The sequence below is a fragment of the Rhinoderma darwinii genome, chromosome 5, assembly GCF_050947455.1.
Source record: "Rhinoderma darwinii isolate aRhiDar2 chromosome 5, aRhiDar2.hap1, whole genome shotgun sequence".
Classification (NCBI taxonomy): Eukaryota; Metazoa; Chordata; class Amphibia; order Anura; family Rhinodermatidae; genus Rhinoderma; species Rhinoderma darwinii.
Genome location: NC_134691.1, coordinates 84,619,169 through 84,852,784, shown reverse-complemented (window position 1 = coordinate 84,852,784; position 233,616 = coordinate 84,619,169). Strand labels below are relative to the sequence as shown.

The 233,616-nt window shown below is 43.2% G+C and overlaps 2 protein-coding genes across 7 annotated transcripts; one reads left to right on the top strand and one right to left on the bottom strand.

The window, feature by feature from the left end:
- Nucleotides 1-1,738: 1,738 nt before the first annotated feature.
- Nucleotides 1,739-88,456, bottom strand: TMEM68 (transmembrane protein 68). 5 transcript variants are annotated; one of them, XM_075826236.1, is made up of 9 exons: nucleotides 67,146-67,441; nucleotides 50,518-50,662; nucleotides 49,986-50,017; nucleotides 47,201-47,581; nucleotides 42,850-43,017; nucleotides 37,227-37,420; nucleotides 26,082-26,142; nucleotides 24,692-24,831; nucleotides 1,739-3,927 (listed from the first exon to the last, which is right to left on the bottom strand). In XM_075826236.1, exons 4-9 carry the CDS (start codon nucleotides 47,523-47,525, stop codon nucleotides 3,823-3,825), a joined length of 993 nt encoding a protein of 330 aa, XP_075682351.1. In that variant the 5' UTR covers nucleotides 47,526-47,581; nucleotides 49,986-50,017; nucleotides 50,518-50,662; nucleotides 67,146-67,441; the 3' UTR covers nucleotides 1,739-3,822. The 5 variants fall into 5 exon arrangements, with proteins under 5 accessions (XP_075682351.1, XP_075682350.1, XP_075682349.1 ...); XM_075826235.1 differs by lacking the exons at nucleotides 49,986-50,017; nucleotides 67,146-67,441 and adding an exon at nucleotides 88,265-88,456; XM_075826234.1 differs by lacking the exon at nucleotides 49,986-50,017.
- TGS1 (trimethylguanosine synthase 1) lies at nucleotides 67,433-129,241 on the top strand. Of its 2 annotated transcripts, XM_075826233.1 has the most exons (15): nucleotides 67,434-67,638; nucleotides 69,861-69,927; nucleotides 74,110-74,217; nucleotides 78,284-78,345; nucleotides 81,716-81,876; nucleotides 83,509-84,286; nucleotides 85,894-86,005; nucleotides 86,289-86,375; nucleotides 88,061-88,226; nucleotides 89,611-90,043; nucleotides 92,962-93,114; nucleotides 96,723-96,866; nucleotides 102,368-102,586; nucleotides 106,097-106,173; nucleotides 127,177-129,241. In XM_075826233.1, exons 3-15 carry the CDS (start codon nucleotides 74,114-74,116, stop codon nucleotides 127,285-127,287), a joined length of 2,607 nt encoding a protein of 868 aa, XP_075682348.1. In that variant the 5' UTR covers nucleotides 67,434-67,638; nucleotides 69,861-69,927; nucleotides 74,110-74,113; the 3' UTR covers nucleotides 127,288-129,241. The 2 variants fall into 2 exon arrangements, with proteins under 2 accessions (XP_075682347.1, XP_075682348.1); XM_075826232.1 differs by lacking the exon at nucleotides 69,861-69,927 and having other exon boundaries at nucleotides 67,433-67,638.
- The last annotated feature ends 104,375 nt before the right edge of the window (nucleotides 129,242-233,616 follow it).

Below are 233,616 nucleotides of genomic sequence, written 5' to 3'. Positions count from 1 at the left end.
ACAAGATCATACATTTGTGATCGGGCAGGTAGGTGTTCCATGAAAGTCCAGTTGTGCACCCGTCGAGCACGCACATTCATATTAACACCCAGACGGGCAAGGATCTCACCCTTCAGCTTGGAGTAATCCTTGGCATCCTGCTCATTGAGATCAAAGTACACCTTTTGCGGCTCTCCGGTTAGGAAAGGTGCCACCACTGCTGCCCACTGATCTGAAGGTAACTTCTCTCGTTCTGCCACTCGCTCAAACACCATGAGATAGGCCTCAACGTCGTCGGTGGATGTCATCTTCTGCAGAGATGTCTGTACCGCTGCACGAGTGGTTTGGCGCAAACCATGAGGCCCCGCTGACCTCTCCACTGAGGCCTGAATTTGGTCTTGCAAATAGCGATTAATTTTGCTGCTGTTCTTTTAAGGCCAGTCTTTGGGATTCACCCAGCAGAATATTGGTTTCAGCCTGTGCACGCATGGCTTCCTCATGCACCATTCGCTGAGTCGCGCTGGCTTCTTGCAGAGCTGTGCTTATCTTCCCCTGGTTGATATTCGCCTGAATCAGCTGTTTAAGTATTTCATCCATTTTAACAGTCTCTTTTAGCCCTGTTGCCGCCTTCACCCAAGACATACACTTCCAAGCACTCTCGGGGAGAAAAAATTGTGTAGCCCCTAGCAACGATTTTCCACTTGGAGAAGCAAAAAGTCCTTTTAAATAGGTGTATGTCTGTTTAAGACCGTGCCCGCATCGGCCACCATATGTGAGGGTTTAGCATCAGGAGAGGTTGGTATAGCGGTTTCTTTGTAGCCAGAGACAGGGACACCGTGCATTAAAAGTCATAACAGGGCTTTGCCTGCGTTTTTATTCTGGTCAAAGAAACAGCCTCTTGTACAACAAGGCAAAATACAAAATAAATCCTGCTCGTCTGAGCACTAACTAAACAATATATTATCTAACTATACCGAGTGCCTTCCTACCAGGCACTGGACACAAAGTAACACAGGTCTTTACTCACATAGAATACAGGCTACTCCAGCCGTAGTAGTCTCCAGTCTGAGTCAGGGGTGAGACTCACACACACTGTGTCTGCACCTTTTTATACACAGGCTACAAGTGCAGCTAATTGAGCAGCAGCCTTGTCCTACAAACAGAGATGGACTAGGGATTGGGGAACCCGCCCTGCTCTTCTCCAATCCAACTCCAGGCCCTTTTTCCGGCTTTTCCTTAAGCCGAGATTGGAAAGCTAGAGCTTTCTATTGCAAGATCTACTCATTCCCAGGAGCCTAGGATACATATGACAGGATTCTATGGGAAATGTACCTTCCCTCAATGACTTTACCTGTCACTGTCTCACAATATATATATATACATATATATATAATTGAAATCAATGGTGATGGAAACGGAAACTTTGGTTTCAGTTTGTGTCAGTCAGGGTCCCGTTCCGACAGAAAGCTTCGACAGGGCATAGCCTAAAACCGGACACTGGAAGAGGAGTTATCCTGGAATCTCAGGTAGCTCGGTGAGTAGCGCTGCTTCCTTGAACAAGAGAGTTTCTGGGATTAAATCTGGACACTATTTTTCTATGATTAATTCAACAAATAAATAGAAATATGGAATTACATTTTATAGAAATATTCAATTTTGTTCCCTGGTAAGGTTATGGTAGCTTCTTTTCATAAATATACTCCTGAATATAGCTTGTGGGTGGAATAGTAAAAGATACATCAAACTCTTACTGTAAATGTACAAAAGTAGTAATATTTATTGATTTATTTTGAGAAATCTCAGATAAAAAAAGAATGCAGAATAACAGGAATTTCAGTAAATAAAATAGTTGTAACATTAGCATTAAAATAACAAGTAAAACATAAATTAGATCCCTCAAAGGGTAACTAAAGGTTCGACAAACTTCTGACATGTCAGAAGTCTGGATAGGTGGGGATTCGAGCACTGAGACCACCACCAATTGCTAAAACAAGGCGGCAGAAGTGCTCATGTGAGCGCTTGGCCGCTTCGTTTCTGTTCGGTTTTTCCAGAAATCAATGTATCAGAGTACAATAGAAAGTCTATGAGCCTATACTCTGATACATCGAATACCACCAATACAAACTTCTGACATGTCAGTAGTTTGTCGAACATTTAGTTACCCTTTAAAGTACAAGACACCCTAATAGTACAACTGCTATAAAATGCTAATAATGCACAGCACATTCCAGAGATGATTCATTTGAGGAGACACCTTTTTCTAAATGATTTTTAATGTCTACATTATGGTATCTGAAGTAGGAGAAGACAAGTGCTGTGCTTAATCTGGAGCAGACACAAAATTCAGAAACTAGAAGGAGTTTTAAAGAAACTTTGGAAGATATACAACTAATGGTATGAATATAAAAAAACACATGGACTTTTGGTATAGGCAGTATTTTAGAATCATTGGTTCTTGAATGAGGATAATAGTGGGTATTGCACAAAGAGAGGGCGCTCTGTATCCTAATCTGGAATCCCTTTCAGCTATATAGCCAAGAGAAATTTTTTGACTTACTCAACTTCTTTACTGTATGATGCATTATCCCTCTTGGCCAATCAGTTGAGAGGGCCACACTAATAATAATACTGCGGGCGCTCTTTTACCACTCCCTGATTGGTGCAATCGCACCACAAACTTAATCCTATTAGTCCGTGACAGAATCTTCAAAAATGTCCTCCATCTAAATGTATTTTTATAAAAATATGGGTAATATGGCAGTATGAGATAGAAAAATGCTTGGCTGAAGTCTTGCCAAGGAACCTTGCCCCTTATCTGCCCTTAGTAACAATTCTACCTTGATCTTAAGACCTGTGTATTCAGAGACAAAAAGGTTGTTTGCAGGGACTTGCTACCCGTAGTTGTAAAGAACTATAGCTGTTAGCAACCAGTCTATCTCACAAGATCCAGCGGTGTAGTTCAACGATTAATCAATGCGCTGACAGAAGAAGAGGAAAAGCAGCTTGTTGCAGCCACGTTCTGCCATTCCCCATCTTAGGACGCACTATTAATCAGATTTTTAATCTTCAGGTGGGGAAACCCTTTAAGGGGGCTTTGACAACAGGCTTTGACAGATCAGTCTAACAGATGATCGTTAGATCAGTGGGGGTCCAGCAGCAAGCACCCCCAACAAATCTCGGGAATAGACCTCCTTATTCTAAAGATTTAATAGAGAGATGGACAAGCACATTCATGGGAAAAAAATGGGAGTCCTGGTGCTTACAGCAGTCACTTTCAACATCACTACTGTGACATGAATTTATCGGCTTCTAGAGCTGGGCGACACATAATCGTGGTTTACGTTTGTCTACAAAAGAGGTAGTTAATGTCCCCATTATCTTCAAATACCGGTCTAAAGAATGGCACCATATTGTAACTTTTGTCCATTGCATACAAGACTATGATATCGTAATGTTTTACCAGTCTTTGTACATTGGGATGAAAAGACACCACGACAACCATGGGGACCTGTAGGCTGCTGCAACTTTATGCACCCCTGTTGGGGGGGGGGGGGGACCAGGAGCAGAGGTGGTTTACCCTGGTGCGGACATAGCACAATAAGTAACCAATGCCACTTAAGAGATAATCCTGGGTACAATGTAGTCCCTGCCTAACTGCAGACTTTTACTAGACGCTGAGTTGGAACAGGTAACTTTTTAGAAGTATATATTGTACAGTAGAGAATTTGTTTTAGTGTTCATGTAACACATCAATAAAATAATTTATCAAACTAAATCCTATACTATTTACACAATTGTACGACAAATAAGAAGCCAGAATACAGTCCTGTGTAGAACGGCACTTTAATCATCTTTAGTGCTCCGGTGAAATCTCTCCAGAAGGGCTCGGAAAATATTTCCAGGAATTTTCTGGTGCTTATCTATCAACGACTGAAGGGCACATTTTGTCTATGGGAGAAAAAAAAATGTCTTATTGGCAACAATAGGATGATAAATATTCATTTTACATGACATTACATTTAATGAGGCATATGATAATATGGCTTCAGACATGAGCCTGATGAATAATATTCCTTAGCTGAGCTCCATTGAGGCACAGATATAGTCAGTGACTGTAGCTTATCTGCATTGTGTAATGCAGACTGGTGGATTTCAGACTACCTTCCACTCATCTCATTATTGATCAAGCATGATGTGCTTTCCCTCCCCCTTGCTTTATACTGCATGTCTGCTTTCCAAGACTGGCTGCTCACCGCCAGCTTATCTGCTTAAGCGGTGCCAGAATCAGTGCATGACACGTCATCATAGCAATAATACAATGATTATAAACATCCAGAAATATATTATCAGGTACCTCTGCACATTCACAATGAAACTCAATAATGGATGAGCTTAACAATAATTATAATAGCTGTTGATTTAAACCTTTATTCGAGTTCGGGCCTGTTCATATCAGCGTTGTCGACTGTGCTATCTATTCCATCAAAAACAACGGAACCCTGTCACAACGGTGACAAACAAAAACCATTAACAAAGTTTCCGTCACCATCGAGATCAATGGCGATGCAAACAGAAGCGAAGGTTTAACCCCTTAGTGACCAGCCCATTTTAGGCCCTAATGACCAAGCTATTTTATTTGTTTTTCTATAGTCGCATTCAAAGAGCTATAACTTTTTTATTTTTTCGTCTACATAGCTGTATGAGGACTTGTTTTTTGCGGGATTAGTTGTACTTTTTAATAGCACCATTTTTGGGTACATATAATTTTTTTATTAACCTTTAACTTTTTTTTGGGGGGGGGGGGGGGATTATAAAAAAAACCTGAAATTCCACCATTGTTCTATGCGTTTTTAAATTGACGCCGTTCACTGTGCGGCGTAAAGAACGTTACCTTTATTCTATGGGTCGGTACGATTACGGCGATACCACATATGTAGAGGTTTTTTATGTTTTACGACTTTTGCACAATAAAAACACTTTTGAACTAAAATTATTTGTTTTTGCATCGTCGCTTTCCAAGAGCCGTAATTTTTTGATTTTTCCATCAATGTAGTGATTTTTTCGACTTGTTTTTTGCGGGACGAAACGTAGTTTTGATTGGTACTGTTTTGGGGTGCATGGGACTTATGGATTCATTTTTATTATGACTTTTCTGGGGGCAATGGAAAAAAATTGCACTTTCGCCATCGTTTTTTGCGTTTTTTTTTACGGTGTTCACCTTGCGGTTTAAATTACATATTAACTTTATTAATGGAGTCATTACGGTCGCGGCGATACCACATATGTGTACTTTTTTTTTTTTTTTTTACACTTTTACTAAATAAAACCACTTTTTATGGAAAAAAATGGATTTTTTTACTGTACTTTTTATTAATAATCTTTATTTCACATTGGTGACTTATTTCATTAGTCCCACTAGGGGACTTTACTGTGCGATCTTCCGATCGCTGCTATAATGCTCTGGTATACTTCGTATACCAGAGCATTATTGCCTGTCAGAGCATTATTGCCTCCGGCGCGTCCTAACAGGCATATGTCCAGGGCAGACCTGGGGGCTTTTATCAAGCCCCCGGCCGCCATGACACCCGCGATTGCTTTCGCGGGCCGCCGATGGGTGACAGAGGGAGCTCACTCCCTCTGTAAACAAAGTTAAATGCCGCGGTCGCTATTGACGGCGGCATTTAACGGGTTAAACGGCCGCGATCTAAGTAAACTTCAATCGCAGGCGTTGGAGCAGGAGCTCAGCTGTCATCAGACAGCTGAACCCCGGCTCCAGCCTGCACGGGGGACCCGTGCAGGACTTAGGCTAGGCGAACGTGAAAAGGCGTCAGCCTAGCCTAAAGCCCCTTAGTGACCGACGTAAAAAGGCGTATTGGTGGTCACTAAGGGGTTAAAAGGGTAACTAAACGTTTGCTTTTCTGTCGAGGGGTTCCCCTGACGGAAAGCTCAGACGGAACTCAACGGAAAAACAACGCTGATGTGAAAACAGCCTTAAAGAACTTGGAATTGCAGATAAGAGATTAATATTGGTTCATTCAAAAATATTATCTTTTCCTGTCTAAATACGCAATAATATTATTTGATTAATAGGCAATTACACAAAGCATCCAATAATTGATTTCTATGTTTTCCCTTTCAACATGCTTTAATTATTCATTAACAGTATTAAATATTAATAGTATTGTTTTCATCTATCTGGCTTTGTAAGTACTGGATTTTCACCACATGGTCTAACAAAGAGTTTATTACTGAGAGTACGCTATGTGCTTACATTCTGCAATACACTAGGTCAGGACTACAGCTGAGAGCGCTCCTTCTTGTTTACAAACAGCACTTTCAACCAGCTCCACTCCCTCAACGATTTTGATTCTTAACCACTTAGTGACCAGCCTATTTTAGGCCTTAATGACCAAGCCATTTTTTTTCCCCATCGTCGCATTCAAAAAGCTATAAATAAACTATTTCCGTCAATATAGCTGTAGAAGGACAGCTTTTTTTGTATTTTTTAAATAGCACCATTTTGGGGTACATACTAGTCCTTCTCAATGAATTAGAATATCAAAAAGTTTATTTATTTCAGTAATTCAATTCAAAAAGTGAAACGCCTATTATATACATTCATTACACACAGAGTGATCTATTTGCAGCATTTTTCTTTTAATGTTGATGATTATGGCGAACTGTTAATGAAAACCCCAAAATTTAGTCTCTCAGAAAATTAGAATATTGGGTAAAAGTTGAAGATTGTAGACTCCTGGTGTCACTCTAAGGCTATGTTCACGCGGAGTATTTTGCAGGAGGAATATCTGCCTCAAAATTCAGTTTGGAAGTTTGAGGCAGATTTTCCTCTCCCTGCGCGCCATTTTTCGCCCGCGGCCATTGAGCGCCGCGGGCATAAAAAAACGCGAAATACGCTTTCTCTGCCTCCCATTGAAGTCAATGGGAGGTCAGAGGCGTAAACGCCCGAAGATAGGGCATGTCGCTTCTTTTTCCCGCGAGGCAGTTTTACTGCTTGCGGGAAAAAGACGCCGACGCCTCCCATTGAAATCAATGGGAGGCATTTTAGGGCCGTTTTTGCCGAGTTTTGCGACGCGGTTTCCGCGTAAAAAAACTCGGCAAAATACTCCGTGTGAACATAGCCTATCAGCTAATCAACACAAAACACCTGCAAAGGTTTCCTAAGCCTTTAAATGGTCCAACAGTCTGGTTCAGTAGGCTACACAATCATGGGGAAGACTGCTGACTTGACGGTTGTCCAGAAGACAGTCATTGACATCCTCCACAAGGAAGGTAAGCCACAAAAAGACATTGCTAAAGAAGCCGGCTGTTCACAGAGTGCTGTGTCCAAGCATATTTATGGAAAGTTGAGAGGAAGAAAAAAAAAGTGTGGTAGAAAGAGGTGCACAAGCAACAGGGATAACCGCAGCCTTGAAAGGGTTGTCAAGAAAAGGTCATTCAAGAATCTGGGGGAGATTCACAAGGAGTGCACTACGGGTGGAGTTAGTGCTTCAAGAGCCACAACACACAGACGTATCCAGGACATGGGCTACAACTGTCGCATTCCTTGAGACAACGTCAGAAACATCTTACCTGGGCTAAGGAGAAAAAGGACTGGTCTGTTGCTCAGTGGTCTAAAGTTCTGTTTACAGATGAAAGTAAATTTTGAATGTCATTTGGAAATCAAGGTTCCAGAGTCTGGAGGAAGAGTGGAGAGGCATCAATCCAAGTTGCTTGTGGTCCAGTGTGAAGTTTCCACAGTCAGTGATGGTTTAGGGAGCAATGTCATCTGTTGGTGTTGGTCCACTGTGTTATATCAAGTCCAGAGTCAGCGCAGCCGTCTACCAGGAAATTTTAGAGCACTTTAGGCTTCCCTCTGCTGACAAGCTTTATGGAGATGCTATTTTCATTTTCCAGCAGGACTTGGCACCTGCCCACACTGCCAAAAGTACCAATACCTGGTTTAATAACCACAGTATCACTGCGCTTGATTGGCCAGCAAACTCGCCTGACCTAAACCCCATAGAGAATCTATGGTGTATTGTCAAGAGGAAGATGAGACACCAGACCCAAGAATGCAGACGAGCTGAAGGCCTCCATCAAAGCAACCTGGGCTTCCATAACACCTCATAGTGCCACAGGCTGATCGCCTCCATGCCACGCCGCATTGATGCAGTAATTCACGAACAAGGAGCCCCGACCAAGTATTGAGTGCATATACTGTACGTACTGCTCAGTAGGCCAACATTTCGGTATTAAAAACCATTTTTGAAATTGGGCTTATAGAATATTTCTAATTTTCTGAGATACTAAATTTTGGGTTTTCATTAACTGTTACCATAATCATCAATATTAAAAGAATAAAATGCTGGAAATAGATCACTCTGTGTGTAATGAATCTATATAATATAGGAGTTTAACTTTTTGAATTTAATTACTGAAATAAAATTAACTTTTTGATGATATTCTAATTAATTGAGAACGACTTGTATAAATTTATTGATTAACTTTTATCAACTTTTTTGGAAAAAATCCAGAAATCCCATTCTTTTTTGCGTCCTCAATTTACGCCGTTTACAGTGTGGCATAATAAAAAGACTCCAGGGAGCGCCATAACAAGTACGTAACAGCAATATCTAGACACTCGAGCCTTTTTTTCTATTACGTGATTCCAATAATAAATTATTTTGCCTCATCTAACAGATAAATGTATTATTTAATAGTGGGACTACTTCTTTAAATCACCTAATGGATGACAAAGGCCTGTTGTCACCACTATCAATGATATTTTTTTCAATATGACACCGTGTTGTGTTTTTATTTGCGTTCTGGAAAATAAGAGTTAAGGGGGTTTTACGTAGGACGATTATTGGGCAGACGAGCATTAATATAACGCTCGTTGCCGATAATTGCCCTGTGTAAAACAGGGGAACGATCAGCAGATGACCGAGCAAACGCTCGATCATCTGCTGGTCGTATAGTTCTAAAAAAGTAAAATATTATCGTTGTCGGAAGCACATCTCCCTGTGTAAACAGGGAGACGCGCTGCGCACATGATAATAATGGATTGGGACAAGAGATCGGAGTAACGAGCGATCGGAGTAACGACCGCTCGTTCCCATCCATAGCTCCATGTGACAGGATCAAGCGAGTGCCAATCATCGATGTCTCGTTGATCGGTGCTCGCTGCACTGGTCGGTGTAAATGGGCCTTTAGACCTACCGTAATTGTATTTCCAGGAGTACATCATGACAGCACCACAGTAGGTTGTCCTCTTGATCTCTAAAGGGACAGGTAGACAGAGGTAAAAAGGCCCCTCCCACCACCCACTTGCCAGTGTTTTTCAATTACTACACCAGGATGGATGCAACCCTATTTTATTTTTAGGGATAATAACTGACATGTTAACTGCACAAATCAGAAATTTTAATAAAGGGAGGGAATGGAAGGCCCTGTTCACAGTTTTTTTGCAGGCAGAAAAATCTGCCCCAAAATTCCTTCAGGAATTTTGAGGCAGATTTTGACCCGCCTGCAAATTCTTGTCGCAATTTTTCCAGCGCTTTTCGGCCGCTGCCATCGAGCGCCACAGGCAAAAAAACGGCATGAAAAACGCTTTCTCTGCCTCCCATTGATTTCAATGGGAGGTCAGAGGCGGAAGCGCAGCAAGAAAGAGCATGAAGCTTTTTTTTTTTACCAAGAGTGGCTAAAAATCGCTATGGAAAAAAAAAACGCCTCAGCCTCCCATTGAAATCAATGGGAGGCTGTTTCTGCATCAAAATCAGCGTAAAAAAACTCTGCGTGAACTGGGCCTAAGGGTGCTGTCATGATGGATTCCTGGAAAAACAATTACCGGTAGGTCTAATTCCTACTATCAAGTACGTCTGTCATGACAGCACCACAGGAGCAATACCAAATTATAATGCTCAGGGAGGGAGTACGGATTGGAGGACTTTGCGTCCAAAGCATAGATATTCATATACATAGACAGAACATCTAGCCTATAAGGTCTGCAAAAATTATAGTAGTTTGACCAAGTGGCAGCTCTGCAGATCTAGTCTATAGAGGCTTTTCTTCTTTCTGCCCACGATGAAGAAACTGCTCTTTTTGAGTGAGCTTTTATGCCCAGGGGAGCACAGAGTCCTTGGGAGCTGTAGGCTTCCTGTATGGTAAGTTTTACCCATCTTGCTAGATAGCTTTTTTTAAGCTTTCTTCCCTTTATTCTTTCCCCCATATAAGACAAATAAGACAAATATGTTTTGATCCAGTCTCCAAGGGGATGTTTTTTCCAAGTAATGGAGCACAGTACGCCTAACATCCCAGGAATGGTATCTTTGTTCTTGCTGATCTTTTGGATCTGGATAAAAAGGAAAATCAAGAAATAATTCTGCCTCTATATGAAAGGCAGTAGCCACTTTTGGAATAAAAGCAGGGTCCAGCTTTAGGATGATTTTGTCTTCTTGAATTTTTAGGTAAGGTTCTATGATTGAAAGAGATTGGAACTCTCCACAATCTTTTTTGCTGATGTGATAGCAACTAAAAACCGCTGTTTTTTGAGTTAAAGGTCTTATATAAAAATAGAGTTCATGCCTCAAAGGGAGGGCCACAAAGAGCCTTCAGAACTACATTCAAGTCCCAGGAAGATACAGATTTCTTTAGGGATGGTTTTAATTTAGAAATTGCCTGTGTAAATCTCTCGATCCACCCATGTTCAGCTAGGGAAGTGTTGAAGAAATTACTTAGAGCTGAAACTTGAACCTTTAGGGAACTATTTTTTTTTTTTTTTTTTAAATCCTGCTTTGTTAAAAAAAATCCAACATCTTTGCAATGTTTGGTGAAAAAGGAACTGGTCCTGGATCCCCATATCAGGAACACATTTTTTACCAAGTTTTACGATATATCTTTGAGGTTGTTTCTTTATGACTGAATATAATGGTTTAAATGACCTTCTCTAAAAGACCGTGGTTTCTCAGGATTTGCCTTTCAGGATCCATGTTGACAATTTTAGAGAGTGTTCACTCCCTGATAAAATAAGGGACCTTGGGAGAGGTAGTCCTTTTTTACTGGGGGCATGATAGGGTTTTCCAATGCCAGATGCTTTAGGATTGGAAACCGAATTCTCTTTGGCCAATATGGTAGAATAATGATCACCTTGGTCAACTCTTCCTGAACTTTCCTTAGCAGCACTGGAATTAATGGAAACTGCAGGAATGCATAGGCTAGATTCATGTCCCAGTGTTGGGACAATACATCTACTATTGGAAGGTCTCTGATATTTAGGGAAAATAATGCATCCACTTGGGAGTTTTGTCTTGTGGCAAATAGATCTTCTTGAGGATAATCCCATCTTTGGCTTCGGGACTGAAAAATGTCTTTGTTCAGGGTCCACTCCCCTGGATTTAGCTTCCTCTGGCTCAGAAAGTTAGTGGATATATTCTCTGTGCCTTTTAAGAGGACTGCTGATACTGACAGAACATTTTCTTCTGCCCAACCGAAAATTTGGGCAGAAAGGATTTGAAGAAGAGTATGTCTTGTTCCCCCTCCTGTGGTGTTGTCTGATAGGACTCTTACATGCCCTCACATCTCCCTTTTAGGAGAGTAAGAGCTTCTGTGAAAGTTTCCCAAACAGCTCTCAGTTCTCTGTAGTTTGAAGACAGTCTTCATCTGAGGAGACCAAGTGCCTTGGAAATATTTGTCTTTAACCACAGACCCCCAACCTTGTTTGCTCACATCTGTGGTAATTACCACGTATCGAGAAGGTTTACATGGGACTCCTTTGTTTAGGTTGTTTGGGCAAAGCCACCAGAGGAGAGATGTTTTTAGAATCAAAATGTTTGAATTTAAGGAATCTTGTTTGCGATTCCACTGGGACAGAATTAAGTTCTGTAAGGGGCGAGAGTGGAATTGACTGGATGCAGGACGTCATTAACTAAGGCCTCATGCACATAACCCATGATTTGCAGCTTGAACGGGAGCAGAGTGTCATCCGCGGGCCGCACGCAAATCACGGGACGTGCACATTCATTTCAATCAGCCCGGACCACAAAATGTGGCCTATATAGGATATGTCCTATGTTTTTGCAGTCCAGGCTCCCGGGAAATGCACAGCCCGTGGAAACCACAGTCGTATGCTTGGGCCCAAAGAAATTAATGGGATCGCAATTCACCAGCGGATTTGCGGTTGAATTCTGGCCGCAAAAACTCGTTCGTGCGCACGAGGCCTTAAATCAGCATCCCATTTCTTAACAAACAGCTCTCTTTCTCCCAAAATTTCCACAGTTCGGTGTGTAGATGAAATTGTTTTTCCCTTGATAGGAAATGTTGAAGGGAGGAGTCTAATAGTAGTCCTAAGGAAGATTTTTGATTTTGGGGAGGAAGATATGATTTTTTTAAAGTTAATTATCCAACCCAAATGCTGTAACAGGGTAAGGACCTGGGTTTGATGTTTCTTTAACATGGACGGGGTATCCGCCACCAGAAGAAAGTTGTCTAGGTATGGGATGAAACGCCATTATTTCTGCCATAATTTTTGTAAACACCCTGGGGGCAGAGGAAATGCCGAAGGGGAGGCAAACAAATTGGTAGTGAAGGATAGAGGGACCATCCTAAATCGCAAATCTGAGGTATCCCTAATAGGTCGGGTGAACCGGGACGATAGTAAGCATCTTTTAAATCTATCGTACACATTGATGTCCTTTGATTTATCAGCGGAGTAGTAGATCAGATAGACGCCATTTTGAACTTGCGATTTTTTCACCCATTTGTTTAACAGGTTCCTGACCGCTGGCTGTGTATTTACGGCCAGCGGTCAGGGTCCTTAAAACCCGCGCGATAGACTATTTACGGCGCGGGTTTTAGCTTGCTGCCCGACTGATCGGGCAGCTGAATGTTGGGTCTCCGTCAGTGACTGCCGTGGACCCTGAGGAGAAGATAGAAGCAGCTTCCGCTGCTTCGGTCTTCTCCGATCTCTTTTACACAGTGCTCAATGAGTGCTGTGTATAGGAATAGAGGCAGCGGCCGTGCCGATGTCTCTATTGGTCCCGGTGATCATGTGACTGGTCACATGATCGCCGGGATGCCGTTAGTGGCAGACTGCTGCTGGGTCTAACTAGACCCAGCACAGCCCTATTAGTGACAACAGTCACTATAAGAGGGCTGATTTCCCCTGTAACTGGGGCTGCTGTGCAGCCCCAGTTACAGTGGAAAAACATGGTGTAAAAGAAAGAAAAAAAATATATAAAGTTCCCCAAAGGTCTTATAAAAGTAAAGTGCAAAAAAAATTTAATACACATAAAATACCCATCCCAAAAAAAACACCCCCCCCCCCCCGCCAATCATTGTCGTAACACTAGCCAGGACCAAATTACCCTAATATAGACATGTAATATATTAAAATTTATGGTAGACAATTACGATCACAAATAAAAGGTCTATTTTAGGGTAAAACTATGTTATTACCAAAAAAAATTGCTGAAACATAAAAAAGCTTATTTTTTTACAATTATTTTCAAACTTTAAGCCTAAAAATTCTAAAATCGCAAAAAGGAGGGGTGTGTATATATATATATATAAAAAAAAAAAACAGAGAAGAGAAACCTGCATGGTCTACGGAAAAGACAACGCAAAAATTACGTCGCTAGCCCAACAAATAAAAAAGTTAGCCATTTAACTAAGGCCTTATTTACACGAATGTGTTTCACGTCCGTGACACGCGCGTGAAAATTACGCGCGTCGCACGGAGCTATGTACCTCAATGGGGCCGTTCAGACAGTCCGTGATTTTCACGCAGCGTGTGTCCGCTGCGTAAAACTCACATGTCCTATACTTGAGCGTGTTTTGCGCATCACGCACCCATTGAAGTCAATGGGTGCGTAAAAATCACGCGCAGGACACGGACGCACTTCCGTGTGCTGTGCATGATTCGCGCAACAGTAGATCAAGAAATTAAGGGAAAAATAAAACCATCTCCTTCATTTATTTTTCTAAACCTCAAAACCGCGTGTCATAAGGATGGCATATGCATGAAAATCACGCAGCCACGCACCAAACACTTATGACACACGGAACTGCAACGCGCAAAAAACGCAGCTTTTTTGCACGGGCAAAACGCACACGTTCGTGTGAATTTCGCCTAACGCGTGCTAAACGGTGTCTGGTTCTGAACCGGTTAATATCTTTTATAGTTTTTGAACATCCAACAAGTGTTGGAGATTTCTTGATTGGTATGAGGTTACTTAAAAATTCTCTGGAGGTAGAGAGGAGAAACCTATTTTGTACCTTTCTTTGAAAGTTTACAAAACCCAAGGGTTCTGGGTTATCTTGGTCCACTCGGTTTAAAGTACAGGAGTCTCTCTCTCTCCCCCCCCCCCCACTTCTGGCATCATTGTATAGTGGGCTGGAATGAATTGTTGGAGTTGAGAACTAATCCACGACCTCTTCTACATTTGGGGTAGCTCCAGTGACCAGACTTCCCTTTATCTCTGTAGCTCGACTGATGTTGAAATCTACGAAACGGAGTAGTCGTCTTGGGTCTTTCTTCTGGAAACCCTTTTTTCTCATCTGCTGCGTTGAACATATTATCCAGGAGAGGTCCAAGCATCAAGGTTCCGGAGAAGGGAATGGAATAAAGCTTGTTTTTTGTGTCCCCTGACCACATTTTATGCCACAACGCTCTTCTATCAGCATTAGAAAGGGCCCCATTCCTGGTGGCAAATCAAACTGATTCGGCTGATGAGTCTGCCAAAAACATTGATCTTGTGACAGACATAGCAGCGCTGTTAGTAGAAATTAAGGCGGATGAGAATTCCCAGGTTATTTTTAGTCTGTGTGCTTTGCGGTCCAGGGGATCCTTGAACAGAGGAATCTTCAAAGGGGACGGCTGTTTTCTTAGCAACTCTTGCCACCGGGACGTCTGTCCTTAGGACTTCATTCCAGGGTTTTGTGTCGAAAAATCAGTTCTCGAACTATTTTTGGAATGAATAGCCTCTTTTCTGAATTCTCTCATTCCACCATTATCATTTATATGAGATTTTCATTCACCGGGTAAACTTTTATTTTTCTTTCTGTAAGGCACCCCGAACATTTCATCCAGGATGGTATGGGGTTGGCCTTCCTCTGGAATATACATCGACTCCCTAATTGCATGAATTAAGGTATCTGACATAAAAATAAAGTATATTTTCCGGTGTGGATGAAGTTGAAGGTAACGGTTCCTCACCTTCTTCCAAAGAATGACATTTTTGTTCCGAGTTGGAACCCTGAGAAGGGGGGCACCATTTTTGCTCTACTTCCATGCAGGGTTTGTTTGCCCGGGAGTCCGACGGAGCCTCTTGAGGGACGAGGGAGGCTACAGACTGATTCACTTCCTCATGACGAACAGCCCTCAGCTCGGACATGAACCTAGGCAGTTCTTCTTTCCATGGTTTTGTGATGCAATCTTGACAATTGTTTAAGCGAATCCTGCAATTTTTTCCCACAGGTTGCACATATTTTAACTTTCTTTTTTAAGTCTATTTGTCTCTGGGAAGGTTGTTTATCCTAGAAAGAGATGGTAGATAAAACATACCTTACTTATATACGAGAGTCATACCCTTAATCCCCAAGGGAGACACACACATGTCCTTGGGACATATTTGGAATTCCATCAGAACTAGGTAGTTCCATCACCGCAACAAGGATAAAATCCAACAAACGGATGGATATACAACAATCACAGTACATATGATACTAGCCGTATATATCACTATCAAAGCTCATTCACATACCTGTACGGGTCCCTTATATGTATATTTTTTTTTTACTTTCCCCGCCTTCCAAGATGGCCACGGACTAGACGTAGCCAGACGTCACTTCTGGTGACGTGCGGTCTACTATACTTTGGGATGCGGCCGCATCAGAGGGCTCTTCCGGTGTCACGTGGCCGCTTCAAAGGCCAGCCTACTGCCTTTTGGAAGTCCCAAAACCCCACGCTACAGAATCCAGCCTAGGATACAGCAAAAAGGTTATCGCTTTGATTTGGGGAGCTAAGGCACCTCTCACAGAGGCGTTAGCCTAGGCAAAAAGAGGGAGGAAGGAGAAGTTTTTTTTTAGACTCTTCGATCTCGCGCGTTTGAATTTTTTTTCTAGGAGCGAAATCCTCTCTGCACCTGACCCAGCAGGGACAGGACAAACACTGGCAAGTGGGTGGTGGGAGGGGCCTTTTAAACTCTGTCTTCCTGTCCCTATAGAGGTCAACCTTCTGTGGTGCGGTCATGAGGGACATATTGGGAAAAACCATGTGACACTAAGAAGAGGTGCCAGCAATTGTTGGGACCATTTTCAATAGGGACAAAGGGAACAACCAGTGGTGATCTCCAGTAACAAATTTTGTGTTCATTATAATACCCTAATGGCGGTTTTTCCCCCCTCACCTTTTTGGCCATTTTAACAACTGAATTTGCAAAGGTTGTTTGCAGGAACTTGCTACCCGTAGCTGTAAGGAATATAGCTGTTAGCAACCAGTCTATCTCATCTGATCCAGCTATTCAGTTCAAAGATGAAATCGGCAATGTGCTGACAGCAGAGAAGAGGAAAATCAGCTTGTTGCAGCCATGTTCTGCCATTCCGCATATTAGAATGCAAGAATAATCAGATTTTGAATCTTCAGGTGGGGAAAACCTTTAAATTAGACTTTGAAATGTCAATGAAACAGATAATCAAATTAGATCAGTGGAGCTCCAACAGCAGACACCCCCGACCAATCTCTAGAATAAGGGGGTCTATTCCCAAGTTTTATTAGAGAGATGGTCAAGCATATGCAGTCATCCCCCACTGAAATGAGTGGGTGTCCTGGTGCTTACTGCAGTCATTTTCAACATCACTACTGTGCCATGAATTCATCTGCTCCTTTCTTAGGTAAAAATTTAGCATTTAACAAAAAAATGAACAATAAAAAAAAAAGTTCAGTTTAAAGGTGTACATAGCCTTTAAAGGACAACATTTTGAGCCCTCCTTATGTAGTCATGGACGCATCTGGAAAGAAGAGTTACTTAGCGGTGATCTAGAGTTTAAGGGAAATAATCACTTATCTGAATTTCAATATTTGGAAAAAAGACGCTCATAGATTTACTTGAAGACGTATGTGATGGTTGACAGATCAGAACACTTACGGAGTTCTCCACCACATATACTGTAAATTTCCAAGCTCTGCTTTTTTGCATCGACGGATCAGGGATTTTTTCTTCGTACCCACAGATTGATTGATTGGATATCGGTCCTAGTACCCAGATTTCTTAAATTTAGAAATTATATTCATGTTGAAAATAAAACTAGGGGAAGTTTTTCAATTGCATATACTAAAATCATGCTCTCTAAGGCTAGGGGCAAACTGAGTTATATAACCAACTGGGAAAATAATTAAAAAATGTGTACATCACCCTTCAGGTGACTTTTCAGAATAAGATGTCATATGTGTGTACATGAGGAATAACACCATTGCTGGCCATTACATTGCTCTAGTAAATATTCATACTGTATCAACCATTTAGAGGCTATCTGTAAGATACAGCTGAGGTGGCTAGTCTAGTCAAATTCTACCCTGGTTAACTTGAACCGTGTTGGCGCCAGTACCCTGCGAAAAGCAATTTGATGCATATCTAGTGGAATTGCCCCAATATAGTGAAATTTTTGCAAGAGGTATTTTATTTAATTTCTAGGATATATCCCCCCCCCCCCTTCCAGAGTTAGCCCTTCTGAACCTTACATTTCAAATGATTCCATATAAATATTGATGGCTCATCAATAGGGTTTTACTGGCATCGAAAGCCAAGATCTCTCCTAAAATAGGTAGGGTTATTGCAATAGTGAATCAATATCACGTTTACGAAATGTATATGGCATTAAATAAGGTTCATAGAATTCGAGATTTACGTAATAAATCTGCTTGCTGAATGGGCGCCATTGCTTCATATAATGGATTCTAAACCTAAACAACCCTGTTCTTTTCAACATTTATTCGTCTTTATATTCTCTTTCTTTGGCAGGTCAGGGACATACTCAACATTTTCATGTCGTAATAATACAGTAAATACATATATGTTTTTTCCATTAATTTTTTGTATGCATAAAATCGAACTTTTGGATCTTAAGGGAGTTTTCCCATCCTCGTTTTCAGTGGGTTACTCATTTCTCTATGCACCAATCCTGTGCAGAGCAGAAAACAAAGACTACTGTGTGGCTGTCAAATGACAGTGTCACAGACTACAGTTTTTATGATCCAGCAAAATGCTAAAACAAGTGGTTTGGGGGGACAAATGCCTAAGGCCCTCCTTGACCCATCTATGTACATCTGCTCTGACCCTCCCCATATGGGTGTTCCTGCACATGCTCCATTTCTGTTGAAATGCTAAGTGAAGGTTGATCTGACCTACAAGATGGTATTTTCTAAGCTACTATATGTGAAAGCAAATGTTTAGCAAGCAGTCACACATTTTAATCCAGCATGGAATCTGAGTTAGAGACTTAGGCCCTGTTCACATAGTGTGTATTTGACGCGTTTTTTGGCTCATTAAAAATGCGTAAAAAAAACCCATGATTTAAGCTGATGATTGGCATCGCGCTTGTTTAAAAACACGTCGCGTAATAAAGCATCAGGTCGGGGGGCGTGGCTTGGATGCAGACCGGGACGGACGCTTCAGAGTGAGCTCCGTCTTAAAACCTCAAGCGACGGTATATTTAAGCGTGCCCGAAGCCGGGGTTTGACTGCTCTTCGTCACTCAACCCGGGGACAACGATGATGACAAGGAGAAAGGGGAATAAGTCTGGCCCGAAGCGGCTAACGGACTTGTTTTCGACCCGCAGCGCGATGAAGGAGGATTTCCAAGATGGCGCCGGCAGCAGCTTCTCTGGAGAGATGTGTGACAGAGGATCGAGACTGGCGTCGCCCTCGGAATCTCCCGGTGAGTCTATACACTCCCCTGAATGCCCAATAGCGGCCAGCCCGGGAAGCAAGCTGATCTTTGGCCCTAGCGCCCCACTGACACCGGAGAGAGGCCACGTGCAAATGGCGGCTGAGAGACGGCAGCAAGAGGAGGAAGATCTCCCCCCTGAACGTCAGGTCTCCCAAAGGGACCTAATCCCAACTACTGATTCCTTGCAAGAGGATACATCACTTGAGGAGGGGGACCCGATCTCTAGCCTCCCCACTACAGACCAGGCGGCGTCGGAAACTTTTATTAAAGGCCTGGTGATGGCCCTTAGGGGGTCCCTGCAAAAGGACTTAGCAAAAATCTCTGCTACGCTACACACTAATATAGAAGAGTTAGGCTCCAGAGTGGATCATGTGGAGAGGAAAATGGGGGAATTCACTCAGGCGCACAATGATTTAGTGGATGCACACTATACTTTAGAAGAAGAGGTGGAAAGCATGAAATCTAAGATGGCGGATATGGAGGATAGAAATAGGAGGAACAATGTTAAATTTCGGGGCATTCCTGAATCCGTGTCTCCGTCTGATCTCCCACTGTTCTTGCAAAAGCTGATTAAATCCCTCTTGCCACACTCCACGCCTCAGGATCTGATCATAGACCGGGCACACCGTTTGCCGAAACCTAAGGCTTTACCATCAGAAATACCAAGAGATGTACTTTCTCGCATACATTTTTTTCATGTCAAGGAAGCCCTAATGTTCGCAGCGCGAAAAGCTCAGAAACTCCCAGACCCATATGAAGGGGTACATCTTTATGCGGACCTCTCACAAGCCACTCTTCAAGCTAGAAGGAACTTCCTGCCTGTTACACTCTCGCTACGGAGCAACAAGATACCGTATAAGTGGGGGTTCCCTACGAAGCTTCTGGTCCGAAAAGAGGATCGTACACATGTTCTTCACAAGCCTGCGGATGGTATTCAATTGCTGAAGGAGTGGGGGGTCCGGATGTCCGACATACCTGTGAAACCCTCAATCAGCGCTCCGTCCAGAATTTCTCCAGAGTGGCGGAGTCAGGCTGACTCTCGCTGAAGGTACTTTATGCGTGAGATTATGATGTTGTGTCTCTTCAGGCCGAACTTTCGTCCCCAGTATCTTTACAGGGTCGTTGAGATCTTCTAGATCCTGTGGTTTTCATAGTGCTTCAGGGACTGTTATATCTCTGATACATGCGGTTAAAGTTGTGGTTCAAATATTCCCTGTTTTTCTCCCAAACATGTTACACCAAGTGTATATTCTCTGGTATGTCTACAAATGTTGATGAGTCGAGGATGAAGCAGACTGCATATGGTATAATGCTCATTAGGAATTTTGATAATGGCGGTTAAAATAGTTTCACTGAATGTAAAGGGATTGAATAGTCCATTTAAAAGATCCTCCGCCTGGAAAGAGGCCCGAAGTTCTAGAGCAGATATCTTGTGTCTACAGGAGACACATTTCCAGAGGGAGCAGTGCCCTTCTTTTATAAATCCGAATTTCCCTCATGTTTTTATGGCCAATTCTGACAGGAAAAAAGCAGGGGTCTTGATTGCAGTCAGTGATTCTTTGGATTTTAAGTTGGTGGATTCTCTGATCGATGTGGGGGGGAGATTTCTTGCTCTGGTGTGTTCTATCAATGACTCTTTGATAACGTTAGTCAATATCTATGCTCCTAACGCCTCACAGATTCGCTTTCTGAACAAAACCATGCGGAAAATTCGCAAGATCCAAAAGGGTCAACTCATACTTTGTGGAGATTTTAATGTAGTTCCAGACAGGGTTATGGACACCACCAGCAAGAGCAGGAGGTCTCTCCTTACACTCTCACCGTGGGCTCAAAGGGAAGACCTTTATGATGTGTTTAGATGCCATAATGCTTCGTCCAGGGAATTCACTTTCTATTCTTCCTGCCATCATACTTTCTCTCGGATTGATGTATTCCTAGTAGATAAATGGTTGCTGCAAGCAGTACAGAAAGCAGAGGTAGGGGTGATCACGTGGTCAGACCATGCTCCTATATCCATGCAGATAGCATTGGCACCCTGGTCCCGTCCCTTTAGGAATTGGCGCAATAATACCTTTCTGATGGCCCTTCCTAAATATAAAGAGCATATTTCCTCTCAATTGCAAGAATACTTTGATCTTAATGACACCCCAGAGGTTGACCCCTTTGTCCTATGGAATGCCCATAAAGCAGTTATGCGTGGTCTCCTGATCCAGCAGAGCTCGCACTATTATAAACAGAAACGGGTAAATACGGACAAGGTATTGGAACAGATCAAAGCTCTAGAGACCCAACAAAAATCCTCCCCTTCGGTCACACTAAATGATGCGCTGACCAAACTTAGACAGGAACTTAGGAGGCTGCTTATAGCGGACTTTGATAAACATTTAACCTCGCTTCGCATGACCTATTACACCTCACATAATAAAGCGGGCAAATATATGGCGACAAGGGTTAAACTGAAACAACAAAAAAGTAGGATTCCATTTTTAGAGGCGGAGGGGGAGGATTCTAAGGTTTCGAACCCGCAAGACATCGCGGACAGATTTAGTTCATTCTACGCTAAACTTTATAATTTGAAAGAAGACCCTGCTACGTCTCACCCAACTTTGGAGACTATAGATGGGTTTTTGGACAAGCTACAGCTGGCCAAGATAACCCCTTTACAGCTAGACCAACTTAATGCCCCTATTCTGACAGAGGAAGTGACCAGAGTAATTCGGATGGGTAAACAACATAAGGCCCCGGGACCGGATGGGTTCTCCTCCGAATATTATAAACTAAATGAGAAGGTATTGGCCCCATACTTGGCGCGAATTTTCACCACTGCAATGGTCAAGGGTAACCTTCCTGAGGAAATACTCCAAGCAACCATAGTTACCATCCCTAAACAGGGGAAATCTCCTACGCTACCAGCTAATTTCAGGCCCATATCCTTGTTGAACTGCGACACCAAACTTTATGCAAAGATACTGGCCCAACGTCTATTGACCATACTCCCTACCATTATTCATAATGACCAGGTGGGGTTTACGAAGGGCCGCCAAGCCCCAGATGGCACCAGACGCATCATCAATCTGATATCTAAGGCAGAGATTAGCCGGACGCCTTCTCTTCTCCTCACGCTGGATGCGGAGAAGGCGTTCGATAGGATTCATTGGGACTTTGCCTTTGCTACCATGCGAATGTTCGGTTTCTCTGGTTCCATTCTCACTGCGATAGGTGCTCTATATTCCTCACCTTCAGCTAGGGTCTTGACTAACGGGATGATGTCCAGACCATTTCATATCACCAATGGTACCCAACAGGGATGCCCTCTCTCGCCCTTACTGTTGACTATGGTTATGGAACCATTGGCGGAAATGATTCGAATGGATTTGGGAGTGCGAGGGATTTCAGTAGGGCATAGACAGCATAAGATAGGCTTATTCGCTGATGACGTAATTTTGACCCTTACGGATGCATTGACATCTCTTAGAAGGGTATCGGAAATTCTGGAATGGTTCAGTAGGGTCTCGTATTATAAAGTTAATGTATCCAAATCTCAGATACTGGGATTATCAATTTCCACAAGACTGCGACAGGACATTCAGAAAGAATTCTCGTATGGTTGGGAGGAAGGGTCGATCCCTTATCTAGGTATTAACTTATGTGCCAATACCTCTAAACTGGCACATATTAATCTGCTTCCTTTATTCGATAAACTACAGGGAGACCTTCAGCGATTATCATGCACTGAACCGTCCTGGATGGGACGCATGGTCCTATATAAAATGTTAATTCTGCCCAAAATACTATATATTTTTAGAACAGTTGTAGTTCCTATTCCTAGACCCCTTCTTAGTAAGCTACAAGACCAGTTGATGGGATTTATTTGGAACAAGGGGAAACCACGGGTGGCACGGCAGCGTCTCTATGTCCATAGACGGAGGGGGGAATGGGAGTTCCGAATCTTGAAGCGTATCACGCAGCTATAGTGATGCGCCAGTTGAGACACTGGTGTTTTCCATTCACAGGCTCTAGTTGGCCTATGATAGAACGACATCTGATTGGAGATATCCCTCTCTCCTCGCTACTGCTAGCTCAAGCGAAGTTCCCTACAAGTTTGATTCCAAGATTTCCTACGGTGATAGCTTCTATCCAGGCATGGAAAGCAGCTCTAAAGGCAACACCCCCTGACGCTCCTACCCGCAAGATCCCTCTACCGGTGGACACCCTGGAACTTTTGGTTCCTAACCTAAAATTGAAAAACTGGGAAGCCCGGGGGATTGTGACACTATCCGATTTGTTTAATAGTGACAATATAAAAACTTTCTCAGAGCTACGTACGGAATTTGGAATTTCACAGGCAGATCTTTTTAAATACAGGCAGGTTAGACATCTTCTTCCATCTAAATCGCATGCACAGGTACAGATTCCATCTGGGCTACATGACTTGATTATGAAGAACGATACGGGGGAGTCTAAGCTAACCCGAGCTTTATATGATATAATCCTGGGGGACGGGGCAATTTCAAAAACCCCACAAATGGCAAAATGGGAAGTAGACTTGGGGTACACATATGACATTGAGACATGGGAAAAAGCGATTAAATGGACATTGAGGTCCACTATGAATTCGAATCTCCTGGAAGTTTTCCACAAACTACTTTTGAGATGGTACTATACTCCATGCAAATTGGCCAGAATTTACCCGTCCTCTAGCCCCTTGAGTTGGAGGATGTGGGATGGTTGGGTCATTATTTCACATCTTTTGGGAATGCCCAGTTATTGCTTCATTGTGGAAAGAGGTGTTTGACTTATTGTCCATTTTAGTGGGTACCCAGATGGAACTCAGTGCAGCTCTAGCCCTTCTCTCCTTGGATATAGATGTAGTAGAGCCATCCCAAAGAGTTATTGTGTCCCACATTTGTCTCTCAGTTAAACTTTTAATGGCTAAACGGTGGAAAACTAATGTAGCTCCCTCTATACGGGAAGTGATTGACAATGTTTCATCTCATTGTGGGTACGAGAGGCTCTTTGCACTTCGTCTTAATAAAATGGAACGCTTCAAATCCCAATGGCGTTCGTGGATAGATAGGTTCTCTTGCTGAAAAAATAAAAGCCCAGAGAAAAAAAAAAAAGGGGATTATTGGGAAATGTATTGTCAAAAATACTACAAAGGTGTATAGATTAATGTATACTTGTTGTGTATCCTGGTTTCCCTACCCTCCCCGGTTGCTTTTCCCTTCTGTATTCCCTTCCCCCCCTCCACAGGTCACTTCTCAAATGTTGATTTGCATCGTATAGGTACTTCCTTGCAAGGATACTATGTACCATTGTATAATCTGTAACCTGTGGTTTCTTTGATATACTAATAAAAAACTAATGTTAAAAAAAAATAAAAATAAAGCATCAGGTCAATTCTTTGGCACCAAAGACGTGCCGAAAATTCGCCTAATTCCCATAGTCAATGGGCGTCCTAATTATGCACCAAAAAAAGTGCAGAAAGGGCGCACAAAATGCATAAAAAACCATGACGACAACGCATCAAAAACATCTGTACTTTAAAAAGTTCTTTACAAAATCGCTAGCGTATTTGACACGTTAACACATCGTTTTTTTTGCACCGTGTGAACAAGGTCATACAATGCTAATTATTAATCAATATTTGTCTTAAGTAGCCCAAAACGGCTATTACCCATATTCTACATGTACAGTGTGGTGGAATAATAATCTACAAGACGTCTTCTAAGATCAGTTTTCCTAACAAAGTCATTAAAACGATATATTACCTTCTCTGCCAGTTCATTAGCTGTGATATTTGGGTCATACTGGATAGGGTCACCAAGATATGTTCGAAATTTCACTGGGAATCCACCATACACAGGAACAAATGGTATCTTATACTTCTCATACAACCACCTAAATATCCCTGTGAAAGGAAAGAGAAATGAACACATACATTTTACAACAGCTACAGATCTATGAGAAATACGTAAAGGGGTATTACAGCTCTGATAACTATACTGTAACAAGTCTTGCATTTGTGTGTCCATCACATGACCAGGACAGATTTCTATTTACTAGATGTAAACAATGAAAGTTCCTATTGAATATCTGCAAGAAGATTTATTAAAAAAATGTGAGAAATCGAGACAAAGTTTTTCCATTATATGGATCTTTCCATCTCTCAGTTTACCTTGGTGTCATGGCCGCCTTGGTCTTCTACTTCCTTGATCGCTCCTCTAATTGGTGGGCGGGATTCATCATCTTGATAGACAGTTCAGACCAGCGGCGATGTGATGTCATTGCGCCACTGGCCTGAACGTGTGCACCCTCGATTCTACTATGTACAATCTTCATAGCAGCGCCAGCGGTGTATAAGGCTCCTGGGTTCCATCATGATGCCCCTGTTCCATGACTTATGCTTTATTCCTTTATTTCCCCCTCCACCGCAGTTTATCCCTTCCCACGTCCTGTTTATTGGCCTAGTTTCTGTCCCGTTCCATCTCTCCGTTGTAGAGGTCGGCACATATGATCAATGGCTCCAGGGCTTCTACTGCGCATGCCCTGGAGCCGATCATACACCTCTATGGAGCGGCAAAGAAGTTACCGGGCCAAGAGCTAATGCAAAGGAGCCAGTAGGTGCTCTCCCGGGGCCCAGGCCATTCTGTACATTAGAGGCATCAGCGAAAACGGTGCAAGCGTGGCCACCCCTATAGGCCTACATTTAGTAAAGTTCAGATATTTCGTTTAGAGATCATTTGAGACTGGATGAAGGAGGTGGAAATACTCCTTTAATTTGCTAAAACCAGAATGCCCCTTTAAAGCTACAGATTTACTTCGTAACTGAAACAAGAATGTAATTATTTTAAATTTAAAGAAACGTTTTATGTATAGCTACATTACTGTTGCAACATTGTAGGACTCAACAGTGAACTGCTACATGTGATAGAATCACTGTATCTTAAAATTTTTCCAATTTTATTTAAAAACAGCGGATTTATTGTATAAAGAAAAGTTCTGCAGCTTTCTAATACACTGCTTTTAATCTCACAGTAAACCGAACTAAGGAGTTTAGCTTTATTACCGGTAGCGTTCCTCACAGGTTACATGAATATGCAGATCAATATAAAAGTGAACTACGACTACACAAAATGCAAAAAAATAAATAAGTCTTACGTAAGCATCCAAGAGATCGGAATCCTTCCCGAACATTTTGTGTAAACATTGGAATGATAGACTAAAAGGAAAATCAAGAAGAAAAATATTACCATTTCACAAAAAAATAGGGGGAGATTTATTATGCGATTTGCGCCACTTTTCTTGCGGAAAAAAGTAGCACATTTTGGCACGTCTGTTTTGTGCTAAAATTTGCGACTTTAAATTGTACGCCATCTTGCTAGTTTTCTATAAAGTGATCAAAACTTATCAGGAATGTGTCGCCATCCACCGGCCAACAAAGTTACTAGACTTTATGCCAACAAAGTTACTAGACTTTATTACTAGACTTTATGCCAGATATTACAGTAAAAATCTATGCAGCTTAAAGAGGCTCTGTCACCAGATTTTGCAACCCCTATCTGCTATTGCAGCAGATAGGCGCTGCAATGTAGATTACAGTAACGTTTTTATTTTTAAAAAACGAGCATTTTTGGCCAAGTTATGACCATTTTTGTAGTTATGCAAATGAGGCTTGCAAAAGTCCAAGTGGGTGTGTATTATGTGAGTACATCGGGGCGTTTTTAATACTTTCACTAGCTGGGCGCTCTGATGAGAAGTAACATCCTCTTCTCTTCAGAACGCCCAGCTTGTGACAGTGCAGATCTGTGACGTCACTCACAGGTCCTGCATCGTGACGGCCACATCGGCACCAGAGGCTACAGTTGATTCTGCAGCAGCATCAGCGTTTGCAGGTAAGTCGATCTTACCTGCAAACGCTGATGCTGCTGCAGAATCAACTGTAGCCTCTGCTGCCGATGTGGCCGTCACGATGCAGGACCTGTGAGTGACGTCACAGATCTGCACTGTCACAAGCTGGGCGTTCTGAAGAGAAGAGGATGTTACTTCTCTTCACAGCGCCCAGCTAGTAAAAGTATTAAAAACGCCCCGATGTACGCACCTAATACACGCCCACTTGGACTTTTACTTTTAAACACACCCACTTGGACTTTTGCAAGCCTCATTTGCATAATTACAAAAATGGTCATAACTTGGCCAAAAATGCTCGTTTTTTAAAAATAAAAACGTTACTGTAATCTACATTGCAGCGCCTATCTGCTGCAATAGCAGATAGGGGTTGCAAAATCTGGTGACAGAGCCTCTTTAAAGAAGCAGTAGATTTCAGTTTGTCTCGCACACAAACAGCCGAAGATGTGGCAAATATATTAAGATTATCAAATTGAGCGTATCGTAGTCCAGTGACCATCTGTTTAAGACTGGCGTATAAAAACGTCATTGTTAGTAAATTCCCCTTAGGGCAAGTTCACACGCAAACTCAAAAACGTCTGAAAATACGGAGCTGTTTTCAAGGGAAAACAGCTCCTGATTTTCAGAAGTTTTTTAAGCCACTCGCGATTTTCGCGGGGCGTGTTTTACGGCCGTTTTTGGAGCGGTTTTCTATAGTCCATGAAAAAGGGCTCCAAAAACTTCCCAAGAAGGGACCTGTACTTCTTTTTCGCGGCCATTTTTTCAAAGCAGCCACGTAAAAAAACGGCCCATCGGAACAGAACGCCATTTTTTCCCATTGAAATCAATGGGCAGATGTTTGGAGGCGTTCTGCTTCCGATTTTTCAGGCGTTTACGGCCTGAAAAACGGCCGAAAATACCCTGTGAACATGCCCTTATAGTCTTCATCACTCCAATCAAGTTAAATTAACACAAGGTCTTACAATCTGAGCAATTCTCTTAAAGAGACTCTGTCACCACATTATAAGTGCCCTATCTCCTATATAAGGAGATCGGCGCTGTAATGTAGGTGACAGTAATGCTTTTTATTTTGAAAAACGATCTATTTTCACAACGTTAGGAGCGATTTTGGTTTATGCTACTGAGTTGCTTAATGCCCAAGTGGGCGTATTTTTACTGTCGACCAAGTGGGCGTTGTACAGAGGAGGGTATGACGCTGACCAATCAGCATCATGCACTCCTCTCCATTCATTTAGACAGCAGAATCGCGTTCTTACTAGAACATGATCTGCAGCCACATACACAGCGATTCTGCTTGATTAACGTTACTGCAGTGTCCTGATAATGAATATACATTACCATCCAGCCTGGACGTGATCTGTACTCAGAATCCTGACACTTCTGAATCTTTTCTCTGAGATTTCAGCAACGGAAACGAAATCTCGTCTACCTCCGTGATCTCGCGAGATTTCGTATCCGTTGCTGGAATCTCACAGAAAAGATTCAGAAGTGTCAGGATTCTGAATACACATGACGTCCAGGCTGGATGAATCGCTGTGTATGTGGCTGCAGATCATGTTCTAGTAAGAACGCGATTCTGCTGTCTAAATGAATGGAGAGGAGTGCATGATGCTGATTGGTCAGCGTCATACACTCCTCTGTACAACGCCCACTTGTGCATTAAGCAACTCATTAGCATAAACCAAAATCGCTCCTAACGTTGTGAAAATAGATCGTTTTTTTAAATAAAAAGCATTACTGTCACCTACATTATAGCGCCGATCTCCTTATGTAGGAGATAGGGCACTTATAATGTGGTGACAGAGTCTCTTTAAATAGCTTTATTATGGGAACGCTTAAGCTTTGTTTACACGGATGTCATGGCTTCGCTTACAAGGGAAACCATAACGCTGTGACAGATTTGTCATATGATGGATCCAAATGGCGCCTAACGGTCCCCAATGACTTACAATGTGATCAGCCAGGGTTCCAATGAGGTTTCTGACATTTTGAGGTCATGAATAGCGCTGCTGAACTATTCTTAGTGTCAAAAGTGACAGAATCCCCAAGAGAAAGCCACATTGTGGTCTGAGTGATCTGGTAAGACTCTGAAGAGGTTATTGAGCATCACAACAGCTTCTTTGAGCAACCTGCTGACAAAATACAAAGCATCAAAAACTGCACCAAACTGCACTGTGTGAACCTGGAATAGGGGTAACACCATATAGACTATGAGTTGTACCTCTAAGAAAGGACAGGTCCTCAGATTGCATGGTTGTGGGGTGATGCAGAGATGTAAACAAACAAATAACGGATCTGAATGCATCTACAGCATATATTATATTGTAGAGTTGTTGTTTTCTCCATTATGTTTATCTCTAGTTTAGTTGCATTTAACCCCTTTAGGACAAAGCCTGTTTTGGCCTTGTGGACGCAGGCGATTTTTTCAAATCTGACATGTGTCACTTTATGTGGTAATAACTCTGGAATGCTTTTACCTAGCCAAGCGATTCTGAGATTGTTTTCTCGTGACATATTGTATTTTATGTTAGTGACAAATTTGTCGATATATTCAATATTTATTTGTGAAAAACGTCAAATTTTAGCAAAAATGTGCAAAAATTAGCATTTTTCTAAATTTAAATGTATTTGCTTGTAAAACAGATAGTAATACCACACAAAATAGTTACTAGTTAACATCCCCCATATGTCTACTTTATGTTTGCATCATTTTTTTCACGTACTTTTATTTTTCTAGGACGTTACGAGGCTTAGAACTTTAGCAGCGATCTCTCATATTTTCAATAAAATTTCAAAAGGCCATTTTTTCAGGGACCAGTTCAGTTCTGAAGTGGCTTTGAGGGCCTTATATATTAGAAAGTCCCCATAAAATCAACCCATTTTGAAAACTGCACCCCTCAAGGTATTCAAAACCACATTCAGAAAGTATTTTAACCCTTTAGGCGTTTCACGGGAATTAAGGCAAAGTAGAGGTGAAATTTACAAATTACATTTTTTTTGCCGAAATTCATTTGTAATAAAAAAAAATCTGTAACATAGAAGGTTTTACCAGAGAAACACAACTCAATATTTATTGCCCAGATTCTGCAGATTTTAGAAATATCCAACATGTGGCCCTAGTGTCCTAATGGACTGAAACACCGGCCTCAGAAGCAAAGGAGCACCTAGTGGATTTTGGGGCCTCCTTTTTTTAGGAATATATTTTAGGCACCATGTCAGGTTTGAGGAGGTCTTGTGGTACCTAAACAGTCGACACCCCCAAAAAGTGACCCCATTTTGGAAACTACACCCCTCAAGGCATTTTTCTAGGGGTATAGTTAGCATTTTGACCCCACAGTTTTTTTGCAGAATTTAGTGGAATTAGTCTGTGAAGATGAAAATCACCTATTTTTCTGTGGAAACATAGAATTTTTTCATTTTTACAAGGAATAAAGGAGAAAAAGCCGCCCAACATTTGTAAAGCAATTTCTCCCGATTACGGCAATACCCCATATGTGGTCGTAAACTGATGTTTGGACCCACAGCAGGGCTCAGGAGGCAAGGAGCGCCTTTTGGATTTTGGAGCGCAGATCTTGCTGGATTGGTTTTCAGTGCTATGTCGGGTTTGCAACGCCCCGGAGGGACCAAAACAGTGGAAACCCCCTAAAAGTGACCCTATTTTGGAATCTACACCCCTTAAGGAATTTTTCTAGGAGTATAGTGAGCATTTTGGCCCCCCAAAAAACAGCGATTTTGGCGCTTTAAATTCTTTATTTATTACAGCGTTCACCGTGCGCAATAAATTACTGTTTAATTTATTCTGCCGGTTGGTACGATTACGCCGATACCATATGTGTATAGTTTTTTTTAAGTTTTGCAGCGTTTGCACAATAAAATTAAGTTTCTATAAAATAATTTATTTTCTGAGACACGCTATTCTGAGCCGTAACTTTTTTATTTTTTCGTCAAAAAAGCTGTAGGAGGTCTTGTTTTTTGCGCGACGGGTTGTAGTTTTTATTGGTACCATTTTGGGGTAAATGCGACTTTTTGATCACTTTTTATTCTATATCTTGGGAGGGCTGGTGACCAAAAAATATCGATGCTGACAGTTTTCCGTTTATTTTGTTTGCGGCGTTCACCTTGCGGAAAAATGAACATTATAGTTTCATAGTTTGGGTCGTTCTGAACACGGTGATACCAAATATGTGTACTTTTTTTTTTTTAACGGTTTCATTTTTTTCCCTATAATAAATGACTTCTTATAGGAAAACAAAACCTTTTATTTTTACACTTTTATAAAACATTTTTATTAACTTTTTTTTACTTTTTACACTTTATATTTTTGTTTATTAACTTTTTTTTTTACACTTTATTTTTTTGACCTGCAGCTCTGATCGCTGCTAGAATACCTTACACTACCTAGGTAGTGTAACGTATTCCAACTGTCAGTGTGAGGTCACAGTCACTCTGACAGTTGGTCTACGAGGATCAGCAGAGGCTGATCCTCATAGGCTGACATACATGGCAGACTTGGGGGCCGTTGTCTGGCCCCCGGGTGCCATCACAAGCATCAGAAGCCCCCACGACTGCATGGGGGCTGCTGATGTGCTACAAACCCGCTACATGCGGAGATCGCAATCGAGCCCCGCATGTAACGGGTTAATTGCCGAAATCAGCGGCGATGAGCCGTCAGCGGCCGGGGACAGCTGATCTCCAAGTTCCCAATGCACACTGTCGCCGACAGTGTGCCATCGGGAACGACAGTGACCTCCTATCAGGACCAGCCGAAGGTTGGTCCTGATGGCCTTCCGTCCATGGTAGACCCGGAAGCCATTGTTTGGCTTCCGTTTGCCATAGTAACTATCGGCAAACCCCGCGATTTCGGATCGGGGTCTGCCGATATGTTAGAAACCCCCAAAATTCGCCGATTGCAGCTGATGGCCGAATTTAAGGGGTTAATTCGCCGAAACCAGCGGCAAAGGACCGCTGGTCGGCAAGAGTGGAGTGTCAGCTGTCGGCGACAGCTGACCTCCCGTTTCCCGGTGCACACTGTCGCCGACAGTGTACACCGGGAAAAACTCAGTAACTGTACGTCCTCGTGCGGGAAGTAACCTCCCGCGACGACGGACAGTTACGTCCTGGTGCGGGTAGGGGTTGAAGGCTATAGAAAACAATGATTTTTCTTTTTTTACATAAGTTAGTGGTTACCTGGAGTTAATGTTGCACTAAGTTTCAGGCAGCAATCTCCATTCCTTCATTCACTTTCAGCCCTCGACATTCAGCTCGCAACCTGCTCCTAGTTTCAGACCTTTCTCATGTGTACATGTCTCTCCCAGTAGTATATGTTGGATGTGAGTTCTGTGAATCCAGGATGCTGCTGCCTTCACTAACATTCATGTAACAGCCCAGCTTCATTCCTGTACGGCTTTCTTCTACAGCCCATGAGGGATCTCTTTTAGCTTGTGATGACAGACACTGATGCAGAGGAGTATGCGATTTTATCCTCCCATTGAAGAGTCCATAGGGTCCCTCCTCTCTCTGTACATTGACACACAGCCTTTGCAATTCCTCCTCTATCCCCCTGTGCTTTACTTTCTATCTACACTCAGTACAGCTTGTGTGATCTGCCCTTTCTGAAAACGTGGGTGTTTTCCCCCCTCTCCACTCGATGCTCTGCCTTGTACAACCCCCCCCCCCCCAGATGGTATCTCGAACAATGAGAGAATTGAGGGGGAGAGCAGAGAGGGTCAACACAGGCAGGAGCAGCATGCTCTACATCTGTGAGAATCAGCAGCACAGCTAGCTATGTATAGGAGTTGCACAGCCTGCACAACAATAAAATGGTAGTACATTTTTAATCATATGTTAAGAAAGTTGCTTAATTTTGCACTTGGTCCTACCACATGCACTATCATGGTCTGCAATGAGGGATTCCAGGACTGAGCTAGCCTGGGGAGCTTCCCTGTGAATTGATGGGGTTATCTTCTTTCTTGTACTACATACAGTAACCAGAGTTGTGAGCACCTCAACCCACATGATACATTGGTTTTATTTGCCGTTGTACATCGCTGATAATCTTGAACGAGCTCTGTTGCATTATGTCTTACAAGAATTAATCTTGTTTTTTGACTATTAGTTTATTCCCAAATATACCTGCCAATTTTCAGGGGAAACGCGTTGGAACGCAGTTCATTATGTTACATAGTAGTTACATAGTTTGTACGGTTGAAAAAAGACACATGTCCATCAAGTTCAACCAAGGGATGGGAAAGGGGAAGTGGGATGGGAAAGGGGAAGTAAAAAATTTCTACACATAGCAGTTAATATTTTTTTGTTCTAGGAAATTATCTAAGCCTTTTTTAAAGCCATCTACTGTCCCTGCTGCGACCAGCTCCTGCGGTAGGCTATTCCATAGATTCACAGTTCTCACAGTAAAGAAGGCTTGTCGCCTCTGCAGGTTGAACCTTTTTTTCTCCAGACGGAGGGAGTGCCCCCTTGTTTTTTGAAGGGGTTTTACATGGAACAGGATTTCACCATATTTTTTGTATGTGCCATTCATATATTTATATAAGTTAATCATGTCCCCCCTTAGTCGTCTTTTCTCAAGGCTAAATAGGTTTAATTCTTTTAATCTTTCCTCATAACTTAGATTCTCCATGCCCCTTATTAGCTTCGTTGCTCTTCTTTGTATTTTTTCCAACTCCAGGGCATCCTTTCTATGAACTGGAGCCCAGAACTGAACTGCATATTCTAGATGAGGCCTCACTAATGCTTTGTAAAGTGGTAATATTACATCCCTGTCCCGCGAGTCCATGCCTCTTTTGATACACGACAATATTTTGCTGGCCTTTGAAGCAGCTGATTGACACTGCATGCTGAAATTTAGTTTATGATTTACAAGTACACCCAGATCCTTCTCAACAATTGACTCCCCCAGTGTAGCTCCCCCTAGGACATATGATGCTTGCAGGTTTTTCGTACCCAGGTGCATAACTTTACATTTATCTACATTAAACTTCATTTGCCAAGTGGACGCCCAAACACTTAGTTTGTTTAAATCTGCCTGCAATTCACAAACATCTTCCATAGTCTGAACTATATTGCATAGCTTGGTGTCATCTGCAAAAATAGAAATAGTGCTATTAATCCCATCCTCTATATCATTAATAAATAAGTTGAATAATAGAGGTCCCAGAACTGAACCCTGGGGTACACCACTTATAACTGGGGACCATTCAGAGTAGGAATCATTGACCACAACTCTCTGGATACGGTCCTTGAGCCAATTCTCAATCCAATTACAAACTATACTTTCTAAACCTATAGTCCTTAATTTACCCATTAGATGTCTATGAGGGACAGTGTCAAATGCCTTTGCAAAGTCCAAAAACACTATATCCACAGCGGCCCCTCTGTCTAGGCTTCTGCTTACCTCTTCATAAAAACAACTCAGGTTGGTTTGACAGCTTCTGTCCTTTGTAAAACCATGCTGGCTGTCACTTATAATACTATTTATTGTCACATAATTCTGTATATAGTCCCTCAATAGCCCCTCAAACATTTTCCCCACAATTGATGTTAAGCTTACTGGTCTATAATTACCCGGCGAAGACCTAGAGCCCTTTTTGAAAATAGGCACCACATTTGCCCTGCGCCAGTCCCTTGGCACTATACCACTCATGAGAGACTCTCTAAATATTATGAAGAGGGGGACAGAAATAACTGAACTAAGCTCTTTAAGAACTCTAGGGTGTAACCCATCTGGTCCCGGGGCCTTGTGTACATTTATTTTATTTAATTTAGCTTGGACCATATCTACATTCATCCAATTCAGTATATCAACTGATATATTAACAGCACCGGCTACATCAGCTGCTCCTTCTTCTGTTGTATATACAGAGCGGAAGAACCCATTTAGTAACTCTGCCTTCTCTTGATCCCCTGTGACCAACTCCCCATTACCACTATCTAAGGGTCCTACATGTTCAGACCTGGGCTTTTTTGCATTTATATGCTTGAAGAATTTTTTAGGATTTGTTTTACTATCCTTGGCCACCTGCCTTTCATTTTGTATTTTTGCTGATTTTATTACATTTTTACAGATTTTATTAAGCTCTTTATATTTTACAAAGGCTGCAGATGTACCCTCAGATTTGTATTTTTCAAATTCCTTTTTTTTGTTGTCATGTATTGCCCTTTTTACAGAAGGTGTAAGCCATGTGGGGTTTAATTTTAGTCGTTTATACTTGTTACCTGTAGGAATACATTTTGCACTATAATTACCCAAAGTAGATTTGAAAATCTCCCATTTATCATTTGTCAATTCACTGAAGTGACATTTGAGTAAAATATACCTTTTATTATAGTAACTCGCTAAAAACAGGGGTAACACACCACTGTGAAAAAAGCCCTATCCAATATGTGTTTACAATAAAAGAGTTGTTTTGAGGTAGTCCACTTGCGGTGGGTAACTGTCCCGCAAGATATACCCCATATTCTATATCGTTCTGCTCTTACCTTGCTCTTTCTTGGCAGCATGGGCGATGTGTCCGTGGCTTCCACTGCGCCTGCGTGTTCGTTCAGATGCGGTCGATGATGATTCTTGGTTGTCAGCTGACGGCCGGGAGTCACATGGACAGGTGTCACGAATTCAGGGGGCGCTGTGATTGGTTAGTTCGTACAGCGCCGCCAAGTACGAGGGGTGGAGTTTGGTGCTTATAGCAACTCAGTGCCCGAAATGAAGTATGCCGCTGACATCGAAGCGAGCATCCTTCCGTGATGCGCAGCAGAATATCTGCTGTTGAATATTCTATCGCTGGTAATTAGGCCAGAGTGACCAAGATACGGACCCCTGAGGATGAGTATTTGAAACGCGTAGGGTCGTTTTTGTATATGGGATTGTTGCATAGGGGACAGTAGCATTGTGGTGGACCCAGCGCTAGGAGATTCCGGTGTTGATCACGGACCCTGGTGTGTTCTTGGGGCTCGTACTATTGTTGTGCCCAGGTTAAATGCTGATTCCGGTGAATATCGGTATAAACACTGAGATATACTTATCTAAATGATTCAGTGTTTACTGTTTAATACATTTTTTAATATACACGGTGGGGTTTTTTTCACAGTGGTGTGTTACCCCTGTTTTTAGCGAGTTACTATAATAAAAGGTATATTTTACTCAAATGTCACTTCAGTGAATTTCCAAATTTTTCTATATTGTGGGAGCACAATTATATATACTATTTAATACAGTACATTTATCATTTGTCCCATTATTTGACATTAGTTCTTCCCAGTCTATATCCTGAATTGCCGCCCTCATCCTGGGGAAATTGGCTTTCTTAAAATTAAGTGTTTCTGCCCTCCCAGCCTGCGTTTGTTTTTTACAGTATAGGTAAAATGTAACTGTATTATGATCACTGTTACCGAGGTTTTCACGAACATTGACATTCCCAACAAGCTCTGCATTATTAGAAATGACCAGATCCAACAGAGCTTCACCTCTAGTCGGGTCTTCCACAAACTGGCACATAAAATTTTCCTGCAACAGGTTGAGGAAATGTCTCCCCTTTGCAGTTGAAGCCGAACCATGACACCAATTAAGACCAATTAAGACCATTAAGTATGTCTATTGTTTTAAGCCAATCAGGACCACCTTTCTTAGGTCCCACCTCTGTACCAGATATTCACTATAAAAAAAATTGCCTGGGCCATTAATAGGGTATCTAGGGTACAGGTTGGAGTAGTCCCTTGAGTAGGGGCTTTACTCCGACTAGGAAGGGAGACCCTGTAGGATATACCAGAGTCAGTTGTTTTTCTTGTTCTCTCAACTCAATGAACAAAAGACCCTTAGGGCTCATTCAGACGAGCATAATACTCGTCCGTGTGCTGTGCGTTGAAATCACTCACAGTAAACGGATCCATGCAATTCAGTGGGGCCATTCACACATACGCTGTTTTTCATGCAGCGTGTGTCCGCTTTGTTAAACTCACTGCATGTTCTATATTGGTTTTCACTTCGTGCTGTCCGTGTTTGACGCATCAAATATATAGAAAAGCAGAAAAAAAAAGAAGAAAAAAAAAAAGTGCTTGCACGGACGTAATAAACACATGCCACATCCAAAGCACACCGATGCCAATACGCAACGGACACAGACAAGAAATGTAGGAAAAATAGGACAGGCTCGTCTGAATGTAGCCTTATTATTTTTTTTATCTTTATTTGGAGGAATAATCATTTTCCCTTTTTTATCCCAATATATTAAAGGTTACGTTTTACGGTGTAATTTTTCTGATCAGCTGATTTTTTTAATGTTTTTTTTTACATTTTGCACTTGAAGCAAATGAACAATAAAAATAATTTCAGTGCAAAGATGTCTATAACCTTTAAGTATCGAATACAAAGTTATAGGCTTAACTTACCACTTGAGCATCAATTGCCACTTGAGCAAAACCTGTTCGATTTCCCCACATAATAATATAGGTTTCATCACTAAACAGTGCTTCTCGCACCCCTCCAGGGGAGATCGCCAAGAGATGGCCATTCTTCAAAGCTTTCACACACTCTTCCTTTGGTCCATGGATTACACTAAACACGTCAAGCAATGGTTTAAAGCCTGTAAACATAGATGTCCATACATTATATGACTGATAAAACCTCTGGCTGGGAGACAATGGGGCAGATTTATTTCCACCAGCTTTGTATTCATTAATCTCGCACACACTGCCCTGGGGAGACTAGCACACTGTTAGGTACAACGCACAAGTAATAATTAACCTCCCCTGCAATTACACCCCCCCCCCCACCAACTTTCCCTCTTGGGGCAGTACATTTTTTTCTGAATAAAACAACCTACGGCCCTGTTCACAGTTTTTGACACTTTTTATTTTACGCGGAAACCGTGTCGGAATACGCGCCAAAAAACGGCCAAAAATTCCTAACATTGATTTCAATGGGAGGCAGAGGCGTTTTTTCCCACGAGCGGTAAAACCGGTTCGCGGGAAAAAGGAGCGGCATGCCCTATCTTCGGGCGTTTACGTCTCTGTCCTCCCATTGACATCAATGGGAGATAGAGAAAGCGTATGTTGCTGCGTTTTTTTTGCCCGCGCCGCTCAATGGAAAAACACAGAGCAAAAACTGCCTCAAAATTCCAGACGGAATTTTGAGGCAGATTTTCTGCCTGCAAAAAACTGTGTGTGAACCCAGCCGTAGGGGGAGTTCACACAGAGTTGTTTGACGCAGAAACCGCGTCGTAAAACGTGACAAAAAACATCCGAAAATGCCTCCCATTGATTTCCGTGACGCATTTCAGTTTTTCGGCGGAATCAATAGCGTAGTTGACTGCGCTATCGATCCCGTAAGAAAAACAACCGTTATGGAACGGAGACAAACGGAAACCCTTAGCAACGGAAGTGTTCCCATTGAAATCAATGGTAATGCAAAAACGGAAGCTATGGTTTCTGGACAGAAACATTCTGTCAATGATACCAGTCAATAATGAAAACTTGCCTGTGCGGAATCCTGAGGGTATGTTCACACGCAGTGTTTTCAGGCATAATTCGGGCGTTTTACGCCTGAAAAAACAGCTCCATTACGCCTACAAACATCTGCCCATTGCTTGCAATGGGAATTACGATGTTCTGTTCCCACGAGCCTTTATTTTACGCGTCGCTGTCAAAATGACGGCTCGTCAAAAGAAGTGCAGGACACTTCTTGGGACGTTTTTGGAGGCGTTTTTCATTGACTCCATTGAAAAACAGCTCCAAAGACCGCCAGGAAAATCGCGAGTGGCTTAAAAAAACGTCTGAAAATCAGGAGCAGTTTTCCCTTGAAAACAGCTCCGTATTTTGAGACGTTATTGTCTCAGCGTATGAACATACCCTTACATGCAGTTAATGTGTTTAGCTTTTTTCTTGTAAGGTTCAGTAGTTTGTAGGACAGTCCTTTACTCTCACTTTCTTAGCTCTACCCCGCGCAGTCATACCATGATATCCTAGTGTCACGGTTTATGCACCACATGTGGCCCAAGAATCACAAGACACGATCTGCTATCAGCAACTAAATGTTTATTTCTCTATCAGTGTCAGATAGAACGGAGCCTTTACTCGAAGGCTTCGTTCACATCTGCGTCGGGACTTCGTTCATGGTTTCCATCTGAGCTTTTTCGTCAGGGGAACCCATCAACGGAATCCAAGCTGAAACAAACGGAAACCATAGGTTTCCGTTTGACGGATGCGGTCAAAACAGATCCGGTACAAATGGTTTCCGTTTACCACCTTTGTGTAAGGGTTCTGTCATTTTGATGGAATACCGTACTCGACCTCGCTATTCATTCCGTCAAAACGATGGAACCCTTACACAAAGGTGACAAACTGAAACCATTTGCACCGGATCCGTCACCATGGAAATAATGGTGATGCAAATGGAAACTTATGGTTTCTGTTTGGATTCCGTTCATGGGTTCCCCAGACGGAAAGCTCAGACGGAACCTATGAACGGAGTCCCGACGCTGATGTGAACATAGCCTAATTTATAAGTATACTGTTTTTCGTTTCCTTTTAAATTCGCTTTATTTAACTCATAACAGAACAATACAAATAAACATTACAATAGTTGCACGTGTGGTTTTTACCGCTCACAGAAAGAAGATAATGAATGTATTAAATTGCGAGGAGTATTGTCCACGTCAGCGCAATCCATCAATATAAATGTATAGCGTTTTTATTATACTTTTGTTATTATATTATCATGTGATATTATCAATGGTAACATTAGTGACATTCTTTTCCTACATGGGTTCCAATAGCAATCAATCAATACAGCTTGAAGCCTTGGACATAAGTGATAAAAGGAAGGTAAGAAGGGATTTTTAGCAGATGTAGAGGTTTTATTAACCACCCTGAGACACATATATTGAACATTGTGTGCTCAAACATCTAGGCAAAGTAACAGAAATGTACTCACCAAGACATCCTAGATCAGTATTTCCTGATGTAAAAAAACACCATCATGACCAGTCATGATTTTAAGCAAAAACTGCTCTACAAACGTTACTTTGATTCATATTTTAAGTCTGTGGTAGTGTGAAGCAGAAAGGTGGGGGGGGGGGGGTATAGAGACGTGTAGTACAAACAGTATCTTCAATGTTTAGAGATGAAAAAATTGCACAACTTCCCACATGTTTCTGTCCCTCTTTCCCAAGTACCATAGTGCCCCCCATGGACAGCCTGAATCAGTGCCCTCATAACGGAGCCAGACTTCCGCCACGCCTACTTAATGGAACAACTTTAAACCAGCAGAAGCCTGTCTCAAGATCATGGGCCGGGGGCACCACACAGACCCTCTAGACCTCACTCTCTAGGGCACAGGTACCACAGGAACAGAGACTACATCCTAAACAATTGACTACAGAATGGACAGATATTATAAAAAGGCATATTCATTTCGGGAGAATACAGGAACACAATTAAGTGGTTACAGGAGTGAAGACTAAGCATTACAAAGAGGTATTTTTAGGTCATCGCTGACCTTCAGGACAGCAAAAATTATTCACCATGCAAAACTTACATTCCTTGCTTTTAACCCCTTCAGGACTGAGCCTGTTTTGGCCTTGTGGATGCAGACGATTTTTTTCAAAATCGGACATGTCACTTTATGTGGTAATAACTTGGAAACTCTTTTACCTATCCAAGCGATTCGGAGATTGTTTTCTCAGGACATATTGTACTTTATGTTAGTGGAAAAATTTGATCAATAAATTCAGTATTTATTTGTGAAAAACACCAAACTTTTAGAGAAAATTTGCAAAAATTAGCATTTTTCTAAATTTAAATGAATCAGCTTGTAAGACAGATAGTACTACCACACAAAGTAGTTACTATTTCACATATCCCATATGTCTAATTTAGGTTGGCATTGTTGTTTGAAAATCCTTTTATTTTTCTAGGACAATACAAGGCTTAGAACTTTAGCAGCAATTTCTTACATTTTCAGGAAAATTTCCAAAACCTATTTTTATAGGAACCAGTTCAGTTCTGAAGTGGCTTGGAGGGCCTTATATATTAGAAACCCCCCATAAGACACCCAATTTTAAAACCGGCACCCCTCTAAGTTTTCAAAACAGCATTTAGAAAGGTTCTTAACCCTTTAGGTGTTTCACAGGAATTAAAGCAAAGTAGAGGTGACTTTTTTTTTGTCAGAAAATCCATTTTAATCAATTTTTTTCTGTAACAAAGAAGGTTTTACCCAAGAAATGCAACTCAATATCTATTTCCCAGATTCTGCAGTTTTTAGAAATATCCCACATGTGGCCCTAGTGTGGTAATGGACTGAAACACCGGCCTCAGAAGCAAAGGCGCTCCTAGAGGATTTTGGGGCCTCCTTTTTATTAGAATATATTTTAGGCACCATGTCAGGTTTGAAGAGGTCTTGTGGATCCAAAACAGTGGAAACACCCCCAAAAAGACACCATTTGGGAAACTACACCCCTCAAGGCATTTATAGAGTGGTATAAGTGGTATATTTTAACCAAACAGGTTTTATGCTGAATTTAGTGGAATTATTCCGTAAAAATTAAAATCTATATTTTTTTCCAATAAAACGTAGAAATTATACATTTTTACAAGGCATAAAGAAGAAAAAGCACCCCAAGATTTGTAAAGAAATTTCTCGTGAGTATAGCAATACCCCACATGTGGTACTAAACGGTTGTTTGGATACACGGCAGAAGGGAAGGAGCGCTATTTGGCTTTTGGAGCTCAAGTTTGCTGAATTGGTTTGCAAAGCCCCGAGAGACCAAAACAGTAGAAACCGCCCCAGAAGTGACCCCATTTTGGAAACTACAGCCCTAAAAAGAACTTATCTTCGGGTATAGTGAGCATTTTGATCCCACAGGTTTTTTGCTGAATTGAGTGTAATTAGGCCGTGAAAACTTCTATTGTTTTTTATCCTTTTTTTTTTTACGGCGTTCACCGTGCGCTATAAATGACACATTTAATTTATTCTGCGGGTCAATGTGATTATGGCGATACCATATGTATATAGGTTTTTTTTATGTTTTACTGTGTTTGCACGATAAAATCACGGTTTTTAAAAAAATTATTTTGTTTTTTGTGTCACCATATTCTAAGAACCACAACTTTTTTATTTTTCCATCAAGAAAGCTGTGCTAGGGCTTGTTTTTTGCGGAACTGTAGTTTTTATTGGTACTTGCAACTTTATGATCCCTATTTATTAAATTTTTTGGGCGCTGAAATAACTAAAAATAGTGGATTCTGGTATCGATTTTTAAAATTATTTTTTTTATGGCAGTCACCGTGCGGGATAAATGACATTATATTTTTATAGTTCAGGCCGTTACAGATACGGTGATACCAATTGTGCACAGTTTATTTTTTTTCATTTATTTCTAATAATATAAGGACTTTATAAGGGAAAAGGGGCAATTTTTGAATTTAATTACTTTGAACTTATACTTTATTTTTGTACATTTTTTCTTTACTTTCTTTTTTTTAGTCCCAATAGGGACTTGAAGATCCAACTGTTGGATCGTTGTTATAATACCCTGCAATACTTACGTATTGCACGGTACTATACCCGTCCGTTTCACACTGACAGGCGGCATATTAAGACCTAATCTCCTTCCGTAGATGGCAGACCGGAGGCGTTTGTTAGGCCTCCGGTTGCCATAGCAACCATCGGAACCCCCCAACCCGGTGCCAATGTTGTTGTAACAACTTAAATGCGGCGGTCGCTATTGACCGCCGCATTTAAGGGGTTAATCAGCAGGGATCGCGGGGAATGCCTGTGTGCTCTGTTAGGAGAACACGTAAATTAACGGGCTGCAGGCACAAGGCGCAGTGCTGCAGCCCGTTAATCTTTGTGGGGTGGTCGGGAAGGGGTAAAATAAATTTTTAGTAAAACAGAGAGCATGAGCAGTTCAGATGGTTCTTATCTGTAATAAATTATAGGTTTCCAAGACTAACTCTAGAATAATAGTCAGTTACCCAGCAGATCGCTTTCAAATACCACAGCACGGTTACTTACCTGGTACTTTGAAAAGAAAGTGATCCCCCACCGAGTGAATAGTCCTTCCTTTTAGGAGAATGACCTTTGCAACAAAATAATAGTAGTCTACAGGAAGCGCTCCGTGATAGTACACAATTAGTGCAGGACCATTCTCGGGAACTTTCTCCAAGCCATAAATTTCATAACCTGTATATAAAAGAGAATAAAATACAGGCCGCACGTAAGTTCTATCATTTATAAGAAAAGGAAAACACCAGAGAAAAGTTACTTAAAGTCATTCAGTCATAAATCAGGTATTTATAAAAAAAAAATTCTCGTAAAGCACTATGGCCTACAAAGGATGCTCGATAACCATGGTAATAAAACAGTCACTTACTCAGGTTGGTACCTCTACAAAGTCTTAGCAAATTATATTTTAACATGCAGCAAAAGGTACCGTATATATCGGCGTACAAGACGACTTTTTACACCCTTAAAAAAATGTCAAAAGTGTGGGGTCGTCTTATATGCCGGATATTGTCTACATTAGGGATGCACGTTGCAGCCGCACAGCTCAGTATAGTGACACATGAATGTATGGGAGCGCGGCTGCGGCTGTGTAATTCAGCCACAGCCCCGCTCCTGAGTCATGATAAGTTCGCGGGGTCAGGATGATGCAATGCGGCCAGCGCTGCACTAATGAGCGGCGGCACTGGAGACAGAACATGGCGGGCGCGCTACAAAACACCCCCATGTTCTGTCTTCAGTGCCTGAACTGCCGCTCATTAGTGCAGCGCCGGCCGCATCACCTCATGCTGACCGCGCGCGCACTTCCTGTCAGGAGCGGGGCAATGGCTGTATTACACAGCCGCAGCCCCGCGCTATAACGGCGGAGATCAGAGAAACCTCTCATCTCCGCCGTTATTCCCCTGAATGCTGCGATCACAGCTGACTGCAGCATTCAGGGGAAAGTGAGAAGGGGGGATGCCCCTGGATCGCGTCACAGGGAATTCCTGTGACGCGATCGAGGGCCATACCATATATGGGCAGACAGCCCAGGGTCTATTGACGGACCCCAGGGCTGTCTTACCATATTTCATGTTGTTAGGACATACCCAAGTATGTCCTAACAACTGCCTGTGTATTATCCGTCCACAGGTTAATGTACTGGCACATATCTGATATATGTCAGTACATAAAAGTTTAAAAATAAAGTAAAAACAAAGTATTGTTAAATTTTAAAAAAAATACACCTTCACCTTTTTTACAATAAACATTAAAATAAAAAAATGAAATAATCACGGCTTTCATTCACTTATTAATGTGAGGCATGAGGTGCGATGAATTTACCCTCCATGTTCCTCACATTAATAGTAATTAACCCCATCATGTACCTCGCACATTAACCCAATATGACTGAGAAACATGATGGGATTAATTACTATTAATGTGAGGCGCGTTCAAAATTCATCACACGTCGCGCCTCACATCAGAAAACGGAAGAATTTTTTTTTATTACTGTTGGCAAAAGTATCGAAACTGGTATCGAAATCGCAATACTAAACGAAGTATCGGTATCGAAGTCCAAATTCTGGTATCGTGACATCCCTAGTCTACATATTGTCTACACACAGGTTGTGTGTTACCTTGTGAGCCTGCAGTCCGGTACACAGGCTCCCGGGATGCACGGAATCCGCCACGGATCTGAGGGAAGCCGGTATTAGCCGCCAGGGAACATCTCTGTAAGATCCTCTGGCCCGCCCTTTCCTCTCATTCCCTGCCTCTCAGATCTCGCGCGATGAAGCAGCCTATCTGCGCATGCGCGAGTTCAAAGAGACAGAGAGTCCTGGGTCCTGCCGCCGATGGCCATAGTGAAGCGCTCCTGCACGAAATGGTGAGTATATCTTAAATTCTATATTTTAAGGGTAAAAGTTGGGGGTCGTCTTATACGCCCAGTCGTCTTATACGCCGACATATACGGTATTTCTGATGTTGTTTTTATAAAATGTTACAGCTGGTTAAATAAAATTGGCGTAGCTCTCATTCACACAGCTGTACCAAAGAACAATTGAGATAAAGAAGTAAATGTGGACTCAGAATACGGACTGTTTAGTCCATATTTACCTCGATATTTATGGATTGATTTTTATAAGCTTTGTGTTGTGTCAGTTTTTTTAGTGATTTTCTTCTACCATTGCCCTATCACAAGTTGCATGTTTTTTCAAGACAGGTACCAGAAAATAGTAGAACATTCTGCATATCTGAAATAAGCACATAAAAAGCATGACCAAGTAAATAATTGTATGGACTAATATTATTTACGTATTTAGGACCTTCCAAACTCAGAGATAATAGGTAAATACCATCTCGTGAATGAGGCCTTACTAATACTGAGCTTCCAAGCAAGTATTCTCACCAAAAACATTTAAAAAGAGACGGTCACCTCCGGAAAAACCCCTAAACTGAATCTGTAATTTTTATCTTTTTAATTACTTAAGTTATTAATGGAAAATCGGTGGGGGTCTGACCCCCATAGATTGCTAGAATGAGGAACCCATATGGCTGCTTACCAGGAGGCCGCAGTGAGGAAGAGTTGCATGGAGTGGTGGCCAAGCGTTCACGCTGCCGCCTGATACAACTCTATGCAAGGTAGAGAAACAGTCAAGGGAGCGTCATGAGGAGGGGTAATATCTGAGCAATAAACAGAGTATAACCCACTATGTAACATACAGGAAATGATATTATCATTGGACAATATATACTACTAATCAGTAGCTAATTCCACGATATAGCATTATTCATGTTAAATTGTATTGAACCCACAAATAAAAATCTATTTTTTTTTTCCATAAAAGTTCCAGTAATATTTTTAGAACTTTAAAGGGGTTGCTTGACAAAAGAAAACAGCGCCACTCTTGCTCATGGGCTGTATTCGGTATTGCAGCTCAGGTTCAAACGTATGGGGCTGACCTGAAATTCCATACACCGCTCGTGGCACTTTTTATGAAAATTTTTTTTTATTTTTTTTTACTGATCTCAGACAGCCCTACTTAATCCTTGAGGAGTTGTAGTGCTGTGGCTTTCTGCTGCATAATTTCTGTTACATGTGAACATACCCTTAAGATATCAGGGGAGAGTGGCAACACTTTGCTCATTTCATAACCCTCATCAATAGACAGTGTGGTGGCTGGTAATTGGACTCCCGTTCCCCAGATAGATAAGGGTCCCAGAAAAGGGACCCGTCCTTATCAAGTTTTTATGGTATATCCTGTAGAAGACCCCTTTAAAGGATTTCTACATGAACATATAAATAAGGTTAAAATAATAGAACATTAGAATTGTTCAAACTTCCTAAAACAGGTTCAGTTTAGATCCAGTTCCCAAGTGTTGATCTCAGGGTCTTTATGGTAAGACAGAGTTTACTTGTGTTACTGAACTAAACTACAGGTTTACATCATCACCAATCAAATCCCTCCTGACAGCACTGAGACCCCTCCTCATCCACTCTTGTTCCTCCGTATGTCTGTCCATGCATATTGTGCTGTTGAAGAATTTATCTATGCCCTAGCTAAGGAAGCAGGAGTGCCGTGTATAATAGGTGAGCCCATACAATGATTTGCTGCAGTTATAAAGCTCCCCTGAATCACACTGACTGTTCATGCTATCTGTGTGTGCAGAGAGTCCAGGGTATTTCTATGAGATGCTGCTCCTCACTGTCTCCTGCTTTTAAGGACTGACATGGAGAAATCTATCACAAGCAGAATGCAGAGAAGACAGGCTGGAGCTACATAGGATACTGAGACTGCAGCAGGAGGACAGAAGTCATATGTCACTGATCTATCACTTGCTGCACTTAGATAGGACTCAGAGCAAGTGCAGTGTGATAAGACTCCGCCCCCTCTGCAAAGTCAGAAGCATCATGGGAAATGTAGTCTGAATTAATGGAACCATATCCGAGGGGAAGAAGGAACCAAGATGGCAGAAAAGTAGAACAAATGGAACATTAACTAAAACAGGTATATACAAGGTATACACAGGAGCCTCTACATTATTCTTTAAAGGGGTTTTCCCATGAGAGACATTTATGACACATCCACAGTGGCCGGGGAAGCAGAGGGAGCAGAAAAAAAAGGTAGAACAGGGTTTAGGGGGCCCCGTTCTAGAGATAGGCGCGGGTCCCAGGGGTGGGATCCGCATCTATCTGACATATCCTGTGGATATGTCATAAATGTCTCTCATGGGAAAACCCCTTTAATAATAGCCCATGATGCTAGTCTAGAATTCCCCAATACCTCTTGGTTAAAAGCATTTGTCCCACAATATGTTACAATAAACCCAGTTTCAAAATCTACTACTGTTGTCATTATTGCTAACAAGTGTTCATTTTTACCATGCCATATTGTAGCATGCCCATCCCAAAGTGTCGCCAATGTTTTCCGAGCGCCATCCCATATACTGTTGGAATATGCTTCTTTCAGTTCGTTTTTGCGCTTGTACACGTGGAGAAAAAGGATGGACAAGTACAGAAGAAGGACAATAATGAAGGGCAGAACGAATACTATTATTAGTGGTGTGAAGACCCACATGAGGTAGTCTAGGTAATTTAGATAATCCTCCAAATTATCTAACTCTAGCCATTCCAGAAGGTTCTCTAGGAGGCAGGTTAGATAGGTGAGCGATGGGCCGATGTCACATGACCTGTTCTGAGCTTGCATCTTCAAGTTGAACCCAAGGCACAGACAGGCAATCTCAGAGGCTTCTGTTCTCCATCCTAAAACAAACGTCAACAGATAAGTTGAAATTTCAGAATTTCTCTCCAAACTTGACTATTAAGCAGTGGCTAAAGCGGCCTATGCACAAATTAATTCCCCACACTAATATTTTGTCCAATCAGCAAGCTGGTTGTTATAGTTGTAGAAATTGCAAGATATCTGCAACAATTCGGATAGTTTTACCTGTGAAAAATCCTTCTGATCAATGCAAAGATCAGTAAAAAAAATATATGAATCACTAGTTTTTATTTATGTCCTCCATATGTGTATGGATTCATCTATTTGCAACAGATATTAAAGGGATTTTCCCCATAATCCTTATTTATAATTTATCCACAGGATGGGTGATAAATATCTGATCGCTGGGGGTCCGAACGCTGGGCCCTCCACCGATCACGAGAACAGGCTTACCTTACCGTTCCTGGGAGCCCCATAGAAATAGAGAGGTAGTGCGCATGCTCGACCTCTGCTCCATTCATTTCTATGGGGCTGCTGAATGTAGAGCTCAGCAGCCGCATAGGAATGAATGGAGAACTGGTCGAGCATGCGCACTACCGTTCCCATGCCTATGGGACTCCCAGGAACGGCAACGTAAGCCTGTTCTTATGATCGGTGGGTGTCCCAGCGGTTGGACCCCCAGGGATCAGATACTTGTCACATATCCTGTGGATAGGTGATAAATAATGATTATGGGAAAACCCCTTTAAGTATTGGTGTCTGTGGAAGCAAACACACGCATCAGAGGAATTGTTTCCTACATTATTATATGGTGTATTCAGTCATTTTTCTTGCCTCAACATTTTCGCATCACTTTACTTGGTTTACTATGAAATTCTAATACGATTGAGGCATGAGGCACAGAGTGCTACATGATTCTGAGAAGTTCATGATGACCGTACTTCTTCGTAAACATGGAACAACATGTCACATTGCCAGTCACTTAAAGCGTAGCTAAACATTTGCAAAAAAAAAAATATTTAAACTGCTATTACGTCCCTCTATGTGAATACATTACTCCTAGCAATTTTTTTCACTTCAAAGTACCTTTTTTGCAGCTTTTTTTCTTGTGAAACCGTCCACATCTATTTTTTCACACTTCCTCATTCTGGCCGGTTGCTAGGGGCGTGTGTAGGAGCGTGTCTAGGGGCGTGTCTAGGGGCGTGTCTAGGGGCGTGTTACTGTGTGTGATGTTACGATTTGTATGTATCTTTCATGGGCAGTGAACTCTGAGGTGATCATTACAATACTGTGAGCCTGCACTGAGCTATGCACAGCACGGCACAACACAACACATTATATACAGAGATGTGAATATCTCTGCACACTCCAGAGGAAAACAATCAGAGTTTTTCACTTTCCCTGGCAAGTGCAGGGAAGATAAGACAGGACGGCAGGGTGCTTGGAGGCGAGGGGGGACGGACGGAGCAGTCCTAGTCTTATCTGATGCTAATTAGCAGCTCAGATTACAGTGTCCTGAGACAGGGAGAGAATCATAGAGACCAGTGCACACAGTCTCTTCCATGAACTGTGTAGTGTATAGAGGCAGAGAGACCTTCCTGACGTCACGATGGGGGTGTGCACATCTTATGTCAGGATGGGGCCACCACCCACCTGTACTCACAGGCAGCAGAATCCGTACACTGATACATTCAAACGGTGTACGGATTTCTGCTAGTAACAGGAGAAATACAAGAAATAAAATGTGGTAGAAAAGTGTCAGAGTGGCCATTTAAAACAGATCTAACACAAAAAGGAGCCCAAATTCATTAATAAAGTATATTAATTACACATGCTGCTAGAAAATAAAAAGTTGATTGAACGTTTAGTTACGCTTTAAACCTACTGCACCAGGGCCCATAACAGAGCGAAGTGCCACTATTTCTCACGGTTGATTACACTTTAACCAGCCCACACAGTACAATAAAAACCTATAAAGTGACAGAAAGTGATGGTTCACTTTAAAAATTGACAATTGGGAAGTAAAATTTGGTGACAACTTTATTTGAGGCCACATTACTTTTTTTTTCTTTTTTAGTCGATGTAAATGCCATTTATATAGCAGCTGTCTGACATTTTTGTATGTGGCTAAGACCTCATACATATGGGGACTCCATGTGCCGCTGTTCGGTGCTCTGTCCAGCGCCATATGTCAGAGATACTTTTCTCTACAAGGAGACAAGCTGTACCGTATCATAGTGAAGATAGGAAGTAGAGCACATACAGATCAGAATCTGCAGATGGAGGGGGGGGGGGGGGGGGAAATCGCATACAGGCAAACTGTGCCCGCACAGGAGATTACACATGGGCTGTATAAGTGTCTCTAGAAGTGGAAGCAGTACAAGAATGAAGCTGTGCCGATACATGAGAGATAGTGAAGGCGGCAGCATCCTTCACAGAACTCACATCCAGGGAGAACACGTCCACAGGAGAAGAGTCTGAAAATAGAGCAGGTTGTAAACAGAATATCAGGAGGTCTGAAGATTGCAGGCTGATACTTAGGGGTTACCTAGAGTTAAACCAATTGCACTAACAGATGTAAAACTAATTTCTTTCCATGTCAAAGGTGTCCATAGCCTTCAATATAATGCAAGCATTTGTCACATTTATAAAGTGCATGCAACATTTTCCACTCCGAAAGCCTTATAACAGCCGACGTCAGGTCAGACCAACTGTCCACTATAGAGAAGTTTCTCTAAAGGGTAAAATGTAGCGAAAGTGAGATTTCATTTATTTTGAAACGTTATTTTATTATGCACCAAATGAGTATACTAGGCCTGAATGAAATGTTCAAATGTACCTGTCATATTTGCTGGGACATTTATTTGTAAGCTACTGCTGCCCTGGATTGGCAATGTTCGATGCCCAATACCTCTATTAATGTTTTTACAGGTGTACACCAAATTCACTAGTGTAGGGTATTCACCAACATACTCACCAAATGATCAATGCGCCATTCATCTGTGCATCTTACAGCATGACGTAGATACTTAAGTATTATTCATTAACCTGCCCATACATTGCAGCTGCCAGTATTTTCAGGATGGAAGGAACATCACAAACTAGGAAACGGCAAATCCAACCTAAAATAAGGCACATATAGAAGAGTTAAAACAAATTATGGTCGGCAGTAGGGATGCACGATGCATCGAAACTTCGATCCTGTTTCGATACCGTGCACCCTCAAACGGTTCGATACCGTTATTTCATGTATTTCGATACTAAGCTGTGCGGCCGCACAGCTCAGTATAGTAACACATGAATGTATAAGAGCGGGGCTGCGGCTGTGTAACACAGCCATTGCCCCGCTCCTGAGAAGTGTGCGCGGTCAGCATGAGGTGATGTGACCAGCACTGCAGAAATGAGCACCGGCACTAAAGACAGAACATGGCGGGCGCACTGCAAAACACCCCCATGTTCTGTCTTCAGTGCCAGCGCCAACACTCGTTAGTGCAGCGCCGGCCGCATCACCTCATGCTGACCGCGCACGCACTTATTGTCAGGAGCGGGGCAATGGCTGTATTACACAGCCACAATCCCGCTGTAACGGCGGAGATCAGAGAAACCTCTCATCTCCACAGTTATTCCCCTGAATGGTGCGATCAAAGCGGACTACCATCGCAGCATTCGGGGGAAAATGAGAAGGGGCGATGCCCTTTGGATCACGTTACAGGGAATTCCTATGACACGCTCGAGGGCCATACCATATATGGGCAGACAGCCCAGGGTCCATTGAAGGACCGCAGTGCTGTCTGACCATATTTCCTGTTGTTAGGGCATACTGAGGTATGTCCTAACAACTGCCTGTATACGATCAGTACACAGGCTAATGTACTGGCATATAGATATATGTCAGTACATTAAAGTTTAAAAATAAAAAAAGGAATGTTAAATTAAAAAAAACACACATTACAATAAAAATTAAAATAAGTCTCTACATAAGAAATACACATTCGGTATCGTCACGACCGTAAGAACACATTTATAGCGTCATTCATGTTTACGCTGTTATAAAATTATATAAAAACGGCTCTCACTTATTAATGTGAGGCACGAGGGATTATGAATTTTGAACCTCCATGTGCCTCACATTAATAGTAATTAACCCGATCATGTACCTCACACTTTAACCCAATATTGTCCATTATGACTGAGGAACATGATGGGGTTAATTACTATTAGGGTGATTTTTACACAGAGTGTTTTTGGCCATTTTTCGGGCTGCAAACGGCCGAAATATCGGAAGCAGGACGCCTCCAAACATCTGCCCGTTCCGATGGGCCGTTTATTTACACGTACGTTTTGAAAAACTGGCGCGTAAAAAGACGGCTGCGAAAAAGAAGTGCAGGATACTTCTTGGGACGTTTTTGGAGCGGTTTTTCATAGACTATTGAAAAAAGCTCCAAAAACGGCCGTAAAAAACATAGCAAAAATCGAGAGTGGCTTCAAAAACGTCTGAAAATCAGGAGCGATTTTCCCTTAAAAACAGCTCTGTATTTTCAGACGTTTTTGAGTTTGCGTGTGAACATACCCTTAATGTGAGGCACGTGGAGGTTCAAACTTCATCACACCACGTGCCTCACATCAGAAAATGGAAGAACTTTTTTTTTTTATTACTGTTGGCATCGAAATCGCAATACTACACAAAGTATCGGTATCGAAGTCCAAATTCTGGTATGGTGACAACCCTAGTTGGCAGAGGACAGCCTGGATCTTGAAAATGATGAGGAACTGAAGCACAAAGTTGTAGACGTTTTCATTTATAGAGTGATTACGGGGTTATTCCTAGAATCACCAATTATCACCTATTCATAGGATAGGTAAGAATTGTCTGATCGCTGGTGGCCTTACAGATCGTGAAAATAAGTGTCCCGAATCCCCCGTTCCTCCTCACTGCTCGACTGCCATGAAAAGAACTTTGAATGCCACTCCATTCAAAGTCTATACGAAGAACAGAAACAAAATAAAGTACATCGCTCAGCTGTTTCTGTCAGTCCAATAGACATAGAATAGAGCGGCAGGCGCATGCTTGACTGCCTGTCCATTTAAGCTCCTCCTCACTGCGATGGGACAGTGAGAAAAAAACTGGGGGTCTGGTTCTCCCATTCTCGTGATTGATGGGGGTCCTAGTAATAGGGCCCACAGTGATCAAACAATTAGAACCTGATAATTATCGATTCTTGTACAATCCCTTTTAAGCTTTATATACATAAAACCAGATGAATATAGAAAATTTTCACTTTTTCTTGATCACAATAATAATTTAAAAAAAAAATTTATATATATAATTCAATGTTGTACCACGATAAATAAAAAGTAAATTTCGGTAAATACTTTTATATGAACTGTAATTATGTGCCTACCATATGATTTCAGCTTGATTTTAATCTGAGCAAACTATGTGCTAAATAGCTAGGATTCAGTGTCTTAAAGGGAAGTATTGACCTAAATACCAAAGACTGCAAATCGCCTTCCATTTCTGCTGGCTCTCAGGTACTTATCACGAGCCATGGGGCAAAATACAAAGATAGATTAGATCGATAGAAGAAATGGAGCTCAATAAAATAGTGTTTGAAATGACAAAGTCTGTTTTAGTAGATAAAAGGATTTACTGAATACAAGGATATACTAGAGAATTGCATATAAACCATTTATTAATATAATCTTATGATATCAGAATCACCCATGTGGAAATTAAAGGGGTTTACCAGTTCTGAGAAATTGATGGCTTATCCTCAGAAAATGTGATCGGCCATCGTCCAACTCCCGGCACCCCAGCCGATCAGTTGTTTTGAAGGGGTCGCAGCGATCGTACAAGCGCTGCTTCCCCTTCATTTCCTTTACTGCTCACACTGTGAATTGCTGACACTTGTAGCGGCGGTTCACAGTATCACATCCAATTCCCATTGAAGTGAATGGGAGAAGGCTGCAATACCGTGAACCGCCGCTACAACTATCAGCGGTTCACAGCGTGAGCAGTTAAGGAAACGAAGGGGAAGCAGCGCTTGTACGAGCGCTGCAGCCCCGTAACACAGCTGAACGGCTGGGGTGCCAGGAGTTGGACGCTGGCCGATCACATATTAATGACATATCCCGGGGATAGGCCATCAATTTCTCCGGAATGGAAAACCCCTTTAAAATGTATAATGAATATCAATATAAAGCTGGCCATGGAGGTAAAAACAATTCTATACAATGAGGGTATGTTCACACGGCCAAATTTCAGACGTATACGAGGCGTATTATGCCTCGTTTTACGTCTGAAAATAGGGCTCCAATACTTCGGCAAACATCTGCCCATTCATTAGAATGGGTTTGCCGACGTACTGTGCAGACGACCTGTTATTTACGCGTCGTCGTTTGACAGCTGTCAAACGACGACGCGTAAAAATACAGCCTCGTCAAAAGAAGTGCAGGACACTTCTTTGAACGTTTTTGAAGCTGTTTTCTCATAGACTCCAATGAAAATAGCTCCAAAAACGGACGTAAAAAACGCAGCGAAAAATGCGAGTTGGTAAAAAAACGCCTGAAAAGCAGGGTCTGTTTTCCCTTGAAAACATCTCTGGATTTTCAGACGTTTTTGTTGACTACGTGTGAACATACCCTAAGACCACGTTCAGACACACGGACTTCGGCACGGAAATATTTTTAAATCTACAGCATGCTGAAATCTCGCAGATTTTCATTGTGGATTTTACATTTTCAATGCATAGGGTGGAATCCACAGCAAAATCTGCATGTAATACAAGTGGGTTTTGCTGCAGAATCAAGGCAATATCCCAGGTGGAAAAAGTCCAACAAGTCGGGACTTGACCTAACAGACCCATAAATGAAATCATTAATTAATTGAACTGGCAAATAAATGCAAGAATTCTACAACAATAACTGACAATGGAAAACATTTAACCCCTTAATGACCAGCCTATTTTAGACGTTAATGACCAAGCCATTTTTTTAGTTTTTCCATCGTCGCATTCCAAGAGCTATAACCTTTTTATTTTTGCGTCGACATAGCTGTATAAGGTTTTGTTTTTTGCGGGACAAGTTGTATTTTTTAATAGCACCATTTTGAGGTACATATTATTTATTGATTAACTTTTATTAACTTTTTTTTTGGGGCGGGGGAATAGAAAAAAATCTGAAATTTCGCCACTCTTTTTTGCGTCCTAAATCTACGCCGTTTACCGTGTGGTATAAATAACACAACTTTATTCAGCGGGTTGTTACGATTGCAACGATACCAAATTTGTATAGTTTTTGTATGTTTTACTACTTTTACACAGTGAAAAAAATCTTCTTTTTCAAAATTATTTGTTTTTGTGTCTCCATATTTGAAGAGCCGTAACGTTTTTATTTTTTGCTGATGCAGTTGTATGAGGGCATTTTTTTTGCGGGACGACTTGTAGTTTTTATTGGTACCATTTTTGAGTTGATGCGACTTTTTGATCACTTTTTAATCACATTTTTTTTAAAGTCCGGACTCACAGAAAACAGCAATTTTTCCATCTTTTTTTATTTAATTTTTTACGCCGTTCACCGTGCGGGTTAAGTAATGTAATAGATTTATAGTCGGGGTCGTTACGGACGCGGCGATACCAAATATGTGTAACTTTTTTACTTTATTTTGTTTTTTTAATACTAAAGCAGTTTGTAAGGGGAAAAAGTGGGTTAATTTTTTTTTCAGATTTTTTTTATTAAACTTCTTTTTTTTTTTTACTAGTCCCACTAGGGGACTTTAATATGCGATTCTGCGATCGCTATTATAATACACTGCAATACTTCTGTATTGCAGTGTATTATGCCTGTCCGTTTAAAACGGACAGTCATCTGCTAGGTCATGCCAGAGGCATGCTCTAGCAGGCATTCGCTCCAGGCAGACCTGGGGGCCTTTATTAGGCCCTCGGCTGCCATCGGAGACACTGACACTTGGCGATCGTATCGCCGGGTGTCGGTGGGAGAGAGAGGGAGCTCCCTCCCTCTCTCCAAAACCACTCAGATGCGGTGCTCGCTATTGAGCACCGCATCTTTGGGGTTAAACAGGTGAAATCGATACTAATATCGATCTCACCCGGCAGAACAGGGACGCCCCCAGCCCTCAGCTGCCTCTGGCAGCTGAGAGCAGGGAGATTTGACGGCACCCTGCTCTGTTTACTTATTCCGATGCCGCGACGTAAAAAGTCTATGGCATCGGAATAAGGCCCGTTAGTGACTGACGTAAAAACACGATGGGCCGGTCACTAACGGGTTAAGCTGATTGTATCCAATTGTAAAGGTAACATCGATGTAACAACTATTATTACAAGGGCTAATGCCAGGGGCGTAACTAGGACAGACTGGGCCACATAGCAAACTTTTTACTGCCCCCCCCCCCCTTCCCTCGGTGCCACACACAGCCCCCCCCCCCCTGTAGATAGTGCACCCCTGTAGATTGTGCCATACAGCCCCCCTGCAGACAGTGTTACACCCAACTTGTAATTAGTGCCCCATCGCCCTTAGTAGATAGTGCCACACAACCCCCTCGTGCATATAGTGCCACACAGCCCCCCTCCCTTGTGTATAGTGCCACACGGCCCGCCTCCCTTGCATATAGTGCCACACGGGCCCCCGTAGATAGCGCCACACACAGCCCCCCCCCTAGATAGCGCCACACAGTCCTCCTCCCCTTGTAAATAGTGCCAAATAGCCCCCTTAGTATAGTGCCACACAGCCCGCTAGTATAGTGCCACAAAGCCCCCCTTGTTAATAGTGCCACACAGCACCCCCTTGTATATAGTGCCACACAGCACCCACTACCTTGTATACAGCGCTACCCAGCACTTCTACCTTGTATATTGTGCCACACAGCTCCCCCCTTGAATATAGTGGTCCACAGCCGAACCGCCAAAAGAAAATTGTACTTACCTTGCCCCATTCCCATGAAAGACGGAGTGCTGCACATCCTCCGGGGGGAGGGGGGGGGGACGACGATTGTGCCGACCAGCGTGATGCAGTTACTTCATCACGCCGGCCTACGCAGGAAGTCTTCCCAGCACCTTATACTCTGAAGGCAACATTAGTATTCATTTGTATCTGCATCGCAAGGAGGCGGATATAAGTGAATGTGGCTGTCACTAGCACCGGGGCCCCCTCCGGTGCTAGCGGCGCCACCGGGCATGAGGGGGCCTGTGCCGCACATCCCAAAAAATGTTATGGGCCGGGTGGCGCAGACTGCCTCAGGCCCCAGACAAGCCGCAGGATGAGGGCCCTGGGAAATTGCCCCCCTAATGCCAGCCCTGCCTGTAGGGCTACCTCCCTGCTTTGCCATAGCATTCAATAGTATGGACGCAGATACTGTTGAATGTGGCGTAGCTACTGCTGTAGCAGCCATACCAGCTGCTAGCGGCGCCACGGGGCATGGGGGGGACCGTGACGGCAGGTGGCACGGGCACCCTCATGCCACGGGCCCCACAGCAATCGTTATGGCTGCTACAGCTGTAGTTACCCCACTGGCCCATCCAGAAAGTAAAGTAAGAACGTGCCTGTTTAGGATGCCTCCTGGAAGATGCACATAGAGTAGATGTCAAGGTGTCTGGAAACCACATCCTGATCCAGGTCAGTGAGGATTGTATTTTTTTTTTTTTTTTTTTTTTAAATATGGACACTTTTGACGTAAAAAAAATATTTTTTGCCTATGCTAGTAAGTACCTGGAGTTAAAAAGAAACACTAAGTTTCAGGCTGCAATCTTCATTCATATTCAGACCCCCTGATATTCAGTTTACAACCTGCTCCTAATTTCAGACTTTTCTGCTGTGGACTTGTCCCTCCCAGTAATATAGGCTGAATCCGAGTTCTGTGAATCCAGGATTCTGCTGCATCCACTAGCTCTCATGTATTAGCACAGCTTCATTTCTGTACGGCTTTCTTCTTCTTCTACAGTCCATGATGGATCTCTTCTTGCTTGTGCTGATGCGTGTGTGCTTCCCTCCCCCCCTGCAAAGTGTCCCTGGGATCTCTCTTCTGTGCCTATATACAGATACACAGCGGGTGATCCCTCCTGCCCCTGTGCTTTCCTCCCTATCTACACTTTGATACAGACAGCCTGTGTGGTTTCCCGCTAACCTGAAAACTTGGATGCTCTACCACTTTTCACTCTCTAATCTGCATGTACAACCTCCTCCCCCTCCCTGCTGTTATCTCTAAGGCCTCATACACAGGATCGCAGTGGTATGCACTGCCGTGATTTTCAGCTCGGATGGCAGCGGAGTGTCGCCCGCAAATCGTGGGAAAACACCTTTAACCCCTTAAGGACGCAGCCTACTTTGGGCCTGAAGGCTCAGTGCCCATTTTTCAAATCTGACATATTTCACTTTATGTGGTAATAACGCCGGAATGCTTAAACCTATCCAAGTAATTCTGAGATTGTTTTCTCGTGAGACATTGGGCTTTATGTTAGTGGTAAAATTTGGTTGATATATTCAGTGTTTATTTGTGAAAAATTGCTAAATTTAGAGAAAATTTCGAAAAATAGCATTTTTCTGAATTTAAATGCATCTGCTTGTAAAACAGACGGTTATACCCCCCAAAATAGTTACTAGTTCACATTTCCCATATGTCTACTAATTTGCATCGTTTTTTGAACATTCTTTTATTTTTCTTGGATGTTACAAGGCTTAGAACATAAACAGCAATTTCTCATATTTTTAAGAAAATTTAAAAAGCCTTTTTTTTAAGGTACCTGTTCAGTTTAGCTTTGAGGGGCCTATGTATTAGAAACCCCCTTAAAACACCCCATTTTAAAAACTAGACCCTCATAGTATTCAAAACAGCATTTAGAAAGTTTTTTAACCCTTTAGGCATTTCACAGGAATTAAAGCAAAGTGGAGGTGAAATTTGCAAATTTCATTTTTCTTGCTGAATTTCAATTTTATTCCATTTTTTTCTGTAACACAGAAGGTTTTACCAGAGAAACAATAGTAAATACGTATTGTCCAGATTCTGCAGTTTTTAGAAATGTCCCACATGTGGCTCTAGTGTTCTTGTGGACTAAAACACAAGCCCTAGAAGCAAAGAAGCACCTAGTGATTTTGGGGCCTCTTTTTATTAGAATATATTTTAGGCAGCATGCCAGGTTTAAAGAGGTGTTGAGGTGGCAAAAAAGTAGGAATCCCCCAAAAGTGACCCCATTTTGGAAACTACACCCCTCAAGGAATTAATTTATGGGTGTTGTTACCATTTTGACCCAACAGTTTTTTCACTGCAAATATTTGAATTGGGCTGTGAAATAAAATAAAAAAATGAAATTTTTTCCAATAAGATGTAATTTTTGATCAAAATTTCTTATTTTCACAAGGAATAAAATACCTAATTTAGTGGCCTACTTTGTCCGGAGTGCGGCAATACCCCATTTGTGGTGATAAACTGCCGTTTGGGCCCTTGGGAGGTCTCAGAAGGAAAGGAGCGCTATGTGTTCTTTGGAGTCCAGATTTTGCTGGATTGGTTTTCGGGTGCCATGTCGCATTTGCAGAGCCCAGGGGGAGCAAAGCAATGGAAACCCACTAGAAGTTACCCCATTTTGGAAACTACACCCCTCAAGGAATTCATTTATGGGTGTTCTGACCATTAAGACCCCACAGTTTATTCACATAATTAATTTGAATTGGGCTGTGAATTAAAAAAAATTAAATTTTTTCCAATAAGATGTAGCTTTGGCTCAAAATTTCTTATTTTCACAAGGAATAAAATACCCTATTTTGTTGCCCAATTTGTCCTGAGTGCGGCAATAGCCCATTTGTGGTGATAAACTGCCGTTTGGTCCCATGGGAGGGCTCAGAAGGACAGGACCACCATTTGACCTACTGGGGATTTTCTGGTGCGAAGTCATGTATGCAGAAGCCCCTGAGGTACCAGTACAGTTGAAACCCCCAAGAAGTGACCCCGTTTTCAAAACTGCACCCCTTAAGGCATTCATCTAGAGGTGTAGTGAGCATTTTGACCCCAGGTATTGTGTAAATGATAGCGCAGAGTGAGATTTGCAAATATATATATATATATATATATATATATATATATATATATATATATATGCCATTTCAGTGTGCGATATATCGTGCCCAGCATGCGCCACCGGAGACATACACCCCATAAACTGTAATGTGGGTTCTCCCGGGTATTGCAATACCCTACATGTGGCTGTTATCAGCTGCCTGGGCACACAGCAGGGCCCAGAGGGGAAATATGAGGGGGATAAGCTGTGCGGAGTGCATCAGGGTAAATAAGACTGGGGTATATTGAAAATCAAGGGATCTATGATAAATTTTAAAACACTTTCATACAGAGCTCTGGTTTTTTCGGGACACGTGTCACATTGATATATTGTGTCCTCCTTTATCCCCCTCTTATAGCAGACTTTGCACCTCTTTTGACTTTTTTTCCTTCTTGGTAGTTTGGGGAACTTCTCCTGGAAAGTGTTGCCCTGGTACGATGCGTGTGGCCTCACTTCCAGAAGTACTGGATGCCCCCCCTTCTTGGTCCCTAAAGATTAGGTTTGTGATAACCACCTCTTGAAATTCCAGGAAAGTTCCCGTCTGGCCTGTACATCGACATAGCACGTACGCATTGTATAATGCCATCTGTATCATGTGCATGGCCAGCTTCTTATACCACACCGCATGGCGCTGTAGGGCTTCAGGACTTGATCTGACAAGTCCACCCCTCCCATGTACATATTGTAGTCCAGGATGCAGTCTGGTTTGGGGGTCTCTGTACTGGTACATGGGTACTGGTGTGACATCTCTCTTGTCCTTGTACTTGACACACCATATGTTGCTGCTAGATTGTGCCCTGCTCTCACCCCTTCTTGTTTGCCCAAGCAGAGTCTTAGGGAGGCCTCTCAGATTTCTTCTAGCAGTGCCACATGCCACAGTACTTCTGGAAGCGAGGCACCTCGAGTGGCACGCTGGTATAAAAATTATCCAGGTTGAGGTGGTAACCCTGGTCCAGCAGTGGGTGCACCAAATCCCACACAATTTTTGCATTAACTCGCAGTAAGGGGTGGGGGGGCATTCTGGGGGCTGAATACTGGTGTCCTTCCCGTCATATATTGTAAATTTGTAGGTATACCCTGATGCACTCTCACAGCTTATACATTTTCACGCCATACTTTGCCCTCTTGTTCGGCAGGTACTAGCGGAATTGAAGCCTCCCTTTAAAATGTACCAAGGACTCATCAATAGAAATACACATCTCGGTGGTGAATGCTGGGAAAACCGGGCACTGAAACGCTCTAATAGGGGTATCCATTTATACAAACGGTCAAAACTGGGGTCATCTCGGGGTGGGCACGGCTCATTATCAGTATAATGTAAGAAGCGAAGTATTGCCTCTTTTTTTTTTTAGGTTCCACTTCAGTTCTGAAGCTGCTTTGAGGGGCCCATATATTAGAAACCCCATTTTAGAAACTAGACCCCTCAAAGTATGCACAACAGCATATAGAAAGTTCATTAACCCTTTAGGTGTTTCACAGGAATTTAAAGCAAAGTAGAGGTGAAATTTACATATTTATTTATTTTTGTCAGAAAATCCTTTTTATTCCATTTTTTTTTTCTGTAAAACATACGTTTTTACCAGAGAAACGCAACTTAATACGTATTGCCTAGATTCTGCAGTTTTGAGAAATATCCCACATGTGACCCTAGTGCGGTAATGGACAGAAGCACCGGCCTCCGAAGCAAAGGAGCACCTAGTGGATTTTGAGCCCTCCTTTTTATTAGGCACCATGTCCGGTTTGAAGAGGTCTTGTGGTGCCAAAACAGTGTAAACCCCCAAAAAGTGACCCTATTTTGGAAACTACACCCCTTGAGGAATTCATTGTAGTTTTCATGGGGTGCATGTGACTTTTTGATCAGTTTTTATTCTATATTCATGTGGCGTGGTGACTAAAAAACAGCAATTCTAATATTGTTTTTTTATTCTATTTTTTTTACAGCGTTCACCGTGCTCTATAAATGACATATTCACTTTATTCTGCGTGGTGATACGATTACGGCGATACCAGATGTTTATATATTTTTTTTATGTCTTATGGCGTTTGCACAATAAAATACGTTGTGTAAAAAATCATTTACTTTTTGTGTTGCCTTATTCTAAGAGCCATAACGTTTTTATTTTTCCATCAAGAAAGCCGTGCGATGACTTGTTTTTTTACGTAACGAACTGTAGTTTCGATCAGGACGATTTTTCGGTACATGCGACTTTTTGATCTCTTTTTATTCCATTTTTTGGGAGGTGAAGTGACCAAACAATTGTGATTATTTTCTTTTACGGCGTTCACCGCGCGGGATAAATAACGAAATAATGTTGTAGTTCAGGCCGTTACGGACGCGGCGATACCAATTATTTATAGTTTGTTTATTTATATATTTTTATTAATAATAAAGGACTGATAAGGGAAAAAGGGGGATTTTTACTTTTAAAACTTTTATTTTTACACAGCTTTTTTTTTTACTTCATTACTTTGTCCCACTAGGGGACTTGAGGGCAGGAGGCCCTGATCGCAATTCTAATACACTGCACTACATGCGTAGTGCAGTGTATCTGAGCTGACAGCTACTCACTGACAGAAAGCATAGTGGGTCATGACTTTGTCAGGACCAACTAGGCTTCCGTAGATGGCATAGCCGGACGCCATTGTTAGGCGTCCGGTTGCCATAGCCACCATCGCTGGCCGCTATCATGTAGCGGGCCGTCGATGGTGGTTTAAAAGCTAAAAAGCCTGCGATCGCTATTGAACACAGCTTTTAAGTGGTTAATCAGTGGGGACACAGCGATCCGTCCCCGCTATAGGAGCTGCGGCAACCGCTGTACGATTCAGCAGATGTCACAGCTCCTGTATGTGTCGGGAGGATGGCTGAAATGGCTGTTACTCCCGTGACGTACTATTAGGTCATGGAGCGCAAACGGGATAGTTTCCATGACGGAATAGTACGTCACTGAGCGTTAAGGGGTTAAGTCTCTATTTATCTGGACTTTGTGACACTTTTAGCCACTGTATGACACTATTTATGAAGTACTTATCATTTATCTGGGAACAGTACACACAAATCACAGGGATTACATACAATGCATTCGGAAAGTCTTCAGATTTAGGGTATGTGCACACACACTAATTACGTCCGTAATTGACGGACGTATTTCGGCCGCAAGTCCCGGACCGAACACAGTGCAGGGAGCCGGGCTCCTAGCATCATAGTTATGTACGATGCTAGGAGTCCCTGCCTCTCTGCAGGACAACTGTCCCGTACTGTAATCATGTTTTCAGTACGGGACAGCAGTTCCACGGAGTAGCAGGGACTCCTAGCGTCATATATAAGTATGATGCTAGGAGCCCGGCTCCCTGCACTGTGGTCGGTCCGGTACTTGCGGCCGAAATACGTCCGTCAATTACGGACGTAATTAGTGTGTGTGCACATACCCTTACTCACATTTTGTTATGTTGAGGCCTTGTGCTAAAAAAAAAAAATCACGTTTTCCCCCATCATTCTGCACTCACTATCTCATAATGACAAAGTGAAAACAGAATGTTAGTAATTTTTATTAATTTATTGAAAAGGATAAACTAAAATATTGCATTGACATAAGTATTCAGACCCTTTAGACCCCATGCACAAGACCGTAGATTTTATCAGTAATTACGGACCCATTCATTTCTATTGGCCACGGACACCTTTCAGTATTTTTACTGATGGGTGTCAGTGCTAAAAAAAAAATTATAGAATCTGTCCTATTCTCATCCGTAATTACGGCATGGACTCTCCCATAGAAGCCTATGGGCGCTTTTGTAAATATGGACGGCTACAGATGTGTATCTGTAAACCGTCAGTATTTACGGAAGTGTTGCTATGCAACAGATTGGTGACATTATTTGCAGCCTCACTCTCTTTTTACGGATCAAATACGAATGCAATATGGACCGTACCCTTCTGTATATACGGATGACTACGGATCCGTATTTACAGACAGTATTTAAGGCCCCATGCAAACAACCGTATTTTCATCTATCCCGAAATACTGTCTGGAAATACAGATCCGTAACTTATAGTATAAGGAGCAGTGTGAGGTCTTATCGACATTTAAAATTTTTACGGCGTTCACCGTGCGAGTTAAATAATGGTATATTGTAATAGTTCGGACTTTTACGGATGCAGAAATACCAATTTTGTTTATGGTTTACATTACTTTAGAGAAAAAAAACAATGGAAAATGTATTTATTTTTCTCGCCACAAATAATTTTATTTGATCCTCTTTTTAACAAATTCTATTAGTCCCCCCAGGAGACTTCAAAGAGTCATTAGATTGCTGGTACAATACACTAGAATGTGTTAAAAAGAAGTTAAATAAAGTTACTAGTAGTAAAAAAAAAAAAAAACTACGCCTTTTCCCATTTTTTCTCTAAAGTAATGTAAAAAATAAACAAAATTGGTATTGCTGCATCCGTAAAAGTCCGAACTATTACAATATACCATTATTTAACTCGCACAGTGAAAGCCGTAAAAAATGTAAAATTACAAAAACTCAGGTTTTTTTTGTTTAACTTAGCGGTCCAAAAAAAGTTAATAGTGATCTAAAAGTGTTACATACCAACAAAATGGTACCAATAAAAATGACAGTATAGAGGCTTCTGTTAAGCTCTGACACATTGTTCTCATTTTTTTCACGAGTCAGGAAATATTATAAATTGGATTCAATTTATAATATTTCCCAGCACTGGTCACTAGATGGAGCACTTCCCAAAATTGTAGCATTGCATGTGGTAAAGCAACCACATTGCTTTATGCTGCAAAATTGGGAAAAAATCCCTCGCTCTAGTGAGCTCTCAGAATCCCCCCTCCTTTATCCTGGCTAGTGCCGGGAGAAACGAGGGGTTTGAACGGTCTAACCTCCTACACTGTGTGTCGCCATTTTTTGAGCTAACACACAGTGTAGAAGGTTAACATACAGTAGTAAACACACACATACATACATAGAAATCACTTACCTGCTCCAGTCGCCGCCGCTCCCTCCGGTCCGTCCGCTCCGTCTGCTGCCGCTACTCCATGTGCACAAGTCCGGAAGCCGCGACCGGAAGTAGTAATCTTACTGCCCGGCCGCGACTTCCGGTCCACAGGAAAATGGCGCCGGACGGCGTGCATTTCAAATCGGACTGTGTGGGAACGGCGCATGCGCCGTTCCCACACACACGGCGTACACCAAAGTGGATGGAACGGGCCCCGTTCGCAGTCCCTATGGGACTGGAGCTGCCGTATTCCATGTCTGTATGTGTCGTTAATCGACACATACAGAAATGGAAAAAAAAATGGCAGCCCCCATAGGGAAGAAAAAGTGTAAAAATAGAAAAAAGTAACACACAAACACACAAATTAATATAAACGTTTTTAATAAAACCCTAACATAAAACTGATATATAAAAAAAAATGTTGGGGACACTGTTCCTTTAAAGTGTAGCTAATCGTTTAACAAACTTCTGACCTGTCATAGTGACATGTTAGAAGTTTGGATTGGTGGGGGTCCGAGCACTGAGACCCCCACAAAACGCTAAAACGAAGAAGCTGAAGAAGTCGTGTAAGCGCTCAGCCGCTTCGTTTCGGTTTGGCTTTTTCTGGAAATCTGATGTAGGGGTGAATGGGCTCATAGACTTTCCATTGAGTCCATCCTCCGATACATTGATTTCCGGAAAAAGCCAAACAAAAACAGTCTGAGAGCTCACACGAGTGCTTCAGCTGCCTCATTTTAGCGATTGGTGGGGGTCTCAATGCCCGCACCCCCACCAAAGCTCCTGACATGTCACTCACTATGACATGTCAGATGTTTGTTAAACAATTAGCTACACTTTAACAGAGGCAGAGTGAAGGCAGACTTGGAGGCCTTCATTAGGCTCCAGGTACTATTATGACAACCATTAGCATCACAACGATCTGTCACCCCCCCCCCCCTCATTTTAACGCCTCAGGTGCTACGGTCACGATGGACCACGGTTTTTGAGGGGTTAAACAGCCAGGAACAGCGTGATCGCTGTTCCTGGCCATTAGTCCTGGGTGTCAGCTGTAAAACACAGCTGACACCTGCAGCGTATGGAGCACGCTCAGCACGTGGGTCCGCTTCATACACACCCCCAGCACCATAACATACTATTACGTTGTGGTGCGCAAAGGGATAAAAGGTGAACCTTTGGCCCAGTCTGAGGTCCAGAGCACTCTGGATCAGGTTTCCATTAAGAATATCTCTGTATGCTCCATTCCTCTTTCCCTCAACCCTGAAAAACACCCACACAGCATGACGCTGCTGCCACCACCATGCCTCATTGTAGGGATGGTATTGGGCAGGTGATGAGCAGTGCCTGCTTTCCTCCGGACATGATGCTTAGAATTGAGACCAATAAGTTAAATCTTGGGTTTCATCAGACCACAGAATTCAGTCTGAGTGACCTTTGGGTGCTTTTTTGGAAACTCCAGGCTTTCAGGTTTTTTAATGGAGAGGTTCTTTCTAGGCCACTCTGGCATAAAGCCCAGATTGGTGGAGTGCTGTGTTGACTTTCTGGAAGTTTCTCCCATCTGCACGCAGAATCTTTGGAGCTCAGCCAGCATGACCATTGGGTCACCTCTCATACCAAGGCCTCCCCTCCCCCTGATTACTTCGTTTCGTGGGCCAGCTAGCTCTAGGAAGAGTTCTGGTTGTTCCAAACTTCTGCCTTTCAAGAATTATGGAGGCCACTGTGCTCTTGGGAACTTATAGTGCAGCAATTCTTTAGTACCCTTCTCAGATCTGTGCCTCAACACAATCCTGTATCTTTGCTCTACAGGCAGCTCTTTCCTCCTCATAGCTTAGTTTTTGCTCTGATATGCATTGTCAGCTGTGAGACCTTATATAGACATGGGTGTGTCTTTCCAAATCATGTCCAATCACATGAATTTACCACTGGTGAATGCCAATCAAGATGTAGAAACATTTCAAAGATGATATAAAGAAATGTTAGGGTCATCATTTCAAGTGTCATAGCAGAGAGTCCCAATACTTATGTCCATGCGAAGTCTACGTTTTTCATTTTTAATAAATTTGCAAAAATTTCTAAAATTCTGTTTTCACTTTGTCATTATAGGGTATGAAATGCAGAACGAGGGAGGGGGGGACTTGAATTTTTTCAAGCACAAGGCCTCATCATAACAAAATGTGAAAAAACGTCTGAAGACTTTCTATATTAATTGTATAAACAAATACATGTATTGTGCTAAGAAATTATATCAGAGCTTGACAAATCCTAGAAGCCAACATAGATACTTGAGAAGCATCAAACTTTTGGAAACCGACATTCAAAAGTCCTGTACAGTAGCCACAATACTGAAGAGCCCCTTAACAAAGTAAAAATCTATTTATAAATATGCAATCCAGACAGCAACTGTGCAGCCATTAGAGACTGGACACAGATGAACAGCTTCATGAATTACATATATACACGCATGCAATGCTAAATAACCAAGATATATTACACTGGTCGCCTCTCCATAACGAGTTACCATTCAGATACAATACCCACCCTGATGCCAGCACCAATGCCAGGGTCCAAGCTTCTACACGGAGTTGCACAACTACAGCCATACAGTAAAACTACAATACCCAGCATGCTATGCCCAGACTTCGTCTTCCTGCCTCCTGTCACTTAGATGGACGTTGGAGTCAGGGCTTCCTGGTGTCCACATAGAATTGCATGACGGGATATGTAGTTTGTTAATGTTTGACAAATCCACATCTATCAGGAAGCTCTGAGGGAAATGTTCACCTCAGCCATATGAGTCCTCCACCGCACACAGGGCTCACCGAGATTGCCGAGCTAGTCACGTGCTCTCTGAATGGAGGAAGCGGAAAATATTGCAGTGCATGCCGGGATTAGTAGTTTATTATGCATTTCTATGGACTCACCTACTGGAGCCCGTGCTGAAATCCGTGGCGTAAGGATGATGTTACATGTCCATGTATTTACCTCCTCCACACGTGAAGAGAGCGGGATGTGAGCCGCAGTCTGACTAGATGTATGTTATATTCAATGAATAGCGCATGCGGATATAGCTGAGCTGTGCTTGTATTTAGTTTTCTGCTGAGTCTATATCATATAGTTATTGCACCCATGTATTTTGTTATTTCATGTTTTAGTTTAAGGTGTGGGCTTATCGTGTTGCTGTGTAATAAATTAAATGCATTTCTATATAAAAATCTCACATAACTCAAACATGGTCATGTGAATGGTCTGCAAAGTCTAGTTTCACCATTGATCCTACGACGATATAGTAAGGCCGGATTCACACGAGAGTGTGCGTTTTGCGCGCGCAAAAGTCACTTAACAGCTGCGTGTGTCATCACCATATGATGCGCGGCTGCGTGATTTTCGCGCAGCCGCCATCATTATGACACTCCGTTTGGATGTTTGTAAACCGAAAAGCATGTGGTGCTTTTCTGTTTTCATTCATACTTTTTACTGCTGTTGCGCGAATCACGCGCGTCCCACGGAAGAGCTTCCGTGTGGTGCGCGTGATTTTCACACACCCTTTGACTTCAATGGGTGCGTGATGCGCGAATAACGCACAAATATAGGACATGTCGTGAGTTTTACGCAGCGGTCACACGCTGCGTGAAAATCACGGGCTGTCTGAAAGGCCCATTGACTGACATAGGTCCGTGCGAGGCGCGTGAAAATCACGCGCGTTGCACGGACGTATTATACGTTCGTCTGAATAAGCCCTAAAAGTGAGAATACATGCCGTGGTGACTGGCCACACAATTAACGATGAAATTGTTCGACCGTTCGCCACCATATGTGGGTGTGGATTTTGCCGCTGCGTGTGTTTTCACCCCAATACTCTGTTTAGCAGGGTGTTACAATGGCCTGTGGAAAAAAAACTCTACACATTACACTGCTATGCAATATGGACAAAAGTATTGGGCCACCACTTCCAGCACTAGCCATGTAGTCAGTCGCCTCTTCAAACATTTGTGATAGAATGGGTCGTTCTAAAGAGCCCACTTTACTCCAGCGTGTCACCATTGCAACCAGTCAGATCATGACATTTCTGCCTTCCTAGATATTCCACGTTCTGAGTGATATTATTGTAAAGTGGAAGCGTTTAGTAACAGCAATTCAGCCACAAAGTGAGAGACCACGTAAAGTTTCAGAGTGGGGTCGGCGAGTGCTGAGGCGCATAGTGCATAAAAGTCGCCAATGCTCTGCTTGCTCAGTAACTCCAGAGTTCCAAACCTCGTCTGGCCTTAACATCCGCAAAAAAAAAAACGTGCGCCGGGAGCTTCATGACATGGGTTTCCATGGCCGAGCAGCTGCAAGACTTACATCACTGGCAACAATGTCCATATAGTGTATCTCTTAGGCTACGTTCACTTGAGCGTGTCTGTTTTGCGTGCGCAAAAAATGGAGCGTTATTTCCTGAGCTCCATGTCCGTGTGCTTTGCGTGTGCCATCCGTTTTTCATGTCCGTGCAAGCACTTTTCTTTTTTTTTCTTAGCAACTGATACGTGAAACACGGACAGTACACGGATGTAGTCTCTGTTTTTCACGCACCCCTACACTTCAAAGGGTGACCACGTCCCCAAAAACTCAGCAATATAGGACATGCAGTGAGTTTCACGTAACGGACACTCGCTGTGTGAAAACTCACGCATGTGTGAATAGCCCAATTGAAATTCATAGGTCCGTGTGCTGTCCGTTATTTCAACAGACCGCACACAGATGAGGTATGAGCTCTGAGTCTCATGTGCGTTCTCAGGGACATGTTCATTACATTGGAGAAAGGGGACTGGGCCACTGTTACCTCTCTTTCTTACCTCAGCCCGGGACTGTCTGCTGATCGCGTCAAAATTGGTGGATTGAGTTGAATTTAGAGGTGGATTCACATTCGGCGAATTTTTGTCGAGAAATTTCTGCGACTAAAAAATCTGCAGCAGGTTGAACATCCTGCAACTATTGGTTGCGGCAACCAGCGAGACACAACGCGGCCACTTTAACGTTTATTACGTGCCATGCATGCAGGGGTACACACACCGATCTTTGCCCGCGTGACCCATGTTGCAGCCAAACTCAGTGTAGCCCTATTCTCTATTAATGTTCTGGGCCTACTATGCCTGATGATAACTCTGGGCCTCTGTGCAGTAGTTTATTTAAATGAGTTACAGAACTGTCTGACTAGCTATAATCTACTGCTGGACGTTGACCGCTGCTGACTTTTTATATTTTTTTTTACTCTAGAAACCTCGTTTTAAGAAGAAGTCCGCTACCTTTTATATCTCCTGTATGATTGTACAAATAATAACAGGTACATATGTATGTGTGTGTGTGTGTGTGTAATATCTGATTGTTGGCCTGTTCCCCTGGGACAATCTCCTGACCAGCTTTACTTTGTTTCACTATATACAATCATTCCACATTATATATGCCGTATAACCGCTAGAATACTATATAGTAAGATGGCTCCATATAGCGTGTCTACATCATTGTCATTTCCACGATCCCTTATTGCACCTTCACTTTTGTATTTCTATCATGCAGCAGGAAGCCAATTGGCCCCTAAGAGCATTGGCCTGGCTTCAACTCTTGCATATCCTATCTTTCATTTTACAAGTTCCATAAAAGTGCTCGGGGGGGGGGAGGGGGGGCTTATACGCTTGTTTACACCATGTGTGCATCTCAACTACCTCCGTTTTCACATCCCCATCCTATTTGCACTAGAACAGCAAAATGTATTCTCATACTGACATTAAGGTTACCCACATATGCAGCGTATTTGTTTTGTATTTAACCCCTTCTGCATTGAAACGGGTGAAATCCACTGTGTACACCCAGAGCGGAATGAGCATGCTGCGGGTTTGAAAATCTGCAGCGTCCTCTGATTTATGTCCACATGACTGATGCCGTCATCCGCTGTGGATTTTCCGCACTGGAACCGGCCTAAAGAAGACACACCAGAAGAAAATTGAAAAGGTTCTCTGGGACTATAAGGCCAGGTTCCCACCGGACGTATACGCTGCTTAAAAACCACACAGTGTTTCTGACCTGGAAACCGCAGTACATTCCGTCCGAAAAATCGAAGCGGAAATTCCGCTGCAGAAGAAAGCCGTTCATACTTTGCCCCTCCCTCCTCTGACGTCTGCTCCGGCCTCCTACGATGATGTTGCAGGCCATGTGACGCTGCAGCGGTCACATGGGATGCAACGTAATCCCAGGAGGCCGGACTACAGGAAGAAGGAGGGCATTCTGGTTAAGTATGATTTTTACATTTTTTTTTTTTTTTATCGTACTTGCGATTTTTTTTCGCCATATCCACTGCGAATACAAAAGTCGCAGCACCTGGCTTTCTGTTGCGGCTTTTGCACCCCCATTGAATGCAATGGGGAAACCCCGCAACGAAAAATCAACAAACAGCAGGTCATTTTATTAATGTTTTACGCTGTGTTTTTTTCTCGCAGCGCGGGCATGAGTTTTTCTAAATCTAATCCACTTTGCTGCTACTGTAAATGCTGCGGAATTTCCGCACAGAATTCCGTTGCAGGGATTCCGCAGCGTTTACGCTACGTGGGAACCCGGCCTTAGGCTGGGTTCACACAGTACAGATGTGCTGCAGATTTTGTGTGTATTTCCAAAGCAAAGACCAGGAACGGAACATAAACCGAAGAAATATATAAAGGAAGGCCTTATAGTTCTTCTCTCCTGGATCCATTTCTGGTTTTTGCTTAAAAAAATACATGCAAAATCTGCACTGTTGTAACACGCCCTAAGGCCCCATGCACACGACCGTAAAAAAAAACTCCGTAAATACAGACCGCAATTACGGACCCGCCCGGTTCTATTGGCCGCGGACACTTTACCGTAGCGGCACGGAAAGCTGTCCGTGCCATAGAACCATGCCGGGAAATATGGAGCATGTCCTACTTTTCGGATTTTGCGGGCCGTGCTCCCATACTTTGTATGGGAGCACGGCACGAAAATGCTGCCCGCGGGTTATCGGCGGGCCGTGATTATGGGCACTGCAATGTGCATGAGGCCTAAGGCCCCATGCACATGACCATTTTTTTTTAAATCCGTAATTACGGATGAAATTGCGGACCCATTCATTTCTATATACCACGGACACCTTTTCGTATATTTATGGATGTATGTCCGGGCCGTACAAATGATCTGTAAAATATAGAACATGTCCTAGTCTTGTCCGCAATTGCGGCATAGACTCTCACATAGAAGTCTATGGGCGCTCCGCAATTGTGGACGGCTACGGAGGTGGTCGTGTGCATGAGGCCTAACTTTGTCAATGTTAGACCTGATCTGCCCCTCCTACAGTTGCGCTCTGGTTTAAAGCTATGTTAATGGGGTTTATAAGGGAATTGCATTACAAGAAATTCCCCATTTGTAATATTATTAAAATCGCTACTTACATTCACAAGCAATTCATTAACTTGTAGTGTAGGTTGTTATAAAGTTTGCTGGTGCTATTAGCTTGTATTCTGTCAATGCAATCCCAGAAAGTCTGTGCCAGCAGTCCACTATCAGAATATAGACTGTCACATGTTAACCCCTTAATGACCAGCCTATTTTGGACCTTAATGACCAAGCTATTTTTTACGTTTTTCCATCATCGCATTTCAAGAGCTATAACGTTTTTATTTTAGCGTTGACATAGCTGTATAAGGTGTTGTTTTTTGCGGGACAAGTTGTATTTTTTAATAGCACCATTTTGAGGTACATATTATTTATTGATTAACTTTTATTAACTTTTTTTTTGGGGGGAATAGAAAAAAATCTTAGATTTCGCCACTCTTTTTTTGCGTCCTAAATCTACGCCGTTTACCGTGTGGTATAAATAACACAATAACTTTATTCAGTGGGTTGTTGCGATTGCAACGATACCAAATTTGTATAGTTTTTGTATGTTTTACTACTTTTACACAGTAAAAACGCTTTTTTTTCTAAATTATTTGTTTTTGTCTCTCCATATTTGAAGAGCCGTAACGTTTTTATTTTTTCGCCGATGCGGTTGTATGAGGGCTTTTTTTTTTTGCGGGACGACTTGTAGTTTTTATTGGTACCATTTTGGAGTAGATGCGACTTTTTGATCACTTTTTAATCACGTTTTTTTAAAGTCAGGATTCACAGAAAACAGCAATTTTTCTGTCGTTTTTAATTACATTTTTTACAGCTTTCACCGTGCGGGTTAAGTAATGTAATAGCTTTATAGTCGGGGTCGTTACGGACGTGGCGATACCAAATATGTGTAACTTTTTTACTTTATTTTTGTTTTTTAATAGTAAAGCAGTTTGTAAGGGGAAAAAGTGGGTTTTTCATTTTTTTTTCAAATTTTTTTTTTATTTTTATTAACTTTATTAAACTTTTTTTTTACTAGTCCCACTAGGGGACTATAAAATGCGATTCTGCGATCGCTATTATAATACACTGCAATACTTCTGTATTGCAGTGTATTATGCCTGTCCGTTTAAAACAGACAGGCATCTGCTAGGTCATGCCTCCGGCATGATCTAGCAGGCATTCGCTCCAGGCAGACCTGGGGGCCTTTATTAGGTGGGATGAGAGGGAGCTCCCTCCCTCTCTCCAAAACCACTCAGATGCGGTACTCACTATTGTGCACCGCATCTGAGGGGTTAAACTGGTGAGATCGATACTAATATTGATCTCACCCGGCAGAGCAGGGACGTCCCCAGCCCTCAGCTGCCTCTGGCAGCTGAGAGCAGGGAGATTTGACAGCTCCCTGCTCTGTTTACTTATTCCGATGCAGCGACGTAAAGTCTATGGCATCGGAATAAGGCCCGTTAGTGGCCGACGTAGAAACACGATGGGCCGGTCACTAAATCTGTGTCCTGCTGACCTCCCAGGGGAATCGCTGAGAATATGAAATTCTTAGCAGCTTTACAGGTTATTGTTGAGTCACTTCCTCTTCAACATTTAAATCATGTCATTCCAATAATTGCTTGTATGTGACTTTTCCCCCAAAATGATGACACAATGTATTGTTTTTGCCTTAATCATCTGTCTGATGTAGATGAAAACTGTGCTGACCAGTATATGGTGGCATGCAGTCTTTCTGACTTTGGTAACCTTAAAGCAAGTTTGTCATGAGTATATGAGGGCACATATTATGACAGGTCCGCTGAGCTATTCGACCAAACGACACAAAAAAAAAGGATCTGTTTTCATAAGCCTTGCGTTCCCACTCACCAATGATTGATGGCCAATGTACAGGCAGATGGGCAGCAGCTGTCAGTCATTGGCGGGTGGAGTGCTCTCCTCCATGAATACAGCATCTGATTGCTTTGAGCATGCTGGATTCTTTCTTAGCAGCTATTAACCAAATGTTACATTTGTTTGTGTCAGTCCTGTCGTTATAATAAGGCAGCAAATTGTGATGGCAGATCCGATACAATACAGCTTTATTACGTGCATTTAAATGTTTTGTTTTATTCAATTCTTTATTTTGTATCCGTTTTCCCAGGACCATGCTGTGTGTGGAATGGTATCAGGTGGCAGAAATGTGTCTTTATCTGGATGATCTAGATGAGGACAGTAGGATAATGTGTTTCTGCTCCAGAGCTTTTTTCAAGTAAGTGCTAAACGTTTTGTCATATGAATATATTTTAAACATGTTATTGAATGTCTGTAACTTGACTTCTCCTCTGATTATGATTACAATTGATAACCTGGGACATTAGCCCTTGACGTAGTTGGGGCTGGTTTTACGTCAGGTGTAACCAAGTAACAGAGAGGCCTATCTAAGAGCTCATATCCCGTGGTTATTTGATCCTTCATCTGCCCCCAAAATGATCATGCCTGTTTTGATTCATTATTCACCTACTACCTTCCAGTGCATTTACTAAAAGTTGGCTCAGTTACAGGCCCCTATCCTTTATCCATTGTTAACAAATTGAAGAAATTCATCCTAACCTGTATTTACGTGGTCACCAATATATTTAAATGGGTGCTGTGTGGCTGCCTGCAGGTGGTGTTAACTTGTGTTTAACCCGTTAGTGACCACCAATACGCCTTTTAACGGCGGCCACTAACGGGCTTTATTCTGATGCACATGCCTCTTTACGGCGCTGCATCAGGATAAAGTAAACAGAGCAGGGAGCGTCAAATCTCCCTGCTCTCAGCTGCCAGAGGCAGCTGAGGGCTGGGGGTGTCCCTGCTCTGCCGGGTGAGATCGATATTAGTATCGATCTCACCCGTTTAACCCCTCAGATGTGGCGCTCAATAGCGAGCACCGCATCTGAGTGGTTTTGGAGAGAGGGAGGGAGCTCCCTCTCCCACCGACACCCGGCGATACGATCGCCTAGTGTCTGTGTCTCCAATGGCAGTCGGGGGCCTAATAAAGGCCCCCAGGTCTGCCTGTAGTGAATGCCTGCTAGATCATGCCGGAGGCATGACCTAGCAGATGCCTGTCCGTTTTAAACGGACAGGCAGTAATACACTGCAATACAAAAGTATTGCAGTGTATTACAATAGCGATCAGAGAATCACATATTATAGTCCCCTAGTGGGACTAGTAAAAAAGTAAAAAAAAAGTTTAATAAAGTTAAGAAAAAAAAAATGTGAAAAAAAAATGAAAAACCCAGCTTTTCCCCTTACAAACTGCTTTACTATTAAAAAAACAAAATAAAGTAAAAAAGTTACACATATTTGGTATCGCCGCGTCCGTAACGACCCCGACTATAAATCTATTACATTATTTAATCCGCACGGTGAACGCCGTAAAAAATGTAATAAAAAACTATGGATAAATTGTTTTCTGTGAATCCTGACTTCAAAAAAATGTGATAAAAAGTGATCAAAAAGTCGCATCTACTCCAAATGATACCAATAAAAACTACAAGTCTTCCTGCAAAAAAAAAGCCCTCATACAGCTGCATCGGCTAAAAAATAAAAACGTTACGGCTCTTCAAATATGGAGACACAAAAACAAATAATTTTGAAAAAAAAGCGTTTTTACTGTGTAAAAGTAGTAAAACATACAAAAACTATACAAATTTGGTGTCGTTCCAATCGTAACAACCCGCTGAATAAAGTTATTGTGTTATTTATATCACACGGTAAACGGCGTAGATTTAAGATGCGAAAAAGTGTGGCGAAATTTCAGGTTTTTTTCTATTTCCCCCCCCAAAAAAAAAAGTTAATAAGTTAATCAATAAATAATATGTCCCCCAAAAATGGTGCTATTAAAAAATACAACTTGTCCTGCAAAAAACAAGACCTTATACAGCTATGTCGACGCAAAAATAAAAAGGTTATAGCTCTTGGAATGCGACGATGGAAAAACGTAAAAAATAACTTGGTCATTCAGGTTTAAAATAGGCTGGTCATTAAGGGGTTAAATTTAGCAAAAAACTGTGGGGTCAAAATACTTATTATACCCCTAAATAAATACCTTAAGGGGTCTAGTTTTCTAAATGGGGTCGTTTATGGGGAGTTTCTATCGTTTTGGCAGCTCAAAGCCTCTCCAAATGTACAGTGGGGCCTAAAACATTTTCAAGCAAAATATGAGTCCTGAAAGCCTCCGGGTGTTCCCTTCCTTTTGGGTCCTGCCGTGTGTCCAGGCAACGCATTAGGGCCACATTGTGGGTATTTTTGAAAACAAGAAACAGGGTCATTGATTTTGTGGTGTGTTTCTTCATTCTCATGGTCGCTTTACAAAGAAATCAGTCTTAAAACTTATACTTTTATGAAAAAAAGTGAATTTTTTTTTTCCACCTGCTATGTATTAAATTTAGCAAAAAACTGTGGAGTCAAATTACTTACTGTACCCCTAGATAAATACCTTAAGTGGTCTAGTTTTCTAAATTGGGTCATTTGTGGGGGTTTCCACCATTCTGACACCTATGAGCCTCTGAAAACCTGGCTTGGTGCAGGAAAACAAAATGTACTTCAAAATTTATAAAATTATTATTCAATTTGTAAGTCCTCTAAATTGCTGAAATTTTTTTTTATTTTTTTAAAAGTGCTGCCAAAATAGAGTAAAGAGATGGAAATATATATTGAATTAAAAAAAATTGTGCAGTATGTATGTACATATGTGACATATTGCAGTTAAAAATAGGGAAAAATTGTAATTTTTACAAAATTTCTTCCATTTTTCTATTTTTTTATTAATTTCCGCAAATTGTATCAGTCTACTTTTACCAGTAAAATAAAGTACAACATGCGACGAAAAAACAATGTCAGAATTACTTGGATATTCAAAACTTTCACAGAGTTATTCTCTGATAAAGTCAGACATACCAGATTTGACAAATCTGGCTTGGTCATTAAGGTACAAACATGCCCGGTCATTAAGGGGTTAAAAGGGTTATCTGGGATGTGAATTTTTGTTTTTAGTAGGAGCTGGAAATGAAATAACCTCAAAAAGCAGTACTTGCCTATCCTTGCATCCAGCGCAGATGCTTCGGCGGCACATCCGGTGGTTTTCATGCACGTAGTATATGACCGCTCCAGCCAGTCAGAGGGCTCAGTTGTGCCGAATTGTATTTATGATATAATGCCAGAAATACTACACATGACCAGTAAGCTCTCTGATTGGCTGTAGCGTCCACATGCTAAGTGCATGTAAACAACCACCGGGAGTGCCGTCGAAGCATCAGCGCTGGTTCGCCCAGGGGCAAGGATAGGTAAGTACTGCTTTTCATTTTTTTTTATTTTTTTTTATTTATTTCATCTCCAGTCCCTACTAAAAAAAAAAAAAAAAACTACATCCCAGATAACCCCTTTAAAGACTATGCAAACTTTTGGGGCCTTTTTTTTTATTGATTTTTGTGATACTAAGCACCTTTCTAATACACTTTTAATAAAAAATATTGCTTTGTTTCTGTTCTGCAGCTACTATGTATTCACTGTACGTAGAAGCTGCAGAACGGCGTTGTTAGACGAATTTGTCAGTGATCTGGTCTGCTCAAATCTATAATGTTCTGTGGCTTCTATGTACAGTGGATACATAGAAGTTGCAGAATTTTTAATAAAAGTATATTAGAAAAGTCCTTAGCATCACAAAATACATACATTACAAAAAAAGTCAGCAACGGTCTCCATAGCCTTTTAAACAGATGGCACTACCCCTTAAAATTTCAAGATGGGACTACCCCTTAAAATTTCCTAACTCCTTAGCTAGGGCTACAGGCAGACTTTTTGTAGCGGGATGTTCCAGTTTTAACTATTGATTTTCAGCTCTAGTCCAGAGGAATACTATGAGTTGACTGAATGCCCTCCTATTGACTTCAGCAGTCAATATAAAAAAATAAAGTCTCTAAAAACGCTTGTAATAAAAACCGTGTTTGAACGCGGCCTAACTGACATGTAGATGGAGAACAATTAAATGGAGAATCCATCAAAACTCTCTTCTAATGTGTCACAGTGACATGTCAGATGACGGTGTTTAGGTGAATTTCCACCTTTTAATTCGTTTTTCCATTTATTGTTGGCTCCTAGCACAACACATTGTTTTAGTGCTCATTGTTTTCTTGGGTTGAATGTTGATTGTTTTAGCGCAGTGATGCAGAGGCTGCCTTGTGCTAGCACTGTGTGTAAAGCAAATTATACAGGTAATGTAACTCTAGGATATTTCACGGGGTATCACATGGCTCTGATCTTCCCTCATATACTATTGCCTTTTTTCCTTCTAGCGATCGTAACCTGTACCATTTAGGATTTAAAGGCATTGACAGCAGTAAGAAGAATCTCAGAGGTATGGTTTACACATTGTTCGTTTCAGGAAGAATGGTGTTTTTATATCTTTAGGGAGACCAAATCCTGGTCTGCATTACTGACCGATTAAGTTGTGATAATTAAAACCGTGATTCCCAACCAGCATTCTGCTGAACCTGATCAAGGGTTCCCCAGAAGATGGCAATATCTGTCACTTTAACAGCCGAGGTGGCAAAGGCAGCATGCTCATAGATGCTTGCAAAGCAGTCAACAATTTTTGGCCTATATTATAGAATTATTAACTCCTAAACCAAGTTTCTTTGAGGTAGGAATTGGAGTAGGGGTCACTAAGAGTAAAAAAATAATCAGGGGTTCTTCACCGTAGTAAAGTTGGGAATGATTGAATAAGGCGAATGACATGGATGTTTAGCTGCATAGGAAAATTCAGATTACTTGTCGCTAGTAGAGCTGCTTATTATACAGCTGTTGAAGTGACATATCCGTTTTAACAATATTAGATTATATTTCATCTTTGTTAAAACACATAAAGGTCAGAGCAGCACCATCCATGAGGCAAGGTGAGAACTTCACCCAAGACCGCGCACTTCCAGCGAAATGGGGCAGCATTTAAGAAGACATGAGGACCATAGGTTACATGTACTGTTCCCTATAAGGTGCGCTGCCACGCACCTTCTACAGTCCCCCCTGCTCACTGAATTTTAAAGCCCGAGCACTGTTTTTTTCTGCCACCCGTAGCGTCCGGCAGGAAAAAGCACTGTTTGGGATTTCTTCTGTTCCCGCATGTGATTTGCACTACGCATGCACCAAAATTTACATGCGCAGACTCAGACAAGAAGGGTAGCGGGCGGAGAGGAGGATTTGGAGTGGCTGCGGACAGTGAGGAGGAGCGTATTTTATTATTTATTGGGGCTCACAATCTAAATTCCCTATTGGGGTGTGGGAGGAAACCGGAGTACCCGGAGGAAACCCACGCAAACACAGGGAGAACATACAAACTCCATGCAGATGCTGTCCTTGGTTGGATTTGAACCCAGGACCCCAGCGCTGCAAGGCAATAGTGCTAACTACTGAGCCACCGTGCTGCTGGTCTGTGACTGTCACTGACTGAGGTGACCTCAGTCAGAGACAGACCGTCATTGGGTCAGTCCTGGGACCAATGAGTTACCTGGTCCTGACGTCACATCCTCCGCTCACACCGAGACCAGGCAGGGGAGGTTGATTGAGGGTCGGACTCACTAATCACAGCCCTGCTTGTAGCTTTTTCCGTGCTTAATTAGCGTGGGAAAGCTACAAGGGGGGCTAGGATTGGTGAGTCTCAGTCACTCCCAGTACATACTGCATGCAGCGGCAGCCAGTGACTTGAGTCTCACTCTGACCAGTCACCACCCCCACGCAGCAGACAGACAGACCTCAGGGGAGACAGACCGTGCCGGCCGTAATAGAATTGAACCCAAATAATTACTTCTTGGCAAGTTTACTTTATGTAATGGTGCTGAGTGTTGACTGACTTGTACTAGTTGAAAAGTTTATATAAGACTGTGAAGGAGCTTTGAGTATCAGTTTCCGTAGTGTAGTGGTTAGCATGTTAGCCTTCGTAGTAATATCTCAATTGTATTACTTTAATTGTTTTTTAATTCAACTTGAGTTGTGACGTTCTCATCTTCACTATCCCACTCGTGTGATCCCTTATAAAAAAGTGTTACTTGCACTTTATTATATCTTATCACACGACTGCAATTTTTATCCACTATTACGGATCTGTAATTGCAGATAAACATGATCCATTCATTTCTATGGACTGTAGACCCGTTCCTGTATATTTACAGATGTGTGTCCGGGCTGTAGAAATGACCCGCAAAAAATAGGACATGTCCTATTTTTTGCATTCATGGACCGTGCTCCCGTATTTCATAATTTGAGCACAGTCCGCAAATGCGGGTGACAGTCCACTGTCCGTCCGTGGAGTATTTATTGGCATTGATGCCTATAATTGGTGTTGATAACTGTCTGTTTTACTGCTGTACTCGTAATATTATAGTATTTAAAAAAGGAATTAAAACTAATTTTAAAATAAGTTTTTTTTTATTTAGTACCCTATATTAGCGTTTACTGGGGGTATTACTTTTGGTCATCAGATCGCCCACCATTGATGGAGACTTGCCCTGCTCCCTAACTGCTCCGCTCAGGAGCTGCCAAGACTTAGGCCCCATGCACACGAAAGTAAAAACGCCCGTAATTACGGCACGTTTTTACAGGCCCATGGACTTCTATTGGCTACGGGTACCTCCCCGTATGCTCACGGGAAGGTGCCCGTGCCGTTGAAAAATATAGAACATGTCCTATTTCAGGCCGTAATTACGGCACGGGCAGGCCCATAGAAGTCTATGGGGCTCCCGTAATTACTGGTGACTACGTGTGTGCACCCGTAATTACGGGAGCGTTGCTAGGCGACGTCAGTAAATTGTCACTGTCCAGGGTGCTGAAAGAGTTAAACGATCGGCAGTAACGGTTTCAGCACCCTGGACAGTGACTTCCGATCACAATATAGATCAACCTGTAAAAAAAAAAAAAGACCCAGAATTCCCTGCTTCTTCCTCCAGTCCGGCCTCCTGGGATGACGTTTCAGCCAATCACAGGCCAATCACAGGCTACAGCGGTCACATGGACTGCCGCGTCATCCAGGGAGGTCGGACTGGATGTCAAGAGAGGGACGCGTCACCAAGACAACGGCCGGGTAAGTATGAATTTCTTTTACTTTTTCTGCGGAAAGGGCTGTCCCTTCCCTCTATCCTGCACGGATAGAGAGAAGGGCTGCCGATTACTGCAGTGTAACTTTGCAGCGAAAACGTGCCCGTAAATACGGGTGGAATACGGGTGACACCGGACCCGTATTTACGGGCACGGGTCCGTAAATACTGGTGCAATACGGGTCGAATACGTGCGTGTGCATGAGGTCTAAGGGAACATTGGTTACATGTGACCGCTGCTCACGTGAAATTCCCTGACTTGTCTGAAAAAACTTCCCTCGGTGAGCTGCCTTATACCTGTGCGTGTAACCACAGGTGAATACATAATAATTTTTATTAAGTTTAAATATTCTTCATGGCCACGTTTAGTGGTGGATTTCTAGTGCAGATTACTGCGTTCTTATGTTCACATCTGCGTGGATTTTATAGCATGCTGCAGATTCTCAAATGTATGTTGTTTGTTGCAGAATATTGACGCAGATATTTCTTTATGCAATTCAGTGTAAAATCTACTGCAAAGTCAGCATGTAACCCCTTCCTTACTCTTATACTATGGTAAATTCATGGTAGTAAAGATCACAACAAGAAATAAATTGTGTCTTCAGTCATGTAAGTTTTTTTGTTTTTTTCTTCATGTTGCAGATTTTGGAGATCATGTGGAGGAGGATGAGCAGGAAGACTTGGAGGTGTCCAATGTTTCTGACCTGCTTGTTAAGGAAGAACTGGACTCTGAGTCTGAGCTGATGTTGCAGATGGGTCTCCCAGTGCAGTTTGGTGGATCAGCGTTTGAGAAGAACTTTGTGGTAAGGCGGCTCTGCTTGGTACTCCTGTTGTGGGGACATTTAATAGGGGCAAAATCTTTTTATCTAAATTTTTTTTTCACCAAGATATTATTTATAGTCATGTCATAAGTCCAATGTGATGGTAGAAGTGGTTTAATCCCCAAAATTAAAACGAGAACCTCTTTTCACAGCAAGCACCCGTAGTGGGTGTGAAGAGGTGGGCTTTGATAAAATGCAAGACCAAGTTCACACAGGATTGTTCGGTGCAGTTCTGATGTTCTTTTGTTGCTTTTTTGTTTTGTGTGCTAAAGCCAGGGCTGGGAGGAAGGACAAGTATAAGCAGAAGTTCAGATGTGGAGTGAAAAAAAACCTGCCTTGGCTTTTGCTATGAATCCAGTGCAAATACACAGCATGCCCTGAATTCTATGTGGATTTTTTTTAGAGTGCATCCATAGTAATGTAAATTGTCACGGATTCTCAGTAAGTATTTGCACCAAAAATCTTGACTAATCTACATGCACATACCCTAAGGCTACATGCACACATTGCGTAATTTGGTGCAGAAAATCAACATCAAAACCACAGGTAATTCCGCAGGTAAAATTCACACCTAATAGTGAGGGTTTTTTTATGTGTTTTTAGGTGCTGCACTTAGATTTTGATGCGGAAATAGGTGCAGTTTTTATTCTTCTGATTTTGGTGCGTTTTTTTTATAACCTAGTCAGATACAATTTACAGGCGGAAATGCAAGATGAATTGACATGCTGCAGATTTTAAAATACGCAGGACAATTAACGTGCAGAAAAAATCAGCAACGTGTAGATCAGATTACTTAATCTCATTTGCTTGGCTGGTACTGTATTACGCTGCGAATTTGTAACCGTAAAATACCGTGGCAAATCCGCACGTAATACGCATCGTGTGCATTTGGCCTAAAGGAAATACCTGTATTATTTTAAAAAAAATAGAATCCTATTCCAGTTTTGGCTAAGAGGCATCAATAACTCTGCTTTGTGCCTAAATTAAGTATTCAGAGGGGTTAGAGGCTTTTTATAGTCAGATTAACGGACATTACTGTGATCACATCGCGCACCCTGCCGCCGTATGGTGCCTCGTATCATAGTTTGTAAGGCCGAAAAAAATCCAGTTCAGCCTATTATTCTGCAATGTTGATCCAGACGACGGCAAAAGCCAATTTTCTCATTTTAGGGAAAGCTGCTTTCCCAACTCCAAAATGGAAATCAGAATAAATCCCTGTATCAAAGATCCCTCTACAGTAATCTAGTGACCATAATTTGTAATATTATTTTACTAAAGAATGGCACCCAGACCTCTATTGAACTCGTCGTTGACTCTACCATGACAGCGTCCTCTGGCTGAGAGTTGAAGGGCATGTTCACACAGTTTTTTGCAGGCAGAAAAATCTGCCTAAAAATTCCTTGTGACAAAGGCCTAGGATAGGCCGAAACATCTTTAAAAAAATATTGCCTGCCAAAAAAACACGCATTTTGAAAATCTATTTCTATATTCGTCCTTTCCACCGAGTGCTAGGGTTGTTTCTATTTATTGAATCTGACATATAAGTGGAGCCTTTGTTTTGGATGTAAACAGAGCCTTAATGATTTTTTTTGGATGATTATTGATTGTTTTCAGCTATCGGAAATGTCCGTGAAGGAACATAAAATTCGTAAGAAGAAGAAGAAAAAGACTAAGTGTTGTAAAAACAAAAAGGAAAGCATGAAAGAAGCTACAGGCGACATTGATGACACTTGTGAAGATGAGGATGGCTCTAATAGCATTGAGCAGCCTGACAGTGAAGAAAGTTCTGCAATTACCTTTGAGATTGCTGAGGATTTAAAGCCAACCCCTGCAGAACCGAGCTCACAGGAGAGCTGGGAACATTACTGGAATCACTATGGACAAGGCTTGCTATGGCAGGGCTGGATTTCAAAGCACAAAGAGATGGTCTTATCAAGTGACGATTGTAACTCTGAGCCATGGAATTGCTGTACAACCACGGAGGAATGGGCTGAGCATTATAATGAATCTTATTGGCACTATTATGAGCAGTTTCAGTACTGGGCACAACAGGGGTGGTCTTTTGATGAACTTGGTGATCGTGAAGGTAAAGACACACAAGCGGCTGCTAAAGTTCAGCTCACAAACCCTACTGTGCACATACCTCCCTCTTCTATGGAAAATATTGATTGTCTCAGAGACTGCGTAAATGGACTGAAGAACATAAATCTTGATATAAAGGAAATGGAGAGAGACAGTAAACCGTTAAGTGTTATTTACGAGGGTCATCAGATGCAGAACCCAGGGAGCCTTGAAGCTCAATGCCCTTGTGATCCAGATCAGAGTGAACCCAGAGACGTTGGCTCTGAGAAAGGGGATGCATCATGTGGACACACGGATACGAGCCAGCCAGGTCTGTAAAATTAGCACCTATTGATTTTACTAATAGCTAATTTATTGCCGATATAAAGCAGGAAATGGCCTTTGCTGAGTTTTCATTAATGCAATTTATAAATGGGAGGAAAGCTTCTTGTGATTAACTACTGGCATTTAATTTTTTCCTTATTTCACACAGTCTTGCCGTTTTTGTTTGAGCGCACACTTTCATGGATTGTGATTTCTATAAATTTAGAAAATCATGCCTGGAATTATGCTTGGAGTTAGAAAAGATATAGTGTAAAACTGTAGACCGGCACATGTTGCATGTGGGGCACTGCTGTACATTTATTGACATTTTTTCAGAGGTCCCAGTGCCCCCCAACAGTGATAGCAACCACAGTCACTTACCTATTGCACGTGCTCTATAGTCATAACTTCAGTGTAATGTTCCCTCTGACTTAGGGCTGAACAATTAATCTAATTAATTTGATTTTTTTTAACAGAATCGTAGAATCGATTCTTTAGTGGCGCCGTGCTGTAGGAGGAAGCTCCGCCCCGCCTCCTCGTCACTGCCTGCTCCGCCCCGTTCTGTCTCTGCTTCCCTATGGTACTGCTGTTCCGTGCTGTATCATTTTGTTCAGTACAGAACAGCAGGGGAAGCAGGGACTCCTAGTACATAGCCACACCGCCATGTAGATAGCACCCCCCGGCAGATAGCACAACCCCCACTTGTAACTTGTAGATCGCACCACAACACCCCCCCCCCTATAGATCGCAGCTCTGTAGATAGCACTCCCCTTGTAGATCACAACACAACCCCCCCCCTTATGGATCGCACCGCTGTAGATAGCACCCCCCTTGTAGATCACACCACAGCCCCCCCCTTATAGAACACGCCATTGTAGCTCCCACTAGGTGCTGAATCCCTGGCTAAAGTGTCGGCATCCTCTGGCCGGGGATTCAGCTCCTAGTGGCCGCTACGGCGGCGCAATCTACAAGGAAGGGGGGTGTGATCTATAAGGGAGGGGGGTGGTTCTGCGATTTATAAGGGATGGGGGTGCGATCTACAAGGGAGGCGAGTGGTGCTGCTTTCTGCAAGGGGGGTGGGGGTGCGATCTACAGGTGAGGGGGGTGGTCCTGCGATCTACATGTGGGGGTGAGATCTACATGTGGGAGTGCTATCTACAACGGAGGCGGTGGTGCTGCGATCTACAAGGTGGGGTACGATCTACATGGGGGTGGGGGTGCTATGGGGTTGTATGTGCCGTATTCCATCTCTGTATGTGTCGTTAATCGACACATGCAGAGATGGGAAAAAAAAATGGCAGCCCCCATAGAGAGTAAAAGTAAGAACACAGTAAAAAGTAAAACATGAGAACACAAATAAATAAAATTTATGTTAATATCATATTAAAAGCAATATAATAATAAAAAAACAAAAATCATGACACCTTCCCTTTAAGGTCAAGACTGGTATTGATCTGGTAATCTTGACCTGAATAGGACTCTCCTACAGAATTCATGTTAATCTTGTGTTTTTCACGCTAGATGTTCGTCTCCGCCAATAAGCTATGCTGTGTGCATTATTTATGAAGAATCTATTAGAATGTATTAGCGTTATAATGACTATTATTTTTTAAGCTTCACAATTGTTGAGGAATACCTTGCCAGGTGGGCAAACCACAATTAACAATGGAGAGGGTGATGATGAGGATGAACCCCCAGATTGCAAACCGGCTAAAATCAAGCGGAGGTAAGATGTCTGAACTTTTTAGTTTTTGCAACTATGTTCAAACCAGAACTACTGTAGTTTTAGAACTTAACTTTTGAAACGAATCTAGCACTGTAAGAAAAATTAAATATATTCATTACAGCAGTTACCTATGGTGGTCGTCTTCTCCCACATGTAACAGCAGCAATTGCAAGATCTTACGAAAAGAATACCGTATGAAATGCAATAAACAAAGTTTATTAGAAAGTTGAACAACGCGTTGTTGTGAGTTCTATTTTTATATTTTTTATTTTTTTATATATAGCCATGAACTGGATGCAGAAGAAAACCCATGTGAGGTAGCTGCTGAAGTCTCTGCTGTCTTGGGACTAAAACATGGCACAGGACAGAAGTAAGAAATAAATAAATCATTGTTTATGTAATAAAGAAAAAAAAGATGTGAATGTGCATTCAAAAATAATTGGGAGGGATAGCTAATATATATATATTTTTCTCTTAATCGGTACAGTTAAGTCAAAGTAGTGACCGGCACACTGACTTCAGCGGTCTGTCACTTATGTGTGATCGTTATGTGATTGCTGATTGACCCTCCCTAGACTCAGTAATAGGGAGAAAGCTCTCAATCAGTGGTGGCTGGCTAGGGGGAGCGACCGCTCAGTAAGGCCTCATGCACACGACCGTATTTTTGTCCACCCGTAAATACTGGCGTAAATACGGGTCCTTGGTCACACGTATTCGACCTGTATTGCACCAATATTTACGGACCCGTGCCCGTAAATACGGGTCCGATGTCACCCGTATTCCACCCGTATTTACGGGGACACATTTTTGGCTGCAAAATTGCACTGTATTAATCGGCAGCCCCTTCTCTCTATCAGTGCAGGATAGAGAGAAGGGACAGCCCTTTCCGTAATAAAAGTAAAAGAAATTCATACTTACCGGCCGTTGTCTTGGTGACGCGTCCCTCTTGATATCCAGTCCGACCTCCCTGGATGACGCGTAGTCCATGTGACCGCTGCAGCCAGTGATTGGCCTGTGATTGGCTGCAGCGGTCACATGGGCTGTGACGTCATCCCAGGAGGCCGGACTGGAGGAAGAAGAAGGGAGTTCTGGGTAAGTATGAACGTCTTTTTTTTTTTTTTACAGCTTTATGTATTAACATATCGTTTAACTCTTTCAGCACCCTGGACAGTGACTATCCCCTGACGTCGCCTAGCAACGCTCTCGTAGTTACGGGTGCACACACGTAGTCACCCGTAATTACACGTAGTCACCCGTAATTACGGGAGCCCCATAGACTTCTATGGGCTGCCCGTGCCGTAATTACGGCCTGAAATAGGACATGTTCTATTTTTTTCAACGGCACAGGCACCTTCCCGTGAGCATACAGGGAGGTACCTGTGGCCAATAGAAGTCTATGGGTCATCAGATCGGCCACCAGTGATGGAGACTTGCCCTGCTCCCTAACTGCCCCACCCAGGAGCTGACAAGACTTAGAGGGAACATTGGTCATCACCACATCCTTTTTACTCCCACTTTTCAGAGAATACGGACGTACCGTAAATGGCACCTATATTTTACAGACCGGTCCTTTATAACTATAGAGATTCAGTCAATGTAAGATTATTATTCGGGAATTGCCGATTAATGCAAGGTTTACAATTGCTGTAATCTTGTTTGACTATAATAGAGCTAACGAATGCTGACCTTTTTAAATAAAATTTGAAACTGAAAATTTCTTTCAAGAATGACAGACCAAAAAACAATGTCCACTATCTGAATCTGAAAGGGGAAAGATGTTAGGATTGGGAGAATGGGGGCCTATCAATATATTCGGTGTATGTGCAGAAAGCTTTTCCAGGGTATACGCTGAATGTGTCCATGCAATGAGATGTGAACAGAGCCTTACATGTATCAATTATCGTTCTGATTTCAGATATTTGCAATTGTAATAAGGTTTCTCCATTTTTATAATTTTATTGCTTATTAAAATAGGTTGTTTAGACATACAAATCATCATTACAGACTGATGGGTTACCAGCGTGTATGTCTATATTATTTTTGTTACTTCTACAGATATGGAAATATTTCACATTTCAAGCATCGGACTCTGCGCTACCGGGAGAAAGGCGTCAAGTACCATTCTCACTTTCTGGACATGCATAGGCCAGTGAAGAACAGGCACATATTTTTTCAAGAAGAATCAGAAGTGAAGCCTATAAAAAGTAAAGCTGTAAACAAGGTAAACTTCATGTAATTGAAATGTAAATGACTACTTACAGTATAATGCTAGAAAACATGTACTCGGGTTACGTTACAACGTGTATTCTAGTTCATTTGTAGCCCACCCTGCATTTAGGATTTGCTGATGCCCATTAGCATTGAATGATTGCTTGTGTTTTCAGCCCATTTTTGCGAAGTGGTTCCCATGAAGTAATTTCTTGAACTGTGCTCTGCTGCATTGCATTGTGATTACGTACATGCGGTGGTCGTGCATCCCAGAATGCAGGACATATTATACAGACACTGAATTAGCAGGGTCTGTGAGGTCAGAGCTGACTGGCAGTTTAGAGAATTCTGCTTCATGTTCTGGATAGGAATAGTGTACCATGAAGCATACTTCTAACATTGTCCACTTCATAGCATCTCCATTGAAGTTCAGGACCAGCCTTCATGCCTTAAAGAGGCTCTGTCACCAGATTTTGGAACCCCTATCTGCTATTGCAGCAGATAGGCGCTGCAATGTAGATTACAGTAACGTTTTTATTTTTAAAAAACGAGCATTTTTGGCCAAGTTATAACCATTTTCGTATTTATGCAAATGAGGCTTGCAAAAGTACAACTGGGCGTGTTGAAAAGTTAAAGTACAACTGGGCGTGTATTATGTGCGTACATCAGGGCGTGTTTACTACTTTTACTAGCTGGGCGTTGTGTATAGAAGTGTCATCCACTTCTCTTCACAACGCCCAGCTTCTGGCAGTGCAGACACAGCCGTGTTCTCCAGAGATCACGCTGTGACGTCACTCACAGGTCCTGCATCGTGTCGGCACCAGAGGCTACAGATGATTCTGCAGCAGCATCGGCGTTTGCAGGTAAATCGATGTAGCTACTTACCTGCAAATGCTGATGCTGCTGCAGAATCATCTGTAGCCTCTGGTGCCGACACGATGCAGGACCTGTGAGTGACGTCACAGATCTGCACTGCCAGAAGCTGGGCGTTCTGAAGAGAAGTGGATGATACTTCTCATCAGAAAGCCCAGCTAGTAAAAGTAGTAAACACGCCCCGATGTACGCACATAATACACGCCCAGTTGTACTTTTACTTTTCAACACGCCCAGTTGTACTTTTGCAAGCCTCATTTGCATAAATACGAAAATGGTCATAACTTGGCCAAAAATGCTCGTTTTTTAAAAATAAAAACGTTACTGTAATCTACATTGCAGCGCCGATCTGCTGCAATAGCAGATAGGGGCTGCAAATCTGGTGACAGAGCCTCTTTAATTCTATCATGTGAAACTTCCAAACTTGGCATTGTCACACTATAGTCCAATGATACGGTGCCCTGATATATAATTATTCATTTTTATTTTTTTTATTTTTTTTTGTTTCGCCTTAATATTATTAGGTACAAACATTTCTAAAAGGGGTTGGAGAACCTGCTGGAGATTTAATAAATGGAACGGTTCTACTGCCAGATGTAGAAGATTCCCCCAGCACCTCTGATTCTGAAGATCTCGATCATTCAAATATTAGTGAACCCACAGGTCAATGCAAGCAGTCTGATGATAGTGAACTTTCTGAAGGGAAAGACCATCCCGATCTTGACAAACCACCTGAACAGTTACAAGACCATATTATTACATCTCCAGCGAATAGGCTGGATAGCACTAGTCAAAGCAAAGTGTTGAAGTCTACATTACGTTCTAACACCATCTGGTGTTCAGACCATGCAATCGCCACAGAACAACAATCCAATGCCAACACAAATCGCTCTACACGACCCCTGGTCTCTCTAGAAATTCCAGACTATCTGCAGGTTGAAACAAAAGAAAATAACGGTTTGTATTGTGTATATAATTTTCAAACTTAATATTTTATGATGACATATTTATCAATAACTCACATTTATGCCTTGGTCTGTTGTGGCAAACTAACTATTTCTCCTCTTTGTAATTGAGGGACACAGCACCATGAGTGTGGGCCTTTGCCAGTAGAAGGCAGGCACTAGGCAGGAAAAGTTACGGCTCCGACCAGGCAGGCCACGCCAGACAGTGGGCTAATAAGGGTTAGTATAGTGTCCGCAGGAGACAGGTGAGACCGGATTGTCAGGGCTGCTGCGCTTTTTAATTTTACCATTTTTTTCTTTAGCTTCAGGTTGGTAATAAGTCTTGATTGCCAGCCACCTAACCCCTTCCGCTTCTGCAGGTAAGGTGCTGGTAAACCCGCTATATGTGTGCAGTTGAAGGTGCTCTCAGTAGGAGTCCCCCTTGGGTGCTCTGAGAATATTTATTTTTTCTCCTTCAGTAAGTCTTTTATGCTCTGGAAAAGTCCCCTTTGCTCCACTGCTGGCTCCTGGGCTGTTTTCCCTTTCACTGGGCTGCAGTGCCAATGGCTATTTGTACTCTGACGGGGTCTCCGTAATTTAGTCACCTGCAGACTTGGCCGCAGTTCACTCCCGTTGTAATGTATGTCCTATCAGACGCATGGACGCTGTGCTGGCTGCTGGATTAGCGGTTCCTGGTGTTAACCAGTGACTTATCAGCACAGGCTTTTTTTTTTTTTTGTGGTTTCTTCTCAGCGTGGGCTTCCTGTAACTCAGTTCTTCCTAGTCCCCAGGGCCATTGCTTTGTCTGCGCCATAGGGCCTTTTGGACCTGCTCTCCAGGATTACTCATCCTCTTCTCCAGTCTTCTGCTTGGCGGAAATCAGCAGAAAGGGTTTAGGAGGAAAGACCTGCGGGCTATTTTACGGAATCTGCTGAAATCCATCAATGTTCATAGTGCAATTTGGAAACCTCCATTCAATTGTAATAGGTGTCTGAATTGACCGTGCCAGCCCTTTTTCTTCCAACTTGAATAACTATTTTAGGGAGTCATTGTGGAGTGGCTGTAGTGACAGGCTATTCTTGCGTCACTGCAATAACGAGAATTCTCCTGCAGCCCGTTTACCTCGCAGTGCATGCAAACCAGGACCTCCCAAGACAACACACCCTCACTGGAATTGGCCCTCCTGACTGTGCATTTTCCTTCTCCCAGGCCATAAAGGACATTTCCAGGCACTTCCAAATCATGGCTGAGTCTTGGAAACTTCTGTCATCCCAAATTGTGGCCCAGATCAATGCTCCCTCAATCTAATTTAGGGGTAATGCACCCTCTTCCCCATGGTAGACCACGTACAAGGCCCAGACACGACAAGAACAGATCCCGCTCTTCTTTGGGCCTTCACCAGCATTCCCTGTTATGACCAGCACTAGAGAAGCTTCCCCTCTGCAGGAGCAGTCCGTCTTCTCTGAGGAATCCTCTGATTCAGTCAGAACAAGAAACTCAATTGCCAGCTGCTATGCAAGACTTGATATGTGCAGTCAGAGACACCTTACATATTAACAATGACTCCCCTCTGGGAGAAGTGTATTTCAGAGAAGTTGAATTGCTTTGTATGAGCTTAAAGGTTCCGGGTTGAATCCCTGCGGTGATTGCCTCATTGGAACAAGGCGAGTACCTTTTCTCCAACATCTGTGATGCCTACCTCCACATACCTATCACAAGGGCTCACCAGTGTTTCGTTTGCTTCGCTGTCGGTTCCCAATACCACGAGTAAGTTACACTTCCTTTCTGGTTCACAACTGCTTTCAGGGTCTTTACCAAGGTCCTAGCGACTCTCATGGCGCTTCTCTGTGCCAGGGGAGTTACTGTTTTTCTTTTATCTGGACGACCTTTTGGTGAAAGCTCCCTCCAGACAGAACATTCTTTCCAGTCTCCGGGTCACCTTGGACACCTTGAAGGGATTCTGATGGATCGTCAACAGAGAGAAGTAATATCTGGTGTCAGCCCAGCGCTTGGAGTTTTAGACACTAAGACAGCCAGGGTTTTCCTTCCAGTGGACACGATAAGTGCCATGCAAACCGGGGTGTCTCTCCTTCGCTGGAACGCTCCCTCTTCCACCGACTTCTCCATGTGGGTATTGGGCAAGATGGTGTCTGTCTATGAGGCCTTTCCTTATGCCCAATTCCACACAGAGTGTCCAGAGGGCGATCCTGGCATGCTGGGACAAGTCTCAGGATTCCCTAGGCAAGTAGATCAGGGCTTTGGGACATACTTTCACGAAGTTCTACCAAATTCATACTCTGGCTTCCTCCGATTCCAGCCTGGGTTACAAGGTACGCCAAGCAGCTGTGCGATAGTCGGGTTACAAGCCAGTTTCCCTCTTTTGCCCACCCCTTGGGACTGCTCTAGGATGTCCCATGGTGCTATATGTCCGAATGACATGATCGAGAAAATAGGAATTATTATTATCGAGTAAAATCCTTTTCTCGTTTGTATTCATTAGGGGAAACAGATCACGGCCTTCCTTCTTTTCCTGGAACACAGGGACTTTTGTTCTATTTGATTCATAGTTTTCCCCGGACCGTGGATGTGTTATCTCTTCTGTACACACTGATTAACCCAGTCTCTGTGGGAAGCGTATGGCCTTCCTGGGTGGAGCCAACACTCTTTTACTACCTAGTGGCGAGGGTCTATTCTCATGGTGCTGTGTCCCCGATTTACATTCAACGAGAAAACGATGTAACAGTGAGTGCAAAAATACAATTTTATACGTTTTTGCTACTAGTCCGTTTTCTGGGCTACACACCAGAAACATAGCAACCTGTTCCTTTCCTATGTCTAAATATGATTTTAAAACCTTTTCTATATTGGTATATATCTGGATATGTGTTTGTATGTTAATGGCAAATATATGTATGAACTCCTATAATATAGCTGGAGACCAGTGCAAGAAAAAAAAGAAAAAGCCAAAAAAGAAAATTCAGTCTCTGCCCCCAGAAATTGCTGCAGATCCTCACCTTGCCAAGTATTGGGCTCAGCGCTACAGGCTCTTCTCTCGCTTTGATGAAGGGATTAAACTTGATCAAGGTAAGCTGTAACCGATGCATTGTCCTCTCCATAAACCGCATATATGGCGTATATTTTGGTGAAAATGGGGGAGCAAATAAAATAATCACTATACAACTTTTGAGGTTCATTGCTATAAACAACTTTGCAGCTTCCACAGAAGCGTTCATCTAGCCTTCTAAATGATCCGTATATTATCACGCAGGAAGGACTACACTTTCTTGGGACTAAATGTATAGCTCATGCAGCTGTAATACAGCCATGTGTACAGAGCCTAGCTAGATTTTCCATTCTTACATAAAATATGTTGTAGCTTTTTTATCTGCTAAAATGCTGTGAAAGTATGACAGAGGAAGTAAGAACAAATTCCTGAAAAGAATGGAAACCAGCTTGGTGTTATACATATGAGTCAGTGCTTCTAAATTTTTCTTTTACTGGGGTCTTACCAGACAAAATATGGTCATTCCCGGGCTTCACCATTGGTCATTGTGTATGCCAAAACTTTCAAAAACTGCTTCAATATATCTTATAATTTGTCTTCTGGACTCGGTAGAACGTTAAATAAACGCCAAGGAAATCCGTTATGTTACTGAATCAGAGATTGGTGCAACCATAGAAAGGCCTGTACAGCTTATAATAACTTCTGTCAAATCTTCCTCCCTAGCTGCACCTCACCAACAACTAGGGGAAGCCTTGCCAGTAAGCCCTGCCTCATGGTTTGAGAAGCACTAATTTAAATCCTCCTCAATTGAAGTGAGATCTTTAAATCTCCAAAGAGCATGTGTTCTGCATTCGCCCAAACCTTTTCAGGTATTTCAGGCACGCTCTCGTTCTCTCTTCAGCTCTCGGCAGACAAGGACAACAAGGCACATAACACAAACCGCTCTGATACTGTCCGTAGCTGATTGGACAGTGTCAGAGCGCGAAGCATCACGCCCCTGCCATTTACATTTCGGGCGCCAAATATAACAACATTGATATCTAAATAACGGAGGAGGCTAGAAACATAGTTTAAATGACACAAGGTTTGTGTAGCAGTGCCTATTCACTCAGCTGCACATGTATGGGCTGGTGAAAGGTTCTCTTTAACCCCTTCCAACATTTGACGTACGATGCGGGTGTCGGCTGTTTGTTACAGCCGACCCTTCAGAGTAATGAGCAGCATCGCGATCCCGCTCGTTTAACTCGTTAAATGCTGCGGTCAATAGCGACCGCAGCATTTAAATCGTCAGAAAGAGGGGGTGACCCCTCGAACAGCTCATCGACAGCCCCCCCCCCGCAACGCAATCGGGATGGAGGTGAGGATTTCGTTTCCCTTGCTGTAATCTCACAGAAAAGAGTCAGAAGTGTCAGGATTCTGAGTACACATGACGTCCAGGCTGGATTTCATGTGTGTTCATTATCAGGACACTTGATTAACGTTAATCTCTGTTTATGTGGCTGCAGATCGCTGCTGTGTAAATCAATGTAGAGGAGTGTATGATGCTGACTGTTCATTGATTGGTCAGCGTCATACACGTAAACACGCCCAGTTAAAAACACAATACACGCCCACTTGGACATAACGAAAAACAAACGCCCCGTTGTCCATTTCAAACCTCATTTGCATATATATATATAAAATAGCTTATAACTTGGCCAAAAATGAACGTTTTTAAAAAAAAAACAAACGTTACTGTTATCTACATTGCAGCGCCGATCACATGCAATAGCAGATAGGGATTTGAGAATCTGGTGACAGAGCCTCTTTAAGCCCCGCCTCCGGCAGGGCTTAAAGAGGCTCTGTCACCAGATTTTGCAACCCCTATCTGCTATTGCAGCAGATAGGCGCTGCAATGTAGATTACAGTAACGTTTTTATTTTTAAAAAACGAGCATTTTTGGCCAAGTTATGACCATTTTTGTAATTATGCAAATGAGGCTTGCAAAAGTCCAAGTGGGTGTGTTTAAAAGTAAAAGTCCAAGTGGGTGTGTATTAGGTGCGTACATCGGGGCGTTTTTAATACTTTTACTAGCTGGGCGCTGTGAAGAGAAGTAACATCCTCTTCTCTTCAGAACGCCCAGCTTCTGACAGTGCAGATCTGTGACGTCACTCACAGGTCCTGCATCGTGACGGCCACATCGGCACCAGAGGCTACAGTTGATTCTGCAGCAGCATCAGCGTTTGCAGGTAAAATAAAAACGTTACTGTAATCTACATTGCAGCGCCGATCTGCTGCAATAGCAGATAGGGGTTGCAAAATCTGGTGACAGAGCCTCTTTAATAGTCTCCTGTCAGAATCACGTTTTACTGCAATACATTAGTATTGCAGTATATCGTGCAAGCGATCTAACGATCGCTGGTTGAAGTCCCCTAAGGGGACTAATAAAAAAAGTAAAAATGAGTTAAATAAGTTACATTCTTTTACACAAAAAAAAAAACCCTTTTTCCATTTTCCCCCTAAAGCAAAGTAAAAAAATAAATAAACATAATTAGTATCGCCGCGTCCGTAAAAGTCGGAACTATTACAATATATCATTATTTAACCCACACGGTGAACGGCATAAAAAAAATTGTAAACGCCAGAATCTCTCTCTTTTTTGGTCACATCATCTCCCACAAAAAATGAAATAAAAAGTGATCAAACCGTCGCATGTACACCAAAATGGTAATATTAAAAACGACAGCTTATCCCGCAAAAAATAAGCCCTCATACCACTTAATGGACAGAAAAATAAAAAAGTTATGGCTCTCTGAATTTGGCGACACAAAAAATTATTTTTATTTTTTACACTGTTTTTATTTGTAAAAGTAGTAAACTATAGAAAAAACAATATATATTTGGCATCGCCGTAGTCGCATTGACCCAGAGAATAAAGTTAACGTGTTGTTTTAATTGCACAGTGAATTCCGTAAAAACGAAGCGCAAAAAACAATGGAGGAATCGCAGTTTTTTTTATTTTCTACCCCGCAAATAATTTTATTCCCGTTTCCTAGTACATTATATGGCACAATAAATGGTGCTACGAAAAACTACAACTCGTCCTGCAAATATCAATCCCTCATAGTACTATATCGACAGAAAAATAAAGACGTTATGGCTTTTGGAAGGTGGTGAGGAAAAAAGGAAAATTAAAATCTATAAAAGGGCTGCGGCGGGAAGGGGTTAATGCATAATAATGTTGATGCTTCAGGAGCATAGTGGATTTTATGAACACCTGGTTAGAATGTCTGTACAGTTGAGTCACGTATACATTGCAAGTTCCTAAGGGAAATGTGGACTTTAAAGGTAAGTCTGTTATAGAAACGTGCTGGTTTTAGATCAATATAACATTATTATTTTTTTATTTCTATTTTATTTTAAATGGATCTGACACTAAATTACTTACCATCCTAATTCTGTGTTGCATGTATGGGAATCCTCCGTGTCACATCAGTCTTTAGCCCCATGTGCAGTTTGTTACAGCTTAAAGAAGGACCATCTGGTCAAATCGTTGCTGCTTTGTATGTTGTCACTTGCTGCCGTAATAAAGAATGTTTCATTAGATGCTTCATATGCTGTAGAATACGAAGTAACATCCCTTTGTCCTTATGAAACTTCTACAAGTTACGTTGTGATGTTGCCGACTTTCACGTTTCATCTTTTGCAGAAGGGTGGTTTTCTGTTACCCCAGAGAAGATTGCAGAGCACATCGCAGACCGCGTGAGGCAGTGCATCAATGGTGCTGTCGTAGTAGATGCCTTCTGTGGTGTCGGTGGGAATGCCATTCAGTTTGCCTTAGCGGGAATGCATGGTGAGCTATAGTCTGAGTTGACCACAAAGTAAGCCACAATAAAATGTACAGAGGCATTATGCTCCGTTTACGCTTGCGTTGTATGATCTCTTACTCTGATTCGTTGTTAGATCCAAATACGGATAAAAACTGATCCGTGAAAAATCCCATTGAAATCGAGATCACGAATGCAAACGGATTACAATCAGTTTGTATCCGTTTTACATTGACATGAATGATAATAACCCATCCGTTTTTTTTTTTTTGAATGGAGAAAGTCCTGTACGATGCACTTTTATCTCAGTAAAAAAAACAGATGACTAACATAACAGACGCTGATGGATGCAATTCCGTATTTTTCCTTATTCTGATCTAAAAACAAAGAGTAACGGATTATAAAACGCATGTGTGAACCTAGCCTTCTAATATGGTACAACTTTTACATTGCATGTTTTATAATACTATGTTATTGTATTTTTTTTCTTAGGCTCTGTCTACATTTGTAAGCTTAATCATTGTATAATAACACCGATGCAAAGCAATGGTCCTAACGAGGAAATAATTGGATAGACCTGGGTCTAAAACAACACACCTAAATCTAGTAGATTTATGACATGAGTGCTAGACCCAAATACGATAAGACATATGAACTTTATTGATATGCATTAAAAACATGCATAATGGTTAAACCACAATGTACAGAACACCTAAAAAAAGAACTGTGTATTATGGACATGTATATGGTCACATAGGAAAGGAGATTAAGTTATCCCACAGACCTGTAAATTAAGCTATAATAGTAGGGGCAGGATGACCGGATTGACAACAAAGAAAATAAATTCATTATTATAAGTCAATGCATGGAAAGAACCTATAAACCCTCCCAACAGCACAGTGGTTTGTAAGGCAAATGCCTAGGACCAGTAGCCATGCATACCCAACACACCGGACACGCGTTTCGCTCACCCCATACAGCTTTTCTAAACTAAACACGTCTGTGGCAGCCTAAGTGAAGCCAAAGACCCCAAAATGTCAACTCAAACTAAGAAAATATAAGTATTAAAGAAAACTAGGCAGATAAGTAATACAGAAATACAGACCAAGAAACTCCTTACATATAAAACTCCTAGAGAGCTGCTGGAATCTGGTGAATGGCTTTTTATGCTTGTATAGGAGTTTCTTCAGGGTCCTGTACATAAGTGTACAGTAATAATAAAATGAAGACCAGATCAGCTCCCTTTGGGACAGGTAGAGAGCGGTGCGTGTGGATTCAGGTGAAGAGCAGTACCAGATCCGATCCACAACAGATACCAGTGGCACCAGGCAGACTCCATTGACTTACAATGGGGTCCGGCGGGTTTCACCAAGGTGGAACAGTTCATGCAGTACTGCTAGAGAGAAGTACATGCTGTACAGGTAGAGAATTGAAAGGAGTGTATGTCAGAGAGAGTAGTTCAGTACATGCAGTACTTTATGGGTTAGGTTCTGTTCACATCTGAATCATGGCTTCTGTTTATAATGAAAGCTAGAACGTAGTGCCAGATCCATTGCACAACAGATACTATCTGCGCCAGACAGACCACATTAACGAACAATGGGGTTCGTCAGGTTCTGCCCAGGTGTCCGTTGCTTCGTCGGGGGTAATTAGCGCTGCATGCAGTGCTATATTTCCCGTCTAATTTGACGGAATCCGTGATTGAAGCCCTTAACAGAGTGTCTGACACAAATGTGAAGATAGCCTTATACAGTATAAATAGGGATCAGTTATAGTATGTGTAGCACAGGTACAGCGCAATACTGATTGGATCTACTTAACCCCGGTATGATGCTTTTGTTTTTACCAAGGAAATGTTCATGCTCATTGGCTTTATCTTCCACATGTGTCGTAGATCGTCAGTGTCTATGGCAATTTTAAGTTGATTGTGGTTTCATGTGACTATGGCCCAGGAAAGAAGATTGACAATTGCAACCTGGGGCCATTGTAATCTGAGAGACCACTGTATTCCCCATTTGATCTTAAAAATAAAAAAAACGTACAGGAGAGCAGAACTCCCAAATGTTATAAACAGGGGGCCTAATGGCTGAAAACCTTTCTTGAAAATTGACTGTTGATGCAGATACTGGGTTCATTACAGGAGACAAATCTCATATACTACAGCTAGGTACCCATTTGTGTTAGTTTGTTTTTTTAACATTAATGAGGCTCTGTCACTAGTTTAGTAATGCCCAATCTCCTAGCTAATCTGATAGGCGCTGACACACTGATAATTCCAGTAAAAATTGTGTCCCAAAATGTTTATTATTTTAAGTCATGAGCTTTTTTTTCTAAATATGCGAATGAGGCTATACTAGCCAAAGGGGCGGTAACGCTGCTATTTCTCTGTAGGTGGTATTGTTTTCTTGTCTGATTCTTCCCTTCCGTGCACAGAGTGATCTCCGCTTCAATCGCGAGATCACGCTGTGTTTACGCTTCCTGCGGCAGGTTCTTCAACACACCACCTCAGCGCTCATCCAGGAAGACTGTCCCTGCATGGACCGTCTCATCCAAGGACCGACTTCCCGAAAGAGCGATGAGGCGATGTGTTGAAGCACCTGAGACCGGAAGTGTAAACACTTTGTGATCTAGAGATTGAAGCTGAGATCCCGCTGGGGAGCGGAGAAATTTGTGTGACGCTAATTGGACATCATCATACAGACATAAAATAACACCGCCTACAGAGAGACAGCAGTGTTACCGCCCCTTTGGCTGGTACAACCTCATTTGCATATTTAGAAAAAAGTTCATAACTTTTAAAATATAAATGTTTTGGGACACCATTTTCATTGGAATTATCAGCCTGACCGCACCTATTAGATTAGTTAGGCGATTGCACATTACTAAACTAGTGACAGATCCTCTTTAAGGTCAATGGGTTGTCTGTTTTGCCATGAATTTTTCAATTTCAATTCATCAAACAGATGCAACATACTGTAAAAAAAAAAAAAAAAAAAAGTTGCCTGTCTTCTAGCAACTGTAAGACACGTTTAATTTATTTATTTAGTTTTTTAATCTTTTTATTTAATTTTTCACAAACTTAAGGAAAAGTCATAACATTCACATGTGATATTTTCATTTGGCAAAGGATAGTTAGTTTGGCGCGCAGGCCACATATGAAACAAGCGCATATAACAGAATTATAGAAGAGACGTCTATTTAATACTTAATTTACCTACAAGGTTTTCCCATAATAGGTTTTAAAAATATTTAAATACTAAAAAAACATATACTTCTGTGGTCTCTCCCACCGTTTCTCCTGTTCAGCACCCGGTCCAGCATGGAGGTCCTGACGTATGCCATCATCAATACTATGTGTGGATAATGTCTGTTTTTATACCTTTTTTGTTTTGACTCAATGTCTGCGCGTGGGTCTTGTTCTGCATAACACTTAAGGGGGGAATTCTTAACAGGTTTGCACCACCTTTCTGCTGTAAAATTTTTTTTTTACAAATGTTGGCTCACACCATATTTTTTCACTAAAATGTGCTAATCTTGCCACACCCCAGTTTTCAAAGTGGTGAGAAAAGTAGGTGGTGTTAACTGGAGGAGGCGTGGCTAACTGCTTTCTGTTGAATTTATTACTGAAAACAGAAAAAAGCGAAAATGTTAGTGCAAATTTACGCCGGCTCATAGCTGGCATAGATTTCATTTTTTGTCTTTACGGCAGTCCAAAATACACCAAACCTATTAAGAGGTGTGCGCATTTTACTCTAATGAACTTCAGTTTAAGACTGTTTACAGGTAGTGGAATTGCTTCAGGTTTTTTCATCCGGATTTGCGGGCAGTTAACAAATCCCATCCACACGCTGCGGAAAAGATTACTGACCTGCGGTGTGGCTTTTTTAATCCGCAGCATTCCAATTTATGCTGCGGAACAGTTACACATTTGTTAACCCCTTCCCCCTGCTTGCATTCTGGGCCCTAATGTCCAAGCCATTTTTTACATTTTTCCATTGTCACATTCGAAGAGCTGTAACTTTTTTATTTTTGCGTCGGCATAGCTGTATAAGGTCTTGTTTTTTGCGGGACGACTTGCAGTTTTTATTGGTACCATTTGAGAGTAGATGCGACTTTTTGATCACTTTTTATCACATTTTTTTTAAGTCAGGATTAACAGAAAACAGCAATTTTTCCATTGTTTTTTATTTTATTTTTTATGGTGTTCACAGTGCGGGTTAAATAATGTAACCGCTTTATAGTCTGGGTCGTTACGGACGCGGCGATACCAAATATGTGTAACTTTTTTGCTTTATTGTAGTTTTTTTTAATAGTAAAGCATTTTGTAAGGGGAAAAAGTGGGTTTTTCATTTATTTTTTTTTCACTTTTTTTTTAAATTAACTTTATTAAACTTTTTTTACTTTTTTACTAGTCCCACTAGGGGACTTCACTATCCTCCGATCGCTATTATAATACACTGCAATACTTTTGTATTGCAGTGTATTACTGCCTGGCCGTTTAAAACGGACAGGCATCTGCTAGCTCATGCCTCCGGCATGATCTAGCAGGCATTCGCTCCAGGCAGACCTGGGGGCCTTTATTAGACCCCCGGCTGCCATAGAAGACACAGACACTCAGCGATTTTATCGCCGGGTGTCGGTGGGTGAGAGAGGGAGCTCCGTCAATCTCTCCAAAACCATTCAGATGCGGCGCACTCTATTGTGCACCGCATCTGAAGGGTTAAACGGGTGAGATCGATACTAATATCGATCTCACCCGGCAGAGCAGGGACGCCCCCAGCCCTCAGCTGCCGGAGGCAGCTGAGAGCACGGAGATTTGACAGCTCCCTGCTCTGTTTACTTTATTCTACAGCAGCGCCGTAGAATGGCGGCGCTGTAGAATAAAGCCCATTAATGATCGCCATGAAAAGGCTTATCGGCGGTCATTAAGGGGTTAAAGATTTTCCCCAATGAATTCAACGGGGAAGAGATAATTGGCAACAAATCCAAAACGTTGCAGGTTTTTTTGCAGCAAAAACGGCAAGTAGAATAAAAAAAACTATTTTCCGTTTTAAAACTAGACCATATCCTGTAGCGATGCCTCGGCAGCCTCCTCATTAAGCGTGATTAATCACACGTTTGTCAGATTCATTTAGTGTTGCTTTTTTTTAATTAAAATCTATAAAAACTGAATAAAACTGAAAATGTACAAACTGAATAAATATGCTAAATGCAGGTGGTGTATGAAGTTGGACACTATACAGGACTGCAATATAACAATTGTCAGGACATGGTACCGTACAAAATAGCATACCAGAGTATAACCTGGATATAGCCTGTAATGACAGTAATAGAATACACCAACCTGTTGCATAGTCCAGTAATAGCGAGGACTACATACTATGCAGTTCAGCCTTTTGAGTTTCTCTTATGAACTTTTAATCATCCTTGTTTATTCTTTTCTTTAGTTTGTCTTGAGCTGTTTACTAATGTATGTGTGATATTTGTACATTTTCTCTATAACAAGCATTTGCCCCTCTTTCTACAGTCATTGCTGTGGACATTGACCCTGTGAAGCTGGATCTTGCTTACAACAATGCAATGGTGTACGGAGTAGCAGACCGCATTGAGTTGATCCGCGCGGATTTCATGTGTGTCGCTCGGGATTTGAAGGCAGATGCAGTTTTTCTCAGCCCACCATGGGGAGGCCCTGACTACGTCAGCGCAGAAACTTTTGATATCAAGACAATGATGTCACCTGATGGATATCCTTTTACAAGCTCTAAACTCAGAATCAGGCTAAGGAGTATTAGTTGGTCAAATCCATGTTGATTCCTGGACGTGCTGCAGTTTTTCCTATCTGTGGCATGTGGTATCCGCTTCAGATTTTGTGTGGATAATTCGGGGGTTTTACCTATTTCAGTTAAATGGCAAAATCTAGATCTGAATCCTCAGATGATAAATGAATGCAGATTTACGTTGCAGAACTCAGACATCCGCATCATCTATCTATAGCCTAATGAGGAAACTTACTGGCTCTGTTATCCTGTTATCTCTTCTGTTTCCATATATCCCATACACTTTTATGGGCCAGGCCTTTGCTCCATAAAACTCTTCCCTACAACAGTCATCTATATGTTCAACCAATCAGTGGGAGTCCCAGTATTTGTACCCCACTGACATAACCACGTATTCTGTGCATAAGTCACGAGTTTCCCAGTATTACATGAAGTTCAGATTCCAGTACATTCCTACCCGCATAGGGTATATAGTAATGAAAAGCCTTCTGTTCCTTTTTAAAAAAACATAGACATACCTGCATCTGGGTATTACTAAAGAAGACCTGGTTGTTTATCTTTGACTTTGCATGCGGCAGTGACTGCATGTGAATGTCTTGTTTGAACATTGGGATTAGTGCTCCTTCAGAGTTCACTTAGTGAAAACTTCACGTGTAAATGTTTCTGGGTCGGACTGCTGTGGTACATGTATACCATCCACCTATCAATACAAGAAAAGGAAAATAGTTACTGCCATTACACGTAAAGGATGTTTTATGTAAAGTGTATAACTTTTCATTATACAACTTTCTAATATACTTTGTTTTTCAAGATCTGTTCACTGTCGGGGAATGAAGAAATTTCTTGCGTGCATCTACAGTCCTGGCCAACAGTTTTGAGACGGTCACAAATCTGGGTTTTCACAAAGTTTGCTGCTTCCGTTTTTATAGTGACAATTTGCATTGAATCTAAATGATGAAGTGATCAGATGAATTGCAATTACAAAGTCATTCCTTGCCATGAAAATTATCTTTGATCCCAAAAATCCCATTTCCACTGCATTTCAGCCCTGCCACAAAATTACCTGCTAACATCATTTCATTGATCTTCTCGATCGCTCAGGAGAAAGTGTTAGAGGACAAGGCGGCTGATGTCTCTGTCATGCCGATTGAATTATAAGAGAGGACTGGTTGCTTTAAAAGGGGGTGGTGCTTAAAATAATTCTTGTCTTCTGTTACCCATGGTTACCGCCAAGGAAACGTGCAGTCATTATTGTGTTGCATCAAAAGACAGGCAAGGATATTGCTGCTTGTAAGATTGTCCCTAAATCAACCATTTATGGGATTTTCAAGAACTCTAAAGAGAGGTTCAATTGCTGTGAAGAAGGCTTCAGGGCACCCAAGAAAGTCCAGCAAGTGCCAGGACCGTCTCCTAAAGAGGATTCAGCTACGGGATCGGTTCAACAACAGTACAGAAATGGCAGCAGGCAGGTGTCAGCGCATCTGCACGCAAAAGTGAGACGAAGGCTTTTGGAGGCAGGTCTGGTGTCCAGAAGGGCAGCAATGAAGCCACTTCTCGCCAAGAAAATCATCAAGGACAGACTGACATTCTGCAGGAAGTACAGGGATTGGTCTGCAGAGGGCTGGGGTAAAGTTATTTTATCTGATGAAGCCACCTTCAGACTGTTTGGGACTTCTGGAAGAATGATTATCCAGAGAAGACAAGGTGAGCGCTACCATCAGTCCTGTGTCATGCCAACAGTAAAGCATCCTGAGATCATTCATGTGTGGGGTCGCTTTTCATTTAGGGAGTGGGCTCACTCTCAATTTTGCCTGAGAACACTTCCATGAATAAAGAATGGTATCTAAACATCCTGCAAGAGCAACTTCTACCAATGATCCAGGAGAAATTTGGTAATGAACAATGCTTTTTTCAGCATGATGGAGCACTACTTCACAAGGCAAAAGTGATAACTAAGTGGCTCAGTGAACAAAACCTTGACATTTTGGATCCATGGCCAGGAAACTCCCCAGATCTCAATCCCAGTGAGAACCTGTGGTCAATCCTCAAAAAGCGGATGGACAAACAAAAACACAGAAATTGTGATAAACTCCAATCCCTGATTAGACAATAATGGTTTGCCATCAGTCAGGATTTGGCCCAGAAGCGGATATCCAGCATGACAGGGCGAATTGCAGAAGACTTGGAAAAAGAAGGGTCAACAATGTAACTATTCAGTCTTGGCATAATCTTGAGGTAATTGTCAAAAGTTTAAAAACGTATGAAATGCTTATAATTGCACTTCAGTATACCATAAAAATATCTGACTAAGGCTATATTCAGACGAGCGTGGGCAACCTCGGACGTAAAAAACTGACGTTTTTCATGTCTGAGGTGCACCAGTGGGGGACGTGTTGTCACGGATCCCCCATAGACTAGAGTCCATGGAGGAATACGTGACACGCAGTAAAATAGGACATGTTCTATTTTTTTGCGGTCCTTCACGCGCTCCGTTGAGACAACGGTCGTGCGAATGGCCCCATTGAAATAGTCAGTGTGATGGCCGTTTTAACGGACGTGATACACATTCGTCTGAATGAGCCCTAAAACCTCTAAAAACACTGAAGCAGCAAACTTTTTGAAAACCAAAATTTGTGTCCGTCTCAAAACTTATGGCCAGGACTGTAAAAGCAAAAAACAAAACAGACCTATTATTTCTCACAGCAGCACAAATGACTCTCCTATCCTGCTAGTTTTCTACAATCCGTGTAGGAAGAATGTTCTCTCGGAGTCCAGGCGGTTTAGCTCACTTGCTTGCCCACACTAGATTCAATTGTACCAAACCATCATGTCTGAGTAGTATTAGGTCTATACCGGTTTTTAGCTTTTGATGTAAACCAGAATGATCCTGCTGCTATAATTTAAAGGTGGATTATATCAATAGTCGGTATTTGAGGCCTTGTTCACATCTGTGTTGGAGGCTCCGTTAGAGCTTCTATCGTAGATTCCGGAAAATTTAACGCAGCATGCAGGTCTATTTTTTTTTTTGTAAAATGACGGCCACATGACCGGACAGAACCCATTAAAGTCGACGTGGTCTGTTGGGCGCCGATGGTGTCCGTCACAATATTGAATTGTGTTTTTCTGCTCCTATGACAGAACAGAAAGACAGAATTCTTAGCGCAGATGTGAACAGAGCCTTACACAAGCATCATGTGTTGTATAGGTACAAGTGCCCCATTTGTGTTCTTAGATTTCAGATTCCTTTTCTACTTAGTTTTTTCAATCAGTTTTTTTTTTCTGGCTTCTAGGTATGGGGTTATAAAAACTGGAGATAAAAACTATTTTTTTTTTCTTTGTTAAATTCTTGTCCGCAATGTCATCAAGAAATCTGCCTCTCTGTCCCAAGCCTGATATGGCTAGAACAGAATTTTAGTATAAAAAGCAGGTTACCAATGCTACCAGTTTATATTATTGATTTCCTTAACATTCTGTCACATTTGAAATTTTTCAGCTTTCCCAACAGATTACAAAAAATATCATTTATTTTGTACCACGCAATACAGATGTGGAACAGGTAAGAGATTCCCTTTCAATGAATATGTTTCACCACTCCAGCATCCTTTTATCACTTTTAATTACTATAAATATTGGCCAGGGTATTCATTTCCATAATCGGTACCAAATCTACAGTGATCTACCGAGATTATTTCTTCGCTTTGGCTCTAAAATCTCTTTATAAATACATAGAATGTGGATTCTGCTCATACATTAGTGATATCGCTGCTCATCGTAAGATCATGTACAGCGCATACAGAGTGTAGGGTCCATATTAGCCCTATTAAAGGGAACCTGTCACCAGCATTTCACCTATTAAACCAGCAATACCTGGTGGTAGTGGGTGAAAAATCATTTCTATATAACCTATAATTGTCTTCTTAGTCGGCTCTGTAGCTTTAGTATTCAGTTTTTAGAGTTCCCGCACCGTATGCTAATGAGCACAAGAGTCAGATCTTCGTTCCTCAAGTCTTTCCGAGTTTACCCCGCCTCCTTACTTTTGATTGACAGCTCCTCGCCACACAAAATCCTGAGCTTGCGTATTGATGTTCTATTCTGGTATGTGCGTACAACGGGACAGCGGATTATTACGATAAAAGGTGCGAAGTGTTTGCAGACCGTTATTTACAGGAGGAGGAGTTTAGCAGAGGGGATAACGGCAATGCACTTTTGATAGCAGCGACCAGTGAGGGATAAGTAAAGTTCAATAGGTGAAATGCTGGTGACCGGTTCCCTTTAAGTCAGTCTATGTGCCGCTGTGTGGTGCCTTTGTGAGACATCGTATTCTACCTCAGAAAAAGGGTAACTAGCCTAATACGGCAATTTAACACATTACGGTTTTTGTTTCTAACCTTTTCTGTATAAATCAGACAGAAAATCAGGGGAATGTGAAGGGCACAGTATAGGCCCATAGTAGTCTGTGCACTGTAATAAGGCAGGGTGCATGAGTACCGTGACTTTTTTTTGTTTGACAATGATAAAATCTTGTACCATATTTTATAATAAAATATAATAAGTTTAAGCTATAGAATATTGCATAAAACGGGATGGTTTTCAGTATTGTTTCTTCACTCCTTATTGATAACTCTGTATGTGGATCATTTTGCATATGCTTTAAATATATCAACTTTGGAATCCTGACCGTAAATTTATTTTGATTATCAATTTTCATTATTCGCCTTTGCAACCAGACGAATCACTTGCAGCATACCTGCAGATAAGTGGAAAAAAATTGCCTTACATTAACTCGGAAAGCGAGTGTATTTTTAACTTAATTAACCCCTTCCCGCCCAATCACGTAAAGTTACGTGATTAAAGCTGGTGGCTTACCGCCTTTTCACGTAACTTTACGTCATGGAGATGAAGCTGGCTCAGGAGCTGAGCCAGCGACATCACCGCCGGGTGACAGCTGTATGTTACAGCTGTCACCCTGAGGTATCGGCCAGGACCGGAACTAGCATTCGATCCGGCAGATTAACCCCTCACATGCTGCGTTCAATAGAGATCGCAGCATGTGAGGAGTTTATAGCCACCGGCACCCCAGCAACGTGATCGCTGGGTTGCCGGTGGCTGCAAAGGCGATCGGAGTGCTAATACCTCCCGATCAGCCTGTAACGGAATCCTCCTATGCCCCGTCGTCGGCGGGGCCCAGGAGGCTTCCGGTACCATCGGCAAGATGGCGCCGGCTCAGCTTCCGGCTCAGAAGCTGAGCCGGCGTCATCAGCAGTGGGTGTCCGCTGTATGTTACAGCGGACACCCCGATCTATCGCCAGGAACCGGAGCTAGCTCCGATTCCTGGCATTAACCCCTTCGATGCGGCGATCCATTGTGATCGCTGCATCCTAGAGGTTTGTAGCAAATCGGCAGCCTTGCCACGCGATGGCAAGGCTGGCGACTGCTACTATGGCAACAGGAGCCCTAACAATGGACTCCGGTCTGCCATTACGTAAGCTGATTAGGCCCCGCCCAGAGGCGGAGCCTAATCTGCTTGCTGTCAGTGAACAACTGACAGTTCCAATACATTGCACCACATAGGTAGTGCAATGTATTAGAACATCAAACAAACAGTTGGACATTCAAGTGGGACTAAAAAAAAAGGTCTAAATAAAAGTTGTAAAACATACAATAAAAGTTTCAAGTAATGACACAAAACACAATCGCCCTTTTTCCCTTATCAAGTCATTTATTATTGAAAGAAATAATAGCCATACATATTTGGTATCGCTGCGACCGTAACGACCTAAACTATAAAAATATTATGTTATTTATCCAGCGCAGTGAACGCCATAAAAAAAAACCTCAAAAACACTGCCATAATTACTGTTTTTTTGGTCACCGTCTTCCAAAAATTGAAATAAAAAGTGATCAAAAAGTCGCATGTATCCAAAAATGGTACCTATAAAATCTATACCTCGTCTCGCAAATAAACAAACCCTCACACCGCTCAATAGACGAAAAAATGTAAAAGTTATGGCTCTCACAACATCGCGACAGAAGAAATACATTCTCTTTCCAAAAGTAATTTTATTGTGCAAAAAGTTATAAAAAAGTTCTATAAATGAGGTATCGCCGGAATCGTACTGACCCGCAGAATAAAGGTAACATGTAGTTTATAACGCATGGTGAACGCTGTATATAAAAAAAACAAGCTATGGCAGAATTGCTGTTTTTTTGTCACCTGGCCTCCCAAACAAAGGATAACAAGTGATCAAAAAGTTGCATGTACCCCAATATGGTACCAATAAAAGCTACAGCTCGTCCCGTAAAAAAAGAGCCCTCATACCACTACGTCTATGAAAAAATAAAATAAGTTAAGGCTCCAATAATTCAGGAAAGAAAAATATGCAGTTGTGCCGGCCCGAGGGGAACATTTCTTCTGTTTCAAAAGGCGATGTATCAAGGCACTAAAATTAGGGAACCAGGAAGGGGAGGGCCCAAACAGATCTGCTGGAAGCGAGGGTGCCCGTATTATACCAGGACAACACTTTCCCGGCAAAATTCCCCAAACTGCAAAGGTGCAGAGTGTGGACCAAAAGGGGGATAAGGAAGGACGCCAGTTATCAGTGCGACACCGGCCTGTGCAGAAAGGATCGATCACCGCGTAACACACATCTATGGATTCTTTTATTTTTTTACCTTATTATTATACCACCTGACTATGCCCCGATGTACTCTGCCCAGCTCACATATGCCCCACATTATAAACGGAAACAGTGATACTCCAAACAAAACTATTACCAAGCAAATTCCTCGCTCCAAAAGACAAATGGCGCTCCCACCGATCTGAGCCCTACAGCATGCCCAAACAGCTGTTTATGTCCACATATATGGCATCGCCATACCCGGGAGAACCCTTTTAACAATTTTTGAGGTGTGTGTCCCCAGTGGCACAAGCTGGGCACGACATATTTGACAATGAATTGGCATATCTAGGGCAAAATTTTAATTTGTACCTTCGGCAGCGCAATCATTTATGAAAAAGACACGTGGGGTGAAAATGCCTTGAGGGGTGTAGTTTCCAAAATGGGGTCACTTCTCAGGGGTTTCTTTTATTTCACATCTGAGCCTCTGCAATTGTGAACCAATACTTTATATGTCGCCAAATTAGGCCTCAATTTTACATGGTACTCTTTCACTCCTGAGCCCTGTCGAATGTCCAGGCAAAAGATTAGGGCCACACGTAGGGTGCTTCTAAAACCGGGAAACACCGCATAAAAATTGAGAGCTGTCTTGTTATGGTGGCACAAGCCGGGCACCACATATTGGCGTATCTAAGGAAAAATTCCCATTTTCACTCTCCCACATCGTGTGCACACGAATTTCTGCAAAACACCTGTGGGGTTAACATGCTCACTACACCCCTAGGTGAATACCTTGAGGGTGTTGTTTACAAAATGGGGTCACTTCTGGGGGGGACTGTTTTGGTTCCACAGGGACTTTGCAAATGCAACCTAGCGACCAGAAACCAAATGCAGCAAAATCTGTACACCAAAAGCAAATGGCGCTCCTTCCCTTCTGAACCCTGCCGTGTGTCTAAACAGCAGTTTATGACCACGTGTGGGGTATTGCCGTACTCCAGAGAAGTTGCTTTACAAATGTTGGGGTTCTTTTTTTCCTTTATTTGTTGAGAAAATTAAAAATTTTGAGCTAAAGCTACGTCTTATTGAAGAAAAAGGATTTTTTTTATTTTCACTGCCCAATTCTAATAAAATCTATGAAACACCTGTGGGGTCAAAATGCTCACTACACAGATGGATTCCTCAAGGGGTGTAGTTTTCTCAATGGAGTCATTTTTTGGGCGTTTTCACTGTTTTGGTCCCTTAGGAGCTTTGCAAATACGACATGGCCTCCGCAAACCATTCCTGCTAAATTTGAGCTCCAAAAGCCAAATGGCGCTCTTTTCCTTTTAAGCCCTGCCGTGTGTCCAAACAGCTGTTTATTACCACATGTCCCGGTATTGTTTTACTCGGGAGAAATTGCTTTACAAATGCTGCGGTGCTTTTTCTCCTTTAGTCCTTGTGGAAATTAGAAAAAGTTAGCTAAACCTACATTTTCTTTGAATGTAGATTTTCATTTTCATGGCCCATATTCAATAATTTCTGCAAAAAACCTGCGGGGTGAAAATGCTCACTATACCCCTAGATAATTTCCTCAAGGGGTGTAGTTTCCCAAATGGGGTCACTTTTGGTGGATTTCCACTGTTTTAGCACCGAAAGAGCCCTTCAAACCTGACATGGTGCCTAAAATATTTTCTAATAAAAAGGAGGCCCAAAATCCACTGGGTGCTCCTTTGCTTCTGAGGCCTGTGCTTCAGTCCATTACCACACTAGGGCCACATGTGGGGTATTTCTAAAAACTGCAGAATCTGGGCAATAGATATTGAGTTGCGTTTCTCTGGTAAAAACTTCTGTGTTACAAAAAAAATAGATTAAAAATGAATTTCTGCAAAAAAAAAAAATGAAATTTGAAAATTTCACCTCCAAGTTGATTTCATTTCTGTGAAACCTTTAAAGGGTTAAGAAACTTTCTAAATGCTGTTTTGAATACTTTGAGGGGTGAAGATTTTAAAATGGGGTGACTTTTTGGCGGTTTCTAATATATAAGGCCCTAAAAGCCGCTTTACAACTGAACTGGCCCCTGTAAAAATAGCCTTTTGAAATTTTCTTGAAAATGTGAGAAATTGCTGCTAAAGTTCTAAGCCATTTACCACAAAGAGACAAATAAGAGCCTTTAACGCCAATGTATATAATATAAAAAGTTAAATCTTTATTATACAAACAATGTACATACTAAAATAGCACCAAGAGAACTCTAGTAAAAAAGCGGAGACCGCACCGAGTGTTATAACTACCAATTAACCAAGGGTAGCTGCATACATGTTAGAATGAGTATCAGATTCAAAATTAAGTATACCAATAATACACCATTAGTTCAAGGGTAAGGAAGGGAGAGCAATGTCTCCATAAATAACTGGTTTGAGTGAAAGAAGGGTGCAATATATATCGTACTGGATGGTAGTTGAATCAAACAAAATGACTAAGATGCAGACTTACCCATAGATGGGTTGAAGTGGTATGAAATGAGGTGTCCGCTCCGCAACATAGACCCCGACGCGCGTTTCGCCACGTAGTGCTTCCTCAGGGGGATGTAGATTGATGTGTGCTCTATCGTTTAGTCCCATTTATACTGCCCATGCCATAAGATCGTGATGCCATTCAGCGGCGCATCCCAGCTGGGACCGTCGGAAGCGAGGCAATCCCCACATCCGGCTTCCGGCACTGCAGCACATGTCCGGGCTCCCGACGCGTAACGGGAGTTCCGGACATGCGCAATGCGCCATAGGCAGCGAAGGGGGAGAGCATCGCCGTCAGCCGCCACAGCGGGCATGCGCACAACGGCACCACAGTCCGGGCATAGGAGTATCCAATGTAGCCGTGACCCTGATGTGACACACCAGCGAATCACCTCGTCCCCATATTATTGAAATATCTGCCCTAAGCCCCGTAAAATAAAGCCGAATGCACCTGTCATAACCATACCATTGGTCAGGAGCCACCTATTTCTCTGTACATATGTATCTATGCATGTAGAGAGATCTGGATGTACTTACAGTAGAGAGGTCACATAGTGTATATAGAGCAATGTGTGTGTGTATTAATGTAAAAACGGGGTAGTATAAAAATACGGCCACCAACCATTTGTGTGTGTGGAGGCGAATAGATGCCGTTTTATGTTATGAAGTATATAAAAAGTGAAGAAAAAAGGGGGAACAAAAAAGAAGAAAAATTTCTAGTGCACTGGCGTGACACCAAATAAAATATAGGGGTAAAAACAATAATAAAAAGGGGTACAAGAATGACCCAAGTGCATTTGCAAACAGAAGAGGCATAAGCCATACAGTGACAAAGGACACTGGTATACTGTACGACAAAGGTTTCGCACAACATTGCAGTGACAAACACAATACATAAAATTAGTCCTTTCAATCATAAATATCCCGCATATCATATAACAGGATTATTAGTTAGGTACACCAATCCATCCCCACCCGATACCAGTATATAGTATTCATAATACATAATTATGCCATCAATCAGCGTGATATACAGACAATAGTTGAATCGTAGTGTATATATATTAAGTTATAGATCCATATCACTCACATCAATATAAAAAACGTGATCGCAACTGAATAATAAAACAGTTAAAATATCCCCAATAGTATAATAATAGTCACATGCATCAATTAGATACACAGAAACATACATACAAATAGTGACAATAGTTCGCACGGCTCAATATACATATCAAAGACTGGACATACATACAATGAGAGACACAACAGGAGAAAATATATTATTCCACACTGTCTGCGTACAGCAGGTACAGTTCAAATATATTGGAGAAAGGTAGGCTGATATTGAGCACGCCGTCTCTCAAAAGTCCAATCCGGCTCGATCCACATAGCAGGGCAGCAGATATTTAATATACCACATATGATGCCTAATAAACAGGAAACATATAAAGCAACACAAAATTAAAATACAGAAAATATATAATAAAAACAAGTCGGTGATAGAGATTGTGAGATAGGTTGTTACAGAAATGGAACGAAACTAAGGTTTTCGTTAAGGACCCGTGGTGTCATGGAGCCCAACATGACAATCCATTTGGATTCCCTTTGCGCCAAAACCCTCTTCACATTTCCCCCCCTGATGCCACAATGTATCCTATCAATGCCTTTGACCGAAAATGATTTTGGATTGCAGTCATGATACCTCTTAAAGTGCCGAGGTATAGTCTTCAGTTGTGTCGGATCATCTACCTCACTGGCCCCCAAGATATCACGTACATGTTCTCTAGTACGGATTCTCAGTTCTCCGGGGGGTCAGTCCGATGTTCTAAGCCTTGTGATGTCATAGAAAAATAAAAGGATGTTCAAAAAACGATGCAAATATAAAGTAGACATATGGGAGATGTTAATTAGCAACAATTTTGTGTGGTATAACTGCCTGCCTTACAAGCAGATACATTTACATTTAGAAAAATGCAAATTTTTTCAATTTTTCACCAAATTTTGGTGTTTTTCACTGATAAATATTGAATTTATCGACCAAATTTTTCCACTATCATAAAGTCCAATGTCTCACGAGAAAACATTCTCAGAATCGCTTTGATAGGTAAAAGCATTCCGGAGTTATTACCACATAAAGTGAAATATGTCAGATTTGAAAAAATGGGTCTGGTCCTGAAGGCCAAAATGAGCTTGGTCCTGAAGGGGTTAAGTGTGTGACTTGAGATTAAAGAGGCTCTGTCACCAGATTTTGCAACCCCTATCTGCTATTGCAGCAGATAGGCGCTGCAATGTAGATTACAGTAACGTTTTTATTTTTAAAAAACGAGCATTTTTGGCCAAGTTATGACCATTTTCGTATTTATGCAAATGAGACTTGCAAAAGTACAACTGGGCGTGTTGAAAAGTAAAAGTACAACTGGGCGTGTATTATGTGCGTACATCGGGGCGTGTTTACTACTTTTACTAGCTGGGCGTTGTGTATAGAAGTGTCATCCACTTCTCTTCACAACGCCCAGCTTCTGGCAGTGCAGCACTGTGACGTCACTCACAGGTCCTGCATCGTGTCGGCACCAGAGGCTACAGTTGATTCTGCAGCAGCATCAGCATTTGCAGGTAAGTAGCTACATCGACTTACCTGCAAACGCCGATGCTGCTGCAGAATCATCTGTAGCCTCTGGTGCCGACACGATGCAGGACCTGTGAGTGACGTCACAGTGCTGCACTGCCAGAAGCTGGGCGTTGTGAAGAGAAGTGGATGACACTTCTATACACAACGCCCAGCTAGTAAAAGTAGTAAACACGCCCCGATGTACGCACATAATACACGCCCAGTTGTACTTTTACTTTTCAACACGCCCAGTTGTACTTTTGCAAGCCTCATTTGCATAAATCCGAAAATGGTCATAACTTGGCCAAAAATGCTCGTTTTTTAAAAATAAAAACGTTACTGTAATCTACATTGCAGCGCCTATCTGCTGCAATAGCAGATAGGGGCTGCAAAATCTGGTGACAGAGCCTCTTTAAGTGATTTTAGATTGAGGGAGTTTAGAAGGGGATTACTGGTATCTATTCGCTGTTTGTCTGAATTTACTTAGGTCATCAGTATATGATCTGTGGGGGTCAGACACCCGGACCCCGCACAGATCAGCTGCTCCGGTGGCATCCGGGCAGCAGAGGTCTATGCCGGAAGCAGTTTACTCAGGTCACGGAATAGCGGCCGAGCTGCAGTACTGCAGCACGGCCGCTATGCAATGTACGGAGCCAACTGCTTCCGACTCCGTACATTGCACACTGTGCAATGACATCCGGTTCCCACAGGCCACCGGAGCAGCTGATCGGTGGATAGGTCATCAGTTGTCCAGTAGTGGACAACCCCTTTAAGTTAAAAGGGTTGGTCAGGGAAAAAATATTTCTTAATGGGAATGTGTTGCCAGAAAAACATGTTTTTTTTTAAAAAATTAAACATTTAGTGTGTGGGTGATTAAACATTGTTCAAATTTTTTTTATTTTTTTCACGAGTCAGGAAATAGTCAGGAAATATTATAAATTAATTCTAATTTATAATACTACCCATTTTTGGTCACTAGATGGAGCTATTCCCAAAATTGCAGCATTGCAACATTGGGTTAAAAGCCCTCGCTCTAGTGAGCTCTCAGCATCCCCCCCTCCTTTATCCTGGCTAGTGCCGGGATAAACGAGGGGTTTGAACGGTGTAACCTCCTACACTGTGTGTCGCCATTTTTTGAGCTAACACACAGTGTAGTAGGTTTACATACAGTAGTAAACACACACAAACACGAACATACATTGAAATCTCTTACCTGCTCCTGCCGCCGCGGCTCCCTCCGGCCCGTCCGCTCCGTTTGCTGCCGCTGGTCCAAGTGCACAAATCCGGAAGCCGCGACCGGAAGTAGTAATATTACTGTCCGGCCGCGACTTCCGGTCCACAGGAAAATGGCGCCGGACGGCGCCAATTTAGAATTGGACTGTGTGGGAGCGGCGCATGCGCAGTTCCCACACAGACGCCGTACACTGAAGTCAATGGGACGGGAGCCGTTCGCAGTCCCTATGGGACTGTGGCTGCCGTATTCCATGTCTGTATGTGTCGTTAATCGACACAGACAGAAATGGAACAAAAAATGGCAGCCCCCATAGGGAAGAAAAAGTGTAAAAATAAGAAAAAGTAAAACACAAACACACAAATGAATATAAACGTTTTTAATAAAGCACTAACATCTTTAACATATAAAAAAATAATTTGTGATGACACTGTTCCTTTAAGTGTCCCCCCAGCCTTGGTTTGCCTTCCCTAAAACACCCTACACCGCTTCTAACCAGTTTGTTTGATCTCAATCGTCAATGCTGCTCTTTATGTTTTGTTTACATCTCTTGCTTCTGGTCCTGACTGTTTCCTGTCTTGTAACCCACTATACCCATGATCCCTTGCTGTAGCTGAAAAGACAGCTTACAGTCCCGCCCCCATTACTCCCTCTATGGCATCCTGCCGAGCTCTATGCATACTGCCACGTCTATGTTCCCAGGCTCCCTCCCTGCTGTAATTGGACAAATACACAAAGAGGGGGTGGGTAGGCTGCAAGAGGAGGAGGGGGGCATTGACGCCGCGACAGGAGGCGGGCAGGCAGTGGGACCAGAGGCGGGGCTCTTAAGGGCTCAGGGAACATCCGCCTAGCCTTCTGCCTGTAGACTTAATTGATGATGAGCCATGCCTTGGCTCAGCCAGCAGTGCAAGCTAGGCTAAGGCATTCAAATTCACAGCCGGCGCAGTCACGTGACTGCATTACAGAATAAAGAAACGCTGGCACTGTGAAACCGGTAGTATATTACAAAATTACTTGTAAGGGGCAAGTTAAGGCAAAATAAAAATTATTCCTGGCAAACCCCTTTAAGGCAGAATGCTTTTAGATAAGGCTAATTGACAAACGGGCTCCTGCTGTACCAGCCAGGATCATCTCTGATCCTGGCCGTTTAACACCTAAGATGCTGTGGAAGCTCCCTCCGCCAGCCTATCGGGGAAAATCAATCACAGGGCGCCGATGGGTTGCCATGGAGCCGGGTAGCCTAACAAATGCCCTGCAATGGCTATATGCCTATTAGGATGCCTGACCGTTCATTTCTAACAGGTAATTATGCTTTGGTCTACTGGGTAAATGAAAGCATTCTTTAGTCCCATAGTGCGACTAAAAGATGTATTAAATAAAGTTTATTTAGGTTTTAATAAGTAGTTTCATATTTTGTAAGTATTTAGAAAAAACAAACAATATTGCCACAATCGCAACAACCCGTATAAAAACGTTAACACGTTATTTAAACTGCACGAAAAACAACGTAAACTAAACTGTGGATTCACTTTTTTTTTTTTTCCATTCCAAAGGAAAAAAAAAACGGCCATACTCACTGATACAAGGGCGGGTTAAAACACCTCGTGCTGTGCTTCCACATCTGTTTCCGGATTCCTAACCTGTTCTGCACCTATGCTCTGCTTGGATGCAGTGGCCACCTTACCTGGTGGGATGGCGGTCGGGAGATGGGTGTGGGTCCCAGAGGTGGGACCCGCATCTATCAGACATTTATGGCATATCCTGTGGATATGCCATAAATGTCTGTGGTGACCCAACCCCTTTAACACCAAAATAGACTCTACATTATTTTGCATTAGTATTTGGAACCCAAAACCAGGAGTGGTTTCAAAATACGGAAGAGTTACAAATCTGTCCGTTATACTTTTTTCTGTTTATGTTCCACTCCTTGGTTTGTCGCATAATACTGACCAAAACGCGCAAATGTGAATGAGGCCCTTTCTGTTTTTGGTGAAGTCATTATAGAATCATTTGATAAATATTTTCAGCTGTATGTGACTGTCTTTTTCTTCCAGTAAGGCTGCGTTTACATCTCTGCTAGGGCTATGTTCTGAGGTTCCGTCTGAGCTTTCTGTCGGAACCGAGCCCTGACCGACACAAACGGAAACCATAGGTTTTTGCGCTTCCATCGCCATTAATTTCAATGGTGACGGATCCGGTGCTAATGGTTTCCGTTTGTCTCCGTAAGGGTTTCGTCGTTTTCATGGAATGAATAGCGCAGTCAACTACGCTATTGATTCAGTCAAAACGACGGAACCCTTGCACAACTGAGACAAATGGAAGCCATTGGCACCGGATCCGTCACCATTGAAATCAATGGTGATGAAAACGGAAACCTATGGTTTCCGTTTGTGTCTGTCACGGCACCGTTCCGACGGAAATCTCCATCGGAACGGAGCCCTAACACAGATGTGAACGAAGCCTAACTTTACTGCAGCTTTCCTGAATTGTATCTCTGTACCATAACAAAATGGCTGCTAATGAATATTACTGAGGGGTTCCGCACTTATCTAGCACTCTGAGGCCTAGTTCACACAGTTTTTTTTTTGCACTGCTTTTGAGACGGAAATGTATGAATAAATTGACAACTGGGTGTTACCAGTTGGGTGTGTCCCTACACAGACTGACAATGTCCAATCAGTACTCCCAGTGCAAGACTTGTCGGGACACGCCCCAATGACAAGAAGAATGCTAACACCCAGTTGTGAATCTATTCATACATTTCTAGGAGGAATAACAGAGGAACAGCACAACACCCAGTTCTAAGAAAAGATGCTCTAGAATTATTTCTTGGGGACCACAAGTATTTACTAAAATAGACATGTCAGGACGGAGAGGCAATAGGTCCTCTTTAAAAGGCAGGTCATTTAATGAGTAGTTACATCTGGGAGTAAAAGTTGCCTCTCATGTATTACGTGTTGCACAATCTTTACTGTGAACTTCCTGTTTCCAATGACATTTTAAAATTGATTGAATTTTCTCATGAAATCTGCATTGGGTGTAAAGAAATTCATAATATGTAATTTATCTGCTGGTATAATTTTGTGAGCATGAGAATGGACACGAAGTGCATTAGAATCAAACAAAAACAATGGCCCGCTTTTGGGTCACCTGAGTGACATCTTAGGTTGGGCACAATTAGTTAGATTAATCAAATTATACCTGCCCATATGGCCACAATCACACACTGCAGTGAAAGAAGCTGGGCTGGAACAATGAGAAGTGCAGGACACTGATTGGTCACTGATTAGTCAGCGTCATACACTCCTCTGTACAACACCCAGTTGTCTATTAAGAAACCAATTCGCATAAATCTAAAATAGTTTAACGTGGTCAAAAATTATCGTTTTTCAAAATAAAAACCACTGTTACCTACATACCAGCGCCGATCACATTATGTAGGAGACAGGGCACTTATAATCTGGTGACAGCCTCTTTAGTGACCAAGCCATTTTTTATGTTTTTCCATCATCTCATTCAAAGAGCTATAACTTTTTTATTTTTGCATCGACATAGCTGTATAAGATCTTGTTTTTTTGTGGGAGAAGTTGTAATTTTTAATACCACCATTTTGGGGTACATAGAATTTATTGATTAACTTTAATTAACTTTTTTTGGGGGGGGGATAGAAAAAAAAACTGCAATCTCGCCACACTTTTTTGCGTCCTAAATTTACCGTGTGGTATAAATAACACTAACTTTATTCAGCGGGTTGATACGATTGCAACGATGCCAAATTTATATAGATTTTGTATGTTTTACTACTTTTACACAGTGAAAAAATTTTTATTTTTTCAAAATTTTTTGTTTTTGTGTCTCCATATTTGAAGAGCCATAACTTTTTTATGGTTCCGCCGATGCAGTTGTATGAGGGCTTTTTTTTGCGGGACGACTTGTAGTTTTTATCAATACCATTTTGGAGTAGATGCGACTTTATGATCACTTTTTTTTTTTTTTTTTTAAGGCTGTATTCAAAGAAAACCGCAATTTTTGCATGGTTTTATTATTTTATTTTTTACGACGTTCACCGTGCGGGTTAAATTATGTAATACGTTTATAGTCGGGGTCGTTACGGATGTGGCGATACCAAATATGTGTAACTTTTTTACTTTTATTTTGTTTTTTAATAATAAAGCAGTTTGTAAGGGGAAAAAGTGGCTTTTTCATTTTATTTTTCAATTTTTATTAAACTTTTTTTTTTTAACTTTTTTACTAGTCCCACTAGGGGACCTCACTATGCGATTATCCGATCGTATTTATAATACACTTCAATACTTTTGTATTGCAGCGTATTATGCCTGCCTGTGTAAAACGGACATGCATCTGCTAGGTCATGCCAGAGGCATACACTAGAGGGAGACCTGGGGGCCTTTATTAGGCCCCCGGCTGCCATCGGAGACACAGACACTCAGCGATCTTATTGCCAGGCGCCGGTGGAATGAGGGGGATCTCCCTCCCTCTCTCCAAAACAACTCCGATGCGGTGCTCGCTATTGAGCGCCGCATCTGAGGGGTTAAACGGGTGAGATCGATACTGATATCAATCTCACCCGGTCGAGCAGGGATGCTGAGAGCAGGGAGATTTAACGGCTCCCTGCTCTGTTTATTTATTCCGATGCAGCGCCGTAAAAAGGCCTATGCATCGGAATAAAGCCCGTTAGTGGCCGCCGTAAAAATACTATGGGGTGGTCAGTAACGGGTTAAAAGGGTTATGCGGGGACCAAAGTCTAGTTGCACAGCCGCCTTTGATGATGAAACGACTCTTTGTCATGTGACTGACCCCACTGTACTCTATGTACAAGCAAGTAGTACATCGATTACATAGAATACAGCGGAGTCGGTCACATGACGAAGAGTCATATTGTCATCAAAGGCGGCTGTGCAACTATACTTCCGGTCCCCCAGGAGCGCTGTAAATATCTATGAAAATCTCAATCTATGAAATCCCCTTATGGGGGATCAGAATGTATATTAGTGAGTGCACTCACATACTGCAGTGAGTACACTGCTAAGCATTTATGGTCCCCACATAACCCCTTTAAGTCTTGAAACAAAGATGGAGGGGACAAAGATCTTTATGTGCCCGTATACCCATTTGATCGCTGTAGCCAATCACTGGCCTTAGCGGACCTGTGGCGTATACTCACTGAGGCCAGTGATTAGCTGCAGGGATTACGTGGATATTTGGGCACTTAATCACTGCATCGATGTCAACAATCAGCGGCGGATCATTTTAGTTGTTAATCATGGGATAGATTCTGTATTACATCTTAGATTTGTTGTACCATTATGGCAACTAATTTGTTTAACCATTTACCAGCTGCCTGAAGTCTATGTACATCTGACTCGATACATAACTCTTAAAAGGGTGATTGAGTAAAAAAAAAAAAAAAACTACCAGCACAATAAGTAATGAAATTTAAAAACAAGATATTACTCACGTTAAATCCCCCGTTCCAGTACCAATGCTCCCAAATGTCTTGATGTGCTGAAGCATTAAAATTTCTCTTCACTGGAACTAAGGGACCTAGACCAACCCCTGAAAAACAACCCCATAGAATTATCCCTTCTCCCCCAAACTTTACAGTTGGCACAATGTAGTCGGGCAGGTAATGTTCTCCTGGCATTCGCAAAAACCCAGACTCGTCCATCAGACTCTCAGATAGAGAAGTGTATTTCATCACTCCTCAGGACACATTTCCACTGCTCCAGAGTCCAGTGGTGACGTGGTTTTACACCACTCCATCTGACGCTTGGCGATGTAAGGCTTGCATGCAGCTACTCGGCCATGGAAACCCATGCCATGAAGCTCCCAGCGCACAGTTTTTTCTATGTTAAAGGAGGTTTGGAGCTCTGCAGTTATTGAGTCAACAAAGCGTTGGCAAGTTTTACGCACTATGCGCTGCAGCACTCGGCGACACCCGCTCTGTAACTTGACGTGGTCTCTCACTTTGTGGCCGAGTTCCTGTGGTTCCTAAATGTTTCCACTTTAGAATAATACCACTCACAGTTGATCATGGAATATCTAGAAGGGTAGAAATTTCACAAACTGACCTGTTGCAATGATGGCGTCATATTACAGTACCACGCTGGAATTCGGTGATCTCTTTAGAATGACCCATTTATTTAATAAATATTTATAAAGTTTGACTGCATGGCTAGTGCTGGATTTTATACACTGGTGGCAATTTGACTGAATAAAATACCGGAATTCAATGATTAAGGTGTGTTCCAGTACTTTAGTCCATATAGTATATGAGGTAACTATTGACCTATGGTTTGGCTGAGACCTATCCCCTCTTACAGACCCATACACAAGCACACTCTGATAAGCCCAGTGCGTTTTTTATATCCGTGTGTCATAGGATAAGCGCGCACCAGATGGTACTGTTGCATGCAGACACCCTTGTAGCTTGTCTCAAGGCTTAAAGGGATTTTCCAGGGATACAAAAATTTTTATATGCAGTGTGTCAGAAATCGGTACGCATTTGTTCCGGCTGGCCAGGGGCAATAGGAAGTTCTGCTTAGTTTTTTTTTGCTTTGGCACATGCTAGTGAGCGTTCTTATGCAGACCGATACTGTGTCGATATGTCACGGAGTATTGACACAGGTATGTCATTGAAGCATAAGCAAAGTATGATTGGCGCGGGTATTGAGGAGGCTGTGGACCAATAGGATTCCTCAAACCTGGGACTTCTGACATTCACCCAGGTTTGAGGCATCCTATTGGTCCACAGCCTCCTCAGTGCCCGCAGCGTTCATTCTTTGATTGCTGCCCCATTTTCTGCGTGTTCCTTCTTGTAACTCCGTGCTTGTGCACTGCCCACCACAAAAACTCTCCCTGGTAAACCCCTTTAAAGGGAATGTGTCGCCAAATAATTTTTTTTTTAAAGTAAGTTATTTTTTTATTTTATTTTTTCGTTTTTTTTGCTGTTTTTTTTTTTTTCCTTCCACAAGGTGGAAAGTATTAAAAACCAAATAATAATTTGACATGTTTTCCTATGTTGGCCACCAGAGGGAGGGCTTCCCAGAATTACAGCAAGGTGAATCAGGCAAATCAGCCTGACCTACAGTTGCTGTAAATGTGGGAGGGAGACTCACCCCCCCCCCCCCCTCCCTCCCCTATTTTTGGATACAAGCCAGGAAAAGGTGTCTTCAAATTGCTAACCATTGTCCAGCTCCATTTTGGGAGTTTTTTTTGGCAAAAGGCTAAGAATGCTGAAAGTCAAGAGGGAATGCCCTGTGGTGAATGACTTTTCAGTTAACTGTATTTACACGCGTCAAATGCTTGATTAAGCTTCCCATTTACATCAATGGGAAAGCGCGCCGTTAGTACATACAACACGATTTTTTACGCGAGCGTTTTAAAAAAAACGTGTTATGGGAAAAAAAGCATCTTGTCAATTCTTTGTCAATTTTTTTTCCGCTGTTTTCACAGTAGTTTTCGTCCGCGGCCATTGAAGCCAATGCAAGAACTATGGCCAAAAAACGCCATGAAAAACGCCTCCGAAAAGATTTAAATGGGAGGTCAGCGGCAGAAGCCGCAAGAAAGGAATCGCTGTTTTTTTTCCCCGTGAGCGGTCAAAAGCCACCCGGGAGAATAACGCCTCTGCCTCCCATTGAAATCAATGTGGTAAGATTTCGGGGGTTATAGGGCGCTGATTCCGACGTGATTTCCGCATCAAAATCAGCGCCAGCAAGCTCTGTGTGAACAGTTATATCTCTGTTTTTTAATACTTCACCACCTTAGTAATGGCAGTTGTCTGTTTGACGACGTCCATTACTAGGGCGGGGCTTAGTCTAGCAACTAACCCTCCATTATTACCCCGGTACCCACCGCCACCAGGGGTGTCTGGTAGAGCCAGGTACGATCTAGTACCTGACCATCTGTAGTGATGGGTGGGCACTGGGGCGGCCGTAGGCTGGTATTATTAGGCTGGGAAAGGACAAAAAAAAAGTGGCCCTTCCAACCCTGGTAATGCTAGGCCGTGGCTTTTTTATTGGATCTGGCTGGTTATGAAAATGGGGGGGGGACCCCATGTTGTTTTCGTCCATTTGTTCATTCCCCCCCCCCCCCATTTTCATAACCAGCCAGATGCAATTAAACCGTTGCAGCCTAGCATTACCAGGGTGGGACGGGCCACTGTTTTTGGCACTTCCCAGTCTAGTAATACCAGCCTGCGGCCACCACAGTGCTCGACCATCACTACAGATGGTCGGGTACTGGATCGTACCCGGCTCTTTTCAATAACCCTGGTGGCGGTGGGTACTGGGGTAATAATGGGGGGTTAGTTGCAGCTTTTTTACTGGTTGACACTAAGCCCCGCCTTAGTAATGGACGCCATCAAACAGACAACTGCCATTACTAAGGCGCTAATAAAGTATTAAAAAAAACAGAGACCTAAAATAATTTTTTATTGAAATAAAAACTCCCCCACACAACCCTCTTTCACCAATTTATTTAAATTAATAAAAAAAAATGATCATCTAATAATCCAACGAATTTACGACGTAGTCCAAACGGTCAAGAGGAACCTGCAAAACAGAAAAAAAATAAAGTTAGTAATATGCCGCTTCGCCATGTAGTTAGATTAATAAAAATAAATAAATCCTGACACCTTTCCTTTAAGAAAGGACTGGACTGGTTGAAATCTAACCTTTCCTTTGTAAAAGCATAAAGGTGGGTTTGTCAGTTGATCCTGTCTGTCTACGATCAGCTCAAAGTTAAAACTACAGGTGGGACATCTATCTCTCCTACACGCACCGCTAAGGACGGATGTATGTCTCCCTGACTGTCCGTGTTGGTAAGGCATTTGACTTTCCTGAACTGTACACAAATACTTTCTTGGCAAATCCCTAACACACTATATTCACCAAATATTTCCTGTTTAGCTAACAAAACCGCAGAATCATACTGTTCTCTATTTCGATTTTAAAATCTTCCTATCATCGCTTCCCTTTCTAACGAGCTACGCTGTATACTAGTTGTGGCGGATGTGATACTGACTTCGACAGTCCGTATATGATATGATGAGTGACCTTACATATTGCCTACATATGCCCCTCAAAAACTATAAGCTGAATAAGTGCTGCTGTTTACAGGTGAGAAAAATCACCTGATGATGACCGGGAAGAGGACAGCTGAAAAGAAGGACAGACCTATCAAAGGGGAATTTACTTTAATGGGGCACAGACCTTAATTATGCCAGGCTTGGTCTTCTTGAATCCCCATGATCCCGAGAAGGGGCTGCAGCGCTGGTTTAGTTCCGCTGCTCCTTTGAGTCTTAGGGTATGTTCACACGGCAGCGTCCGTAACGGCTGAAATTACGGGGCTGTTTTCAGCCGTCATGGCATGTTGAGGCGCTTTTTGCTGCGTCCATTACTGACGTTAAATGGAGCTGTTTTTCTATGGAGTCAATGGAAAACGGCTCCATTTACGTCTGAAGAAGTGACAGGCACTTCTTTAACGCGGGCGTCTTTTTTACGCCCCGCCTTTTGACAGCGGGGCGTAAAAAAAATGACCGTCGGCACAGAACATCGTAAAGCCCATTCAAATGAATGGGCAGATGTTTGCCGACGCTATTTCGGACGTAATTCGGGGCAAAACCGCCCGAATTACGTCCGTAAATAAGCCGTGTGAACATACCCTTACCCTGGCACTCCTAGCCTCCTGGGAATCGCAACACCGCTCCATTTAAGTGAATAGGGCTGTCCTGCATGTCCGTGCACAGCTTGTGTACGCAAATTAAGACAAATTAGCGGTGTCTTCAAAGGGTTAAATAACGCATGGCAGCAGTGTGAATGTAGGGTTTTTGTTTTATTCAGAAATCATTTTCTTTTCCATTTCAAGCACTTGAACGTGCTGACATAAGTAACCACAAGGAGCCAGCATGACAAAACTCTCCAAAATAAGGCCAAGTTCACATGAGATTTGAATAAGACTCCTCCACATCCTGCGGAAATGTCCTGTGCAGAAATTGACCTGCGGTGCGGGTTCTTAAATCCGCAGCATGGCCGTTGTTCCTGAAGAAAGTGCAAATATTAGTTGAGTCAATGAGAACAGGGACGTAGCTAAAGGTCCCCCCATCCCAACTTTTCTTGATGGCTGCGGCCTGGCTGTATATTTTTTAACGGCAGATATAAGAAGAGAAAGCAACTCTAGATGCTACACAGACCAAAGCATAAAAGGCCCAGATTACTTACACATTGTATTTTAGCAGGAAGTAGAAATGCTTATCCATCACGTTCACTTCTCTAGTTTCTATATCGTAGTATTTGTAAATAATCCTTTCTCAACCACGGACTTTCCCAGTGAATAGGAGCCATGTATGTAGTGACTCCACGCCTATCAGCTGTTTACAGCAGCCTGTACTGGCTTTATTTTGGTAGTGTAGACATTTTAACAGCTACTTCCTTCAGAAAAATTAAAACTATCCTCCTACATAGCTGATATGCCTCTTGTACATTTTTCTGTTTTATTCCAGTGGTCGTTTTTGCAAATTTAATATTGGGTGTCGCTTTTCTAATTCATTTCTCAAAAGATTAGCTGTCATTTTGTCGTCATGTTCTATAAATAACATAGTGACCTTTTTCTAACCAGCGCGGGCTATGATTTGGCAGCAATGACTTTTTTTGTCACTCAACATTGCGGCCTTGTCATAACGCACTGAAACAAGTGGAGAATTTGGACAATTGGTGCGTGCGCGCGAGCACACACACACACACACACACACACACACACACACACACACACACACACACTATTGTTATATATATTGCGACAGAAGCTCCTAAAGAAGCATTCAAATCTGATGTAAGCCTGGCCTAAAAAGGTCATCCCTGTGCACGCGCGCGCGCACACACACACACTGTTTATTTATATATATATATATATACACACTTATTATATATGTATACACACACAAAAAAATCGGAGTTACATCTACGTTGAATGCTTCTTTAGGAGCTTCTGTCACAGATTGAGTGAACGTTGGTGACTTTTATGCACTATTCGCCTCCGCATTCTACGAACCCGCTCTGTAACTTTACGTGGTCCACCACTTCGTTGCTGTAGTTTCTAAACGCTTCCACTTTACAATAAGACCACTCCCAGTTTATCATCGATTATCTAGAAGGGAAGAAATTTCACAATCTGACTTGCAAGGGTGGCCTCCTATTACAGTACCACGCTGGAAATCAGTGATCTCTTTAGAATGTAAAGGTGGACTGCATGGCAAGGAGCTGGATTTTATACACCTGTAGCATTGGGACTTAATGAAACACCTGAATTAAACTATTACGTGGCGTGTCTCAATACTTTTGTATGTGATAAAGTATAGTTTATGCACTTGTATTGCCAGAACAAAGGGATGATTCACCTGCTGGGTAAAAGATATGAGTAAATTTACAGCCCCAAGGTCCAAGTACAAAGTATGCCAGACAGATAAACTGTGCTTCACCACAAAGCAAGCCCTAAATGAGCAAACTTCCTATGGTTCCCTGTATAGGTGAATGCATCATCCTCCATCTATATTCATGGTTGTCATAGTAACATGTCACGTTTGTTTCAGGTGGCGTCTCTTGCTGGCCCTGGCGGACAAGTTGAAATAGAGCAGAATTTCCTAAACAAAAAGTTGAAGACTATGACCGTCTATTTTGGGGACTTTATCCGGAAATCGTGAATGCACATGTTTCTGGTCTAGTTATGAGCTTGTAGAGCAGAGTGTAGATCTTTTAAGATCATCGGAGAAGTAAAAAATAAAATAAATGGTTTTGATATTCTATTTTAAAATAATGTTGTCATGCTGAGATATTTGTAACATTTAGAATGTATGGAATGTGCAGTTAACCCAAATGATCGTAAATGCGACTCTGAATGGGAAATATTTGTTGTGCTAGAAGTATATTATATGATATGCCTTCAGTCTACACAGACTAATTCTTCACGTTTTAGCAACTGTGACTTCTAAAAGGGGGGACCAAATACAACGCAAACAAAATATCTAGGGGCTTCGGGCTTTGTGCGCAGGCTGCATGAGTAGATTCCAATACACGCAGCTCCTTTATGGATGTGTGTAGAAATAAATAAGGCATGGTCCTACAGCAACACTCCCTCAGGTCTTGTAAGCTTAAATGGGTTGTATGAAATTAGAAAAACTTGGCTGCTTTCTTCCAGAAACAGATGTCCATAGTTGTCTCCATTTACTTGAATGGAGCTGAGCTGCATTATCATATCCGGCCCGTGGCGAGTGGGACCGTTTATAAAGGAAAGCAGGCATGTTTTTTTTCTAATCTCAAGCAACGCCTTATAAAGGAGACTGTCACCAGGTTCATACTTCTTTTACCAATAGTAGAATAAAATAGTAACAGTTGCCCTGACTACTGAACTATGTTGTACTCGAGTGCTACAGCTTTCAGAGAAAACATTGTTTTTAGAAGTGTTGAAGTATCCAATTGGCAGCTCCCCTCTAGCTTCTCCATGCCCATTCAAGCGGGAGGGGAGCCACCATCGGGCACTTCTCCCCAAATCCTGCACTTAAACTATGTTTTCTCTATTACCCTACGGCACAAACCTGATGACAGATTCCTTTTTTAAAGCATGTGAATTACAAAGCAACAGAAGTTCTAGTGCTCGGCTAGATTACCCATAATTAAAACAGATCTGTCATTAATGAGAGGATCAATGAGCTACTAAACCGAACGGCACAAAAAAAATATTGTACGGATTGGATAATTGCTCAGTTTATGAATCGACTGTATACATGAGCGCTGCCCCCCTCCCCTCCTACAACCGCACACGCTGACCAGTTGACAGCTGCTGATGTACAGTATATGCTGTCAGTCATTCATTAGTGTAAAGGGCGGGGAAAGCGCTGGACTTCTGAATACCGCAAAGCCATAACTATGATGCTTTTATAAGCCTTGCATCGCTATACATAGAGAGAAGTTTTAATCATTAAATGTTATGTTGTAAGTTTTGCTTTAAACTCGGTGATGTCACCATATATCCAAAATTTATCACTGAAATGCTTTGTTTCTTGTATAGTTGTATTGTTTAGGACATGTTCACATCAGCGTTTGGTTTATGTTAGTCGGTTTCGTTCGTTTACGTCGGAGGAACCACTAATTGAAAGCCGAACAGAAACTATAACATCCGTTTGCATTAGAATTGATTTCAATGGTAATATTTCCGTGGCAGTTGGTTTCCGTTCCATTAAATGTCAGTTTTTTTCACTGAGACAATGGCGTAGTTGACTACGTTATTGTTTCTGTGATAAACTGAAGCTTTACAGAACGGAAACAAGTGGAAACCAACTGAAATGGAAGCATTACCATTGAAATCAATCGTAATGCAAACGGAAGCTATAGTTTCCGTTCGGCTTTCTGTTTATCAGTTCCTCCAACGGGAAGGTTCAATGGAACCGGTGATCGGAAGCCAAACGCTGATGTGAACAGGCCCTTAGTGTTGTTTTTGGTTTTTTTACATCATGATTTTGGTAGTGACTCTGTTACAAGCTGGACAAATATGATCTTGTAACCCTTGTATGTTCATTTTGTAAAAATATTTTGATATCTTAAAGTTCATTTTTATTTCGGTAAACAAAAATAAATTTGCATATTGCATAATAAAATTTCCATTGTGGGCGTTCTTTTTACAATTTTGTGTTTTTAAAGGGGTTACCAGGGGACCAAAAATTGCTTTGCATTCATATTTTTATGTAAAAAAAAGTCACTTACTAAAGTATATTAGTAAGTGACTTCTTTTTACATAAAAATATGAATGCAAAGCAATTTTTGGTCCCCTGGTAACCCCTTTAAAAACACAAAATTGTGTTGTCATTAATATTAGAAAAGCTCCAGGACTTCCGGCACGACTTCACCGGGTCTAAACGGCACCATTTAGTACAGAGTATTTTTTTATTAAAGTATATTAGTAAGTGACTTCTTTTTACATAAAGATATGAATGCAAAGCAATTTTTGGTCCCCCTTTTAAGACCATTGCATATTTTAGCTACTTTTTCTGCAGTGTTGCGCTAAAAGGATATTTATGGTCTGGAACTGACAACAATTTGATCTTCTCCTCCATGTAATTTTTATTTGAACACTTGTTTAATGAACATAATGTTGTCAATGACATTTTATTGCATAGTTAAAATATTCCGGTCTGTGCATTCTTACATTAGTGATACATGAAGTAGGCCATTTGCTGAGCATTTTAATAACCATTTCTTTCTTGTTCCTTACACCTTTCCCCAACAGCTGTGAGCACTGATATTTTTAGACTTGAGTTGACACACAGTACCATGTTCTTCTTAAAATACTGGGGGTCATCTGATGGATCCAGGTGCTGATCCATTAAGGTTGTGTTCACATGTCGTGGGTTTTTTGCGGCACGTTTTTTTGGGAAAACTGCAATATTCTGCCACGATTTAGTAAAACTTGCTGCTTAAACAGCCAATTGATCACAACGTGGACTGCAGAAGCCCATTCCACCTGTTGCTGACTTTGGAGTAGACTGCCTGCCACTTGTATATCCTCCCTTTTGTTTGATTGCTTATTGATCATATGATAGCCTTTACTATGCAGTTAAACGTACAGTTTTAGATAACTAGATTAGGTACTGAAAGTGATGGTACCATACTGCTACGTTGATGTATGAAAGAGTTTTTATTTACTAGGGGTTTTTTTTTTTTTTGCAGATCCGTGTTTCTGTTCTGAAAATTTTTGAACAGGTCCTGTTTCTGTCCGTTTTTGTGGATCAGTCTCACCTATTCTATTCAATGGCCCATTAAAGAAACTGATCGCACACAGAAGCCATCCGTGTGCGGTAAGCATTTAGCGGATCTGATTTGTGGCCGTATAAAAGGTCATGGTTGTGTGCATGATTCCTTAAACTAGTTTAATTGACTTCAATGATAAAGATTAACCCGTTCCCGCACAAGGACGTTCATTTTAGTCAGTATTTCAAACTGTCAATCTGTGTACATGCAGAGTGACAAGCCCACGCTAACAGCTGTTCCAGAGAGCTGATTGGTTCCGTCAGACATCGAGGGACCAATCACGACGGTCCCGGCCCCACGATCACTATGTTTGGTCAGTAACTGACCAATTATAGTACTGAACATAGTGGGGGCAGGAAGAAAAGCTGGTGTTTGGCTGTGATCCTCTCAGTCCTGTCAGTGGTGTTGAGGAGATCAGAGCTGCGCTGCTTGATCCTCGTGCCATCGCCTAAAAGTAAAAAAAAAAAATTAACCCTTACACTGCCTTTACAGTGTCCCTGTGACCTCCCCATTCCCCTTATCCACCCGTTTTTATCTTTTTTATTTTTGTTTTATAAAAAAAATATTGCATTTAGGTAGCGCCAGGTGTAGGGTGTTACTTAGCATACTTTTATTTCATTTTTGTTATATAAAAAAAAAACTAAAAAAAATTAAATTTTTTGTAATTGTTTAGTGTTCGAGGTAGCGTTACGGATTGGGCATTAATTTGCGTTAAATAGGTGTAGGGCTAATAAGTTGCGTAGTTTGTCGTTACATATTATGTAGTGTGCGTATGTATGTATGTATGTATGTAATATGTATGTGTATATATATATATATATATATATATAATATGATTCAGAGCTAAAATAATGGCTCGCCTGACATTTACAGCAGAGGAAGCATATGCGATAAACTGTTCTGATACAGAGACCGCAAGCGGAAGTGAGGAGCAGTTTTTATTGTCATCATCATCATCATCATCTAATAGCGACAGTGGTGAGCCCCAAGAACAGCGGAGCAGGCCTAGTGAAAGTCAGCCCAGCACAAGTGCTAGTGACCCTGATTGGCAGTCCGCCGCCACATTTATTCCCCAAATTCTTGATTTCATAGCTGCCACAGGAACTAATATCAACACCACAGGATATAACGAGGTCTATTGTCTATTGGCCAGAAAAACTGTAGCCTAGAGGGACTCAAAAGGGCCTTCCAAAGACCCTGTTAAATATTAAATTAAAAGGTGGTGAAAAGAAAACCCTTTGTAAGGAAAACCTAACGGTGGTTAAATAAGTCACCTAAATTGCTCAAAAATGTATTTTTTTTTAAAAGTTCTGCCAAAATAGAGTAAAGACATCGAAATATATATATTTTTTTTAAAACTGTACAGTATATATGTACATATGCAACATACTGCAGTTAAAAATAGGGGGAAAACGTTAAATTTTTACAATTTCATACATTTTTGTATTTTTTCATTAGCAAATCGTATCAATCTAACTTTACCATCTAAATAAAGTCCAACATGTGACGAACAAAACAGAATTACTTGTATATGCAAAACTATTACTATTACAGCCACCAGAAAAAAATAAAATAAATACTCCCTACTCGTGGCATTGCCATAGCAGTGCGTCCCTGCTCTTCCGACTGCTTTGTGTCCAGATGGCCGCCTGTGATCACGTTCCATCAGATTTGACTTCTGCACCGCTACAGGGGATAACGTCCTAAAATGTAATCACTAGTTCGTCTGGACACAGAACAGCTGGAAAAGCAGGGACTTGTTGCTATGGCAGAGCTGCGAGAGGCGACTAGTGTCTTTATTTTTTGTAGCCTGCTGCAAATATGCAGCCTAATCACCGCTACTACTGCAACCAACGGCATTTGCTGCGGAATTTGACTTTCCCATTGAATTCAAAGGGGAAAGTCTGCAACAAATGGGCAGGAAATCCACAGCAGGAGTGATGACTTCACGGTCTAGTGTTTCTATTTTACCGTTAGACAGACAACCTGTTGATGGGAAAGTGATTTAGACACAAGAGAAAAATCTATTTTGAAATCGGCAGTGATTTGTAAAGCATTTTTAGGTGGAAAACCCCAATATAAAACATACAATATGTATATTTATATCCTACAGTATTCTGATACAAGTTATGAGGGAAAACCACTGCTGCTGGAGATATTGTTATAACTTTTCCAAACACTTATTACAACTATAATGAACTTCAGTTAACGTTCGGAGTTGGCTTGTACTCCCGTCCTCAAAGTCTTACTATTAATATCTGTTAATATCTGCCTCGGACGCTCCGCTAGAGGCCTCCATTGCAGATGCTGTTGTTTTTGCCGGACAAAATAGCACCGCATACTGCGCTACTTTATCCATCAATATCATGAAAACCATAACGGAATTGCGTTGGAACTCATTAAAGTCAATAGGTTCCATCGGGCGTCATTGGTTTCCGTCCTATGATGGAGCAGAACAACGGAGCCCAGAACGCAGATGAGTACCCAGCCTAACCTTGAGTCCCTCATTTTGGCAACATCTGGGGTTCTCTCTTCTTGCTTCCTCCAGAGTGTAACTATTGAGCACCGTATTTATAACATTGTCATGTCACCGTCTGCATGGAAAACCAGCTCTGCTATATAGCACAGGATAATACGGTAATTTTTATAGAGATATTGATGAAATAATCAGATAAGCAGTTCAACAGTAAATGCAAATAAATTACTAATGGACTTTGTCCTGTAAAATTCCCAGCTTGTTGACATGGCTATTGCTACAGAAAGAGCTGGGTAACGGCCAGGTAATATAAATTTTATGCTGGACGACCAGTCCTGTCTTTACCTAATGTTAATATTTTCATCTATTAAGTGTTTGTTCAAAACTCTGCCACCGGATCCTCAAATGAAATGTCACCAAATCTTTCACAGGTTACATTAAGAAACATCTGTGGAATGGGAACAGCTATGTTAATAACACAGAAGAGTCGCTTGATCTTTTCACCTGGAATTCCCCTGATTTTTTTTTTATTTCCTTGTTCAGAATAGTATTGCTGTATGTTACTCAAAGAAGCAGCTGAAAAGCAAGCTGGCTTAGAATACATGTTTGAAGAACTGATCCTTTGCTGGATCTAAACTTTTTCAGCTTTGGTTTACACAATGGATATGATCAACATATTGCATTCATAATTTGTGTCTGCAGCACACACTAGCCATAGACACGGAGTCCTCAACATGTATCATGCACCTTCTTGCAAGCTATGGTGAAACTTTTTAAAGTTCATAGACCGTGTAGGTCGGTGGTAGCACTGCTGCTGCAAGAAACCGATCGGATAGGGGAAGGATCACATAATCGCATGCAGATTTTAAAACATTTTGAGATATTAAGGCTTCCTTCACACATACTATTTTGTGGGGTTTTTTGGGTTTGTACAAAATTCATGAATTTCATGCGTATCTTGCAAGTCTTTTGGGTAGTGTTTTTTGTAGTCACATTTTTTAAATGCATTTATTTTGGGACAAACTAAACCCTTGCTGTGTTTTAAGACAAAAAGGCACTAAGCCAAAAAACGCAAGACAAAAGAAAAAAAAGCACAAAAAAAAACCCATTTGTAGTGCATTCAATATTACCATATTAAAATTAGTTGGCAGCGTTTTTTGGCAACCAAAACATGGCAAAAAACATGGTGTGTTTTTCCTAAATACGCTGTGTGTGAAGGCACTCTAAAGTGGTGATCTGAGATTAGAAGACTACTTTTCGTTAATTTTTTTCTTCTCAAAACAGTACCACTCTTGTCCTTGAGATGTGTTTAATACTACAGATCAGTCAAATTCATTTAAAATGAACTGAGATACAATACCACACGCAGCCAATAGACGAGTGGCGCTGATTCTGGTAAAAAAAAAACAGACTTCTCTAATCCCAGAAAACACATTGAAACTATCCTAATTGTCTAATTTCCAATCATCACAAGGTTTATTAGTAATATTAAGGCCCTGTTCGAATCAAGTTTATAGCCTACTGTTGGAGGTATACATAGGGAGGACACCCGACGTATACCCGAGATCGAAGGCTGACCATACAGTCATACAGTGGGATATGTCCCCCGAACCACCCAGGCAAAGCGCTACAGAAATGGAAGGGTCTTCTTCAGAGCTGGAGTCCCTGGCCAGAGTGCTTGCGATGCTCTGGCTGGGGACTTCGGCATTGTAGCTCCTGATATCACCGTCCTTATATGACAGTGAGCGCTACTTGATGGGAAATGGGGAAAGTCTGCACCAAATAAGCAACCATTCAGCAGTTTGAATTGGCATGCTGCGGTTTAAAAAGTTTGCAACGACGGTCAATTTCTGCACAGAGATTTTCAGCAGCGTGTCGATGAGATTTTTAAGATCCGCTATGGATTTTCCATCCTTTAGCCTGGATGGACAATCTGCAGCAATTACACTACGTGTGCAGGGGGCCTATTGCTGTATAGCGCCTGGTGTAAAGTTGGCGTTTCACGGAGTTCAAATCATCAAAGCAAGCTTTGTGAATACATTGAAGAAGCAGTAAATGCTGGAAAGCTTCAGCTCTGAAATCTGAAGAATTGGGATTTCAGCTCTGGACTATAATAGAGGCTGTAATTCGTGACCAATGCAATGTATGTACTGTAGTAACTCCACTTTCTATGTAGATTAACACGTTCCCGCTCCTGGACATACTATTAGGTCATGGTAACTGCATCGTTCGCACTCCAGGACCTAATAGTACGTCACGGGAGGATCGGCCATTTCGGCCGTCCTCCCGACACATGCAGGAGCTGTGACAACTACTGTCTTGTACAGCAATTGCCGCTGATCTTTCAGTGGGGACCGATCGCGGTGTCCCCGCTTATTAACCCCTTAGAAGCAGCGTTCAATAATGATTGCAGCTTCTTAGGGGTTAAACTACTATCGACGGCCTGCTACACAATAGCGGACGGTGATGGTTGCTATGGCAACCGGAGGCCTAATAATGGCCTCCGGCGGCCTAATAATGGCCTCCATCTATTCCATCTACGGAAGCCTAGTGGGTCCTGACAAAGTCAGGACCCACTATGCTTGCTGTCCGCGAGTAGCTGACAGCTCTAATACGCTGCACTACACAAGTAGTGCAGTATATTAGGCTGGGTTCACACGAGCATGTTACGTCCGTAAAGGACGGAACGTATTTCGGCCGCAAGTCCCGGACCGAACACACTGCAGGGAGCCGGGCTCCTAGCATCATAGTTATGTACGATGCTGGGAGTCCCTGCCTCGCTGCAGTACACCTGGCCCGTAGTGTAATCATGTTTTCAGTACGAGACAGTAGTTCCACGGGGAGGTAGGGACTCCTAGCATCGTACATAACTATGATGCTAGGAGCCCAGCTCCCTGCAGTGTGTTCGGTCCAGGACTTGCGGCTGAAATATGTTCCGTCCTTTACGGACGTAACATGCTCGTGTGAACCCAGCCTAAGAATTGCGATCACGACCTCCTCTTACCCTAGTGGGACAAAGTAAAAAAAAAGTTGTTGTGTCAAAAATAAAAAGTTTTAAAAGTAATAAAAAGTAAAAATCCCCCTTTTTCCCTTATCAGTCCTTTATTATTAATAAAAATAAACTATACATAATTGGTATCGCCACGTCCGTAACGGCCAGAACTACAAAAGTATTTTGTTATTTATCCCGCATGGTGAACGCCATAAAAGAAAATAATAATAAACCATACCAGAATCACAATTTTTTTTGGTCACTTTACTTCCCAAAAAATTGAATAAAAAGAGGTTAAAAAGTCACATGTGCCTAAAAATGGTGCTGATCGAAACTACAGTTCGTTACGCAAAAAACAAGTCCTCACACCACTTTCTTCATGGAAAAATAAAAAAGTTATGGCTCTGAGGGCTTATTCAGACGAACGGGATATATGTCCGTGCAACGAGCGTGATTTTCACGCGCGTCGTACGGACCTATATTAGTCTATGGGGCCGTGCAGACAGTTGCGTGATTTTTACGCAGCCTGAGTCCGCTGCGAAAAAGTCACGACATGTCCGTTCTTTGAGAGTATTTCGTGCATCACCCACCCATTGAAGTCAATGGGTGCGTGAAAATCACGCATGCCACACGGAAGCACTTCCGTGGGACGCGTGTGATTCGCGCAACAGCTGTAAAACTATGAATGAAAACAGAAAAGCACCACGTGCTTTTCTGTTTACAAACATCCAAACGGAGTTAAGTGCCAAACGGCTGTTAAATGCCTTTTGCGCACGCAAAATGCAGCGTTTTTTGCTTGCGCAAAACGCATACGCTCGTGTGTATCCGGCCTTAGAGTAAGGCAACACAAAAAGTAAATGATTTTTTATAAAAAGTATTTTATTGTGCAAACGCCATAAGACATAAAAAAAACTATAAACATAGGGTATCGCCGTAATCGTATTGTCCAGCAGAATAAAGTGAATATGTCATTTATAGTGCACGGTGAACGCTGTAAAAAAAAAGGAATAAAAAACAATAGTAGAATTGCTGTTTTTTAGTCACCACGCCTCTTAAAAATAGAATAAAAACTGATCATAAAGTCGCATGCACCCCATGAAAACTGCAATGAATTCCTCAAGGGGTCTAGTTTCCAATTCCTCAAGGGGTCACTTTTAAGGGGTTTCCCCTGTACTGGTACCTCAGAAGCTTTGCAAATGCGACATGGCGCCCAGAAACCAATCCAGTAAAATCTACATGCCAAATAGCACTGCTGCCTTTCTGAGCTCTGCCGTTTGTGCAACCAGCAGTTTATGACCACATATGGGCTATTGCCGTAATCAGGAGAAATTGCTTTACAAATGTTGGGGTGCTTTTTCTCCTTTATTACTTGTCAAAATTAAAAATTCATACCTTTTTATCGGAAAAATTTGATTTTCAATTGCACAGTCTAATTCCACAAAATGCCGCAAAAAACCTGTGGGATCTAAATGCCCACTATACCCCTCGATAAGTTCCCTGAGGGGTGTAGTTTGCCAAATAGGGTCACTTTTGGGGGGTTTCCACTGTTTTGGCACCACAAGACCTCTTCAAACCGAACATTGTGCGTAGTAAAAAGGAGGCCTCAAAATCCACTAGGTGCTCCTTTGCTTCGGAGGCCTGTGCTTCAGTCCATTACCACACTAGGGCCACATGTGAGATATTTCTCAAAACTGCAGAATCTGAGCAATAAGTATTGAGTTGCTTTTCTCTGGTAAAACCTTCTGTTTTACAGAAAAAAAAAATGGAATAAAAAGGATTTTCTAACAAAAAATGAAATTTGTAAATTTCACCTCTACTTTGCTTTAAATTCATGTGAAAAACCTAAAGGGTTAATAATCTTTTTAAATGCTGTTTTGAATACTTTGAGGGGTCTACTTAATAAAATAGGGTGTTTTATGGGGGTTTCTAATATATAGGCCGCTCAAAGCCACTTCAGAACTGAACTGGTACCTAAAAAAAAAGAGGCTTTTGAAATTTTATTCTAAATATGAGAAATTGCTGCTTATGTTCTAAGCCTTGTAACATCCTAGAAAAAGAAAAGAATGTTCAAAAAATGATGCCAACATATAGTAGACATATGGGAAATGTGAACTAGTAACTATTTTGGATGGTATAACCCTCTGTCTTACAAGCAGATGCATTTAAATTCAGAAAAATGCAAATGTTTTTTAAATTTTCTCAAAATTTTGCTATTTTTCACAAATAAACACTGAATATATTGAACAAATTTTACCACTAACATAAAGCCCAATGTCTCACGAGAAAACAATCTCAGAATCACTTGGATAGGTTTAAGCTTTCCGAAGTTATTACCACATAAAGTGAAATATGTCCGATTTGAAAAATGGGCTCTGAGCGTTAAGGCCCAAACTAGGCTGCGTCCTTAAGGGGTTAATTCTATATGTAAACTATAAAATAGTATCCAAATGTGGACATACGGATATTGCAGCACAGAGCCTGAAACAATGAAAAGGAGGTTTTCACTAGAGGCTACAAACTAAACATGGGATCCTAAAAGTGTGTATTATTTCCCCATCTCTTCATAGTATGAAGAGCATGTAGCATAGACACTCAGCAATGGTGCGATATATTAGAAACTAGAAAAAGTACCCGGCGCTGCCCGGGTATAACGTTACGGTCTGTCTGTTTGTGTTTTCATTAGATTTGTGCCAAGATTGCCCAGGAAGCTAATCCATGGAGGGTGCCCTCAAATATTCTTGGTTTACGGGGAAATCGCTAGTAGCCCTATATACCCCGGCAGTTACACACTGTTTATTCACATTTTAACTTCCTAAACACCTAACCGCTAAACTGGTAGGAAATGGAGTCATAAGACTGTGACAGAGCCTATTGAGTAACAACATTGGCAGTTTTATTACCAGTTGGCCATAGACTATGGTTGGATCATAATTGAAAACCGCATCATGCATGAAAGCCCACTTATTAGCCCGCTGAACATGATGTGCTCTATCAGCTAGCTTACTGGCCTGGGTTCGGGCAGGGGTCTTTGCGCTTCTGAGAGCCACCTGTCTGATCTGTTGCTGAGATAGCCAGAGTTTGCTGAGGAGTTTCAGCAGCTTGAGCAGCAGTATGACGCATTTCATCAGCTTGCAGTTGGGCAAGAGGAGTCTCTGCAGCTTTCCCCCGGGCCATCAGCAATCTGATTGGTTGCTATGGGTAACCGCTCCCCTGTACCTTCCCATCTAGAATTATCCTGTAAAGTGCACTACCTGCTACTGCCAGATAAAAACATCTTTACCCTAAAAGCGAATGTCTGTGTTTGCTTTTATAGTATTGGTTTGTGATCACGTGATAATGGCTTATAACAGAAAAGGTGTGTGGATGCCTATAGAGGATGACAAACAGACATTCGGAATAATGGCTGATAATAGAGAACAACTGCAGGGTCGGTCCTTTACGAAAACCTTCCCGGACACTTGATGTACCTATGTGCCAAACTTGGGGTCAAATGGTTCAGGCGTGTGGATGCCTATAGAGGACGACAAACAGACATCGACTTTTATAATATAGAACAGCAGAGTTCCCCGGCTTCACACTGGTCTATTTGTTTGTTGTTTGTGTGTGGTTAAAATCTTAATCTCCCACTGATTTGAAGCCAACATATCCAATAAAGACCAAGTGCAGGGTTCCTTTTTGGAGGCAAGACTGGTCTGAAAGGGGTTCAATTTATGAGAATGCTGAAATCCACGGGCTTGGTTCTGATGAGAGATTTCAGCAGCTCGGGCAGCAGACATGCTCTTTGACACAGGAGTCTTTTGTCTAAGTGCAGGGTTCCTTTTTGGAGGCATGACTGGTATGAAAGGATTTCAGTTTATGAGAATGGTCAAAACCAGTATAGGTACAGTTCATTTACGGGGAGCAAGACACAGAGTAAAGAAAAATGGCTGGGTTGTTAGGGAAACCTGGTCTAAAACTGTGTGTATGTGAGTGAGGCTAAGAATAAAGGACCTGCAAGCTTCTATTGGCTAATACGGGTCATGTGATATGGAGGAAGGTCCTTGATGTGGAAGCCACTGGTATCGAGAACGATAGGTCCTAGGGAGCTGAAACCCGGTCTAAAACTTCAGAAGCGCGCAATTTACTTATGTGCCAAATTTGGTGCAGATTGGTGCAGTCGTTTGGCCGTGCATAAAGAACATGCAACATACGTTAGAAATTAATTTATATATATATATATATATATATATATATATATATATATATATATATTTATTTATATATCACAGAAGTAAATCCATCAGCACTCCGATAATCAAGGTGAAAAAAATGTGGTTTATTGTGCAACGTTTTTCAAGCAAGGTGGGACGGAAACGTTGCACTTTCCATGTTGGCACAGTAAACCACATTTTTTTCACCTTGATTATCGGAGTGCTGCTGGATTTACTTCTGGGATATCTGTATGGTCTTTGGATCGAGACTATCAGCTGGCACCCTTTACTATTGGATTTTTTTTTTTTTACTTGGAAACTGAGTGCTGCTGTCTTTCTACTGTGTGTGTGTGTATATATATATATATATATATATATATATATACATACATACATACATACATACATACATACATACATAGAGAGAGATATATTCAAAAAACTTGCAAGTATGTAAGCACTGCATTCAATTTATTTGTGACTATAGGGATAGGTAATTTTTAAAGGAGTTGTCCGTCTAGACAACCTCTTCTCTAAATGAAGACCCACTGGCGATTAGCTGATCGCCGTGGTTCTGGCAGCTGAAACCCCTAGCGCCCAGCTGTTCTCACCGGGTAAAGCTGTAGGTGTAGCAATACATGGTGCCCATTTAAATGAGTAGACTACCATGTGGTACATGGTTGCGGTGAGTCCTTCAGAGGCAGTTCTGGCTAATAGAGGGGGCCCTGAACAGGGACTTTCCCTTTCATATATGCCCGAATAGGGCATTTGGACCTGCACAGGGGTTGTCATAAAATTTTGGATTATTTGTTCAAAATTACATGTATATTTAGTAAATAAGCACTGATCATAGACCTTTGTAGCAATAAAACTCAGATTTTGAGGAATATTGTGTTGTCTGTGGATGATTGTATTTAAGGCTCAGGGCCCATTTTTCAAATCTGACATGTGTCACTTTATTTAGTAATAACTTTGGAATGCCTTTATTAATCCAAGCGATTCTGAGATTGTTATCTCGGGACATATTGTACTTTATGTTAGTGGTAAAATTTGGTTTATTTGTGAAAAATAGTGAAAATTTGGAAAAATTAGCATTTCTCTGAATTTAAATGTATCTGCTTGTAAGGTAGATGGTTATACCACACAAAATAGTTACTTATAAACATTTCCCATATGTCTACTTTATATCGGCATCATTTTTTGAACATTCTTTTATTTTTCTAGGACGTTACAAGGCTTAGAACATAAACAGCAGTTTCTCATATTTTCAGTAAAATTTCAAAAGCTCTTTTTTTTTTTTAAGGTATCAGTCCAGTTCTGATGTGGCTTTGACGGGCCTATATATTAGAAACCCCCATAAAACACCCCATTTTAGAAACTGGACCCTCAAAGTATTCAAAACATCATTTAGAAAGTTTCTTAACCCTTTAGGCGTTTCACAGAAATTCACTTTTAATCCATTTTTTTCTGTAACACAAAAGGTTTTACCAGAGAAACACAACTACTGTGGAGTCAGCTTTCAAATTGTTGCCCACAGGATGCTCATCGACAGGAACGACACGCTATATAATATGTATAAAAGATAGAAATTCGAGGCACTCACCGTTTGTTGCAATAAAACTTATTTATTGATAACGGTCTGTTTGGTGTGGAATGAACCTACGGCCATTGCGCGCTACACGTGCTTTGTCAAAGCCCTTGCGTCACTTCCTCTTTGCTCCTTATATATCTTGCTCTACATGAGCTTACATAAAAACCTTTATAATAAAAGGTAGCAAAAAGGTACATAATATCAAACAACAAATTGTACAATATAACAGGAATATACTGTGCACATCAAATACAAAAGAAGTTTAAACAACATTTATATTAAGAAGGAACGAAGATCGTTACGGTCATTAAGACCGAGCGGTCCTAGTGCCTCAGTTTTTAAAAGAAACTCTTGCCTCTTTTCGCAATAAAGTTTGGTGACTATCTGTCCCGGAGGGGACTGATTTAAACTGAACAATACCTGCAAAACGGATGCCTCTGTAATCATAACCGTGGCATTGGTGCATATGTTGCATCAGTCTCGGACATCCTTTTCCCGTTTCTAGGGAGCGAAAATATTTGCCAAAGCTTTTTTGCATTGGACGGATAGTATTGCCTATATCTAATCTCTCACATGGGCAATAAATTACAGAACCTGCAAGACACTATACGTAGTTTATCAGTTAATTTATGTGGAACGTACAGCCCCCTATCTTAAGGTACTTTGTACTTATAAGAAAATCGCAAAATTTACACTGACCACATCTATAATTGCCTTTCGGCGCTACTGTTGATAACCAACCTCCTGTTTCTGTATTAGATGTGAAACGGCCCTCAACTAATACATCCCTCAGATTTTGACATCTACGGAAAGATACAATTGGACATCTGGTTGCAACCTCCGCTAGCAACGGATTGTTCTCAACGAGGTGCCAATTTTTGCAAATACTATAACGTATAACGTCACTCATAGGAATGAAACCAAAAGATAATACAAATCACTTACTATCCTTATTAATATTTTTATGTTTTCCTTTTTTATGATTGTAATAGGGATCGTTGACTTTTTATTTACTCTTTCAAATCTTTGGTGTGATGGATAACCTCGTCTAAGCAATCTTTGTCAAAATTCCTCAGATTGTTTGAAGAACATATCGTCATGATTGTTAATTCTTCTTAATCTCAAGAATTGGGCATATGGTAGGTACCGCATGAAGTAATTAGGATGATAACTATCAAACCTTAACAATGTGTTAGTTGCAGTTGGTTTTCGTTATCCCCTTGTCTGCAATTAGCCCTAATTTAAATTTAAATGGTCATCTAAGAACTCTATCTCCTGATCCCCAAATTTATATGTAAAATTAATGTTCATATTGTTGCTGTTAAGATACTCAATGAATTGCAAGGGCCCATCCTGAGTACCAGACCACACTATAAATATATCGTCAATGTAACGCAAAAAAAATTGTAAGTGTTTAACAAAAGGATTACATCAATTATATATCATCGCTTGTTCCAATTCCACAAGAAAAAGGTTCGCAAAAGTCGGGGCGACCGGGGTCCCCATAGCTGTACCAGCTATCTAGCGATACAATTGTCCATCGAACTGGAAGGAATTATGATTAAGCACAAATTATAGTGCCTCACAAATGTACTCAGAAAAATGGGGGCCTCCTTTAGTGTGCTGTGAAATTGATGCCTGATGGCCTGTACACCCGTATCCTGCGGGATGCGCGTGTACAGTCTCTCGATGTCAATGGTAGCCAGCTTAAAGTGTCGTTGCCAACCAAAGTCCATTATGATGGATAGGAAATCCTTAGTGTCCTTTAACCCCTTCCCGACATTTGACGTAAATGTACATCATGGAAAGCATTGACTTCCCGCAAAATGCCGTACATTTACGTCAAATGTTTAGCACCGGCTCAGAAGCTGAGTCGGTGCCATCATCGTCGGATCTCAGCTGTATCTTACAGCTGACATCCGACTGTAACGGCGGGGACCGAAATTAGCTTCGATCCCCGCCATTAACCCCTTAAGTGCAGCGCTCAAACGCGATCACTGCACTTAAGGTGTTTGCAGCTCATCGGAGCCCCAGCAATGAAATTGCCGGGGTTCCGGTGGCTGCAATGGCAACCGGAGGCCTAATACTGGCCTCCCGGTCTGCCTAGCACCGAAGCCGATCAAGATCCGCCCGGCGGCGGAGCCTGATCGGCTTCCGTAGCTGCCGGCAAGATGGCGCCGGGTCAGGAGCTCATCCGGCGTCATTAGCGGTGGAAGTCAGCTGTACTGTACAGCTGACATCCACCTGTAACGGCAGGAACCGGAGCTAGCTCCGATCCCTGCCATTAACCCCTTCGATGCAACAATCGAAAGCGATTGCTGCATCGTAGCGGTTACTAGCAGATCGCCAGCCCTGAGAGGCAATCGGGACTGGCGACTGCTGTTATGGCAACAGGAGACACAATGGTCTCCTGCTCTGCCATTACGGAAGCCGATTTAGGCCCCGCCGGGAGGCGAAGCCTAATCGGCTTGCTGTCAGTGAATGACTGACAGATCTAATACATTGCACTACATAGGAAGTGCAATGTATTAGAAAAAAAAAAATCTGACCGTTGGACCTTCAAGTCCCCTAGTGGGACTTGAAGAAAAGTGTAAAAAAAGTATAAAAAAGTGTAAAAAAAAGTGCAAAAAATAAAAGTTTGAAAACAATAAAAGTTTCAAGTAATCTAATAAAACACAATCCCCCTTTTACTCTTATCAAGTCCTTTATTATTGAAAAATAATAATAAACCATATGTATTTGGTATCGCCACGACCGTAACGACCTGAGGTATCAAAATATTATGTTATTTATTGCACGCGGTGAACATCGTAAAAAAAAACGTAAAAAACTTTACCAGAGTTTCTGTTTTTTGGTCACTTTGCCCTACAAATATTAGAATAAAAAGTGATCAAAAAGTCGCACGTATCCAAAAATGGTACCTATAAAAACTATAGCTCGTCCCGCAAAAAACAAGCCCTCATACACCTCCGTCGACAAAAAAATTAAAAAGTTATGGTTCTCACAACTTGGCGACAGAAAAAACACATTCTTTTTACAAAAGTAATTTTATTTTGCAAAAAGTTGTAAAACATAAAAAAGTGCTATAAATTAGGTATCGCCAGAATCGTACTGACCCGCAGAATAAAGGTAACATGTATTTTATAACGCGTGGTGAACGCTGTATAAAAAAAACTAAAAAAGCTGTGCCAGAATTGCGTTTTTTTGTTTACCTGGCATCCCAAAAAATAGGATAAAAGGTGATCAAAAAGTCACATGTACCCCAAAATGGTACCAATAATAACTACAGCTCGTCCCGCAAAAAACCAGCCCTCATACCGCTACGTCTATGAAAAATAAAATTAGTTATGGCTCCAATAAGTCAGGAATTAAAAAAATATGCAGTTGTGCCCGAGGGGAACATTTCTTCTGTTTCAAGAGGCGATTTATCAAGGACCTAAAATTAGGGAACCAGGAAGGGGAGAGCCCAAACATATCCGCTGGAAGCGACGGTGCCCGTATTATACCAGGACAACACTTTCCCAGCAAAATTCCCCAAACTACAAAAGGTGCGGAGTGTGGACCAAAAGGGGGATAAGAAATGACACCATTTATCAGTGTGACACTGGCCTGTGCGGAAAGGATTGCTTCACAGCGTAACACACATCTATGGATTTATTTATTTTTTTATACCACCTGACTATGCCCCTTATATACTCCGCCCCGCTTACATGTACCCCCACATTATAAAACACCAGCAATACTCAAACAAATATAGTACCAAGCAAAATCCGCTCTCCAAAAGCCAAATGGTGCACCCTTGGCTCTGAACCCTACAGCGTCCCCAAACAGCAGTTTCCTTCAACATATATGACATTGTCATACCCGGGAGAACCCTTTTAACAATTTTTGGGGTGTGTGTCTCCAGCGTCATAAGCTGGGCATGACATATTTGCCACTGAATGGCATATCTAGGGAAAAATATAAATTTTTAATTTGCACCATCCGCAGCGCATTCATTTATGGAAAAGACCTGTGGGGTGAAAATGCTCACTACACCCCTTAATAAATGCCTTGAGGGGTGCAGTTTCCATAGTGGGGGTCACTTATCAGGGGTTTCTTTTTATTATTTCACATCTGAGCCTCTGCAGTTGTGAACCAATACTTTGTAAATCGCCAAATTAGGCCTCCACTCCGCATGGTACTCTTCACTTCTGAGCCCTGTCATATGTCCAGACAAAAGATTAGGGCCACATGTAGGGTGTTTCTAAAACCGGGAAACACCGCATAATAATTAGAGAGCTGTCTTGTTATGGTGGCACAAGCCGGGCACCACATATTGGCATATCTATGGGAAAAAAAATCCCATTTTCACTCTGCAACATCGAGTGAACACTAATTTCTGCCAATCACCTGCAGGGTTAAAATGCTTACTACACCCCTTGGTAAATGCATTGAGGGGTGTAGTTTCCAAAATGGGGTCACTTCTGGGGGGTTTCCACTGTTTTGGGCCCACAGGCGCCCAGAAACCAATCCAGCAACATCTGCACTCCAAATGGCGGTCCTTCCCTTCTGAGCCCTGCCGTTTGTCCAAACAGCAGTTTATGACCACATATGGGGTATTGTCGTACTCGGGAGAAATTGCTTTACAAATGTTGGGTTCTTTTTTTCCTTTATTTGTTGAGAAAATGAAAAAATTTGCGCTAAAGCTACATCTTATTGAAGAAAAAGGACTGTTTTTATTTTCACTGCCTAATTCTAATAAATTCTATGAAACATCTGTGGGGTCAAAATGCTCACTACACCCCTAGATGAATTCCTCAAGAGGTGTAGTTTCCTAAATGGAGTCCCTTTTTGGGCGTTTTCATTGTTTTGTCCCCTCAGGGGCTTTGCAAATGTGACCTGGCCTCCGCAAATCATTCCTGCTAAATGTGATCTCAAAAAGCCAAATAGTGCTCTTTCCCTTCTAAGCCCTGCCGTGTGTCCAAACAGCCGTTTATTACCACATGTGGGGTATTGTTTTACTCGGGAGAAATTGCTTTACAAATTTTGTGGTGCTTTTTCTCCTTCAGTCCTTCTGGAAATGAGAAAAAATGTAGATTATTATTTTCAGGGCCTAATTCCAATAATTTCTGCAAAAACACTGTGGGGTCAAATCGCTCACTATACCCCTAGATAATTTCCTCAATGGGTGTAGTCTCCAAAATGGGGTCACTTGTGGGGGGTTTCCACTGTTTTGTCCCCTCAGGGGCTTTGTAAATGTGACATGGCCTCCGCAAAGCATTCCTGCTAAATGTGAACTCCAAAAGCCAAATAGCGCTCTTTTCCTTCTCAGCCACGCCGTGTCTCCAAACAACCGTTTATTACCACATGTGGGGTATTGTTTTACTCGGAAGAAATTGCTTTACAAATTTTGCGGTGCTTTTTCTCCTTCAGTCCTTGTGGAAATTATAAAAAATTAGCTAAACCTACATTTTCTTTGAAAAAATTTAGATTGTCATTTTCAGGGCCTACTTCCAATAATTTATGCAAAAAACCTGTTGGGTCAAAACGCTCACTATACCCCTAGATAATTTCCTCAATGGGTGTAGTTTCCAAAATGGGGTCACTTGTGGGGGGTTTCCACTGTTTTATCCCCTCAGGGGCTTTGTAAATGTGACATGGCCTCCGCAAACCATTCCTGCTAAATTTGAGTTCCAAAAGCCAAATGGCGCTCTTTCCCTTCTCAGCCTCGCCGTGTGTCCAAACAGCCGTTTATTACCACATGTGGGGTATTGTTTTACTCGGGAGAAATTTCTTTACAAATTTTATGGTGCTTTTTCTCCTTTAGTCCTTGTGGAAATGAAAAAAAATTTTCTAAACCTACATTTTATTTGAAAAAAATGTAGATTTTCATTTTCACAGCCTACTTGCAAAAATTTCTGTAAAAAACCTGTGCGGTCAAAATGCTCACTACACCCTACACCCCTAGATAATTTCCTTGAGGTGTCTAGTTTCCCAGATGGGGTCACTTTTGGGGGATTTTTACTGTTTTGTCACTGCAAGAGCCCTTCAAACTTGACATGGTGCCTAAAATATATTCTAACAAAAATAAGGCCCCAAAATCCACTAGGTGCTCCTTTGCTTCTGAGGCCGGTGCTTCATTCCAGTAGCACGCTACGGCCACATGTGGGATATTTCCTAAAACTGCAGAAACTGGGCAACAAATATTGAGTTGCATTTCTCTGGTAAAACCTTCTGTGTTATAAAAAAAATTGTATTAAAAATTTATTTCTGCAGAAAAATATGAAATTTGTAAATTTCACCTCTACTTTGCTTTAATTCCTGTGAAATGTGTAAAGGGTTAAGACATTTTCTAAATGCTGTTTTGAATACTTTGAGGGGTGAAGTTTTTAAAATGGGGTGACTTTTTGGGGGTTTCTAATATATAAGGCTCTCAAAACCACTTCACAACTGAACTGGCCCCTGTAAAAATAGCCTTTTGAAATTTTCTTGAAAATGTGAGAAATTGCTGCTAAAGTTCTAAGCCTTGTGAGGTCATAGAAAAATAAAAGGATGTTCAAAAAACGATGCCAATCTAAAGTAGACATATGGATGATGTTAATTAGCAACAATTTTGTGTGGTATAACTGCCTGTCTTACAAGCAGATACATTTAAATTGAGAAAAATGCTAATTTTTGCAATTTTTCGCAAATTTTTGGTGTTTTTCACAATTAAATACTGAACATATCGAGCAAATTTTGCCAGTAACATAAAGTCCAATGTGTCACGAGAAAACAATCTCAGAATCGCTTGGATAGGTGAAAGCATTCCGGAGTTATTACCACATAAAGTGACACATGTCAGATTTGAAAAATGAGGCTCTGTCAGGAAGGTCAAAAGTGGCTAAAGAGGGAAGGGGTTAAGTATGATGGTATATTCTTCAATAAAGGACATAACAACCAATCTAAGTAGCTGGAAAGAGGCTTAGTAACCGAGCCTATTCCTCCCACTATAGGACGTCCTGGGGGACAAATCATTGATTAATGTACTTTTGGGATAAAAAAAATGATATCTGGTATCAGCCCAACTCTTTTGAATCTACAGGGGTCCACCTGTGGGATTGGGCATAAAATGATGTGCGATTCTTAGTGATATACTGTTGGGCATATCAATTTGTCTGGGACACCATAAGCTCTTTAACAGGTTCCTGACCGCTGGCTGTGTTTTTACGGCCAGCGGTCAGGATCTCTGAAGTCCGCCGTATAGACTAATTACGGCGGCACTTCAGAGACTGTGCACGCGCGATCGCGTTCACACAGCTCTGTGCCCTGGCTGTTGCTAACAGCCATGGGCACTGGGCAGAGTGTCAGGGGCCAATCTTTTGGTCCCTGAACATGTGATCGCTGTGACAACCAATCACAGCGATCACATGCATTTCTATGTAAAATACAGTGTACACGCAATCACGTGCACACAGCCCTGTGCCCACGCTGTTACCAACAGCTCTGGGCACTGGGCAGAGTATCAGGGACCAATCTGATGGTCCCTGAACATGTGGTCGCTGTGAAAACCTATCAGAGCGATCACATTTGTTTTATTTTGACATTTCTGGCAGCAAATCTCCTGCCACTTTTCCTCTCCTCAAACATTGTTTCAGTGTGAGTAGAAGAAGAGACTCGAGAGAATTGCTGCCAGAAGATTACAAGATTATAGTTACAAAAAAAATACAGTGTTACACTATAAAACACTCTATACAATCTATCCATCTATCTTTTTTTCTATCTATCTACCTGTCTATCTTTTATTATATTAGAATAGGCAGGTAGGGAATATATAATTATATATATATCCACTTATATATATATATAATATATATAGCAATAGCGGTTTCTTTTTTTTGTTAGCGGTAGTGTAGATATATATATATATATATATATATATATATATATATATATATATATATACCAGTTAGTTTGTGTGTTTATAAAAAAAAAACGTTTGTTTAGTTAGTGTTAGTGACGTTATGGCGAGGAAGTTTTTTAGTGCTGAGGAGGCATACGCCATGCTGTGGTCTGAGTCTGAGACCGCATCAGAAATGGCGTCAGAGTTGGAACCTGTTTTAGGTAGTGACGATAATAGCGTCACTTCAGGTTCATCTTCAGGGGACGTTGTCCCTGATGCAGTTGAAACTGCAGAACATGGAAGCGCAGGGCCTATTAGGGCTGTAGCATGGGACAGCCTGGTCCCTCCAGTTCAGGCTCTTGTATGGGCACCTGCTCCATCTTTTGGGCCTAGAATCCACGGATTTACTGCCACTCCTGGCATAACCGTGGACAATACAAATTTTGTCCAAATGGGTTACTTCCATTTATTTATTCCCGAAAACCTCTTAAATATCATTGTCCACTAAACAAATGTATATGCCGCTCAGTACATAAGGCAGGAAACTTTATCCACCGATGCCAGAGATTGGACGCTCACCAATTTGCAGGAATTAAAAAAATGTTTGGGGCTCACCCTAAATATGGGTATTGTCAAAATCCCTCCATTAGGTCTTACTGGTCAACAAGCCACCCCAGTGTATTCTGCAGTAATGCCCAGGTCTCGTTATGAGACAATAATGAGGTTCCTCCACTTCAATGACAATGCACAGGCCCCCCCAAGTACCGATGCAAACCGTGATCGGTTGTTCAAAATAAGACCGCTAATAAATTCCCTCAATAATTTATTCCTGCAACTTTACAACTTTACACCCCTGAGCAGAATGTAAGCGTGGACGAATCCCTCCTCAACTTCCATGGAAGACTTCGCTTTCGCCAATATCTACCTTCCAAAAGGGCAAGATATGGCGTTAAGCTCTACAAATTGTGTGAAAGCCAGTCAGGATATACCAGCGCCTTCAGGATTTATGAAGGGCGGGACCGCATAATAAATGTTCCTGGATGCCCCCCTGATCTTTCCACCAGCAGTAAGATCGTGTGGGAGGTAATGCAGCCTCTGCTTCACAAGGGGTACCACCTGTACTGCGATAATTTTTATTCGAGTGTGCCCCTGTTTAGGCATTTGCATGCTGCAATGACTGGGGCATGTGGTACCATGCACAAAAACCGAACTGGTTTTCCGCAACAATTAGTGGGGAAGCGCATGGTAAAGGGGCACTCCTGTGCTTATGCATCTGAGGAATTGCTGGCGGTCAAGTACAGGGATCGCCGAGATGTATATGTGCTAAGCACAATACATATCGCAGGAACAGTGGCAGTGAGGGAAAGGGGGGCAACATCGGACAAGCACAAACCAGTGAGCGTGTCCGAATATAACAAGTACATGGGGGGGGGTGGATTTAAGTGACCAGGTTTTACAGCCGTATTTAGTAAAACGCAAAACAAAAACCTGGTACAAAAAAGTGGCCATTTGTCTGTTACAGGTGGCAATCCACAATTCATTTGTACTCTATATAAAAAAACAGAGGCCGAGACACATACCTGGATTTCCAGGAGAAAATTATCGAAGGCCTCATATTTGATGTTCATTACACCAGAGAATGCCCCCAGTCTGAGGATGTCACGCGACTGACTGAAAGACACTTCATCACTCGCATTCCCCCAACACAAACTAGAAGCAACCCCCAGAAAAAGTGCCGCTTCTGCAGAAAAGACGGGCACCGCAAAGATTCCCGATATTTCTGTCCCTCATGTCTCTCGCAACCAGGCCTGTGCATTGACCCATCTTTTAAAAAATACCGCACTGTTCTGAATTATTAGATTTTAGTTAATTAGTTGAAAATATATTTGCCCTACATTACATTTTTATTTTTCCCCTGATTTTACTCCAAGGGTGAGGGAGGGAATGGGTGGGGGGTGGATGTCATGTTTGCATGTTTTTTAAAGTTCATCTGCTGGAGAGCTCCATTTGCATAAACCTGCAATTTCTTATTTTAGAAAACCCCAAAAAATAAATTCCCATTATACCCCTCGATGAATATTTTGGGATTTCTGCTTCAAGAGCAGATATTTTGGAAGTGTTATAGAAACTCTGTTGAGTTTTGTAAAACCAGCTTTGAAAAAAAGCGATTTGTGAAATAAGCTTCTTCTATCGTCCGCCCTCCTACATCTCTATGTGATAAATAAGGCACACATATTTGGTATCCCCATGCACGGGAGAAGTGGAAGAATGTGAAAGGAGATTAATTTTGTCCGTGGTCTATACTGTGTGTGAAAAATGATAGCATAAACTGACACATTTGCTAAAAAAATGCTAATTTTATTTTGTTCCATCTTATTCAAGAAATTTTCAGAAGAAAACTGGACTTTCCAAAAATATGATAAACCCCTTGAAGAAAACCTTGTGGGGTCTACTTGTGTGAATGAAGTAATTTATGGGGTGTTTCTAATGTTTCAGCAGCATTAGGCCCCCCAGAATACAGAATGCTGCTATAAAATCAAATGCAGAATTCCTGGACCGAAAAGGCCAAAAAGCCTCCTTTTATGCCAAGCCCTGGCACATGCCCGCACAGTGAACAAAGCACACATATTTGGTATCCCCATACACGGGAGAAGTGGAAGAATGTGAAAGGAGATGAATTTTGTCCGTGGTCCATACTATGTGTGAAAAATGCTAGCATAAACTGACGCAATTGCTAAGTTCTTGAATTTTTTTCCAATTTTGCCTACTTTTAGAGAAAAAAATAAAAATTATATATACTGACAAATGCCACTAAAAGAATGCCCTATCTGTCCTTTAAAAAGAGTGTAAAATTCAAAGATGAACTTTATTCACCTGCAGAGTTAGGGTATGTTCATACGGCAGCGTCCGTAACGGCTGAAATTACGGGGATGTTTTCAGGAGAAAACATCCCCGTAATTTCAGCCTTAACGGAATGTGCAGGCGCTTGAACGCCGCGTCCATTACGGACGTAATTGGCGCTGCTTTTCATTGGAGTCAATGAATAACGGCTCCAATTACGCCCCAAGAAGTGACAGGTCACTTCTTTGACGCGGGCGTCTATTTACGCGCCGTCTTTTGACAGCGGCGCGTAAATATACGCCTCGTGTGAACAGACAAACAGCCCATTGCTTTCAATGGGCAGATGTTTGTCAACACTATCGAGGCGCATTTTCGGACGTAATTCGGGGGTTAATACGCCCGAATTACGTCCGTAAATAGGCCGTGTGAACATACCCTTATAGTCATCTAAAGAAGCGCATAGCAAAATTGTGAAATTTGCTCTGGTCATTTAGCTGTAAAACAGCCTGGACCTTAACCGGTAAAAGTCATCAGTGAAAAAGAACTTGAAAAAGTCCATCTCAGTAAACCCTGCCATATTAAACGCTAAAACTAATTACGATGACGGATTCCTGGCGCTAAATTCCCTGACACTAAACCTAACTACGCTTTTTTACGGTTCCCTGACACTAACTAACCCAGGGGTCTCAAGCCCGCTAGTATCGGCTCTGCTCCGAGACTCTGGAATTCCCTGACATCGCTGTCCACATATGAACAGCGATGTCTGGGGCTTCCCCAGAGCTGGAGTCCCGGGCAGAGCGCTAGTACAGGCTCTGCTTCGGGACTCTGTGGAATTCCCTGACATCGCTGCCCATATTTGGACAGTGTGTCAGGGTCTTGCCCAGAGCGGAGCAGAGCGCTGGTGTCGGCTCTGCTCCTGGACTCTGTGGAATTCCCTGACATCGCTGTCCACATATGAACAGCGATGTCTGGGGCTTCCCCAGAGCCGGAGTCCCGAGCAGAGCGCTGGTGTCGGCTCTGCTCCGGGACTCTGTGGAATTCCCTAACATCGCTGTCCACATATGAACAGCGATGTTTGGGGCGTCCCCAGAGCCGGAGTCCCGAGCAGAGCGCTGGTGTCGGCTCTGCTCCGGGACTCTGTGGAATTCCCTGACATCGCTGTCCACATATGAACAGCGATGTCTGGGGCTTCCCCAGAGCCGGAGTCCCGAGCATTGCGCTGGTGTCGGCTCTGCTCCGGGACTCTGTGGAATTCCCTGACATCGCTGTCCACATATGAACAGCGATGTCTGGGGCTTCCCCAGAGCCGGAGTCCCGGGCAGAGGGCTAGTACAGGCTCTGCTCCGGGACTCTTTGGAATTCCCTGACATCGCTGCCCATATGTGGACAGTGTGTCAGGGGGTCTTCCCCAGAGCGGAGTCCCGGGCAGAGCGCTATTATCGGCTCTGCTCCGGGACTCTGGGGAGCCTCTGACATCGCTGTCCATACATCGACAATGATGTCAGGGGCTTCCCCAGAGCAGGAGTCCCAGTGATGTCAGGAGCACAGCTGGAGTCCTAGGAAGAGCCTACTAGCGCTCTGCCTGGGACTCCAGCTCTGGGGTTGCCCCTGACATCTCTGTCCATATATGGACAGTGATGTCAGGAGCAGAGCTGGAATCCCAGGTAAAGTGCCAGAAGCGGCTCTGCTCTGGGACTCCAGCTCTGGGCAAGCCCCTGACATCACTGTGGCAGCATCTGCAGAGGGCACTGTGGCAGCATCTACAGAGGGCATTGTGGCAGAATGTACAGAGGGCACTGTGGCAGAATGTACAGAGGGCACTGTGGCAGCCTCTACAGTGGGCACTGTGGCAGCCTCTACAGAGTGCACTGTGGCAGCCTCTACAGAGGGCACTGTGGCAGCCTCTACAGAGGGCACTGTGGCATTATCTACAAGTGGGTGTGTGGCAGTATCTTAAGAGGACACTGGCATTATCTAGGGGTGTGTTGCATTATCTACAGAGGGCACTGTGGCCTTATCTACAGAGGGCACTGTGGCCTTATCTACAGAGGGCACTGTGGCCTTATCTACAGAGGGCACTGTGGCCTTATCTAGGGGTGTGTTGCATTATCAACAGAGGGCACTGCGGCAGCATCCACGGAGGGCACTGCGTCACTATCTAAAAAGGGGCTGCCCAATCTTGACATGTGTGCTAACTGAGCTGCCGGACTGCATTTAGCGACACTTAAACTGGAAAGCTGGATTGTTGAAATAAGCACGTGGAGAAATATCTCAAATTTTAAACCTAGCGCTATTATTATAGTAATGTAGTATTATTATTCTAGTAATATAGTGTTATAGTAGTTCAAATAACTAATTGATTAACAATAATTTTGTATTGTATCAAATTTGAAATTAATGCGGCCCGTCAACTTCCCATTTTTTCTTTATGCGGCCCACTTACCCGGCCGAGTTTGAGACCCCTGAACTAACCCGAATACTATACTAACTAACTGGTAACTATCGAAACTTTTTTTTTACTTTTAAAATTGTTTTTTTTCGTGTTTTTTTTAATAATTTTATATATAAGCCCCCAGAGACCAAAAAATGTGGTCCTAAAGACTGCAAAGTGGTCAGTGATCGGAGATCGCTGACAAAAATCATGGGGATGACAAGGGAGACACAAGTAGGAGCATGGCAGGAGTGGGAAGTGGATGGATTACAAAAGCACAGCAAATTTATTATTTTTCTACACAAACGCTCTGAACGACTCACTAACACCAACTGAGAAGTTCAGGGCGGGTGCGTCAGGATCTGATGTCAGCGATCGCTGCTGTAGGTCAGTAGTCACTGATGTCAGCGATCACCGAGGCGGGACCACTGCAATTGGTCTCTGTATATTGAGCTGTGATAGCCTGCTGTCAGAAACAGCAGTTATCACAGGTCATACACATATCGGGGAAAAATTGCACTTTATTAAATCCCCAACGTACTATTACTGAGCTGAGCGCGAACGATGCGCTCTGCCCGACGTAATAGTATTGCGCAGAGGGGTAAGGGGTTAATTTAATCTATAAAGTGAGCTGCTGTAAAATCCTGTGTTTTGTCAGTTTTGTAAAGGTTCCTCTTTCCATCTTGCTATGGTTGTTGCCTTACTCAATATCCTACTTAACTAAATTTTGAAATCCCAAAACAGTTTTTCTTCCTCAATTTATTTAATTTAAAAAAATGTGACAGTAAAGTAAGATTGCTCTTCATTCATAAATCCTGGGTTGACTGCAATAACTGAATTTTGATTAATTAGGGGTATTACAAATTGCGGCTGCTAATGGGTCCTGGGAGAGAAGAGGAACAAGCCTGGTTGGTCCTATTTCCTTTGCTACTGACTGGCGAGAACCAGTGCAGAGCTCCCCTCCCCAGCGGAATTGCATTGTTTGCAAACAAGGGGTTGGGGAATAGGCCATGGAAAGAACGGCCGTACGAAGCCGCAGGCTAGGGGGAGGCCCCATGACGAGGGGAAGGGGAGGAGCCGAGGGACACGAGGGTGGGTTAGACGGCACTCCGTGCTGAGTGCCAGTCTAACCCGGAAGTAACTAGAAGCAGGTTGTGTCCCTCGGCTCACCTCACACGGACACTTAAGTTAAACATCGTCACCCCCGCAAAGCGTGATAGGGATGACGGAGGCACAAAATTTAATGCAGCAGCTCGGGAGACTGGCGGCTGAGCGGGGCACAGACTGACTGAGGTCTCTGCTGGCCGGCCAGGCGGGAGAGCCGCCGGTGATTGGCGCAGCTGCGCCCATGATAGACGGCACGGTGTCATTAGGAGAGGCGGAGGCGGATGGGGGATCGCTGGACCACGATCCCCAGAAGGGGAATCCACGGCGGTCCAGGAGGGCCAGGCCGCCAGCAAGGGTGAGCCCGGATGGAACACCCAGGGCCTGGCGCAGGTTTGGGAGCCCCACCAGGGACCTTGGAGACCGGGGCCTTCAGCCCTCTCATTCTGGGAGTGGGCCCTAGGCTGGCAAGAATCCTGTCTCCCGGCCAGAACCGGGGGGGGGTCTGGTCCCCAGAAGGCGGGGGCGCCCTCAGGCCCCAGGACAATGGTGCCAGGATCTGCGGCAGGCCAACCTGGCGATGCTCGAGTCGGGCGGTCTGCCAGTCTCCGTGATGACATCACTAACGGTGGCATCGCTCGGCGACCACAGTCGGTGGTCGTTCCTTGGCAACGGCGGTGGGTGTCCCCCCATGCGCTCGGCGATGGAGAACAAAAGGGCACGGACATCGAGGACGGTGTTGTAGCCAGCGAGGGCGGCAGGAGTGGCCCTCCAGGGATGGCTGAGACGGGCTACGAGGAGGACCATGCGGGAGAACAGGAAGCGTTTGAAGGAGAACGACGGGATGATCTGGTTTCCCCGGCTAGTAGGCCCACAGCTCCTACGCAGCCCGGTGAGTACACAAGTCAGTATCTTCCACATTCTTGCCTTAGCTTCCCAGGGCGGGGCGGGGTGTCACTAGGGGGGTTAGGAAAGGAATCATGTGCGAGTGGGGTAGGGCAGGGGCAGGACGATAGTTTGCATGATTTGTTGGGAGATGTACGGGAATTATTGTCGCGGTGCGAGAATGTCATTTATGGGGGAGCCCGTCGCCGGTTGATGCATGGGCAGGGGCCGCAGGTGCGGCTCAGGTGTCACAGGAGACAGGCACTGGGGGCAGGGGGTTGCAGTTCGGGAGTCGGGCATGGCGGTGTCGGTTCAGACTGATAAGGATAGAGAGGTTGATCGGGTGCGGTTAGATGATAAGGCAAATGGGGAGGTTTATGTTTGCTTTGAGGGCCCCCTGGGAGCGCATTTAAAACCCGAGGTTAAGGAGAAGATATGGAAGGACTAGTATGTGGAGATTTTTTCACTGCTACCACTGGAGAAATTTAATTTGGATAAGCCAAAGCGGGTGGAGAGTAAGAAAAAGGAGGAGGAGAAGCGTAGGTACAGATTAATACCCCAAACTTTTTCCAACTGGTTGCAGGCATTTGCTATATTAGCAAGTGTCATATGGGAGTAGGCGCAGGATAATTGCTCTGGCCTGTTCTGCTATTTAGATGCCATAGGGGAGGCGTACAGGGTTTACGGGGGATGACCTGGCTCAGATATGTTGAGCAGTTCAGACAGCGTAATGAGGTCCGCCCCAGTATACGGTGGGATCAGAAGGACATTGGGTGAGGGTAATGGCACCAGTGAGGTTTGGCAGGGAGTCCTTTCCAGGTGGGGCCGGGGGTCCGGCCAGTATGGACAACAGCGAGGGGGGGCTCAGTCGGGCGGAGCTGCAAGCAGCAAAAAGGAGTTTGTGCTGGCAGTTTAATGACGGCCAATGTAAGTTAAGGGCAGGACGCAAGTTCAAGCACTCCTGTTCAATTTGCGGGGGGGTGTCCCATGGGTCATCCCGCTGCTTCAAAAAAGGAAAGGGGAAGGGAGCCAGTGCAGGTGCCCATGGGGGAGACATCGGTGAAACTGACAGGGATGTTGCTGTATCTAGGTAGATATCCAGATAGGGAGAGGGCAAAGTTGCTGGAAGCAGGTTTTAGGGATGGGTTTTGTATTCCTCTGCCGCATCATGAGGTCCCCTTTCCGTTGCGTAACTTAAAGTCGGCTCGGGAGTTCCCATCTATAGTGACAGAAAAGTTGAGCAAGGAGGTGGGGCTGGGTAGAATGGCGGGGCCTTTTGTTTCGCCCCCCTTTCCGAATTTGGTGGTTTCCCCACTGGGTCTGGTTCCCAAGAAGGAACCCAACAAGTTTCGGCTTATTCATCACCTGTCGCATACAAAGGGGGCTTCTGTGAATAATAGCATCGATCCGTCTATATGTTCAGTGGTTTACACTTCATTTGATGTGCCAGTTGATTGGGTTAGATGGTATGGTAAGGGGGCCCTTATGGCAAAGACGGATATAGAGTCAGCTTTTCGGTTGCTTCCAATACATCCAGAAGAGCGTTCAGTTGCTGGGGTGCTATTGGGAGGGGGTTATTTTGTGGACAGAAGTTTGTCGATGGGCTGCTCCATCTCCTGCGCCTATTTCGAAGCGTTTAGTTCATTCTTGAAGTCGGTTATTTGTGAGGCGTCAGGGGTGACCTCAATCATTCATTACTTGGATGATTTTCTTTGTGTAGGGCCGGCAGGTTTCATGGTGTGTAGCCACCTGTTATCAACTGTACAGTGGGTGTGTGGGTGGTTCGGGGTGCCGCTTGCGCCGGAAAAAACAGAGGGCCTCAGTTCAGTGATGTCACGATTGACACGGAACGTATGGAATGCTGCCTTCCCCTGGAGAAATTGCAGGATTTAAAGTTACTGGTGGGGAAAACGCAGCACGTACGGAAAATCACGCTGCGGAACCTGCAACCTCTCCTGGGGAAGCTTAATTTTGCATTCCGGATTATGCTCATGGGCAGGATATTTTGTAGGCGGTTGGCGCAAACTACGGCGGGGTAAAGGTACCTCATCACTTTGTCCGGTTAGTCATGGAACATCGGGACGACATAAAGGTGTGGTCAGAGTTTCTGGACGGGTACAATGGCCGATCAATTATCATGGCACCGATGTTTAATAGTTTTGATTGGAACTTATTCACCGATGCATCTGGTATCGTGTGTTTCGGCGCTTACTGCGGGGGGCAGTGGTGTGTGGGGCGGCGGCCCGTCACATGGGTGGAGGAGGGCTGGTTTCGGAACCTGGCCTTTTTGGAGTTGTTTCCCATTGTCGTAGCGGTTACAATATGGGGGGAGCGGTTTAGGAACAGGAAGATGCAGTTTCACTGTGACAATATGGGGGTGGTAATGGCAATTAACAATGTTTTGGTGTCATCTACCCTTGTTGTCCTGTTTGTTGTGACATTAGTATTGTTGTGTTTGTCTTTGAATGCGTGGGTTACTGCGATGCACGTACTGGGGGTCGACAACTCAATTGCGGATTCTCTTTCTCGGTTACAGTGGGATCGGTTCCAGCTGTTGGCCCCAGAAGCTGAGGCGGAGGGGCTCGTCTGTCCGGCGCACTTGTGGGATCTAGTCTGCAGGGAGCGGGTTGGCTGATCCGTTCGTCGTTGGCTCCAGGGATGTGGTTAGCATATGAGGCAGCGTGGAGATATTGGGAGGAGTGGTTGACTGCACTGGAGGGGGTGGTAATGGATGACGATTGGATGCTTGCGTTGCTTGCGTTTTTGGGTGATGTGTCGGCTGCGGGTTGGTCGGTCGCGAAGGTGAATCGCCTTGTGGCTGCCTTGGCATTTGGATGCAAATGGCAGGGACGGCGGGACGTCACAAAGGATTTTCTGGTCGGCCAGGCCCTGAGGGGGTTTAGAAGGTGACAGGTGGTAGCTGATAGGCGGCACCCAGTGTCATTTGAGTTGCTGTAACAACTGGGTTCAGTGGTGGACGGGCTGTGCACCTCCGGATATGAGGTGGGTTTGTTTAGATTGGCTTTCTCCTGGTCATTTTTCGGAGCACTTAGGGTGGGGGAGTTGGTGGCGCCAAGTAGATCGCGACCAGGGGGCGTGTTAGGGGAGGACGTAACGCAGCTGCAGGGCACAGTGGAGTTTTGGATTCGCCGGTCAAAAACGGATCAGTCGGGAAAAGGAAAGCGGGTGGTGTTGGATACAGTGTCTGGGGCAATCACGTGTCCGGTGCGTACTTTAGTGTCTTACTTGGGGACTAACAAGTTGGGGGCGGGACCATTGCTGCACCATGCGGACAGGGGGTTTATGTCTCGTTTCCAGTTTAAGGCTGTTTTTCGAAGGTGTGTGCGGGTCATGGGCCTAGAGGATAAATCTTACGCGTCACATTAATTTCGGATAGGGGCAGCCAGCTGGGGGTTGGCACCGAAGGTGGTGGGTCGGATAGGAAGGTGGGAATCTCGGCGTTACAAAACTTACGTGCGTCCGCACTTGCTTGCATAAGGGAAGGGGAAGGTGGGGGAGCGGTTTCCCGGGAGGGTGAGGCGTTCTTGAGGCTCTTGTTATTGCTCATTCCTAACGGTTGTGTTAATTCTTTTTCAGACCAGTCTCCGTGCTTGGTATGGATCTTCGGGCACTCGTATATCCATTTGGGGACGGTACGGGCGGACGTTCGGCCTGGACGGGCGCCAGCTGGGTTTCGCCAGATCGTTAGCCACATTGCGGTGGCTCGGAGGATGTGTGGGTAAATTCTGGTTGGCGGATGGTGTGCATTTGAATGCAGTGGGTGTGGATTTGTGGGCATTGAGGATTCAGGAAGTAATCGAGCGGGCCTTGGTGGGGGAACTCGTAAATTTGAGGGGGTCAAGATATGCTCGCTGTGGCGGGTTGGGAGTCCTTGGAGTTGGTCAAGTTTGGTGGGGGAGGGACTAATAGTAGGGATGGTCCCTCCCATAATTATGCTCTGGGGGATCTGGTGGATTTGGGCTCCTGATGGGTGGTGTCCCGAGGAGTAGGACTGCATGCAGAGTCATCTTGTGGAAGAAAATGTGCGGGTGGCCACAGCTTTTATTAACAATTGTATAAACAAAGAGAAACCTTGTCCGTTCATTGCGTATTCTATATTAAATTATTATTCAGATGACTATCACCTCGCATACCGTGCCACCTTCTCCTCGGTGGGCATGTCTTAGTTGTTTTGCCAGGTGACCCTTATTACCAATACCCCTTCAACGAACGGAACAAGAGCCTCCGAACACGCCAGCTGTGACAAATGAAAAGCAAAAACTAATTACAAACATGAAGGCATTGGAACAACAAGCTCATATGCATTGATGACAACAAAGGGGCGGGCGGGCGTGTGTTCTTATTCAAAGCAAGGAAGCGGGAAAGAGGCTCACTGCGGGGAGCAACCTCTCTTTTATCAACTTAATCCCTCCCCCCATGTGATTTCCCTAACCAATTATATTTTTACCCACTCAGTGTGCCTTATGGGAAACCTTAAAGGAGACCTGACATACAGTCAGTGGCTCCCAAACTTAAACAGCCTGTGATCCCTAAGTACCTGTGACGTTTTAGCCATCTGCGGTTGGTCACGGTGCCCCTGAGCCTGTGTTTTGGACGGCTGGGGGTAAAATTTACATTGTATGGGCAGATTGGCGCCAGATCCTCCTTCCTGAACGTCAAGGACCTCCCTCCCCCAATGTTATGTAAATTGTGGTTATTTATTTCCTGTGTATTGATGCGTGGAATTGTTTTGTTTAGTTAATATAATGGCTGCTGTGGCCAAATTCATCCAAGTCAGTCTCTGTGTTTTATTGGGCTAGGTAGCAGTATGGTAAGTGGGGGACGCAGTGGGTGAATTGGTACAGTAGCGGGAGGTAAGGTAAGACAAGATCACACTCTATTATCCCTCGTCAAGTGTTCTCAATATCAGCAATACAGAAAACAAGCACCAGATTTAGGGGCCCACTTTTATCTTTGCTTTTATCTTTGCTTCTGTGTACGCCATTGACTACAAACTATAGAAAAGTATGTTATATACATTTAATTATTACATGTAACAGGTTTAAAGGGGTTATCGGTTTTATCTTTCTTTGTTCTTGAAGAATAAGCAAACTTTGCAATAGGATGTTTCTTGAAGGAAACCTTCTCACTCCCCCCATCGCCCACTGTACTGAACATTGCAGTGGCACTCAAGTTCGTACATTGGCCCCCTCCTTTCCAGTCCGTGCAATGTAAGGGGCACTCATACATTGCACTGAGAGGCTTTTCCTGTTACAAATGTGGCATCTGTCCCGTATATTGCAAAGACGGTGAGGGAGTGGGGAGGGTTTCATGTACGGACTTAAAGGGGTTGTCCAGGTTCAGAAAATCAATGTTATTTTGTTTTTTTATTACTAGGCTGGGGCTACATGGCGACTTTGACCGCAACACAGGTCGCACGACCAAAGATCGATGTGTCGCCCTGCCTGCATTGCAGTTAATGAAAGTGGGTGTGGCCGTGTTGCAACCTGCAGGATGTTACGACTGTTACACAGTCGCAAAAAATTCGAACCTGCTGAATTTTTTTGCGCCTGACATGTCATAATCGCAGCAACCTGCGGGTCACAACACGGCCACATTAACATTCATTACTGCGATGCAAGCAGGGCGACACAGCGATCTATGGTTGTGAGACCTGTGTCACAGCAAAGTCGACGTTTCACCCTAGCCTAATACGAAGCTATACAGTTTTCCAATATCTTTCAATATTAATTGATCTTGGTTTCAAGATCTCTGCTTGTTGCTATCCAGTAGGAACATTCATTATTGAGTTACAGTACACACATGTAATGACGGGGTAGGGAGACAGACAGGTGATCCCTAATCTACCCGCCACTCAGTCCCTGCCTACTTGCACGGCCCGTCCTAGGCGACGACGTACAACTGGGCGACGGTCCCTTCGCTCAATAAGTGCACGACAGTCCAACAGACAAGGGTACACAGAAGCTAAGGGAAATTGGGCAGTTGCCCACGGCAACACCGTGAGCAACAAGAGTAGTGCTGGGAATGGGTTTACCCCACCCACTTAGTAAGTATGGCTTTTTTTGTGGTTTTGAAGAGTAGTGAACGAGCTGAGTCAAACCAGGAGTGTACGAGGTACCAAACGCAGAGCAGGAGAATAGTCAGTAAAGCCAGGGTCAATTTGAAGCAGAGGTCAATAGTACTAGCAGGAGCAGCAGAGCCAGGAAACCAAACAGAAACACAGGAAAAGGAGGAGCAGGAAATGAAGGTATAAATAGACAGAGGGCGGGAGCTAGCTCCGTCTGGCCAGGCTGTGATAGGTTCTCCCACTCCTCAGCCTCCCAGCCTGAGTGGTAGCAGATCGAGTCACTCTAACAGACCTAGGCACAGATGCAGACTGATTAACTACGGGCGTCGACACAGTAGCTGTGTCAGGCAAATCCTTTACAACACAGGTGCACGGCTCATTACAGTATGTGTATCAGAGCTGTGTCTTCTAACGATCCCATGACCTGTGTGTCCATCACATGACCATGGACAGAATTTTATCTAAAGTAAACAATGAATGTTCCTACTGAATAACAACATGCAGAGATATTGAAAACGGTAAAGAATTAATACAGAAAGTATATTGAAAATTGTATAACTTTTAATTATATAAAGAATAACATTAATTTGCTGAAACCTGACAACACCTTTAAGCCCCACTGCAATGTTTAGATGCAGCGATGCTAAATTCAGTGGGAGGTTTTATTAGTAACAAAAATCCAAAAAATCCTGAATGACAAAAGATAAATCCTGGACAACCTTTAAGCTCTGTTCACACAAGCTCTGTTTCTACAGGATCCATGATGGATCTGTTTTAACCCTAACATTTCCTACCTGCCTTCACTGGCAAAGGAAACCATGATTCCAGTTTGAAGAACAGAGCCTAGAATTATTCATGTTCTTTTGGGGAGAAGGGAAGTACTTTTTTTTTCTAGAAATAAGTTGGATCTGTCAACTGATCTATTCCACTTTTTCTTTTTTGTAGAATACATCTAAAGAAGAGGTAAAGCGATAATGCCTTTAACGTTTATAGTTTGTGCATCATAACAGAACAATTCTATTTTTCTAAGGCTGCGTTCACATCAGCGTCAGGGTCTGTCTATCGAACCATAGTTTCCGTTTGTATTACCATCCATTTCAAAGGTAATGCTTCCGTCGCCATTGGTTTCCATTCTGTAAAGTTTACATTTTTTGAGCGGAAACAATAGCGTAGTCGACTGCGCTATTGTTTCCGTGGAAAAGACGGAAACTTTATGGAACGGAAGGCAACGGAAGCATTACCATTGAAATGAAATGTAATGCAAACGGAAGCTATCATTTCCGTTTGGCTTTCCGTTCAGCGGTTACTCTGACGGAAAGGTTGAATGGAAGCCCGACGCTGATGTGACCAGGCCCTAATTCCCAACGCAATTTTTTTTATTTTAGTCTTTTTACAATCAACTTATTTTCATTAACCTCAGTCAATTTTGAAAACATTCCTTCATGCATTGAGTTTAAAAATCTGGGAATTTCCCATTGAGAAACTTTCAAGATAATAATTCACTAGTTCTGCACAATTAATTCATGAGCTCAGACTAAATTTACATAGTAGACTCCACCGGAATCTAACCTTTGAGCTGCTACATTTATAAGTCTAGATATGTACGCGCTTTATTTATGAAGAGTTTTAAGGCAAAATAAGGCCACGCTCACACATTAAAAAAAATAGTCAAAATTTGTCTGCGGATTTAAACGCAATTCCACACCAAAATCTGCATAATGCTCATGCAGATTTTGCTGCAGAATTAGTTAAAAGGAGTGAAATCTGTGGTTAAAATCCACAACAGAAATTGACATGCTTCAGAATTTAAAATCTGCACCACAGATCTATTTCTGCGTGGAAATTTCAGATTTGTTAAAATCGAATCCACTTTGCTGCTACTGTATTCTGCTGTGGACTGTCCACCCGTAAATCCTGATGTAAAATCCACAGCAATTACACTGTGTGAACATAACTTAAAATGTAAAAACTTCAGGCCCTATTACACCGGCCAATTGCAACGAGCGCTGATCGACGAGACAGCTCGTTGATCGGCACTCGTATGCTCCTGTCACAAGGAGCTATGTATGGGGACAATATCTCGTTACTCCGATCGCTCCTCCCCATACGTTATTATCATGGCGGCAGCGCGTCTCCCTGTTTGCACAGGGAGATGTGCTACTGACAACGATAATATTTCAGTTTTTTAAAACGATACAATCAGCAGATGAAAGAGCATTCTATGAACGCTTGTCTGCCTGATAATTGCCCAGTGTAAAAGGTCCTTTACCTGCAGGACAAGATAAGTGTCAGATTACTGAATCTTCTGGATTACCAGATGGCAATCATACACATTAGTATGATCCACCAAGGCTTTTTTTATGTATGGTGGGCTGACCACCAGCCTTCCTCCCATCTATTTCCATTTCTCAAAGCTGAATGCAATTTAAGGGCAGCATGGCGGCTCAGTGATCTAGCACTGTTGCCTTTCAGCGCTGGGGTCCTGGATTTGAATCTGACCAATTACGACATCTGTGTGGAGTTTGTATGATCTCCAGTGTTAGTGCAGGGTTCCTCTGGGTACCCCAGTTTGCTTCCACACTCTGAAAACATACTCATAAGTTAATTTGGTATTTAGATTGTGATCCTCAATGTGGACAAATGTGAGTGATGACAATCTCTTTACAGCGCTGCAAAATGCATTGGTGCTATATTAATGAATAAAATGAATGAGCCAGAATGAAGGGTGGTTCTGAGCCATCCATGCTTTAGATCAGGGGTCACATGTGGCTCGCAACCCCTTGCTGAGTGGCTCGCCATAAAAACCCTCAGTTATAACTATTTGCTCTTACTACAATATGACATCCATATTAACAATATTACCCTCTTGGCGACATCCGACGTAGTATTACTGAGATATCGCCAAGGGAAAGTATAGAGCGCGCTCCATACTTGGCGGGTGACAGCTGTGTTATACAGCCGACACCTCACTCCAATGGGTGGAATCAAAGATCACTTTGATTCCGCCCGTTTAACACATTAAATGCCGCGGTCAATTGCGACCACGACATTTAAATTGTTAGAATCAGAGGGGCGCCATAGCGCCCCCGGTGGCGCGATCGGCCGGTGACAATGGTTGTCATGGCAGCCTGGGTGTCTAATAAAGAACCCCAGGTCTGCCATCTTTGTACTCCTTTGCAAGCGATCCAACGATCGCTGGTTGAAGTCTCCTAGGGGGACTAGTAAAAAACTGTTAAATACAGGTTTTTTTTATGCGACCACGGCATTTAAATGTTAGAATCAGAGGGGCGCCCCCTCAAACCCGCCATAGTGTCCCCGGCGGCGCGATCGGCCGGTGACAATGGTTGTCACGGCAGCCTGGGGGTCTAATGAAGACCCCCAGTTCTGCCATCTTTGTACTCCTTTGCAAGCGATCCAACGATCGCTGGTTAAAGTCTCCTAGGGAGACTAATAAAAAAAGTAAAAAACTGTTAAATAAAGGGTTTTTCAAAAAAAAAATTGATTAAAAGTTCCAAAAAATAACTTTTCCCATTTTTTCCCTAAATCAATGTTAAAAAAAAGTTCACATAACTGGTATCCCCACGTTCGTAAAAGTACGAGCTATCACAATATAGCGTTGTTTAACCCGCTCAGTGAAGGCCGCAAAAAAATATATAAAACATGCAAATTGCTGTTTTTTGGTCACCTTAGCTCTCCAAAACAATTAAATAAAAAGAGATCAAAAAGTCGCATATACCCCAAAATGATACCTGTGAAAACTACAGCTTGCCCCGCAAAAATGAAACCCTCACATCGCAAAATTGATGGAAAAATAAAAAAGTTATGGCTCTCAGAACATGGCAACAACACATTTTTTTTTTTTTTTAACAAATAGTTTTTGGTTTTTAAAAAAAAGAAATAAAATAAAGTGGTAAAACATAAAACAAAACATAAATTTGGTATCGCCATAATCATATCAACCTGTAGAATAAGGTGCACATGTAGTTTTTACCGCCTGATGTACGTCGTAAAAACAAAGCCCCCCCAAAGCTGGCGTAATCACAGTTTTTCCCCCACAAATATTTTTTTTTCAGCTTCCCAGTACATTATGCGGTACAATAAATGGTGCCATGACAAACTACAACTTGTCCTGAAAAAAATCAAGCCCTAATACGTCTATGTCGACAAAAAAAACAAAGCTGTTATGGCTTTTGGAAGGAGGGGAGAAAAAAACAAAAATTAAAATACTCAAATTGGCTGTGTCTCCGAGTGGTTACAGATATTTCCTATTGCCAGAAAAGTGACAATCTGGGTGGTGGAATACCAGTATGTTAAACTTCAAACTGAAATATTTACCTGCAAATTGATATTTCATTATTTTGTGTTTAATAGGTTAACTTTTCACTCAAAAACTATTATAGTGCGGTTGTGTGCACAATAATCGTTTTTTTAAAATAACGTTTATTAGCGATTCTATCAGCAACATGGACTGTGTATAGTCCGTGCTGCCGGTGGCTCATAACTCTGCAGTTAGAGACAGAGCACCATGCTTGTCGCCATGGTTTCCATATGCAGAACCGCCATTATTGCTATGGCATTCTATAGTGCTGGCGGCCGTATTGACAGTCCGTGTCGCTGCTAGAAGCAGAATCACCAATAAAATGTTTTTGCACAATAATCGTTTTTCTAATCTCCTGCACTGTAATAGTTTTTAAATGAAAGTGGATGTCGCTTTAAATGTGGCTCCTGGTCATCACTCAAAATTGAATGTGGCTCACAAGGTATAAAATGTTGGGGACTGCTGCTTTAGATGGACAGCCAATCATTGGAATGGCTGTCGTGTAATGCTACAATTTCCAGGCTCACAAGCTTCTATTTAAAAATGCTTGTGTTAAAACTTCATGGCTATAAATAGATTTGAGCCCTTTTCTTCTTTCGTTTTAGGAAATGGTATCAGTCCTTGGAAATATTGATGTCACTTCTCCATACTGACGTTTCTGGCAAAAATCCAGGAACTGGGTGCTTAGTTAAACACTAGTCACCAGGGAGTGGCTACTGTTAAAACATAACAGGATCAAAAGTTGTATTGGCTATAACACCTTTTAATTCCAAATTTGTCCTTTTCAAAGCAATAAATGTCCCCCTTTTTACAGGGGTAATTTTGTTTTTACAGAATTTTCATTTTCAACACCACAACTTTTTATTAATTTGTAGGAATCCGTATTGCAGCCTGTTGAGTTATCAAACTTTAAAAAAAAATCTATAAAAATCTATCAAACACCATGTCCTGGTGTCCCTCTAACCTTTGGTATTAGCCATACCTTTTCTTTGTTAAAATCAGTTAACAGAGACAAGGTCCAAGCAGGGCAGTCAAGGCTACAAAGGTGACAGGTGTTACTAAACTCTTACATATAGTTCTATATTATATTCACTGAGTGTAGTTTAAAGGGAAAAAAACTAAAAATTATATTAAACTTTTCAAAAGAATTTAACAGAAATATTTATCAACTCGACCGACGAGTATCTACCTGGAGTGTAAGGTAAACATGAATCCTACCACAGTAAATCTACTTATATCACGATCACAGGGTATGTGGACCCACTAGGCCGCTCCGCCGTAGCGGGGAGGCAGCTGACCAGGTCACAGTCTACACGAAAGTCAATAGCAGATAGCAACGCTTGGGTACCTGAACTAGTCCAGACGGTGGCTGTGGCTTCAGCACGGATGGAGGCCGGTGCGGCAGGTAGCGCCAGACGTGGCGGGCAGTATCCGATGTGCCAAAAGACACTGGACGTGGCAGAAGACACTGGACGTGGCAGAAGACACTGGACAGGGCAAATGACACTGGACGTGGCAAACGACAGCAGGTGCAGTAGACACGACTCCTACACTGGTAGGCACAGGAACAAGAACAATACGGGATACAGGAACGGGTAACAGGGCACGGGTAACAATTGGAATGGGGAAACACTAATGGACCATTTGCAAGACAGACTGGGATAGACTAACAACGCTCAGGCAAGGATCAGAAGGCCTGGGGCCTTCATATAGACCAGGAAATCATGGCAGTTGATGATGATGACGATTTCCTTTGTGCGCGCGCTGGACCTTTAAGGCCGGGCACGAGCGTGCGCACGCACCCTACGGGACACAGCAGAACGGAGCGGAAGTGAGCGCTGGCGTCTCCTAGGAAGGAGATGGGGACCAGCGCTCACGGATCCATGGCTGCGGGCGTCGGGAGGTGAGTAAACCCGATGCCCCGCGGCCATGGACGCTACAACTTATACATTGTGTTATGCCTAGTGCAGAGCTCAGGGGGCGGAGAACGACACAGATATTCAAACAACAACAAAGAGAGAATCCCTGTCATGCACCGCCCCCTCAGATCCTGCACTACACTTAACACAATGTATCAGTTCTTCCCAGTGTGTTGCTTTAAGACTCACTATTAATATTATCTGCACCCAATAGGCAGCTACAAAGTTGACTATACTAAATGTACAAAAAAAATGTTACCGCTCAGATGGCACTGGTAAGGCAGTCCAACGTGTAGTTCAAGTCAACAAGTTCGTAAACAATAGATAATCCATGATCCATTGTGGGTATAGATGGTATTACAGGTATTTGTAGTTCCACGTGGAAGCAGCCGATGAATTGACGTCTTCCAGCAAAGGAAGAACCTATGTCTCCAGCACGGAAAGAAGGAGACAATAGTGCAATACCCTTCAACACTGTATTCGTCACGCAAGTTCTATTCCATACTTACAAAAAAAGACAGAATTTCAGGCTCATAGAAACATCAATAACATGATAAAAGTATGTGCGGCACGCCAAACAATCTCGCCCGACCCTGGGTTTCGCCCTCCCGGCTTCCTCTGGCGCATGCAGACAAACAGATTAAATAGCCGCTAGTAAAAAAATTGTTGCTAGTAAAAAAATCTTATAATAAATAAATAAATGCATAAAAAATATACATTTAGTTCTAAAAGTAACAAGTTACCTTATTGCTCACTATATACATCGAAATGGCAATGCTATAACCAACATGATATGGAACATAGTAGACCTCACTACAATGATCCGTTACACCATGGTTATACTGCATCGTCACAAAGTAAACCTAATCGTGCATATTCCTAGATTCCTACATTGCAGAATATTAGACTATACAATCCCATAGACTTTGTATATTATTTTTATCTAGATGTCCATAGTGTGAGACTTACGATCTGGCTCCCACCAATCAAGAACGACACTGGGACAGCCAATCACAAGCCACACACGATGACATCTACTCATTCACAAAGACAAGGATATAATCAAAAGGTGAGAGCTACTACGACTGGAGCAGAACAGTGTTGGAGACATAGGTTCTGCCTTTGCTGGAAGACGTCGGTTCATCGGCTGCATCCACGTGGAACTACAAGTATCAGTGGTACCATCTATATCCACACTGGATCATGGATTATCTATCGCTTACGAACTGGAGTAACTTGTTTACTTGAACTACACGTTGGACTGTCTTACCAGTGCTGTCTGAGCGGTAAAAACGTTCTTTTTTTTGTACACTACGAGTGGTGTTTTGGATTTCACCCGATATTTTAGCTGCTCCGGCCTGAGAGAGATAGATTTTATTTACATCTGTTGTGAGTAACAGAGCCAGGGTTATCTTCGTCTTTGTATTTGTGACTATACCAAATGTTCCTTGCTCTTTTGGAAACCAATGTGGTCATTGTCTTTAAGTGCTGGTATCACATATTGCTGACCCATCATCAGCACTGTCAACCCCTACATTTTGCAGCATAAAATCGGTATCAGTTACTAGCCTTTTATTCAGACTACCGAGTATGTCGTGCATTGGAATTCTAACGTTCAATTGCGGGTTGATAACAAAACAGCTTTCTCAAGAAATGTTTAGACTCTTGTCAGTTTGCCAAGAAACGTAATATTTCCTACAAAAAAGTGTCCACCGCTGTATTGAGAGAAGAAGGCAAAGTAGATCTCACCAAAATAGAATAGCTCAGATGCACAGCTGCCCAAGAGAAGCAATACAGGTCCTGATTTGGTGTCTTTCTTGTGTATGAGACAGATAAGATGCCCTTGAGCAATGGCAATCGAAGGAGAGCGGCCAACAGGGTCCTGCTCCTCAAGTGCCGCCCTCACGTTCTTTTCACAGTATCTGTTGCGGACAGCCACACATTTGAAAGCTTGTATTACACAATGCCCATTCAATGAATGTTTGACCATGTAATACATGGTCGCCCCAAGTCATACAGAGTGGGAGTTGTTCTTTCCAGCAGATCTTTACTCTGCCTAGTTAGAGAGGGGTTCCAAGCAGGGGACCCCTCTATGATGTTCATATGCCCTAATAAAGTATAGAATCAGGGGTTATGAATGGGGAGCCCCTTTAAGTAGTTTGCATAGTACATCCCGAATAGCATCAGTAAAAAGTAAAAAGGTGATTTGCACCGAAAAAGTCATATGTGAAACTGGTAAAAAGAAAAAAACTATATGTTAAAGTGAGAAAAGAACACTGACATTGGACGGTGGATGACTGGAATACGGTATTATGGATAGGTAACTTTGAGGTGTTTGAATCAATGAGGAGAACCTATGTAAGACAGAAGAAATGAAAAGATACTGAAGGAGAGTTTGAGTCCTTGTGTCTGAATGGTGGAGGACATTAATGCTGTGGGGCTTCTTCTGGTAAGGTGAAAGATTTATACCGAGTGCAAGGAACAATTAATGAAAATCATGCCATTTTCTGTGGTCGGTGTTTAGGGAGATTTTCATCATTCAGCCAGAAAACTGCAGGGTCTCAGCCCAATAGCATTCATGTGGAATGTATTTGACCATAAGGTGAAGAGAAATTGTCACTAGAAGTCAATTGAAAATCTTGGAAACTATATCTACTTATAATGTGGCACACAACAAAGCGAGACTGGTACCAGTGATGTGCAAATATCTACCATGCCAAAGCACTGATAGACAGATGAATAACCCTGCCCTCAGATTTAGTTATTTTATTTCTGGACTGAAGCTCACATGAGCAATATTGTGTTAGTGAAGTGAGAGTAAACATTGATAATAGCAAATGTATCGCCCAACCCAGAATATTACAGCAGGGCCAGACTGGCACTGAAATTCAGCCATGACATTTGAAAGAACACACTTGCTGCACGTGAAATATGTTTGTGTGGTTATGGCTGATCGGGGTGTATATCATATTAAGGCCTAATTCACACGAGCGTATTTCACGTACGTGTTACACGCGTGAAAATAACGCACGTCACACAGACCTATGCAAGTCAATGGGGTCATTCAGACATTCAGTGTTTTTCCGCTGCCTGAAACTCACTGCATGTCCTATACTTGTGCGTTTTTTGCGCATCACGCACCCATTGAAGTCAATGGGTGCGTGAAAATCACGGACAGCACACGGATGCACATCCGTATGCTGTGCGCAATTCACACAACAGTTGCTAAAGAAATGGTGAGAAAACCACATCCTTTAGTTTATTTTGTTGACGTAAAAAACGCATGACATACGCGCGTAAAAACCGCTGACAAGCACCACACACTGATGTCACACGGAACTGCAACGCAGGAAAAACGCTGCGTTTTTTACGTGCGCAAAACGGACACGTTCGTGTGAATAAGGCCTTACAGAATGCAAACTGCTGTAAACTGCACTGTCATCTGTAGACAACACCGGAGTGACACCATGTAAAATTTGAATTTCTCTCCACACACCTGCTTTCCTAGATCTCTATTACAAATAGAGTGTCTACAAATAGGTGTCTCTATTACAAATATGGCACTTCTTACCGTCGGGGGCAGTCACCGTTTACTGCAATTTAAATTGAGTTCTAAAATGAATGGTAGGCCCCTTTTCTCTGATAAATAGGCAAAATGATGCCTGGCATAACACCCCCAACAATAATAATACAATACACTGTACCACCTGAAATATAAAATTCTGTATACTCTGCTCCCTGAAATAATAATTCTGTATACTGTGCTCCCTGAAATAATAATTCTGTATACTGTGCTCCCTGAAATAAATAATTCTGTATACTGTGCTCCCTGAAACAAATAATTCTGTATACTGTGCTCCCTGAAACAAATAATTCTGTATACTGTGCTCCCTGAAACAAATAATTCTGTATACTGTGCTCCCTGAAATAAATAATTCTGTATACTGTGCTCCCTGAAATAAATAATTCTGTATACTGTGCTCCCTGAAATAAATAATTCTGTATACTCTGCTCCCTGAAATAAATAATTCTGTATACTGTGCTCCCTGAAACAAATAATTCTGTATACTGTACTTCCTGAAACAAATAATTCTGTTCACCGTGCCCCATTAAATAAATAATTCTGTATACTGTGCTCCCTGAAATAAATAATTCTGTATACTGTGCTGCCTAAAATAAATAATTCTGTATACTGTACTCCCTGAAAAAATTATTCAGTACACTGTGCCCCATTAAATAAAACATTTTGTATACTGTGCCCCCTGAAATAAATAATTCTGTATACTGTGCTCTCTGATATAAATAATACTATACACTGCGCCCCATGAAATAAATGATACTATACACTGCGCCCCATAAAATAAATAATACTATACACTGCCCCATGAAATAATATACACTGCACCCCCTAAAATAAATAATACTTTACACGGCGCCCTCTGAAATAAATATTTCTATACACTGCGCCTCTCTGAAATAAATAATACATGTATAGTACTATACATGGCACTTCCTGAAATAAATAATACAATACACTGTGCCCCCTGAAATAAATAATATAATACACTGTGCCCCTCTAAAATAAATAATACTGTACACTGCACCCGCTGAAATAAATAATACTTTACATGGCGCCTTCTGAAATAACTATTTCTTAAAAAGGTGACCCCTGAGATAACTAACACTATATACTGTGCCCCCTGAAATAATTAATACTATACCCTGTGCGCCCTGAAATAAATAATACAATACACGGTGCCCCCTGAAATAAATAACACTATACACTGTGCCCCCTTAAAAAAATTATGCTACACACTGCACCCCCTTAAAAAAAACAATACTATACACTGTGCTAACTTAAGAATAGAGGAGATTGCATTGGCCAGGGTAACTGACTGAGCAGCCCACTGCCGATACCGGTCCATCTGTCATTTGCCAGCATTGCCAGATGGGCAGTCCGGTCCTGTTGTACAGTATATCTGGCTATGGATATACATTTCATTGCTATAAAATATCAGCTGTAGTGCAGCAATGCCTTATAGAGCAAGGACTAGTGTTTCAGAGAGTGTGGGGTTTCCATAAATAAATAAAATTGTGTAATATGAATATCATATGCAAACATTGAATGTGTTTTCACTTTTAGGCCTTATTTACACGAGCGTATTTCAGGTCCGTGATACGCGCGTGAAAATCATGCACGTCGCATGGACCTATGCAAGTCAATGGGGCCATTCAGACATTCCGTGTTTTTCACGCAGCGTGTGTCCGCATCGTGAAACTCACTGCATGTCCTATACTTGAGCGTTTTTTGCGCATCACGCACCCAGTGAAGTCAATGGATGCATGAAAATCACGGACAGCACATGGACGCACATCCGTGTGCTGTGCGTGATTCGCACAACAGTTGCTCAAGTAATGATGGAAAAAAGAAAACCACCTTCTTAATTTCATTTTGTAAACATCAACACCGCGTGACATAAGGATGTCATACGCTCCGAAAATAACGCAGACACGCACCAAACACTGATGACACACGGAACTGCAACACGCACAAAAGGCTGCGTTTTTTACGCACGCAAAAAGGACACGTTCGTGTGAATTAGGCCTTACACGCATATCTGTACTGCACATTTATAATCTAATATGCTGGTCTCATGCAGTGGTTCATGGCTTTTTATAAGGCTATTTGCAGAACATAGCTCCCTCTGGATGTTCTTTTTAACTAATAACTACAGCAACCTTATAGACGAGACATAAGTAAACCAACAGTTTATCAACCAGAGTGGAAAGAGCTGCTGACAAACAGCACTTCTTACACTGGCGGACTCAGGCGTCCATATATTATATCTGGATAGGCGCCATGTAAATACTACATTTCCCCTGTAGCCAGGCCTATGGCCATCAGTGGCTTTCATAATAAAGGGATTGTCAGTGATGAGACAACCCCTAATGTGAACAAGGTGTGATATAAACTATGGGCACCTTGTATTTAAGAAGTTGAAGTATCAGGTGTAGTGCAGTGCTCTGCTGTTTCTGTCAGCCCCATAGACATTGAATGGAGCGGCAGGGCACAGGAGTGACCGACTGCTCCATTCAAAACTCTTCTCACTGTGATTGTGCAGTAAAGAGGCAAAGGGGCTCGTGACCCTCGTTCTAGGGATTGGTGAGGGTCACAGTGGTGGGCTCCCCAACGATCATACATTTATCACCTATCTTGTGGATAGGAGATAAATGTTCTTATTGGAAATACACCCTTTGAGGCCTCATGCACACGAACGTATTTTTTCCCTCCCGTAAATACTGGCGTAAATACGGGTCCTTGGTCACACGTATTCGACCCATATTGCACCAGTATTTATGGACCCGTGCCCGTAAATACGGGTCCGGTGTCACCAGTATTCGTGTTTACGGGCAGGTTTTTGCTGCAAACTTGCACTGCACTAATCGGCAGCCCCTTCTCTCTATCAGTGCAGGATAGAGAGAAGGGGCAGCCCTTTCCGAGGTAAAAGTAAAAGAAATTCATACTTTCCTCGGCCGTTGCCTTGATGACGCGGCAGTCCATGTGACCGCTGCAGCCTGTGATTGGCCTGTGATTAGCTGCAGCGGTCACATGGGCTGAAACGTCATTCCGGGAGGCCGGACTGGAGGAAGAAGCAGGGAGTTCTGGGTAAGTACGTCTTTTTTTTTTTTACAGGTTGATCTATATTGTGATCGGTAATTTCTGTCCAGGGTGCTGAAAGAGTTACGGCCGATTGTTTAACTCTTTCAGCACCCTGGACAGTGACTATTTACTGATGTCGCCTAGCAAAGCTCCCGTAATTACAGGTGCACACACGTAGTCACCCGTAATTACGGGAGCCCCATGGACTTCTTTAGGCCTGCCTGTGCCGTAATTACGGCCTAAAATAGGACGTGTTCTATATTTTTTAACGGCCCGGGCGCCTTCCCGTAAGCATACGGGGAGGTACCCGTGGCCAATAGAAGTCTATGGGCCCGTAATTACGGGCCGTAATTACGGGTGTTTTTACGTTCGTGTGCATGGGGCCTAACATTTGAACTTATTTAAGGCTAGACCGGTAGTTCTTTAGATGTCTTCTGGGATGTTATATGTGACTTTTATTGATGCATTGTTGCTTGAAGTCATTTTATCAGGCTGGAAAAATTCTGCTGTATTTTTAGGTAATGGTTCTGACTTGGTTTTATAAAAATAACCTAAAAAGGAGTCAATATACCACTAGTTGCTATAAAACGTATACATTTTATTGTGTACAAATACATAAAAACTATTACATAAAAAAGTTACAGAGATGATAGTGACCACAATGTGTGAAGATGGAAAGCAGACAGCATAAGGGTATGTGCACACACACTAATTACGTCCGTAATTGACGGACGTATTTCGGCCGCAAGTACTGGACCGAACACAGTGCAGGGAGCCGGGCTCCTAGCATCATACTTATGTACGATGCTAGGAGTCCCTGCCTCGCTGCAGGACAATTGTCCCGTACTGTAATCATGTTTTCAGTACGGGACAGTTGTCCTGCAGCGAGGCAGGGACTCCTAGCATCGTACATAAGTATGATACTAGGAGCCCGGCTCCCCGCACTGTGTTCAGTCCGGTACTTGCGGCCGAAATACGTCCGTCAATTACGGACATAATTAGTGTGTGTGCACATACCCTTAGTCTGAAATGATAATATGCATGTAATACATATATGGCAAGAAACTAGGATATGGATGTATATATACAAAATGTATCTAAGAGTTTTACTTGAAATACTGATAAGGATATCACTTATGTGATAGCCCAAATAACAGTCTTAGGCCGGATTCACACGAGCGTGTGCGTTTTGCGCACGCAAAAAACGTGGCGTTTTGCGTGCGCAAAAGGCACTTAACAGCTTTGCGTGTCAGCCCCGTATGATGCGCGGCTGCGTGATTTTTGCGCAGCCGCCATCATTATGACACTCCGTTTGGATGTTTGTAAACAGAAAATCACGTGGTGCTTTTCTGTTTACATTCATAGTTTTACTGCTGTTGCGCGAATCACGCGCGTCCCACGGAAGTGCTTCCGTGTGGTGCGCGTGATTTTCACGCACCCATTGACTTCAATGGGTGCGTGATGCACGAAATACGCACAAAGAACGGACATGTCGTGAGTTTTACGCAGCGGACTCACGCTGCGCAAAAAGCACGGACTGTCTGCACGGCCCCATAGACTAATATAGGGCCGTGCGAGGCGCGTGAAAATCACGCGCGTTGCACGGACGTTCATCACCGTCGCCTGAATAAGCCCGTACAACTCTTATATACATTTTGTATACATACATCCATATCCTCGTTTCTTGCCATATATGTATTACATGCATATTATCATTTCAGACTTATGTTGTCTGGCTCCCATCTTCACACACTGTGGTCGCTATCCTCTCTGTAACTTTTTTATGTAATAGTTTTTATGTATTTGTACACAATAAAATGTATACGTTTTATAGCAACTAGTGGTATATTGACTACTTTTTAGATTATTATCAATGAAGAGTCATTACCAATGACCATATATCGGGCCTATATTTGTCTTTCCTCCTTGCTTCTTTCTGATCATCCCTATGATTATATTGTGAACAAGTGGAAGAGGGGGTTTATGTTTGTCCTCCTTGTAGGTTTAGTTCGTTTTATAAAGTCTCAGAGCCTTTAAAATGGATTTGTAAACCTTACTAGACTGATCATTTTAACAAAAAAAAAATTCTCATCTCTTCTGGGCCTGAAACAAGTAGTTCACGTAAAAAAAAAAAAAATACCAAAAAGGTTCAGCAGACAAGACCTAAAATCCTCACAAGTTTTTCCTTATTGTGTTTGGTTGCAATGATTGCTGCTAAAGGTGTAGTATCTAGTTTTTAAAGCAGTATACCCATCTAATAATGTTATGATATATATCAGTAGGATAAGCCATAACGTTATGTTTATTGGCAGTCTGACTCCCACTGATCACAAGTCAGGTATGGCGATATGCCATCACTATTGTGGGAAAACCCTTGAAGTACAAGAGGGCAGTAACTTTTTCACTTGGGTGCTATGGTTATAGTTAACTTTGTAACTTGAGCAAATGCAGTAATAATTAAAAAAAGAGAAGGATTAAGTAGGCTTTAATGTAAAAGTAAAAAAAGGAACACAGAATAAAAAAAGAGAAATAAAAATGCTGATATTTTCCATTGAAATTCAAAAGTCTATTTTTAATTCTAATCAAATTGTGCAATGTTTGCTAAAATGAATAATAATAATAAAAAGTAAACAAGCTGTGCAGAGAACTGCAGCACGACCCCATTGATTTAAAGAGAACCTTTCACCTCCCCATACATGTGCAGCTGAGTGCAGCATGTAATGGGGAGGACTGCACAAACCTGGGGGGCACGTTACAATTTTCTTCTACCTCCCTCCGTTATTTAGATATCGGTGCCGTTATATCTGGCACCCGATATTTAAATAACCCCCTGAACAGTCAACGGGGCGTGTACTGGCAAGGGGGTTTGTTACTATGGCTGTGACACTGTCCAATCAGTTATGGATAGTGCCACAGCAAGAGCGAGGAGAGAGAGTGTGCGATTGCAGTCTTTTCACCCGAACTGGCAAGGGGGCGTGTCACTGCTACGGACAGTGTAAGAGCTGTGGAGAAGATTGCGTGCGCCCTCATCTCTTGTGAGAGATCAGTCTTGTACTTTGTCTGCCGAACTGGCAAGGGGGCGTGTCACTGCTACGGACAGTGTAAGAGCTGGGGAGCGCTTACACTATCCGTAGCAGAGACACGCCCCCTTGCCAGTTCGGCAGACAATACAAGACTGATCTCTCGCAAGAGCTGAAGTGATGAGAGTGCGCTCTCCTCTCCACAGCTCTTACACTGTCTGTAGCAGTGACACGCCCCCTTGCCAGTTCAGCAGAAGACTAATCTTGAAAGCTGAAGAGTGAGAGCGTGTGCGCGCGCACACACACACACACACACACACACACTCTCTCTCTACTCGTTCTTGCTGTAACACTGTCCATATCTGATTGGACAGTGTCACAGCCATAGTTACATTCCCCTTGCCAGTACACGCCCCGTTGATTGTTCAGGGTTTTTTTAAAATATTGGGCGCCAAATATAACAGCACCGATATCTAAATAACAGAGGGAGGTAGAATTTTTTTTAAAGTGCCCCAAGGTTTGTCCAGCCCTCCCCATTAGATGCTGCACTCAGCTGCACATGCATGGGGAGGTGAAAGGTTCTCTTTAAATAGAGCAGTATTGCAGTTCCCTGCACAGTGGATAGCTAGTAGCACCATTGTGCAGGGAAAAACTGAGAAGACACAACACTAAAGCAGTACTGGGGCCCCTTCAACCACCCCCCCTTCCCTGATCACAGCGATGTGTTCCTAGAAATATGCTATCACTTTGTGTGATGGGAATAGCATCTAAAAGTAAAACTAACCAACTTTGCAAATAGTCATGACTAAAAATGTCCTTTTGTTTTGTGCCTACAGATCCTTTGCAGACTTATGAGTCTCCGTGGTAACAGACTACAAACAAACCCTATGTAGTCTAAGAATAAGTTCACACGGCCTATTTTCGGCCATTTTTCGGGCCGTAAACGGCCGAAAAACAGCCCAAAAAATCGGAAGCAGAACGCCTACAAACTTCTGCCCATTGATTTCAATGGGAAAACGGTGTTCTGTTCCGACGGAGCGTTTTTCAAGGCGTTTTTTTACACGTAAAAATGGCCACGAAAAAGAAGTGCAGGACACTTCTTGGGACGTTTTTGGAGCCGTTTTCCATAGACTCTATTGAAAAAAGCTCCAAAAACGGCTGTAAAAAACGCCACGAAAATCGCGAGTGGCACAAAGAACATCTGAAAATCAGGAGCTGTTTTCTCTTGAAAACAGCTCCGTATTTTCAGACGTTTTTAGTCTAGTGTGTGGACATACCCTAAACCTCTTCCTTTCAATCACTCTTTCCTTCCAATACTTTTATAAAACATTTCATTACAGTGACGCATTTCCTCCTCTTCCAACAACAATGTTTCTAGAGGATAAATTTTCTTGTCTCTATGGAAAATTGCATGGCATGGTTTTGAATGGCGGACCGGGGAATAGAAGGTTATATAAAATAACATGTGTTCTCTTAGTTGTCCTGTTGACCACACAACTAGAATCTATTTCTTGCTAGTAAAGAGACATTTCTCTTAAATAACAAAAGACAAAAATAGTTTTTGAACATTCCTGTCACATGAAATCTTTCATATTTCATTCAGCCATTTGTAAATTACCGGATTTTCCGCATAGGTAACAGAAGAGGGTGTAACAAACAATTGAGACATCAATTACAGTGCCCTTAACCCCTTAAGGGCGCAGCCACTTTTGGACCAAATGACACAGCCTAATTTTTTAAATCTGACATGTGTTACTATATGTGGTGATAACTTCGGAATGCTTTTACCTATCCAAGCGATTCTGAGATTATTTTCTTGTGACATATTGTACTTTATGTTAGTGAAAAATTTGGTCGATAAACTAAATTTTTTTTGTGAAAAACACAAAAATTTAGAGAAAATTAGCATTTGGCTAAATTCAAATGTATCTGCTTGTAAGATAGATAGTGTGAGACAGTGACAGGTAAAGTCATTGAGGGAAGGTATATTTCCCCTAGAATCGTGTCATATGTATCCTAGGCTCCAGGGAATGAGTAGTTCTTGCAATAGAAAGCTCTAGTTTTCCAATCTCGGCTTAAGGAAAAGCCGGGAAAAAGGGCCTGGAGTTGGATTGGAGAAGAGCAGGGCGGGTTCCCCAATCCCTAGTCCATCTCTGTTTGTAGGACAAGGTTGCTGCTCAATTAGCTGCACCTGTAGCCTGTGTATAAAAAGGTGCAGACACAGTGTGTGGGAGTCTCACCCCTGACTCAGACTGGAGACTACTAAGGCTGGAGTAGCCTGTATGCTATGTGAGTAAAGACCTGTGTTACTTTGTGTCCAGTGCCTGGTAGGAAGGCACTTGGTATAGTTAGATAATATCTTGTTTAGTTAGTGCTCAGACGAGCAGGATTTATTTTGTATTTTGCCTTGTTGTACAAGAGGCTGTTTCTTTGACAAGAATAAAAACACAGGCAAAGCCCTGTTATGACTTTTAATGCACGGTGTCCCTTACTCTGGCTACAAAGAAACCGCTGTACCAACCTCTCCTGATGCTACACCCTCACATATGGTGGCCGATGCGGGCACGGTCTTAAAGAGACATACACCTATTTAAAAGGACTTTTGCTGCTCCAAGTGGAAAATCGTTGCTAGGGGCAACAACACAATTTTTTCTCCCCGAGAGTGCTTGGAAGTGTATGTCTTGGGTGAAGGCGGCAACAGGGCTAAAAGTGACTGTTAAAATGGATGAAATACTTAAACAGCTGATTCAGGCTAATATCAACCAGGGGAAGATAAGCACAGCTCTGCAAGAAGCCAGTGCAACTCAGCGAATGGTGCATGAGGAAGCCATGTGTGCACAGGCTGAAACCAATATTCTGCTGGGTGAAGCCCACAGACTGGCCTTAAAAGAGCAGCAGCAAATTAATCGCTATTTGCAAGACCAAATTCAGGCCTCAGTGGAGAGGTCAGCGGGGCCTCATGGTTTGCGCCAAACCACTCGTGCAGCGGTACAGACATCTCTGCAGAAGATGACATCCACCGACGACGTTGAGGCCTATCTCATGGTGTTTGAGCGAGTGGCAGAACGAGAGAAGTTACCTTCAGATCAGTGGGCAGCAGTGGTGGCACCTTTCCTAACCGGAGAGCCGCAAAAGGCGTACTTTGATCTCAATGAGCAGGATGCCAAGGATTACTGCAAGCTGAAGGGTGAGATCCTTGCCCGTCTGGGTGTTAATATGAATATGCGTGCTCGACGGGTGCACAACTGGACTTTCGTGGAACACCTACCTGCGCGATCACAAATGTATGATCTTGTCCATCTTGCAAGGAAATGGCTACAGCCAGAGGAATCAACCCCTGCGCAGATCGTGGAGAGAGTGGTGCTTGAAAAATACATCCGCTCCTTACCACCGAAGGTGCAGCGTTGGGTCGGTCAAGGAGATCCTACAGATGCGGAACAGCTGGTGAACCTGATTGAAAGGTACAGAGCTACTCAGGATCTACTCCAAGAACTACCGCCTGGATGTTCTAACCCCAGGAACAGCAAATCGTGCGGAGCACCCGGTAAGACTGTTCCATTTACTAGAGAGGTGAGAAATGTCTTTAAGGGAGGTGGCTCAGAAGGGGAGCAGACGGAGGGAAGAAATCCCAGAGAGACACTGAAGGCCAGACCAGGGTCTCAAGTTGGGGACCGGGGCCGCATACAGTGCTGGCGGTGTTATGGACCTGGGCATATTGCTGCCAATTGTCCCCTGACTACTGAGCCAATGGACTGTGATGCAGCAAGGCGAATATCCTTGTTTGCACGTCCTGTTTGTTCTGCTGAGACTGTTTACGAGACTGAGCAACAAATGTGTGTCGTAAAAGTGGAAGGGTGTACTGTGAGTGCCTTGCTGGATTCTGGGAGTCTGGTTACCCTGGTGCATGCCAGCCTGATAGACCCTGGAACATTCAGCGGACATAGTATAGGGGTCCTGTGCATACATGGGGACACTAAAGAATACCCCACCGCTTTGGTCACTCTAGAGACTTCCTGTGGAACCGCTTGCCATGAAGTGGGTGTGGTCAAGTCCCTGATGCACAGTGTGATCCTGGGGAGAGACTTCCCAGTGTTCTGGGACATGTGGAGGAAGAAAGATGTAACCTCCACTGTAAATGTTAATGATGGTATTAATGTGTGCGCTGTGATTAGCCCAGAACCCTTTAACGAAGATGCTGAGGTGCCAGCAGTAGGGGTGACCACTGAGCCTGATAAATTTCCTCTGTCTGTTTTTGCTGGTGAAACAGATGAGCAGGATGAAATTTCTGAGATACCAGAGTTAAATGTATCACGTAACAATTTTGGGACCGCTCAACTTAGCGATCCCACATTGGTAAAAGCCAGGGAAAATACTAAGGTATTAAATGGAGTGCCTCAACATCCAGGGGCTGATAAGGTGTCTCCACACATGGCGGTTAACCAGGATTTGCTGTATCGGATAGATAACGTACGTGGGGAGGTTGTTGAACAGCTGGTGATACCCCAACCGTATCGTAGAACGGTGTTGGACCTGGCTCATAAACGTGCTGGGTGGACATCTAGGTTGCGAAAAGACCAGAGAGCGTATCTTACAACGATTCTTCTGGCCGGGGGTATATACAGAAGTTCAGAGGTATTGCGAGTCCTGCCCGGAGTGTCAGATAACGGCTCCTATGCCACATTTTAGGAGTCCGCTGGTGCCTTTGCCCATCATTGGGATCCCTTTTGAAAGAATTGCCATGGATCTGGTCGGCTCTTTAGTCAAATCCTCTAGAGGACATCAATATATCCTAGTGGTGTTGGACTATTCCACACGCTACCCTGAGGCAGTCCCTTTGCGAAATTCCTCTTCAAAAGCCATTGCAAGAGAGTTGTTTTACATGTTTTCCCGTACTGGTTTACCTAAGGAAATCCTTACCGATCAGGGAACTCCCTTTATGTCCAAAATCACCAAGGAATTATGTAAACTGCTGAAAATTAAACACCTGCGTACCTCTATATATCACCCTCAAACTGATGGTCTTGTCGAAAGATTCAATAAGACATTAAAAGGCATGTTGAGGAGGGTGGTTAGTAAGGATGGGAAGGATTGGGACTGTCTTCTGCCCTATTTGATGTTCGCTGTACGTGAAGTTCCTCAATCATCCACAGGGTTTTCTCCTTTCGAACTTGTATACGGCAGACAACCCTGTGGTCTCCTGGACATAGCCAAGGAAACCTGGGAGCAAGAGTCCACACCTTATAGGAGTGTAATTGAGCATGTCACGTTGATGCAAGACCGAATCGCTGCAGTCATGCCGATAGTTAAGGAACACTTGGAGCAAGCTCAGGATGCTCAGAGCAGGGTGTATAACCGAACGGCTAAAGTTAGAAATTTTATCTCTGGTGATCGAGTGTTGGTCTTAGTGCCAACCGTAGAAAGCAAATTTCTTGCTAGATGGCAAGGGCCGTATGAGATAATTGAAAAGATGGGGGATGTAAATTATAAAGTTTACCAACCAGGTAAAAGGAAGACAGTGCAGTTATACCATGTAAACTTAATTAAGCCATGGAAAGAAAGAGAGACCCTCGTGGCAGTAAGGACCCCCTATAGTCCTAACCCAGATGTGTATGTGTCAGAATCCCTCGCAAAGCCACAGAAACAGGAGACAAAAGAGTTTGTGCAGAGAAACACAGACGTGTTTTCAGAACTGCCAGGACAGACCAGTATAATAAAACATGACATTGTGACCGAGCCTCAGGTTCGGGTCCACTTGAAACCCTACAGAGTCCCTGAAGCTCGTAGACAAGCCATATCTGAGGAGGTCAAGAAAATGCTAGACCTTGGGATTATTGAAGAGTCAAAAATGGAATGGTCAAGTCCCATTGTATTGATTCCGAAACCAGATGGGTCATTGCGTTTCTGTAACGACTTCCGCAAGTTAAATGAGATGTCAAAGTTTGACGCATACCCAATGCCAAAAGTTGACGAGTTAATAGAGAGACTGGGCCATTCAAGGTATTTTTCAACACTTGATTTAACCAAAGGCTATTGGCAAGTACCCCTCACGGAGGGCGCCAAAGAGAAAACTGCGTTCATCACCCCGGATGGTCTGTTTCAATATATTTGTTTACCATTTGGGCTACATGGGGCTCCAGCGACCTTTCAAAGGTTAATTGACATAGTCCTCAAACCCCATCGTCGGTATGCTTCGGCATATCTGGACGACATTATAATCTTTAGTGATGACTGGGAAAGCCACTTACCAATAGTACAAGCAGTACTAAACTCCCTCAGAGCCGTGGGGTTAACAGCAAACCCAAAGAAATGTTCCTTAGGCTTGGAGGAAGCACGGTATCTGGGGTACATAATTGGGAGAGGGGTGATAAAGCCACAGGTCAAGAAAGTTGAGGCTATCCAAAACTGGCCCCAGCCCTCAACCAAAAAGCAGGTCAGAGCTTTTCTAGGAATTGTAGGTTATTACCGCAGGTTCATTCCAAACTTTGCCAGCACAGCAGCGCCCCTGACCGATCTTACCAAGGGAAGTAAGTCTGTCATGGTCAAGTGGGACACGAAGGCTGAAAGCGCCTTTCAAGAGTTGAAACTGGCCCTGTGTAACCAACCAGTCTTAGTCACTCCTGACTTCAAAAAGGAGTTTGTTGTCCAAACTGATGCTTCTAATGTGGGGCTCGGAGCAGTTCTGTCACAAGAGGTGGGTGGTGAGGAACATCCTGTGACCTATTTGAGCAGAAAACTTACCCCGGCTGAGAAAAACTATAGCATAGTTGAACGGGAGTGCTTGGCAATCAAGTGGGCACTTGAGTCCCTGAGATATTATTTATTGGGTCGTCGGTTTAGGTTGGTTACGGACCACTCTCCTCTTACGTGGATGTGTCAAGCTAAAGAGAGAAATGCAAGAGTTACACGGTGGTTTCTTACTTTGCAGAATTTCAAATATACTGTGGAACACAGAGCAGGAAGACTGCAGGGCAATGCTGACGCTTTGTCTAGGACACACTGCCTTGTAGCTAAATGTGTCCGATCCCACGGGCTCGAACAGAGGAAGAGGGTATGTGAGACAGTGACAGGTAAAGTCATTGAGGGAAGGTATATTTCCCCTAGAATCCTGTCATATGTATCCTAGGCTCCAGGGAATGAGTAGTTCTTGCAATAGAAAGCTCTAGTTTTCCAATCTCGGCTTAAGGAAAAGCCGGGAAAAAGGGCCTGGAGTTGGATTGGAGAAGAGCAGTGCGGGTTCCCCAATACCTAGTCCATCTCTGTAGGACAAGGTTGCTGCTCAATTAGCTGCACCTGTAGCCTGTGTATAAAAAGGTGCAGACACAGTATGTGGGAGTCTCACCCCTGACTCAGACTGGAGACTACTAAGGCTGGAGTAACCTGTATGCTATGTGAGTAAAGACCTATGTTACTTTGTGTCCAGTGCCTGGTAGGAAGGCACTTGGTATAGTTAGATAATATCTTGTTTAGTTAGTGCTCAGACGAGCAGGATTTATTTTGTATTTTGCCTTGTTGTACAAGAGGCTGTTTCTTTGACAAGAATAAAAACACAGGCAAAGCCCTGTTATGACTTTTAATGCACGGTGTCACTGTCTCTGGCTACAAAGAAACCGCTGTACCAACCTCTCCTGATGCTAAACCCTCACAATAGTTATACCACACAAAATAGTGACTAGTTAAAATTTCCCATATGTCTACTTTATGTTTGCCTCATTTTTTGAACATCCTTTTATTTTTCTAGGATGTTACAAGGCTTATAAGTTTAGCAGCAATTTCTCACATTTTCAAGAAAATTTCAAAAGCCTATTTTTTAGGGAACAGTTCAGATCTGAAGTAGCTTTGAGGGCCTTATATATTAGGAACCCCCACAACTCTTCCCATTTTAAAAACTGCACCCCTTAAAGTATTCAAAACAGCATTTAGAAAGTTTCTTAACCCTTTATGCGTTTCACAGGAAAGTGGAAGGGAAATGTGCAAATTTCATTTTTTTTTTGCAGAAATTCAATTTTAATCCATTCTTCCTGTAATACTGAAGGTTTTTTTTTACCAGAGAAACACAACTGAATATTTATTGCCCTGATTCTGCAGTTTTTAGAAATATCCCACATGTGGCCCTAGTGTGCTACTGGACTGAAGCAAAAGCCCCAGAAGCAAAGGAGCACCTAGTGGATTTTTGGGCCTTCCTTGTAATGTCGGGGTAGGGAGACAGACAGGTGAGCCCTAATCTACCCGCCACTCAGTCCCTGCCTACTTGCAACGACCCGCGCTAGGCGATGGGGTACAACTGGGCGACGGTCCCTACACTCAATAGGTGCACGACAGACAAACAGACAAGGGTACAAAGAAGCAAGGGAAATGGGGAAGTTGCCCACGGGGACACCGTGAGCAACAAGCGAAGTGAACGAGCCGAGTCAAACCAGGAGATGAGCGAGGTACAAAAACGCAGAGCAGAAGAGTGGTCAGTAAAGCCAAGGTCAATCACAAGCAGAGGATCAGTAGTTCAAGAAGCTGCAGCAGGGCCAGGAAACCAGCAGAGAAGAATCACAAGCAAAGGTGGAACAGGAAAGGCAGGTATAAATAGACAGAGGGCGGGAGCTAGCTCCGTCTGGCCAGGCTGTGATAGGCTCTCCCACTCCTAAACCTGCCATCCTGGGTGGTGGAAGATGGAGTCAGTCTCACAGACATAGAAGCAGGTGCAGACTGATTACATATGGGCGACATAGAAGTGGTGTCTGACAGATCCTTTACAGTACCCCCCCTTTTATGAGGGGCCACCGGACCGTTTCAAGGTGGACCTGGTTTATTGGGGAAACGAAGGTGGAACCTCCTGAGCAATACCCCAGCGTGAACATCCCGGGCGGGTACCCAAGTCCTCTCCTCAGGCCCGTATCCCCTCCAATGGACCAGGTACTGGAGGGAGCCTTGGACCATCCTGCTGTCCACAATCTTGGCCACCTCGAATTCTACCCCCTCAGGGGTGAGAACAGGGACCGGAGGTTTCCTCGAGGGAGCCAAGGACGGGGAGCAGCGTTTAAGGAGGGAGGCATGAAACACGTTGTGTACTCGAAAAGACGGGGGCAACTCCAGTCGGAAGGAGACAGGGTTAAGGACTTCAATGACCTTGTATGGGCCTATAAACCGGGGAGCAAACTTCTTGTACGGGACTTTAAGGCGCACATTTTTTGACGATAGCCACACCAGATCCCCGACCACAAACAAGGGGTTAGCAGAACGTCTTCTATCTGCCTGAGTCTTTTGTATGCTCTGCGACGCCTGTAGGTTCTTCTGAACCTGGGCCCAGACTGTGCACAGTTCCCGATGAACGACATCTACCTCGGGATTGTTGGAACTACCAGGTGAAACGGAGGAGAACCGTGGATTAAACCCAAAATTACAGAAAAAGGGGGAGACCCCCGACGAGTTACTGACCCGCTTATTAAGGGAAAATTCAGCGAGGGGAATGAATGAGACCCAATCATATTGACAGTCAGAGATGAAACACCTTAAATATTGTTCTAGAGACTGATTAGTCCTCTCAGTTTGGCCATTAGTTTCAGGATGGAAGGCAGAGGAGAAGGACAGATCAATCTCCAACTTTTTACAGAAGGCTCTCCAAAACAATGAAACAAATTGTACCCCTCTGTCAGAAACAATATTGACAGGGACCCCATGGAGACGCAGGATGTGTTTGACAAACAAGGTAGCTAACGTCTGAGCATTGGGTAGTTTCTTGAGGGGCACAAAGTGGCACATCTTACTGAAGCGGTCTACTACAACCCACACCACTGACTTGCCTTGAGATGGAGGCAAATCAGTGATGAAATCCATGGAGATATGGGTCCAAGGTCTCTGGGGAACGGGCAAAGAACATAGTAAGCCCGCTAGTTGGGACCTGGGAGTCTTGGACCTAGCACAAACTTCACAAGCGGCGACGTAGGCCTTAACGTCTTTGAGCAACCCAGGCCACCAATAGTTTCTGGCAATGAGGTGCTTGGTACCCAGGATGCCTGGATGGCCAGATAGTGCAGAGTCATGATTTTCCCTAAGTACCCTTAGCCGGAATTGCAGGGGAACAAACAGCTTGTTCTCAGGAAGGTTCCCGGGAGCTGAAACTTGATCAGCCGCAATTTCAGAGACTAAATCAGAATCAATAGAGGAAATGATTATACCTGGAGGCAAAATAAAAGCAGGATCTTCCTCCGAAGGAGGGCTGGCCATGAAGCTACGCGACAGTGCATCAGCGTTAATATTTTTAGACCCAGCCCTATAGGTGACCAAAAAGTTGAATCTGGTAAAAAATAACGCCCATCGAGCTTGTCTCGGGTTTAGCCTCCGGGCAGATTCTAGGAAAACCAGATTCTTGTGGTCGGTAAGGACCGTTACCTGGTGCCTAGCCCCCTCCAGGAAGTGGCGCCACTCTTCAAATGCCCATTTAATGGCTAAGAGTTTGCGGTTGCCAATATCATAGTTACTCTCAGTGGGCGAAAACTTCCTGGAGAAGTAGGCACAGGGGCGCAGATGGGTGAGGGACCTGGTATCCTGGGACAAGACAGCCCCCACTCCCACCTCGGACGCGTCAACCTCCACGATAAATAGCTCCATTTGGTTGGGCTGAACCAGCACTGGGGCCAAGATAAAGCACTTCTTAAGGACCTCAAAAGCCTGGACAGCCTCAGGAGGCCAGTGGAGGAGATCAGCACCTTTGCGAGTGAGATCCGTAAGAGGCTTAGCGATGACCGAGAAGTTAGCAATAAATCTCCTGTAATAATTAGCGAACCCCAGGAAGCACTGTAACGCCTTCAGGGAGGCAGGTTGGACCCATTCCGCCACAGCCTGGACCTTGGCGGGATCCATGCGGAATTCATGAGGAGTGAGGATTTGACCCAAAAACGGTATCTCCTGCACCCCAAACACACATTTTTCGGTCTTAGCAAACAGTTTGTTTTCCCGAAGGGCCTGGAGCACCTTCCTGACATGCTCAATGTGGGAGGACCAGTCCTTGGAAAACACAAGTATGTCATCAAGGTACACTACAAGAAATACCCCCAGGTAGTCTCTTAAAACCTCATTTATGAAATTCTGGAAGACCGCGGGAGACTTACACAACCCAAAAGGCATGACGAGGTATTCGAAATGACCTTCGGGCGTGTTAATCGCAGTCTTCCACTCATCCCCCTCTTTGATGCGGATAAGGTTATAAGCCCCCCGTAGATCAAACTTACAGAACCATTGGGCCCCCTGAACCTGATTGAAGAGATCAGGAATCAAAGGAAGGGGATAGTGGTTCCTTACAGTGACCTTATTCAAGTTTCGGTAGTCAATGCATGGCCTAAGACCACCATCCTTCTTCCCTACGAAGAAGAAGCCAGCACCTACCGGAGAAGTAGAGGGGCGAATGTAACCCTTGGCCAGGCATTCCTGGATATACTCTCTCATGGCTTCACGTTCGGGACAAGAGAGCTTAAATATCCTACCGTTAGGGAGCTTAGCTCCTGGTACCAAATCAATTGCGCAATCGTATTCTCTATGAGGTGGTAACACTTCGGAGGCCTCTTTAGAGAAAACATCAGCGAAGTCCTGAACAAACTCAGGTAGAGTGTTCACCTCCTCAGGGAGAGAAATAGAATTAACAGAAAAACATGACGTCATGCATTCATTACCCCATTTGGTAAGATCCCCAGTATTCCAGTCAAACGTGGGATTATGCAACTGCAACCAGGGAAGGCCTAAAACCAAATCGGACGATAATCCCGGCATCACCAGTACAGAGCACTGCTCCAAATGCATGGAGCCAACAAGGAGTTCAAAAACAGGGGTATGCTGTGTAAAATAACCATTAGCAAGAGGAGTGGAGTCGATACCCACTACCGGGACAGGTTTAGGCAAATCAATCAAAGGCATAGCTAGAGACATAGCAAATTCCACAGACATAATATTAGCAGAAGACCCTGAATCCACGAAGGCACTGCCGGTAGCAGACCTACCACCAAAAGAGACCTGAAAGGGAAGCAAGATTTTATTAGGTTTCATCTTTACGGGAAATACCTGTGCGCCCAAGTGACCTCCCCGATGATCACTTAGGCGCGGAAGTTCTTCCGGCTGCTTATTCTTACGCCTAGGACAGTTGTTCACTTGATGCTTGTCATCCCCACAGTAGAAGCAGAGACCATTCTTCCTGCGGAACTCTCTACGTTGTTGGGGGGACATGGAGGCCCCGAGTTGCATAGGTACCTTTGAGTCTTCCGTGGAAGAACGAAGCAACGGAACCTCGGGAGGCATCATGGGGGAGTCAGAGGAGAAAACACAAACACGTTCAAGTCGTCGTTCCCTGAGACGTCGGTCAAGTCATACCGCTAAAGCCATAACCTGATCTAGGGAGTCAGAAGAGGGATAGCTAACTAGCAGGTCTTTCAGGGCGTTTGACAGACCCAATCTAAACTGGCACCTTAAGGCAGGGTCATTCCACCGAGAAGCTACACACCACTTCCTAAAGTCAGAACAATACTCCTCAACAGGTCTCTTACCCTGACGTAAGGTTACCAGCTGACTCTCGGCAAAGGCAGTCTTGTCAGTCTCGTCATAAATGAGCCCGAGAGCAGAAAAGAAAAGATCAACAGAGGAAAGTTCAGGGGCGTCAGGAGCCAAGGAGAAGGCCCATTCTTGGGGCCCGTCCTGGAGCCGGGACATAATTATACCCACCCGCTGGCTCTCAGAACCAGAGGAGTGGGGCTTTAAGCGAAAATAGAGCCTACAACTCTCCCGAAAGGAGAAAAAAGTCTTCCGGTCCCCTGAGAACCAGTCAGGCAACTTGAGGTGTGGTTCAAGAGGTGAGGTGAGAGGCACTACTAGGGTAGCATCATGCTGGTTGTCCCTCTGAGCCAGGGCCTGGACCTGTAGGGAGAGGCCCTGCATTTGCTGAGCCAGGGTCTCAAGGGGGTCCATAGTAGTGACAGGGACCAGGGTAGACTAGGTATATGGGCTTGTGATTATGTAATGTCGGTGTAGGGAGACAGACAGGTGAGCCCTAATCTACCCGCCACTCAGTCCCTGCCTACTTGCAACGACCCGCCCTAGATGACGGGGTACAACTGGGCGACGGTCCCTACACTCAATAGGTGCACGACAGACAAACAGACAAGGGTACAAAGAAGCAAGGGAAATGGGGAAGTTGCCCACGGGGACACCGTGAGCAACAAGCGAAGTGAACGAGCCGAGTCAAACCAGGAGATGAGCGAGGTACAAAAACGCAGAGCAGAAGAGTGGCCAGTAAAGCCAAGGTCAATCACAAGCAGAGGATCAGTAGTTCAAGAAGCTGCAGCAGGACCAGGAAACCAGCAGAGAAGAATCACAAGCAAAGGAGGAACAGGAAAGGCAGGTATAAATAGACAGAGGGCGGGAGCTAGCTCCGTCTGGCCAGGCTGTGATAGGCTCTCCCACTCCTAAGCCTGCCATCCCGGGTGGTGGAAGATGGAGTCAGTCTCACAGACATAGAAGCAGGTGCAGACTGATTACCTATGGGCGTTGACACAGAAGTTGTGTCTGGCAGATCCTACAGGGTATGTTCACACGCTAGCTGGCTTTTACGGCTGAAATGACAGACTGTTTTCAGGAGAAAACAGCTGCCTCGTTTCAGCCGTAAAAGCTCCTCCTCGTATTATGCGAGGCGTCTGAGACGCTTGTAAATCTTGAGCTGCTCTTCATTGAGTTCAATGAAGAACGGCTCAAATTACGTTGCAAAGAAGTGCCCTGCACTTCTTTGCCGAGGCAGTCAATTTACGCGTCGTCGTTTGACAGCTTTCAAACGACGACGCGTAAATTACAGGTCGTCTGCACAGTACGTCGGCAAACCCATTCAAATGAATGGGCAGATGTTTGCCGACGTATTGTAACCCTATTTTCAGACATAAAACGAGGCATAATACGCCTCGTTTATGTCTGAAAATAGGTTGTGTGAACCCAGCCTTACATTCCTTTTCTTAAATTATATTTCAGGCACCATGTCAGGTTAGAAGAGGCCTTGTGGTGCAAAAACAAAGGAAACCCCACAAAAGTGACCCCATTTGGGAAACTACACCCTTTGAGGAATTCATCTAGTGGTGTAGTGAGCATTTTGACCACACAGGTATTTCATAGATTTCATTAGGATTGGGCAGTGAAAATGAAAAATTACATTATTTTCCAATAAGATGTATCTTTACCTCAGAATTTTTAATCTTTTCAACAAATAAATGAGGAAAAGCACCCTAACATTTGTAAAGCAACTTCTCCAGAGTACGGAAATACCCAACATGTGGTCATAAACTGCTGTTTGGGCAAGCGGCAGGACTCAAAAGGGAAGGCATGCCATTTAGCTTTTGGAGTACAGATTTTGCTGGATTGATTTCTCTGCACCATGTCGCATTTGTAAAGCTCCTAAGGTACCACTACAGTGGAAACCCCACAAAAGTGACTCCATTTGGTAAACTACACCCCTTGAGGAATTAATCTAGGGGTGTAGTGAGCATTTTGACCACACAAGTTTTTGCTGAATTTATTAGAATTGGGATGTGAAAATAAAAAAAAATAACATTTTTTTGGCGAAAAGATGTAGTTCTAGTCCAAAATTTTGCATTTTCACAAAGACTATAGGAGAAAAGAACCTCAACATTCGTAAAGCATTCTCTACAGAGTAAGGCAATACCCCCCACATAAACTTCTATTTGGACACACAGCAAGGCTCTAAAGAGAAGGAGCGCCATTTAGTATTTGGAGTGGAGATTTTACAAGATTAGTATTTTGACACCATGTTGCATTGAGCTATAGTACCAGTACAGTGGTACCCCCAAAAAATTACCCCATTTTGGAAACTAGATCCCTCAAAGAATTTATCTAGGGGTGTAGTTAGCATTTTGGCACCACAAGTATTTTGCAAAAATGAGTACACAACAGATGTTGCAGATTGAAAATTGCCGTTTTCCACAGATACGCCATTTCAGTGCCCAATGTGTTGTGCCCAGCTTGTACCACCGTAGACACACACCCCATAAATTGTTAAGCGGGTTCTCCACAATACAGTAATACCCCATATGTGGTCATAAATTGCTGTTTGAGCACACTGCCAGGCTCAGTTGGACCACCATTTGGCTTTTGAAGCATAGATTTTGCTTGGTGTTTTACTGGTATTTCAGCTTATAATGTGGGGGTATATGTAATCTGGGCGGAGTACGTCCGGGTATATGTTAACTGTGCAGAGTACATCAGGGTATATGTAAGCTGGGCGGAGTGCATCAGGGCATAATAGGATGATGTAATAATGGGGTGAATGAATAATCCATGGATTGGTGTGGTACGCTTTGAACCAATCCTTTATGCACATGCCGGGTTTATTGGGTATTATACAAAATATCTGCGCTCCAGTATTGCCTAATCTTTGACTTCTTCACTAGCCATATAAGCAGCACAAGGCCCTAAATTTTCCTCAGCTCCGCTGCATCTACAGGGTCCACCTGTGGGGTCCAGCAAATGACGATGTGGGGTATTTAGTGAAATTCTACTGGACCTAAAAATTAGTCTGGGCCGTCATTTAGCATCATTTTGCATCATTGCGTTTTGGGAGTCCTAACGTGTTATTTTTCTGTTGACGGAGCTGTGTGAGGGCTTGTTTTTTGTGGAACGAGCTGTCATTTTTATTGGTTCCATTTTGGGGTACACGCAATTTTTTTTTATCACTACTTATTCCATTTTTTGGGAGATGAGAAAACCAAAAAACAGCAATGCTAGCACGTGTTATTTTATTATTTTTTTTACAGTGTTCACCGTGCTGTATAAACAACATGTTAACTTTATTCTGCGGGTCAATACGATTACAGCGATACTACTTCACTACGTTCCCACAATAAAAATACTCTTTTCTAAAAAATCATGTTTTAGTGTCGCCATTTTTTGACAGCCATAACTGTTTTATTTTTTAGTTGATATTATTTTAGTTGAGTTATTTTAGTTTTTAGCTGCGGGAGGACTTGTTTAATGCGTGACGAACTGTAGTTTCCATTGGTACCGTTTTGAGACAAGATGACCAAAAAATAAAATGCTGTCATTGTTTTTTATAGATCAGGCCATTCCGAACGCGGCAATACCTATTATGTATAGTTGTTTTTTTCATGTTTTCATTTTTTTTCTAATTATAAAGGAGTTGATCAGGGAAACAGGGTGATTGTTGTTTTGTTGTATAAACTCTTTTTATTATAGTAGACAAAAAGGAAATATCAAACATATACATACATAAGAAAGATGCATCCAATATGCATGGTACATTAGCACTGTTAGCCAGTGAACACAAACAGCTCATTATAACATGAAATTTCACATACCATGACATCATCATCATCAATGTGTAGCAGCAATATAACAATCATGCATGACTACTTATTTCAAGAACGGTTATAGAACAAATTAACCCATGAACAACTCCGATCACAGCTCAGGTCAAATATTTTATCACAAACAACAAAGTTGATTTAAATAAATCCCACTCTGTCTCACCAACTTGAGGTTAGTCTATACAGGCTTCAATTATCAATCTATACTTCTAAATCTTATCTCTGTAGTCCAACCAGGACTGCCAAACTTTCAGAAAAGCACTTCTATTTTTGTTTTCCCAACCCGCAAGTTCCTCCAGCCGACATATCTGGTGTAGTTTTGACACAAGGTGTTCATGTGAAGGGGGGGGGGGGGGGGGGAGTCTCTTTCCACTTAGTAGGAATCAGTAATTTAGCTGCTGATATTATAAAAGTGGGGAGATTCCAAGATGAAGGAGAAAAATCCTGAAGAGGCAACCATAGTATGACAAGTTCCCTCGTGAGGGACATTGAAATAGAACACACTTCTGCAATCAAGGCCTCAACCTCCCCCCAAAAGCACTGCACCTTCGTACAGGACCACCATATATGAGAAATGCTACCCACCTCCTTCTCAAATCTCCAACAAGTATTTGAGGGAGATACTTGAATCTTATATAAATATTCTGGTGTTTTATACCACCTTGAGAGTGTCTTATACGAATTTTCCTGCATTCTGACACACCTGGAAAATCCATGCGAATGTCGCAAAATGCTAGATCTCTCCTCCTCAGAAAAGACATACCCTAGTTCCTTCTCCCAAGCTAAGATAAAACCTGGACTAGAGACAGATGTGGAAGTAATCAGTTCTTTATATATCCTGGAGAGAGATTGTTTAGGGAACGAGGGTAACAAAGTATAATTCTCTAACCAAGTTGGGTCAGATTTGTGTACATCAGTAGAAGTCATCAACTTCTGTCATGTAGAAGAGAAGTCCAATACTTGCCGGCTGTTAGGCTGCAAAATATTCAGTTCTCTGTGCAGTATCTGCAAGGAAGGCAGCTCTGCTGAGTCATAAAGCCTAGCTAACTTTAGTGAGTGGAGGTGAGACCAAGTCTCCGGTATGCGAGTACAGTTCTTATTTACAAGACAAGGTAGAATTGAAAGAGGCATCAACAATGAAAACGCATTATTATGTAGGTGCAACGCCGATGAAACCTGGCAGACCCTGATCAATCCTCTAGTCATATCGCTCTTCACCAAGGATCTAGAAGGTGTTTATGTCCCCACCCAAAGATAAGAAGCCAGACCCCTACCCAGCAAATAACGTTCTATATCAACATGTAGAAGAGAGACATTGCCATTAACTAATCGTGTCCACCTCCCCAATTGTATGGCCCTATAATAAGTTGGAAGATCCGGCAATGACAACCCTCCAGCACCTTTTATCCGGATGAGTTGCGCATATGTGATTCTAGGACGTATTTTATTCCATAAAAACTCCATTAATCGAAACCTTGAAGTTGATACGAATCATGTGGATTGAAATAGTAGGAATAATCCCGCATGGACGGGTGAAGAAGTCTCCACACATCTATCAACTGCATTTTAGTTAACATAACTTTAAGGCGTCTAAGGGTCTTATGTGCAATATGAGATGCTTTAGAAGAGGAATCCATATCCGGATCCAATGCCAAATTGAAATCGCCTCTTACCACCACCAAGCCCTCAAAGAAAGGTTCAAGAAGTTGTAATACCTTTACCAACCACTGCGCCTGTCTCACGTTTGGTGCATAAAGATTCACTAATGTAACCTTCACATTCGAAATAGTACCTTTGAGAAATATATATCTACCAAGAGGATCAATTTGCGAGGTTTCAAGAACAAAAGGTATAGTATTCCGTATTGCTATAGAAACGCCTCGCAACGCAGCATGGTAAGTACAGTGGAACCACTTATCATAAGGCTTAGTCTGGAGCGAGGGGATCTTACCAGTTTTAAAATGTGTCTCCTGTAAGAAGACTAAATCAGCACTCTCTCGTCTCAGCATATTGAGAACTTGACTACGTTTTTGTGGAATATTCAGCCCTTTGACATTAAATGTTAAGACTTTACAAGAAGCCATCAATCAATCTCACAGTGAAACAGACGCAGTGGTGCCCAAGTTCGATCACAGTACCAACATAAAAACATAAACTATATACACAGATGCTTGTAAATACATCACCTAGGCCACTTGAGATGTATAGAAATGAACTTACAAGGGTTACAATATATAGATCCAAACAAAATCTAAGATCCGCTGAAAGGCAGTTAAACCATAAGGCCATAAATGATGTATCTCTACTAGATAAAGTATAGAACAAGGGAGGGGGGGGGGGGCATAGCGCCATAGAGGAAGGATTCAGCTTCCAAAAATGTTATCATCTAGCTTAACAGATAAGGCAGTATTGAAGAAAAGAGAGTGAGTGGAGGACACAAGATAAAGAGAATACAAGAGAGCAAATTACAGCAAATAAACACTCATGCATTCCTCCAAACCCACAGCAAGCTGCAGAAAATAAGAAAAAGTCTTATCTTCCAGGGCAGGCACCTCAAGTACCCAAGTTGGTCGTTGGAAAGTTCTTGTATCTCGGAGACTTCAACCTGGGAGCCATCTGCCATTCCCGCTGAGAAGGTAAGAGCGGGAAGTCGTGATCCATTTTCGCAGGCAGCCATGACGGTACCTCCATAGGTGTTATGGCCGTCTTTTCCCAAAATTTAGGGAGGTCATCTGGAGAGCGAATGGTAATTTGACGTCCATCTTTTACAGTCGCTTAACCAAATGGAAGCAACCATCTAACCGGCAACTTTCTACCTCGGAGGGTATCCGTTATGGGCTTCAAAATTCTCAGTTTTGCAAGGGTACTAGGAGCTAAGTCTTGAAAGAATAATAATTTTGTACCTTCATATTGAAAGTCCACTTGTTCTCTCGCCACTTTCAATAAGCATGAAGTGTCCACAAAACTCAATAATCCGCAAATTACATCTCATGCAAAGCAGACTTCGGTCTGAGTGCCCTGTGAACTCTTTCGTTCACCATTTTGTCAGCTTTCTCTTGGCCCACCAGATCAGCAAAAATTTGAATAGTCACCTGCTGCAAAGTGTCTCCTGTAGTCAATTCGGAAAGACCCCGAATTCTGATGTTCCGTCTACGACTGCGGTTCTCCTGGTCTTCAATCATCAGGTGAGTATTATTGATATGGGTCTGGTGTGCAGCAAGTGTGGTATTAACCGCGTCACTATGTCTCAAAATGGGGGACTGTGTTTCCTCCAACGAATCCACCCGATATCCAATCTGTCTAATATCTCCTTTGTTATCTGTCAGCTCCTGCATGATCGGAGATATCGCCTGTGTCAGGACCTTCTTAAAATATGCACGAGACAGCGTGTCTCTGCTCCTCGTCGTGTCCGAGTAAGCAGTAGAGCTGTCTCCATCAGAATCCTCCTCCTCGGCGTCCTCTGCTTGTCGCTCCAGCGCCATTTTGGAAGGAGAGGAAAGTTTCTTCCTAAGAAATTTGTCCATTGCGGGCTGATTTTTTCCCTGTTTTGCAGGACAGAGAGAGTCCTTACACTTATCTTTAGAGGTTTTCACAATTGTATCGCGTAGATCTGCCTAGAAGCTGTAGGTTCTGTAAGTGAAGTGAGGAGCTCCGAAGTTAAGCGTCCATCACGATGCGCGGTAGCTCCGCCCCCCAGGGTGATTGTTGTTTTTATTAGTTAAAACTTTTATTTATTTATTTTCCTTTAAAATTTATTTTTTACCTATTTCACTTTTTTTTTTACACTTACCTGCGGACTTGGAGATCTGATCGTCTGATCCCCGGTACAATACACTGCACTACTTATGTATGTACTTATGTAGTGCAGTGTATTGTAACTGTCATTCTTCATCTGACAGTTAGCGTATTAGGTATCAGGACCTAATAGGCTTCCGTACCTTGGCAACCAGGAAGCCTAGCAATGGCCTCCTGGTTGCCACAGCAACCATCCCCACCCACGATCCATCTCCCTCTCCCTCTGTCAACCACTTCAATGCGGACGCCATTGATAGCCGCATTGAAGGGGTTAAATGGCTGTGATCGGCGGTAACAGCTGTCGCCGCTGTTGCAGTGGGATGTCAGCTGTGTATTGCAGCTGACAGCCGCTGAAGATGAAGCGCACACAGCTCCTGTGCCCGCTTTATCTACAGGGCGTGAATGTACGCCCTTGTGCGGGAAAGCACTTTGAATCTGGACATACAGTCACGCACAATAGCGGGAAGGGGTTAAGGGAATGTCACCGAGCTTTCGACAGATCCTGAATGGAATATAAATTCCCACTGTTATGAAAAGTTACATTTCATACGGATATACATTAACCCCTTCCCGCCGCAGCCATTTTTCAGATTTTAAATTTCATTTTTCCTCCCCACCTTCCAAAAGCCATAACTTTTTCATTTTTCCGTCTATATAGTCCTATGAGGGCTTGATTTTTGCAGAACGAGTTGTAGTTTTTTGCGCTTCGTTTTTACGGAATGCGCCGTACAATTAAAACGACATGTTTTTTATTCTGTGGGTCAATATAATTATGGTGATACCAAATTTCTATAGTGTTTTTTCTAGATTTTGCTACTTTTACAATGAAAAAACTGTGAAAAATATAATTTATTTTGTGTTACCAAATAAGAGCCATAACTTTTTTATTTTTCCGTTGATTAAGCGGTATGAGGGCTTATTTTTTGCAGGATAGGCTGCAGTTTTCAATGCTTTTGGGTACATGTGAGGTTTTAATCACTTTTTATTCCATTATTTGTGGGAGATAAGGGGACCAAAAAAATTGCGATTTTGGCGTTTTAATGTTGTTGTTTTTACGGCGCACACTGTGCGGGTTAAATAATGATATATTGCAACAGTTCAGACTTTTATGGATGCGGCAATACCAATTATGTTTATTTATTTTTTTACAATGCTTTAGGGGAAAATGGGAAAAGGTTTTTTTTTTACTTTTAATTTTTTTATTTTTTTTACAGACAGGAGGCCATTGTTAGGCCTCTGGTTGCCAAAGCAGCCATTGGTAACCCCGCGATTGCGTCGCTGGGGTGCGATAGGCTAGTAGCCCAATAGATGAAGTTCTTGCTTTTGAGAGCTGCATCTATGGGGTTAAACGGCCTGACCTTGCAGCAGTGGATATTGTTAAGCTATCACTGCTCTAAAACTGTGTCTGTAGACACCGGAGCCTGCTAGCGCGATGCCATAATAGTACGGCAGTTCGCATTAACCCCTTAGTGACCAGCCCATTTTAGGCCTTAATGACCAAGCTATTTTATTTGTTTTTCTATAGTCGCATTCAAAGAGCTATAACGTTTTTATTTTTTCGTCTACATAGCTGTATGAGGACTTGTTTTTTGTGTGATTAGTTGTGCTTTTTAATGGCACCATTTTTGGGTACATATAATTTTTATATTAACTTTTGTTAACCTTTTTGGGGGGGATTATAACAAAAACCTGAAATTCCGCCATTGTTCTATGCGTTTTTAAATTGATGCCGTTCACTGTGCGACGTAATTAACATGTTACCTTTATTCTATGGGTCGGTACGATTACGGCGATACCACATATGTAGAGGTTATTTTATGTTTTACGACTTTTGCACAATAAAAACACTTTTGAACTAAAATTATTTGTTTTTGCATCATCGCTTTGCAAGAGCCGTAATTTTTTTATTTTTCCATCAATGTAGTGATTTTTTGGGCTTGTTTTCTGCGGGACAAAACATAGTTTTGAATGGTACTGTATTGGGGTGCATGGGACTTATTGATTCATTTTTATTATGACTTTTTTGGGGGGCAATGGAAAAAAATTGCAATTTCGCCATGGTTTTTTGCGTTTTTTTTTTACGGTGTTCACCTTGCAGTTTAAATGACATATTAACTTTATTAATGGAGTCATTACGGTCGTGGCGATACCACATATGTGTACTTTTTTTTTTTTTTTACACTTTTACTAAATAAAACCACTTTTTATGGAAAAAAATGGTTTTATTTATTTTTTTACTGTACTTTTTATTACTGTGCGATATTCCGATCGCTGCTATAATGCTCTGGTATACTTCGTATACCAGAGCATTATTGCCTGTCAGTGTAAATCTGACAGGCAATCTGTTAGGACGTGCCTCCGGCGCGTCCTAACAGGCATATGTCCAGAGCAGACCTGGGGGCTTTTATCAAGCCCCCGGCTGCCATGACACCCCATCGGAGACCCGCGATTGCATTCGCGGGCCGCCGATGGGTGACAGAGGGAGCGCACTCCCTTTGTAAACAAAGTTAAATGCCGCGGTCGCTATTGACGGCGGCATTTAACGGGTTAAACGGCCGCGATCGAAGTAAACTTCGATCGCGGGCGTTGGAGCAGGAGCTCAGCTGTCATCAGACAGCAGAGCCCCGGCTCCTGCCTGCACGGGAGACCCGTGCAGGACTTAGACTAGGCTGACGTGAAAAGGCGTCAGCCTAGCCTAAAGCCTAGCCTAGCCTAGCCTAGCCTAGCCTAGCCTAAAGCCTAGTGACTCACGTGAAAAGGCGTATTGGTGGTCACTAAGGGGTTAAGAGGCCAACGCCTGTGACGTAATGGTACATTGTTGGCTTATTTATACGTGGGTGTCCGCCCACTGGAGCCTCTGCGAATCTGCACAATAAAGGGGGACAGGAATACCATGTCCCCACCATTGTCTACACAGTAAGGGTATTTTCAGTGGTGTAGCTATAGGGGTCGCAGCGATCACGGTTGCGACCAGGCCCCTAAGCATGGGGGACCCACGGGGCTCCGTTGCCTCACAGCATGCTGATAATTAAATAAATACTCTGTGCCGCGACGCCAGCACTTCCTGGTTATGGGCCGGGCTCCTTAGACGTCACGGACACATGGTACACTCAGTATACCATGTGACCGTGATGTCATGTGAAGGGCATTACAGCCAGCGTGGAAGAGCCGGTGCGGGAAGACTCGTGGTGAGCCAGTGCTGGAAGACTCCTGGTGAGCTGAAGAGGGGGCCCGTAATGTACTGTATTGTGCTGTCTGTGTTTGCGGTGGAGAGAGGAGAGATGGGCCGTTAAATTACAGCCCACCCTTCTATATCCATTGCAAACTGCACAATACAATACAAATTGTGGGGGGTCGCGGGTCACTCACGAGGTCCCGGTGTTCCTGTTGAATTCAATGCTGGAGCAAGGAGCTGACAGCTCCTTCCTCCAGCATTCACTGAGCCATGAGCGACTCGACGCAGACAGGCACGATGTAGTGGCCTCATCGCGCCAGTCTGCGCCGAGTCACTCAAATCACAGGGCAAAAGAGGACAAGGATCCTCCACCCGGCGTGGGAACGGTGATAGGTAAGTCATTTTATTATTTTTCTATTATGCACATATGGGGGGCTGATATAGGGGGCATTATATTGTATGGGGGTCTGGTATGGGGGGGCATTATATTGTATGAGGGGCTGATATGTGGGGGCATTATACTGTATGGGGGCAGATATGGGGGCCATTATACTGTATGGGGGCTGATATGGGGGCATTATACTATATGGGGAGCTCATATGGGGGGCATTATACTGTATGGGGGGCTGATATGGGGGGCATTATACTGTATGGGGGCTGATATGCAGGCATTATACTGTATGGGGGCAGCTATGGGGGCATTATACTGTATGGGGGCTGCTATTGGTGCATTATACTGTGGGGGCAGCTATGGGGGGCATTATACTGTGTGGGGGTAGCTATGGGGGCATTTTACAGTATGGGGGCATTACACTGTGTGAGGGCAGCTATGGGAGCATTATGCTGTGTGGGGGCAGCTATGGGAGCATTATACTGTGTGGGGGCAGCTATGGGAGCATTATACTGTGTGGGGGCAGCTATGGGAGCATTATATTGTGGAGGGGCAGCTATGGGACATTATACTGTGTGGAGGGCAGCTATGGGAGCATTATACTGTGTGGAAGGCAGCTATGGGAGCATTATACTGTGGAGGGGCAGCTATGGGGAGCCTTATACTGTGGGGGGGGGTAGCTATGGGGAGCATTATACTGTGGGGGCAGCTATGGGAAGCATTATACTGTGTGGAGGGTAGCTATGGAGCATTATACTGTGGGGGGCAGCTATGGGGAGCATTATACTGTGGGGGAAGCTATGGGGGCATTAGAATGTGTGGAGGGTAGCTATGGAGCATTATACTGTGGGGGGCAGCTATGGGGAGCATTATACTGTGGGGGCAGCTATGGGGGCATTATACTGTGTGGAGGGCAGCAATGGGGAGCATTATATTGTGTGGAGGGCAGTTATGAGAGCATTATACTGTGGAGGGCAGTTATGAGAACATTATATTGTGGAGAGGCAGTTATGGGGAGCATTATACTGCAGAGGGGCAGCTATGGGGAGCATTTTACTGTGGGGGCAGCTATGGGGAGCATTATAGTGTAGGGGCAGCTATGGGGCATTATACTGTGTGGGGGCATCTATGGGGAGCATTATACTGTGTGGCAGCTATGGGGGGCATTATACTGTGTGGGGGCAGCTATGGGGAGCATTATACTGTGTGGGGGCATCCATGGTTGCTGTTCGACAAGCGGCTGGGCATAGGCGCGCGCAGGTGTCTGGTGGTGTTGGGAAGGGGTAGGGGGGCCCAAGCTGAATACTTGCACCGGGGCCCATGAGCCCTTAGCTCTGGGTATGTTTACACGCTTACTAAAAAACATTTGAAAATACGGAGCTGTTTTCAAGGGAAAACAGCTCCTGATTTTCAGAAGTTTTTTAAGCCACTTGCGATTTTTGCTGTGTTTTTAACGGCCGTTTTTGGAGCTGTTTTTCTATAGAGTCAATGAAAAACGGCTCCAAAAGTCCCAAGAAGGGACATGCTCTTCTTTTTCGCAGGCGTCTTTTTACGTGCTGTTATTTGAAAACAAGGCATAAAAAAACCGCCCCGTCGGAACATAATGTCGTATTTCCCATTGAAATCAATGGGCAGATGTTTGTAGGCGTTCTGCTTCCGTTTTTTCAGCCGTTTTTCGAGGCGTAAACGCTCCGAAATACGCCTGAAAACACTCCGTGTGAACATACTCTTAGGGCGGGTTCACACATAGCGGAATTTCACTTAAATTCCGCTGCGGACACTCCGCAGCGTTAATCCGCAGCGGAGCCGTTTCTCCATTGACTTTCACTTTAATTTAGCAGTGTTCGTTTACACGATGCGTACAATTCCGCTGCGGAGCATAGGCTGCGGAGCGGAATTTGGTGTCCGCAGCATGCTCTGTCTGTTGCGGAGCAGTGGCGGACTGGTTGCGGACTCATGGCGGAATTTCTCCATTGACTTCAATGGAGAGTCAAAATTCCGCAATGAAGTCCGCAGATCTTATGTGTGCTGCGGAGCGTATTGTTTTTACTACCATGACATTTCTTCATTCTGGCTGGACCGATGTATTTCTAGGTCTACAGCCAGACTGAGGAAGTCAATGGGGCTCCCGTAATGACGGGAGCGTTGCTAGGAGACGTCTGTAAATAGTCACTGTCCAGGGTGCTGAAAGAGTTACGCGATCAGCAGTAACTGTTTCTGCACCCGGGACAGTGACTACCGATCTCAATATACATGTATCTGTAAAAAAAAATATAAGTTCATACTTACCGAGAACTCCCTGCGTCTGTCTCCAGTCCAGCCTCCCAGGATGACGTTTCAGTGTAAGTGACGGCTGCAGCCAATCACAGGCCAAGCACAGGCTGCAGCGGTCACATGGACTGGAGCGTCATCCAGGGAGGTCGGGCCGGATGCCGAAAGAGGGACGCGTCACCAAGACAACGGGCGGTAAGTATGAAATTCTTTGACTTTCACTAGGGAAAGTGCTGTCCCTTCTCTCTATCCTGCACTGAATAGGGAGAAGAGAAGCACTTTTCCTGCAGTCCGCAGCGGCCAGTCCGCATCAATTTTCTGCACATTTTGTGCAGATCCGCTGCAGAATCTGCAACGCAGATTCTGTGCGGCATTGATGCGGACAGTTGCGGAGGAATTCCGCCATGTGTGGTCATGCCCTTACAGTGGCTCACTCATACAAGCAGTTGTGCCTTGTACTGCTGGTGAGTCCCATTGAAGTGAATAGAAGGAGCACCGCGGTACCATCAGCCAGTTTTGAAGCCCCACTGATCAAACATTGATGGCTTACCCTAAGAATAGGCCATCAATGTTTAAGTTCCAGAGAAACCCTCTAATATGCCATTAAAGGTCTGTGAGTATATTAAAAAGTGTCTTATTTTCACATTATCGGCCCAGGAAGATCTTGTGTTTACACATATTTAACCCCTTAACGCACCAAGATACATCCGTACATCCTGGTGCAGGGGGAGAAGTATGGAGCACGCTCACGCGCTGAACGTGCTCCATATACTGCGGGTGTCGACTGTGTTTTACAGCCGACACCCAGGACTAACAGCAAGGAGCAGTGATCGCGCTTTTCCTGGCTGTTTAACGCCTCAAATGCTGCGGTCAATCGTGACTGCAGCATCTGAGGCGTTGAAAAGAGGGGGGGGCAGCCCTCTCCGACAGTTCATCACCCCCCCCTCGCAGTGAGATCGGGGGGTGACTATGGTTTTTATGGCAGCCCCGGGGCCTAATGAAGGCGCCCAGGACTGCCTTCACTCTGCCTCTGTAAGGCTCTGCCTGTGGCAGGGCTTAACAGATGCCTGTAAGGGTATGTTCACACACCCTATTTACGGACGTAATTCGGGCGTTTTAACCTCGAATTACGTCCGTAATGGACGCAGCGAAAAGCCCCTGCACTTGCCATTACGTCTGAAATTGCGGAGCTGTTTTCTCCTGAAAAGAGCTCCGTGATTTCAGTTGTAACGGAGGCTGCCGTGTGAACATACCCTAAAAATTAGGATATACTGCAATACATTAGTATTATACTGTACATTAGTATTATACATTAGTATTGCAGTATATTGTACTAACGATGGCTCATTCAAGTCCCCTAGGGGGACTAATAAAATGTGTAAAAAGAAGTGTAGTAACGTTTTTAGTAGTGAAAATAAAAATAAAAAAATTTCAAAGTTCAAAAAAAAACCTTTCCCATTTTTCCTCTAAAGTAATGTGAAAAATAAAAATGTAAACAAAATTAGTATTGTTGCATCCGTAAAAGTCTGAACTATTACAATATAGCATTATTTAACGCGGACGCTGGACGCCGTAAAAAATAAAAACTGTAAACCGCCAAAATCGCAGGTTTTTTTTGGTCACCTTAGCTCCCAAAAAAATGTAATAAAAAGTGAGCAAAAAGTCATATGTACCAGCAAAATGGTACCAATAAAAGATACAGCTCGTCCCGCAAAAAAATAAGCACTCACACCGCTCAATGCACGGAAAAATAAAAAAGTTATGGCTCTTAGAATGTGGTGAAACTATTTTTTTTTTAACAAGGCGGGAAGTGAAAAACGAAAATCAAAGAATCGCTGTGTCCTTAAGGGGTTAAAGGACTTCAAACAAGGGACAGCATTTTTATATTGTATTGTAAACTCAAGGTTTATATAGTAATGCAGGTCCACCGTCTCTGATTCCCAAACTGGAATGGCTGGTGCATTTATTGTGGTACTACTGCTAATCTATCATCAGTATCACATGGATATTGCCAATAACTATTTTAGTTGTAATTATTCTCGGAGCCTTATTTGACATAATGCCAACATTTTATAAAAACACTCAGTCCAGACTAGTCCACTAATACTATCAGTCCTTTTGGTAAATGCCAGATTTCTCTGAAGTTCAGCAAATGTTTACACAGCAGATCATTTCTATATCTTTCTAAGAAATGTTATGCAGTGTTAGCAACAATTTTTTTGTTGCAAAAAACCTACTGTAGCAAGAGGAAAAATGTAATCTACCATTAAGATATAACTACAGTATATTATCTATTGTCCAATCCCAGGGCTCAATCAGACGAGCATAAAACTCGTCCGTGTTCTGTGCATGGAAATGGTGCATAGCACATGGACCCATTGATTTCAATGCGGCCGTCCACACATGCAGGAGTTTTCACGCACCTACGCGCCCATTGAAGCCCAATGTAGCCTCAGAGTATCACATGTACAGATTTGTAATATATTTCTGTATATCTTATAGTCTTGCTACCTATTTATTTCACTTTGGTATTTGCATAACATATCATTACCACCTTATTGTTGAGGATTCCCAGCCATTTCCTTCTCGGCTGTTTCTGTGCTAGATACACTTATTTTTCTGTACATTTCCTGCAATTCTCATTCTATTGTGTCTCATATTGTGACTTGTACGTCAGCAGCAATTATCCCATGAGGATGTGAGATGTCATGAAAACATCAAGGTCGCTGATTCCTCCATTATGCCATATGGAGAATATCTCTCCTAAGCAGTTTGCATTAAGGGTCTGTAGTAAATATAATGGGTTATCTGGCCAGACTGTTTGTATGTCAAGTATAATTACTTATGCAGTTTTCATGCTTCATACTTCACTGAATCCTTATATAGCTGATTTCAGGGGACTTGATGGACATTGATACAATACTTTACCTATATAGAAGTATCAAGAAGTATGCTTAATTTGTATTCTGTCACTGTATATGTTGAGAAAATCTCCCATTGTCCCCATAGACTGTATATCTAGGGATCCTGCAGCCCCAATAGTATTTAAAGAGGACCTGTCACTAGGTCATATAAGTTGAACTGGTTTACTGACCTAATTAGCATTGTCTCCTTAAATCCATAACTGTTTTTCTTTTCCTGGACCCCACGTTCCAGAGATATGGCCCACTGTTGTGTTGGCTCCCTCTATGCTAATTTGCTGTAGTCAACAGGACGTAAACTACCCACAAGATGCCTCGCACTGATTGTTCAACGTCAAAAGCTGTGAAGCTAACTCCACCCTTTGGCTAACTACAGCAAATTAGCATATAGGGAGCCAACAGAAAAGTGGGTCATATCTCTGAAACGGGGGGCCCAAGAAAGAAAAAACAGAGCTGGAATCAGGGAGACAGTGCTATTCAGGTCAGTAAACCAGTTCAACTTTTATTACCTAGTGACAGGTGCTCTTTAACCCCTTCACGGCTGCCATATGGCTATATACGTTCCAACTGCCGATGCCCGGTGCAGTTGTCACGTATATAGACGTTGGCAGCCTGGAACAGGGTTTAATGAGTGCAGTGCTGCTTCAATGTGAGCAGCGCTGCACTCTCATGTCTTCCGGGGGCTTTAAGAGCCCCGTTATACACCCCCCACTGTAGATTGCGCCACACACAACCCCCACATACCCCCCAGTAGATAGTGCCACCTAAGCTCCCTCTAGGAGTGAAATCCCCGGCCAGCGCTCTGGCCGCGGATTCCCATACTAGTGGGAGCCCCCAACGTCTCAACATCCCTGCTGTAAATAGTTCCCCCCTGTAGATAGCAACCCCACACTGTAGATAGCATTAAACCCCCCTTCCCCCTATAGCGCCACCTAAACACCCACTAGGAGCGGAATCCGGGGATGTCGGATTGCTCTGTGCCGAGGAATCCGCTTCTAGAGAGAGCCCCTGATATCACTCTCCACCGTCAGGGGCTCTCTCTAGGAATCCCTGGCCGACACTCTGACCAGGTATACCGCTACTGGAGAAGCCCCTGGTGTCTCTATCCATATATGGACAGTGACGTCAAGGCTCTTTCTAGGAGCGGAATCCCTGTCCGACATTCTGACCGGGGATTCCGCTACTGGAGAAGCCCCTGGCGTCACTATCCATATATGGATAGTGACGACTGGGCTCTCTCTAGGAGCGGAATCCCCGGCCGACATTCTGAACGGGGATTCTGCTACTGGAGAACCCCCTGGCCTTACTATCCATATATGGACAGTGACATCAGGGGCTACTCCTGAAGCGGAATCCCCGGCCACAGCGCTGCCAACACTCAGGCAGGGGATTCTGCTTTTAGAGTTAGCCCCTGACGTAACTGTCCATATATGGACAGAGACTTCAGGGCTCCCTCTAGGAGCAAAGACCCCGGCCAGAGGGATTCCACTCCTACACGGAGCTACAGTGGTGCTATCTACAGGAAGGGGGTACCATCTAGGGGGGGGGCTGCTATCTACAGGGGGCGTGCCACTATCTACAGAGGAAGTGGCGCTTTCTACGGGGGAGTGGCGCTATCTACATGGGGGATGGTGCTATCTGCAGGGGGTTGCCGCTATCTGCAGGGGGTGGCACTATCTAGAAGGGGTGTGGTGCTGTCTACAGGGTGGAGCTATATACAGGGGGTGTGGCACTAGAAAAATGGGCACTGTGGCATTATATGGGCACGCCAATTATACATTCACGAAGCTAACCGCCAACTAAGGAATACAACTTGCTATCAAAAGCTTACTTTCAACCCCTTGTCTTCCTTTAGAACGAAGTATCATGGAATTTTGCAAAATGCTGTGGCAAAAGGCACTATCACAAAATCTTTGAGTGAGTTTTTATTCGTGTCAGATCCTACCATACCAACGATGTACTTATTGCCCAAAATTCACAAAGATGCCAAGAACCCGCCAGGTAGGCCTATCATTTCGGGCACCGGGGGCCTTATGGAAAAAGCATGTAGATGGATTGATTTTCATCTGAAACCCCTTGTTGAGTGTTTACCATCCTATTTGCGTGACTCAGCCGATCTGTTATTGAAGGTCGAGGGGATTCACATTGATTCAGATCACTTACTAGTCACATGTGATGTTGAATCCCTTTACACCAGCATCCAACACAGTGATGGTCTACAAGCAGTTAAGAGCTTCTTATCCATGAGTGACATTGAAGGTGAAATTTCTCAACTCATATTGCTGTTGTTAGATTTCACACTCAAACATAATTTTTTCACCTTCAATGGATCGTTTTTTCTACAGCTCCAGGGGACGGCGATGGGGGCAGCTTGTGCACCCTCATACGCCAATTTGTTCCTGGGGCTGTGGGAGAGGGATCTCTTCCTGTCAGATCATGGGCCATCAATGAGTCGTGTCCCCTTTTGGGCACGGTTCATTGATGACATTTTCATGATCTGGCAGGGCACTCCTGAGGATCTCTCGGATTTCATTAAAGTTCTGAATTGTAACCTACTTAACATCAAACTCACATATAAGTGGAGTTACTCTAGTGTCGATTTTTTGGATATATTAATCAAGAAAGATGGCAATGGTTTCTTACAGACGGATTTATACCGTAAGGAAACTTCTACCAACTCACTTTTGCATGCCACTTCATCGCACCCTCGCCATACCATCGATGCTATTCCAGTGGGTCAATTTTTACGTGTAAAGAAGATTTGCTCCACTAATGAAGATCTCAAATTTCGCTTTAAAGAACTAGGCGACAGGTTTACTCAAAGGGGCTACAGTCAACGCAGTATACGTAAAGCTCGGGACCGAGCGTCAAAGACCAACCGACAACAACTGTTGCAAGTTACCCAAAGGTCGGGCACAGAACCCACGGTGAGATTTATTACCACCTTCAACTCTCGGTGGACAGAAATGCGCAGTGTTTTGAATAAATTCTGGCCTATATTGCTGACCGATCCCACCTTATCGAAAGTTCTTCCTCCTTATCCTGCCATGGCACCCCGCAGAGCTCCCAATCTGCGTGATGCCATGGTACGCAGTTATCTCTCACCTACTCAACCTGGTAAGGTGTTTGGGACTAAGGGACCAAAATGGGGCTGCAAACCCTGCGGTGACTGTATCAGTTGTCCTAATATCGAACGAATAGGAAAATTTACGGACTCTAGTGGAAAACATGATTTTAAAATCTGTTGGTCCATATCTTGTGGAACTAAGGGTGTCATATACTATGCTCTCTGCCCCTGTCCGAAAATATATGTAGGTATGACTACCCGTGAGCTTCGGTTGAGGGTAAGGGAACATGTACGGGACATCGAGAATGCAAAAACGGCTGATAACATTGAGCAGCTCAAGACAATCCCTAGGCATTTCCGATCACACCATGCCTGTAATTCCAAGATGCTTAAAATCAGGGGCATTGACCACATTAATCTTGGGATGCGTGGGGGTGATCTTAAAAAATGTTTACTGCAACGTGAGTGCAAATGGATATGGAGACTCCAAACTATGTACCCTGCAGGTCTCAATGAGACCGCAGGATATTCATCATTTCTCTGACTGTCAGCAGCTTTTAATGGTGTTGGAGTTCTTTTGTTATTTTTTCATATAGGATCCTGTGTGTTTATATGATTTTAACATTTTTTATTTTACTTACAGATTAGATCTTTGATGTGATTCTCTTCTTTTCATTATTTGGATTCCTTGTTTTCCACTTCTTGGGATGCCAGCATATCTTTCCATCGATTTTGTTTACTCATGATGCGCAGTGACCAGCTAATATACAATCTTCATCCACACTTGTGTGTGTCATCTTGGTTTTTGTGTCAATACAACTATTAGTGTAATATTTTGTGCACTTCTTAATTAATTCTGTCAAAAGATGTTAAATTAAACTTAACTTCATATTGTCACTTTTCACATTACCTACCTTAGTTGTGTGCATATATACATATCAAATCATTCTTTTTTTCTTTCACTGCACCGCTCATTCATCGGCCGTATTACTCACTCTACTTATTTTCACATTTTTCATTTCATTCCATATTCATTCACTCACTTACCTTCACTACACACATACACACATACATATATTTCCTCATCCAATATATTTTTTTCACTTTTATTATATTTATTTTTTTTTCACGTATTTCTGCATGCATTCATTATTTATTATTTCACTTATGCAGGAATTTATTCATTATTTTTTCTTGCTCCTAGTATTTAGGCACTGTTGTTTAATGCATTTGCTTTTTTCTCACGATTCATTACAAATGTATTCAGTATAATTTTACGGATCACATCATTTCTTCACTATAGAGCTATGTAGCATTCATGCTTCTTCAAGTTGTCTTTTGTCATAACGTTACATTTTCATTCAAATGTGTCTGCTTATATGTGTGCTATATTGACACACATATTATTCACTGACGTCTTGAATAATTTGGCTTTACGGCCAACTTTGTATATACTGGCGTATCCGGGGTTACCTACCTTTTCGCTGTGTCGCTCCCTTTGATTGGTAGAGGGGTGCCCGGCCTCCGTTCCGCCCTCATGATGCGCCGGGTTTCGGATCCACGTGACCGCGTCCTTTGACGCGATGACGTGCATCCGACCCTGGCCTCTCGTGATTGGCGTTTCTGGTAGGTGCGGCCACCGGCTTCACCACGAGGTAAGCGACCGGTAAATATGCAGCGAAACATGTATTATTACATGTTTATACTTGGGTTTTTCCCCCCTTTCTTTTACTCCATGATTGGCTGGTCCATCCCTATATATAGTGGTATACACATCATTTAAAATGCTACCCCCAGACGAAGGCAGTTGCGCCGAAACGCGCGTTGGGGCAGACATATCGCCGTGCTCTCATCTGGTTGATCAATGGGTATGTGCTTGATGTTCATACATTTTTTTGCATTTATTCACCAATGTATCATTCATACTTATGTATTTATGTACCCTGATCATTAGATCATACCATTTGGTTGTCATTATTGCACGTCAACTTTAGACGTTACCTTTCTTATATATTGCATGGCGGTTTGGTCTTTTTAACCTGTTGGTTTACGGATTCTTTTTATTATTATGCATTTACGTGTCATTTTCAATAAAGTATTTTGCTTATTTTTCTAAATGTTCTTGTTTATTGGCATCTGTTCTCTTCTCGGTCATATATTATGCTTTGGATGCCTTATGGGTATACACCCCCGGATCTGGTTCATATTTAAAAACATGCTTGCTGACAGCCGCATTTTTACTTTATTTTGAACCACTCTAGATCCATGCTGTGCTCTTCGGTCATATTATATGGGCACTACCTACAGGGGACACTGTGGCGCTATCTACATGGACACTGTGTGTGGTACTATGTGGGCACTATCTACAGTGAGAACTGCGGCACTATGTGGGCACTGTAGCACTATTAATGACGGGCATTATCTATATGGGCGATGACACTATCTACTGTGGGCAATATGGCACTATCTACAGTGGTATTGCGTCACTATCTACATGGTCACTGTGGTCTTTTTAGGTGGCTGGGACAAAAAAAAATCCCTAACGAATAAAATTCATCCATTTTTTTAACATCCATGAAAAACGGATGGTAACTGGCGGTGAAAAAACGTCAGATGGCTGGGAAATAGATTCAAATTTTGAGACACATTGATGCACAGCAGCCATGAAAAACTGACAGTTGATCCGTTGTTAACTGCCCTTTTTTTCATGTCGTGTGAATATAGCCTTATATCCTCCGCTCACAGCGATCCAGGGTGATGGAGGGAGAAGACGACTAATGGTTACAGAGCTGTACAGTGTATGTATATATATATATATATATATATATATATATACACACACACATATATATGTATATCCATTTACACCAAAAAGTTTTTTTTAAAATTTTTGTGCTTTGTCTGCTCATAATAAAAATTAAAAACATGGAATTAAGTAAACTAATCTAGAAAATAAAAGCCTCATACGTCTTGTAAAAAAAAAAAAAAGTAAAAATAGTTGTGATATTCAAAGCTGTTCCAAAATATTATAGTTTAAAGAGGTGCATATCAGAAATGAAAAATTTGACCTAAACACAGGGGCATCAATGGCCCTTGTTCATGAAAGGGTTAATAACGCATTTTTTTTTTATGGCAGTCTTTGTCCGATTTAAGCAACTGTATAGGCATACATCTGTCTATATAAACACCAAACGTAGGGTGAATTTAGCCTTAGCTGTACAATTCAAAAACACATAACCAATAAAAACCGATGTCCAGTCGTGAGTTTACAAATTATATGGAAGTGAGTACCTACAGGTGATTCTTACCCGCTATTTATTGCATACATCCCAACCATCCCGGATTCAGCGGGACAGTCACGGATTCTGGGCGGTGTCCCGAGAGCCCCATGGTATGTCCCGGTTTCAACTGTATCTGCGTCCTGAGGATGCAGATACAGTTGAATCCCATGCTGAAGCAAGGAACTGTCATCTCCCTGCATCAGCATTCATACTATATTCAAATATAGAGTCCCCGGCCAGAGCAGTGCAAGCTCTCTGGCCAGGGAACCCAATCTTAGAAAAGCCCTTGACGTCACTCTCCATATATGGACAGTGACATCAGTGGCTCCTCCAGGAGTGGAATGCCCAGCCAGAGCATTACCGACGCTCTGGCCAGGAATTCCGCTTGTGCAGAAGCCCCTGGCCTTACTATCCATATATGAACAGTGATGTCAGGGGCTCCTCCTGGAGAGGAATTTCCGGACAAAGCGTTGCTGACACTATGGCCAGGGATTCCTCTCCTGGAGAAGCCTCTGGCGTCACTATCCATATATGGACAGTGACGTCAGGGGCTCTTCCTGAAGCGGAGTCCCCGGCCAGAGTGTTGCCGAGTGGGCGCTGGCACCATCTATAGGGGTACTATCTACAGTGGATGGGCATTGTGGCACTATGGCACATTATACTGTGTGGGAGCATCTGTGTGGGCATTATACCGTATGGAGGCATCTATGGGAGCATTATACTGTATGGTAGCAGCTATGGGGGCATTATGCTGTATGGGGGCATCTGAGTGGGCATTATAGTATATGGAGCTTCTGTGTTGGCTTTATACTGAATGGGTGCATCTATAGGGGCATTATGCTGTGCAGGGGTAGCTATAGTGAGATTACACTGTGTGGGGGTGCTATGGGGGCATTATACTGTGGGGAGGCACTATGGGAGCATGACAATGTGTGGGCTGAACGGGTGTGTATGGGCACGGTTAGAGGCTTAAAAGGAAAAAAATTTGGTTGTGCCTTTTTGGGCCTGTTTACATCAGCATTGCCCTTGCGTTGAGGGGTTCCATCGGAGGTTTCCATCAGGTTAACCCATCAAAGGAAAGGCAAACTTAAACCTTAGCTTCCATTTCCCTCACCATTGATGTCAATGGCGACAGAAAGGTTGCTAATGGTTTCCATTTGTCACCATTGTGACAGGGTTCCGTTGTTTTGATGGAATCGATAGCGCAGTCGACTGCGCTATTGGTTCCGTCAAGTTACCTTTCCATTGAGGGGTTAACCCGACAGAAAACTCAGATAGAACCCCTCAACGGAAAGCAACGCTGATGTGAACACAGCCTTTGCGATACTTGCAAGTTGGGAGGTATGTTTATTTTCTTCAGTTGCCGCTGCTTGGCTACTTTTAGCTCAGCTCCAGAGCAGAGCTGTGATCTCCGACTACAATTTAGCCTACAGGAAGTTTGAGTTAGTCTGAGATACACCTCCTGTCTCTTCATTGGTTCAGGTTGTGACTTGCTCACCTATTGTCTCATCATTGCTTTAGGTTGTGATTTCCTGCTGTGTACAAGTACAAACATTACAAGCTCAACTAGAAGTTAGTGTATGGAGAGATTATATTTATTATCGTTAAGGGCAGAATAATTATAATGTAGAGACTACTAGACCACCTGTAAGAATAAAGATTATTACGTAATTTTCGCACATCTACTGAGGAAAATGAGCATTAGTAAGGGGGAGCCTGGAGTCACTACAAATCCCACAGCTAAACTGTTTGTCATCTCTGTTTATATATATGTATAAAGCAGGGATGTGCCAAATATTGCCTAAATTCACTAATTTCTATCATATAAATATCTTGGGTTGATATATATAAATTATAGGTGCATATCACATATCTTTTATCAACCTCCACATTGTGCTTTTGTATAAACTTTAGTCTCCAAGCCATGACCTTCAGCGGTACATTATAGTAATTTGTGATGATATTTAAGTTCTTGTGGGACTCGCTAAAATAATCAAGACTTCTTCCTTTATAATATAATTAGCTATGCGCAGCTTATTAAATTAAAGGGGTTTTCTTGCCAAATATATATTTTTAAATCAACCGAATCAATACTCCTTAAAATTGAAATTGCAACACCAAGAAGAGCAAGCCGTAAGTTTGTGCAAATCGACGAAGTAGCAAGTGTCGCTAAAATCTACAAATGATCAAAGTTTCAAGCACCTAACTCCAATCTGTGGCATGTCGAAGGGGAATAAAAGTCAGATTGAAAGGCAAAGCTTTTTAGCCACATGAAACCTCAAGTGGATCGGATCAAGTGGTGTGGCATCATTGTGCAATGCTTCTTGTTCATCGACGTGCCAGTTATCGTCACTTGTCGCAATTTGAGAGGGACAGAATCTTTGAACTGTGAGACCATGGTTTATTACTCCGGCAGATCGCTACGCGCTTAGGCCGAGATGTCAGTACTGTTCAAAGTTGCGTGTACCGTAGGTTGGGAGAACAACAACAAACGGGTATAAAAGCAAGAGATGCGTGGAGGGGAACCTCTGCACAGACGGATCGTCACATCCCAAGCCTAGGGCGGCAACTGGTTTCGACACAAACGATCAGAAGGCATTTGCACGACATTGGGCTATGAGCCAGACGTCCAGCTACAGGTGTTCCATTGATCACACGCCATCTCTCCCAAATGTTATCATGGTGCACAGCAAGACGACAATGGGGACTGGAATATAAGTCTATCCTCTTCAGCGATGAGTCGCGCTTTTGTCTTGGACGCAATGATAGCCGTAGATTGGTCTTGAGACCACGTGGGCAATGCCATAAAGAAGCCTTCACAAGGGAACGTCACACTGGGAACTACTCCCGGGATTATGGTGTGGGGTGGCATAATTTACGGTAGCCGGAGCCCTCTAGCCTTCATTTCAGGTACACTAATAGCTCGGTGTTACATTGAATTGGTCGTGGAACCAGTGATACGGTCATTTCTCTAAAGTGTCCCAGTAGCCGTCTTTCAACAGGACAACACCAGGCCGCATATTGCTCGTGCTACTGTGAGCAACCTTCGTGGCCTAAATGTGCTACCATGGCCTACAGCATCTCCAGACTTGTCTCCCATCGAGCACATCTGGGCCGTCATAGGTCGGCAATTGCAAAAGGAGCTGCCATCTTGATGATTTGCTTGCCCTATTGCATTCAGTGTAGCATAACATTCCTCAGACAAACATTAATAACCTCATTGATAGCATGTCAAGGCATGTAAGTGCGTGTATTTCTGTACTCATACTCGATACTGAATAAGGCCTCATGCACACAAACGTATTTTTTCCTCCCGTAAATACTGGTGTAAATACGGGTACTTTGTCATACGTATTCGACCCGTATTCCACCCGTATTTACGGACCTGTTTTCTCTGTAAAATTGCACTGCACTAATCGGCAGCCCCTTCTCTCTATCAGTGCTGGATAGAAAGAAGGGGCAGCCATGTCGGGCAGAGTTTCCGCAGCGGAACACAGCGATTGTAAGTAAAAGAAGTTCTTATGTACCCCGGCCGTTGTCTTGGTGACGCGTCCCTCTTTTGACATCCAGTCCGACCTCCCTGGATGACGCGGCAGTCCATGTGACTGCTGCAGCCGGTGATTGGCTGCAGCGGTTACATGGGATGAAACGTCATCCCGGGAGGCCGGACTGGAGGAAGCAGGTAAGTTAACTTTTAATACTATTAACTCCAGCAGTAGTCACTGTCCCAGGTGCTGAAAGAGTTACTGCCGATCAGTTAACTCTTTTAGCACCCTGGACAGTGACTATCCCCTGACGTCGCCTAGCAACGCTCCCGTAATTACGGGTGCACACACGTAGCCACCCGTAATTACGGGAGCACCATAGACTTCTATGGGCCTGCCCATGCCGTAATTACGGCCTGAAATAGGACATGTTCCATATTTTTCAACGGCACAGGCACCTTCCCGTAAGCAAACGGGAAGGTACCCGTGACTAATAGAAGTCTATGGTCCCGTAATCATGGGCCGTAATCACGGCCGTTTTTACATTCGTGTGCATGAGGCCTAAATCAAGATGTTTGGAATATTTTGTTTCCCTTTTTACATCATTAACATGTCTATTGATTCTGTGATTTACACAATTCCAAAACTTTTCCTTCTTGGTGTTGCAATTTCAATGCTGAGGAGTGTAGGTTTAAATAACAAAGACCAATGTACTTACCTTTCAAATCCTCCACTGCCCTCGCCCCAATGGTTTTCTGGTCCCACACTAGTCCTGACACATGACCGTGGCCAGAGCCGCCATCAGGAATTTCAGGGCCCCATACAGCTAAATTGTCTGGGCCCCTCTACCGTGACACCGCCTGTTAACGGTACTCCGTCCAGCACTAGATCATGCTACCCCTTCATTTCTACTTGCTCTCTGAATCGTCGACACAGATGTAGCACAATTCAGAGTATTGCAGCCTTCTCACTTTCACTTCATTGTGAGAAGGCTGCAATACTGCGAATCGCCGCTACATCCGTGTCGACGATTCACAGTGAGCAAGTAGAAATGAAGAGGAAGCAGCGCTCAGACCGACCCATAAACTATTGATGGCCTATCCTGATTCTGCAGCATAAATTTTTTTGCAGCGTGTGGATGAGATTTGTTCAAATCTCATCCACTCTAATACGCTGTGGATTTTCCGCAATAAAATGTGTTGCATAAAATCCGCAGCGTTCATGCCTAGTGTGTTCCTACCCTAAAAATAAGGCCCAGTTCACAGAGTTTTTGGGCCTTGATATTGACTCGGACACTGCGTCAGAATCAGCACCAAAAAACTTCCAAAACCGCCTCCCATTGATTTAATCTGAAATCAATGGGAGCCAGTCGCGTAAAAAATAAAAAGCAGCACGTCCTTTCTTGCAGCGGTTCCGCCTCTGACCTCGAAATCAATGGGAGGCAGAAAATGCATTTTTCGCTGCGTTTTTTGTCTGCTGTCTTCAATCGCTGCGGGCAAAAAACGCAGCAAAAAACGCGGCAAGATAGTGTGGGCAGGTCAAAATCTGCCTCAAAATTCTTTAAGGAATTTTGAGGCAGATTTTTTCTGCCTGCAAAATACTCTGTGTGAACAGGGCCATACATAATCAGCACTTTGAGACACTTTACTCACTGTGTCAGAAGAGCTGCTGGCTCCCACTCCAGTCCTCGTCAGGCGATGTCTTCCAGGCGATGTCTTCGGTCCAGACGTCCAGTCCTTCACCTCCAGCCAGGCTCCAGAAAATGGCGGGGATCGTAGAACACCTGCCGCCGCGCTACAACTGGACTCCTCCCCCTCTCCTTACGCAGCTATGCTCTGGAGGAGGAGGAGGCGGCCCAGGTAAGGTGTCTGTGCGCCGCTGCCCTTGTGTGCCGGTCGGTGCGTCTTGTTCGCGGGTGCGCGCGCGGGCGTGCGCGAGCGGGCACGCTTGGCATGCACGAGCGGGTGTGCGCGGGCGGTGTTCGACGGCCCACATGACGAGAGGGGGGGCCCGCAGCTCACGACATTCTTTTGGTGAAAAGAACAGGCCCCCATTGCAGGGGCCTGTTTTTTTTCTACCAAAGGCAAGTCGTGGCAGTTGCCGGGCCCCCCTTTCAATTAGGTTTGGCCGGGCCCCTTACAGAAGTACCCCTAATACCCCCCTGATGGCGGCCCTGACCGTGGCAGACAATTTTATTGGGCTGGAAATTCTCTTTAAGGCCCTATTCACACTGAGGTTTTTTTCCGTTTGTAATTTTGAGGTGGATTTTGATCTGCCTGCACGGCGTTTGCCGCGTTTTACGCAATGGGAGGCATTTATGTCAATGGGAAGTCAGAGACATAAACGCTCGAAGATAGGGCATGTCACTTCTTGTTCACGCAAGCGTTTTTTTCCGCTCACGGGAAAAAAACGCCCCTGCCTCCCTTTGAAATCAATGGGAGGCATTTTCTGAGGTTTTTGGACGCGGTTTCCGACGCGGTTTTCCGCATCAAAAAACTTGTAAAAAAACTGGGCCTAAGGTTTCGCACTCCTTATTTTCGGCCATTTTTCTGGCCGTAAACAGCCGAAAAGCGGAAGCAGGACGCCTCCAAACATCTGCCCATTGATTTCAATCTTCAAACTGCGTTCTGTTCCGACGGGGCTTTTTTTTACGCGTCCGTTATTGGAGCCGTTTTTTATTGACTCTATAGAAAAACAGCTCCAAAAACGGCCATGAAAAACGAGGCGAAAAACGCGAGTTGCTTAAAAAAACGGCTGAAAATAAGGAGCTGTTTTTAGTGAGCGATAAACCATTGTCCATAGGAATGTACTGAGTAGCTTGAAAATCTCTTCAAAATCACACTAGACAAGTGAGTAGCTCTAAAATCCCAGCATGTAGCTATTAAAAAAAACAAAAAACCCTTAGCAAATCTCTTGCCTGGAGCAATTTTGAAGAGATTTTCAAGCTACTCAATGTATTCCTATGATCAGCGATTTGTCACACCGATATCATAGCGATTTTGTTGTAGTCAGATAAATGGCCCGAGACGAATGCATTTCTATGTACTCTGATTTATCACTCACTACAAAACAAAAGTGTAGCTCCAGCTTAACCCCTTAACGACCTGTGACAGATTCCACACAGGTGAGTGCTAGTTAGCCGTTTTGTGACGGATACATCCATTGCAATAATCTTGTGGGTACTGCCACTGTACCCACGGACACAACTTCTAATTGCATACGGTACCAGCAGTATGATCGCCAATATGGGTATGTTTTATCTTGTTTCACCATCACATATTTAGCAGTTAGCAGTTTGGGTTTAACCACCTTTAGGCTGGGTTCACACACACTATTTACAGACGTAATTCGGGCGTTTTAGCCCCGAATTACATCCAAAAATGCGGCTCAAAAGCGTCGGCAAGCATCTGCCCATTCATTTGAATGGGTCTTACGATCTTCTGTGCCGATGGTCAATTTTTTTTTACGCGCCGCTGTCAAAAGGCGTCGCGTAAAAAAGACTCCATGGAAAAACAGCTCCATTTACGTCCGTAATGGACGCAGCGAAAGACGCCTGCACATGACATTACGGCTGAAATTACGGTGCTGTTTTCTCCTGAAAACAGCACCGTAATTTCAGCCGTAAAGGACGCTGCCGTGTGAACATACCCTTACATATAATATGATAGGGCATTACAAGTTCTGGCCATTTTTTGTTCCAAAAGCATACGTAGGATTGTGTTTTTACGTATCTATGGTGACTTTTTTCTTTATATTTGATTTTGGTCAGTGACTCATCTCTGTTTACTATGCCTTCCTTCCTCTCTATCCGGCATGTAGTGCCATAAATTCCATCTGTCCATATTTTGTTTTTGGTATTGGAAGAACTGTAATAGATCATATTAGAATTACTATAGTAAACATGGTGTCTTTTTAATCCTGGTGTTATTTGACCTTCACACAGAGATGAGATATTTATTATAAATATAATTATGTTCATGGTCACAGTAGGCAGCAGCAATGCAGGAAAGTCATACTTTTTAGATATTAGCTTTCATATTGCTTAGGCCCCATGCACATGAACGTGCTTTTGCGGAACGCAATTCCCCCGACAATCCACGGGAGAATTGCGGCCCCATTCATTCCTATGGGGCCATGCACACGACCGTGGTTTCCACGGTCCGTGCATGGCCCGGGAGCACGCACCACAGAAAGAACGGGCAAGCAGGTGACACTCCGCCCCCGGCTGACCCAAAAATCACGGCCATGCACATAGCTACGGTCGTGTGCATGAGGCCTTACGGTTTAGTGTAGAAGGTATATAAATAAAATCGGGAATCAAACATTCTCAGGGTATGTTCACACGACAGCGTCCGTAAAGGCTGAAATTACGGGGATGTTTCCGCCTGAAAACATCCCCGTAATTTCAGCCGTCACGGCATGTGCAGGCGCTTGAACGCCGCGTCCATTACGGACGTAATTGGCGCTGTTATTCATTGGAGACAATGAATAACGGCTCCAATTACGGCCAAAGAAGTGACAGGTCACTTCTTTGACGCGGGCGTCTATTTACGCGCCGTCATTTGACAGCGGCGCGTAAATTACGCCTCGTGTGAACAGACAAACGTCTGCCCATTGCTTTCAATGGGCAGATGTTTGTCAGCGCTATTGAGGCGCTATTTTCGGACGTAATTCGGGGCAAAAACGCCCGAATTACGTCCGTAATTAGTGCGTGTGAACATACCCTCACAAGACGTAACTCCTCTGAAGCTCGTCTAGAAAAAAAAGTTTTCCTGAACCCATTCCCTATTCCCTCTCTTCAAAGTTTATTTAGATGTTTAGATGTATATTTGCCACATATTTTCCAAGTTTTTCTTAAAGGGTATTTCCAGGACTTTAATATTGATAGCCTATGCATAGGATAGGCCATCAATATTTGATAGATGGGGGGACTAATTTCAGTCACCTCTGCTGACCAGCTGAATGAAGAGGGAGTATCCCCCTAAGACCTCATGCACACGAGCGTGTTTTTGCATCCGCAATTCATCCGCAAAAGTTTTCATGAATTGCAGACCCATTCATTTCTATGGGCCCATACACAGGACCGTGGTTTTCATGGACCGTGTGGGGTCGCAATTGTGGACCGCAAAAACTCTTCGTGTAAACAGCGCATAGTGATCTTGCTAGATCAGTATTTGCAGTCACTTACTTACACATTAACGTTACTGAAGTGTCTTGACAGTAAATAGACATCACGTCCAGCCAGGACGGGATGTCTATTCACAATCCCGACACTTCGCTAACGTTTGTGTGGTACTTACAGCACAGCAAAGCATAATTGTAAAGGATCTGCCAGGCACTACGTCTGTGGAGACTCCCAGGGTTAATCTGTCGACACCTGAGGCCAGACCTCTTAGACTGACACCGGCTCCCACCAATCAGGGTGGCAGGCTCAGGAGTGGGAGAGCCTATCGCGGCCTGGTCAGTCAGAGTTAGCTCCGCCCCCTGTCCATTTATACCTGCAGTTTTCTCTTCCTCATTGCTTGTTATTCTTTTGGATTCCTGGCCCCACTGCTGCTTGCTCCAGCCTGCTTCTGCCGTGCTTCTGCCTTGCTGCAGTTCTCCTTGACTTGACTTGCTTTGCTTTGCTTTGCCCCTGGCTTGCTTCTGTCTCCGTGCCCGCTCGGGTTACTCACTTCGTCCTGGTCCTGACTGTTCGTTCGCCGCTCCGTTTCCTCGTGGCGTTCCGTGGCTACTGCCCCTTCCCTTGCGTGTTCCCTGTTTGTTTTCCTGTGCACTTAGACAGCGTAGGGACCGCCGCCCAGTTGTACCTCGTCGCCTAGGGCGGGTCGTTGCAAGTAGGCAGGGACAGGGCGGTGGGTAGATTAGGGCTCACTTTCCCTTCACCTCCTTCCTGCCATCACAATAATCTTGCTGTAAACTGTCATTTACAGCGTGATCTCGCGAGATTACGCTTGCTCTGCTGTAAGTACCACACAAACCTTAGCGAAGTGTCGGGATTGTGAATAGACATCCCGTCCTGGTTGGAGGCGATATCTATTCACTGTCAAGACACTTCAGTAACGTTAATGTGTGAGTAAGTGACAGCACATCGTGATCTAGCAAGATCACCATGTGCTGATTACATGAATGGAGAGAAGTGTATGACGCCGATTGGTCAGCGTCATACACTCCTCTTTACAACGCCCACATGGTCAAAAAGTAAAAACACGCCCAGTTGGGCAATAAGAAAATCATTAGCATAAAGCTAAAATCACTAATAACGTGGTGAAAATAGATCGTTTTTTTAAATAAAAAGCACTACTGTCACCTACATTAAAGCGCCAATCTCCTTATGTAGGAGATAGGGCACTTATAATGTGGTGACAGAGCCTCTTTAAAGTGTAGCTAAACGTTTGACAAACTTCTGACGTGTCATAGTGACATGTCAGAAGTTTGGATTGATGGGGGTCCGAGCCCTGGGACCCCCACCAATCGCTAGAACGAAGAAGCGCTCGTGTTTACGCTCAACCGCTTCGTGTCTGTTCGGCTATTTCCGGAAATGTATCAGAGTACGGACTCAATAGAAAGTCTATGAGCCCGTACTCCGATACATCAGCTTTCCGGAAAAAGCCGAACAGACACGAAGCGGCTGAGCGCTCAGACGAGCACTTCAGCTGCTTCGTTCTAGAGATTGGTGGGGGTCTCAGTGCTCGGACCCCAATCAATCCAAACTTTTGACATGTCACTATGACATGTCAGAAGTTTGTCAAACGTTTAGCTACACTTTAATATATGATCATATAAAGGTTTTTTTCTGTCAGATTCCATACACATACAGTAGGGGAGAATACATCAGTACATACAGCACCCGACAGAGCATTGTATGGCGGATTATGGACTCTAGCGGCTGCAACTGCCGAGTGACAGCCGTGCTTTACACGGCCCCATAGACTTCTATGGGAGCCGTGCGGCCGAGAGAACGGCTGAAAATAGGGCATGCCCCATTTTTTGACAGCCCGGTTTATGAACCGGGCTGTCAAAATATCGGCCGTGTGAATAGCCCCATTTGGTGTCTATTGTTCCTACTTCGGCCATCTGACGGCTGTTCAAAAAACGGTCGTCGCACGGCTGGGAATCCCTGCCGTGTGAATAGGGCCTAAGGCTCTATTCACACGACAGGGTCTGAGTGTCGGCCCGATAAAAAACGGCCGTTTGGTCAGTTTTTCTCGGTTGTTTTGCATCCGTGTTTGCATCCACACAGCACCCCTGTAGGTAATGCCACACAGCCCCTTGTAGGTAATGCCACACAGCCCCCTGTAGGTAATGCCACAGAGCCCCCTGTAGGTAATGCCACACAGCCTCCCCTAGGTAGTGTCACACAGCCCCCTATAGGTAATGCCACACAGCCCCCCATAGGTAATGCCACATAGCCCCCGAAAGGAATTGCCACACAGCCCCCTGTAGGTAGTTCTACACAGCACCCCCCCCCCCACCATAGATGGCATACCCCCCTACCTTTCTGTAGAAAGCACCACCATTCCAGGAGAAGTCCCTGACTTCAATGTCCATATATGGACAGTGAAGTCAGGGACTTCTCCTGAAGCGGAAACACTGGCCACGGCGCCAGGGATCCCACTTCAGAAGTCCCTGATGTCACTGTGTCCATATATGGACAGTGAAGTCAGGGACTTCTCCTGGATCGGAATCACCGGCCACAGCGACTGGGATTTCGCTTCAGAAGTCCCTGATGTCACTGTGTCCATATATGGAGAGTGAAGTCAGGGACTTCTCCTGGAGCAGAATCGCCGGCCACAGCTTCGTCAATGTTGTGGCCGGGGATTGGGGATTCCGCTCCTACAGGGAGCAAAAAAAATACCCTCCTCCTCCTCACATGCACTTCTCACTGTGAGAAGAAGGGAGCGAACGAGCGTCAGAAAGATCGGCCGTCACTCGGATCACATCCGAGTGACAGCCGTGCTTTACACGGCCCCATAGACTCCTATGGGAGCCGTGCGGCCGGGAGAACGGCCGAAAATAGGGCATGCCCCGTATCGGGCCGTCAAAAAATCTGTCATGTGAATAGCCCCATTTGGGGTCTATTGTTCCTACTGCGGCCGTGTGACGGCCGTCGCACGGCCGGGAATCTCTGTCGTGTGAATAGGGCCTACGACGGATGAATATCATTTGTCAATTTTTTTGGGTCCCAACCCACTAAAACTACCCACAGGAAGTTCATATGATCACCCAGTCACTATTTTCTCTTGCTTTCAGACTATAGAGAGCTTTGTCTGATCCCTCAGCTTCTTTGCATTGGTTTCTGGCTTTTTTTCTGCTATTTTGGCTGATTTCTCGGCAATTCGGACAGCAATCGCAGATGTTGATGTCCTCTGTAGATAGTGCCACAGTGCCCACTGGTGATAGTGCCACAGCGCCCCCTGTAGATAGTGCCACACAGCCCCCTGTAGATAGTGCCACACAGCCCCCTTGTAGGTAGTGCCACTCAGCCCCCTTGTAGGCAGTGCCACCCAGCCCCCTTGAAGGTAGTGCAACATGGTCCCCTTGAAGGTAGTGGCACTGGCGTAGCTATAGGGGTCGCAGCGGTCGCAATTGCGACCGGGCCCCGAAGCCAGGGGGCCCACGGCCCCCCGCACCACATCAATAAAAAGTTACTATAGTAACTCGGGCCGCGGGCCCCTGTTACTATAGTAACATACTTTACTTACCTTCCTGGTTCCGGATCGCAGCGGAGGTCCTGACGTCAAGCGCTGTGCGCAGTGCATGACGTCACAGCGCTATGCGCCGCGCACAGCATCGAGACGACAGAACTCCCGCCACGGCCGAAGAGGAAGGTAAGGTTAGCCCTGACTGGCGGGGTCCGACTCCCGGGACCCGCCAATCAGCTGTTTTGAAGGGGCCGCAGCACTCGTACGAGAGCTGCTCCCCTTCATTCCTGTCACTTCATTCCGGTCACACTGTGAATCTGTGTCGGCGATTCACAGTGTGAGCGAGTAGTGAAATGAAGGGGAAGCAGCTCTCGTACGAGTGCTGCGGCCCCTTCAAAACAGCTGATTTGCGGGTACCGAGAGACACATCAGCTATTGATGGCCTATCCTGAGGATAGGCCATCAATGTTTAGGGACTGTAAAACCCCTAAGCCTACGATGTAGCAGGCTTAGTGGGCCCATCAGACAGGATCACAGATTGTGTGATCCTGTCTGCTGGGCCCTGTATCTAAGCCAATCACATGGTAGGCTTAGATACATGGCCCATGCGTGATCCTGTCTGCTGGGCCCTGTATCTAAGCCAATCACATGGTAGGCTTAGATACATGGCCCATGTGTGATCCTGTCTGATGGGCCCTGTATTTAAGCCTACCACACTGTAGGTTTAGATACAGGGCCCCAGCACACAGTCATCTTATACTGTATAAGATTACTGTCTGCTGGACCCTGTATCTAAGCCTACGTTGTGGTAGGCTTAGATACAGGGTCCCACAGACAGTATCACACATGGGGCCTGTATCTAAGGCTTTATTCAGACGAACGTAAAATACGCGCGTGCAACGCGCGTGATTTTCACGTGCGTTGCCCGTAGCTATATTAGTCAATGGGGCCGTGCAGACATGGCAGCGTTTTTTGCGCAGCGTTGCTCCGTTGCCAAAAACTCACGACATGTCCGTTGATTCAGCGTTTTCAACGCATCACGCACCCATTGAAGTCAATGGGTGCGTGAAAACCACGCATGTCGCACGGAAGCACTTCCGTGGGAACTGTGTGTTTGCGCAACAGCTGTCAAAAGGATGAATGTAAACAGAAAAAGCACCACGTGTTTTCTGTTTCCGAACATCCAAACGGAGTGTCTTTGCGATTAGCGAAGCCGGACAAGCGAACCGAACTTCACCGGGTTCGGCCGAACTCGATTTGGCCGAACCCGGCAAAAAAATTATCGGTACGCGACGTCAGGAGATAGTCACTGTCCATGGTGCAGAAAGCGTTAAACTGTTTCAGCACCATGGACAGTGACTTCCGATCCCAATAAACATGAACCTGTAAAAAAAAAACGAAGTTCTGACTTACCGATAACTCCCGGCGTCTTCCTCCAGTCTGACCTCCCGGGATGACAATTCAGGCCAAGTGACAGCTCCAGCCAATCACAGGCCAAGCACAGGCTGCAGCGGTCACATGGACTGGCGCATCATCCAGGGAGGTGGGGCCCGATGTCGAGAGGCGCGTCACCAAGGACGCGTCACCAAGGCAACGGCCGGGAAGTTCTCGGTAAGTACGAACTTTTTCTTTTTTTCAACAGGTTTTTCGATATTGTGTTCGGCATTCACTGTCGAGGGTGCTGAAAGAGTTAGCTCTTTCAGCACCTTGGACAGTGACGGGCATCGACTAGCCTCATCTCTATGATGGCGGCTGCGTGAAAATCACGCAGCCGCGCATCAGACACGGATGACACACGCAGCTGTCAAATGGTTTTTGCGCGCGCAAAACGCTGCGTTGTTTGCGCGCGCAAAAACGCAACGCTCGTGTGAATCCAGCCTATACCTAACACACGTGTTACTAATCATTTTTTGTGTGTTTTCTTACAGGTTGGGTAGTTGGACTACGTCGGATTCCAGGACTACTTCGATGACAGCTTTTTTTTTATTATCAATAAAATGGTTAATGAGGGTTCTGTGTTTTTTTTTTTTATTTCAATAAAATATTTTTTCTATGTCTTTGTGTTTTTTTTTAAACTATATTACTACCGCCTTAGTAATGGCCGCCGGCTGATTGACAGCATCCATTGCTAAGGCGGGGCTTAGTGTTTGCCGATGCAGAGGCTAACACTAACCCCCTTTATTACCCCGGTACCCACCGCCACCAGGGGTGCTGGGAAGATCCGGGTGCGATCCAGTACCTGACCATCTGTAGTGATGGTCGGCCACTGGGGTGGCCGCAGGCTAGTATTATCAGGAGGGGAAAGGCCAAAAACAGTGGCCCTTCCTACCCTGGTGATGCTAGGCTGCTGCTGCTTTATTGTATCTGGCTGGTTATGAAAAATGGGGGGGACCCCACGTCATTTATAAAAAAAAAATAATAATAATTGGAAAGAACGATGTGGGGTCCCCCCCAATTTTCATAACCAGCCAGATACAACACAGCAGCAGCAGGCAGCATTACAAGGGTGGGAAGGGCCACTGTTTTTGGCATTCCCCAGCCTAATACTACCAGCCTGCGGCCGCCCCGATGCCTGCCCGTCACTACAGATGGTCGGGTACTGGTTCGTACCCGGCTCTTCCCAGTACTCCTGGTGGCGGTGGGTACCGGGGTAATAATGGGGGTTAGTGTAGCCTCTGCACCGGCTAACATTAAGCCTCGCCTTAGTAATGGAGGTTGTCAATCAGCCAGCGGCCATTACTAAGGCGGTGATAATAAAGTATAAAAAGATACAAGCACATAGAAAAAATATTTTATTGAAATAAAAAAACACAACCCTCATTAACCATTTTATTGAGAATAAAAAAAACGCCGTCATTGAAGTCCTCGTATCCGAAGTCCAACAACCGAACCTGTAAAAAAAACACAAACACACAAAAATAATCAGTAACACATAAAGAAGCAAAATTATTATTCTTACCTATCCTGGGTCCAGCGCTGGAGACGCAATGTCAGCGAGCTGGGCCCTGTATCTAATCCAATCATGTGTGATACTGTCTGCTGAGCTGTGTATCTAATCCAATCATGTGTGATACTGTCTGCTGGGCCCTGTATCTAATCGTATCTTGTGTGATATTGTCTGCTGGGCCCTATATCTAATCCGATCATGTGTGATACTGTCTGCTGAGCCATTGTATCTAATCCTATCATGTGTGATACTGCCTTCTGAGCCACTGTATCTATCCTATCATGTGTGGTACTGTCTGCTGAGCCACTGTATCTAATCCTATCGTGTGGTACTGTCTGCTGAGCCACTGTATCTAATCCTATCATGTGTGATACTGTCTGCTGGGCCACTGTATCTAATCCTATCATGTGTGATACTGCCTTCTGAGCCACTGTATCTAATCCTATCATGTGTGATACTGTCTGCTGAGCCACTGTATCTAATCCTATCCATAGTTTATAGGGTCGTAGTGCTATAGATATGCTATGCTGTCTCATATACACACTTTTTTTTGGGCGGACACATATGTATTGGGGCTATTTCCCTGACATTTTAAGCCCTGAGGGTAGGTTCACACGGCAGCGTCTGTTACGGCTGAAATTACGGTGCTGTTTTCAGGAGAAAACGGCACCGTAATTTCAGCCGTAATGGCATGTGCAGGCGTCTTTCGCTGCGTCCATTACGGACGTAATTGGAGCTGTTTTTCTATGGAGTCCATGGAAAACGGCTCCATTTACGTCTGAAGAAGTGACAGGCACTTCTTTGACGCGGGCGTCTTTTTTACGCGCCGCCTTTGGACAGCGGCGCGTAAAAAAAAATGACCGTCGGCACAGAACATCGTAAGACCCATTCAAATGAATGGGCAGATGTTTGCCAATTCTTTTGAGCCGCATTTTCGGACGTAATTCAATGCTAAAACGCCCGGATTACGTCCGTAAATAGGGTGTGTGAACCCAGCCTTAGTGACGCCCCCGGCTGCTAGTGCTGCATTGTTGGGTCATTTAGGAGACCCAGCGATGCAGCTGAAAGCTGCGGACCGTCGGCCATGAGAAGTTTGCGGGGGGGGGGGGGCCCAATAAGAATTTTCGCATCGGGGCCCATGAGCCTTTAGCTACGCCCCTGGGTAGTGGTACACATCCCCCTGTAGGTAGTGTGACACCACCTCTGTAGATAGTGCCACACAGCCCCCCTGTACATAGCGCCATTGTAGCTTCCTGTAGGAACGGAATCCCTCAGCACGGGGATTCCGCTTCTAGAGGGCGCCCCTGACGTCTCTGTCCATATATGGACCGTGACGTAAGGGGCTCCCTCTAAGAGCGGAATCCCCTGCCAGACCACCGGTAACACTCTGGCCGGGGATTCCGCTTTAAGAGGAGCCCCTGACATCACTGTCCATATTTGAACAGAGACGTCAGGGGCTCCCTCTAGGAGCGGAATCCCCGGCCAGAGCGTCGGCAACGGATTGGACATTGAGAAAATAGGGCATGTTCCAATTTTTGTTGGCCCGGTTTACTGGGCCATCAAAAAATCGGCCGTGTGAATAGCCCCATTTGGAGTCTATTACTTTTAATGCGGCCGTGTGACAGCCAATAAATAAACGGCCTTCACGCGGCTGACTATCCCTGACGTGTAAATTGGGCCTAAGGCTCTATTCACACAACAGGGTCCAGGTGTCGGCCAATAAAAACGGTTCTTGGCTGTTTTGCATCCATTCTGTTTCAGTTTCGGGCCGTGTTTCCGTTTTTAACGGCTGATTGTGACACGTTTTGCATCTGTTTTTCACTGTCCGTTTTAAAAACGGATGAATTTAATTTGTACATTTTTTGGGTCCCAACCCACTAAAAACACCCACAGGAAGGTCACATGATCGTCCTGTCACCATTTTCTCTTGCTTTCAGAGTATAGAGAGCTTTGTCTGATCCCTTTTGCTACCATGTCCTCACAGCCATTGAACCGTGTACTACAGTTTTGGCTGATTTCTCAGCAATTCGGACAGCAATCGCAGATGTTGATGCCCTCTGTAGATAGTGCTCCAGTGCCTCCTGTAGATACTGCCACAGTGCCCTCTGTAGATAGTGCCACACAGCCCACTTGTAGGTAGTGCCACACAGCCCCTTCTAGGTAGTGCCACACAGCCCCTTCTAGGTAGTGCCACACAGCCCCCTTGTAGATAGCACCCCCCATAGATGGAACCCCTCTGTAGATAGTGCCACAGTGCCCCCTGTAGATACTGCCATAGTGCCCCCTGTAGATACTGCCACACAGCCCCCTGTAGATACCACCACACAGCCCCCTGTAGATAGTGCCCCCATTAGTGTAGATAGTGACGTTAGGGACTTCTCCTGGAGCGGAATCCCCGGGCAGAGTGTTGGCAACTGTCAGTTTTTCATGGCCATTTTGCATCAGTTTGTCTACAAATTTTCATCCATTTCTAGTCCGTCTGTCCTTTTTTAATGGCCGTTTGTCATCCGTTTGCCATCCATTTTTCTTGGCTATTAAAAAAACCTTCTGGATTTAATTTGTCTGTTTTTTTTTTTTTGTCCAAACCCCCTAAAAACACTACAGTTCCCATATAGATAGGGCCACAATGCCCCTGTAGATAGTGTTGCAGTGCCCACTGTAGATAAGTGTCCACATAAATAGTGCCAGTGCCCACTGCAGATAGTGCTACAGTGCCCAATGTAGATCGTGTCAGTTTTCACATAGATAGTGCTAGTAGATAGTGCCACAGTGCCTGCGTAGATAATGCCACAGTGCCCATGTAGATAGTGCCACACACAGGGGATTCCACTCCAGGAGGATACCCTGACATCAGTCCATATATGGCCATTGAAGTGAGGGGCTCGCTCTAGCAGCGGAATCCCCGGCCAGAGCGTTACCGACTCTCTGGCCGGGGATTTCGGCAGTGACGTCAAGGGCTTCCCTGAGCTCAGCGCTTAAAGTAGTGCTGTGCCCAAGGAGTCCTCTTGGCCAGGATCAGTTTTTAACGGCCGTCTCAAGGATTGATTCCAGAAAAACGGCCATTAAAAACTGATCCATTGAGTTCTATGGGGGCCGTCTGGCCGTGAAAACGGCCAAAAATAGGACATGTCGCCTTTTTCGTTTGCCGTTTTAAAGAAAAAAAAAAAAGGGGACATGTGAACACAGCCATAGAACTACCTTGTCGTGTGAATGTATCCTAAAGGTAGATAGGCAAATGTACTTACAGAGTTCATCGGCTACTAACTTTTATTAGGGCATCAAAAAGATGTGTCTGATGACAGATTTTCTTGAATACTATTAGAATTGTTGGGAAATAATGCCAGGGGAACACACAGGTACACCAGTATTGGTAAATGTCCACCAGTATGCCTTATTTAGAAAGCTTATATCTGTGTCATTTTAAATGGTGCACATGCACGGCAGGAAATTACATCTGTATATGAGCATCTATTAGTAAATTATTTTATTTTGGAATTTTGTCCTTTTTTCACCATTCTTTTGTGAAACTTGCCATTGTCAAAAACCGTGTGCAGTATTCCTCAACACGAATACGCTGCACTACTTTCACAAACTGGCACACCATGGTACTCCAGTCTTAGTATATGTCCTACTGTTTAAGGATTTGGTATATAAGGGCGTAATACATAATACAGTTACAAAGTTGTGCTCCTAGTAGCCAAAACGACACAAAAATTACTTGTTTCGTTTTGCTTTTAGGATCGATTAAAGAATACAGTGGAGTCGTAGTTTTTAGTCTGGTGTATTAAAGAAATGTGCACCCCCCCCCCCACCCCTCTCTGACAGGCTGTTGTGTATGAAAGTTTACCCAGCAGACTGTCAATCAGAGGTGTACACAGATACAGTAGCGGCCCTATGTACCCCTATGGAAGTTCTGTTTTATATGGAGCTTTTCGTGACTTTCGTAGCAGGAAAATGGGCTGCGGAAATTTACACTATGAATGCATATAAGCGGAAAAAGAAATCTGCAACACATGCAGGGTATGTTCACACGGACCGGATTTGCGGCGGTAAACTCAGCAGCAAATCCGACCCAGATGCTTCAGTGGACTTTTGGATTTGCCACTGTGGACACCCTCCCCCTGGTTTCCCATAGCGAAGCGTGACTCCTCCCAGGGCTGGTGCCTGTGCTGGCGGTCTTCGGGGATAACGGAAAAGTTTGCAACAAGTATTCAACCATTCCGCAGCCTAAACGTAGCAATTACGCTACGTGTGAATGTAGACACATGGTTTAAATTTCCGCGCAGAATGTGTTGTAGATTTTGGATGCAGAATTTCATCATAGACTTTAATGTTATGTGAGATTCCGCACTGAAATAGGCAACACATATCGGCACAAATTTGCTGTAGAATTACTGTTGGTGATTTTGTGGCATACTTTTACGCCATGTGTCTGTGGCGTGAGGCTAGGGCTACAAGGCGACATGCGTCGCACAACCAAAAAGTATGCGATTTGATGTTGCGCAACTTTTTTTGG

What these genes read in the sequence shown, in the direction of transcription:
- TMEM68 (XM_075826235.1), bottom strand. Translation starts at nt 47,525, where the DNA reads ATGCAAGCTCAGAACAGGTCATGTGACATCGGCCCATCGCTCACCTAT. An exon ending in CTTTCTTTTCAAAGTACCAG is followed by an intron (nt 37,421 to 42,849) that starts GTAAGTAACCGT and finishes CTATGTTTACAG; the next exon opens with GCTTTAAACCATTGCTTGAC. An exon ending in CCGATCTCTTGGATGCTTAC is followed by an intron (nt 24,832 to 26,081) that starts GTAAGACTTATT and finishes TTCCTTTCACAG; the next exon opens with GGATATTTAGGTGGTTGTAT.
- TGS1 (XM_075826232.1), top strand. An exon ending in TGCTCCAGAGCTTTTTTCAA is followed by an intron (nt 74,218 to 78,283) that starts GTAAGTGCTAAA and finishes TTTTCCTTCTAG; the next exon opens with CGATCGTAACCTGTACCATT. An exon ending in GCAATACAGATGTGGAACAG is followed by an intron (nt 106,174 to 127,176) that starts GTAAGAGATTCC and finishes CGTTTGTTTCAG; the next exon opens with GTGGCGTCTCTTGCTGGCCC.